Source organism: Sus scrofa, chromosome 13, assembly GCF_000003025.6.
Source record: "Sus scrofa isolate TJ Tabasco breed Duroc chromosome 13, Sscrofa11.1, whole genome shotgun sequence".
Taxonomy (NCBI): domain Eukaryota; kingdom Metazoa; phylum Chordata; class Mammalia; order Artiodactyla; family Suidae; genus Sus; species Sus scrofa.
In genome coordinates, this window is record NC_010455.5 from 146,470,262 (window position 1) to 146,758,619 (window position 288,358).

The 288,358-nt window shown below is 42.3% G+C and overlaps 3 protein-coding genes across 23 annotated transcripts in view; 1 reads left to right on the forward strand and 2 right to left on the reverse strand.

The window, feature by feature from the left end:
• CFAP44 (cilia and flagella associated protein 44) lies at positions 1,718-158,274 on the forward strand. Of its 7 annotated transcripts, none has more exons than XM_021070360.1 (35): positions 1,722-3,986; positions 10,163-10,264; positions 17,202-17,357; positions 17,859-18,018; positions 31,160-31,322; positions 36,327-36,429; positions 40,086-40,302; positions 46,270-46,384; positions 49,791-49,955; positions 52,396-52,551; positions 52,937-52,984; positions 53,549-53,648; positions 54,540-54,634; positions 57,970-58,179; positions 66,704-66,814; positions 85,599-85,760; positions 87,000-87,233; positions 96,280-96,425; positions 97,007-97,277; positions 100,050-100,105; positions 100,270-100,432; positions 103,181-103,311; positions 106,378-106,574; positions 108,997-109,171; positions 121,992-122,169; positions 125,154-125,654; positions 130,743-130,946; positions 134,149-134,344; positions 138,407-138,517; positions 141,071-141,201; positions 142,794-142,910; positions 144,218-144,419; positions 150,108-150,268; positions 151,352-151,486; positions 152,533-158,274. In XM_021070360.1, the coding sequence occupies exons 2-35, from the start codon at positions 10,168-10,170 to the stop codon at positions 152,704-152,706; spliced, it is 5,541 nt and encodes a 1,846-aa protein (XP_020926019.1). In that variant the 5' UTR covers positions 1,722-3,986; positions 10,163-10,167; the 3' UTR covers positions 152,707-158,274. The 7 variants fall into 7 exon arrangements, 5 of the variants coding, with proteins under 5 accessions (XP_020926023.1, XP_020926019.1, XP_020926020.1 ...); XM_021070361.1 differs by having other exon boundaries at positions 106,453-106,574; positions 152,533-153,099; XM_021070362.1 differs by lacking the exon at positions 85,599-85,760 and having other exon boundaries at positions 1,723-3,986; positions 152,533-153,099.
• BOC (BOC cell adhesion associated, oncogene regulated) lies at positions 154,957-232,904 on the reverse strand. Of its 15 annotated transcripts, none has more exons than XR_002337900.1 (21): positions 232,441-232,904; positions 227,788-227,865; positions 194,316-194,491; positions 193,333-193,611; positions 176,737-176,883; positions 174,291-174,434; positions 172,121-172,414; positions 171,484-171,756; positions 170,221-170,528; positions 166,291-166,450; positions 165,779-165,889; positions 165,210-165,416; positions 164,689-164,870; positions 164,127-164,232; positions 163,774-163,896; positions 161,279-161,500; positions 160,322-160,557; positions 160,061-160,140; positions 159,420-159,613; positions 157,521-158,587; positions 154,957-157,416 (listed from the first exon to the last, which is right to left on the reverse strand). XR_002337900.1 is itself a non-coding variant. In XM_021070367.1 (21 exons), the coding sequence occupies exons 4-21, from the start codon at positions 194,410-194,412 to the stop codon at positions 158,400-158,402; spliced, it is 3,354 nt and encodes a 1,117-aa protein (XP_020926026.1). In that variant the 5' UTR covers positions 194,413-194,488; positions 221,398-221,469; positions 227,788-227,865; positions 232,441-232,904; the 3' UTR covers positions 154,957-158,399. The 15 variants fall into 15 exon arrangements, 13 of the variants coding, with proteins under 13 accessions (XP_020926026.1, XP_020926033.1, XP_020926025.1 ...); XR_002337899.1 differs by having other exon boundaries at positions 166,291-166,453; XM_021070367.1 differs by adding an exon at positions 221,398-221,469 and having other exon boundaries at positions 154,957-158,587; positions 166,291-166,453; positions 194,316-194,488.
• The window catches only part of LOC106505804, a 9,676-nt gene continuing 4,444 nt past the window's right edge, over positions 283,127-288,358 (reverse strand). Inside the window, exons 3-6 of the mRNA XM_021069824.1 lie at positions 287,425-287,686; positions 287,131-287,236; positions 283,256-286,572; positions 283,127-283,196 (exon numbers count right to left, since the gene is read on the reverse strand). Coding sequence (XP_020925483.1) covers positions 283,127-283,196; positions 283,256-286,572; positions 287,131-287,236; positions 287,425-287,686 — 3,755 coding nt within the window. The remainder of the gene's footprint in view (positions 283,197-283,255; positions 286,573-287,130; positions 287,237-287,424; positions 287,687-288,358) is intronic.

The window sequence follows — 288,358 nt, forward strand, 5'->3', positions numbered from 1 at the left end:
TATAAAGACATTTATTATCCCCAAATCATAAATGAGTGCATGTTCAGTTTTAATTAACAGTAAAACTCCCCTTATCGGCTCCTTTATCAGCATTCAGAGCCAGTTGCATCCGTGTCTCTCAAAGCGTGAACCCCAGCCAGCAGCAGCAGCAGCGTCACCTGGGGTCCTTGTTAGAAATGACAGTTCTTGGGCCCTACCCTAGACCTATTGATCAGAAATTCTGGTGTCTTTTTGAAAAAACCTTTCCTGTGATTCGGTGCATGCTGAAATTTGGGAACCTTGGATCTATAGCATGGCAGATAGGTGAACTCTGTTATAATTGACTGTGATGTACTCTTATTAGTATTTACTTTTAACAGCTCAAACTCAGATTACTTGTGCTTCTTGTATTTAGACACAAGTTTTTTGATAACTTTTCCAGTATGCTCCAAAGCTGCTGATCCCTTGCTAAACTTTAGTAAACTTAGATTGATAGCTAAATTCATGTTATTCTTGCACTATATAGCAAAATCATTTGGATTAGCAGAATTTAATAGTAGTTTACGATTTGCTACGTGCCAGGCACTGTTTTAGCCACATGACTTCATAAGCTTTTTTGAGGTAAGTGCTATTATTCTTGTTTTGCAGATGAGGAAATGAGGTGCAGGGAGGTAAGTACTCTCTCAAGTCACATGACCAGAGAGTGGTGGCACTAGGATGGGAACACAAGCAGTCTTTCTCTAAAGCCTGTGCTGTGCTGTGCTCTTACAGTGTGTGTGATATGAATGCATCAGAATGCTGATGGCTGTCCTTTACTGAGCCATGCCTGTGGCAGGTACTGTGCCAAGCTGCAGTGGTCCCTTATCTCACAGTTTAAATCTCATGGTACCTATGAGTTAGACGTGTTTAAATGCCACCTAACCTCCTTTACAGATAAGGAAATTGCCCTTTGAAAGTGGATTAAGTTACTTAATGTTAGAATGCTTGTAAAATGTAAAGCCAGGACTTGAAGCTCTTTTTTAAAACAATGATTGGGCTTCCACTAACTTAAATGGCTCATATAGCATAGTGGCCAGTCACCATTATGGTAGTGTTGCTATCAGAAAGCTTGGATTCATCTCTGTTACTTGGGCTGTATCCCTTGGGCAAATTAACCTCATTTTTCCCATTTGAAAGTTAGAAATGTTTTGATCCCTGGCCTCGCTCAGTGCATTAAGGATCTGGCGTTACTGTGAGCTGTGGTGTAGGCCAGCAGCTACAGCTCTAATTCGACCCCTAGCCTGGGAACCTCCATATGCCACGGGTACGGCCCTAAAAAGGAAAAAAAAAAAAAAAAAGATATGTCAGAGATTATATATATATATATATATATATTTTTTTTTTTTTTAGGTTAGTGAAATGTTTCTACCATTGGCCAAGTCAATGATAGGCTGGCATTGTAGTTCCTATGTATGTGAAATGAGGAAATCACCAGAGCACACTTCAGTGGCATGATAGTAGGGAGTACAAAGGCAGACCTAGTTTTTTGGTTTTTTTTTTTTGTCTTTTTGCCATTTCTTGGGCCGCTCCTGTGGCATATGGGAGGTTCCCAGGCTAGGGGTCGAATTGGAGCTGTAGCCGCCAGCCTACACCGGAGCCACAGCAACTTGGGATCCGAGCCGAATCTTCGACCCATACCACAGTTCACGGCAATGCCAGATCCTCAACGCACTGAGCAAGGACAGGGATTGAACCCGCAACCTCATGGTTCCTAGTCGGATTCATTAACCACTGAGCCACGATGGGAACTCCCAGAAATAATATTTTTTATAGGGTTGTAAAGATTAATTGAGTTTAATATAAGTAAATGTGCTGAGAACAGGACCTGACTCACAAGCATTCAGTAATGATGACTGCCAATTTTTTGGTGTACAAATAAATACACTATTCCTTCTGTGTTTCCAGATTTTTTTTTTTTTTTCTCTTTTCCAGCCATATCCATGGCATATGGAAGTTCCCGAGCCAGGGGCTGAATCTGAGCTGGAGCTGTGAACTAGGCCACAGCTGCAGCAATGCTGGATCCTTAACCTGCTGCACTGGGCTAGGGCTCGAACCCGTGCTGCCACAGACATGAAACAGATCATTAACTTGGTGGGAAGTCCAAGATTTTTAAAGGCATTCTGTAGTGAATTTGTGTTTTTCTCAAATTAATAACTGGACCCAGTGCTTTAAATTTAGAGGTATTTCACCTGAAAAGATGTTTGGAGGTTGAAATAAAACATATTGAGCATATTATTTGAAAATATAACCAACATGCTGTTTAAAAATGAGTTTATCCTATGCTTTCTGACTTTTTGACATCCTGCACATAGTAACAGCAAGGATAATAGTCTTATTTTTTAATCCTGGAGAATACGTGACTAAAGAGAACATTTCAGTGTCATAAACAAATGTATGGTATAAAGTTTTGGAAAATCATTATGGAAACTAGTAGACAAAATGTAATATAGCCATTTTTTTCTTATCAACTTTATTGAGAAATAATTTATATACAGTAAACTACCTCCATTTAAAGAGAATAGTTTATTGACTTTTATATACACACAAGTATATACACACAAAAGTACCACCATCACAATTAAGTACCATTTCTTATCATCTCCAAAAGATTCCTCCTGTCTCTTTGCAGTGCATCTCTTCCTTTGCTCCAGGCCTAGGCAACCACTGATATTCTTTTGGTCATTGTAGATTTGTTTACATTTTATATTCAAGGAATCACACATACTATTGTATTTTGTTCCTGGCTTCTTTCACTCATCGTAGTTGAGATTCATCTGTGTTGTGTGTATCAGTTCACTCTTTTTTACTTCTGGGTAGTATTCCACTGTGTAGGTATTTATCCATTTATCTGTCAATGGCCATTTGGGTGGTTTCTAGTTTTCCACTATTGTGAATATGGCTGTTGTGCACAAGGCTTTGTAGGGACAAGTTTTTGATTCTCTTGGGTAAATACCTTGAATATGGAACAGCGTGGTATATGTTTAACTTATAAAGAGAATGCCAAATGTTTTTCTGAAGTGGTCATACTACTTTACATTCTCAACAGCAGTATATGTGAGTTCCAGTTGCTCCACAACCTTCTCCATTTGGTGCGGTCAGTTTTGAAAATTTTACTTGTTCCAGTGTCTGTGTAATGTGTGTTGTGGTGTGGAACTCCCTGTGGCCTAGAGTTATGCATCTTTCCAAGTGTTTATTGACTGCTCATACAGCTGATGTGATGAAGTATGCAGTCTTTTGCCATTTAGAAACTTAGGTGATTAGTTTTTGTCTTATTAAATGATGAGTCCTTCACATATTCTAGGTACAAAGTCCTTTGACATATATTGTGAGGTTGTAGCCATTTAAAAACAATGTTTTGTAACCAGTAAGGTACTTAAAAATAAGTATGATGGTGGCTGTGCCACAGAGCAATTAGAGGGCAAACTGCTAAACCTAGAAATCCGTCAAGCTAGGCCTATTATTTCGTGCACCTAGAGTCCTGAGACCAAAAATCCCATATCATAAAATATTTATTGCTAAAGACCCAAAGAGATAACAGCAACAAATAAATAAATTAAACAAAAATAGCTCCGCAACGTTTATTTGCTGATGATAGTGTGCGATCAGGGCCCCTTTGAATTGTTTTAGATTATTGGGCATATCTTTGATAGTGTTCAAGTCATTTCATTTAAAACAGCCTTACAATAATAATAACGTAGACTAGACGTAAACATTAAACTGGTATAATAAATTGGTAGAATGCTGGACTTCGTATTTGGGTTTGAACCAGGGACCAGACAGCAAGTGAGTGAAGGTCTCACTGGCACCGCTCGAGGATTCTCTGAAAGCCGCCTTTGGGCTGCGCATGCGCCTCTCGTCTGCCCGTCTCCGCCCTCTGGGAGGCGGGGTGGTGTTGCGGTGGTAACCGCAGTAAACGGAGACCTTGGGCTGATGTGACCAGGGACGCTCCGCGAAGATCAGTGCCTTCGGTAAGTTTTGACCCCAGCAGCTTGACGGTTCCCATAACCTCCCCCTCAAATCTGTTAGCGAGCCAGGGAGCAGTGAAACCCACTTGGACCTTTCTTATGCTGAACCACTGTTCTCCAGACTTTGCTGAGACATTCCTCTCCTTTCTACGGATCAGTTCCACAAACGTTTGAAGTGATAGCATTCGCAGGCATGTAGCCACACTCTGCAGTTACAAAGTGGACAAGAGTGGTTCTGCCAGCAAGGAGCTTGTAATCTGCGGGGGAGCAAGACAGCCGACAGTGGGAGTCCGAATTGGACCTGGCTGCACCAGAAGCAGGGAGTCCGTGGGGGAAGTGTCTGAGTTCTGTGCTCTGTGGTCAAGCAAGCCACACCATCCCACACTAATTGTGTGACACTAGGCAAGTTGACCTGAACTTTAGTTTCCTCATCTCTGAAAGGGAGGGTGGTGGTGCTTTCCTCAGGGGGTTCTTGTTACAATTAAATTGGGTAACGCAGGTAAAGTGCATAGCACATGCAAAACGTGACAGTCTACCTAATGAGTTGTTTAACAGAATTAGCCACAGGCTGGACCAATGAGCCTGAGTCAAATGAAAATAAATTTAAGATCGTTCTGCAAATAGACTCCCAAACCTAGCTAGCTCAGTTGTATAAACAGGACATGGTTAGGAACACACAAATAAGGTTTAGTCATTCTAGTTGGTTACGAAAGGATTATGATGAGTCAGTATATGATGAGCTTGCTGCCCCCCCCCCCCGATAATGTAATATTAGGCTGCCTTGAAGGAATACAGTGTCCCCAACAGGTAAAGTTATCGTTCATATCTTCTGGAAAGTGTCCAGATCCTTCAAAGGACGTACAACATTGGGAGAGATGTATGATGCATTGGGAATTAATTTCTTGAGCTATCCAGATGTTAAAAGGAGTTGAAGACACGTTAGTGAGGAATAATTGAAAGAACTGAGATGCTTTAGCTGGGAAAAGAGAGAATTTGGGGAGGAAAGTAAACCAGCTACAATTATTTGAATGGCTATAGTAAACAGAGAATATATCTTCCCAGAAGAATTAAGGGCTGAATAGATCCAAGCTGCAGGGAGGAAGTCTTCATTTAATATAAAATGAATTTACTAAGAACTAGAGCTGAGAACATTAACAGCTCACCCTCTTACCTGAAATGTGTACATGGAAGCTGATTAATCATCTCTTGAAGCGTTCCTTCATCTGTCCATTTGTTCAGGAATTAATACATTCATTCCTTCAGCTATTTTATGTACCAAGTACCACACACTGTTCTTTGAAAGCTTTACTGTATTAACTCTTTGAGATCTCAGAACGACCTTGTGAAGTAGGTACTGCACTTTACAGATGACAAACAGAGAGAGGTTAAACACTCAACACCTCACAACTAGTAAGAGGGAAGAGCTGGGCGTTGAGCCCAGTCAGCGTGATTCTAGTTGTTATTCTCAGCCTGACCAACATACTAGACAGCTCTTCTAGTGGTGCTGGTGCTGGGCTCCAGTTGTAGATGTGGGATTGTATGCAGGTGGGAGGTTGGACCAGATTAAACTTCTTTCAACTCTGAAGTTTCCATGATCATATTTATTGAGCCCTAAATGTATTAAAGAGAGTGAGTGTTAATTATAGTAAAAACCACCATTATTTTCCAGTATCTATGAGGAGTTTTATATAAACCCCCAGTCCTTAACTCTAGTTCCTATCCCTGGCTGCACAAAAGAATTACACAGGAAGTGAGAGCCTGAGAAAAGTAGGTTGTAAAAAGTTTTCTAAGTGATTCTAAAGTGCAGCTGGAGTTGAAAAGTGTGGATAAAAGATTTCATTTAATACTTAAAATAACTCTGCCAGACAACCTTACATCCTCATTTTACATATTAAAGGACTAGCAGGTTAAGGGATGCTAGTGGCATGGCCCTTGGCCAAGTTTACCTTTTCCCTTGGCCAAACTTGGATGTTAACCCAAGTGTCTCTGGCATCAAAACTTTACCAGCTTATAATGCAATTTCTCAGTCCTTTCATCCTAAAAAACAGAAAGAAAAAAAAAAAAAACTAAAGGAAAATAAGGTTTGGAATAAAGCAAACCTCATCCCATCTCATCTGTTATACTGCTGGTCTCCAGGAGACCAGGAGCCCTCCTACCTGACCTGTTCACCCACTTTTCGCAGGTTCTTCAGTCACCTTTTGTGACCCCCAAAGCTAAGAAAGGATCTCAGTATTTTCTGTCCCGTATCACTAGTTCAAAAGAAAATAGGGCAAATTCCTTGGGTTCTACTTCCTTGCATTCTTCCATACCGTACACAACCCAGCATTACCTGGCCTGGTGACAGTAATGTTTATTGAATAGTAGTATTAACCACTTGAGGATTTTATTGTCTATGATAGCACAGAATAAAGTGGGATGCTTTTTTGTCTTGAAAACATTTTACTTTTTGCTGTGGTTCAAATCCTTTGTTTACAGAGTGCTTCAGTTACTATAATTGTTTCTTTCCCACTTGAGGATGAATTTATGAGTAAATTTATTAGGTCTTATGGGCTCTTCATTAGAAACTATACCCTGTTAAGGTTCGGGTATAGAGTGTTAAATGTATTCAGACAAGAAATGTTTCATGAAGCTTGTATTGGTGGGAAGCAGGAAAGAAACTATGAGATTGAAATTATTGAGAGATTAAAACTGAGATTAAATTTCTGACGTACTATTGCCAGTTTTGGAAGGGGGACAGGGCATGCAGGCAGCCTCTGTAAGCTTAGAACAACTGAACTAGAGCCGGAAAGAAAGCAGGGACTTCAGACCTACAGCCACATGGACCAGAATTCTGCCAGCAACCTAAGTGAGCCTTTGGATGTGAATAGAGCTCTGCCAACACTGATTTCCACCTTGTGAGACTCCAATTAGAGAACCAGCTGAGTCACAACTGTGCCTGGGTGTTTGACCCATAGAACCGGGAGATAATGAAAGAGTATTATTTTAAGCTACTAACTTTGTATATGTCAGCAATAGGAAACTGAAACCATACCTGTTTATAGACTAAAGTGTTACTCAAACTTGCAGATTAAAAATTTTCGTTTTTAGTTCTTAATTGATTAACAATAATAAAAATAACAGTTTGGTCTTGTTGGCAAACCACTGACTGCCTTTCCTTCACCGATGTGGGGCACACATCAAGGCAACTTAGATAGTAGTTTAGTTTCCTTCCAATACCTTAAATATTGACTTTTATCAAGAAAATCTTTGAGTCTCGCTTTAATCATGACTATCAGGCCATCTAGTTCTGGTCAGCCTCACACTGATCTGAATCAGTGATTTAAAAGAGAAGTTATTCGGAGACTATATTTTAAAGAACTGAAATTACTCTTCTTAGACTGTAAACTATTTGGAATAGGGGGCTCTGTAGTGATTACCTGTGCATCTGCTGCAGTGCCAGCCTAGTACCATCTGTGTATAAAGATGCTCAATTGAAGTTCTCGTTGTGGCTCAGCACTAAGGAACTTGACTAGTATTCATGAGGATTCAGGTTCGATCCCTGGCCTTGCTCAGTGGGTTAAAGGATCTGGCATTGCTGCAAGCTGTGGTGTAGGTTGCATACACGGAAACTGTGTTGCTGTGACTGTGGTATAGGCCAACAGCTGCAGCTCTGATTTGATCCCTAGTCTGGGAACTTCCATATGCTGCAGGTGCTGCCCTAAAAAGAGAAAAGACAAAAAATAAAAAAAGATGCTTAATAGTGTTAGGAATTGAACTGATTTAAATTATGAAGAACCTTGAAAGCAATGGAGAAAATGGCCTTTAGTTATGTTTGTGGCCATCTGAACATGTTTACCCACACTATGTGATAATCTGCAACCAACCTGCAACAACTGACATTGCCATATGATGTCAATTATATTTTTAATTTAATTACTGAAATTAATTATTTTAAACTGAGTCACTTGTATGAACATAGAAAGCAAGGCGATGTATCCAAATTGGAAGGAATAGGAAATGTGCTGGATGATAGAATTTTCATTTTAAAAAACACATATGCCCACAAACCCTGGTGTATTTTTCTGCAGTCAGGTGAGAGAAAGGAAGGAAGGAGGGAGGGGGAGAGGGAGAAAAAAAGGCAGGAGAGAACAACCCAAAAATAAAAAAGAAAAGAAAAAATACCACACACACACACACACACACACACAAAACACACAAATTTTAAAAGGTAAAACATCATCTTGGTAACCCGGAAAAATGGCTCCAAAGTACTAAACATGAAATTTAATGAGTATCGTCTTGGGACATATCTTTCTTCACAATCTTTTATAGGAGAAACATTTGGTCAACGTACTGTTGTCCCCAAAATCAAGAGACAGTATCATTATGATGTTACTGAAAGAAAACGAATGGAATAAACTAATGTCCAGATGAAGGCAGGTAGTAGATGTACTGCACTCTCCTGAACTGATGATGTTTTGTGTCTCATGTCTGCTTTTGGAATCCTCCTCTTTCTTGAGAGACCAGAAAGTTGTAATAATGCATTAACTGAATTAATTCTTACAGCAGTCTTATAAGTAGTTTTTTCTTCACTTCTATTTTACAACTGAGGAATTCATGTAATGTTTAATTAGCTGCTTTTGTGGCAAAACTGGGATTCAAACCTGAATCTAACCACAGATCTGATCCAGATAGAATCATTTTTCTATTCTGCCTGCCAGCCTTGCCACAGAAGAATGTTGAGAAATGTGTGATGTTTAGTGTAAAGAAATGCAGTCTTAGAAGGAAGACATAGCTGGTGTTCTCAAAGATAAGCTGCAATGGAGAGAGAGGACAGAGAAAACCTGCTGTGTCATCCCCCTCCTTAAAATACTTCAATGGCTTTTTGTTGTTGTTGTTGTTGTTTTGCTTTTTATTTGCTCACCCATGGCATATGGAGGTTCCCAGGCTAGGGGTCGAATTGGAGCTAAAGCTGCCGGGCTACATCATAGCCACAGCAATGCCAGATCCTTAACCCACTGGGCGAGGCCAGGGATCAAACCTGCACAACCTCATGGTTCCTAGTCAGTTTGTTTCCATTGTGCCATGATGGGAACTCCTTCAATTGCCATAGGAATAAGTTCTAAACTTCTTAGCAAAGCTTGGAGACAAGTTTATGATCTGCTACCTGCCTCCTCTTCCATATCCATTTCACTCTCCTGCTCTGGCCAAGAGACTGCCTTCAGCCCTTCAAGGACACAAGCCTCTCTCTGAAGCACCTTCTGCCTAATACATTCTTTCCCATTCCATGCCTGGATAACCTTACTCATCACCTGTGTCTCCCTCTCAATCTCTCTCTCTCTTTTTTTTTTTTTTTTTTTTTTGCATTTTAGGGCCACATCTGTGACATATGGAAGTTCCCAGGCCCTTGGTCATATTGGAGCTGTGTCTGCCAACTACATCACAGCTCAGAGCAATGCTGGATCCTTAACCCACTGAGTGAGGCTAGGCATTGAACCCTCGTCCTCATGGATACTAGTTGGGTTCGTTATTGCTGAGCCACAATGGGAACTCCCTCATCTGTGTCTCAAATGCCTCTTTTTGACCCCAGACATGGTTTCATCTTCTTGCTCTATGTGCCCACAGCATCCTATTTTTTTTTTTTTGTAGCACTCATTCGATTTCAATTGCTTGTTTAATACCTATCTTTCTAAACCACCTCCACAAAGTTAGAGACCATATTGTTCTGATACTGTAATTTAGTGCCTAGCATGAGATTTGAAGTGTAGAAAGTGTCCTCAACTAATATTTAAAACTTGAAATTGATTAGTAACACCAGAGAAGTTTGATGATGGGAAGGAGGGAGAGAAGGGGATGAACCAAAGGAAGGGTGTTGGAGGGTTCATCTTCATGGTGGAACATTTAGGGAAAAAACAAGCTTAAATGGTGTTTCATGGTGGACCCCTGGAAAACCAGAGGGCACCACAATGACAAGTTTGCCTGGAGGAAGGGAATAGCTGACTGCATTTTGTCATTCTACAGAGGTCTGATGGCAGCTGTATTCTCCTGCTGGTGAAGTCCTTTTGGATACTGTGCAAACATATGATTGTCAACACACGTGGTGTTTGGTACTTATGGAAATCGTTTAGGGGGAAAGAATCTGTTAATGATGTTTATTTTACAGCTCTATCCCTTTCTCTGTCTCAATTTTGTGCTTACAGAGAAAATGAGGGAACCAGATGATCAGGATTCTGGTGGGAGGAAATCAGATAGATTGAAGGGTGATGGAAGGCAGACTCATTCCTCTCGATCTACCTCAAGAGGTAAGTAAAGATTAGAATATATACTTAAGGTATTTATTATTAAATTTAGGTAAAATAATTTTTAAAGAGTACATATCTAAGTTTATACAATAGAATGATTTACTTGTTTAATTCCCTTACTCTAAGTTAAGAGCCATCTGTGTTTTAATCATTTATCTCTAGCTCCTGGAACATAGAAGTTACCATGATCTCAATGATGATAATGACCTATCTTCACATCTGGTCTGGTTCTCCCTGCAGGGTACATAGAGTCTTCCATGGACTCTAATACAGTGCAGTGGAAAGAGAGCTGAACTTAAGTATTGAGTCCTGGGTGGTAGACCCAATACTAAGACTAAATACTAAGTGGTAACTTAGAGATGCTCGATCTTGGATAAATTATTTCACATTTCTGAGCCTCAATTTGTTTCACCCATTAAGATGATAACTGTGAGCTGCTTGAGGAACAAATTGGATAACATACGTGGAAGGATATCATAGATAGCAGATAGAAGGGAAAGTGAAGAATTTTGTAACAGGATTTTTAAGAAGGCTGGCTCTTTCTGACTGGGCACCATGGTGTTAAGTAGCTTAGTGGAATCTTGACTTTTTAGTTCTAATCCTAAATATAGTTTCAGGAATATAATTTTCACTATTTACCTAGAAGAGATCAGGTCCTGGGGAAATCACTTCATTTACAAGATCTACGTTAGAGTCTTTCAGTCTATCTGAGGCATTCCTGGTTAATCCATGTTTTCTCCATATCATATTTTATGTTAGATGTGTCTCTTATCTTGCTTGGGCTCTTTCAATGAGGACTTCTACTCAGTTCTTTGTTTTTTTTCAGGGCCGCCCCCATGGCATATGGAGGTTCCCAGGCTAGGGGTTGAATTGGAGCTGTAGCTGCTGGCCTACACTACAGCCACAGCAATGCCAGATCCAAGCTGCATATGCGACCTACACCACAGCTCAGGGACTGAACCTATATCCTTAAGGATACTAGTCAGATTTGCTTCTGCTGAGTCATGACAGCAACTCCTTTACTCACTTTTTTCTATCCACACCACTACTAGAGTTATCTTTCTAAAAAAAATATGATTATATCACTCTTCTAAAGAGCTTTAGTTTGCTTCTCTTTAGTTTTTACATTTCCACTTTTCTACTTTCTATATTTCTGACACAGGATTGTCCATTTTTAGTTTTCAGTCCTTTGCAGCATTTTCCTGGGTGTCTGGGTTTAATGACAATGATCCTTTGTCTAGCACTGCCTGAGTCTCCCTTTCTTATGTTCGACCTACTTAGGGGTAGGTCTTACCAGGTGTAGCCTGGCCCTGTGCTCAGCTCATAAATTAATTCATACGTCATGGGTTTTAGGATCCTGAATGTTAATATGAAATAGTTTGCTGGCACCCTGAAACCTTCTATCTTGGTGCTGTGAGAAGTCTTTATCCTGGTTCAGCCGTATACCTGAGGCTTCTTTTTTCCCTCCCCCTGGAGATCTTACCTTGTTCTTAGTTTTGCCAAAGTATCTGCACAACATCTTACCCTTTAGAACTTTCAAGCAGAGGGAATCTATTTCCTGTTTTCTATGGAGGTAGAGAGATTAAGGTAGACACCTCCCCATACCCAACAAGGGATTTCTGCTATAACGGAATCCTATTAGGAAACTTAGGGAGTTCCCACTGTGGTGCAATGAGATCAACAGTGTCTCTGCAGTGGCAGGGACAGTTTCGATCCCCAGCCCAGCACAGGGGGTGGTGTAGATTGCAACTCCAGCTCAGATTCAGTCCCTGGCCTGGGAACTTCCACATGCAAAGAAACTTGGGCCCATAGTTCCGGCCAAACCATCCAGCATTTCTCACAAGAGTGAAGGACTGTTAGTTACTAAGACACTGACTTCTGATTCTTATCAAAGTATTAAATTATTGCTGGCCCCATACCATAAATTGGGAAATATTTTGGTCTTGTCTATTTTCAGAAATATTTTGTGTAGAATCAGTATTATTTCTTCCCTAAATGTATGGTAGAATGCACCAGCGAAGTATCCAGGCATATAATTTCCTTAGTGGGAAAAATTTTAACTGTGAATTCAATTTCTTTAATAAATAGAGGCTGTACTGTTTCTTCCTTGGGATGTTTCATAAATTCATATCTTTCATAGAATTTGTACATTTCTTCTAAATTGTAAAGTTTGTTGGCACAATTCTGTAGGATCTATTTTCATTCTTCATATTGGAGATTTCTGTTTTTTCTCTCTTCTTTCTTGGTTGGCCTAGCTAGGGGCTTATCTGTCTTGTTGATATTTTCAAAGAATAAGATTTTGGCTTTGCTAATTTTTTCTAGTCTTTGGTGGTTTTTAATTTCATTGATTCTTTCATTTTTATTATTTATATTATTCTATTTTTATTATTTTATTAATAGTTTTAATATTTTAATATTTCTATAATTTATTGTTTTATTTGTTAGTTTTATTATTTTCCTTCTACTTACTCTGGGTTTTTTTTCTTTTCTTTTTCTAGTTTCTTGAGGTGGAACTTTATGTCATTAATTTTTTTTTTTTTTTTTTTTTTTTTTTGCTTTTTTAGGGCCATACCCATGGCATATGAAGGTTACCAGGCTAGGGGTCTAATCGGAGCTACAGCTGCCAGTCTGTGCCACAGCCACAGCAATGTGGGATCTGAGCCACGTCTGCAATCTACACCACAGCTCACGGCAACAGTGGATCCTTAACCCACTGAACAAGGACAGGGATCAAACCCGCAACCTCATGGTTCCTAGTTGGATTTGTTTTGCTGCACCACAGTGGGAACTCCTATATCATTAATTTTTAGCTTTTTTTCTTTTATGTGTGCTGAAAGCTATAAATCCCCCTCTAAGCATTTTCTTAGCTGCATTCCATAAATTTTGATATATTTTAATTATCACTTACTGTAAATGTTTTCTCATTTCCTTAATTTTAATTTAATTTTAACTTCTTGACCCATACATTATTTTTTTTTTTTTTTTGTCTTTTTAGGGCTGCACCCATGACACATGGAATTCCCCAGGCTAGGGATTGAATTGGAGCTGTAGTCATTGGCCTGCACCACAGCCACCGCAATGCCAGATCCATGTTGCGTCTGCAAACTACACCACAGCTCATGGCAAATGTCAGATCCTTAACCCACTGAGCAAGGCCAGGGATCAAACCTGCATCCTCATGGATACCAGTCAGATTCTTTTCTGCTGAGCCATGATGGGAACTCTGACCAATACATTATTTTTAAGTGTGTTTTTAATTTCCACATGTTTGTAGCTTTTCCAGATATATTACTGTAATTTATTTTTAATCTGCTTCTGTTATAATCAGAGAATATGCATACTCTGTATTATTTCAGTCTTTTAAAATCTATTATAACTTTTCTTATGTTCCAGCAAGTGATCTATCTTGGTATATACACTTGAGTGTGTATTTTATATTGGCAGCTATATTGCTTTATAAATATCAGGTTGGGATGTTTGGTAGTATTGTTTAGATGATCTATATCTTACTGAGTTTTTGACTAGGTGTCTAATAATTGATGAAAGATGTATATATATAGTATTAACCAAATAGACTGAAAAGTTAAGGATATGCATTATAATCTCTGAAGCAATTATTAAAAAAGAAAACAAAGAAAAATAGCTAAAAAGCCAATGGAAATTATAATGGAATTTTGAAGAATAACTAATCTAAAAGAATAAGGATAAACAATCTAACAGAAAATAGAAAAGGAGAAATAGAGGGGACATGGAAGAGTAGGAGGGGTTCAAACAAATAATGAAATGTTAGACAAAAATCTAACTATACAAATAATTATATTAAATGTTAATGGACTGATCATTTAGGTAAAAAGGCAGAGGTGATCAGAATGGCTAATAAAAGCAAGAACTCACTGTGATGTTTACGGGAGACACACTTTAAATATAATGGTACAAATAGATTGAAAGTAAATGAATGAAAAAAGATATGCAAACAGTAAGCATAAGAAAGTTGGAATGACTATATTAATACCAGATAAAATAGATTTCAAAAGAGTACTACCTATGGCAAAGAAGGATATTTCATAATGATAAAAGGAGCAATACATTAGGAAGACATAACTATCATAAAATATCATAAAATATTATGTGTATAAATAACATCATCAGAATGCATGAAGCAAAAATGGAATTAAAGGGAGAACTAAATAATTCCAAAATTGGGAGTTTCCCTTGTGGCTCAGCCAGTTAAGAATCTGACAAGTATCCATGAAAATGTGAGTTCAATCCCTGGCCTTGCTCAGTGGGTTAAGGATCCCACTTTGCTGCAAGTGCCATAGGTCATGGATGTGTTTGGATCCCTTGTTGCTGTGGCTATAGCTGTGGCTGTAGTGTAGGCCATCAGCTGCAACTATGATTCGACCCCTAGCTCAGAAACTTCCATATGCCACAGGTGCAGCCCTAAAAAGGGGGGAATAAAAGAAAAAAAAATTCCAAAATTGTAGTAGGAAAATAGTCGGGTACTCCATCTAGTTACTTCATCATAACCAAAATAAGAGTTCCAATGATTAAGTTTTGTGTATTGTTTTTGTAGGTACTAACCATGCATAACTCTTAAAATTTATAATAATTGTAGGTAGTTCTTATGGATGTTCTGTGTGTACAATCACACAATTTGCAGGCTTCCATATTGTGTTTCCAATCTCACAGAGAAGGTGAGGGTAAACAAGGACCAGAGAGGCAAGCTGTATTTGCAAGAGGCAGTCTGTTTCATCTGGAGAGGAGAGGTACCACAGCTTCCTACTTCCATTGGCAAGAAAGAAGAAAAAGCTGAGGAAACTCACATATAAAACCCTGGGTTGTCAAACAAAACTTTCAGCTGGCTCTTTTTGAGGTCTCCGGCTGGCATATCTCCTTGCTTGGTCACCTCCCCTTGCTTCCTCCTGCACTCATCCTTGTTCGATTTCTACTCATTTTGCCAGCCCTTCCACCAGCCAGCCCTGCCATTCATTTCTGTTTTGAGGTTTTAATGGCTTCTAACTCTACAAAAAATGGAGTTTGTAATTCTGGCTTTCATTTTCAATGTTGATTTTCAATCATTTACAGGAACAGCAAGGCAAATTCTGATCTATATGTCAAACCATAAGCCTTCCACCAGTCTATTTTTGGATTATAAAAATTACAGAAACCTTAGGTCATTGCCAAGTTGCTTAGATATGCTCCTTTGCCAGTCTTATTTAATGTGTCTACTTTCCACATAGTTTTTCTCCCCAAACTCCACTTTTTCTATCTGTGGTACAACCTTTCAACAAGGCTCAGAAAATTCATTAAAAAAATGATGTACTCTCCTTCATCTATAGTCACTTTAAGTTCCTTTATCAATGATTCCTTCATTCTAATGCTGGAAAACCTTAATTCATCTAATGGCAGCTTGAATTTTGTTCCCAGGGAGAGGCCAGCAGATAGAGTGTAAAGTTTTTAATATCCTAATTTTTGATTGTGGGGAATAATCTTTGGGGAAATAATCTTTGATTGTGACAGTTACAAGAAAGAGATAAATATCTGTTAAATAGTATTATTGGAGAGTAGTTACCCAGGGCTCGCTTTTGGGGGAATCCAAACAGTGGTGCCCATTGGTGTCCAGTATTATTTTCTTTCCATCCAAATGCATGAATCCTACAGAACCCTGTCCTGTTGGCCCACCTTTCTCATCTCATCCATATTAGTCTTGGGCTTTGTTCCTCATCTTTTAACCTTGTCTCAGATCTGCTAGGTGGTTCTACTCTGTTTCTGGCATAATTTCCCATTTCTACTTTTTTTTTTTTTTTTTTTTTTTTTTGCTATTTCTTGGGCCGCTCCCGCGGCATATGGAGGTTCCCAGGCTAGGGGTCCAATCGGAGCTGTAGCCACCGGCCTAAGCCAGAGCCACAGCAACGCGGGATCCGAGCCAAGTCTGCAACCTACACCACAGTTCACGGCAACCCCCGGATCGTCAACCCACTGAGCAAGGGCAGGGATCGAACCCGCAACCTCATGGTTCCTAGTCGGATTCGTTAACCACTGCGCCACGGCGGGAACTCCCCATTTCTACTTTTTATGCTGAAAGTTCACCCAGCCCTTTCACCTGCTGGACATGGTATATTGGAACCATATCCATGTTTGAACTTGATCTGACTGTTGGCTTATACCTAGGTCTATTCCACCCCCATTCCAATTCTTTTTCTCTTCAGCTTGTTCTGAAGCAAATAGTCTAACTCATTCCTGGGTTTATATCATCCAGGGATAAATAATTGACCCAGAGTTTACTCTTTTTTTTTTTTAATTTTTTTTTCAATTTTTTTTTCTTTTTTTGTCTTTTTGCTATTTCTTGGGCCGTTCCCACGGCATATGGAGGTTCCCAGGCTAGGGGTCTAACCTACGCCAGAGGCACAGCAACGCGGGATCCGAGCCGCGTCTGCGACCTACACCACAGCTCAGGGCAATGCTGGATCGTTAACCCACTGAGCAAGGGCAGGGACCGAACCCACAGCCTCATGGTTCCTAGTCGGATTCGTTAACCACTGCGCCACGACGGGAACTCCCAGAGTTTACTCTTGAATTTACATTATTTATACTTGACATAAAAAGTCCTTAAAATAATAAGTGTTGATCAAATAAGAAATAATATCAGTGTACTAGCCAATCTTTTTTTTTCTTTATCTTTTACTTTTCCATAGATGTGCATTGATAGGAAATAGATTGGAAATGAAATTAAAATGGAGATTAACTCACAGGAAATCTTTTAAAAATTTTTTTGTAAAGTTAAAGGAGAGACCAAATAAAATGATTTTTCTAGTGACTACCTCTTGGGTTTAAAACTCATTCAATTTAGAGCACAAATTAACTGCAAGTATTAGCTACTTTGGAAATAAGAAAATATTTAATTCAAATTTAGAAATGATTAAATTATTTTTAACAGCTGCTATGAAAGAGGATAACAAATCTGTTGAAGATACCACTGGGGGAACATTTACTGAAGGGGAAGAGCCATATTTAGATGATGATGAATCCTATGTGGAACCTTTGGAAGGAAGTTCAAGTTCATTTCAAGATGATTATGCAGAAAGTATTGGAGGTAAGTATTATTCGTTTTCTATCAGTAATTATCCCTGTTTTAAAGACAAACTGCCCAAACCAAATGGTTGTAAATCCATAAAAGAAATATTTGCAGGATATGTGGGGGTGATAAAAGAAAGCATCAACCATATTCTGAGTTTAGCAATTCTGGAGTTGTGTGTTCTCTTTCTGAGGCTCACATACTCTGGGGAGTGAATTTTCTGGGGAGCCAGATGGCCTAAGGGGTGATATATCCCAGATTAGTGAGAATAACTCTCCCTTGGAACTGACTGGGAGCTGTTCTTTGAGACAATCAGAACCATGGCCAGGGCTCAGCCCTCACACCAATGCACGCCGTCTCCTCCCATGCTCCTTAGTGGGTGGCATCCTATGTTCGGGCCAGGAGTTGTGGTTACTGCCAGACTATAATAGGCCAGGTACATTCCTCCTATCTTTGCAAAATGTGATTTTAGGATTGACTAGATACTCTTCTTAGATGAAATATTTTAACATTTTTTAGAATCTCGGTATATGGAAACTCCTGTCCCAGCAGCAGAAGAGGCAGAAGAGAAAGTTAAGAAGAAGATATCAGAGAGCTTCTTCTACGATGAGATGGAGCTTGTTTCGATGCCTTTTGTGACTCCAGATTCAAACATACCACTGGATCTTCTCACACTTGTGTATCCACTCCAGCTACATATGTATAATCTTGGAATTTTGGCTTCTTAGGCCAGGGGTTGGCGAATTACATGAATCAAATCTGGCTCCTGGCCTTTGTTCCTAAATAAAGTTTTATTGGATCACAGCCACTCTTATTGATTTACATTTTGTCTGTGGCTGCCATCACACTACAAGGGCAGGTTCAAGTTGTTATAACAGAGACCATCTGGCCCAGCAAGGCCTAAAATATTTACTACCTGGCCCTTTAACAGAAAAAGTTTGTCAACCCCTGTCTTAAGTAATCCTTAGAAGCTGGGCCCTTAGAGAAGCTGATATAGAAATGCCAGATCTTAATTGAAACTAAGCTTTTGTTTGATGCTAAATAACCACAAAGAGAAATGATGCTTTTCTGGCTGTCCTTTCAGGAGATGTGGTGTGAAGGAGACCAGCAGGCTTTTTATCCCCAATTGCCCCTTCTATCAGCCTGGCACCCCTTTTTCAATGCCTGTCAAGTTAAATCATTCTTGAAACACTGACGTGGCCATTGTCAGACATTAGTGCTTTCACATTTTTATCCGATGGGTTACAGAGAAGACAACTCTAGGAAGTAGCATACAAAATAACATGTTTTAATTGGACAAGAAGTGTCTGTGAAAAAAATGTAAAGGTGGGATGATTAACAAGGAGATTAAGGGTTTGCCATGACTTTATGATATTAGGCTTTTTTTTTTTTTTTGTGGTCTTTTCTAGGGCTGCCCGCATGGCAAATGGAGGTTCCCAGGCTAAGGGTCTAATTGACACTGTAGCCGCCGGCCTACACCAGAGCCACAGCAACGCAGGATCCGAGCCGCGTCTGCAGCCTAAACCACAGCTCACGGCAATGCCGGATCCTTAACCCACTGAGCAAGGCCAGGGATCGAACCTGAAACCTCCTGGCTCCTAGTCAGATTCGTTAACCACTGAGCTACGATGGGAACTCCTGATACTAGGTTTTTAAGGCACTCATTAGGAGACCATTTCTTTTAAGGCCCTGGGCTAGCAATTTAATTTGCCTACTTTCAGATGGGCAGTGGTTATGACTGCTCACATGGCCTAAACTCTGACTGGCCCCTTGCAAAATAGGTAAGGCAGTGTACTTCCTGACTCTGTTTTGCTTTTTATGTAAGAATAGAACATGTTTTTATTCTAGCTTCTAACTCTGTTTCCATTCCAGGTGTAACTAAAACTAGTTCACCCTGAGTCTTGTTATGCTGTTGGCCTTCTTCTAATCTATTTTTTTCAAATGAGGTGGTTTCTTAGTCACCCAGAAATGCACATGCTTTTCCTGAAATGCACATGCTCTGATAAGCTTCCCGAACCTGCTGCATTATTTCCATGTGGAGAGGGGCTTGGGCATAGTCCTCTGAAGATGCTTTGTGGCTAATTTTGATTTGGCTGCTTTCTGCTGGCCCCTGACCCTGGGCTTTTGCTGGTTCAGGATAAAGGTATCTCTATATTAGAGACTTATGCCTATTTTGTAAATAATAGAGGCAGGGGGACCTTGACTTCCGATTCAGTGCATGAATCCTTTCTACTCATGCTGGATGAGTAGCTGCATAAGCTGTAAACTTTTCTTGAACACTTTCAAAACCAGGGCAATCACAAAGTAGCTTATCCCACTTTTGAATAACTTACATTATTAGGGAGCTCATCCAAAATCTCCCTCTCTGGAATGTCCTGCATTAGAATCAGTCCTACTTTCTAGAGATGAAACAAATATAAACTCTATTTCTTTTTTTTTTTTTTTTTTTTTTTTTTTTTTTTTTTTTATTAAATTTTATTTTCCCACTGTACAGCAAGGGGGTCAGGTTATCCTTACATGTATACATTACAATTACAGTTTTTCCCCCACCATTTCTTCTGTTGCAACATGAGTATCTAGACATAGCTCTCAATGCTATTCAGCGGGATCTCCTTGTAAATCTATTCTACCTTGTGACTGATAAGCCCAAGCTCCCGATCCCTCCCACTCCCTCCCCCTCCCATCAGGCAACCACAAGTCTCTTCTCCAAGTCCATGATTGATTTTCTTTTCTGAGGAGATGTTCATTTGTGCTGGATATTAGATTCCAGTTATAAGTGATGTCATATGGTATTTGTCTTTGTCTTTCTGGCTCATTTCACTCAGTATGAGATTCTCTAGTTCCATCCATGTTGCTGCAAATGGCATGATGTCATCCTTTTTTATGGCTGAGTAGTATTCCATCGTGTATATATACCACATCTTCCGAATCCAATCCTCTGTCGATGGACATTTGGATTGTTTCCATGTCCTGGCTATTGTGAATAGTGCTGCAATGAACATGCGGGTGCATGTGTCTCTTTTAAGTAGAGCTTTGTCCGGATAGATGCCCAAGAGTGGGATTGCAGGGTCATATGGAAGTTCTATGTATAGATTTCTAAGGTATCTCCAAACTGTTCTCCATAGTGGCTGTACCAGTTTACATTCCCACCAGCAGTGCAGGAGGGTTCCCTTTTCTCCACAGCCCCTCCAGCACTTGTTATTTGTGGATTTATGAATGATGGCCATTCTGACTGGTGTGAGGTGGTATCTCATGGTAGTTTTGATTTGCATTTCTCTTATAATCAGCGATGTTGAGCATTTTTTCATGTGTTTGTTGGCCATCTGTATATCTTCCTTGGAGAAATGTCTATTCAGGTCTTTTGCCCATTTTTCCATTGATTGATTGGTTTTTTTGCTGTTGAGTTGTATAAGTTGCTTGTATATTCTAGAGATTAAGCCCTTGTCAGTTGCATCATTTGAAACTATTTTCTCCCATTCTGTAAGTTGTCTTTTTGTTTTCTTTTGGGTTTCCTTTGCTGTGCAAAAGCTTTTCAGTTTGATGAGGTCCCATGGGTTTATTTTTGCTCTAGTTTCTATTGCTTTGGGAGACTGACCTGAGAAAATATTCATGATGTTGATGTCAGAGAGTGTTTTGCCTATGTTTTCTTCTAGGAGTTTGATGGTGTCCTGTCGTATATTTAAGTCTTTCAGCCATTTGGAGTTTATTTTTGTGCATGGTGTGAGGGTGTGTTCTAGTTTCATTGCTTTGCATACAGCTGTCCAGGTTTCCCAGCAATGCTTGCTGAATAGACTTTCCTTTTCCCATTTGATGTTCTTGCCTCCCTTGTCAAAGATTAATTGACCATAGGTGTCAGGGTTAATTTCCAGATTCTCTATTCTGTTCCATTGGTCTGTCTGTCTGTTTTGATACCAGTACCACACTGTTTTGATGACTGTGGCTTTGTAGTATTTCTTGAAGTCTGGGAGAGTTATGCCTCCTGCTTGGTTTTTGTTTCTCAGGATTGCTTTGGCGATTCTGGGTCTTTTGTTGTTCCATATAAATGTTTGGATTGTTTGTTCTAGTTCTGTGAAAAATGTCATGGGTAATTTGATAGGGATGGCATTGAATCTGTAGATTGCTTTGGGTAGGATGGCCATTTTCACAATATTGATTTTTCCAATCCAGGAACATGGAATATCTTTCCATTTTTTTACATCTTCTTTGATTTCTTTGATTAAGGTTTTATAGTTCTCGGCATATAGGTCCTTTACCTCTTTGGTTAGGTGTATTCCGAGGTATTTGATTTTGTGAGGTACAATTTTAAAAGGTATCGTATTTTTGTATTCCTTTTCTAATGCTTCATTGCTGGTATACAGAAATGCAACTGACTTCTGAATGTTAATCTTATATCCTGCCACTTTGCTGAATTTATTAATCAGTTCAAGGAGTTTTGGGGTTGAGTCCTTAGGGTTTTCTAGGTATAGAATCATGTCATCTGCATACAGTGACAGTTTGATCTCTTCTCTTCCTATATGGATGCCTTTGATTTCTTTTGTTTGTCTAATTGCTGTGGCTAAGACTTCCAAAACTATGTTGAAGAGCAGTGGTGAGAGTGGGCATCCCTGTCTTGTTCCAGATTTGAGTGAGAAGGCTTTCAGTTTTTCCCCATTGAGGATTATATTTGCTGTGGGTTTATCATAAATGGCTTTGATTATATTCAGGAATGTTCCCTCTATACCCACTTTGGCGAGGGTCTTGATCATGAATGGATGTTGAACTTTGTCAAATGCTTTTTCTGCATCTATTGAGATGATCATATGATTTTTGACTTTTTTTTTTGTTAATGTGGTGTATGATGTTGATTGATTTGCGTATGTTGAACCATCCTTGTGAACCTGGGATGAACCCAACCTGGTCATGGTGTATAATTTTTTTGATATGTTGTTGGATTCGGTTGGCTAAGATTTTGTTGAGAAGTTTTGCATCTATATTCATCAATGATATTGGGCGATAGTTTTCTTTTTTGGTGGTATCTCTGCCTGGTTTTGGAATGAGGGTGATGGTGGCCTCATAGAATGTCTTTGGGAGTATTCCTTCTTCTTCAACCTTTTGAAAGAGTTTAAGGAGGATGGGCACCAATTCCTCTTTATATGTTTGATAGAATTCACCTGTGAAGCCATCTGGTCCTGGGCTTTTATTTGTAGGGAGTGATTTTATGACCTCTTCAATTTCATTTCTAGTGATTGGTCTGTTCAGTTGGTCTGTTTCTGCTTGATTCAGTTTTGGCAGGCTGTAAGATTCTAGAAAATTGTCCATTTCTTCCAGATTGTCAAACTTATTGCCATATAGTTGTTCATAGTATTCTCTTATGGTTTTTTGTATTTCTGCTGTATCCGTTGTGATTTCTCCTTTTTCATTTATAATTTTGGTGATTTGGGTTCTTTCTCTCCTCTTTTTAGTGAGTCTGGCCAGGGGTTTATCAATTTTGTTCACCTTTTCAAAGAACCAGCTCTTGGTTTTATTAATTTTCTCTATTGTTTTTTGAGTCTCTATTTTATTGATTTCTTCTTTGATCTTTACAATTTCCTTCCTTCTGCTGACTTTAGGACTTCTTTGTTCTTCTTTTTCTAATTCATTTAGGTGGAGGGTTAAGTTGTCAATTTGGGATCTTTCTTCTTTTTTGAGAAAGGCCTGGATTGCTATAAATTTCCCTCTGAGCACTGCTTTCGCAGCATCCCATAGATTTTGAGAGGTTGTGTCTTCATTATCATTTGTTTCAAGATAGTTTTTAATTTCCTTCTTGATTTCCTCATTGACCCATTGGTTTTTTAGTAGCATGTTGTTTAGTCTCCATGGAGTAGGTTTTTTCTCTTTCCTTTTCCCATGGTTGATTTCTAATTTCATGGCATTGTGGTCAGAGAAGATACTTGAGATAATTTCTATGCTCCTAAATTTATTGAGATTCGCTTTATGTCCCAATATGTGGTCGATTCTTGAGAATGTTCCATGAGCATTTGAGAAGAATGTGTATTCTGATTTTTTTGGATGTAGTGTCCTGAAGATATCAATTAAGTCTAACTTTTCTATTGTTTCCTTTAGGATCTCTGTTGCTTTATTGGTTTTCTGTCTAGAGGATCTGTCCATTGATGTGAGGGGAGTATTAAGGTCTCCTACTATGATTGTATTCTCATCAATATCTCCCTTTATGTCTGTTAATATTTGTTGTATGTATCTGGGTGCTCCTATGTTTGGGGCATATATGTTGATGATAGTAACCTCCTCTCCTTGGATGGATCCCTTAATCATTAAATAGTGTCCTTCTTTGTCTTTCTTTATGTCTTTTGTTTTAAAGTCTATTTTGTCTGATATGAGTGTTGCAACTCCTGCTTTTCTGTCATGTCTATTGGCATGAAATACTTTTCCCCAGCCTTTCACTTTCAATCTATATGTATCTTTTGTCCTAAGGTGAGTTTCTTGTAGGCAGCATATTGAAGGTTTTTGCCGTTTTATCCACTCAGCCATTCTGTGTCTTTTGATTGGGGCATTCAGTCCATTGACATTTAAGGTGATAATTGATAGATGATTATTTATTGCCATTTGATCCTCGTGTTCCAGTTGATTCTATGGTTCTCCATTCTTCTTCTTTTTTTTTTTTTTTTTTTGGTTGGATGGTCTCCTGTTATTATCTGCTTGAGTGTATTTTTTTTTTTCATTTTTTGCAAATGCAATATTTGGTTTTGGCTTGTGGTTGCCCTGTTTTTTAAGTATGCTAACCCCTTCCCATAATTGTGTGTTTTAGCCTGATGGTCCTGTAAGTTCAAACACTTCATTATTATATTAAAATTAAGAAGAGAGACATACATACAAACAAAAAGGATTATTTACCTCCTAACATCCCTTGCCCACATTTTATGGTTTTGATGACTCTTTTATTTTTTTCCTTTTAATTTTATTTTGTTTGAAGCATGTTCATGATTAAATCTGTATGCTGGCTTATTTGAGTGACTGCTCTCTGATTGTATCTTCCTCAGTCCTAGTTCTTCCTCTTCTTCTTCTTCTTCTTTTTTTTTTTTTTTTTTCTTTTCTTTTTTCTTCCCTTTCCTTCCTTTCTTTTTGGTTTAGAGAAGCCCTTTCAATATTTCCTTTAACCTGGGTTTTGTGTTGCTGTATTCTTTAAGTTTTTGTTTGTTGGGAAAAATTTTTATTTCCCCTTCTATTTTAAATGATATTCTTGCTGGATAAAGTATTCTAGGTTGCATATTTTTTCCTTTGAGCACTTTAAATATCTCTTGCCATTCCCTCCTGGCCTGTAGTGTTTCTGTAGAGAAATCAGCTGATATTCTTATGGGGGTTCCCTTGTAGGTAACATTCTGTTTTTCTCTTGCTGCCTTTAGGATCCTCTCTTTATCACTAACTTTTGCCATTTTTATTATGATGTGTCTTGGTGTGGGTCTGTTTGGGTTCAGTTTGTTTGGGGTCCTCTGTGCTTCTTGTATCTTGAATCCAGTATCCTTTAGATTTGGGAAGTTTCCAGCGATAATTTCTTCAAATATATTTTCCATTCCTTTATCTTTTTCTACTCCTTCTGGAATTCCTATTATGCGTAGATTGGCCCGTTTTATATTATCCCATAGGTCTCTTATATTGCTTTCCAGTTTTTTGATTCGGTTTTCTGTCTGTTGACCAGATTGAGTGATTTCCATTATTCTATCTTCCATATCACTGATTCGTTCTTCTGCATTATTCATTCTAGTTTTTACTGCCCCTAGTTCAGTTTGCATCTCTGCAAATGAATGTTCTAGTTTTTCTTGGCTCCTCCTTATATTTTCTAGCTCCTTTCTGAGGGTATCTGCATTGCTGTTCATATCTTCTCTTAATTCCTTCAGTATTTTCACTATTTCTCTTTTGAACTCCAGGTCTGTCAGACTGCAGAGATCAGTTTCATTGTTGACTGTTTTAGGTGAGTTCTCCTGTTGGTTTGACTGGGGGTGGTTTCTCAGCTTCTTCATCTTGCTTGTTGTCTTCTTTCTCCTGAGGGAGTTGTACTCTCCGTTATCGGGTAGTGTTTGCCTTGTCATTGCCCTGGAATATTTCCTGAGGGCTGTCGTTGTTGGTCAATCTTTTTTTGAGGCAGTGTGGCTTTTCTGGAGTGTTGATGGGACTAACAGTGTTTCTTTGAAGCAAAGGAGGACTTCCTGAGGGCAGACAGGACTGGGAGGTCCACCCCACGATGGTAGCAGATTTCACTTGGTTCTCAGCACCCCCTGGGGTCTTGGGCGGGTAGCAGGGCCCTTGGAGACTCAAGAGGTTCCTCCCCAGGGCAGCCCGACTCAGAAAGACCGTCTGAGATCTTTTCCCGATTCGGCCAGGCTTGTTGCAGCTTTTCTGGGCTGCAGGGTGTCCTGCCTGGAGCTGGCAGTCCTATGCAGCTGGTCCACTAGGTCTCAGCACCCCCTGGGGTCTTGGGCGGGTAGCAGGGCCCTTGGAGACTCAAGAGGCTCCTCCCCAGGACAGCCTGACTCAGAAAGACCGTCTGAGATCTTTTCCCAAGTCGGCCAGGCTTGTTGCAGCTTTTCTGGGCTGCAGGGGGTCCTGCCTGGAGCTGGCAGTCCTATGCAGCTGGTCCACTAGGTCTCAGCACCCCTTGGGGTCTTGGGCGGGTAGCAGGGCCCTTGGAGGCTCAAGAGGCTCCTCCCCAGGGCAGCCCGATTCAGAAAGACCGTTTGAGATCTTTTCCCGATTCGGCCAGGCTTGTTGCAGCTTTTCTGGGCTGCAGGGTGTCCTGCCTGGAGCTGGCAGTCCTATGCAGCTGGTCCACTAGGTCTCAGCACCCCCTGGGGTCTTGGGCGGGTAGCAGGGCCCTTGGAGACTCAAGAGGCTCCTCCCCAGGACAGCCCGACTCAGAAAGACCGTCTGAGATCTTTTCCCGATTCGGCCAGGCTTGTTGCAGCTTTTCTGGGCTGCAGGGGGTCCTGCCTGGAGCTGGCAGTCCTATGCAGCTGGTCCACTAGGTCTCAGCACCCCTTGGGGTCTTGGGCGGGTAGCAGGGCCCTTGGAGACTCAAGAGGCTCCTCCCCAGGACAGCCCAACTCCGAAAGACCGTCTGAGATCTTTTCCCAATTCGGCCAGGCTTGTTGCAGCTTTTCTGGGCTGCAGGGTGTCCTGCCTGGAGCTGGCAGTCCTATGCAGCTGGTCCACTAGGTCTTAGCACCCCCTGGGGTCTTGGGCGTGTAGCAAGGCCCTTGGAGACTCAAGAGGCTCCTCCCCGGGGGAGCCCGTCTCAGAAAAACCGTCGGAGAATTAGGTCGATCTATTCACGGCCTGGCTAGGCTTGTTCTAGCTTTTCTGGGCTGCAGGCCTTTTCTAGGGGGCTGGTGGTGTTTGGTGCTGCTCTGTGGAAGTGTAGCCCCTCCAAAGGGCAAGCAGGCCTGTGCAGGGAGAGCCCCTGCGGTGGTAGGCTTCAGGCAATTGTTGAGACCAGCCCTCCTGGATGGCAGGCAGCCCCAGGTTCGGCGAGAGCGTAGGGGGTGGCGGGGGTGGGGGGAGGGAATGCACTGGGAAGCACAGCTTTCTGCTAGCTAGCGGGCCTGTAAGCTTGTTGTGGCGTGGGGGGTATTCTATGGGGACCCACCCCTTCTTCTCTCCCCTCCCCAGCACGGGCGCAGACCAGGCTCTTCTCCCAGGTTCCCTCTGAGGCAGCTTTCCACTTCCCCGCCCCTAGAGTATTGCTCCCTTCCTCTGCGACAGCTTTGTTTTCTAGTCTCCCAGGCAGTCTCTGCCCCGTCAAATGGTTTAGAGACCTCCCAAGCAGTTTCCGCTCTTCCCCGCCCCCCTAGCCCGGGGACTAATCTCTGGAGCCGAGGTCTCGGTGCCCAGCCCCCCCCCCCAGGCGTCCCCCGGCCCTTTCTTGGGGACTAACCTTTGGAGGCGAGGTCTCGGTGCCCAGCCCCCACCCAGGCGTCCCCCGGCCCTTTCCCGGGGACTAACCTCTGGAGCCGAGGATTCGGTGCCCAGCCCCCACCCAGGCGTCTCAATTTTTGGTGACTGTGCCCGTAGTTCAGATGGTCCGTTGGGTTCTTGATCGTTTTTCCGTACTCCGACTTACTGCTACACTCTTCTCTGCATCTGGAGATTCCTCCGGTTCGTTTGATCTTTCCCCCGGTAGGAGACTTTCCAGGGTGCGGGATCCCTTTCTCCTCCGCAGTTCCCTTTCGGGAGCGCCCGTCCCGCTCGGATTCACCTTCTCTCACTCTCCTCTTTTCTCCCGTTCTGCCCAATAATGTCACGAATTTCTTGCCGTTATTGGAGTTTAGGTTCCTCTGCCAGCGATTGGTTGTTGTTCTGTGCGAGTCATTTCTTCTGTAGATGTGCTTTTTTTGTTGTGTTTGTGGGAGAGGGCGAGCGTGTCCCCCTACTCCTCCGCCATCTTGTCCTCTCTAAACTCTATTTCTTGTGAGAAGCTCTAAGAAGTCAGCTGTCATATACCCTCCTGTGTACACTTTTACTATTTATCTAGTTCAGTTTTAACATTTTGTGTCTTTTTGATTTGTGTCTTCTAAATCAATCGAGAAAGGTGTAATTTATAAAATATTGCCTAAACCACAGCATAAGTTATAAAAGACACTAAACAGAACTTAAGACAGTGTTTAAACAGACTTTAAAAAAAAAAAAATTTATGCCCACACTGTGGCATATGGTATTTCCCAGGCCAGAAATTGAATATGAGCCACAGCTGTGCAACCCCAGTTCCTTTAACCCCCTGTGCCGGTGGGGTGGGGTTCAAACCTGCATCTCTGCATTGACCTGAGCCACTGGAGTTGGATTCTGTGGCTCAGTGGGAACTCCTTAAACACCTTTTTGTTTTGTTTTGTTTTTTTGTGTGTTGTTTTTTAGGGCCACACTCACACTATATGGAAGTTCCCAGGCTAGGGGTCCAATAGAAGCTACAGCTGCCGGCCTACACCACAGCCACAGCAACACCAGACCTACATCTTAGCTCATGACAACACCAAATCTTTAACCCACTGAGTGAGGTTAGGAATCGAACCCACATCCTCATGGATACTAGTTGGCTTTGTTTCTGCTGAGCCACGATGAGAATTCCCTTTAAACATCATTTTTAAATGGAGTTCCTAGATGGCCATGGACAAACAGCGAAGGCCCTGGGCCTCTGATAGGAAGTTAAGCGGTCTGCCAGAAGAAAGGGTAAGATAGAAGAGAAGACGACTGAAGATATAACAGAACACATTTTATCATTTTCAGAGCTCTGCTTAGAGATTGCCTTGTCCTCTGCAGTTAAAAGGGAAAGATCAACCTCTAGTTAGGCCTTCATTCATTTATTCATTCATGCAACCTAATAGGCTCGAGACACTGTGGTCTGTATTCCAGGAAAGGGTGTGAGAAACAGTCTGCCCTCAAGCAGGCTATGAATTAGATGGAGGGTGTTTGGAAGTTCAGTCTCACCCATTCTGCATTTGAAAGGGACATTAGTCAAACTAACAGCAAGTAAGAGGGAGCTTCTCTCCAGAAATTAGAGCTGATGAGATTAGATAAACCATCACATTTCCATTCACTCCTGTCCTCCAGGTTAGTAAAGAGATAGTAGCCTATGCCTCTTCTCATAGTTAAGACATACTTCTAGTGCACTAAAGTAGTTCGCTGGTGTCTGAGAAAAGGGAAGAAAGGAGAGAAGGAAGGAGGGACAGTGAGAGCAGTCGTTGAGGAGGAGGAAAGAGGGTAGGCAAAGCTTCCTGCCCCGTACAGCCTCTGGAAAGGTAGGGGGCTATAGATTCTATTCTACTCTTTATTTGTAAAGTGGCCCCAGATATTTTCCATGAGGCCAGAAGAGCTTCATCTAGATTTTGCATCATATATTCATTTGCATTTCTATAAAGTTTCAATTTTAGGCATTTATGTCTTTAAACTTTCAAAAATTCTTTTTTTTTTTTTAGGGCCACCCTTGTGGCATATGGAAGTTTACGGGCTAGGCCATAGCCACAGCAATACCAGATCTGAGACGTGTCTGCGACCTACACTGCGTTGCTCAAGGCAATGCCAGATCCTTAACCCACTGAGTCACAACAGGAACTCCCTAAAATTCCTTTTTCTTGTACAGATTAAATGCCCTGAAATGTTCTCTTTTTTCAGTTTAACCATTAGGCAATGAAATAGGTATAGTCATTTGCAGTTAGTTATAATTTGTATATCGTTCATAATTCAAATCACATTAATTAAATTTTTCTCTTCTATTTTACAGTCTACATATCCTTCTTATTAAAAGTTCGATATGATTTCTTTCTCTGAAAATACTTACTTACAAATAAAGAAATTCTCTAAAATCAGATAAAAAGAAAAGTGCTGAAGAAATAAAGATTTCTCCAGTCATTCTTCAGTTTTTGTGTTCAGCAAGAATTCTTAATCTATTAAGATACACTGTAATATATTTCTTTGGAAAACTATGATTTTTTAAGAGATTGCTCTCGTTTAATTATTACATTTATATCTTGAGTTATATTAATTTGAAGTTGTAATAACAATGTACATTTAAAAGATGTTTTATAATTCAGTTTTTTAAACCTCTATTTTGAATTAATCCAGTTTTAGTCTATGGCATACATTCACGCACACACACAATCATCTACATAACCATACAGAGCAATGATCTCAGAAAGGAAATGTTAGCATATTTATTTTATCTACTTATATACTATATATTATATAGTCACTTTATATAATTTGTCATATGATTACATTTCAGTTATATTTATGTGAATTTATTATGGTAATCACTTTATCACTGGTACATTTGAATTTCACAAACACGTCAGGATTTTAAACATCTTGTCTTTCAGCATTAAGGAAGAGGCCTGCACCATCCTTTCACTGTGTTCAGTCAACAAACTGAACAGGCTTTGGGACAAAGCCAGACAGACTTTCTCCTACCTTATAATGTGACTTAGTTTTAGCAGAAGAGAGGAAAATGAAATTATTTAGGGGACAACTCTGTTCTCTATAGCACCCAAATTGAAAGTTTAACTTTATTTTTTATTGCAAACAAAATTAATGTGCTTTGAAGATTTTCCTAGGAAAATTAAAATATTGATCAGGGAGTTCCCCTCGTGGCTCAGGGGAAACGAATCCAACTAGGAAACTCAAGTTTGTGGGTTCGATCCCTGGCCTCGCTTAGTGGGTTAAGGCTCTGGCGTTGCCGTGAGCTGTGGTGTAGGTCGCAGTTGTGGCTCAGTCTGATGTGGCTGTGGCTGTGGCGTAGTCTGGTGGCTACAGCTCCAATTTGACCCCTAACCTGGGAACATCCATATGCTGTGCGGGTGCAGCCCTAAAAATAAATAAATTAATTAATTAATTAAAAAATATATATATGTACTAAATCAGAGTATGAGAACTTTCATCCAATTTAAGAACAAGATGGCATTAGTAAAGCATTAAAAAACTATGTTTCAGCATAAAATTCAGTCACTTTAACCCTGAATCTTTTTTTTTTATTGAAAAATTATTTATTTCACTCTACACATTAAACTAAAACAACATTGTAAGGTACCTATATTTCTAATTAATTAATTATTATTATTATTATTATTTTTATTTTATTTTCCCACTGTACAGCAAGGGGGTCAGGTTATCCTTACATGTATACATTACAATTACAGTTTTTCCCCCACCATTTCTTCTGTTGCAACATGAGTATCTAGACATAGTTCTCAATGCTATTCAGCGGGATCTCTGAGAATGTGTTTTAAAAATACATTCATTTCATTGCTTTTCCTGTCTCTAGGTTGGTTACTTTGCATCACTTCTTTTCCTTAGCAACTTTCCCTCAGACATTCCTTTGGTTATGACTGTAGAAAGCGGGCCAACCTACAACTTCTGGACAGCAATACCATGATGTACATAGCTGGGAACCAGCTGATCCTTCTGGATTTGAAAACCAAGGAACAGATGTACCTGCGAAGTAGCAGTGGCGGAGGCATTGGTGTCATTGGGGTATGCCTTTACTAACTTAGAAAAAAATTCATCTTTTTAGTACTGTTTTGTTTTTTAATTTTTTTAGTTTTATTGCACTAGCGTTGATTTATAATGTTGTGATAATTTCTGCTATACAACAAAGTAATTCAGATATACATATATGCATCCAAAGAATTCATTTTTGTGTTTGGTCTGTGGACCAGCCAGGTTGTGAGGAGCCAAAAGTACACACAGTCTTGTGGGGTCTGCTTGAGATGCACAGCACTCTTTATTCTAAGGCATTTTCAATTCAGTGGTGACAACCACTCACTGACATTATCTCCATGCAGTGTTACAATATTAATAATATTGTCATCTCATTTTGCAGACAAGGAAATTGGGACTAATAGAGGTGAGGTAATGTCTCCATAGTCATGCAGGTTTTTCACATTGAAAGTTATGTTGCTATTCTGCAAATATACCAAGATGAATAACATTAAAGAGAATTCACATAATAATTAGAGCTAAATGCCAGATAAGATGTAAGTATTGGAGTTCCCTGGTGGCTCAGCAGATTAAGGATCTGGCATTGTTACTACTATGGCGTGGGTTCTAACCCTGGCCCAGGAACTTCTGTATGCCGTGGCCAAAAAAAATACATAAATATACAAATATAGAGTTGAACATTAGGTGTTGAAGTATGGCTTGTTGGTTCAGTAGTTTCAAGCTGTCAACAAAAGGATCTGTGTGTGGTTTGGAGTCTGTCACATCCTCCCTCCTCAGGTGTCTGTCTCCATCAATCATCCTTCCTTCTTGTATCTTCAGCCTCTACTTCCTTAGGCATCCTCTGCATGAAAGCATATAAAATCAACTTGTTCTCACTTTAAAAGGCCCTCTCTAGCTACACATTCTCTTTACCCACTGACTTTTTTCTGCAACCTACACCACAACTCATGGCAATGCCGGATCTTCGACCCCTAGAGCAAGGCCAGGGATTTAGACTGCATTCTCATGGATGCTAGTCAGATTCGTTTCCACTGAGCCACAACAAGAACTCCACACCCATTGACCTTTGATCTTGCCTTTAAAGCCAAACTTCTGCTGTTTTTTTTCCCCATCATCTCATTAAGTTGACCAATGGACCACTTAGTAGCCAAGTCAGAGGAGTGCCTTTCTAAGTGGATCCTACCTTATCTGCCTAGATCAATGGTCCCATGATTGAGCTTTTCCCTTGGCTGTCTTTCTACTCTGTGCTATTTAAAATAGGCATCCCCAGATCTGCTCTCACGGTAGCAGACAGCCTGAGGGATGCCCTTTGGTGTCATTGGCCGCATGAGAGGGGCATCAGATTATGCTGTGAGAGAGAGTGAGCAAAAGAAGGAGAAATATGCAGGATTTGGGGCTCACACAAGTTGCAGTTTCATATGAGATGCTCAAGAGGGTTTCTAGGGAGATCTCAATCCAAATAGACAATTCCTGCTCTTGCCCTTCCTGCAAAGTGTGAGCAGACCAGACAGAACTTGTGCAGTGCCCACTTCCTCCCATTGCCGAGGCCAGGACTTTGGGCAGAGAGGCTGATATGGCTCCAACAGAGAGAATGGGCCAAGCTGGCAGGGAGCAGTGGGAAATGCTTTGATCAGATCAGATGGGGCCTGATAGGGCATTTAGGTTAGAAGTAGAGGGTGAGAGAGGAGGTTTTGTAGACTTGATTTGAAGAGAGAACCAGGAACTTGGCAATGGGAATGGAGAAGGTGAGGAAAATCTGAGAACCCCAAGTAGAACTTGGATTGGCTAAGGGTAGGGTGAGATGGAAGAGGGAAAGATAATCACATGTTTGTTTCTTTCTTGATCATCAATCTATAGATGGCACATGTACACAACAAAGTCTCTGTCCTCAGGGAGTTTGTTATAAAAAGAATGATTTCAGCAAGAATTTATTATATAATATTGTGTGTCTAACACTACACAGAACATGCAGGGTTTTAGATGAAGAAGGGTTCATGATCTCTATGAATTCAAAGAGTTTAAAATCCATCTAAAGAGACAAGATCCATATTAAAATCAAAATGCATATATCCACATACACAAGTATGTGCTATTTTGGCACCAGCTGTTGCAAATGTTTATGGACCCAATGTCAGGGTCATAGGCTCTGTGGAGGGAAGTTAGTCTCAGGGTCATCTCGAGGTACCTTGAGCCCTGAGGTCCACACCTCGTGCAGAGGACTGAGAAACATCTAACTCACGTATTTTTCTATCACTTCGTGGCCAACAATGGTTTTGAAATGTTTATTCTGTTTTGTGGTACAATGATTTGGTTTGAGGTCAGTAGTTAGGGATGTGAATGGTCAAGAATGCTAACCCTAAGCCTCAACCCCCCTGGACCCTGAGCACTGGTATGTCCATGGGGTTTTTCTCTGTGTGTGCTGGGGCTGCTGGTGCCCAGATAGACACAGGAGCCTTCCTCCACTGCCCATGCCACTTCATTTTTTCTGGGACAGTTATCCATTTATGAATGAGAAATTCTTTTGTTAGGCTATGAGAAACCCATGAGAAATGTGTTTGGGGGCATATAATCTATGTTCCAGAAAAGATAGTGTGAATCTCTGTGTTGAGTGTAAAGTGAATGACTGGCTAGTTCCAGTTTTTCACTAAAAATAAAGCACAACACCAAACTCAACACCACAGCCAGCTTTCTGATCTGAAAGAGGAGAAATTATTTTACTTACTATAGATAAGACCTAGATGGATAAAAGATTCACCTGTATTCCCACTCAGGTTTTCATGACCACAAATCCTACAGCATATTCCTTTGTAAATGAGGATCCAAGAAGAGTCAGTGCATTTCTCCCTATGTACTTGGGATCTACTATTTTTTAAATTAAATTTTATTTTTTTACTTTTTAAATTAAAGCATAGTTGATTTACAGTGTTGTACCAGTTTCTCCTGTATAGCAGAGTGACAGTCATATATGTATTTTCTTTCTTAAATTATCTTCCATCATGGTCTATCCCAAGAGATTGGATATAGTTCCCTGTGCTGTACAGTAGGACCTCATTGTCTACTCATTCTAAATGTAATAGTTTGCATCTACTAACCCCAAACTCCCAGTCCATCCCACTCCCTTCCCCCTTCTCCTTGGAAACCACAAGTCTGTTCTGTATGTCTGTGAGTCATTTCTGTTTAGGGGATCTACTACTTTTTAGTTCCATTTTCTTCTCGGCTCCAACACCTGACTTGAATCCTCTCTCACACTTAGCAGCTGTGTAACTTCAAGCAAGGTACTTAACCTCTCTGTGCTTCAGTTTCCTTATCAATAAGATGGGAATGAAAACGATATCCAAGATCACAAAATTGATGTGACATTAAAGAATTAATTCATATAAAACTTAGTGTCTCGTACATAGCATTCAACAAAGGCTGTCTGTATTCAGCATTATCATTATCTCCCTACATTTCCATCCTGTAATCCAAGCTTTGTTTAAAGCTAAAGTGATGGGTATTTACTTGAATGGAAGAATAAAAAAGGCAACTTGCCAGTAGAAATACAGCTTATTATGGGTCTTAGGGCCCCACGTGTTGGGAAGAAAAAGAGCTACAGCATTACCTTGGATATCAGGATTTCCAGTGTAATCTCTATCCCAGAATACTCCCTTAGGTATATAACCAGGAGATGCAAAATAGGAACTGAAAATAGAATTTTATAAAGTACAATATATGTTTTAAATAGTTTATTCTTATAACAGCCTATCATTATTTTTTTTATTATTATTATTTTTTAATGGCCACACCTGAGGCATATGGAATTCCCAGGCCAGGGATTGTATCCAAGCCACAGCTGCGGCCACACCAGCTCTTTTAACCCACAGCACTGGGCTAGGGATTGAACTTGTACCTCCAAGGTGACCCAAGCCACTGCGGTCAGATTTTTAACCCTCTGCACCACAGCGGGAACTCCAGCCTATCTTTATTTTTAGTTTTTGGCTACCTATTTACTCTTCCTGCATTTCGGGTTACCAGTGAACAAAAATACCTGGAATGAACATATGATTCCATTCAATTTATATGGCTATAATTTGAAATACTGACATAAATAGTTTATTCAGGGCATGTTTACTGTATTTTTCTCTGCATCTGTGTGTGTCTTTTACACTTCTAGTAGTTCCTATGTTTCTGGTGGGTTTGTCCAAGGTGAAATTTTAAAAATTGTGATATACAACCTGCTCTGGAAACATGATGTTTTTCTCTTCAAAAATGTAGATTGATTTAGTTTATATGCAGGGCAAACAATTCATCTTACTTAGTTGCTTTTTTTATTTTTTTTTGTCTTTTTGCTACTTCTTTGGGCCGCTCCTGCGGCATATGGAGGTTCCCAGGCTAGGGGTCGAATCGGAGCTGTAGCCACCGGCTTATGCCAGAGCCACAGCAATGCGGGATCCGAGCCGAGTCTGCAACCTACACCACAGCTCACGGCAACGCCGGATCGTTAACCCACTGAGCAAGGTCAGGGACCGAACCCGAAACCTCATGGTTCCTAGTCGGATTCGTTAACCACTGCGCCACGACGGGAACTCCCCTTAGTTGTTTTTAAAGAGTGGTCCCCAGATTCAGCAGCATCAGCATCATTTGGGAAATTGTTAGAAATGTGAAGGCAGATTCTCAGGTCCCAGCCCCAAAGCAATGAATCAGAAACTCCAGGGTTAAGGCTTGAAGTCTGTGCTTTCATAAGCCCTCCCTGTGACTCTGATGCCTGTTAAGGATTGAGAACCCCTGTTCTAGTGCTTCTGATAGCAATTGTAAAAACTGTAGAGTCAGACATGTCTCCATTAATGAAAGGAAAACTTAAATGAGTATTCTACTAATTTTCAGTTTAAATTGTATCCATTTTCAAGTATTTATCTGATGCCCAATTTTGAGTTTCCATTGGAGTGGATCCTAGTAAACAGATTATAAAGTTAACAGATGCTAAATACTGTATTAGTAGAACTATTTATGTGAAAAATCTCCCTTTTAATGCTTTAGTGAGATTTTTATCTTTTATAGGTTCACCCCTATAAAACTTACTTCACAGTAGCAGAAAAAGGAGTTTTCCCAAAGATTATCATTTATGAATATCCTTCTTTGAGGCCCTACAGAATCCTTCAAGGTGAGTCCAGTGGAATCTTTAAAATAGCCCATGTTTAAGGTCAAAACATTCTGAAGAGGATGTAACATTATTGTAGCAGTACACGATCCTCCAGAAAAACAGAACTGTGGGAGACAGAAGAGAGATTTATTTAACGGAATTGGCTTATGAAATTGTGGGGGGCTGGCAAGTCTGAAGTTTGTAGGGCAAGTTAACACGCTGGAAATTCTTGGGCGGGAATTGATTTTATGTCTTTAGGCAGAATTTCTTTTTCCTCAGGGAAACCTTTGCTCTAAGTGCTTTCAACTGATGGGATGAGGCTCACTCAGGTTATCCAGATAATCTCCTTTACTTAAAGTCCACTGATTATAGATGTTGATCACATCCACACATTACCCTTGCAGCAACATTTAGATTAGTGTTGAATCAAATAACTGGGTACTATAGCCCAACTGAATTGACACATAAAGTTACCATCACAATCATCTTACAAATCATTTTTCCATATCATTAATTTCAGTAGTCAATTTTTAAAAAAGGTTTTATTTTTCAGAGCAGTTTTAGGTTTACAATAAAATTGAGAGGAAGGTTCAGAGATCTCCCATATACTTTCTCCCCTCAGCCATGCATAGCCTCCTCATTATCAACATCACTCATCAGAATGGCACATTTTTTACTAAGGATGAGCCGTCATTAAGAGATAATAATCACTCAAAGCCCATTGTTCTCCTTAGGGATCACTTTTGGTGTTCAGTATTCATTTGGACAAGTGTATAATCACATATATCCATTATTATAATATCACTCAGAGTGTTTTCACTGTCCTAAGTATTGTTTGTGCTCTGCTGATGCATAATTGCCCCACCCCCACGGGTAACTACTGATCTTTTCATTGTCTTCATTTGCCTTTTCCAAAATGTCATGTAGTTGGAATTATACAGTATGTAGCCTTTTCAGATTGATGTCTTTCACTTAGTAATATGCATTTAAGTTTCCTCCATGTCTTTTAATGGCTTGATAACTCATTTCTTTTTAGTGCTGAATAATAAATATTCCATTGTCTAGGTTACTACATTTTATGTATTCATTCATCTATTAAGGGGCATTTTAGTTGCTGTCATTCATTTCACTTACATATAGTTGCTGTCATTAATTTCATATATATAAACATATGTATACACACACATAAGTGTACATAATTAAATACATCATTGCTTTTATTTTGAACACTCTTATCTGTTACATCAATCAAGAATAAGGAAAATAAAAATTTTAATTTTACCTTCATTTACTCTTTTGATGCTCCTCCTTTCTTTATGTAGATCCAAGTTTCTGACCTATGTTAGTTTCCTTCTCTCTAAAGAACTTCTTTTAACATTTCCTACAAGGCAAGTCTCCTGGCAACAGATTCCCTCAGTGTTCATTGGTGTGAGAAAGCCTGTACCTATCACTTTTGAAGAATAATTTTGTAAGGTGGAGAATTCTAGGTTGGTGGGTTTTTTTTTTTTTTTTTTTTCTTTCAACACTTTATTTCACTCTACACTTTGTTCTTGCATGGTGTCTGAGAAGTCAGATGTAATTCTTTGTCCTTTGATAAGGAAGATTTCCCATCCCCCGACTTTTTTTTCCCCAATATTTTCCCTTTATCTTTCATTTTCTTTAGTCTTTTTGAGCATTTATCCTGGTTTGTGGTTTCTGAGCTTGCTAAATCTGCAGTCTGGTGACTGATGTTAGTTTGGGGGAAATCTCAGTCATTATTTTAAATATTTATGTTCCTACCTCTCTTCTCTTTGCAGTATTCCCTGCACACATACATTACACCTTTTGTAGTTGTCCCACAGTCTTTGAATATTCTATTCTGTTTTTAATGTCTTTACTCTCTTGCTTTTTGGTTTTTGAAGATTCTATTGTGACTTCCTTTAGCCAAGAGATTTTTTCCTCAGCTGTGTCCAATCTACTAATAAGCCCATCAAAAATATTCATTCCTGTTACAGTGGTTTTTAGTTTTTAATCTCTAGCACTTCTTTTTGGTTCTTTCTTAGGATTTCCATCTCTCTGCTGACATTGCTCATATGTCCTTGCATCTTGTCTACTTTATCTGTTGGAGCCTTTAGTATGTTAATTATAGTCATTTTAAATTCTCAATCTGGAAATTCCAACATCTACGCCATGTCTGGTTGTGATGCATGCTTTATCTCTTCAAACAGTCTGTTTTGCTTTTTGAGATGCCTTGTAAATTTTTCTTGATAGCCAGACAGGAGTACTGGGTAAAAAGAACTGCTATAAATAAGCCTTTAGTAACCTGGTGGTGAGGTGGGGGGAATGGGCAGAAGAGGAAGCATTTTTCAGTCCTGTGATTAGGTCCCAATTTTCTAGTGAGCCTGTGCCTCTCCACTGTGAACTGCACAAATATTGCTCAGCATTTTCCTGCCCTTTAGGTGGGAGAGGATGGCTAGTGTGGGCTGGAGTTAGATGATCCTCCCCCCTCCCCCCGCCTGCCCCAGCTCGGATAACACCCCAGCTGGTCAGGCTGTGGTAAATTAGTTTCCCCTGAGGGCAGCCTTGTTAAAAAGAACCAAGTGCTCCTGGGTATTTCAAGATGGTTCCTTTTTCCCTCCCTCTACTGGAAGCCTGGGGGGATTTTTCTAGATATTTTTACTGTAGGAATCTGGCCAAGCTCCTTGTGAAGGAAAATCTCACAGTATTGTTGGGTCACTTTATGACTGGATCTCCCTGGAGTTTTTAATTCTCAGACTTGTCCACACTGAACCCCCAGCAGTTTGTCAAGAGTTCAGGTTTTACTGCCCCAGCAGTGGTTCCTTGAGCTTTAGCTGTTTCTACCTGGAAGTGTCTGCTCTGGTGAGTTGCAAATCCCTGTATTCACCCTTTGGTCTCTCTAGTCTTGGGCGGCAGCAGTTTGCCTTATATCCTCCCCTCTCTTAAAGATCCAAGAAGAACCGTTGATTTTTCAGTCTGTTCAGCTTTTTACTTATTTGAAATGGTGACTTGTAAGCTCTTCACATACGTAACTGGCAACCTGATGTTATCCATTTTTAGTTTGTGAAATTTTCAGTGGCAAATTTTCTTTTCTTTTTTTCTTTTTTGTCTTTTTATGGCCACTCCTGCAGCATATGGCAGTTCCCAGGCTAGGGGTCAAATTGGAGCTGTAGCTGCTGGCCTACACTACAGCTACTGCAATGCAGGATCTGAGCCACATCTACAACCTTCACCACAGTTCACAGCAAAGGCCGGATCCTTAACCAACTGAGCGAGGAGGCCAGAGGTCAAAACTGCATCCTGATGGATGCTAGTCAAGTTTCATGTCTGCTGAGCCACGATAGGAACTCCTCAGTGGCAAATTTTAAATTACTGATTTCTTTCTGCTCCCTAACATTTTTTATGTCCTTGCTTCCCTACTTCATGAAATGAATATGTTCTCAAAGTGTTTTTCTCATGCAAAATGTAAGATTTTTTCACCCTCTCCCCTCATATCCTAAAGCCAAGGGTGATGAATGATCTTGGAATTGTTTCTTTAGGTGATTCTTGGCATTCTTCCATCAAAGCACATCACCAAGGGTTCTCTCTCTCTCCCTCCTTTTTTTAAAAAATATACTTTTGAAAATTAAAGAAATGCTGCTCCTGTTCAATAACTCTGATTCAACCTTTCATCATTTCAGATGGGACTGAGTTGGCCTATGCTTACGTGGACTTTAACTACAATGGTACCTTGCTGGCCTCTGTTGGTAGCAGCCCTGATCACACACTGACCATCTGGAATTGGAAAGAAGAGCAGCCCCTCCTGAGGACAAAAGCTTTTTCCCAGGAAGTCTTTAAGGTTACTTTCAATCCTGAAGATGACGAGCAGCTTACTACATCAGGATCAGGCCACATCAAGTAGGTTGTGCGACTGATACAGGTACTAGTCCTTTATCCTAAGATCTTTGCTAAGAGGATCAGCCAGCTGGAGACATTTTTGTGGCTGTGGTTAACATTAGGATGATAGTTATTTATTTTTTCATTTTTTTACTTTTTCTAAATAATGATTTTTATTTTTTTCCATTATAGCTAATTTATAGTGTTCTGTCAATTTTCTACTGCACAGCAAGGTGACCCAGTCACATGTACATGTATACATTCTTTTTTCTCACATTATCATGCTCCATCACAAGTGACCAGACATAGTTCCCAGTGCTATACAGCAGGATCCCATTGCTTATCCATTCCAAAGGCAATAGTTTACATCTATTAGCCCCAAATTCCCAGTCCCTCCCATTCCCTCCCCCTCCCTCTTGGCAACCACAAGTCTGTTCTCCATGTCCATGATTTTCTTTTCTGTGTAAAGGTTCATTTGTGCCATGTATTAGATTCCAGATATAAGTGAAATCATATGGTATTTGTCTTTTTTCTTTCTGACTTCACTTAGTATGAGAGTCTCTAGTTCCATCCATGTTGCTGCAAATGGCATTATTTTTTCGTTTTTATGGCTGAGTAGTATTCCATTGTGTATATATACCACATCTTCCTAATCCAGTCGTCTGTTGATGCACATTTGGGTTGTCTCCATGTCTTGGCTATTGTGGATATAGCTGCAATGAACATGTGGGTGCATATGTCATTTTCAAGGAAAGTTTTGTCTGGACATAAGCCCAAGAGTGTGATTGCTGGGTTATATGGTAGGTCTATATATGGTTTTCTAAGGTACCTCCATACTGTTCTCCATAGTGGTTGTACCAATTTACATTCCCACCAACAGTGTAGCAAGGTTCCCTTTTCTCCACACCCCCTCCAGCATTTGTTATTTGTGGACTTAAAATGATGGCCATCCTGACTGGTGTGAAGTGGTACCTCGTAGTAGTTTTGATTATTTCTCTAATAATCAGGGATGTTGAGCATTTTTTCATGTGCCTGTTGGCCATCAGTATATCTTCTTTGGAGAACCGTCTATTCAGGTCTTTGGCCCATTTTTCCATTGGGTTGTTGGCTTTTTGGCTGTTGAGTTGTATAAGTTGTTTGTATGAGTTGTATAAGTTGTTTGTGTATTTTAGAGATTAAACCCTTGTCAGTTGCATCAGTTGAAATGATTTTCTCCCATTATGTAGGCTGACATTTTGTTTTTTATGGTTTCCTTTGCTGTGCAAAAGCTTGTCAGTTTGTTTAGGTCCCATGGGTTTATTTTTGCTTTTATTTCTGTTGCTTTGGGAGACTGACCTGAGAAAACATTTGTAAGGTTGATGTCAGAGAATGTTTTGCCTATGTTCTCTTTTAGGAGTTTGATGGTGTCTTGTCTTACGTTTAAGTCTTTAAAGCCATTTTGAGTTTATTTTTGTGCGTGGTGTGAGGCTGTGTTCCAGTTTCACTGATTTACACGTGGCTGCCCAGGTTTCCCAGCACCATTTGCTGAAAAGACTGTCTTTTTCCCATTTTATATCCTTGCCTCCTTTGTTGAAGATTAATTGACCATAGGTGTCTGGGTTTATTTCTGGGTTCTCTATTCTGTCCCATTGGTCTGTCTGTCCGTTTTGGTACGAGAATCACACTGTCTTGATGACTGTGGCTTTGTAATATTGCCTGAAGTCTGGGAGAGTTCTGCCTCCTGCTTGGTTTTTGTTCCTCAGGATTGCTTTGGCAATTCTGGGTCTTCTGTGGTTCCATATAAATGTTTGGATGGTTTGTTCTAGTTCTGTGAAAAATGTCATGGGTAATTTGATAAGGATTGCATTGAATCTGTAGATTGCTTTGGGTAGTATGGCCATTTTTGCAGTATTAATTTTTCCAACCCAGGAGCATAGAGTATCTTTCCATTTCTGTACATCTTCTTTACTTTCCTTGATTAGTGTGTTATAGTTCTGAGCATGTAAGTCTTTCACCTCCTTGGTCAGGTGTATTCCCAGGTATTTGATTTTTGGGGGTGCAATTTTAAAAGGTGTTGTGTTTTTGTATTCCTTTTCTAATATTTCACTGTTGGCATACAGGAATGCGACTCATTTCTGTGTGTTAGTCTTATATCCCGCTATTTTGCTGAATTTGTTGATCAGTCCGAGGAGTTTTTGGGTTGTGTCCTTAGGGTTTTCTGTATGTAGTATCATCTGTATGTAGTATCATGTCATCTGCATACAGTGACAATGTCACCTCTTCTCTTCCAGTTAGGATACATTGTATTTCTTTTGTTTGTCAGACTGCTGTGGCTAGGACTTCCAATACCATGTTGAATAACAGTGGTGAGAGTGGGCATCCTTGTCTTGTTCCAGATTTTAGTGGAAAGGCTTTCGGCTTTTCTCTATTGAGTATCAAAACGTTGGCTGTAGGTTTGTCATAAATGGCTTTTATTATGAAGTTATGTTCCCTCTATACCTACTTCGGTAAGAGTTTTTATCATGAATGGATGTTGGACTTCGTCAAATGCTTTTTCTGCATCTATTGAGATGATCGTGTGGTTTTTGAGTTTTCTTTTGGTAATGTGGTATATGATGTTGATTGATTTTCATATGTTGAACCATGCTTGTGAACCTGGGATGAATCCCACCTGGTTGTGGTGTATGGTCTTTTTTATATGTTGTTGGATTCAGTTGGCTAAAATTTTGTTGAAAAGTTTTGGTACCTTTGTCTGATTTTGGTATTAGGGTGATGGTGACATCATAGAATGTCTTTGGGAGTGTTCCTTCTTCAACCTTTTGGAAAAGTTTAAGGAGGATGCGTATAAGTTCCTCTTTGTATATTTGGTAGAATTCAACATGTGAAGCCATCTGGTCCTGGACTTTTGTTTGTAGGGAGTATTTTTATTATATATTCAATTTCATTTCTAGTGATTGGTCTGTTCAGTTTATCTCTTTCTTCTTGATTTCTTCTTTGGCATGCTGTAAGTGTCTAGAAAGTTGTCCATTTCTTCTAGGTTGTCAGATTTGTTGGTATACAATTGTTCATGGTATTCTCTTATGGTTTTTGGTATTTCTTCTGTATCCATTGTGGGTTCTTCTTTTTCATTTCTTATTTTGTTTATTTGGGTTTTTTCTCTCCTCTTCTTGGTGAGTCTGGCCAGAGGTTTGCCAATTTTGTTTACCTTTTCAAAGAACCAGCTCTTGGTTTTATTGCTTTTTTTTCTATTGTTTTTTGGATATCTGTTTTATTGATTTCTTCTCTCATCTTTATGATTTCCTTCCTTCTGCTGACTTTAGGTTTTGTTTTTCTAATTCATTTAGGTGGTGGGTTAATTTGTCGATTTGAGATTTTTCTTCTTCTTTGAGGAAGGCCTATATTGCTATGAATTTCTCTCTGAGCACTGCTTTTGCAGCATTCTGTAGATTTTGAGGGGTTGTGTCTTCATTATTATTTGTCTCTAGGTTTTTTTTTTAATTTCCTTCATTATTTCCTCATTGACCCATTTGTTTTTTTAGTAGCATGTTGTTTAGTCTCCATGTAGTCATTTTTTTTCTCATTTCTTTTCCTGTGGTTGATTTCCACTTTCATGTCATTGTGGTCAGAGAAGATACTTGAAATAATTTCTATAGTCTTAAATTTGTTGAGGTTAACTTTGTGCCCCAGTATGTGATTGATCCTTGAGAATGTTCCATGTGCCCTTGAGAAGAAGTATATATTGTGTATTCTGATTTTTTTTGGATGTAATGTCCTGAAAGTGTCAATTAAGTCTAATTTTTCTATTGTGTCATTTAGGATCTCTGTTTCCTTATTGATTTTCTGTGTAGAGGATCTGTCCATTGATGTGAGTGGGGTGTTAGTCTCCTACTATTATTGTATTCCCATCAATTTCTCATTAGGATGATTTTTAAATGTTTAATTTTCAAAACTAACTCTCGTGCAGCTTTTCTGATTAAATATGGGGATTTTATTACTGAAGAAAGCATAGATAAAAGCAAGGCTTATGCATTTAGTCTGCTGCCTCCTTTTAGACTTCACTTCCTAAGAGTTTGGATGTCTTACTAACACGGTGGGCTGTGTCCAAGTTCATAGTGAGCTTTCAGATCTGCTGTTAAATGTGTCATAGCAATATTGTATGATGGATGAGTCATCTCGATGTCTTTAAACTTAATTCTTCATTTGTAAAGTGAGAATTATAACAGAATCATTCCTGATGCAGAACCTGCAGTCCTAAATGGTAGCAGGGGCTACTCTTGATCCCAAGTTTTTGGGTCTTTTTCGCTGTATCCTGGTCTGTGTTCAGGAAGCAATGATCTTGTCCATTTATTTATTTATTTTTAGGGCTGTACCTGCGGCATATGGAAGTTTCCAGGCTAGGGGTCAAATTGGAGCTGTAGCTGCTGCCAACCACAGTCATAGCACTGTCAGATCTGAGCAACTTCTGCAGCCTACACCACAGCTCACAGCAATGCCAGAACCTAACCCACTGAGCAATGCCAAGGATTGAACCTGTGTCCTCATGGATACTAGTCAAATTCATTTCCACTGAGCTATGACGTGAACTCCTTGTCCTTTATTTAACAGCCTTCCAGCTCTCCTCTTGAACTGCCTATAACTTGATTCCTAGTGTCTCTTTATGAGAGAAAGACATTTTTATTTATCCTAAATTCCTTTTATACCAATTAAAACCTGGTCCTTTTGAAATATAGAATAATTGAATAGATTTTTAAATGAATCTTGGGGAAATTTTCAACTAATTCTGCTAGCTATAGTTTAAAAAAATTCTAATTCCTTATGTTTTCTCATTGTTTAGTAAAATGCCTATTTTCTATACACTATATCTTAGGGGAAAGATAGACCTTGAACAAGTTCATGTGTGATGTGCTATGAAAGAAACACAGGGGATGAAAACATATGCTCAGGGGAACCTACCATAACCTTGGAGAAGGGTGTTGGTTTTTTAGGCTCTTGGCTTCATATTATTGGTTTGTTGATACTGTTCATTATCTATTTTACATATAGTTAGTAGGCCAAATTCTTTTTCCTAGGTAGTTATCTTCATTCTGACTATTCATTTGTTTAGAGTATTAATAAGAATATATTGGTAGTTAATGTTTATTGATTGCTTTTATGTCCTAGGTGTTGTTCTAATTTTTAGCAATTTTACACATTTGGTCCTACAAATATTCTCATTCTATGCAGGGGGGAATATGATCAAGAAAATCACTCAAAGTTTCATAGCAAGTAAATTAGAACGGGGGGGAAAACTTTGATGTTCTCTAAAGTTGTACTATGCAGTAGAACCTTCTGCCAGGGTGGGAGTGTTCTGTGCTGGCCAGTCTAGTAGACACAAGTCACATGTAGCTGTTGAATACTTGACACTGGCTGGTCTGAATGAAACACTGATCTTTAAATTTTATTTTTATTAATTAAATCTAATTTAATATAAATTAAAATAGTCAAATGTGTGGCTATTGCATAGGACAACGCAACCATAAAATATAAGATCTAGGTGTTCCCTTTGTGGCTAAGAGGTAACAAACACAACTGCTATCCAGGAGAACTCAGGTTCAATCCCTGGCCTCGCTCAATAGGTTAACAATCTGGTGTTTCCATGAGCCATGGTGTAGGTTGCTGACATGGCTTCAATCCCACATTGCTGCTGTGGCATGGGCTAGCAGCTATAGCTCCAATTCGACCCCTAGCCTGGAAACTTCCATATTGCTGCAAGTTTGGTCCTAAAAAGCAAAAAATAAAAAATAAAAAAGATCTACGAAGACAGGGCATATTTTCTTTTTGGTCTGTTTTGCTCAATGCTAAATTCATATTGCCTAGAATGTTGCCTGACAGGTAGTTGATACTTAATATATATTAACTGAATGAATGAATCAAAGTAACATATGACTATGAAATATGTAAATGTTTGAGTGAAATTGAAATTAAAATAAAACTTCTTTGAGTTATATTCAGTCTGTTTTCTGTTTATAGGTTCTGGGAAATGGCTCTAACATTCACTGGTCTCAAGCTTCAAGGTTCTTTGGGTCGGTTTGGCAAAACAGCCACTACTGATATAGAAGGTTACATGGAGCTCCCAGATGGGAAGGTGAGTACAGCCACTATGCTTCAATAACGAGATTATGTTTTAAAGCGACATACATATATGAGAGCACATTATAGAGTCTAAAACGCAATTGCCAGTACTGGCAATAACAAATACAATAATTGTAAATGTAGTAAGCATTTAATTCTATCTTTCTGATTATCAATTTTAATTCTGTAAAACTGTCATAATCCACATATACATACATTTTTACTGAGTAGTGTACACACATATCAAGTAGGCAAGTATTTTCATATAATAACATAGTGGCATACTTATCACTTTTAATGATGTCATGGAATTGCATGTTTATCTTCCTCTCTTCTTTGCCATGATGTTCCAAAAGGTACTACTGGGTCAAAGGTTATGTACAGTCTTGCGGCTTTTGTTTTCGTCATATTGTTATTCAGGAAGATAGAGCCACTTTATAGTGACATCTGCAACACTGCAGTTTTATCTGTTGGTTTATTCTTTAATATTAATTTCTTCTCTTCTATATAAAATTTATAGACATATTGCCTATAGGATCAGTTCTCCATTAATATTGTATTTGGCTTCCTATTAGGAGGAGTTCCATAGTATTATTTGTGAGCATCTCAGTTGTAAGTAACTAAAGCCACCAAAAGTCCAAGTAAATGCTAGAAAATAAATATTTCTCTGAGGAACTAAATGGTCTAGTCATTGCCTAGTGGGATATTCTCAATTTGAAATCATGGTGTATGGGAGGAAATAAAAAGTCTTGGACGCTGGCTAAATTACGTATCCAGACAGAAAAGATGACCACAAATCATTCTAGCTTCAAATTTTGAATTCTTTGAGAATTAAGCCAAAATAAAGATAATTAAAAACACAGCATGAGACATATCCTTAAAATGTTAAATAGTTGAGTTTGTGGAGTTCCCATCGTGGCTCAGTGGTTAGTGAATCCAACTAGGAGCCATGAGGTTTGGGCTTTGATCCCTGGCCTTGCTCAATGGGTTAAGGATCTCGAGTTGCCGTGAGCTATGGTGTAGGTCACAGACGCGGCTCAGATCCCGCGTTGCTGTGGCTCTGGTGTAGCTGTGGCTACAGCTCTGATTAGACCCCTAGCCGGGGAACCTCCATATGCCATTTCTAGGGCGCGGCCCTAGAAATGGCAAAAAAAGACCAAAAAAAAAAAAAAAAAGTTTAGTTGAGTTTGTGTAGATGTAGGGGAGAAAGGAAGCCATTTTAAATGAGAGATCCAAAAAGCAAGTGTAAATAGCATATATTTTTAGAGAATTCATTGGAATTAAGCTTTCATGTTGGGAAAGAGTGAGAAATTAGATTGAGAAGTATGGTTGGGTCCCAGTGTAGCAGGACCTGAACAGCCAGGCGGAGCTACTAGGCATTGGAAGGGCAGAGCTGTGAGTGAAAGATGGTATAGATTAATTTAGTCATAGAATGCCAAACAAATTAGAATCAGGGAAATCTGGAGTCAAGGAAATGAACTCAGAAGGAAACTGTTGCTTTAATCTAAGGAGAAGTGATGAGGGCCTCAACTTTTCTCAGGACAAATGGAAAAGGAAAGCCAGACATGAGTGACAGAAAGGAATGCTTATAGGCTTTGGTGACTTTTGGTGGCTTTAGTTACTGGGCAGACAAAAAAAAAAAAAAAAAACAGTCTAAATAAAGAAAAGTGGTCTGAGGCTTAATAACAGGTAAAATTGGTGGAATAGATAACAATAGGTAGACTGAAGAAGCAGAAAAGATTGAGTAAGGTCATAAATTAATCTGGGTGGGAGGGAAATGGGGCTGAGAGTCCTAGAGAAGCAGGTAAAGAGTAGATCAGGAGTTCCTACTGTGGCTCAGCAGGTTAAGAACCTGACTAGTATCCAGGAGGATGCAGGTTTGATCCCTGGCCTCGAAGTTGGTTAAAGATCTGGTGTGGCCAAGAGCTGCGGCGTAGGTCGCAGATGTGGCTCAGATCCAGTGCGGCTGTGTCCATGGCGTAGGCCTGCAACTGCAGCTCCAATTCAACACTTAGCCTGGGAACTTCAATAAAGAGAAAAAAAAAAATGAATTAGATGAGAGTTCCCCAAAGGGCATTTCATGAAACATTTTTCTGCACAGAAGCTGAGAGAAAATGTCTTTCCTGGTCAGATTCCTTTGTGTCTAGGAGTTTCTCATGGTGATTCTCAGTGAACACTTCTGTATTTAATCTTCCAAGGGACTGTAGAGGGAATATATGTGTTTGACTTTGTTTATCCCAGCCTATGTCTTCTGAGGCAGTGCGAGTTGGAATGCGAGAATTGGAGCCACAATGCTTTGGTTAGAACCCTGACCCCTCTGGGTAATTTTGGGTAAGGTACTTAAGTGTTCTGTGCTTCAGTTTTTTTCTTTGTTAAGATGAGAATAATAATAGTCAAGGCTTCCATTGGCCCATATGGCTTCTTTGTGTGAATGAGAAAAACTATTTTCTTCTGGGAAAATAAAGTGCCCAACCTCACAACTGCACATAGTATCCTTGATAAATGTACCCAGTTCATATGGCTTTCAAGATTAAATAACTTTATGTAGGAAAGTGCTCAAGCAGTGCTTGGCAGGAGTCAATACTCAATTAGTATTACTAGTAATACTAGTTAAACATCTTTAAGAACTAGTGTCAGGTGGTAGTACTTTGGGAAGTGTTAGATTAAATGGATTAATGTGAGGTGATTCCAGATGATTATTCACATTTGAGGGTGGATCCTGTTCTGCTGTAATTTGCTAAGTTCAGTAATGGCCTCACAGCTTATCAAACATAACATTTGATGTTATCACTCTTAAAAAGTGGACTCTCATCTATGAAGATCTTTAAAGATGTCTTTAAAATTTGAGCCAACAATTTCACTCCTGGGTTATGTCCCTAAGGGATGTTACAAAGAAATCTCTTCCCATTATGGCTCAGTGGATTACGAACCTGACTAATATCCATGAGGATGCAGGTTTGATCCCAGGCCTTGCTCAGTGGGTTAAGGATCAGGTGTTGCCATGAGTTGTGTTGTAGATGTGGCTTGGATCTGTGGTGTAGGCCAGCAGCTGCAGCTCTGATTCGGTCCCTAACCTGGGAATTTCTATATGCTGTGAATGCAGCCCTAAAAAGAGAGAAAAAAGGGAGGTGTACAAAGAAATATAGATATAAATATATTTGAAAAATTAACCAGCAACATATGGCCTAATCACAATGATTTTAAAACTCTGCATAATATTTGGTGCAAGTACAATATGGTTAGTGGTTGTTTCTGGGATAGTAAGTGTTCATTGCTGTATTTTTCTTTTGCTGTATTTAAAATTCTTTTACTTTCATAATAAGGAAAAACTTTAATAATAATCCTCACCTGCTCTTTGAGGCATATATACACGTCCGTCTGTCTTAATGCACAGTCCTTCCTTTCTGCACACCTGCCAGGTGCTCTCAGGGTCAGAATGGGGCAACATGCTGCTTTGGGAAGGTGGCCACATCAAAGTTGAGCTGTGTCGAGCTGCAGCCAAGCCCTGTCATCAGGGTCCCATTAACCAGATCATGCTGGACGAGGGGGAAGTCATCACTGTCGGGTCAGATGGATGCGTTAGGGTAAGTTTTCTTTACACTTTAGCCCCACATCAAAACCTTGCAGATAACTCTATGGGTTTCATCAGGTTTTTACTTCTCACAAAGGTCTCTTAACAAAGGAGATCAGTGGTCATTTACTCCCAGGGTCAACTTATTTTAAATCATGCTTCTCTTGTGGTCAGTATTTAAATTCTAGTCAAAATTCATTAACAGCATCTTAGCCCTGAAATTTTCTGAGGGGACATTTTGTTATTTGGAGTCTGTGATTGAACCAGTAGTTTCAGAAAATGGATACTCATGTTAACACAATATCGACAGCAGACGCCGAAGCCCTTCCAAAATGCCTGGTATGAATGGGTCGTTTTCTAGCAACAACAATGCTAACATCTGTTAGTTATTATTGTTATTATTATTATTTTTTACTGAGTTTATCAATTAAAAATACAAAGGCGAGCAATAGGGTTTTCCTGTGGAAGCACCCTACCCATGGCTCCATATACTAGTGGACTTGCTTGTCCTCACCTGTGGACACTGTCCTGCTCATAATGTGGGCTAAGCTGGGACATGGCTCTAGCACCTCCATCCTTCTGGCTGATGTCACACCTCTTCCCCACCCACCTGTGCATATGTATGCTGCTATTGATGTCAAACCTGGAGACTTTTGCTTTGTGTTGTGGTCACCTCCATACATATTTTTACTGGGGCCTTTCATAAGGAAGTATTCCTGGAGTTCCTGTCGTGGCTCAGTGGTTAACGAATCCGACTAGGAACCATGAGGTTTTGGGTTTGATCCCTGGCCTTGTTCAGTGGGTTAAGGATCCAGTGTTGCTGTGAGTTGTGATGTAGGTCGCAGACGCAGCCTGGATCCTGAGTTGCTGTGGCTGTGGTGTAGGCCGGCGGCTACAGCTCTGATTTGACCCCTAGCCTGGGAACCTCCATATGCCATGGGAGTGGCCCAAGAAATGGCAAAAAAGACCAAAAAAAAAAAAAAAAATCCAAAAAAAAAAAAAAAGCAAGTATTCCTAAGGTAAGATTCACTAGACATTTCTTAGGAAGTAAGACTGTATTTTTCTAATAGTTTAGTTTTTTCTGACACTTACTGAGCTTACTTATGGCTCAAACAATGTATTAGAGACATGTTACCCACAGTTTTGTCCTCTTACTATTGGCTTTTTGAACCATGTTAAATTTAATTTGTTATATTTTACCCATTGCCCTGAGAATCTTTTATGTCCTTTATTATGTCATACAATGTATTCTCTACCCTTCCGAAGTATATGTCACCCCCAAATAGACCAAAATACCAAGTAGAAGAAAACCTCAAGAGATGAGAAGTTAAGAAGTTCCCATTGTGGCTCAGCAGTAACGAACCCGACTAGTATCCCTGAGGATGCAGGTTTGATCCCTGGCCCCACTCAGTGGATTGGGGATCCTAAATTTCTGTGGCTGTGGCATAGGCCAGCAGCTGCAGCCCTGATTCAGCTTCTAGCCTGGGAACTTCCATATGCCATGGGTGCGTCCCTAAAAAAAGAGAGAGAGGTAAGTTAAATACTCAAGAGGATCCCTTCATGGACGTCGCTGATTTCTCAGGGTGCTTTCCTTTTCAAAGTCCACCCTCCTTTCTTCAGCCCTTTATGTCATAAATCTCTTCCCCTTACCCTTGAGGAAAAATCTGCTCCAACTTCCAGGAGTTAGTCTGATCCTACGATCTGGGACTGTCCTCCACGAGGCTGCTCTGTGGGATGACACCAGTCTTTCCAAAGTCTGAGATGTTGAGTCCAGGAGAATGTGGCTGGGTGTGACAACAGAGCCATCAGCTGGGCTTTGGCACTTGAAGGACAGTCCTTCTGAGCCTCTCCACCACACGAAGTGAAACTGCTCCCCCTCCTCCTTCCTGAGTACCCTTCTGGTCTCCTATCCCAAGAACTGCAATCCTTATCCAAATGGTAGAGTCTAAACCCATGGTAAGGAGCAGGAACATTTTCTCATGTCCCCATGCAGACATTGTCTGATCTGTATCCGTTTTCTCTGCTTATGATGAAGATAGTGCTTAAATCATTAAGCACAAAGTTCTGTGTTCCCTTTCCAGGGGCCCACAGGTCAGGTATATACAAAATAAATGACCAAACCATTTATTCCTTCTGTACTTTCTATGCAGAAAGACCTGACAGAAACCTTGAAATAAAATTTACTTTGGGTGAATTAGAATTCTTATTCAGGGCTGTATTTTTTCATTAATCTCCATAAATACAAAGGAAACTGTAATAATTATTATCTCCATTTCAGAGCAAAATCTCAGGGGTCAGGTTTTGTCTGGTGTTTTAATTATACCTACTCATTATTAACTTTCATGACATAAGCAGAAATGACTATTGAAAAAAATTGGGACCCTTTCTGGATTAGAAAATATATATTCAGAAACTGCTGATTGATTAAAATCTTTTTCTATTAATTTTATAAGATATGGGATTTTGAGACAATAGACACTGCTGATACTGCAGAGGAGGCCGGGTTGTTAGAGATCGAGCCCATTAATGAACTTCAAGTCGACAAGAATGTCAAACTCTTCTCTATGATAAAAATGAATGAAGTTGGAGCCAACTTTTGGTTGGCTCAGGTAAGTTGCATTCTTCTCTCTTGGCTCTTTAAAGTTATCTGGACATGAAATTAAAATAGTGGTATAATTTATTGTCACCATAAGTCCACTGTACTATTAGGGCTATCATTGATGCTACAATGAAGAGTTCCTGAATTTTGATATCTAATTGACTTATATTTTATAGACAGAAAATCGATTAGCATTTTTATTATGCTAGACTGTAAGTTTTATGAGTTTGCTTTGTTATATATGGAAGTTGCTATTGTTAAATTTCAATCACGCTGTAAAATATATGTAAGCTTTTGGTGTTGTTTGTCCTTTAAGTCATAAACAGAAAATTCTTTTAATTTGATAAAAGTTCAAAATGATCAAACAAAACATTATTAGGTATTTAATTTTTTAGGATGCCAATGGAGCCATTTGGAAGCTTGACCTTAGTTTTTCAAATATTGTAAGTTTGCCTGTTTTTTGTTTCTAATTCTCATGATAAAAACCATTGTCATCCTTCTTTAAAAGATACTTTATCTTTCTCCATACTTGATCATTATTCCTATCAAAAACTTACTCACCAAAGAATTCATATTTCTCTCTTTCTCTCATTATGATTTTACATAAAAAGGATCCATCTCAATAACAAGTTACAAGAAAAGTGTCAATGACAATGCCTAACATTATACAGTTCTTTACAGTTTTCATAAACATGGCACTTTAATTTCTATTATTTTGTATAATCCTCCCAACTACTCTGTTAGGCAGACAGTTGCCATCATCTCATTTTATTGAAATGGAAACTGGCATTTGAGGTGACTTGTGCCAGATCACACAGTCATTAAGTGCAAAGCCAGTACTCTGTTTCTCCAAACTTCAGAGATATTTCTATCTTACTATGCTTTTTTCTCAATTCTATTCAGATAAAGTCACACTTATTATAGGGTTCTATTTGCATTTCTTTAAACTTGACCTTAATTCAGTGCTAACCTATCTTTAAGACCTAATAGGATCTCTTTGTTGTCAGACCCAAGATCCTGAATGCCTCTTCTCCTTCCATTCTGGAGCCATTGAAGCCTTGGCCGTCTCTCCTCTCACTTACCTCATGGCCACTACTGGCTTGGACTGTAAGTAGGAACTCACATCTGGCCTTTTGGGTCTTGTTTTCAATACATTTTTTTTCTGTGTTTGATTAAAGCATTTGATAATTTTTCCAAAAGGGAAGTCTCTGGATGCAAGTGAGGTGAGTTTTTGCAGAGGAGAAAGGGCCCAAAATAAAGCAGTCATGGTTATTGTGAGAGATGAAAATAAAGATAGATTGGTAAGATACTCATGAAAATACTGTTCATCCTTGTATTATCCACATGTGCTTTCCTTTTTCTTTCCATCTCCTTTCTTCCTTCTTGACTTATTGCAAATCTATGTGGACTGTGCAAGGTCAATCATCAGTTGTTTCTTCACTATAGTTGTCCTTGGGTATCCCTGGGGGATGGGTTCCAGCACTTCTGCTAATACCAAAATCCACAGATGCTCAAGTCCCTTACATAAAATGGCATGTATGTTTTCATGTTTATAAATGAACTGACTGAGGGTATGACTGTAAATTTTTGACTAAAGAAAGGCTGTTAGATTATCAGGTGATTGATTGGTTGATCGATTTTGCTTTTTATGGCCGCACCCATAGTGTATGGAAGTTCCCAGGCGAGGGGCCAAATCAGCCTACTGCTGGTGGGCCTACACCACAGCCACAGTAACTTGGAATCCAAGCTGCATCTGCAACCTACACCACAGCTTATGGCAACACCAGATCCCCTGCCTCAGCGAGGCCAGGGATTGAACCCGAATCTTCATGGATACTAGTCAGATTCGTTTCCATTGTGGCACAGTGGGAACTCCTTATTTAATTTTTAATGAAGTGTCTTATTACAGTACTAAAATGTAAAGTAAATCAAGGTTATTAAAGATATTGTAAATATATATATTTATAACTTGTTTCTTTTACAACTGTCTTTCTATAGGTTCTGTTAGACTTTATGATTTTGCTAGCAAAACTCCTTTGGTTCAGATGAAATTCAAACAAGGAGGTACTGCCCTTGCTTGGGTACCACGACTGGTAAGCTTGTTATTACAATGAACTTCTACTAGAATCTAGTTGTAAATATGGCATATCAATGCTATTTCTTAGAAACACCAGATATTTTCTGACTCTGGATTTTAGAGAAGAATAAAAAATTTAACTTAGTTTCTTATCATGACTTCACTATTGTGGTTTTGGTTCTGTTTTAATGAATATCTGTTATTATGCTACCTAAAGTTTAAACATAGTTCTATTTTACAAAGTAATTATCCAACAGAAATTTGTGTATTTATCCCCTATATGTCTGATTGCTATTTCATTCATTCTATATATTTCCAGCATGTCTACAATGTGCTTGGCCTTTTACTAGAATCTGGGAATATAGCAATGAACAAAAAGACAAAAATCCTTGCCCTCATGAACCTTATGCTCTAGGGGCAAAGACAGACAATAAACAAAATAAGTGAAGTATGTTGGATAATGATAAGAGCTATGGGAAAAAAATTAGAGTGGTATTATAGTTGTTTATTGCTGTGTAACAAACTATCCTAATGTAGTGGCATAAAACATCAATCATTTTGTTTTTTTTGGTTTGAGAATTTGGACATGTGACAGCAAGGGTGGATTATCTCTGCTTGACAGTTATCTAGGGCCTCAGTTGGGAAGACTTGAATGGTTGGAGCCTAGAGTCGTCTAAAGGTTTCTGGGTTGAGGGCTGGACTAAGCTGGGATGTCAAGAGGAGTGCTTACCTGAAGCCCATGCCACATAGAGTGGTCATTATCATAGCGCGGGTGGCCTCAGGGAAGTCACACACTTCATTATGGCAGCTCGGGGCTCCAAGATCTATGCTTCCAACAAATAAGGCAGAAGCTTCTGTCCTTTTGTGACAGCCTTGGAAGTCACATAATGTACCATACTTGATTGGGTGAAGCAGATACAAGCTTCACCTAGACTTAGGAGGGAGGAACTTAAACCCTGTCACTGCTGGAGAGGCATGTCAAAGAATTTGCAGCCATATTTTTAAAATATCATGGGAATATTTAGGACATATTTTTATCCTTACTGTTTTGGGTTGAAATCAAAGAAAATGTTCCAGCCTAAAGTGGTCATGAAGATGAATGGAGGAATTTCATGATGGGAGCAAGACCAGAAGGAGAACTCAGGCTGGGGGTAAAAGCAGAGCAATGATGAGGCTGGGTTAAGTAGAAACTACAGAATGTTGAGATTACCAAACGTGGATCACTCTTTATCCTAATCTATTTACACTCTTACTTGAAGTCTTTAAAATACAATCCATGTAACTTAATCATTTATTCTGATGCTCGTGCAATATCCATAGAATGTTTTCTTTTTTAGCCTCACATCCAGGTGTAGATGATATGACTGTTATGCTAGAACTGCCCCTTCTCCATACCCGCTTGCCTTTCTGGAAAACTGCACATCATTCTTTACCAATTAACTCAGGTCAAATATCATCTCCTCTGCATAGCCCTCGGGGCTCCCACCTTCCACTAGAGCTAGGTACTCCTTTCTCTATGATTTCTGTTTAAGACGGTATGTATACCTCTCCTATAGCACTTATCAGTATACTAAGATGATTTACTTTATTAATTGCCTTTCCCACCAAATTGTTCTTTATGGTGACACTGTATCTTAGTCCTCTTTGGACTTCCAGTGCCTCCCAGTTACTGGCACATTTAGACACTTAGTAAATGTTTGAATAAACAGTATTGAATTGGAATTGAATGGAATATAGTTTTGTTATTCCAAAGATTTTCATAATTGCCTACCTCACTCTGCTCTAAAGATTACCTACGGCTCTTGCCCTTCTCCTGAATGCCTCCCAAGACAGCAGATTTTTACATTCAGACATTGCTAGATTTTTATCCCCAGCCCAGGCTTCTCTAAGCTGCAGAACACATATTATCTTCATTTTGTGAGATACCCAGGGGCTTTCAAACGCCACACATCAAAGACTAAATTCATGATCTTCTGCTGACCCCCAGCCAACTGTCCCTTCAAAACAATAATAGCAACAACAAACCACACACACACCCCTGGCTTCTTCAAGTGTTTCCTATCTCAGTAAATGTCTCAGTCATCCTTGACCTCTCCCTCTGCCTCATTCCCCATATCCAGTCAATACCAAAAAAGACCATTATACCTATCTCTAAAAATGTGTCCACATCTCTCATCTCCACTACACCTCAGACCAAGTGACCACAGTCAGCCTTCAGGATTACAGCAGCCATCTCTTAAAATCTGTCTAAAGATCCCCCTGCATCCTATCGAGGCCATCTCAGGTTGATTTTCCATGCTATACCCAGGATGATTTTTCTGAAATAGCAGATCTGATTATGTCACCTCCCCAACCCACACCCCCACCTGAAAACTGTTCACCTCCTCACTGCTCTTCAGATGAAGACTATCCTTAATGTGACATGTAAGCTACTTTGTGACCTGCTGTATGCTTATGGATGCACTGTTCCCTCCCTCAGTCTTCTCTCATCAAAGTATAACTTTATCTGAGTTATGTAATTAGGTATCCTCTGCCAGAAGTGCTTCTGTACTTAGTTAATTCCTGGGCATCCCTCTAGTATCAGCCCCACCATTTCTTCCTTAAGAAAGCCCTCATTCCAAGTCAGCTTTCTTTGCTATATTCTCTCAGAGAATGTTTCTCTAATACTTAGTGCATAATTCTACCTTCCTTTGTGTGGTTGGTTAATGTATGTCCTCCCACTTGACCATGAATTCATGAAATCACAGGTCGAGACTATGCTCACACTTGTATTGCTCGTGATGGGTGCCCAGAACATGGGAGACAGTCCACCATTTGTTCAGTGACTGTTTGGATGGCCTTTGTTTACCTGTCTTGTGGTCAGCAGCGATAAGGAACTGTTCTAGAATGGATGGAGGTTACCAGAAAGTAGTACAATGAATTACTAATGGACATTTATTTTAGTTAATTATTTAGTTATCTAAATAAAATATAGAAGTTATCTAGGGGAGTTCCCATCGTGGCGCAGCGGTTAACGAATCCGACTAGGAACCATGAGGTTGCGTGTTCGATCTCTGGCCTTGCTCAGTGGGTTAAGGATCCGGCGTTGCTGTGAGCTGTGGTGTAGGTTGCAGATGCGGCTCGGATCCCGCATTGCTGTGGCTCTGGCGTAGGCCAGTGGCTACAGCTCCGATTCGACCCCTAGCCTGGGAACCTCCATATGCCGTGGGAGCAGCCCGAAGAAATAGCAAAAAGACAAAAAAAAAAAAAAGTTATCTGAAGAAAATACAGAAGTATCTGTTATGTAGTACAACTTTCTTAATCAACTAATTTCGGAAACCTTGCATTTCTTTTTTATCCAATGGGGCACAGGTGAACTTTAAGGGAGCACAATTTATCGTAGGATTCGAAGATGGCATTGTTCGAATTCTTGACCTTTTTGATCCAAAAGGGCTCACAGTTTTTGTGGGACGGAAGAGAATTTTGGATGCAGACATTCGCTTAAAACAGGTTTTCAAACCTCATACTGCTGCTGTCACTGCTTTAGCTTATGATCGTGATGGAGAAGTTCTAGCCACAGGGGTAAGTAATAGCAGATTTCTTTTGGTTTTTTATTGAACTTCTGTGGTTAACCTTGTCTTTAGTCTTTTTTTTTTTTATTTTTTATTTTCCCACTGTACAGCAAGGGGGTCAGGTTATCGTTACATGTATAGACTACAATTACAGTTTCCCCCCCCCTTTCTTCTGTTGCAACATGAGTATCTAGACATAGTTCTCAATGCTATTCAGCAGGATCTCCTTGTAAATCTATTCTAAGTTGTGTCTGATAAGCCCAAGCTCCCGATCCCTCCCACTCCCTCCCTCTCCCATCAGGCAGCCACAAGTCTCTTCTCCAAGTCCATGATTTTCTTTTCTGAGGAGATGTTCATTTGTGCTGGATATTAGATTCCCGTTATAAGTGATATCATATGGTATTTGTCTTTGTCTTTCTGGCTCATTTCACTCAGTATGAGATTCTCTAGTTCCATCCATGTTGCTGCAAATGGCATTATGTCATCCTTTTTTATGGCTGAGTAGTATTCCATTGTGTATATATACCAATCTTCTGAATCCAATCCTCTGTCGATGGACATTTGGATTGTTTCCATGTCCTGGCTATTGTGAATAGTGCTGCAATGAACATGCGGGTGCATGTGTCTCTTTTAAGTAGAGCTTTGTCCGGATAGATGCCCAAGAGTGGGACTGCAGGGTCATATGGAAGTTCTATGTATAGATTTCTAAGGTATCTCAAAACCGTTCTCCATAGTGGATGTACCAGTTTACATTCCCACCAGCAGTGCAGGAGGGTTCCCTTTTCTCCACAGCCCCTCCAGCACTTGTTATTTGTGGATTTATTAATGATGGCCATTCTGACTGGTGTGAGGTGGTATCTCATGGTAGTTTTGATTTGCATTTCTCTTATAATCAGTGATGTTGAGCATTTTTTCAAGTGTTTGTTGGCCATCTGTATATCTTCTTTGGAGAAATGTCTATTCAGGTCTTTTGCCCATTTTTCCATTGATTGATTGGTTTTTTTGCTGTTGAGTTGTATAAGTTGCTTATATATTCTAGAGATTAAGCCCTTGTCAGTTGCATCATTTGAAACTATTTTCTCCCATTCTGTAAGTTGTCTTTTTGTTTTCTTTTTGGTTTCCTTTGCTGTGCAAAAACTTTTCAGTTTGATGAGGTCCCATGGGTTTATTTTTGCTCTAATTTCTATTGCTTTGGGAGACTGACCTGAGAAAATATTCATGATGTTGATGTCAGAGAGTGTTTTGCCCATGTTCTCTTCTAGGAGTTTGATGGTGTCCTGTCTTATATTTAAGTCTTTCAGCCATTTGGAGTTTATTTTTGTGCATGGTGTGAGGGTGTGTTCTAGTTTCATTGCTTTGCATGCAGCTGTCCAGGTTTCCCAGCAATGCTTGCTGAATAGACTTTCTTTTTCCCATTTTATGTTCTTGCCTCCCTTGTCAAAGATTAATTGACCATAGGTGTCAGGGTTTATTTCCGGATTCTCTATTCTGTTCCATTGGTCTGTCTGTCTGTTTTGGTACCAGTACCACACTGTTTTGATGACTGTGGCTTTGTAGTATTTCTTGAAGTCTGGGAGAGTTATGCCTCCTGCTTGGTTTTTGTTTCTCAGGATTGCTTTGGCAATTCTGGGTCTTTTGTGGTTCCATATAAATGTTTGGATTGTTTGTTCTAGTTCTGTGAACAATGTCATGGGTAATTTGATAGGGATTGCATTGAATCTGTAGATTGCTTTGGGTAGTATGGCCATTTTCACAATATTGATTTTTCCAATCCAGGAACATGGAATATCTTTCCATTTCTTTACATCTTCTTTGATCTCTTTGATTAAGGTTTTATAGTTCTCGGCATATAGGTCCTTTACCTCTTTGGTCAGGTGTATTCCGAGGTATTTGATTTTGTGAGGTACAATTTTAAAAGGTATCGTATTTTTGTATTCCTTTTCTAATGTTTCATTGCTGGTATACAGAAATGCAACTGACTTCTGAATGTTAATCTTATATCCTGCTACTTTGCTGAATTTATTAATCAGTTCAAGGAGTTTTGGGGTTGAGTCCTTAGGGTTTTCTAGGTATAGTATCATGTCATCTGCATATAGTGACAGTTTGATCTCTTCTCTTCCTACATGGATGCCTTTTATTTCTTTTGTTTGTCTAATTGCTGTGGCTAAGACTTCCAAAACTATGTTGAAGAGCAGTGGTGAGAGTGGGCATCCCTGTCTTGTTCCAGATTTGAGTGAGAAGGCTTTCAGTTTTTCCCCATTGAGGATTATATTTGCTGTGGGTTTATCATAAATGGCTTTGATTATATTCAGGAATGTTCCCTCTATACCCACTTTGGCGAGGGTCTTGATCATGAATGGATGTTGGACTTTGTCAAATGCTTTTTCTGCGTCTATTGAGATGATCATATGATTTTTGACTTTTTTTTTGTTAATGTGGTGTATGATGCTGATTGATTTGCGTATGTTGAACCATCCTTGTGAACCTGGGATGAACCCAACCTGGTCATGGTGTATAGTTTTTTTGGTATGTTGTTGGATTCGGTTGGCTAAGATTTTGTTGAGAATTTTTGCATCTATATTCATCAATGATATTGGGCGATAGTTTTCTTTTTTGGTGGTATCTCTGTCTGGTTTTGGAATGAGGGTGATGGTGGCCTCATAGAATGTCCTTGGGAGTATTCCTTCTTCTTCAACCTTTTGAAAGAGTTTAAGGAGGATGGGTACCAATTCCTCTTTATATGTTTGATAAAATTCACCTGTGAAGCCATCTGGTCCTGGACTTTTATTTGTAGGGAGTGATTTTATGACCTCTTCAATTTCATTTCTAGTGATCGGTCTGTTCAGTTGGTCTGTTTCTGCTTGATTCAGTTTTGGCAGGCTGTAAGATTCTAGAAAATTGTCCATTTCTTCCAGATTGTCAAACTTGTTGCCATACAGTTGTTCATAGTATTCTCTTATGGTTTTTTGTATTTCTGCTGTATCCGTTGTGATTTCTCCTTTTTCATTTATAATTTTGGTTATTTGGGTTCTTTCTCTCCTCTTTTTAGTGAGTCTGGCCAGGGGTTTGTCAATTTTGTTCACCTTTTCAAAGAACCAGCTCTTGGTTTTATTAATTTTCTCTATTGTTTTTTGAGTCTCTATTTTATTGATTTCTTCTTTGATCTTTATAATTTCCTTCCTTCTTCTGACTTTAGGACTTTTTTGTTCTTCTTTTTCTAATTCGTTTAGGTGGAGGGTTAAGTTGTCAATTTGGGATCTTTCTTCTTTTTTGAGAAAGGCCTGTATTGCTATAAATTTCCCTCTGAGCACTGCTTTCACAGCATCCCATAGATTTTGAGAGGTTGTGTCTTCATTATCATTTGTTTCAAGGTAGTTTTTCATTTCCTTCTTGATTTCCTCATTGACCCATTGGTTTTTTAGTAGCATGTTGTTTAGTCTCCATGTAGTGGGTTTTTTCTCTTTGCTTTTCCCATGGTTGATTTCTAATTTCATGGCATTGTGGTCAGAGAAGATACTTGAGATAATTTCTACGCTCCTAAATTTATTGAGATTCGCTTTGTATCCCAATATGTGGTCGATTCTTGAGAATGTTCCATGAGCATTTGAGAAGAATGTGTATTCTGATTTTTTTGGATGTAGTGTCCTGAAGATATCAATGAAGTCTAACTTTTCTATTGTTTCCTTTAGGATCTCTGTTGCTTTATTGGTTTTCTGTCTAGAGGATCTGTCCATTGATGTGAGGGGGGTATTTAGGTCTCCTACTATGATTGTATTCTCATAAATATCTCCCTTTATGTCTGTTAATATTTGTTGTTTGTATCTGGGTGCTCCTATATTTGGGGCATATATGTTGACAATAGTAACATCCTCTCCTTGGATGGATCCCTTAATCATTAAATAGTGTCCTTCTTTGTCTTTCTTTATGTCTTTTGTTTTAAAGTCTATTTTGTCTGATATGAGCGTTGCGACTCCTGCTTTTCTGTCATGTCTATTGGCGTGAAATATTTTTCCCCAGCCTTTCACTTTCAATCTATATGTATCTTTTGTCCTAAGGTGAGTTTCTTGTAGGCAGCATATTTAAGGTTTTTGCCTTTTTATCCACTCAGCCACTCTGTGTCTTTTGATTGGGGCATTCAGTCCATTGACATTTAAGGTGATAATTGATAGATGATTATTTATTGCCATTTGAACCTCGTGTTCTAGTTGATTCTATGGTTCTCCATTCTTCCTTTCTTTTTTTTTTTTTTTGGTTGGCTGGTCTCCTGTTATTATCTGCTTGAGTGTATTTTTTTTTTCATTTTTTGCAAATGCAATATTTGGTTTTGGCTTGTGGTTGCCCTGTTTTTTAAGTATGCTAACCCCTTCCCATAATTGTGTGTTTTAACCTGATGGTCCTGTAAGTTCAAACACTTCATTACTATATTAAAATTAAGAAGAGAGACATATAAACAAACAAAAAGGGTTATTTACTTCCTAACATCCCTTGCCCACATTTTATGGTTTTGATGACTCTTTTTTATTTTTTTCTTTTTAATTTTATTTTGTTTGAAGCATGTTCATGATTAAATCTGTATGCCCCTTATTTGAGTGACTGCTCTCTGATTGCAGTTTCCTCAGTCCTAGTTCTTCCTCTTCTTCTTTTTTTTTTTCTTTTCTTTTTTCTTCTCTTTCCTTCCTTTCTTTTTGGTTTAGAGAAGCCCTTTCAATATTTCCTTTAACCTGGGTTTTGTGTTGCTGTATTCTTTAAGTTTTTGTTTGTTGGGAAAAATTTTTATTTCCCCTTCTATTTTAAATGATATTCTTGCTGGATAGAGTATTATAGGTTGCATATTTTTTCCTTTTAGCACTTTAAATATCTGTTGCCATTCCCTCCTGGCCTGTAGTGTTTCTGTAGAGAAATCAGCTGATATTCTTATGGGGGTTCCCTTGTAGGTAACATTCTGTTTTTCTCTTGCTGCCTTTAGGACCCTCTTTATCACTAACTTTTGCCATTTTTATTATGATGTGTCTTGGTGTGGGTCTGTTTGGGTTCAGTTTGTTTGGGACCCTCTGTGCTTCTTGTATCTTGAATCCAGTATCCTTTAGATTTGGGAAGTTTCCATCGATAATTTCTTCAAATATATTTTCCATTCCCTTATCTTTTTCTACTCCTTCTGGAATTCCTATTATGCATAGATTGGCCCACTTTATATTATCCCATAGGTCTCTTATATTGCTTTCCAGGTTTTTGATTCGGTTTTCTGTCTGTTGACTGGATTGAGTGATTTCCATTATTCTATCTTCCATATCACTGATTCGTTCTGCATTATTCACTCTGGTTTTTACTGCCCCTAGTTCAGTTTGCATCTCTGCAAATGAATGTTCTAGTTTTTCTTGGCTCCTCCTTATATTTTCTAGTTCCTTTCTGAGGGTATCTGCATTACTGTTCATATCTTCTCTTAATTCCTTCAGTATTTTCACTATTTCTCTTTTGAACTCCAGGTCTGTCTGACTGCAGAGATCTGTTTCATTGCTGACTGTTTTAGGTGAGTTCTCCTGTTGGTTTGACTGGGGGTGGTTTCTCAGCTTCTTCATCTTGCTTGTTGTTTTCTTTCTCCTGAGGGAGTTGTACTCTCCGTGATCGGGCAGTGTTTGCTTTGTCACTGCCGTGGAATATTTCCTGAGGGCTGGCATTGTTGGTCAATCTTTTTTGAGGCAGTGTGGCTTTTCTGGAGTGTTGATGGGGCTAACAGTGTTTCTTTGAAGCAAAGGAGGACTTCCTGAGGGCAGACAGGACTGGGAGGTCCACACTACGATGGTAGCAGATTTCACTCGGTCATGCAGAGCTGCTCTGGTGTTTTTAGGCTGTGGGGTTCTTGCAGGGGGTTGGTGGTGTTGGGCAGCTGCTTTTTAGGGGTGCATCACCCCCTGGGGGCTGGAGCAGCTATCTGGGGCACTGAGAACCTGAGAGGCTCTTCCCTAGGGCAGCCCAACTCAGAAGGACAGCCTGAGAATGTAGGCGGATCTTTTCACAGTCTGGCTGAGCTTGTTGCAGCTTTTCTGGGCTGCAGGGGCTCTTCCAGGGGGCTGATGGTGCTGAGCAGTTATTTCACGGGAGTGGGGCACCCTCTGGGGGCTTGGGCGGGTAGCAGGGCCATTGGAGACCCAAGAGGCTCCTCCCCAGGGCAGCCCGACTCAGAAAAACCATCTGAGATCTTTTCCCAACTCGGCCAGGCTTGTTGCAGCTTTCCTGGGCTGCAGGGGGTCCTGCCTGGAGCTGGTAGTCCTATGCAGCTGGTCCACTAGGTCTCAGCACCTCCTGGGGGCTTGGGCGGGTAGCAGGGCCGTTGGAGACCCAAGAGGCTCCTCCCCAGGGCAGCCCGACTCAGAAAAACCATCTGAGAATTATGCCGATCTATTCACAGCCTGGCTAAGCTTGTTCTAGCTTTTCTGGGCTGCAGGCCTTTTCTCGGGGGCTGGTGGTGTTTGGTGCTGCTCTGTGGAAGTGTAGCCCCTCCAAAGGGCAAGCAGGCCTGTGCAGGGACAGCCCCTGCAGTGGCAGGCTTCAGGCAATTGTTGAGGCCAGCCCTCCTGGATGGCAGGCAGCCCCAGGTCCGGTGAGAGCGTAGGGTGTGGCGGGGGTGGGGGGAGGGGATGCACTGGGAAGCACAGTTTTCAGCTAGCTAGCGGGCCTGTAAGAAGCTTGCTGTGGCGTGGGGGGTATTCTATGGAGACCCACCCCTTCTTCTCTCCCCTCCCCAGCACGGGCGCAGACCAGGCTCTTCTCCCAGGTTCCCTCTGATGTGGCTTTCCACTTCCCCGCTCCTAGAGTATTGTTCCCTTCCTCTGCGACAGCTTTGTTTTCTAGTCTCCCAGGCAGTCTCTGCCCCGTCAAATGGTTTCTAGACCTCCCAAGCAGTTTCCGCTCTGTCCCGCCCCCCCAGCCCTGGGACTAACCTCTGGAGCCGAGGTCTCCGCGCCCAGCCCCCACCCAGGCGTCGCCCAGCCCTTTCTAGGGGATTAACCTTTGGAGGCGAGGTCTCGGTGCCCAGCCCCCACTCAGGCGTCTCAATTTTTGGTGACTGTGCCTGTAGTTCAGATGGTCCGTTGGGTTCTTTATCGGCTTTTCCGTACTCCAACTTACTGCTACTCTCTTCTCTGCATCTGGAGATTCCTCCGGTTCGTTTGATCTTTCCCCTGGTAGGTGACTTTCCAGGGTGCGGGATCCCTTTCTCCTCCACAGTTCCCTTTTGGGAGCACCCGTCCCGCTCGGATTCACCTTCTCTCACTCTCCTCTTTTCTCCCGTTCTGCCCAATAATGTCACGAACTTCTTGCCGTTATTGGAGTTTAGGTTCATCTGCCAGCGATTGGTTGTTGTTCTGTGCGAGTCATTTATTCTGTAGATGTGCTTTTTTTGTTGTGTTTGTGGGAGAGGGCGAGCGTGTCCCCCTACTCCTCCACCATCTTGTCCTCTCTGCTAGTCTTCCTACTTAATTATTCCTTATTTGCTTATATATCTTTCTGAGAATATATACATAGTTTGCTTTCTTTGTATTCATGTTCTTTCAGTATAGTCTGTACATAACATTTTAAAATATTCTTAGAGTTCCCGTCGTGGTGCAGCAGAAATGAATCCAACTAAGAACCATGAGGTTGAGGTTTTGATCCCTGGTCTCGCTCAGTGGGTTAAGGATCCGGCGTTGCTGTGAGCTATGGTGTGGGTTGCAGACGCGGCTCGGATCCAGCATTGCTGTGGCTCTGGCGTAGGCTGGCACCCTTAGCTCAGATTTGACCCTTGGCCTGGGAACTCTATAGGCCACAGGTGCGGCCCCGAAAAGACAAAAAAAAAAAAAAAAGAAAGAAAAAAGAAAAAAATTCTTGGAGTTCCTGCTATGAGGCAGTGGGTTAAGAATTGGACTGCAGCTTCTTGGGTGGCTGTGGAGCTGCAGCTTCAATCCCCTGCCTGGCACATTGGATTAAAAAATCCAGCATTGCCACAGGTGCAGCATAGGTTTGGTCCCTAACCCAAGAACTTCCATATGCCACACTGTGGCCATAAAATAAAATAAAATAATATAATATAAATTTAAAAATTCTTAAAAATTGAGTTATAATGTTTATTTAAATGAATTGAAATTTTCAATTGGGAATCATGTAACATGTTATGTGTATAATCGATATTTTATAACATAGGTATGTGCTTATATAAAATTGTTATAAGTGAAGATAACCATGTAAATTCTTTATGTGTAAATAGCTGAGCATATGCATTATGGAATTTTTTGTCATTTAATCTTATATACAGGTATGGTGATCATTTTTTTCTTTAAAAAACCTGTATAAGAAAACATGTTTTGTCAAATATTCTTATGGGGAAAATGAAGCAAACATTGGAAATAGGAAGGTTCACAGAATGTTCATGAATAATCTGGGATATATGATGATTTTAAATATAAGTACACAGTGGGTGTATAGTTATTAAATGCTTCTTTGTGCTCTGTGGAATAGATTTCACAATAAAATATATTTGATGGGTATCTCTTTTTTCTTAGAGTAAAGATAAAACTGTCTTCTTCTTCGAAGTGGAAAGGGATTATAAACCAATTGGTTATATCACTACTCCTGGGCCTGTTTGCCAGTTAATGTGGTCTGGAGTCTCTCATGTAAGTAGCTGTTTGTCTTCATGCTTAAACCTCAATTACTACATAGTGAAATGAGAATAGTAGGTGAAAATGTTAGCCTCATTCCTTCATTCCTGGTCCTGCACTGAGGGGCCAGTGAGCTGTTTGGCTTGACCACTCCCCTACACCCCTCCCACTACCTCCTCTCTCATCCATAAGCTAATTAATTGCCTATATAGTACCCTCTCCCAACACTGGGTTGTATCAGACTGCTTCAGCAATGGTGTTGTTAGCCCAATACACAACATGTCAGAATGTGTTGACTTGGATCTGTCAGTGTTCTGACATGAAGTTCAGTTCACTGGCATATGCACACTTTTGTATATGGAATGGATGGTCAATGGGGACCTGTTGTATAGCACAGGGAACTCTACTCAATATTCTGTGATATCCTATATGGGAATGGATGGTGTTAAGTATAACCGAATCACTTTGCTGAACAGCAGAAATTAACAGAATATTGTACATCAACTATGATGAAAATTTTTTTAAAAGCTCAGTTCTAAGGTCTGAGTGTTCTTGTCCTCATCTTTATTCCTTTCCTTCTCTTCTGCCCCTTGTTCCACCTCCTTTTCTCATATAATTGTGCATTGCCTCTTTCCAAACAACAGTTGGTGATTCAATATTGCTTACTAATCTCATTTAATGCCTCTAATTTCCCTAATTTTGAGCATAGGATAATTCAGTCATCTGCACATTGAACACAGGATAATTCAGTCATCTGCATATTGGTTGAATGTCTACACCAGGTGCTGGAATTATTTAGATTCCAGCATAATAAACTGCTTAGAACTGCATAGAAGTACTGTCAGGATTCGAGGGGGGGGGAGGGAAACCATCTGTAATCTATTTTAAGCTCTTCTAGAAGAAAAGGCCTATAAAATATAGTGATATCTTTAAGAATGCTTTTATAATTAATCAACAAATACTCATTGTCTTCAGCTTTGCTAGGCACTGGTGATGGATTCACTAAGCAGGGCAAAACAGTATCTTCTGAGGGAGAAAAATGTACATATGTTTAAGAAGTTGTATTGTTCTGTGATGTAATCATTTTAAGGTTTCACAAGGGACTAAAATATCAGTGATATCAGTGGTATAGACAATATGAGCTATGACTATAGAGCAGGGGAATATCAAGAAAGAGAGAAGTTAACATGTTATATTACTGTACTTTGTGGAATTGGCAGGATATGAGTCAGTAGAGAGGAGGTGGGTGCAAGTGGTATAGGTAAAGGGAATGAGAGCTGCAACGGATACTCTGTGGTAAAGCATGAACGATGCATCACAACATGTAATATTATGTGCCTCCTTCAATCATTTCCTTAGATAACAAAAGTTTAAAAAACATTTTTTCAGGGTTTAGGAATAATGATGGGTGGGGAAGGGGTGGGCGTTACTATAAAGGGGAGGCTTGAGGAAGATCTTGGAGTTTGTATTTTGATTGCTATGGATGGTTACATGAGTTTACACATGTGATAAAATGACATATAACTGTACACAATTCTATGTTAATGTTGATTCCTAGTTTGATATTGTTGCAGAAGAGGTAACCAATGAAAGAAACTGGGCAAAGGGTATATGATACTTCTTTGTACTGTCTTGCAACTTCCTACGAATCAATAATTATTTCAGAATATGGAATTTAAAAAGTTAAAAGTAGGAGTTCCTGCTGTGGCTCAGCAGAAATGAACCTGACTAGTATCCATGAGAACGCAGATTTGATCTCTGGCCTTGCTCAGTGGGTTAAGAATCCGGCATTGCTGTGAGCTGTGGTGTAGGTTGCAAATGTGGCTCAGATCTGGCATGGCTGTGGCTGGGCTGGCAGCTGAAGCTCCAATTTGACCCCTAGCCTGGAAACTTCCATATTCCTGAAGTGTGGCCCTGGGAAAAAAAAAAATTAAAAGTAGGCAGAAGAGATCTAAGCTGGTGGGGGTGGGGTAGGGAAGAAGTAAATTACCATGTGTAACTAACTGATATGCTGCCTACTTTAGTTATCCAAATAGCAATAGCTGGTAGCTCCCACCAGCTCAATGGTCAGACCTTCTATCTTCTTCTTTTTTTTTTTCTATCTTCTTGAATGCATTAAGCTTCTGCTTATAATTTTGGTGTCCAATAAATGTGCATCACACACAGAACCGTTCTGCTTGCAGTGGTCACTACCATGATCACTTAGGCCATGATCACATAGGCAGCGGCATGAAGTTACAAAGGGAGCCAGATGAGAGGCAGGTAGATTTACTGGGCAGCTGCATTCCAGATCAGATGTGACCAAGGTGTGAAAGATTGTGTGGATACGTAGAAGGTATAATTAATAGACCTTGGTGATCTTTTGAATTTCTGGGGGGAATTTCGGAGTGTCTAAATGAAATTCATTAGAGTTTCTCTTAAGACATGTTTTTTCTCCTGAATTTTTTCTGGGAGCATTGTTCTCCTTGTTACCTAAACCAGAAAATCTTTAGACTCATTTCTTCCCTACTTCTAACCACCCTGGTTCACCAAGCCCCCCATTGGTTGTATATCCTAAATGTCTGTTAAATCTGTCCTTCCTCTTTGTTCCTCTCTGTTTCATGCATTAAGCTTAGTACTTGATCTCCACTGCCTGAAAACACTTCCCTCTTGTCATCTGGGCAAACATCAACTCGCTATTTTTTTTAACACACGCACAATTTGCTAACATTTTATTAAGGATTTTTGCATCTATGTTCACATCCCCCCCTTTTGTAATGTCTTTGCTAGCTTTGGAATCGAGGTGTTTCTGGCATTATTTTTAAAAACAAATATTTTGTAGTCTCTGGACCTGAGTTGTTTGTAGGAGGATTTTTAATAATGGATTGAATTTCTTCAATAAATAGAGAACTCTACACTGCTACAATAAATTGACTTCCAACCCACAATTTTATATCCAGTGGTAGTATTGCTCAAAACTGAATGTAAGTAGACAATGATGTGACCTTGGGGATGAAATTAGCAACTCTTGTTACCATGCAGCTTAGGACTGTGGAAATGTTTTAAAGGCAAAGGCCCAGTAGAATGTCAGGCTCACTTTTCTGTGTTTCCCTTTTCTCTGGTGTCATGTGCCCTCAAGTCCTAAATTTTTTTGTCACTTTGAACTTCAGCTTGTGTCTTTTCATCTCTGGGAGAGTGCCTAAAGCTCAAGAACAGTGCATTCTATTTGGCTTCTAGGTCCTGTGTAGTAAGTTGGCCAGTGCCCTTCACGGAAAGGGGTGCAGAGAATACCCAGCTTGCCTCGCCTAGCTTCCCTTCTCCTGGCATCTTGGCCCTTAGAGTTGTGGCTGTACTGGTTTGTCTGTGATGTCTTGACCTAGCTTTTTCAGCAAACTTTTCATGTATTATTGAATTTATTTTGCTAAGATTAGAATTTTCATTTATGTTTATAAATAATATCCAGCTAGTATTTTCTGTCTTCATAGTTCATCATCAGGTTGGTTAGAGTTTGTTTTTTTTTTAATTTCCTAAGAGGAATTGTAAAATATTCCTTCTTTTTTCTATCTGTTGAAGAGTTTGCATTAGAATTTTGAATGTTTGGCAGATGTAGTGGAGCCATCAGAGCACATGAGTGGTTTTTTGTTTTGTTTTGTTGTTTTTTCAGGTGATTTAAAAAATGTTGATTCAAGGTCTTTAATGATTATAGTTCTTTAAAAAATTTTAAAGTGTAATTGATATAACATGAAATTAGTTATAGATGTGCAAATATTTCTGTGCATTGCAAACTGATCAACACGGTAAGTTTGGTTTAAATATTTATCACCATACATAAGATCTTTTGAGATCTACTCCTTGAACATCCAAATATGCAATACAGCATTATTAACTGTTCATCATGCTGAAAATTACATTCCCATGACTTATTTGTAACTGGGAATTTGTACCTTTGAGCTCCTTCACTTTACCCATCCCCAACCTCTATTGCTGGCAACTACCTGTCTAATTTCTGTATCAATGTTTCTTTCCTCCCCTTCCCTTCCATTCTCTTCCCTTCCCTTCCCTTCCCTTTCCTCCTTTCTTCCTTCCTTTCAGACTCTACATATAAGTAAGATCATAAAGTATTTGTCTTTCTTTTCCTGATTTATTTCACTTGGGACAATGCCCTCAAGTTCCATCCACATTGTTGCATTGATAAGATTTCACTCTTTTTTATGGCTTAATAATATTCCATTGACACACACACACACACACACACACACACACACACACACACAATATGTATATATATATCTATATAATTTCTTTATCCAGTCATTCTTTTTTATTTTTTTATCTTTTTGCCTTTTCTAGGGCAACTCCCATGGCATATGGAGGTTCCCAGGCTAGGGGTCTAACCCACTGAGCGAGGCCAGGGATTGAACCTGCAACCTCATGGTTCCTAGTCAGATTCGTTAGCCACTGCACCATGACAGGAACTCCTATCCAGTCATTCTTAAACTTAGGTTGTTTCTATATTTTTGGGCTATTGTAAAGAATGTTGCAGTAAACATGAGGGTACATGTACCTTTTTTTTTTTTTTTGAATCTTTTTAGGGCCACACCCATGGCATATGGAGACTCCCGGACTAGGGATCAAATCTGAGCTATAGATGCTGGTCTACACCAAGGGAGCAGCAATGCCAGATCCTAGCCACATCTGTGACCTACACTACAGCTCACAGCAATGCCAGATCCTAACCCACTGAGTGAGGCCAGGGATCAAACCTGAAGCCTCATAGATGCTAGTCAGGTTCGTTTCTGCTGAGCCACAATGGGAACTCCAAGGGTGCATGTATCTTTTTGAGTTAATGTTTTCATTTTCTTCGGTAAATACCCAGCAAATGTGGAATTGCTTGATCATATGGTAGTTCTACTTTTATTTTTTGAGGAATCTCCACACTGTTTTCCATAGTGACTATACTGATCTATGTTTTCACCAGTAGTGCACAAGGGTTCCCTTTTCTCCACATCCTAGCCAACATTTCCTATCTTTTTGGTATCAGCTATTTTAATAGGTGTGAGGTGATATCATTGTGGTTTTGATTTATGATTCCCTGATGATTAGTGATATTGAACATCCTTTCATGTTCCTGTTCTCTGTCTGTATATCTTCTTTCAGAAAATGTCTGTCTATTCAGATCTTTGGCCCACTTTTTAATTAAATTATTTGTACTTTCTATTTTTTGCCATTTTAGTTGTATGAATGTGTATTTTGGATATTAATCCCTTTCAGATAGATTATTTGCAAATAAATATTTTCTGTCATTCATAAAGTTTCCTTTCATGTTGTTGATCTTCTTCACTGTGCAAATCTTTTTAGTTTGATGTAGTCTCACTTGTTCATTTTTGCTTTTGTTTCCTTTGTTTTTGTGTCAGATCCAAAAAATCATCACCAAGATCAATGCCAAGGAACTTACTGCTTATGTTTTATGCAAGAAGTTTTATGTTTTCAGGTCTTACATTCAAGTCTTTAATTCATTTTTAGTTAAATTTTGTGCATGGTGTAAGACAGTATTTCAGTTTCATCCTTTTGCTTGTGGTGGTTCAGTTTTCCCAGCACCATTTATTAAAGAGATTGTCTTGACGCCATTGCATATTCTTGGCTCCTTAGTTATAAATTACTTTATCATATATATGTGGATTTATTTTTGTATTTTCTATTCTGTTCCTATGATCTTATGTGACTGTTGTTAGGCCAATACCATATTGTTTTGATTATTATAGCTTTGCAGTATATTTTGAAATAAGTAGTATGATGCCTCTAGCTTTGTCTCTTTTGTCAAGATTTCTTTGGCTATTCACAGTCTCTTGTGGTTTGAATTAGATGTGTTCTTCATTTTTCCCCCCTTTTTATGCCCACACCTGTGCCATATGAAAATTCCTGGGCTAGGGGCACAAATCAGAGCTGCAACTGCCAGCCTTCACCATAGCCGCAGCAACACCAGATCTGAGCTGTGTCTGCAACCTACACCACAGCTTGTGGCAATGCCATATTCGTAACCTGTATTGTCATGAACACTATGTTGGGTTCTTAACCCACTGAGCCACAATGGGAACTCCCAGATGTGTTCTTCTTGATTTAATTTTGGTAAACACATTTTTTTTCCTAGGGAACTTGTTTATTTCTTTTGAATTTTGAAATGTATTGTCTGTAATTTCCATAATATTCTTTTTTTTTTTTTTAGGGCCACACTCATGGCATATGGAAGTTCCTGGACTAGGAGTTGAATCAGAGTGGCAGCTGCTGGCCTACACCACAGCCACAGCAATGCTGGATCCTTAGCCCCCTGAGTAAGGCCAGGGATCAAACCCATGTCTTTATGGATTCATTTCTGCTGAGCCACAGTGGGAACTCCATTTCATAATACTCTTAATGTCATGGGATTTGTAGTGATGTTTTCTTGTCTTTTTTTTTTCATTTTTAAAGTTTTATTGAAATATGGTTGATTTACAATGTGGTGATATAATGTAGCTTTTTTTGTGGGGGAGCCATGCCAATGGCATGTAGAGGTTCTTGGACTAGGTCTGGTCTATTCATGTTTTTGCAAATGCAAAATATATTTTTAAAGGCTGAGTAATATTCCTTTTGTATACACATACCACATCTTTATCCATTCATTTATTGATGTACACTTAGATCATTTCTATGTTTGGCTATTATAAATAATGCTGCTATGAACATTGGGGGTACATGTATCTTTTCAAATTAGTATTTTGGGTTATTTTTTAATATATATCCAGGAGTAGAATTGCTAGATCATATGGTAGTTCTAGTTTTAGTGTTTTGAGGGATCCTAATACTGTTTTCCATACTGATTTCACCAATTTACAACCCTACCAACAGTGTACCAGCATTCCCTTTTCATCGTATCCTCCTCAAAATTTGTTATTTGTGGGCTTTTGGGTTGATGGGCATTTTGGCGGTTGTGGGATGATATGTCATTGTGAGTTTTGATTTGCAATTCCCTAATGTTTAATGATATTGAGCATCTTTTTGGCCATATGTATGTCTTCATTTAAAAATGTCTGTTTAGGTTTTCTGCCCCATTTTAAAAACTGGGTTGTATTTTGCATATCAAGTTGTATTAGCTGTTTATATATTTTATTTTCTTTTTGTTATTTTTAAAATTATTTTCTTATTGCTCAATGAATTTGATTACATTTATAGTTGTACAATGATCATCACAACCCAATTTTATAGCATTTCCATCTCAAACCCCAAGCACATCCCCTACCCCTCAACCTGTCTCCTTTGGAAACCATAAGTTTTTCAAAGTCTGTGAATCAGTATCTGTTCTGCAGAGAAATTCATTGTGTCCTTTAAGATTCCACTTGTAAGTGATAGCATATGATGTTGGTATTTCACTGTCTAACTTCACTTATCATGATAATTTCTAGGTCCATCCACGTTTCTGCAAATGCCATTATTTCTTTCCTTAAATAGCTGAGTAATATTTCATTGTGTAAATGTACCACATCTTCTTTATCCACTCATCTGTCAATAGACATTTAGGTGGTTTCCATGTTTTGGCTATTGTATGGAGTGCTGCAAAGAACATTGGAGTACATGTATCTTTTTGAAACATGGTTTTCTCTGCATAGATGCCCAGGAGTGGGATTTCTGGATCAAATGGTTGAGTATATCATGCCACTCCCTTCTGGCCTGCACAGTTTCTGCTGAAAAATCTGCTGATAACCTTATTGGGGTTCTCTTGTATGTTATTTGTTTCTTTTCGCTAGCTGCTTTCAATATTTTCTCTTTGTCTTTAATTTTGGTCAGTTTGATTAATATGTGTCTCGGTGTATTCCTCCTTGGGTTTATTTTATATGGTACTCATTGTGCTTCCTGGATTTGAGTGAGTGGTTGCTTTCCCATGTTAGGGAAGGTTTCATCTATTATCTCTTCAAGTATTTTTGCTGTCCCTTTCTTTCTCTCTCCTCCTTCTGGCACCCCTATAATACAGATGTTGTTGCATTTAACGTTGTCCTAGAGTTCTCTGAGACTCTCTTCATTTCTTTTCAATATTTTTTCTTTTTTATGTTCTGCATCCATGATTTCCATTAGTCTGTCCTCCACCTTGCTTATTCATTCTTCTGCCTCCTGTATTCTGCTGTTGGTTGCTTCTAATGATTTTTTTATTTTAGTTATTGTATTTTGCATCTCTGCCTGCTGAAATCTTGTACTTCTTGTATTTCTTTCCTCAATGTTTGCTGTAAAATATCAATCTTTGCCTCCAGTTTATTTCCAATGTCTTGCATCATCTTCACTATCATCAGTGTAAGGGTTTTTTTTGGAGGTTTATAATCTCCAGATCACTTAGCTGCTTTTCTGGGGTTTTTTTTTTTTTCCTTGCTCTCTTATCTGAGGTATAGTTCTCAGCCTTTTCATTTTTATAGGTTTTTGGTGTGGTCTCCTTTTTGCAGACACTAGAGTTGTAGCCTCTCTTACTTCTGATGTCTGCCCCCCTTGTGTCTGAAGTTGGTATGGGGCTTGCTGTAGGCTTCCTAATGGGAGGGACTGGTGCCTGCTCACTGGTAGTTGGGGCTGATTCTTATCTCTCTGATGGTGGGGCTTTGTCTCTGGGTGAGATTAGAGGCAGCTGTGTGCGGGGGGGCGGGGGGGCGGGGGGGCTTTAGGCAGCCTGTTTGCTGATGGGTGGTGCTGTGATCCCACCTGGATTATTGTTTGACTTGGGGCTTCTCAGTGCTGGTGGGTGGGGCCAGATTTTCCCAAAATGGCCACCTCTAGAGGAACACACACTGGTGAATATTCCTTAGACTTTTGCCTCCAATGTCCTTCCCCCACAACAAACCACAGTTATCCCCTGTTTTCCCAGGAGAACCTCTAAGAACTGCAGTCAGGTCCGACCCAGATTCCTGTGGAACTTCTGCTTTATCCTAGGACCCAGTGCACATGAAAGCCTATGTGCACCTTTTAGGAATGTTGTCTTTTTACCCCAGTCCCATGGAGCTCTTGTGCAGAAGCCCCACTGGCCTTCAATGTCAGATGCTCTGGGGGATCTTTCTCCCAAAGCCAAATCCCCAGGCCTGGGGACCTGATATGGGTCTCAGAACTCTCACTCCTGTAAGTAAGTCTATGTGATACAGTGACTTTCCAGTCTGTGGGCTGCCCACCTGGTGGGTATGGGGTTGCTTATATCAGGTAATCACCCCTCCTACCATCTTGATCTGGACTCCTTTTCGTCTTCTGGAGTAGGATATCTTTTTGAAAGTTTCCAGTCCATTTGGTTGAAGGTTGTTCAGCATTTGGTTGTAATTTTGTTGTTTTTATGAGAGAAGCAGAACTCCAGTCCTTCTATTCCACCATGTTAATCCTATCTCCTGTTTATTTATTTTAGATGTGTGTAAGGGTACACATCAAATTCTTAGCATTCATTACATATGTTTGGGGTCAAGGAGAGAAGTATAACAGTTAACTTTAATTTCACTTGTGGCAATATTCATGTATTACTTTTATAACTTAACTCATAAAAGAAAAATGTAACCCCCTCTCTCTTTATATTGATGTTGTATTCTGACCATTTAATAAAGCCTGCCTCCTTATTAAATCTTTGAGAATATGTTTATCTTTCTCTTTATCCAAAGTATAAGCAATTATTGTGAACAATATTAACACCATGTGCCTAATTGATAGAACCGAACCACATGGGCCTCTGAGCTTCTTGTTCTCTTCATTTTACATGACTTTTGCCCTTCTTCCTACACACTTTCACAGCCACCCTCCAGGCACTATTACCACCTAACAAAATATCACAGTCCGAGTGGCTTAAATGTCAGAAATTTATTTTCTGCAGTTTTTTAGGCCAGAAGTTTAAGAGCAAGGAGCTGCAAGTTTGATTTCTCCTGAGGTATCTCTTCTTGGCTTGCAGGTACTATCTTCTCACTGTGTCTTCTCTTAGTTGTTCCTCTGTGTGCAATCTCCTCTTCTTACAAGGACACCAGTCCTATTGGATTAGGGCCCACTCTAATGACACTACTGTACCATAGTTACCTGTTTGAAGGCCCTCTTCTCCAAATAGTTACATTCTGAGATATCAGAGGTGAGGGCTTCTCTGTAGGAATTTGAGAGCTACAATTCAGACCAAAACTTTTCTCCCATTCTGTGGGTTGTCTTTTCATTTTTTTAATGGTTTCCTTTGCTGTGCAGAAGCTTTTGAGTTTAATTAGGTCTCAATAGCTTATTTTTGTCTTTATCATCTTTATTCTAGGAGGTGGGTCAAAAGAGATGTTGCTATGATTTATGTCAAAGAGCATTCTGCCTATGTTTTCCTCTAGGAGTTTTGTAGTATCTGGCCTTACATTTAGGTCTTTAATCAATTTTGAGTTTATTTTTGTGTATAGTGTTAGTCAAAGTTCTAATTTCACTCTCTTACGTGCAGTTGTTCAGTTTTCCCAGCACCATTTATTGAAGACACTATCATTCCTCCACTGTATGTTCTTGCCTCCTTTGTCATAGATTAATTGACCATAGCTGCTTGGGTTTATTTCTTCACTTTCTATCCTGTTCCATTGATCTATATTTCTGTTTTTGTGCCAGTACAATACTCTTTTGATGACTGTAGCTTTGTATTAGAGCCTGAAATCAGGGAGCCTGATTCCTCCAGTTCTGCTCTTTTCTTTTTTTTTTTTTTTTTTTTTTCAATACTGCTTTGGCTATTTGAGGTCTTTTGTGTTTCCTTACAAATTTTAAAATATTTTGTTATAATTCTGTAAGAATGTAGTTTGTAATTTGATAGGATTTCATTGAATCTGTAGATTGCCTTAGGTAGTATTGACCATATTGATTCTTCCAATCCAAGAGCATAGTATTTCTTTCCATGTGTTTGTATCTTCTTTGATTTTTTTTCATCAGCATCTTATAGTTTTCAGGGTAGAAGTGCTTTGTCTCTTTAGGTAGGTTTATTCCTGGGTATTTTACTTTATTTATTTTTTTATTTATTTAAATTTTTTAATTTTTTATTTATTTTATTTTTTATTTTATTTATTTTTTATTTACTTTTTAATTTTTTTATTTATTTTTTAATTTTCTATTTACTTTTTTATTTAATTTATTTTTATTGCTTTTTAGGGCCTCCTTGTGGCATATGGAGGTTCCTGGGCTAGGGGTTATATTTGAGCTGTAGCTGCCAGCCTACGCCACAGCCAGAGCAAGGCCAGATCTGAGTTGTGTTGGCAACCAACACCACAGCTCAGGGCAATGCTGGATCCCTGGCCCACTGAACTAGGCCAGTGATTGAACCCACATCCTCATGGATACTAGCCAGATTCACTTCCACTGAGCCATGATGGGAACTCCGGTATTTTATTCTTTTTGATGCAATTTCTCTTTCTGATCTTTCATTGTTTACAGAAATGCAATTGATTTCCATGTATTAATTTTGTATCCTGTGACTTTACCAAATTCGCTGATGAGCTCTAATAGTTTTCTGATAGTGTCTTTAGGATTTTCTAGGTATAGAATCCTGTCATCTGCAAACAGCGATAGTTTTACTTCTTTTCCAATTTGGATTTCTTTTGTTTCTTCTTCTTCTTCTATGATTGCCATGGCTAGGACTTCCAAGAGTATGTAATAACATTGGTGAAAGAGGATTTCCTTGTCTTGTCCCTGATCTTAGTGGAAATGCTTTCAGTTTTTCACCTTGAGAATGTTAGCTGTGGGTTTGTCATAAATGGATTTTATGTTGAGGTAGTTCCCCTCTATGCCTACTCTCTGGAGAGTTTTTATCAGGAGTGGGTGTTGAATTTTGCCAAAAGCTTTTTCTGCATCTATTGAGATGATCATATGGTTTTTATTTTTCAGTTTGTTGATGTGGTATATCACATTGATAGATTTGCAGATATTGAAGAATCCTTTCATCCCTGGGATAAATCCTACTTGACCACGGCATCTGATCTTTTTAATCTATATTTGTATGCAGTTTGCTACTATTTTGTTGAGGATTTTTGCATCTATGTTCATCAGTGATATTGGCCTGTAATATTCTTTTTTTGTGGTATCTTTGATTTTGGTATCAGGATAATGGTTTCATAGAATGAGCTTGACAGTGTTCCTTCCTCTGCAGCTTTCTGGAAAAGTTTCAGAAGAAGAGGTGTTAACTCTTTTCTGAATGTTTGGTAGAACTCAGCTGTGAAGCCATCAGGTCCTGGGCTTTTGCTTTTTGGCAGTTTTAAATTACATTTTCAAATTCAGCACTTGTGATTGGTCTATGCATATTTTCTGTTTCTTCCTGATTCAGTCTTTCTACATTATACTTTTGTAAGAATCTGTCCATTTCTTCTAGGTTGTACATTTTATTGGCATACAGTTTGCTCATAGCAGTTTATCATTATCCTTTGTATTTCTGCAGTGTCAGTTGTAACTTCTTTTTCATTTCTAATTTTATTGATTTGAACCCTCTCCTTTTTTTTTTCTTGATAAATCTGGCTAACAGCTTATCAATTTTGTTGCTCTTTTCAGAGAACCAACTTTTGGTTTCATTGATCTTCTCAATTGTTTTCTTTGTCTCTGCTATTAATTTCTGTATTAATCTTTATGATTGTTTTCCTTCTACTAATTTTGGTCTTTGTCAGTTCTTCCTTCTCTAGATGTTTTAAGTGTAAGTTTAGGTTGTTTGAATTTTTCATCTTTCCTGAGATGATAATGTATTGCTATAGACTTCTCTCTCAGAACTGCTTTTGCTGTATCCCATAGATTTTGTATTGTTGTATCTTCATTGTAATTTTGATTTCCTCTTTGATTTCTTCAATGATCCATTGGATATTTAGTAGCATATTGTTTAACTTCCAAGGGTTTGTGTTTTTTGCTGTTTTTTTTTTCTTGTAGTTTATTTCTAGTCTCATAGCATTGTGATCAGAGAAAATGTTTGAAGTAATTTCAATTTTTTAAATTTACCAGGGCTTGATCTGTGGCCTAAGATGTGATCTATCCTGAAGAATGTTCCATGTGCACTTGAGAAGAAAATATATTCTGCTGTGTTGGTGTGAAAAGTTCTATAGCTATCACTCAAGTCTATTTGGTCTAGTGTATCATTTAAGGCCTGTGTTTCCTTGTTGATTTTCTGTCTGGATGATTCGTCTGTTGCTGTAAGTCAGGTGTTAAAGTCCGCCATTATTATTGTGCTATTGTTAATTCCCCCTTTTATGGCTGTTAGTAATTGCCTTATATATTGTGCTGTTCCTATGTTGGGTGCATATATATTTAAAAGTGTTATCTCTTCTTCTTGTATTGATCCTGTGATCATTATGTAATGCCCTTCTTTGATTCTTGTGACCTTCTTTATTTTAAAATGTATTTTGTCTGATATGTGTATTACTACTCCTGCTTTTCTATAATTTCCTTTTGCACATAATAATTTCTTCTATCCCCTCATTTTAAGTCTGTATGTGTCCTTAGATCTGAAGCGGGTCTCCTGTAGACAGAGTATATATGGGTCTTGCTTTTGAATCCTATCAGCTCGTTTTTTTTTTTCTTTTAATTGGAGTGGTTAATCTGTTTATATTCAATGTATCATGCTTATGGATAAGTATGTGCTTATTGTCATTTACTTAAAATTTTTATTAGGGATTATTATTTTGGGATCTTCTTCTCTCCTCTTTTTATTGTCTTCTCTTGTGATTTGCTGACCATGTTTAGTGTTATGTTTGGCTCATTTTTTCTTTTTTATGGGTGTGACCATTATAGTTATTTGATTTGTGGTTCCCCTTATTTTTTGATATATTCATCTATATGTGTGTAGAATTGTTTCTGCTTGCTGGTATCTTAATTTCAAATGCATTTTCAATGTTCTGCATGTGTCCTCTCCTCTTCTCACACTTGCTAGTTTAGATATCGTATTTGTCAATGGGTGATTTCCTACTTTTAAATTATTTTTGCCTTTACCAGTGAGCTTTTTCATTTTTAATATTCTTGTTTCTAATCGTGGCTTTTCTTTTACAGAGGTTTCTATAGTAATTAATGTAGAGCTGGTTTGGAAGTGCTGAATTCTCTTAGCTTTTGCTTGTCTGTGAAGCTTTTGATCTGTCCATCAAATCTGAATGAGAGCTTTGCTGGGTAGAGTATTCTTGGTTCTAGTTTCCTCCTCTTAGCTCAAATATATTTTGCCACTCCCTCTGGCTTGTAGAGTTTCTTCTGAAAGATCAGCTGTTACCTTTGTGGGGATTACCTTACCTGTGATTTGCTGCTTCTCCCTTGTGGCTCTTAATATTTTTTCTTTGAACTTAATTTTTGTCAGTTTGATTAGTATATATATTGCTGTATTTCTTCTGGGGTTTATTTTGTATGGAATTCTCTGTGCTTCTTCCACTTGAGTGAATGTTTCCTTTCCCATATTTGGGAAATTTTTGGTTATAATCTCTTCAAATATTTTCTCTTACCCTTTTTCTCTCTCTTCCCATTCTGGAACCCCTATGATGCAAATATTGGTATATTTAATATTGTCCCAGGTGTCTCTTAGACTCTCCTCAGTTTTTTTCATTCTTTTTTCTTTATTCTTTTCTGTTGCAGTGATTTCCACCACCCTGTTTTCCACCTCACTTATTTGTTCTTCCACCTCTGTTAATCTGCTATTCGTTCCTTCTAGACTATTTTTCATTTCAGCTATTGCGCTATTCATTTTGCTCTTCAAATCCTCTAGCTCTTTGTTAAACATTTCCTTTAAGTTCTCAATCTTTGTCTCCATTCTTTTTCCAAGATCACTCTGAATTCTTTTTCAGGTAAATTTCCTATCTCATCATTTGGTAGTTTTTGTGTTTTCGTCTTGTTCCTTTGTCTGAAAGCTGCTTCTTTGTCATCTCATAGTGTCTACCTTTCTGTTTATCATCCGTTTGACAGCTGGTATGTAGATATTGATGTTGAAACAGGTGCCCAGTCCTGGAGTTCTCAGGGGTGGTAGTGGTTCATGTGTATCCAGAGCATGTGTTGGGAATAATGGTATCACACTTTTGTAGCTGACTGGCTGCTAGGGATAGGGATATGGTGTGTGAGTCAGGTGGCAGTATTTCACTGTTCACAGGATTGCTTTTGTAGCTCACTGGCATAGCAGTGTCTCTTACAGGCCCTCCTGATAGCAGGTAGATTTGAGGGCTATTTTTATGTAGCTTGCAATATCAGCAGTTTATCCTGCTAACTCTCTCTTTGCCAGGTAGGCTTAGGGGTGGCTCTCTGTAGCTATAGGAGCAGGTGCCACTGTTCTGCTGGCACTCCCCTTACTTGGCCACTCTAGGGATCTCTCTCTCTAAAGCCTCAGGGGTGGGGAGCTTTTCCCTAATTGTTACTCACAGGCTCTCTCTGTAGCTGCAGTATGTGTTTCTAGTGTTCCCTCTCCCTGCCTTGCTGCTGGTAGGAGTGCTCTCTGTAGCCCTGAAGGTCAGAATGTGGGTTAATGTGTCTCCCCTGGCTCCCTTGGTATGGAACAAGTGCCACTCACATGAGCCTTCAAAGGGCCACTGGCTGGGGCCCTGTAGCTTTTGCTTTTCTCTGGTTAGGCAGCCCACAGCTCCATCAAGGAGCGGACACCAGTGGCCCTCTGGCGGGAATGGGTACTGCCATCAGCAGCTCTTTGGGCATTGATCAAGCACAGCTGGCATGAGCCTCTGTAGATTCTCTGGGTGGAGCCAAGATGCCTGTGTTTTCCCTGATTGACAGGGAGCAGGCACCAGTGGCCCTCTTGTGGGAGTGGATGCTACCACTGGCAGCTCTTCTGGCACTACCCCATTGGTGGGAGCCTTTGCAGATTCTCTGGGTGGAGCTGAGATGCCTGTGTTTTCCCTGCTCAAGCAGGTCACTCCTTCTGCAAGGAGTGAGCGCTGCCACCAGCAACTTTTTTGGTGCTGCCCCGCTGGCCTGGCTGGAGTCCCTGCAGATTCTCTGGGTGACACTAAGGCCCTGGTGTTTTCCCTGATCTCTCAGGGGATGGGCTCCACCACTGGCAGCTCTTCTGGCACTAGTGCAGGGCTCCCACTGGCAGGAACCAGGAATGTGTGTTATTGCCCCAGGTGGTTACTCCACCTGCTCCAAGAAATCTTTTGACCTACAGATGGGGCTGCTTCCCAGCCATTACTAAGCAGTGGCTACAGCCAAGTAGTTCCCCGAGCTGAGGCAGGCAGTGTTCTGCAGCTTGAGAAAGTGGGTGTAGGCTGTAGTTGTGGATCTTGCCCCTTCCTTCCAGCACCCCCAAACAATGGCATCTAGTCTCTAAGCCTGACTGGGTTGTCTCCACTTAGATACTCTCCATTGAGTCACCCTATACGCTAGTCCCTCCAGGCTGTTTCTGCATGGCCAACCCTGGTTTTTTTCCCCATATAGCTGGCCCCAGCTTCCTCTTTGGGTCTGATCTCTAAGGCCAAAGTTCCAGTTCCCAACACCTGCTGATACCCACCTATGGTTGCCTGTTGCCCTGCAGCACTGACTCCATATTGTCTCGTTTTTAACTGCTTCACACCATTTGTCTAGAGTTCTTCCTCTGTTTGTCAGTGATCTTGTCACTGGTGAGGGGACTTCCCAGGTGCAGGAACTAGTCCTCTTCCCAGCTCCCTTCTGGGAGAGCAGGTCCCCTCTCATTTCAGTTTGCTTCTTTTTCTCTTGTTCTTTTTCTTTCTTATATCCTATCTGGTTTTATAATCTTTTCTTCTTCTATCATAATCTGGAGGTCTTTTTTCAGTTTTTCACATTTTCTGTGTGAACAGTTACACATGTAGTTGTATTTTCAGTGTATTTGTGGGAGTAGGTGAGCCTTACGTCCTGCCACTCCGCCATCTTAGACTTCCTCCTCTCACAGAAATTTAACCTCACTTCCATCAGTATTTAAATATATTCAAGTCTCTTCCACTTATAAAAAATAAATTTCTTGATTTCATGTTCTCCAGTTACTGTCCCATGTCTCTCTTCCCAGTTTTCTCAAAGGGATTGATTATTCCCATCAACTCCATTTCTTTACATTCCACCCCTTCCTTTACACACTCTTACTAGGTTCTTGTCTCATAGTTGTGCCAGATCAGCTCTTCTAAAGACACCAATGGTATTCATTTAGAATTTTTTTTTTTTCTTTTCTAGGGCTGCACCCACGGCATATGGAGCTTCCCAGGCTAGGGGTTGAATCAGAGCTGTAGCTGCTGGCCTATGCCAGAGCCACAGCAACGCCAGATCTGAGCTGTGTCTGTGACCTACACCACAGCTCATGGCAATGCCGGATCCTTAACCCAATGAGCAAGGCCAGGGATTGAACCTGCAACCTCATGGTTCCTAGTCAGATTCTTTAACCACCGCACCATGAGGGGAACTCCACATTCAGCTTTTTTAGCTCTTATCTTTCTTGCTCTCTGAGCCTCAGTTAACCTTGTTGACCTCAGCTCCTCTCTGAAATACCATCTCACTTTGACTTTGGGTACGTTTTTCTGTCATGGTTCATTTTCCTACATCTTGTCTCCCTGTGGTCTCCCTTACATAGCCATTGAGTGTTGTTTCCCCAAGGCTTTGTCCCAGTCTTTCTCTCACTATGTTCTCTAAACCTAGATGATACCACCAAGGCCACAACTTTCCTATGAGTCCAAATGTGCCACAGGATATCTGCACATGGTATTTCCTTTCCACAGCATGTTCCCTCAAGCCCTCTCCTAAGTTATTATGGAATTAGCTACTACTATCATCACCTTGAAGCTTAGGTACCACCTCAGGAAGCCTTGTACAACCTCCTTACTCTGGTGGTACCTCTGCAACACTTGTTGCAGTTATAATTTACGTCTATTTATATGATTTGTTAAGTGACAGGCTCTCCCATTGGAGGTAAGCTCCATAATGGCAGAGACTATACCTATTTTTATTCCTATAATTGTACCTCTAGCACTTTGTAAAATTCTGAGTACAAAGTAGGCACACAATAAGCATAGAATAAAATAACCGAGTGAATAAAAATTTCAATTAATGTATCTATGGAATATCAAGGTGAGGGTTTCCAACACATGGTTAAATGATTTGGGAGCTCAAGAGAGAGGTCTGGATTAGAAAGATTAATTTGGAATCTTTGTGAATGATAATGAAGACTTGGTTGGCTATAAGATTTCCCAGGGAATGTTTATGCAAAGAAGAGGGAAGAGAACAAAAATCTTGGGAACATCCACATTAAATGAACTCAGAGAAAGGATGATCCATCAAACGAAGCTGAGGCTGTATATGCCATCCATGCCATCCACACACCCGCAGATTTACCTTGGCATTCCTAATGTTAATATTCTGCCCTTGGGCTAACATATTTCACAACCACATATTTTGACATCTATAAAGGAAACAAATCTAATTTTAACATTTAGCTTATTAATTAATAATATAATTGTATTAATAATTGTGTATAGTGATTGATAAGATTGACTCTGTTCCTCACTGCAGTTATTACCGGTAAAAAAATATCTTTAAAAAATTTTTTTCTTTTGAGGGCCACACCCACAGAATATGGAAGTTCCCAGGCTGGGGGTCAAATTGGAGTTGCAGCTGCCAGCCTAAACCTCAGCCACAGCAATACCAGATCTGAGCTGCATCTGTGACCTACACCACAGCTCATGGCAACACTGGATCCTAAACCCACTAAATGAGGCCAGGGATGGAACCCACATCCTCATGGATCCTAGTTGTGTTTGATACCACTGAGCCACAGTGGGAATTCCTTAAAAAAGGTTACTATACATAGCAGCCATAGTTTCCCTGGTTTAAAATCTTTTTGAAATGCGGTTCTAAAAATGTGTCTAAATATAAATATATTTAATCTTTTTAGCCAGAAAATACTTTACTGATTATCTGCGAGAATGGCTATGTTCTTGAAGCTCCACTTCCAACTCAAAAGGAGGAAGAAGAGGATCATGATGTAGTTTCCTATGAAATCAAAGACATGTGCATAAAATGTTTCCATTTCTCAAGTGTCAAATCTAAGATTCTGGTATGGGGATATTCTTGAAGTATTTCTTCCTTCCTTTCTTTTCCTTCCTTCCATCCTTCTTGCCTTCCTCCCTTCTTTATCTCTCTTTCTTTGACCCTGCTCATGGCACGTGGAGGTTCCTGAGCCAGCTATCAAGTCCGGGCTAGGGATCAAACTTGAGCCACAGCAGCAACCCAAGCCACTGTAATAACAATGCCATATCCTTAACCAACTGCATCACAAAGAGATTCCTTTTATTCTTTCCTAGGCTATAAAATATCCTGTGTTAAGTGCTAGGGAAATACAAAGAATAAGAAGATACAGACCTTGGCTTTAAGGACCTTGTCTGGTAGGAATCAGCTAGCTATATTAGAAGGCAGTAATGAATAGGTACTAAAGTGCAGTGGAAAGAATTGTAGGGGTGTACAGAGAAAAGATTATATGATTCTGATGAAGGAGTGAGAGGAGGTCAAGAATGGCTTCATGGAGGGGTATTTAGTATTGAAAGAGGGGAAGGATTTTGAAAGGAAAAAAATGGGAGGGAAGGAAGGCAATAAACTCTGGAAGAACATCTTGAGGGAAGGCAGAGTTGCAAGAGTTTTTGGTGTTTTTAGGAAATGAAGAATGGACTGTGAAACAGAGGGATGCGATTTGTGGAGGGATGTGGCAGAAGTCTGTGATCACCTCATGGGGCTTCTTAAATACCAGCCAAGATGTTTTAATTTAATTCTTAGGCCACTGGAATCTATTGCAAGTGTTTGAGGAGAGGATCGATGTGATGAAATCATATAAATTCGGAAGTTAATTCTAAGGGGTAGAGGGAATAAAGAGGTAAAATGTGGGAAGTAGGGATGCCAGTGTTATGTGGCTTTAGCAATAGCTTGTTGATAGAGGTTGAGGGCCTAAAAATAGAAACTACTTCCTTTGTGGACCATTACAGTCCACCTAACTGATGGACTGACAGTGATTGAGAGAAATGTATTTCGCTTCTCTATTAGGGAAAAGAAAGGGCAAAATCATATCTGTAAAACTAGGATCAGTGGGGGGTAATACAGAAAGTCTTTCAAAATGATTTGAAAATTTTAGCAATAAAAATATACACTCAAATTGATTTTTTAAAATTTTCAGTGACATTATTTATTACATTAGAGCTGTGAATTTTTCTAGGACTCTTATCTTCCTTATACTTTCTTTAATAATATTGTGAATGAATGAATGAATGACAGTTGTTTTTATGTCTCAATATCTCCTTTGCAAAAGAGATTAATAGAAATTGAAAAGAGAAAGAAACGAAAGGAGTTGAAGGAGAAAGAAAAGGAAGAAAGGAGGAAGCTGGCCAAAGAGATGGGAGAAGATGGAGAAAAGGAATTCCAGAAGCAAGAAGAGGAGGAGGAAGAGGAAGAGGAACCATTACCTGAAATCTTTATTCCTTTAACACCCTGTCACATCCTCTGTGGATTTTACTCTGAGCCGGGGAAGTTCTGGGTTTCTTTGGTAAGTAATAATGTACTATATTTTATCTCAGCTATAACCCAATATAGTTATAATTTTCTACCACATTCTTACTTCCTTACTTTACAGTAAGGCTTCATTTAGTAACTGTTGTTGAAGGTGTGAATTTTGATGAGTGAATTTGAGTTAGTTTTTATATAATCTTTTTCTTGCTGTTGTTGTTTTGATTTTTTTTTTTTTTTTTTTTTTTGCTTTTTAGTTTCATGACATATGGAAGTTCCCAGGCTAGGGGTTGAATGGGAGCTGTAGCTGCCGGCCTACACCACAGCCACAGCAACTTGGGATCTGAGCTGTGTCTGTGACCTACATCACAGCTCATGGCAACACTGGATCCCCAACCCAGTGAGTGAGGCCAGGGATCAAACCTTCATCCTCATGGATACTAGTCAGATCTGCTTCTGCTGCACCACAACAGGAAATCCCAGTTTTTATATCATCTTAATATCTCTTTTATGTGTCCACTTGTTAAATCTGTTATCTGTGACAATCATATACACTTCAGGAGGTCAAAGGAGGAGAAGAATCAAAGGTAGAAGGGCAGAGGGCTAAGGGGTTTTCCAGTTGAGTCTGTTGGTTTACGATTTTGAATGTAACTGCAGCATAATGCAGTAGACTTTAGCTATGCTGTGTGGCCATATGGAAGTCTGAGAAAAGGACTGTTTTTAGATCATCACATTGCCACCTTGAACAAAATTGGCACTTGGCTAATAAGAAAGACAGAAAAATGGATCCTGGGGAGACAAGAACCTGGGACTGTTACAATAATGTGACAACTACATCCCCTAATTATGTATTTTCCACTCTTATGAAATATTTTATTGATCTATTGCAAAGCGAGACTTCCCTCATGATAAATTTGTCACAAATTTCAATTCAATTTATCAAAAAAGTAATAATTTACATAAAAGCATATATGAAAGGTAATCACTAGTTCATTGCTTGTCTCAGATATTTGGCCAAGACAGGGGACTGCCTAGCTAAGAAGTGTTGCTAGAAGGAGTGATTGAGAGTTAACTCTTCAACTTTTCTTAGAAATATATCTTTGATAAAAAAAATAATAAAAAAATATATCTTGGATTATAACTTCTAAGGAGGCAATCAGCAAGAAAGAAAGTAGCAATGGAGGCACCTCAGAATGATTTACAGTGTTCTGTCAGTTTTCTACTGTATAGCAAAGTGACCCAGTCATATATATATATATATATATATATATACACACACACACACACACACATATATATATATACATGCATATATATGTATATATTCTCTTTTTCGTATTATCCTCCATCATATTCCATCACAAGTGACTAGATATAGTTCCCTGTGCTATACAGCAGTATCTCATTGCTTATCTACTCCAAATGCAATAGTTTGCATCTATCAACCCCAAGCTCCCAGTCCATCCCACTCCCCCCGCTCCTCCTTGGCAACCACAAGTCTGTTCTCCAAGTCCATTCTTTTCTATTCTGTCGAAAGTTTCATTTGTAACGTATGTTAGATTCCACATAGAAGTGATATATGATATTTGTCTTTCTCTTTCTGACTTACTTCGCTTAGTATGAGAGTCTCTAGTTCCATCCATGTTGCTGAAAATGGCGTTGTTTTGTTCTTTTTATGGCTGAGTAGTATTCCATTGTGTATATGTACCATATCTTCTTAATCCATTCATCTGTCGATGGACATTTAGGTTGTTTCCGTGTCTTGGCTGTTGTAAGTAGTGCTGCAATGAACATGAGAGTGCATGTGTATTTTTCAAGGAAAGTTTTGTCCAGATATATGTGGGATTTCTGGGTCATACGGTAGTTTTATATTTAATTTTATATTTAATTAAAACCTCCATACTGTTCTCCATAGTGGTTGTACCAATTTACATTCCCACCAACAGTGTAGCAAGGTTCCCTTTTCTCCACACCCCCTCCAGCATTTGTTATTTGTGGTCTTGTTAATGATGACCATTCTCACAGGTATGAGGTGGCACCTCATAGTAGTTTTGGTTTGCATTTCTCTAATAATCAGGGATGTTGAGCATTTTTTCATGTGCCTGTTGGCCGTTAGTATATCTTCTTTGGAGAACCGTCTATTCAGGTCTTTGGCCCATTTTTCCATTGGGTTGTTGGCTTTTTGGCTGTTGAGCTGTATAAGTTGTTTGTATGAGTTGTATAAGTTGTTTGTATATTTTAGAGATTAAACCCCAGTCAGTTGCATCAATTGAAATGATTTTCTCCCATTATGTAGGTTGACATTTTGTTTTTTATGGTTTCCTTTGCTGTGCAAAAGCTTGTCAGTTTGTTTAGGTCCCATGGGTTTATTTTTGCTTTTATTTCTGTTGCTTTGGGAGAGTGACCTGAGAAAACATTTGTAAGGTTGATGTCAGAGAATGTTTTGCCTATGTTCTCTTTTAGGAGTTTGATGGTGTCTCGTCTTACGTTTAAGTCTTTAAAGCCATTTTGAGTTTGTTTTTGTGCGTGGTGTGAGGCTGTGTTCCAGTTTCACTGATTTACACGTGGCTGCCCAGGTTTCCCAGCACCATTTGCTGAAAAGACTGTCTTTTTCCCATTTTATATCCTTGCCTCCTTTGTTGAAGATTAATTGACCATAGGTGTCTGGGTTTATTTCTGGGTTCTCTCTTCTGTCCCATTGGTCTGTCTGTCCGTTTTGGTACAAGAATCACACTGTCTTGATGACTGTGGCTTTGTAATATTGCCTGAAGTCTGGGAGAGTTCTGCCTCCTGCTTGGTTTTTGTTCCTCAGGATTGCTTTGGCAATTCTGGGTCTTCTGTGGTTCCATATAAATGTTTGGATGGTTTGTTCTAGTTCTGTGAAAAATGTCATGGGTAATTTGATAAGGATTGCATTGAATCTGTAGATTGCTTTGGGTAGTATGGCCATTTTTGCAGTATTAATTTTCCCAACCCAGGAGCATAGAGTATCTTTCCATTTCTTTACATCTTCTTTACTTTCCTTGATTAGTGTGTTATAGTTCTGAGCATGTAAGTCTTTCACCTCCTTGGTCAGGTGTATTCCCAGGTATTTGATTTTTGGGGGTGCAGTTTTAAAAGGTGTTGTGTTTTTGTATTCCTTTTCTAATATTTCACTGTTGGCATACAGGAATGCGACTCATTTCTGAGTGTTAGTCTTATATCCTGCTATTTTGCTGAATTTGTTGATCAGTCCGAGTAGTTTTTGGGTTGTGTCCTTAGGGTTTTCTGTATGTAGTATCATCTGTATGTAGTATCATGTCATCTGCATACAGTGACAATGTCACCTCTTCTCTTCCAGTTAGGATACATTGTATTTCTTTTGTTTGTCAGACTGCTGTGGCTAGGACTTCCAATACCATGTTGAATAACAGTGGTGAGAGTGGGCATCCTTGTCTTGTTCCAGATTTTATTGGAAAGGCTTTCGGCTTTTCTCTATTGAGTATCAAAACGTTGGCTGTAGGTTTGTCATAAATGGCTTTTATTATGAAGTTATGTTCCCTCTATACCTACTTCGGTAAGAGTTTTTATCATGAATGGATGTTGGACTTCGTCAAATGCTTTTTCTGCATCTATTGAGACGATCGTGTGGTTTTTGAGTTTTCTTTTGGTAATGTGGTATATGATGTTGATTGATTTTCATATGTTGAACCATGCTTGTGAACCTGGGATGAATCCCACCTGGTTGTGGTGTATGATCTTTTTTATATGTTGTTGGATTCAGTTGGCTAAGATTTTGTTGAGAATTTTTGCGACTATATTCATCAGATATGTTGGCCTATAGTTTTCTTTTCTTTTTTGATTGTATCTTTGTCTGATTTTGGTATTAGGGTGATGGTGACATCATAGAATGTCTTTGGGAGTGTTCCTTCTTCAACCTTTTGGAAAAGTTTAAAGAGTAAGCGTATAAGTTCCTTTTTGTATATTTGGTAGAATTCAACATGTGAAGCCATCTGGTCCTGGACTTTTGTTTGTAGGGAGTATTTTTATTATGTATTCAATTTCATTTCTAGTGATTGGTCTGTTCAGTTTATCTCTTTCTTCTTGATTTCTTCTTTGGCATGCTGTAAGTGTCTAGAAAGTTGTCCATTTCTTCTAGGTTGTCAAATTTGTTGGTATACAATTGTTCATGGTATTCTCTTACGGTTTTTGGTATTTCTTCTGTATCCATTGTGGGTTCTTCTTTTTCATTTCTTATTTTGTTTATTTGGGTTTTTTCTCTCCTCTTCTTGGTGAGTCTGGCCAGAGGTTTGTCAATTTTATTTGTCTTATTAGAGAACCAGCTCTTGGTTTTATTGCTTTTTTTTCTATTGTTTTTTGAGGATTCCATTTCTTTGTGCCTTTCTGCTTTGTCTTCTTTGCTTTATGAGACAATTACTGATGGCTACTATTGTGTGTGGTTCAAGGGGTAAATGGGTAAATAACACATGTTCCTGCCCTCTGGAAGCTTCCTCATATCAAGAGGAACGGAGGAAGGAGTTCCCTGGTTGTTCAGTGGGTTAAGGAACTGGTGTTGTCGCTGTGGCAGCTCAGTTGCTGCTGTGGTGTGGTTTCAGTCCCTGGCCTGGGAACTTCCACATGCTGCAGGTGTGACAAAAAAAAAAAAAAGAAAGGAAAAAAAATGGGAGAGAGGCACAGAAACAATTGTAATGTAATAGAGTTGAAATGCATGTACAAAAATTAATTATGTAACAAACGTACTTAGTGCCTATCCTTAGGATGGCCAGATGAATATTTCATGGGATATACTTATACTTAAAACTGTATTTGTTATCTGAAATTCAAACTTAACTGTACGTCCTGCATTTAAAAACTTTTTTTAAAAAAATTGAGATATAATTCACATGCAGGAATTCCCACTGTGGGGCAGTGGAAATGAATCCAATGAGTATCCATGAGGATGTGGGTTTGATGCCTGACCTTGTTCAGTGGGTTGGGGATCCCAGCATTGGTGTGAGCTGTGATTACAGGCTGACAGCTGTAACTTCAATCTGACTCCTAGCCTGGGAAGTTCCATATGCCACTGGTGCCACTCTAATAGGCATAAAATAAAGAAATAAATAAAAATAAAATCCTAAAAAATTGACTTGCAGCTCTATATAAGTTATATAGCATAATGATTTGACTTGCCTGTATTATAATTACCATATTAAGTTTAGTTTATTCTGTACTTTTATTTGCTAAATATGGAAACCTGCTTATTCTATATGAGGCAGCATTCTAAGTGACCACCCTAAAAATAAGGCTCTTAAAATTTGCATTTTACATAAGAAGAAACCAAGATATGGAGAGGCTAATTAAGTTATCCAAGGTCACATAATTGAGAGGTGGAACAAAGACTGGGCTGGGGCAGTTTGGGTCTAGAGGCCATGTTCTTAACCATTAAATGACATCAGGTTGTGATGCTAGCCCTGCTTGACTCAACTTTTTGTGAACTCTGTGCCTGTACCCAAGAAGATGCTGTAGAAAAAACAGTCTCATTTTGAAGCCATGACTACAATTCTCAAATCAGTACTCACATGGCAGGCTGGTTCTACTGCCCAGTGTGTTCACTCTCCCACTTTCCAAATTATCACTTTAATTCTTCTCCCACGTCAATCATTTTGTACCTTCCCTCAGTTTCTAATTATAACTTAATCCCACAGTTCACTGAGAAAATAAAATCAAAACAGTCGGATGGAATTTCCTTATCTTGTCTCAGTCAGATCTAATGTCCTGTGGGAATCCATACAAGTTTGTTTGCTATTAGTACAATTGGTGAATGGGCCCCTGCAACTTTTCAAGAGAGCTGTCCTCTTAATGGCCTCTTAATCCCATCCCCTCTCACTTTCTCAAAGATTTTACATCTGAAATTAACTAGCTGGTCTCCTATACCATCAGCCTCTCTTTTTACTCAGTTCTTATCATCAGCACATACATGCTCCTAGTATTTATCAACTTAAAATTTTTTTTCTTGAACATCTCTTTCCTTCTCATTCACTGCTCCTTTACAGGAAAACTTCTTCAAAGAGTTGTCTGCAGTCATTGGCTTCATTTCTTCACTTCCTGTTTGGTCTGTAGCCCATTCCAGTTGGGTTTCTATCTCCACCACTTCACATCATCAAAGATTTCCATGCTTTTGCCAAGCTCAGTGGTTACTCCTCTGGCCATTTGATCTTTCAGAAACGTTTGATAGAGTTGACCCTCCATCCTGTTTAAAACTTTTTCTTTTCCTGGCTTCTAAGACACCACAGTCTGCTGGCCACCCTATCAGCCTCTTTTGCTGCCTTCTTAATTTGTTGAACAAACTCTGAAATGTGAAGTACTCCAGGATGTGATTTTGGGTGCCCTCTTTCTTGCTAGATAATTTCATCTAGTCACATGGCTTTAAATATCAATTATATGCCAAATCTAATTGTAAACCTCAAATTTTTATGTATGATCGTGACCTCTCCTCTCATATTCAGACTTGTATGCCCAACTTGACATCTCTACTTGGTACCTCAAAATGAACAAGTCCAAAATATAACTTTTCTTTTTCTTTCTTTCTTTTTTTTTGGGGGGGGGGTCTTTTGTCTTTATAGGGCCTCACACACAGCATATGGATGTTCCCAGGCTAGGGGTCGAATCGGAGCTGTTGCTGCCAGCCTACACCACAGCCACAGCAATGCTGGATCCTCAACCTACTGAGTGAGGTCAGGGATTGAACCTGCAACCTCATGGTTCCTAGTCGGATTCGTTTTTGCTGTGCCACGATGGGAACTCCCAAAATATAACTTTTCAACCACTCTTACCCCATGAAACCTGTTCCATCTCCATCTCAGGAAATGGAACAGCCATCCATCCAGTTACTAAGCCAAGACTTTGTAAGAGTTATTAATGATTCTTCCCTTTCCTTTACCTTTGATATTCTTATTTCAAAGTATGTCTCTTGTAAGCAGCACATGGTTAGGCTTTTTAAAACTTTTTAATCCTATAGTATAATCTTTATTTTAATAGAATTCTATGTGCATTTACATTTAATGTAATTACTAATATATTTTAGATTCACCATCTTATTATTTCTAATTATCATACCAATTCTATTTTCCCTTTTTCATCTTCTATCAGGTGATTAGGTAGATTTTCCTTCTCTGTTAGGTTATTAGTTACATTTTTTTTTTTTACACTGCCTACAGAGAAAAAAGATCATTGAGTATGTTAATGCTATATATCCTCCCCCACAGCTCATATATACAGTTTTTTTTTTTTTTTTGGACTTATAGTGCCTATTTTTCCTTTTTAAAAAATTTTATTTCTGCTATATATTTTCTTTCCAAATCTTTTTCTTTTTATCATCTTTTGTCTTCCGTTCTATCATCTACACATTTTTATTTATTTATTTATTTTTTGTAAACTGGTTCATCTTTTTTCTCTTGTTGCTTTTAATATTTTGTGTTAAAAGGTGTAATTTCTTCATATATCTTATTGTGGTTCATTGCATTTCTTGTACTTCAACACATTTATATTCAGTTTTAGAAAATCCTTCAGGAGTTATTGACCACAATATCGCTTCTGGCCCATCTTTTTAGTCTCTGCTTGTGCGATTCCAGTTTTGTGTGCAGTAATAATATCACTGTGTCCCATATAGATCTTGCACTTCTGTTTTAAAAAGTTTTACATCTTTATTTTCTCCTATCTCCTGCCTTAGTCTTTTTTTTTCTGATTCTGTTCTAGCTTTAGCTATGTCTGATTGCTTTTAAACTAATCTATTGAATTTCTAATTTCTGTCATTTTATTTCTCCTTTATTTTTCAGTTCTAGAATTTTCATTTTTTCCATTATCCCCTTTTTTATAGATCTCTTTGACTTCTAAAATTTTCTATATTCCCCTCAAAGACCTTAAAAATATTAAGCATAGTTATTTCAAGGTCCATTATGAAAACACCTCTATCACTATTTCTTGTAATTTTGTTTCTTTCATCTGTTTTTTAAATTTTAAGTCAACACTTGTTTTTATCTAGTTGTTTTTCTTTTCAATTAAATGCTAAACCTTGTCTGTGAAAAAAAAATTAGTATTAGCTTGAGTCTCTGTATATTGCTATTGTCTCCTGGAGATTTATTTTTGGTTCTGGAAAGCAGCTAGAAATCCTAGATCAGTTTTATCCAATCAGTGTTTGCGATTACCTGAAATTAGGCTTTACTTCCTATGAGGTCCAGTCTGTTTCTAGTTTACCTGTGCATGTGGGGTGTAGTGCTCCAGGGTTGCAGTGGCAGCTGTGTTTACCTTGGCTCCTTCTTGGAGCACCCTGGGAATTCTTTGCCCTTCCCAAAGCCCATGAGACCAAAGAGCGCTCTATTCAGCTTTTTAACCTCTCAGCTGCCACTTTCAGAACTGGCAGTTGTCTCAGGTAGAAAAACTATGTCCTAGAATGAAAATCAGTGTAACTATAATCTACAAAACTCTATTGTTAAATACAGCTTATGCAGAATAATAGTTTAATTCCATTTGAAATAAAATGGAATTCAGTATGTAGATAGAAGCAATTGGGGTTAATAGATGCAGACTGTTGCCTTCTTTATTGTATTTTAAGTGGTAACAAATCATTTTACGGTGTTTTATTTTTATAATTGCATAGTTGCATTTGAATGAATAATGGAGATGCTTATGAATCTGTTATCATATAAATCATATAAAATAGATATTTTAAGGTACTATTTTATGTGTTAAAATTTGAAATAATCATTGGAGTTTCCATTGTGGCTCAGTGCTAATGAACCCGACCAGTATCCATGAGGATGCATGTTAGATCCCTGGTCTCACTCAGTGGGTTAAGTATCCAGCATTGCCATGAGCTGTGGTATAGCATGCAGATGCAGCTCTGATCTGGTGTTGCTGTGACTGTGGCATAGGCTGGCAGCTTCAGCTCTGATTCAACCCCTAGCCTGGGAATTTCCATATGCCACACCTGCAGCCTTAAAAAGCAAAAATAAAATAAAATAAAATTTGAAATAATTAGAAACTCCTCACATGATCATATGTGTCCTCTATTCAAGTATTACCCTCTATGTTATTTATCTGTTTTCCAGGGTGGCTATGATTCTGGTTTTCTATATCACTGTGAGTTCCCTCCATATGACAAAAACAGTGATATCACAGAAAAGAAAGATGAGCCTTTTGATTTCCGTCTTCTGGAAGATACAGAGGATAATCCCATCACAACTATCACTTTCAGGTGACCAAAATTTCAGAATGCTTTAAAAAACAATGTCCCCAATTGTCTGCTTTTGTCCATGAATATTGTCAATTTTGAAGAGCTGTCCAAATTGGGGGAGGGGTACTCAAACAGTATTTAGTTAAATACATCATATGAATAAAGTAGAAGCCAAGCTAATCTTGAAACTGTTTCAATCCTTTCTATTAAATCTTTTGTCAGAATTTATCACACAATTGAATTGTATGGATTTTCTTTTTGTTACTTAGAGGGATGCTACTGAATGGTCAGATATCAAAGGTTTGGGATTCCAATGATTCTGGAGAAATCACAAATCGAATCATTAATCCTTTAATAATTTAGAATTAAGCATATATGAAGACCAAGTAAAATAGCTCTAAATTTCAAATCGGCTTTTTCTCCTTCTATCCTTTTGTTTGCTAGACCTACCATAATTTGTTAGTGCTTCAGCATGTGAAATTTTGTGGGGACACAATTTAGTCCATAACACCTTTGTTATTAAAAATTTAGTCATTTGTCAATTAAAGTTAAATATTTTCAGATTAATATGAGGAACAATTTACTTTCTTTTTGTTTTGTAGCATTAACAAAAATATGATGTTTTGTGGAATGCAAAATGGAGCAATTCGAGTCTATGTTCTAAATCAGAATGATCCTTCATTGGCCAGTATGGAGGACTACTGGCACTTCAACATGCATGACAATAATTATGGCTGTATTAAAGCCATCTCCACTAGCTTTGATGACCGTTTCTTGCTGTCTGCTGGAGCAGATAGTAATATCTTTGTTTTCAGCTTTTTTTCTGAATTTGAGTTAAAGAAAGACATGAAAGCCAAAGTGCCATCTCCCAGGGTATGTAACTGACAAATAACAACAACATTAATACAGTGATGTTAAAATTCTCATATTCCTTAAAAATGGAACTACTTAGACACAAATACCTTATAGTCAAATGTTCCTACCAATATTACAATTTTGCCATTCAGATACCTCTGTTATAAAATATTAAATATGTTGAACTCATCTTATTACTAAAGGTATTGAAATCCCTCAATTGAAAAGACTCATTTTTTTTTCTCAATCACTTTCTCAAAGTTTTTTGTTTTTAAATTTTCAGTTGTTTTTGCATAATATTTTTTCAGATATATAGTTTGCTTTTTATTCATCTGCTTATTAAAGAGGCATATGCAGAATATGTACCATAATTTGGTGCCTTTGAAGGGGATTGTAAAAATATTATTGTCTTTAGTATTAGAATATGAAAATGTCATCAAAGATTCAGTTAAATTATTCCATTCTTAGGCAGAATACATACTTAGCTTTGTAGTAAAGATTGAGTGTTTGTATCCCCAAATTATATCCCTTTGCCCTATGATAGGACCTGAATTTTCTATTACCAAAATGGTTCTTTTGGATAAAACCACTAATAACCATTAGAATTGCTCCCAAAGAATAAAATTATATTGGAAAGACCAAAGGTAAAAATGCTGTGAACACACTGGCTTCCTATTTAACAGGTATCCCACTTCAAAAGAACATGCAAAGAATATAGGGAAGATTTGAGCAGGTATTTTCATTTCTATAAATAGCAGCAAAATTTGGAAAATGAATTATTGTCGAAAGAAGTCCAGCTCAGAAGGAGGAATTAGAGAAGGGAAAGTGTATGAACAAGAAGAATATCTTTCTACTTAGTGCCAACTCTCTATATGGAAACCCATATCAGATAGAAAAAATCCATTCCACTCTATATGGAAACCCATATTGGATAGAAAAAATCCATTCCACATTTGTATAATGGTCTTCTTTCATTTACGACTAAAATCAGTATTTCTTAAGTCACTGAAGCAGACTCTGCTTTTTACACAAAGTCAGACAGAATTGAATAAACCAAATAAACTAAGCTCTGAATGGGTCTGAGGTTCTTACCATATTTTAGAATCACTGGGAAACCCTTAAAGCAATAAAATCAGAATCTCTGAAGCTGAGGCCTAGATACTTAAGATATAATGGGGTTGCATGTTGATAAGCCCATCATAAGTTGAAAATAATTTGAAAATGCATTTAACACACCTACCCTGCCAAACATCACAGCTGAACCTAGCCCACCTTAAATGTGCTCAGAACACTTAAAATAGCCTGAAGTTAGCAGAACCATCTACCAAAAAGCCTACTTTATGATAAAGTCTTAATTGTCTCATATAATTTGTTGGATACTAAACTGAAAGTGAAAAGCAGAATGGTTGTAAGGGTACCAGTTGTTTACCCTCGTGGTAGTGTGGCTGCCTAGGAGATGGGGCTGCAACAGCTGCCCACATCCCCAGCCAGGAAAAGGTCAACGTTCAAAACTTGAAGTATGGTTTCTCTGAAGTGCATATTGCTTTTGCACCATCATAAAGTCAAAAAGTGGTTGAGTTGGCCATCCTAAGTCAGGGACTATCTGTATTTTATAAAATCTCTCACACACACACCCCAGCCCCCCATGATTCTAGAGTATAGCCAGGATTGAGAACAATTGTGGGGTATTTTGGAACTGTCTGGAAGCATCTTTAACTCAAATTTATTATAAACATCTGAGATCAGGAGATAGCTAGCTGATATCAGTATCAAATCCTGGAAATAGCAACTGATATTAGAGAACCAAAGGGCTTAGCTCTGAGCAATAAAAGAAGTGAAATTCAGTCAAGTTCTGTCCTACATGATTAACAGTAGCTAAAATGTATTAGCCAGCACTGTCTCTTACATTGGTCATGTTTTATGACTTCACTTTATGAAAGTCATAAACCTTATCTCACATAAATATTGATTTACATCTTTATGTGAATAAAGAATAGCACTGTAATGAAACAACTTGATCAAAAGAGATTCTTTATTTCTTTACTTCATATGAACAGACCTATCTGCTATGAATAGAAAATTAGTTCAGTTTTACTTAAGAACTAGTTAGCTAGCAAACTAGGACTTTTTGTTTCATTCACTGGGCTATAATTCCTCTTCTACAATAGCCTAAGACACTTTTCAGCACAACCTCTGACTAAACAAAACGCTTTTAAGTGACTTACTTCATAATATTCCTTACTTTGATTTCCTTTCTAAAGGTTGATTTGTATTTCTGATCTCATCTTTTTAATCAAGGAAAGGGATTATACTATTCTGTGTATTTCCCACTGAATGTCTTTGATAAAGTCAAATGAAACACTTAAAATTTTAAAAATGTACATATTTAAAGTTTTTCCTAGTATACACATGAGGTATTTTGGGGGAAATCAAAGCATGTTTGAAAGGGTTGTTTTTTTTAAGTATTTTAAAATAAATGACCTAGAAGATTTTTGTGTGTATTTTTTGTTACTAACATATAGATATTAGCAATTCACATTTTGGAGGAGAATATAGTGATATTAATATTTTTCATACATGTGATTGAGCTTCAAGTCTTTTTCTACCTACCCCTTTAAGTGAAGTAGAAACAAGTAAGTTTTTTCCCTAGTTTATTTTTTGTGAAAATACCTTTTAAGCTTACAATTGCTAGAAATGAGTAGGGAAAACCCTTCAAATGACTACTTATTTGATATTTTAAGGCAAATATGCAGTTTAAAAAGGATGACTTTTTAACTCTCTTTCCCATAGTTTGGAATAGAAACGGAGCCAATTCCAGAAGATATTGAAGATCCTAAAGCTTACAGGTATGGGAAATTTTGATAAATACCCACTAAGCCTAGGCTTTTGCAAAACGGACCAACATTTTACCAAATTTGACCAAGCTAAACAAATTTCCAATTTATTGAGTACTTTCTCTTTGTTGTTTCTGTATCTTTAACCTATTATCCTTTTAAATTTCTGTTTTCAGTATTGAGAATGCCAGAAGAAAAAGAGAACATGACAAGTTAGTGAAGGAAGTGGAAGAAATCAAGGCTGGGAAGAGAGAACGAATCAAAGCTTTGAGAAATGAATTACAGAAACTATTACAGATGAATGAAGCATTACCAAAACATATGCAGTTTAAACGGACAGTAAGCCTAAAATAAATTCAATTTTAATTTTAACATATGCTATTTCTTTTTTTTTTTTTTTTTTTTTGTCTTTTTGTCTTTTAGTTGTTGTTGTTCTTGTTGTTGCTATTTCTTGGGCCGCTCCCACGGCATATGGAGGTTCCCAGGCTAGGGGTCGAATTGGAGCTGTAGCCACCGGCCTACGCCAGAGGCACAACAACGCAGGATCCGAGCCGCGTCTGCAACCTACACCACAGCTCACGGCAACGCCGGATCGTTAACCCACTGAGCAAGGGCAGGGACCGAACCCGCAACCTCTTGGTTCCTAGTCGGATTCGTTAACCACTGCGCCACGACGGGAACTCCAACATATGCTATTTCTGAATCAACACTGCTATTTTGCCAACATTTAGGAACACTTAAAATCATCTTAAGATTTCCCTTTATCTGGCCGCTCAATGTGTTGGCAGCAATTAAACTACTGTGGAACTTATCACACAACTTGATTTGAATGTAGATAAGTCTATACAAAGTTTATTTCTGGATTTAGCTACTTCCCATTTATTGGGTTAAGTTTGAATCTAGTTATCAGTCCTTATCATACCTAGCTAAGATATCTATTAGGTAGGTACATACTGTATAATTTGATTCTCTGTGGTTCCTTTTCTATAATTCATCAGCTCTATTGAAAAGATGGTACCCACTTCATCAAAGTTTCTAAAAGATGACTCAGCAGAGTTGGAGCTATGGGGCCAATCACCAAATTGTGTAAGCTAATTTTGTATTAAATTTTTTTCTTTTGTGACTTGCTGCACAGCCCCATCTACCTGCTAGTAATGATCCCCTCCCCCATTTTTAACGTTATCTTACATGGAATTACTACCAAGAACTTAATCAAATAAAAGCTCAGAATTTATTATCCTGACTATGCCCATGGTTTACCCAGTCCTATAATTCTAGAAGCACTTAGCCAATTTCATGTATATATTAACAAACTTTGGTGAGATCATAATGATTAACTCCTTATGTCAGATAAAAGTCCAACTTGTAATAGTTAAAAGATGTTTGTTATTTTACCATGAAAAGGGTTGACACTTGCAGAATATGGGAGACATAAATCAAAATAAAGAACACCTGAGGTAAGTTCTATGCCTAAGCATTTTACACATCATTACTTAAAACACCAACACATCTGGAGAGAATAATTGCTTACAATTTAATGTGAATAAAGGCACTGTTGTTTTTACAAGAGTGAAGGAAAGATATGTGAGGACCCTAAGTCTCCTCATGGGGGAAACAGCTCCTTTGGTGAAGGACATTCGGCAAGAACCTTGTTATATCATGAGGACACCAAAGACATCACTGTCTTTCCTTAGCTCGCACATGAGCTAAGTTTCCAGCTAAAACTGGCCATTGTGGGTATATTGTTTATTTAGTTGTTAATACGAATGAAATAATATATAGGACCAAATAAGAATATAAACTTTGGGGTGACCGAAATAATCAGAACAGGTGCTGATATAGAATTAGGTCTCCTCCTGTGGGGTCAAAAAAGGTTGTATTTAGGTTTTGGTCTGTTAGTAGTGTGGTAATCTTGGCTGCTAATGATAACAATAACAATAGAGCTGTCGTCAGGACAGATCAAACAAACAGTGGTGTTTGGTGTTGGGATGAAGTAGGTGGTTTTATATTAATAATTGTAATAAACTAGAATTAGGAAACACCTAGAATTGAGGGAACGCCTGCTAAATGAAAGAATGATGAGGTCAACTGAAGTTTCTGCATGAGCTCAGTTTTTAACTAAACCTGAGTATATTTCCTAATGGTCAGCTCCTTCCCTGTGCCCAGCTGGTTATGTAATAGTAGTTGCTTTGGGGTGGGGAGAGTTGCTTTTTTTTCTTTTCTTTTTAACTTTATACAATCTTCAAATATTCTGTTAGCATTCATCATTTTGTTTTTTTCCTACTGTTACTTTTCTTTCCACATTTATTAGCTGGGCTAGCTTGTAAAGAACTTTCTCTCATTAACTAAGTCTGTTAGTTTATCCTGAAACACAGTTGTTTAAATTAAGGCAGGATAAATGTGTATTTTTTTTTCTTCAATGCCAGTTTTTAGAGTAATGAGTTAGAACCTTTGATATATCCGATCTATATTTTTAAAACTTTTTTTTTTAAAGGATGGACAGCTTGTGGTTGAATTTTGAGATGACCCAGTTTGAATATTTGGCTTCTAATAGGGGTCTTGACTGATTCATAATCATCCTATGTTTGTTTCTGTATTTATGTTACATCTGTTTTTGCTGATTTCTATCTTTAGTGTTTGCCGTATATGATTCTCTTTCTAGTGATTTGAAAAGCATATTTGAAAAGCATATCTTATTTTTCTAATGATTTTTTTGGCCACGCCCAGTGGCATGCAGAAGATCACACCACAGCAGTGACCCAAGCTGCTGTAGTGACAGTTGGATTCTTAACCTGCTACACTGCAAGAGAACTAGCATTCACTGTTTTTATTGTGGGGAAAATCTTTCAATATATAACTTTAATTTCATCATTGTTAATTATTCCCTGAACTCTTCCCATATTGTGTGACAGTAAAATCAAAAGTATGTTATTTCTAGAATGATAAAGTTTATGATATTTAGGAGAGGGATGATGTGGCATGAAATTGAAGACAAATCTTAAAAATATGTATTTATGTATGAAACAGGATTAATAAAGTGTATTGATAAAAGTACTCATTTTGATGAGCAAATCTACTTATCTGCAGGATTTTGATCTAGATTCCAAAATTCGTGCTGAGATTGACAGGAAAACAGCTCATAAAATTCAACGAGTGGAAAAGGAATTAGCGTGGGAAAAAGAGAAACATCAGCTTGCTCTAATGAAGCTAAAGAATAGGTATGATCCACATTTCCTGCAAATTAAGATGCTTCAGAGCATATAATTAACATATATTTGAATAGATTATGGTGGCTTAATTGAAGTGGTCAGATAAGGAGTCTCCTGAAGTACCTACTAACTCCTAAAATCTCAAAGAATCCTCTTGACACTATTAGTATCTTCCTGAGCACACTCCTTCCTACTTTAAATTTGCAAAAATTTTTACAAATTACATCATACATATTTACTTTCTATTTTTGGTAAGTTACCTATTTTTGTATCTAACCCATGAGCATATATATATATTTTTTTAAAAAGGAGATAAAATAGAGCCAAAGGACTTGTAATGAAAGATGATAACTTCCTGTCAGATTCCTCTCATGCATCAGTGTGACTTTCCAGAGGAAACTCTGGGAAAGGCTCTTTGTTTTTGCCTTTTTGAGATATAATTTACATGTAATAAAGTGCATAAATCTTAACTGAATAGCTTGATAACTTTTTATAGATGTATAAGCACATGTATCTACTACCTAGATTAAGAACATTTATAGCACTCCAGAAAGTTCCATTGTGGCCTCCTCCCAGTAAATATTTACTTTCCAAAGATGAATGTTTATCGCTATAGATTAGTTTTGACTATGAATTTCATTTAAATGGAATGCTGCAGTGTGAACTCTTTTGTTTCTGGATTCTCAGTATCATGTGTAAGATTTTCCATGTTGATGCAGGTAGCAGTAGTTCTTCTTTTTCATTGCTTTGTAATATTCTGTGTGGTTAGACCACACTCTTATTAATCCATTTAATTGCTGATGGATATTTGAGTTGTTCCTGTTTTTTGGCTACTACAAATAATGCTGCTATGAACATTCTTGTGCATGTCTTTTGGTGGACATAAGCACTTACTTTTGTTTACTGTATAAGCAGGAGTGGGAGTTGCTAGGCCATAGGTTCTACAAATGTTTAGTTTTATTAGACACTGACAGTTTCCAAAATGGCTCAGTCAATTTATATTCTGATCACCAATGTATGAGTATTCCAACTGACCCCATTTTATTCTTTTCCTAGGGCTTTCTTAGCGAAGTACTACAGACCAGCTGGCTCATAAAAAAGACATTTATTTTTTTTATAATTCTGGAGATTGGAAGTCCAAAATCAGTGTTGGCTAAATTAATTTCTACTGAAAGCTGGGAAGAAGAATCTGTTCCATACCTTTCTCTGAGTTTCTGGTGGTTTTGCCGGCAATCTTTGGTGTTTTTTAGCTCCTAAAGGCATCACTCTTAAGTCTTCTATCTTCACATGGTGTTCTCTCTGTGTCTTTTCATATAAGATTCCCTCTGAGCTTGTACAAATTCCCTCTTTTTTATCAGGACTCCAGTCATGTTGGATTAGGATGTAACCTAAGGATCTCATTTTAACTTGACTACCTCTGTCAAGATCTTATTTCCAGATAAGGTCATATTCTAAGGTACCGAGGGGTTAGGACTTCAATATATCCTTTTGGGGGGACATAATTCAACCTATAAAACTCATACTTGCCATCATTGGCATTGTCAGATCTTTAAAATTCATCTATTCTGACTCAGTGTGATGTAAATGGATATTTCCCTGATAGGTGATGATTTTTGGTACCCTTTTCTATACTTATTGGTTATTTGTATATTCTCTGTTGTTAGGTGGTTGGTCCAAGTATGTTGTTCATTTTAAAAATTGGCTTGTGGGAGTTATATATTCTGGATGAGTCTTCTGTTATATACATGTATATATGACCTAGCTAGTGTGTGCATGTATATAAAGTATCTTTTCTCTACTCTGGCTTGTTGTTTTATTCTCACAGTGTCTTTTTGAGCCGGAGTTTTTAATTTTAATAAAGTTCAACTTATCAACATTTTCTTTTCCATTTATCAGTATTTTCACTAACTTTTATGGTTAATGATTTTATGTTGCGGTTAAGAAATCTTTGCCTATTCACAATTCATGAAATTATTCTATTTTTTTTTTCCTAGAAGCTCTAATTTTTTGGCATTTTCTATTTTGGATAATTTTTTTCTAATTTTTTTGGCATTTTCTATTTTCTATTTTGGATAATTTTTGTGTATAGTTGTAAGATAGAGATCAAGTATCTATTTTTTCTGTATGGATATCCAATTGACCTGCTGTCATTTGCTGAAAAGACCATCCTTTCTTCACTAGATTGCAGTGATGTTTTTGTAAAAAATCAGGCAACCATATATATGTGGGTCTGTTTCTGAACTCTCCATTCTATTCCATTGGCCATCTATTTTTGCACTGGTGTTACACTATCTTAATTATTCTTGACATCTGATACTGTAAATCCTCTGGCTTTGTTCTTCATCTTCAATATTGCTTATGTCCTCTGCACAGAATCAGTTTGTCAGTTTTCACAACAAAACCTGCTAAGAGTTTGATTAGAATTACATTGAAGCTATAAATTAATTTAGATATAACAGACATTTTAAAAGAATAATTGTTATATACATAAATTAAATTCTAAAGTTATAAGATGAAATAATAAAAGATGGGGAAATAACCAGTGCCCAAAATAGTAATTTAATTGATGAAAAACTTTTTAAAAGATAAATCTTTGTGGGTTATAAGAGAAAGGTGAACTGGAGAGTAGTGTGGATTCCTGAGCTTAATGTTTTTTATAGAGGCAAACAGCATAATATGAAATATATCTCAATCCCTTATTATCTATCCTATATATAATATATGTAATATATATTATATATAACATATAGGAAGATGAATTACATTTCCCCAGAGTTTAATATGATCTATTTACCATTAAACTGCAGTCTGCCTGAAGAAAATTTGACGCTTCTATGTATAGGCAAAACAATGATATTATTCTGTTGTTAATGAGATGTTTTGTATTTTCATCAGAAAGAAAATTCTCCTTGCTCTTAACCAAGTCCTATTCAACTTCTACTACATCCTTGTTGGTATATGCATGGCTAAATTTTGCACAATATAATGATATTATTTATCAGCATAGTACATTGTCTTACTAATAATCATGCAGAATGATTAAAATGTAACTATTGCAAGTGCTTTTTTTTTCAGATTTCGTGATTCATTGGAAAATGATACTATTGTAGTTCATGCCATACAAAGTGATCACAAGATATCCTCCTACAGGCTTGTGAAGCCTTCTAAATACTCCAAATCCAAACGCCCAAGTCAATCAGAAAGAAGACCAAGCAAACTCGAGAGGTTTGAAAAAGATGGAACCGGAAAAAAGCATAGCCAGAGAGATACAGGTAAACCTAAATGACAAGGAGGCTTTTAAGATTTCAAAACTGAATTATCTTTTTTGTGAGCAGAACTTTTGGATCCTGGTTATATGACTGAGCATGGATGAGAACCCTTGCTGGGTTGCTGGTTTCTTACTTCCCACATCCAACTCTTCTTAAATCTAGGATTTCCCCAGATGCCAGTTTTCTTAGGCAGTGTTTGTCTCCAGATTCCTGGACCTCACCCCACAGTGTAGGGCTAGAATGCAACATTTCACACTCTTTTCCAAGAGCTTATGCTTTAAACAGACTGATGAGCTGAGAATACAGATGTGAAAATAGTACCTTTGATCCCTGCGCCCTGCCTCTTGTGACTGCCCGCAGTGTGACTGCAGATGAATAGGGAAGACAGGAATTTTGGGAATGGTTTGGAGAGCCCCATCAAGGATAAAGGGCACTGCAGCCTGGTCAGACCTGGGCTAGTGCCATACAGTGCTGACACTAATACTGGTTCACTCTCTTCATTGAGAAACCGTTAATGACTGCTTTCTGCACCTAGGATCAATTCGAGATAATGGTTTTATCCTCATATTTAATCCTTCCACAATATATCCCTATTCTGTTTCCAATAGTGCACTCTCAAACTACTTGACTTGCTTAAGCTTATTATCCTGCTTGCCGCTTCCTAATTATGTCCGAAACTTCTACATCCAGGTTCCTGATGGAGTGACCAATTCACTCTTCTCCTCTCTCAATTCTGCCATTCTTGAAGATCCGGATGGAATTACCCTTTTTTTAAATTGAAGTGTAGTTTATTTACAATATTGCATTTGTTTCATGTATACATCACTGTGATTCAGTTATGCATATATACATCACAATATGTACATATATACATATATCAATATATATGTATACTTTTCAGATTCTTTTATAGATTATTAAAAACTGTTGAGTATAGTTCCTTGTATAGGAGGTCCTTGTTCATTAGCTATTTTATATATATGAATTATGCTTTTATTATAAAGATTTTCTGTGGCCACCAGGCCACATTAAACTCTTTTTTTCCCCCCATGGTACCATATATTTGAAATAGGAAATGAAATGGTGGCTTATAACTATATGATCACCCATATTTTTTCATGTAAACCTAAAGTATATCTCTATGGGAGTTCCTGCTGTGGCACAGTGGGTGAAGAATCCAACTGCCACAGCTCAGGTCGCTGCAGAGGTACTGGGCGTGTGTGTGTGTGTGTGTGTGTGTGTGTGTGAGACAAATGGCAAGATTTCATTCTTTTTATGGCTGAGTAGTATTCTATTGTCTGTATGTGCATATACACACGTGCATATATATATAGGAGTACATATATCTTTTTCAATTACTGGGTTTTTTTCCCTTTGGAAAAATATCCAAAAGTGGAATTCCTGAATCATATGGTAGTTCTATTTTTACTTGTTGAGGAATCTCCATACTGTTTTCTGTAATGACTGCACCAATTTATACTCCTACCAATAGTACACAAAGCTTTCTTTTTCTCCATATCCTCACCAACACTTGTTATTTGTAATCTTTTTAAATAACAGCCCCATTTTGAGGGGTGTGATGTGATACCTTATTGTGGTTTTGATTTGCATTTCCCTGATGACTAGTGTTGTTGAACATCATTTCATGTGTCTTGATCAAGTCAATAATTTCTAAATTCTAGATTTGCATGTTTCTGACCAGTTTTTTAATTGGCCATAGACCACCGTAGCTTGTATAGTGACCTCAAATTACACATGTCAAATAAGACTCACTTGCTTTTCCCTTTCCCCACCATCATGTTACACTCTTTCCCAGCTTCCCAATATCTGTCAGTGGTCTGTTATTTATTATCTTTTTCTCTAATTGTTTAATATATGTCTTATCTCACCAACCTTTTTTTTTTTTTTTTTTTTTTTTTTTTTTTTTTTTTTTTTTTTTTTGTCTTTTTGCTATTTCTTGGGCCGCTCCTGCGGCATATGGAGGTTCCCAGGCTAGGGGTCGAATCGGAGCCGTGGCCACCGGCCTACACCAGAGCCACAGCAACGCAGGATCCGAGCCGCGTCTGCAACCTACACCACAGCTCACGGCAACGCCGGATCGTTAACCCACTGAGCAAGGGCAGGGACCGAACCCGCAACCTCATGGTTCCTAGTCGGATTCGTTAACCACTGCGCCACGACGGGAACTCCTCACCAACCTTTTAATATGGTTCTGAGGAGCAAAAATTGTGATTCAGATCTCTTAATTTTGATATTCTAAAATACTTATTATGGCATTTAATTCATGCTAGTTGCTTAATACATACTGTGATTTACAGATTAATTACATTCTTGGATTTTTAAAACTAGCAGGTTAAAAACAATACTTGGGAGTTTTATTTTGATGTTTCAAAAAGATTTTTAAAAATGTTGACTCTTTGTACAGGTGGGAGTATTAGTGTGCCAGAAGAATCAATTATAGAAAAAGGGAAGAAATTTCGGCCTAAAACCCTAAGTGAAATTATGGTGGAAAATCAAATTGAGAAAACAAGGAAACTTATATTAAAAGCTGAAAGGGCCCAATTTAAGATTCAGCAGCGAAAAAAGGAATGGGAGGAACTGTAAGTTTTTTTTATATATACCTAAAGTCTTTTGTTTTAATCTCTCAGAATCTTTTAAAATCTTTATATTTATTGACATTGTTATTTACATAAAGTACTAAAGGAAATAGATAGAGATATTAAAGATAGGTTAGTTTGATCTTTCAAGGTGGTGATTCTATGGTGGACCATTAATGACCTTTTGAGTTTCAGGTCTAGGAATTTCATTTTACTAACATACCCAGTGATTTTTAAGGATTAAGAAATTATTTTCTGGAGTTCCCGTCGTGGCGCAGTGGTTAACGAGTCTGACTAGGAACCATGAGGTTGCGGGTTCGATTCCTAGCCTCACTCAGTGGGTTAAGGATCTGGTGTTGCCGTGAGCTGTGGTGTAGGTTGCAGACTCGGCTTGGATCCCACGTTGCTGTGCCTGTGGTGTAGTCTGGTGGCTACAGCTCCAATTAGACCCGTAGCCTGGGAACCTCCATATGCTGCCGGAAGTGGCCCTAGAAAAGGCAAAAAAAAAAAAAGACAAAAAAAAATTATTTTCTATGCCAGCATTAAGTAGGTATTTTTCCTGTATGTCCTTCTAGCGTCTTATTGCTTTGGGCCTTTAGGTCTCTAAATGTACTTTCATTTAGCAAGCACGTCTTTTCAATTATTTATGTTTCAACTTTATATCTTTGGTTAAATATCTCTTCATGTCTTTTGCCCATGTTCAAATAACATTTTTGACTTTTGTACTGTTGACCTTTGAGAGTCCTTTTTTTTTTTTTTTTTTTTTTTTTTTTATCTTTTTAGGGCTGCACGCACAGCATACGGAGTTTCCCAAGCTCGGGGTTGAATTGGAGCTGTAGCCAGTGGCCTACACCACAGCCACAGCAATGAGGGATCCAAACCTCATCTTAAATCTACACCACAGTTCATGGCAATGCCAGATCCTTAACCCACTGAGCAAGGCCAGAGATTGAACCTGAGTCCTCATGGACGCTATTCAGATTCATTTCTGCTGAGCCACAATGGGAACTCCTGAGAGTTCTTTATATATTTTAGATATCAGTATTGTGTTGGATATGTTGTTGGCAGATATTTTCTCCCAGTCTATATAGATTGTATCTTTATTTCCTTAACAGGATATTTTTCAGAATAGCAGTTTTTAATTATGTTGAAGCCAATTTATTTTATTTTATTTTATTTTTTTTTGCTTTCTGTGAATCTTGTTTTTTGATGTTGTCTAAGAACTCTGACTAACGCTAGGTCCTATTTTTCTTCTAAAGGTGTTATAGTTTTACAGTTTACATTGAAGCCTGTGATCTATTTTATAGTTCATTTTTGTATAAGGTGTGGGATTTATATTTAGGTTTTTGTTTGTTTTTTGCCTATGGATATCTAATTGCTCTAGTACTATTTGTTGAAACGACTCTTTCCTCTCTTGAATTTTTTTGCACCTTTGTCAAAACTTACTTAGGCATATTCATGTGGGTTCACTTTCTGGGTTCACTTTCTGTTCCATTAATCTATGTGTCTCCTCCTTTGCCAGTTTCATACTGTCTTGATTATTATAGCTATGTAATAGGTGTTGAAATTGGGTAAATTGATTCCTCTAATTTTATTCTTTTTCAAAATTGTTTTAGCCATTCTAGTTACTTTGCCTTTCCATATAAATTGTATATTTACCAAAAAAAAAAAAAAATCTTGCTGAAATTCCGATAGGAGTTATGTTCAACCTGTGTATCAGTTTGGGGAGAATTGGCATATTTTTTGTCTTCTGGTCCATGGGTCTGGTATGATTCTACATTTATTTAGATCTCCTCTTATTTCTTTTATCAGTGTTTTGTTGTTTTCAATGTAAAAGTCCTGTACACATTTTGTTAGATTTATACACTAGTATTTCACTTTGGGGAGCAATTATAAATGGTACTATTTTAAATTTTTTTATATGTTTGTGATCATTGAAGGTATAGAAATAAAATTGCATTTTCTATGTTTACCTGGTATTCTATGACCTTGCTAAACTGTTGCGTTCGTTCTGAGAGTATTTGGTAGGTTCCTTGGGATTTTTTTGTATAGACAGTCATGTAATCTGAAAATAAACATAGTTTTATTTCTTCTTATCAAAACCATTTTCCTCTTATTTCCTTTTCTTTTTGTATTGCACGGGCTAGGATTTCCAGTACTATGTTGAAATAGAATAGGGAGAGCTGGCATCCACAACTTGTTTCTTGATCTTAAAGAGAAATCATTCAATATTGATGGTGTAAAATTTCATTCTTTTATTTCAGTCTACTTATATCACTACATTTGAAGTTAGTGTCTTTTTGACATATAGTTGGATTATGTTTTTTAACCCACTCTGTCAATCTCAGTTCTTCAAATGGGTATATTTAACCATTTACACTTAATGTAATGATTGTTGTTTAGAGTTTATATCTGCTATTTTATATTTTGTTTTCTGTTCTCTGTTTTTCATTTTTCTGTTTTCCCCTTGCTTTCCTGTGGATACTTGAATATATTGGAATTCCAATATGATTATAACTTTTTTTTTTTCTTTAATGGCCACACCTGAGGTATATGAAAGTTCCTCAGTTGGGGTCAGATCAGAGCTACAGCTGCAGGCCTACACCACAGCCATGACAACAGTGGATCTAAGACAAATCTGTGACCTACACCATAGCTTGCAGCAATGCCAGATCCTTAACCTACTGAGTGAAGCCAAGGATCATACCTGCATCCTCATAGACACTCTCTTGGGTTCTTAGCCCACTGAGCCACAACAGGAGCTCCATCTATAATGTTTTTGAGTGTATCACTTTGTATAGCTTTTTGGTGTTTAGGTATTATATAATGTATACAGTCTACTGGTGTTGACATTTTATCAGCTCAAATGAATAAGAAACCTTACCTACCTCTGTGTCCCTTTACCCACCCTCCTCATTTCCCCTGTCTAATTGTATAAATATTTCTTCTACAGACATTTTAGAACCATATCATATCAGACAGTGTTACAAGTTTTTGTGTGTGTATGTGTGTGTGTGTGTCTTTTTTGTCTTTTTTGCCATTTCTAGGGCTGCTCCTGCGGCATATGGAGGTTCCCAGGCTAGGGGTCGAATTGGAGCTGTAGCTGCTGGCCTACACCAGAGCCACAGCAATGCAGGATCTGAGCCACATCTGCAACCTACACCACAGCTCACAGCAATGCCAGATCCTTAACCCACTGAACAAGGCCAGGGATCAAACCTGAGTCCTCACAGAGACAATACTGGGTCCTTAACTTGTTGAGCCACAATGGGAACTCCACACTATTTCTTATAGCTATTTTGAAGTCCTATCCTTTTTATCCTCTTCTTCTGGGACTCTATTGATGCAAATTTTAGATCCTCGAGGCTCTGGTTTTTGTTGTTTGTTTGTTTGTTTGTAGTGTCTTTTATTTCTGTTGTTTAGATTTAGTAATTTCTGTTGTTTTATTTTTGAGTTGATTGCTTGCTTTGTCTCTTCCATTCTGATTTTGAGCCCATCCATTGGGTTTTATTTTGGTTATTATATATTTCAGTTCTAAAATTTCCATTTGGTTCTAATTTTCCATTTATTTCTGAGACTTCTTATTTTTTAATTTGTTTCAAACATCTTTCTAATGATGTGCTGAAGAACCTTATGACAGTTGCTTTAAATCCTCGTTAGATTATCCAAATATCTCTCTCTTATCTTGGATTTGGTATCTGGTAGTTGTCTTTTCTTGTTCAAATTGATGTCATCCTGATTTCTGGTATGTCAAATTATTTTTATTGAAACCTGGACATTTTAGGTATTATGTTATGAGACAGTGAATGTTATTTATACACTCTGTTTTAGCTGTCTTTAATTTCAGCAGGATAAGGAGAATGTCATCTTATTATGAGTGTAGAAGTCCAGGTTACTCATTCTTCTCCAGTTGACACCTGAGCAAGGAAGGGGTTACTTTCACTAGCATCCCATTAATTTCCTTTTATACTTTGTTGAAAGGATTTTCTAAGTTTATTTTTTATCAGAGATGAGTGTTGAATTTTATCAAATGATTTTATATGTATATTGAGAAGCTTTTTAAAAATTCTTTAATATTGTGGGTCAGTGATTGATTTCAAATATTAAATCATTATTCCTAGGATAAACTTCACTCAATCATGGTGTATTATCCTTTTAAAATATTGTTAAAATTTTCTTTTATCTGTAGTATCCTTGTCTGGTTTTGGTATCAGGATAATGCTGATGAATTTGGAAGTATTTCCTCTTTTTTTGGAAGAGTTTGAGCAGGATTGGTATTAATTATTTTTAAAAATTTTATAAGGAGTTCCTGTCATGGCACAGCAGAAACGAGTATGACTAGGAACCATGAGGTTGCAGGTTTGATCCCTGGCCTTGCTCAGTGGGTTAAGGATTGGGTGATGCTATGAGCTCTGGTGTGGTCACAGATGTGGCTTAGATCTGTCATTGCTGTGGCTCTGGAGTAGGCTGTCAGCTATAGCTCCAATTAGACTCCTAGCCTGGGAACCTCCATATGCTGCAGGTGTGGCCCTAAAAAGACAAAAGACAAAAAAAAAAAAATGATAAAAATTTATCAGTGAAACTGTCTGGTCCTATAATTTTTTGTTGTTGTTGTTGGGAGGTTTTTGAGTACTGATTCAGTGTCCTTACTGGTAATTTGTCTGTTCAGATTTTCTGTGTTTTCATGATTCAGTCTTGGTAATGGTGTGTTTCTAGGAACTTATCCATTCCTTCAAGGTTGTCTACTTTGTTGGTGTACAATTGTTCATAGTACTCTCTTAATGATCCTTTATAGTTCTGCTGATTTTATTTGAGTCTTCTCTTTTTGGTGAGTCTAAAGGTTTGCCAATTTTGTTTATCTTAAAAAAAGAAAAAAACCAGCTCTTACTTTTATCCTTTCTATTATCTTTTTAGTCTCTATTTCATATAGTTCTGATCCGGTCTTTGCTATTTCCTTCCTTTCACTAACTTTGGGCTTTGTTCTTTTTATGGTTCTTTGAAGATGTGAAATTAGTTTATTTGAGAATTTTCCTGATTTTTGATATAGGCATTTATTGCTGTGAACTTATCTCTTAGAACGGCTTTTGTTGTATCCCATAAGTTTTGTGGAATATTACATTTCTATTTTCATTTGTCTCAAGATATTTTTAAATTTCTCTTGATTTCTTCTTTGGTTAGTTGTTCAGTAACATGTTATTTAATCTCCGTATATTGATGCATTTTCCAGTCTTCTTCTTGTAATTGATTTCAAATATCATACTGTTGTGACTGGGAGGATGCTTAATAGGATTTCAGTGTTCTTAAGTTTATTTACTTGTTTTGTGGCCTATCCTGGAGAATATTCCATATGCATCAGAGAAGAATGTGTATTCTGCTGCTATTGAATAGAATGTCTATAAATATCTGTTAAGCCCATCTGGTCTAATATGCCATTTAAGTCCAGTGTTTTCTTACTGATTTTTCTGATGCTCTCTCCATTGTTGGCAGTGGAATATTGAAGTTCTGTACAATTATTGTATTGCTGCCTATTTCTTCCTTTAGGTCTGTTAATTTTATTTTATATTTAAGTTTTTCCACATTGGGTGCATAAATATTTACAAATATTAATATTTATATTCTTGTTAGCTTGACCCCTTTGTCATTATATCATGATTTTTTTGTCTTTCATTACAATGTTTTGCTTAAGGTCTATTTTGTCTAATGTAGGTATAGCTACCCTGTATACTTCAGTTTCTACGTGCATGGAATATCTTTTTCCATCCCTTTATTTTCAGTATGTATGTGTCCTTATAGTTGAAGTGAATCTCTCGTAGGCAGCATACAAGTGGATCTTTCTTCCTTTCTTTTCATTCATGGATCATTTATACATTCATTTTTTATTTATTGTTACTCTGTATCTTTCAATTGAATAATTTAGTCCATTTACATTTAAAGTAGTTAGTGATCAGTATGGACTTACTATTGCATTTTGTTGATTGTTTTCTGGTGGTAATTCCTATTTTTCTTTTTTTGTTCTTTTTTATTTTTAAACAGTTCTCCCTTCCTTCCTTCCTTCCTTCCTTCCTTCCTTCCTTCCTTTCTTTCTTTCCTTCTTTCTTTCTTTCCCTTTTCTAGGGCCGCTCCCGAAGAATATGGAGGTTCCCAGACTACGCCACACAGCCACAGCAACGGAGAATCTGAGCCATGTCTGCAACCTACATCACAGGTCACAGCAACACCAAATCCTTAACCCACTGAGCAAGGCCAGGGATCAAACCTGCAACCTCATGGTTCCTAGTCAGATTCGTTAAGCACTGTGCCACGATGGGAACTCCCATGTTCTCTTATTTTCTGATTTGATGATTTTCTATAGCAGTGTCCTTGGATTCCTTCTCTTTATGTATTTTGTATTTATTATAGATTCTTGTATAATAGACTATACAGTCTATTTTGAGCTGATAACAACTTAACCTTGAACACACCATAAATCTCAACATTTTTAATCCTCCCCACTTTATTTTTAATGTCACAATTTACACCTTTTTACATTGTGTATCCTTTAACAAATCATTGTGTTTGTAGTTATTTTTAAATACATTTGTCTTCTAAGCTTCATGCTAGATGTGTAAGTGATTTACAACATTAGGATATTCTGAATTTGCCTATATATTTGCCCTGAAACCATAGAACTCCAGAAGAAAATATAGGTTGTAAGCTCCTCATTAACATCAGTCTTGGCAATGATTTTTTTTTTTTTTGGATTTGAAATCAAAAGCAAAGGCAGTAAAAACAAATAAATGTATTACATCAAACTAAAAAGCTTCTGTACAGCAAAGGAAACCATAAAAAAATGAAAAGGTAAGTTATGGAATCAAAGAAAATATTTGAAATCATGTATCTGATAAAGGGTTAATATCCAAAATTTATAACTAACTCATACAACTCAATAGCAAAAAATATATATAAATTAAAATTAAAAATGAGCAGAAAAACTGAATAGATATTTTTTCCAAAGATGGCATACAGATGCCCAACTGGTATATGAGTGTTCAACATCATCACTCAACAAGGACATGCAAATCAAATCCACAACAAGATATTGCCTCACCCCGTTAGACTATCTATCATCAAAAGGACAAGAGGTAACAAGTATTGGTGAGGATGTGGCGAAAAGGGAACCTTTGTGCCCTGTTGGTGGGAACATAAATTTGTGCAGGCACTGTGGAAAACACTGGAGAATTTCCTAAAAAAATTGAAAATGTAACTACCATATGACCCAGGAATTTCACTCCTGGTTATATATACAAGGGAAATAAAATTATTATATCAAAGAGATATCTGTACCTCCATGTTCATTGTAGTATTATTTATAATAACCAAAGACATGAAAACAACCTAAGTCTCCATTTATGGATGAATGGATAAAAAAAGCTGTGGCACATATATACAACAGATTATTAGCCATTAAAAAAGAAATCCTGCTGTTTATGATAACATGGATAGAACTTAAGGACATTATACTAAGTGAAATAAGTCTGACAGAGAAAGACAAATACTATATGATTTCACTTAAATGTGGAATCTAAAAAGTATGAACTCACTGAAACAGATTAGTAGTAGTTAGAGGCAGGGGGTGTGGAGTGAAAGGATAGGAGAAAATGGTAAATGTGATCGAAAAAACAAACTTCCAGTTATAAGATAAATAAGTTCTAGAAATGTAATATACAGCATGGTGACATTAACAGTATTCTCTTGTTTTTTGAAAGTTGCTAAGAGAGTAAATGTTAAAAGTTCTCATCATAAGGGAAAAAAAATTGTAACTGTGGTGATGGATGTTAACTAAATGTATTATAAACATTTGGCAATATATATGCATTAAATCATTATATTGTATACCTTAAACTAATACAATGTTGTGCGTCAATTATCTTTTTTTTTTTTTTTTTTTTTTGTCTTTTTGCCATTGCTTGGGCCACTCCCACGGCATATGGAGGTTCCCAGGCTAGGGGTTGAATTGGAGCTGTAACCACTGGCCTACGCCAGAGCCACAGCAACATGGGATCTGAGCCGTGTCTGCCACCTACACCACAGCTCACGGCAATGCTGGATCCTTAACCCACTGAGCAAGGCCAGGGATCGAACCCACAATCTCATGGTTCCTAGTCAGATTCATTAACCCATGAGCCACGACAGGAACTCCATCAATTATATATTAATAAGACAAAAATAAATGGGCCTTTGATATTTTCAAAAAACATATTGCTGAATTTGCTAGTATTTATTTTTTTTTTTTTAGAGATTTTTGCGTCTTATTAATGAAGTGAAGAATATTGGTCTTTAGTTTTACTTTTATGTCATGTTTTTTCTAGGTTGTTATCAGGATAATACTCATCTCAAAAAGAGTTGAAGTTTTTCTTCTTCTATTTTCTGGATGATTTGGAATTGGCTTGGTATTATTTCTTCCGTATATGTTTGATAGAATTGATCAGTAAAGCCATCTGGACTTGAGTATTTTTTGAAGGAAGGTTATAAATTACAAAGTCAATTTTTTGGGGTCTTTCTGTCTCTTTAGGGCCATACCTGTAGCACATGGAGGTTCCCAGGCTAGGGATTGAATTGAAGCTGTAGCCACTGGTCTATGCCAGAGCCACAGCAATGCATCATCCAAGCCGTGTCTGCCACCTACACCACAGCTCATGGCAATGCCAGATTCTTAACCCACAGATCGAGGCCAGGGGTTGAAGCTGCATCCTCATGGATGCTAGTTGGGTTCATTAACTGCTGAGTCATGACAGGAACTCATACAAACTCTTTAATTATTATAGTGCTCTTCAGATTTTCTATTATCTATTTCTTCTTGGGTTAGTTTTGGTAGCTTGTGTCTTTCAAGGAATTTGTGCATTTCATCAAGGTTATTACATTTATTGGCATAACACAGTTCATACTATTCCCTAATGTATTATTTTAATTTCTGTGGTATCTGTTGTGCTGTCCTCTCTCTCTGTTTTGGCTACACCCATGGCACTTGGAAGTTCCTAGGCCAGGGAATGAACCTGTGCCATCAGTGACAATGCTAGATTCTTAACCCGCTGAGCCATGAAGGATAGACAGCCAATAACTCTCTTATTTTTGGTATTGTTCATGTGTATCTTCTCTATTTATTGATCATTCCAATAAGAGCTTTATCAGTTTTATTAATTTTTTGAAGAAACTAGCTTTTGGTTATATGTTTTAGAAAAAGTATTGTCTGAGTTCTGTGTAATTAATTTCTGTTGTATATTATTTCCATCATTTTAGTTTTTGGGGTTTTAACTCTTTTATTTCATCTTAAAGTTTATGTTTAAGGTATAAACTTTGATTTTCCACTTTTATTCTTTTCTAATATACTACTTAAAGTATAAGTTTCCCTTTAAGCACTCAATGCATTCCATTAGTTTTGATGTATTTGCATTATTACTCAGTCCAAAATATTTTCCAATATCTCTGATTTCTTCCTTGACTTGTGGTTTATTTTAAAGTGTGCTGTCTGTTTTCCAAATATTTTGAGGTTTTAAAAATATCTTTGTTTGATTTCTAATTTAGCTATTTTGTGGTGATGGAATAGTCTGTGATTTAAATTCTGAATTTATTGGAAATTGCATAGGCCTGCATATAGTCTTAAAGTTCAATGCATGCTTGAAAAAGAGTGTATGTTCTTACATTCTTGAGTATAGTGTTTTACACATGCCAGTGAGGACACGGTTATTGATAGTATTGTCTAAGTTGTCTGTTTCTCCTACTTTGAAGGAATGACTCTTTTGGGGTCTCTACTGAATGTCTTCTGCATCTAATACAGTCTCTCTAGCTGGTGGGATTATGAATGAGTCCCAGCCATGTGTAAACTATGAGAATTATTTGTCTTAACAGCTTCCCAGGATTTGACTTTCCCCAGATGTTATTCTCTGTCCAGCTTCATGGTGTTTCACATTACAAGTGTACAGATTAATAATCAGCTAAAAACTCAAGAGAGCCCTATGTAGATTTCTTGGTATAGTCCTGGGTATTCCTCTCCACAAAATTCTGAACATGTTGGCCTCTCTGAGCTCTGATTTCTGTCTCTTCAAGTAGTGAGATCACTTAGCATTTGGGATTCCAGCCCGGCTCCATAGTCTGGTAATTTCCTCCATGCAGAAAGCAGGGGATAGTAAGGACCACTTTTTTGGGGCAGGAGGGTAGATTTCCACAGCGTATGAAAGTTCCCAGGCAAGGGATCGAACTGGCACCACAGCAGTGACCCAAGGCAGGAGGGTAGATTTCCACAGCGTATGAAAGTTCCCAGGCAAGGGATCGAACTGGCACCACAGCAGTGACAATGCCAGAACCTTAATCCACTGTGCCGCAAGAGAATTCCAAGGAAAACTTATTTTGTTTCACAAGTCCCATACTGCTTATCATTCAATGTCTGAACATGGTTGTTTCATTTATTGTTATTCAGTTCTAGTTATTTATAGCATAAGGATAATCATGGGCTTTTTTTCTCTCACATGGCCAAAGCAGAAGTATTTTCTATCTTATTTTTCTTTCTTTCCACTTAAACACTGATCGTTCCTTTCAGTTCTGTTATACACAAATGAACAATTGTCTGTTACTACATGCAATGGCATGTGTTTCCTCTGTTATATATATATATGTTCGTTTTCTTCTAAAGGACTGACTGAAGCTATGTGCTCATATTGACTGACGGACTTCACTTTAAAGAACTTGATCCGTGCACTGAAGTGCCAACCCATATCCTAGATACATTAGTATTTTCCAAGCAGAGAGATCAGTTTCTGTAGAAATTTATTTTTCAGTTTTAGTTTAGATATAAGGTTGCTACAACCTTGTATGTGTGGAAATGGAAAAGTTGATAGGGCTCAAATGGTTCAGCATTCCTTTTCTATTTAAAAAATTTATTTATTTATTTATTTGTCTTTTTAGGGCCGTACCCATGGCATATGGAGGTTCCCAGGTCTAATCAGAGCTGTAGCTGCTAGCCTATGCCAGAGCCACAGCAATGCCAGATCCAAGTCATGTCTGTGACCTACACCACAGCTCATGGCAAGGCTGGATCCTTAACCCACTGAACGAGGCCAGGGATCAAACCTGTAACCTCATGGTTCCTAGTCGGATTCATTTCCACTATGCCACAACAGGAATTCCTCAGCATTCCTTTCCAATCCTCTAATGAATTTTGCCAAATAATGTGTAGCATTCAGTTCTCTTCTCCATACCTGCTCACTCTTTGCTTGGAGCCTCCTAGGATCTCTACCAAGAAGACTATATCCAATTCTTTTTATAACCTTCTCCATGGGGGTATTCTGGACTAGAGTTTTCATTTGTCTGGTTTATTCATTAATATGATTTCACCCGCTTTCTGTCTTCTAGAACTATATCATCAGTTTGCTTATGGCTTTCTATCTCATTCTCAGCTTTCCTAATGATTTACTCCCTTTAATATCTCCAAAATTCCATTCCATGGAATTTGGGGGGAGAAGGGAAGGCAAATGTGTTTGTGCTCGTGCTGTCATTTTGAACTGTATGCCCTTTTTGAAAATGTTATGACAGATTTTATGACAGTCAACTTAAATGTTTAAAAAAAGGTTCAATTAACTTTTAAGGATTTTAAAAAACATATCCAACCAACTATAATGGAAAAAAATAAAAATCATTGAAAAAAATTTTTAAAAATTAAAAAAAATAAAAAATCATATACAAGACTTAATTTCTATTGAAGGAATAAATAATGATGTTGATCTAAATTACTTAGAAGTTAACAGTCTAAGAATGATTCGGATTATTTCAACACCACCTAGTGATTGGTTTTTATTTATTTAATTACTTAGTATTTTGCTTGAGTTGATTTAAAAATAGTTGTTCATATAATATAACACTTATATGCATAATCTAAAATCTGATACAGGAGTTCCTGTTGTGATTCAGTGAGTTAAGAATTCAACATAGGCTCCATGAGGGTGTGGGTTCGATTCCTGGCATCACTCAGTGGGTTAATAAAAAAAAGAAAAAAGATAAAAAGAATAAAATCTGATACAAACAAATTTATTTACAAAATAGAAACAGATTCACAGACTTAGAAAAAAAAATTATGGCTACCAAAGGGGAAAAGGGGGAAAGAGGGATTAATCAGGAGACTGAGATTAGCAGATACAAACTTCTATATATAAATAGATAAACAACAGTGTCCTGCTGTATAGCACAGAGAACTATATTCAATATCTTATAATAACCTATAATGGAAAGAATATGAAAAATATATATATCATATATATGTATAATTGAATCACTTTTCTATACACCAGAAACCAGCACAACATTGTAAATCAACTAAAATTAAAAAAATAAAGAGTACAAATAGTCAATAATAATAAAAATAGTCAATTAAAAATAACAAAAATAAAAATCAAAATTCTTAGATCCTACAGACAAAAGCAGAGACTCAGACTCAGAATTATGCTATGTTGTTTTTTTTTTTTCAATTGCCACAACTGAGGCATATGGCAGTTTAAGGTGTAGGGGTCAAATCAGAGCTACAGCTGCAAGTCTGCCCCACAGCCATGGCAGCACCTGATCCAAGCCACATCTGTGATCTATGCTGCAGCTTGTGGCAATGCTGGATCCTTAACACACTGAGCAAGACCGGGGATTAAAGTTGCATCTTCACAGAGACAACACCAGGTCCTTAACTCATGGAGCCACAGTGGGAACTCCTACGCTTTTGCTTCATGATTGAATTGGATTACATACCTGTAGTAGACAAATTAGTTTATTGTTCTATTTATGGCTGGGCTTTCTGCTTTTCTGATAGGTACAAGAGTAAACCTGGTGATGACTATGAAGATCCCAAAGATGTTCAAGCCATCAAAGAGGCCCAGTTGTATATGGGAGACTTTAATTTGAAGACAGCCCCAGACTATAAGATACCTGAACACATGAGAATAAATGCTGCCAAGAAGGAAGAGGAACTAGGACACTTAGACTCCATGGTACTTACCCAGAGCTTTCATGGTGATGGGAGACAACCTGGGCTTTTTTTTTTTTTTTTAATTGAATTCTGCTAAAACAACCCATTTTGCTATCTGGCCCTTAAGGATATATAGTCATAGAAATTTAGAATTGGAAAAGGCCTTCATGATTATCTAGAATACCGCCCCCTTTTACAAATGAGGAAACTGAGTCCCAAGGATAAGAGATTTATCTATGATTATTTATTTAATATGACAGAAATAGCCCTCATATTAATTACTTGGTTTGATAGCAGTTTCATGGGTGAAGGCATTATGTTTTACAGACTTTGAACCTCTGAAATTCAAACACATCCTTGTTGGATATTGTCTTTGGCTGCTTTGGACCACCAAAAACTAAGGAAAAGAGGCCACTGTATTTAGCCTTTGTTTGAAGGACTTTCAAACTTTTGTAGGTGACTCACTACTAAACAATTAATATATTCCTTTTTGGATATATTAATTCTCTCTGCATTCTTCCAAACTGCTTCCAAGCATCCTGATTTCTCACACTTGCTTTCTTACTATAGTTTTCTCTCCCTGTCATAGTAATTCCTTACTTCGAATTGATAAGTGACTTTTCACACTTTGGCGATCAGAAGAAGGCATCTGAGCTACCATATGGAGGAGAAACTTTTATGTGGCCACCTTGCATGGCTGTACAGTTTCCACAATTCAAAGCCTCACATTGGACAGAGGGTCAGTCATACCACAGAGGCGGTATGCTTGAACATTTTATAATTTTCTGGCAAATGGAAGTTAAGTGTCTTGAGCAAGGACTGTCTTTTTCTATTATCAAAGAAGCTGTCCATGCCAACACTACGAAGATTCTGGTATGGCAATTCATAGCCATAAGTAAATTCCCATAGCTCATAACTATACCTTTCTGATCAAATGGCTATTTTGACAATTTACTAGTCACCATCTGGATTGTTTTTCTAGCTGTTTGTCTCAGGCAATTCTTGATTCGTCTGTCATGTTCCATCCATTGTCATAGAGATATGTTCTTTTGACCATAATTTGCCAGTCGTCCAACCTGAAATTTCACAGTCCAGCTAGAGATGATGATGGCCAGGTGTGATGTCTTGAACTGAATTGCATTACACTTAAATCTGTTTTATTAAAATACCTGCATTGGAGTCCCCGCTGTGGTGTAATAGGTTAAAATTCAACTGTGGTGTCACCAGTCACTGTGGAGGCATGGGTTCAATCCTAGGCCCAATATAGTGGGTTTGATCTATGGCCCAGAATGCCACAGCTGCAGCTTGGGTTTGATCTGTGGCCCAGAATGCCACAGATGTGGCCATTAAAACAAACAAACAAACAAAAACTTTGGAGTTCCCACTGTGGCTCAGTGGGTTAAGAACCCAACTATTATCTGTGAGGACGTGGGTTCAAGACCTGGCCTTGCTCAGTGGGTTAAGGATCCAGTGTTGCCGTGAGCTGCGATGTAGGTCTCAGATGTGGCTCAGATTTGGTGTTGCTCTGGCTGTGGTATGGGAGCTGTAGCTCCAATTTGACCTCTAGCCTGAGAACTTCCATGTGCCACTGGTGCAGCCCCTTAAAAAAAAACTGCATCAAATAATTTAGAACACACTATTCTACAAGTCAGAAGGTCAGAGTTCCATTCCAATCTCTACCACTTAATATGTGAACTTTACTAGTCATACAAATCTCCCTAAGCCTCAGTTATATAGTCTGTTAAAAAAAAAAAGTATTAATACCAATGAACAACAATAAGACATGTCTAGGTTACTACTTATGGTTAAGGTAATGGCCAGAGTCAATAAAGAGTCATTCTTATCATGGTTAAATTCAAAATTATTGAAGAGTATCAAGCATTTTAGAAATAGTATATTATATATCTGCCCTGCCTGTGGCCAGTGTTAATGTGTGTGGTATTTGGAAAATGAGAAGAAGAGGCTTGGTGTATAAATAGCGCTTCTCAAAGAGGCAGGTCTTAACAGCCATCAAGTTGGTTTCCATTTGTTCTTCTCAGCTTAATTCTCAACCTTCTAGGTACTTCAGAAGTGGTCCTGGATTCACCTAAGTACTTACTGAATTTTGGGTTTAAACCTTAATGCTTTAGTCTTCTTCTGAAGCACCTAAAACAGCTCTATTTTGTTGTAGTAGATAGTATACAGTAAGTTTTGTAAGACTACTTGAAGATGTGCTCTTTAATATTTTACTTTTCTTAACCTGCATGTGTATGCAAAGTTACTCTTAATAGCCTTTGGGCTAATTGTCTAACTGCACAGAGGAGCAGGGTTACATGCGACTACAGGCTCTGCTAAGGGCAACTGGGAAACAGAGACTGTGAAAAGAGCTGGCAGTGAGGGAGCAGGGAGCTTGTATGATACCTGTGGCTGGAGGCCAGGGCCTAGCTTGGCTTAGATAAGTGGATAAGAAAACAAGGAAGAGTGCAGGAATCTCTTGGAATGACATGACACAGAAATTCTGGATCATGACCCTGTCTGGCCAAGAAGGAATGGGAATAATGCGGCCAAAATAATGCGGATGAAAACAGGCTACACTGTAGTTTGGCCCTAGCTGGGCAACCCTAGGTTTCTAATCCAATGGGATCTGAATCTCCGTCAGAGAAGGATAGCTATTTGTGTGTTCCTGACCAAAGAATGACCTTCCCCTCCCTAGAGCAGGGCTGAGTACAAGGCTCAGGAGGGACTTCCATTAAGAGGTAGGAGGAGAACAGGGGAACTCAGCCCGAACAAGCCAGCTGAGGGACTTCAGAGGTCACATCCAGATTCTCTCCCCACTTGTGGAGAGGCTAAATGGAGAAAAGCCTAAAAGCCAGAGAATATAACTTAGTAGTGAACAAAAATGACCAGATACATTTTTATCTTGAATTTTTGCTAGACCAACCAGTCAGGGGACAGAAGCAAATCCTATTTCCAGCTACTCTTTGTGAGTGGGTTGTCATTTTGCTTCCTTGCTATTCTTTTTATCAGGTTCATTCCAAGAAAATGCACATGAACAAGTGCATCATCTCTCTTCGAGACCTTAAAGTGGCAGTCGTCGAGGAAATACAGTGCCTAGTGCAAGAGCTGAAGAACATCCAGTCAGCTCTGCATGAATCCAAGCACATCCCCATTCCCCAAATCCCTCACATACGCCCGGAAGAAGTTCCAGAAAAGAGATTTCAGTACGATGAAGAAACTCTCCTAGCTTTTAAACAACAGCAGATGAAAAAGCTGTCTGATCACATCCCCCAGGTGGAACAAGCAGCATCTGGGGGCTCAGCTGGAAGATTTCTCAAGCTCTCTTCTGGAAAGGACAGGGATTTGACGACGCGTGATTCATTGTCTAGATCTTCAAGAGCTTCAGCATTCAATTTTGATGTTCCAAAGTTCATGGAATTTGCAAAAGCAGATCCAACTGAAGTGGAGCTAGAGATTATGAAGCGGGATGAGATTAAACACTTGTACATGCAACAGTATTTGATCAACAGGGTAAGAGATGAGACTGTTTATTTAAAGCTGAAAGAGAGGAGAGCAAGGAAGAACCAGATCTAGTTGTTCATTTATTTTTAATTTCTCTACATTAACCTTCTCCCCAAACTCTAACCAGCCCACAGCTCACTGATGGCTTCCTCCCCATCCCTGGTCTTCTGAAAATCCTTGTTCCTGCCCAAAACTTTGGAACTTTAAAATTTTTTCTCTCTGGAAACTAAGAATGAAGGGCAAATCCATGTTAATTGGTATCTAACTGAAGTCATGGCTAAAGGGGAAGTGTTGGAGCAGCTTTCAGATGATAGAGCATAACTAAAGGACCTCTGGTGAAAATGGCGCATCCTCTGCTTTTTACTCCCTGCTCTTCTTTCTCTACGGTGTGATTTGCTCAACTAGTGCAAATGTTCATGGTAATGACTGGCTTCAGAATTGTCCCTGGAGCTGGTTTGGCAAAATTTTTATTAGTAATAAATCAGGACCAGGCTGGGACCAGTTGTATGCAGGAAGTCCTCTGAATGTGTAAGGAAAGGACCTTTCCTGAATGGAAAGCTCCCTCCTGCCAGCCCTACAGAGTCCCCTTCCTCAGTGTCTTTCCAGCCCCACTCTGAAGGCAGCCCGTATGCTTCCCAACATCATTCTTCACCCATTATCTCTGCTTTATCTAGCCCTGTTCTCTCACTCTCCCTCGTTCTCCCCACTCACCACCCTCCTTCTGAGTTTTCTGTCTGTGGTTTTTCCTTTGCTATTTCCTTCTACCTGCAGTGACTTCCTTCCCAAGTTGTTATCATTCAGGACTCATCTCACTTCCAAATCCTCTCCAGAATCTTCTGCCCAAATTACATACTCTTTGTTTTTTCTAAACTCCATCTGCATTTATAATCCATGCCTTATGTTTTGCACTTATTTTTCTTTTTGTATGTGAGTTTTGTGTTACAAATTATACAAATTTTAAATTTAAGTGTAGTGGATGTACAATATAAGGTATAGGTATACATTAAAGTGATTCACATTTTTCAAGGTTATACTCCATTTGTAGTTATTATAAAATATGGGCTCTATTCCTGTGTTGTACAGTATATCCTTACAGCTTATTTTATACTTAATAGTTTTTAATCTCTTAATCTCCTCCCCCATATTGTCCCTCCCCACTTCCTTCTCCCTACTAGTAACCACTAGTTTGTTCTCTATATCTGCGAGTCTATTTTTTGTCATATTCCCCAGCTTGTTTTATTTTTTAGATTCCCTGTATTAGTGCTAACAAATAGTATTTGTCTTTCTTTGGCTGACTTATTTCACAAACCACAATATCCCCCAGGTCCATTTGTGTTGTTGCAAATGGCAAAATTTCATTCCTTTTTATAGCTGAGTAGTATTCCATTGTATATATGTACCACATCTTCTTTATCCATTCATCTGTTGATGGACACTTAGGTTGTTTCCATGTCTTGGTAATTGTAAATACTGCTACAATGAACATGGGGGTACATGTATCTTTTGAAATTAGAATTTTTATTTTTTATTTTTTTGAGGAGTGGAATTGCTGGATCATATGGTAGTTTTATTTATTTATTTATTTATTTATTTATTTATTTATTTATTTTGAGAAATCTCTGTACTGTTTTCCACAGTGGCTACACCAACTTAAATACCCACCAACAGTGTATGAGGGTTCCCTTTTCTCCACATCTTCACCAACATTTGTTATTTGTGTTCTTTTTGTTCATAGCCATTCTGCCAGGTGTGAGGTAATACCTTGAGGTTTTGATTTGTATTTCCCTGATGATTAGCAATGTTGAACATCTTTTCATGTTCCTGTTGGCCATTGGCATTTCCTCTTTAGAAAAATGCCTATTCATCAAGTCATTTGTTTTTTGATGTTGAGTCGTGTGAGCTGTTTAATGTATTTGGATATTAACTCCTTATGGATCATATCACTTGCAAATTTTTCTCTCATTCAATAGATTGTCTTTTCATTTTGTTGATGGTTTCCTTTGACATGCAGAAGCGTTTAAATTTAGTTTCTATTTTTTTATTTTTGCTTTTGTTTCCTTTGCTCTAGGAAACAGATTTTAAAAATATTGCTTTAATTTATGTCAAAGAGAGCTCTGCTTATGTTTTCCTCTAGGAGTTTTATGGTTTTCAGTCTTACATTTAATTTTTAATCCATTTTGAATTTATTTTTATATATGGTGCTAGAGAATGGTCTAATTTCATTCTTGTACATATAGCTGTCCAATTTTCCCAGTATCACTTATTGAAGTGGCTGTCTTTTCTCTATTGTATATTCTTGCTTTCTTTGTTGTAGATTAATAGATCATAAATGTGCGGGTTTATTTCTGGTCTCTAATTCTGTTCCACACCATCTATGTGTCTGTTTTTGTGTCAGTACCATACTGATTACTGTAGCTTTGTAGAATAGTCTAAAGTCAGAGATCTTGATTCCTCCAGCTCTGTTCTTTTTCAAGATTGTTTTGGTATTCAGGGTCTTTTTTGTTTCCATACAAATTTTAAAAAATTGTTTTAGTTTTGTGAAAAATGCTATTGGTATTTTGATAGTGATTGCATTGAATCTATAGATTACCTTGGGTAGTATGGTCACTATAATAACATTGATTCTTCCAGTGCAAGAACATGGTATGTCTTTCCATCTGTTGGTGTCATCTTCAATTTCTTTCATCAATTTCTTATAGTTTTCTGAGTACAGGTCTTTTACCTCCTTAAGTAGGTTTATTTCTAGGTATTTTATTCTTTTTGATACAGTGGTCAATGAAGTTGTTTCCTTAATATCTCTTTCTGATAGTTTGCTGTTAGTATATAGAAATATAGCAGATTTCTGAATATTAATTTTAAATCCTGCAACTTTTCCAAATTCATTTCTGAACTCCAGTAGTTTTCTGGTGGTGTCTTTAGGATTTTCTATGTATGGTAATTGTCATGTAATCTGCAAACAGTGACAGTTTTACTTCTTTCTTTTCAATTTGGATTCCTTTTATTTCTTTTTCTTGTTCGATCTCTGTGATTAGGACTTCCAGTACTATCTTGAACAAAAGTGGCAAGAGTGGTATCTTTGTCATTTCTAAGAATTTGTCCATTTATTACTAGGCTGTCCATTTTGTTGGTATATAGTTGTTAGTAGTAGTCTCCTATATCTTTTGTATTTCTTTGGTGTCAGTTGTAACTTCTTTTTCATTCCTGATTTTATTTGATTTGAGCACTCTCCCTTTTTTCCTTGATGAGTCTGGCTAAAGGTTTATCAGTTTTGTTTAACTTTACAAAGAACCAGCTTTTAGTTTCATTGATCTTTTCTTCTCCTCCTCCTCCTTCTCCATCTTCATCTTCTTCAGTCTCTATTTCATTAGATTATATTGTTCTTTGTGGCATTCCCCTGAAGTGTCTAGGACAATGTCAGCCATAGAGTAGATATTCAGTTAAAATTTTTTTTTCTTAAAATATAGTTGATTTACAATGTTACGCCAATTTTTACTATAAAATTTTGATTGAATTTTTACTATTTTATAAATTTAAGAAATGTTCATTGGACATGCTATGCCTAAGGACAGGGCTTATTAGGTAATAGGAATGCAATAATGCTCAAGTCAGACATGTTCTCTATCCTTATAAAATTTATAGGCTATGAGGGGTGGTGAGAATAAAATGAGTGTAACCCTTACAAACTTGGACATCTCTGTGGTACAGCTTCAGAATGGTGTTGCACTGAAAAAAAACATAGTCCTGCCTCCAAAGAAATTTAAAAATAATTCCGATTTGTTGAAATAAGCATTGAAGGGGAGCCCACTTAGTCTCTAGTCATACATAGTTAAAAGTTTAGGAGTTCCCATCGTGGCGCAGTGGTTAACGAATCCGACTAGGAACCATGAGGTTGCGGGTTCGGTCCTTGCCCTTGCTCAGTGGGTTGATGATCCAGCATTGCCACGAGCTGTGGTGTAGGTTGCAGATGTGCTCGGATCCCACGTTGCTGTGGCTCTGGCTTAGGCCGGCGGCTATAGCTCTGATTGGACCCCTAGCCTGGGAACCTCATATGCCGCGGGAGCGGCCCAAGAAACAGCAAAAAGACAAAAACAAAACAAAAGTTTAGTTTTTTCTTCTTGGTTTGTTAGTTTTTTTGTCAGTTTTGGGGTTTTTTTTTTTTTAGCTCTCTGAAATTCTCCAGCAGTTTCCTGCCCCAAACCCACAGATATCTTCCTCTTTCTCAGCCCCACGCTGAGCCCTCACTCATGACAGGCACTTGATATTGAGGTTCCCCCTCATATACAGCCTAATGAAAAGTATGGAAGAGTTTGTGTTCCTGTTGTACTCATTTCCTTGGGATAATCCACCTTTGGGCGCTTTAGCTTGATCTCTTCATCCCCTTTGGGATGGGGTGAGGGAGAAGTTGTATCAAAATCAAAGCAAAACAGAATTTAAAGTCATTTGGAATGACAGTAGAATAAAGTCTAGACCAAGACTTGAGATATTTAGGTTCTTATCCTAGCTCTGAAACAAATTAGTTTTGATCTCAGTAATCACTTTTAGGCTCAGTTTCTTCATCTGTAAACAAACTAAGAAGATTGAACAAGTTTCTTGTAATTCCATGATTATACTGATCTATTTAAAAATACTTACTGTTCTGTTTAAAAGATTTAAAATTTTTCCAAATAAGAAGGTGAGGAAAAAATTTCTTTTTAGTGCTTACTGCATGAAGGACAATGGAGAGATACTGTGGGGATAGAGTGGAGACAGATATAAATACTACCCACAAAGAGCTGATAGTTTCTGATTTAAACCAGCAAGAAGAACATTCTTGATCAATGATTTAATAATTACTGGTAAAGAAATAGCTGGAAGAAATGCAGTTACAGAATTCCTACCACTTAAATTTATATATATTTAGTACCACTGATGAACTGATTTATGTGACTTCATATATGCAGATGTACCCACCCACCCTTATAATTCTCCATCCATAATCAGGGCATAATAGCATAATAAAATGTTTGACCCAGTGAAATTAGTATTTTTGGATAGTTTTTAAAATGCATGTACCTGTTTTTAACTTCTAACATGTCTTCAAATCTTTTTCCACCTCAGATCAAAGAACTGATTGTCACTTTTGATGCAGAACTCCGTCTCCTGAGACATCAGAAACTGAAACTAGATACTCAGATGAAGTTATCCGACCTGCACCATGTCACATTATTTCAAGAAATGCTTCTCCTGAAGAATTTTGAAAAACAAGAGAACATACTTCAAGAACGTGTTAATTCATTAGACAAAGAGGAACAGGACATGCAGGTATGAGTGGGAAGGGGAATGCTAGCTGGCTACAGTCTTAGTTATGGAGGGAACTTGATCCTTCTTTTTTTCTTCTCAACTTCATTTACCCCCTCATTCTAGTCCACATCTCCTTCTTGTCTTCTCTTCCTCCTCCTTTTCCCAGTTATTCCTGCTTGTTCTCTGTTTTTGGGATCCTTGGCCAGGGGGAAGTGAATCACATTTTTTAGTGAATTTGTTCTGATATTTTGTAACAAGGAGGATAAATTTTTCAAAATTGACCCTTAGGTTTAGTTTACCTATAGATTTCAAAATTAAAAGACTATATTTTTGTTAGCAACCATTGTGTGAAGTTGAATTTTATTATATATAATCCTTATGAATAAACATACTTGGAAAAGAAGTTGGTGAATTTCTTAAGTATCATATCTAGTTTCAGAGTAATAAATAATTGAGTAGCACAGGAAATTAAGCTTCTTTATTTGTTATATATATGTGTGTGTATATATGTGTGTGTATATATATGTGTGCATATATATTTAATATATATTAAATTTAATATGCATATATTTAATATATTAATGTATACATTAATACATTAAATTTAATGTATATTAAATTTAATGTATATGTTTAATATATTAAATTTAATGTGTATATTAAATTTAATGTGCATATATTAATCTATATATTAAATTTAGAGACTATCTTTTTGTCTTAAGGGAAGAGGATTCTATTAAATAGATAATACATACTCATTAGTGACATTAGTTTTTAGGTACGTCAGCTCCACTAAGAGCTAACGTGCCTTTTTGGTTTAGTTATATTAATATTAAAAAAATCTTTTTTGAGACTACACATGGGAAAATATTAGCTGATCTCCACATATCAGAAAAAAATTTAATTTAGTTTCTTGAGGAAGTTAAACATAAAAAAATCAAACTTATCTGATTCTGAACTTAATTGATTTTTACAAAAGAATTATAAAATTTTAACCAAATACATGGCTTTACAAACATCAGAAATGTAAACTTCTATTAAGAAGCTTGTAAAAAATGTTTGTAGACTGTAACCTTACATTGTAATGTACGTTGTTCTCTGAACCTAGTTTATCAGAAAAATTTTTTGTATTTTTTCAAATTACAGTTGATTTGCAATGTTGTACCAATTTCTTCTGTACAGCAAAGTGACCCAAGCATACATATATATGCATTCTTTTTCTCATACTATCTTCCATCATGTTCTTTTTTTTTTCATTTTTTTTATTACTCAAATGAATTTATCACATCTGTAGTTGTATAATGATCATAACAATCTGATTTCACAGGATTTCCATCCCACAGCCCAAGCACATCCCCCCACCCCCCAAACTGTCTCCTCCGGAGACCATAAGTTTTTCAATGTCTGTGAGTCAGCATCTGTTCTGCAAAGAAGTTCAGTCTGTCCTTTTTTCAGATTCCACATGTCAGTGAAAGCATTTGATGTTGGTGTCTCATTGTATGACTGACTTCACTTAGCATGATAGTTTCTAGGTCCATCCATGTTGCTAAAAATGCTGGTATTTCGTTCTTTTTGATGGCTGAGTAATATTCCACTGTGTATTTGTACCACATCTTCTGGATCCACTCATCTGTCAATGGACATTTAGGTTGTTTCCATGTCTTGGCTATTGTAAATAGTGCTGCAATGAATATTGGAATACATGTGTCTTTGCGAGTCATGGTTTTCTCTGGATAGATGCCCAAGAGTGGGATTGCTGGATCAAATGGTAGTTCTATGTTTAGTTTTCTGAGGAATCTCCATACTGTTTTCCACAGTGGTTGCACCAATTTACAATCCCACCAACAGTGTAATAGGGTATCTTTTTCTCCACACCCTCTCCAGCCCTTATTGTTTGTAGACTTTTGGATGATGGCCATTCTGGCTTGTGTAAGGTGGTACCTCAGAGTGGTTTTGATTTGCATTTCTCTAATAAGAGTGATGCTGAACATCTTTTCATGTGTTTCTCGGCCATCTGTATGTCTTTTTTGGAGAACTGTCTGTTTAGATCTTCCACCCATTTTTTGGTGGGATTGTTTGTTTTTTTGGTATGGAGCTGCAGAAGTTGTTTATAAATTTTGGAGATGAATCCCTTGTCAGTTGATTCATTTGCAAAGATTTTCTCCCATTCTGTGGGTTGTCTTTTTGTGTTGTTTAGGGTTTTCTTTTCTGTGCAGAAACTTTGAAGTTTGATTAGGTCCCATTTGTTTATTTTTCTTTTTATTGTCAATACACTGATAGGTGGATCTGAGAAGATGTTGCTGTTGTTTATGTGAGAGAGTAGGAGTAAACCAACCTAAAGAAACAAAAGACCTGTACTCTGAAAACTACAAGCCACTGATGAAAGAAATCAAAGATGACACAAATAGATGGAAAGATATACCATGCTCATAGATTGGAAGAGTTAATATTATCAAAATGACTATACTACCCAAGGCAATCTACAGATTCAATGCAATCCCTATCAAATTACCAAGGACATTTTTCACAGAACTTGAACAAAATATTTTAAAGTTTGTTTGGAAGTACAAAAGACCCAGAATAGCCAAAGACATCCTGAAAAAGAAAAATGGAGCTGGAGGAATCAGGCTCCCGGACTTCAGACTATACTACAAAGCAACAGTCATCAAAACTGCATGGTACTGGCACAAAGACAGACATATAGATCAGTGGAACAGGATAGAAAGCCCAGAATTAAACCCATGCACTTACAGCCAACTAATCTATGACAAAGGAAGCAAGACTATACAATGGAGAAAGGACAGCTTGTTCAATAAGTGGTGCTGGGAAAACTGGACAGCCACATGGAAAAGAATGAAATTAGAACACTCCCTAACACCATACACAAAAATAAACTCCAAATGGATTAAAGACCTAGATATAAGACCAGACACTATCAAACTCCTAGAGGAAAACATAGGCCAAACACTCTCTCACATAAACATCTTCCATCATGTTCTATCCCAGAAGACTGGATATAGGTCCCCATGCTAAAGAGTAGGAACTCATTGCTTATCCATTCTAAATGTAATAGTTTAGAACTCCCCATCCCCCCCAAACTCCCCATCCATCCCACTCCCTCTCCTCTCCCCCTTGGCAACCAAAAGTCTCTTCTCTATTGCTGTGAGTCTGTTTCTGTTAGTAATATTTTATTTATTATTTGTTATTATTGTTGTTCATTTAGTGGAAAATAAATGAAACACTTAAAGAGATGGAAGAGAAGAAGAATGAAGTCGCCAAACTCCAGGACCAAGAAAAAGCACTCTATGCTGGTTTCCAAGCAGCTCTTGGAGAAAACAACAAATTTGCTAACTTCCTCATGAAGGTACTAAAGAAGAGGATTAAGAGGGTGAAGAAAAAGGAGGTTGAAGGAAATGCTGGTTTGTATTTCTTTCTTATATATGATCCTGTTTTCTCTCATTAGCATAAAGTAGAGAAGTAACCAAGGGACATATTACATACCTGTTTTTCACTCCATCGTAAACAATGTAGAGGCACTCTGGAGTTAAAGAGGAGAGGATATAACCTTTAGGTCTCTGGAGAGAGAGAGAGGGCAAGAAAGAAAGTCTGGTAGGAGATAGCATAGGGTAGTTTCATTTAACAAGCATATCTTTTCATCTGTTTATTTGCCACTTGTATATCTTTGGTAAATTGTCTTCTCAAGTTTTTTTGCCCACATTTCAATAGGATTGTTTACTTCTGTACTATTGAGTTTTGAGAGTTCTTTACATGTTATACATACTAGTCCTTTGTCTGGTATGTGATTGGCAGATATTTTCTCCTGGTTCTGCAGCTTGTTCTTTCATTTCCTTAACAGAATCACTTTCAGAGCAATAGTTTTGAATTTTGTCAATGTCCAAATTGTCAGTTTTTCCTTTTTTTGGATCTTGTTTTCTTGTCAAGTCTAAGAATTCTTTGCCTAGCCCTAGGTCCCAAAGATTTTCTCCTTTTTTTTTTTTTTCTAAAAGTTTTATAGTTTTACATTTTACGTTTAAGTCCATGATCCATTTGGAGTTAAATTTTGTATAAGGTGTGGGACTTAAGTCAAAAAATTTTTTTTTCTCCTGGAAATGTTAAGTGAGTATGAAAACTGTGTTCATTCTTTGTAACCATGTCTCCTGTATTGCTGTTTTTCTCCATACTTATGTAGAAAAGAAATTCCCAGTAGATGCATAAATCATATGCATCCTTAGAAATGTACATATAATGCTTAAAAATAAAATCATTCTAAATTTAAAAAAAAAAAATTGTCATAGCACCATTTGTTGAAAAGACTATCTTTCTTCTATTGAATTGCTTTTGATCTTTGTCAAAAATCACTTGGGCCTATCTGTATGGATCTATTTCTGGGTTTTCTCCTCTTGTATTTATCTTCGTGCCTATCTCTCCACCAATACTACTGTCTCGATGATAGGAGCTATTGAGTTCTGAAATTGGGAAGACTCATTCCTCCCACTTTATTCTTTTTTTTAAAATTCTTCTATCTATTCTAGTTCCTTTATATCTCCATATTTTAGAATTTTTTCTATCTCCAAATGATCTTTTTGGAATTTTGGTAGCAGTGTGTTTAAGCCTCTTTATCAATCTGGGGAGAATTAGCATCTTTAATATGCTAAGTCTTCCAAGCATAAACCCAGTATGTATTTATTTAAAGCTTTGATTTGTCAACAGCATTGTGTAGTTTTCAATATACATGTCATGTTCATGTTTTGTTAGATTTACACCAAGTATTTTTTTTTTTGTGAGTGCTTCTAAAAGGTATTTTATTTTTAATTCTGGTGTCCGCATATTCATACTAGTTCTATAGAGAAGATACAATTTGCTTTTTAGATGTTTATCTTATATTTTATAACCTCACTTATTAGTTCTAGGAATCTTTGATAGATTCTTTGGGAATTTCTATCTGTAAAAAGTGGTGTTCTAGCTCCCCACAGAGTTTCTACTGACAATTGGGAAAGGCCTAGGCCCCTCTGGGCAACAGTTAAATTTCTGACTGTCCACCAGTGATCTTCTGACACCAGGTCTGCAGCAAGGAGGAAGAGAGCCTTGTTACTGCCATCCGAGAGTGGAAGGCCAGGATACCTGTGTGCTCTCCACAGACATCTTGGTGGAGAGCACACAGGACTGGTTCACGATCAACAGGAGTAAATGTCCTGGTTCCTTACTTGGCCTTTTCTGACACCATCCTAGTGGGAACATGGGTGCCTCACTGCAGTGAGGCCAGGGTGGATGTCTAGTCTCCCACTTGGCCTTTGCTGATGTGGGTGTGAATGGGACCAGAGGTTTTTTTCCTGTTCTTCCCCCCCCCCCAAAGTGTTCTGCCTTGCTAGGCTGCCTCTTTTCTGATTTTTTGGTGAGAGAGCGCAGGTTCTAGCCGGCCCTTTCTCTGTCTGCACCTGCTGGTGTTTCAGGTTGCTGACATAGTCTGCTCCCCCTCTGAGAGAGACGGCACAAAAAGAAGCCCCAAGAAACCTACCACAGTTTTGTTTCTCAGGGTCTCAGGTGCACAGAGGGTCTGTTTCTTCTTTCCACTTCTCAGTCTTCTTGTGTTTGCTTTACATATGATGACCAGGGGTGTTCAGTGGGAGGGATAGGAAAAAGCAGATCTACTACATCTTCCTGAAGGCAGAAGTCTATGTAAGAACTTTAAGGCTTAATTTTTAACTTTGATGATTTATTTCCTAAGGTGGTACAGATCACTTCATTTTGAGACACATCTTAAATTTAAGAAATCTTCTAGAGAGTATGAGGTCCACTTCTTATCTCTAATTTGACAGTCCATAATAGAAATTTGCAGTTGGTAATCTAGTTCCTAGATTGGATTAAGGTGTTGTAATAGAAAATGTACAGAGTTGAGTAGGGGAGATCTACAATTCCTTACCCAAACTCTTGGGAGAAAACATATTTTAATATTCAAAAATGTTTAGGAGTTCTCTGGCTCAGTGGGGATCCAGCATTGTTACTGCAGCGGCTTGGGTTGCTGCTGTGGTATGCTTTTGATCCCTGGCCTCAGAACCTCTGCATGCCATGGGTGTAGCCAAAAAAAATTTTTTTTAATTTACGTTTTATAAAAGATAACATATGTGTCATTGTTTTGTTTTGGGTTTTTTTTTGTTTGTTTGTTTTTTCTGCTCCACAAGCATGTGGAAGTTCCCAGGCCAGGGATGAAATCTGCACCATAACAGCGACCCAGCTGCAGCAGTGACAATATTGGATCCTTAACCCACTGTGCCACAGAACGCCTGTGTGTCATTGTTAAAGAGAAAAATTATTCATGACCCTTGTTAAAAAATGATAAAGCAGACTTTATTCTGGGGAGCAATAAAATGGGGTTTTGTGGTAGGGGAGAGAAATCAGTTTAACTCTGACTACAACATGACAAGTGGAGATTTATAGCCAAGGAACAAAATGGGAGTTAGTTGATAGAAAATTACTAAGCAGTAGGGTAATTCTTTGCTAAACTGACCTAAAAAGATTTTTGCTGACAGCAGGCCAGAGGGATAAGCTATTGAGGGTGGGGAATAAGGAATTTGATCAGGTATCTAGGGTGGGGAATTTTACTAAACTGGCTCAGCAGGATTCTTCCTAAAACTGGACTAAATGGGCCCTGGACAGAGCTCAAGGTCAAGGACTAGTCAGAGGAGTGAGAAGACTCAAGTTTGGTCAAAGGAGAGTCTTTGTCAACTAACATCCCATCAGGATTAATCAAACAAATGAAACATCTTAAATAGTTCCACAGCAAGATATGAATATTCACACTAGGTAAAATAAATATGATAAATAGCATTATTTCAGTTCAGAGACGTTATGCAAATCTTCTCGGTTTTCAGAGCACTGTGATTTAGGAATTGTGGACTACATAACCAAATGTGTGGCAGGTGGGTCGCAACATAAGCAGCCTGACGGCTTAGTCTCAACCTTCTCTGACTCAATGAATTATTAATTGCACAACCTTCTGCAGGCATTTGAGATATGGTCTCTGCGTCCTTGACCATTTTATTTTTTTTTTTAATTTTTTTTTTTTTTTTTGTCTTTTTGCTATTTCTTGGGCTGCTCCCGCAGCATATGGAGGTTCCCAGGCTAGGGGTTGAATCGGAGCTGTAGCCACCAGCCTACGCCAGAGCCACAGCAACGCAGGATCCGAGCCGAGTCTGCAACCTACACCACAGCTCACGGCAACGCCGGATCGTTAACCCACTGAGCAAGGCCAGGGACCGAACCCGCAACCTCATGGTTCCTAGTTGGATTCGTTAACCACTGCGCCACGACGGGAACTCCACGTCCTTGACCATTTTAAGTCCTTCTCAAAGTATTGAGTAATTTCCTGCTTTATTGTTTCCCTCATGATTAACTCATTGAAACATGATTTACTTTTCAAATCTCGGATTTAGCTTAACATAGGACCTTCTCTGCTTATTAAAAATGTTTCCCTCTCTCCTTAGAAGAAGATGAGGAAAGTGACGAATCAAGTGAAGAGGAATCCAGCTTGGAGAGTGATGAGGAGGAGTCTGGATCTGAAGATGATGTTTTTGATGATTCCATCTGCCCCACAAGTAAGTTGGATAAAACCATGTTCCCTGGAAAGTGAGAATATGGATTGATGAGACCAAAAAGGCCATTTTTGTTTTCTCAATGGTCTTGTAATAAAAGTTAGGGGAAGGATGGTTTGATATGTATGAAGTATAGTCTAATGAATACTTTTTGGGGCTATCTGGATGATTTATTTTCTGTTTGAGGCAGTTATTCCTGAGTAACAGATTAAATAATCAGCAGGCAATCTGTAGTTTATTCAGAGTTATAAATTATGCAGCAAATTTTTTAGAGAAATATAAGATTTATATATATATGCATATGTGTGTATGTATACATGTATATATGTATATGTGGTGTATGTGTATTATATATATTTTTTTAATAAAATTGTCTTTTCGCCAAACCATTTGGTTTTCATATTTCAAGCTTATTTTGTAGGGCATTTTTTTACCACTTTCCTGGAGATGCTTGGCAATTTCTAGTCACTGTTTTACTGATGAAACCAGTCTGGAATATTCTGACAGTCCAGACCAATATTCTTACTGTCTCCATTGATGAGTGATTTAGTAGGAAAAATTCTTTTTGATCCGAAATTTTTTCCCTAGATATGTCATACAAATTATGAATCAAATTTTAATGTTTCATTTCAAATAAAGTTTAAATCTTGATTTTGAAAACAAGAGTCTCTTTAAAATCATGTTTATGAGCTAGAAGAGAGATTAAAAAAAAATCTCATAATGCAACTTGTTATTTTTATCGCAGGGTTACATGGTTTGAACAAAGGATCACAGCTAGTTTAGTGGTAGAACCAGGCTGGAACTAAGGTTCCTAAATTCCATTGTAATCTGCTGTTCTATTTTCACATTCTTTTATCAGTTATTCAGTGGATAAATGCAGCTGTTAGTGTGACATAGTGGAAATTAACATAGAGATACTGTACTTGAGTCCCATTCTGACACGAATCAGTTGCACTTAGATTTGTCACCTGTAAAATGGAAACAATGGTCTCTACCTCACAAGAGCTGTGAGCCTCGAAGGAGATAATGTACATAATGGGCCTAACACCACGCCCTGCTCAGAGTACTGCTCGGAACATCAATACTGGTGTCCTAACTACTATCGTGATTATGAATACCATTAGGAATTCCTACCTGGAATAATTTCTACCTGGGCCCTAATAAGTGTAGTGAAACCTTGCTAGGGTAGATCCACAAATGGGCATTAATAATTCCAAAGTCCCAAAGTCCACACTTACTATATTACTACATTCCTAACAAACAGGGCTGCTTTTTTTTTATCATACACACACACACACACACACACACACACACATATATATCTACTGTACAGCATGGTGACCCAGTTACACTTACATGTATACATTCTTTTTTCTCACATTACATGTTCCATCATAAATGACTAGACAGAGTTCCCAGTGCTACACAGCAGGATTCCATTGCTAATCCATCCCGAAGGCAACATTCTGCATCTATTTATCCCAAGCCCCCAGTCCCTCCCTCTCCCTCCCCTTCCCCCTTGGCAACCACAAGTCTATTCTCCAAGTCCGTGATTTTCTTTTGTGTGGAAAGTCCTTTGTGCTGTATATTATATTCCAGATACAAGTGATACCATATGGTATTTGTCTTTCTCTTTCTGACTTAACTTCACTCAGTATGAGAGTCTCTAGTTCCATCCATGTTGCTGCAAATGGCATTATTTTATTCTTTGTTATGGCTGAGTAGTATTCCATTGTGTATATATACCACATCTTCCTAATCCAATCATCTATCACTGGACATTTGGGTTGATTCCATGTCTTGGCTATTGTGAATAGTGCTGCAATGAACATGCAGGTGCATGTGTCTTTTTTAAGGAAAGTTTTGTCTGGATATATGCCTAAGAGTGGGATTGCTGGGTCATATGGTAGATCTATGCATAGTTTTCTAAGATACCTCCATACTATTCTCCATAGTGGTTGTACCAATTTACATTCCCACCAACAGTGCAGGAGGGTTCCCTTTTCTCCACACCCCCTCCAGCATTTGTTATTTGTGGACTTATTAATGATGGCCATTCTGACAGCCATTCTGACTGGTATGAGGTGGTATCTCATGGTAGTTTTTTGTTTGTTTGTTTGTTTGTTTTTTGTCTTTTTTTGCTATTTCTTGGGCCACTCCCGAGGTTCCCAGGCTAGGGGTCTAATCAGAGCTGTAGCCACCAGCCTACGCCAGAGCCACAGCAATGCGGGATCCGAGCCACCTCTGCAACCTACACCACAGCTCATGGCAACTTGGGATCGTTAACCCACTGAGCAAGGGCAGGGATCGAACCTGCAACCTCATGGTTCCTAGTTGGATTCGTTAACCACTACGCCACGACGGGAACTCCACTCATGGTAGTTTTGATTTGCATTTCTCTAACAATCAGTTATGTTGAGCATTGTTTCAAATGTTTGTTGGCCATCTGTATATCTTCCTTGGAGAAATGTCTATTCAGGTCCTTTGCCCATTTTTCAATTGGGTTGTTGGCTAAGACTGCTTTTTTAATTTAATTTTTTATTTCTATCTTTTCAGATTGTGATATTGGTCTCTTTGAATTGGCCCTTCAACTCCGGGAGAAAAGGCTGGACATTGAAGAGGCCTTAGTTGAAGAAAAGAAAGTTATTGATAACCTCAAAAAGGAATATGATGCATTGTCCAAAAAAGTATGTTGATCTACCTTTTTCAGATCTGTTTATTCTCTCCACACATGTACACCTCTTCCCAGCTGTAATATTCCTATTTCATAGCAACAGCATGAGTTAGGATTTATCCTAAGAAAAGGAACACTTCAAATATTACATCCAGCTTTTTTTTTTCCTTAAAGCACAGTCTTGGTGGGGGTGCAGTTGCGCTTTTGATGATTGAAACATTCTTTATCTAAATCACTGCCCCCAAACGTTTTTGATTACATACGTCCATAAGTAAAACAAAATTGTGGTGCACATATTTCCACAATAAATGTATATTTATTTATGTTATACTCATGAACTACTCTACTAATATATTTTGAATATTATGAAACATTTGCAAAAACAGAAACTAAAAATAAAAGTAAACAGAGATAGAAACTCTATTTTCATTTACTTATTTATTTATCATCTTTTTTTTAGGGCTGCACCCACGGCATATGGAGGTTCCCAAGCTAGGGGTCCAACTGGAGCTGTAGCCTCTGGCCTACACCACAGCCACAGCAATGTGGGATCTGAGTTGCGGCTGCATCTTCGAACTATACCACAGATCACAGCAATGCCGGATCCTTAATACCAGGGATTGAACCTACATCCTCATGGATGCTAGTTAGGTTGGTTAACCACCGAGCCACGACGGGAACTCCTAAACTCCATTTTCTTTCCATACCCCAGTAGATCACTTTGAAACTCTGGGAAGTGTGCACCTTATGTGGGAGAACGATAAGCTAACTTCTGGTACAATTGTATTGATTGATTGATTTTCAGTCTTATCTGCTCATTTCCCTCTTCGGTACTCTTTCCCTGAGCAACATGACTTGACTTGACTTTTCTTATATTCAGGAATATTTTTGATAGATTGCTTCTCCTCTTGAGAAAAGGGAATGAACTGGGTAACTTTCAACTTTTTTAGGAGATGAAGCGTGTACTTTAGAAATATTTCAGTTAGGGGTATCCATCGTGGCTCAGCAGTTTTAGTAACAAACCCCTGACTAGTATCCATGAGGATGCAAGTTTAGTCCCTGGCCCCATTCTGTGGGTTAAGCATCCTGTGTTGCTGTGGCTGTGGCATAGGCTGACAGCTGCAGCTCTGATTTGACCCCTAGTCTGGAAACTTCCATGTGCTGTGAGTGTGGCCTTAAAAAAAAAAAAAAGACAAAAAAAGAGATACTTCAGTTAGTACTTTCATCACTTTAAAGGGCTTTCTTTTCTAATTTATTGAGATCATTATGACCAAATGAGATTTGAACCATCCTGACAAAGATGTTACAGGCTGAGAGATGCAGAAACTTAAAGGGAGAGGGGGATGTGTCTTCTGAGCTCTCATTCACAAAACCTCTACAACTCTAGGGTCACAGGAACAACTGAAAAAGTAGTGTAGATTGTGACTTAGAAGGAAGAGAATTATATATGTTCCTGGGCTGCAGACTGGGGTCATCCATTGAATCACACCCCAACAAAGCAGATCCTGTTCATGCATTAGCTTCCTCCCAAAGTGGTGTCATTTACTACCATGGGTACATATTCATTGAATTGTGTCAACATCTCACATACGGGGCTTTCCACAGGTAAAAATTGTGGCAACTAATCTGAACGCAGCAGAGGAGGCCCTGGAGGCTTATCAACGGGAGAAACAGCAGCAGCTGAATGAACTGCTGGTTGTGATTCCACTCAAGCTCCACCAGGTGAGAAGTGGCCCACCTTGTCTGAGCCGAAGAGCCACCACACCCAGGCTCTTCCAGAGAAAGATCCCTGGGCCACTAGTTGGGGGGAAAGTGCAGTCCTTGGCTGAGAAATCTGCCTGTAGAATGACACCCCAACCTTTCTTACCCCGGGGCTGAGATTGTTATAAATGGGTAATATTGGAGTTTCCTGGTGGCCTAGTGGGTAAGGATCCAGCATTGTCACTGCAGTGGCCCTGGTCACTCCTGTGATGTGGATTTGATCCCTGGCCTGGGAATTCCCACATGCCACAGGTGTGGTCAAAGAAAAGGCAGGGGCTGTGGGGGAGGTTAACATCAAAACATTTCCCCATGGCCCATTATCACTGTGAAAGTTGACTCATTTCAAATTTAAAGAAATGAGGTGGCTATAACTTAAAGAAATGGCTCCGAGGTTGAAACCTTGGCCCTTGGACACATGTCACTTTTCACACCTTTTTTTTTTTTTTTTTTTTTTGGTCATTTTGTCTTTTTAGGACTACACCAGCGACATATGGAGGTTCCCAGGCCTAGGCCTAGGGATGTAATTGGAGCTGTAGCCGAGGGCCTGCACCACAGCCACAGCATTGTGGGATCCAAGCCATGTCTGCAACCTACACCACAGCTCATGGCAATGCTGGATCCTTAACCCACTAAGCAAGGCCAGGGATCGAACCCATGTCCTCATGGATGCTAGTCAGGTTTGCTAACAGGGAACGTCTTATACCATCTTTAAATAATGAACTAATGACGTAAAAATGATCTTCACTTAATATATGAAGGGAGATTAAGATAAAAGGAAAATACTCTTTCTCCTTTTTCCCTTCTCTTTATTCATTTCTATGTCCCACTTGCAACTTATATTAAAATGCAGGACACAAATCAGGGAAGGCCCATCATACTGTAGTTTGTCAGGTAAAGAGAGAAAGCTATATTTTCAAAGAAAATCCTAGGCTCAGCCTTACATATATTTCATATAACCTGACTCAAACTGGATTAGCTATCTTTAGCAATTTGCCTAATATGCCATTGCTGAAATGCCCATTGCCTCCTTATGCAGTAGATATCAGGCGTGGTCAAGGTGGGAAGATCTGCTGTCCCCAGAGGGACATAACATGGCTTCTCTTTGAAAACAGCTTCCTCCTTTTGCCTGGCTCAGTGGTGGGAGTTAGAAGCCCAAAGGCCGAGACCTAAACAAGGGATGAAAAAAGAAGGGCTTCTCTTCTGCTTTCTGTGACCTTGCATTTAGTTTGCTCTGTCTATTTTGATTTTGATTTGGTTTTCTCTTGTAGATAGAGCATGTGGTATATGGAGAAATACCCAGTGATCTTTCTGGAACTTTGGTGTTTTCTAACCACTCCTTGGGGCGACTGCAAGAACGGATCATACAGCTGCAGGAGGAAAATTCCAAGCAGCAGAAACTTAACAAAGAATACCGGGAGAGGCGTAAACAGCTCATCCGAGAAAAGAGAGAGATGGCAAAGACTATACAGAGTGAGTAACTAAGCCTGTGGATTATCTGGTAATATGTACTGATTAGTGAGGTAACTGCCATGTGCCCATCTCCAACTCTGAAAACAGTAAGACATCACAGACTCAGAACTACTGAGAGGAAAGAATACCTTCTTATCTTCTTATTTGCTATCTCTCCTGATTCTATCAAAAGGTTACCCTCCTATTATTTAGTTAGTTACTTAGTTTTTAGGGCTGCGCCTACTGCATATGTAAATTCCCAGGCCAGCAGTCGAATCGAAGCTGCAGCTGCTGGTCTACAGCACAGCCACAGCCATACCGGAATCCAAGCTGTGTCTGACTGTGACCTACACTGCAGCTTGGGGAAATGCCGGATCCTTAATCCACTGAGTGAGGTCAGGGATTGAATTTTTATCCTCATGGATACTAGTCTGGTTTGTAACCTGCTGAACCACAAGGGGAATTCCCATTTTCCTATTTCAAAAGGATAAATCTTTTGTCATAGAAACAACTTAGAATTTTTAAAAGGTTTTATGTGTAACAAAATAAAGAATAAGATAGCAATAACCCATGTATCCACTACCAAGCTTAAGAAATAAAGCATTGACGATGCTATTGAAACCCCCTCTCTTTCTATTACTATTCTGTCATCTCCTTCCCCAGGGTCAACCACCAGGTACGTACATGTATATGGAAGCATCCATACATGGTATATGGAATGCCTTTGCATGTTTTTAACTGTAGTATAATATCATTCATAATTTTTGCAGTTTACTTTATTAAACCTGTTTTTGAGAGTAATCCAAATTGCTACAGATAATCATTTTAACTGCTACTACAGTATTCCATTGTCAGTCTCCTGTTGATGGACCTTTAGGATGTTTCTACTTTTTCTTGATTATGTTACAATGGACCTTCTTGTGCACTGTGTGGGAAGAGGTGGGTCCCCAGGACTGGGGGCTCTGGGTGAGAGGGGCATGTGCATTTTCCCCTCTCCTGGGTATTGTCAAGGAGAGGTTGTACTGTTTTATTTCCCCCAGCAGTGTGTGAAAATTGCCCAGGACCCATAGTGTCATCAACTCTTGTTTTTTGTTTTTGTTGTTTTTTTGCTTTGTAGGGCCACACCTGTGGCATGTGGAGGTTCCCAGACTAAGGGTCAAATCAGAGCTATGGCTGCTGGCCTATGTTACAGCCACAGCAATGCAACGTGGGATCCAAGCTGCATCTGTGACCTACACCACAGCTCAAGGCAATGCCAGATCCTCAACTCACTGAGTGAGGCCAGGGATCGAACCCACGTCCCCATGGATCTTAGTTGGGTTCGTTAACCACTGAGACATGAAGGGAACTCCCTCATCAGCTCTTAAGACTCTTAGACTTGCATATTTCTGCCAACCTGGTGGATGTTAAAATTGAATTTCACTGTGGTTTTTGTGTTTTCCTGACTCCTTGAGGTTGAACATTCATTTGTTTGCCATTTTTTTTGTTTCCTTTTGTGAAACTTGCCTGTCATACACTTTGTCCATTTTTTTAAACTTCTGTTTATTTTGATTATTCAGTGTAAAGGGTTCTTTCCTATATTGTCTTTGTCCATTAAATGCATTCCACAGCTTTTCTAGTATGTATCTTCCCTTTTTACTTTGTTTAGTGTGTGTTTGTGGGATAGAGGCATTTTAAATATTAATGTAGTTGATTTTATTAATCTATTTATAGTTTGTGCATTGTGTATGTGTGTGTCTTAAGAAATCCTTTCCTCTGGTTAAGTCATAAAGTTATTTTTCTAATGTTTCCTCTATTAATGTTCCTCGCATTTACTTTCTTAATTCACTGGAATTGAGGTATATAGTATAAGATGTATGGTGTAAAGACAAATTTTTTTGAGTATTTGAAATATGAGACATGTGTAAATGATGAAGTCCTTTAATATTTATTTATTTATTTTTTAGGGCTGCAGGTGCAGCATATGGAAATTCCCAGGCTAGAAGTCAAATCAGAGCTACAGCTGCTGGTCTACACCAAGCTCGCGGCAATGCCAGATCCTCAACCCACTGAGTGAGGCCAGGGATCAAACCCACGTCCTCATGGATTGTAATTGGGTTCATTTCTGCTGAGCCACAGTGGGGATGCCTGAGGTGTTCTGACTTTAATAACAATGATATTACCAATGCTGTAGCATCTACAATACCACAGAAGTGTACACTTTAAAACGATTGAAGAGTTCCTGTTGTGGCACAGTGGAAATGAATCTGACTAGTATTCATGGGGTGGGTTCGATCCTTGGTTTCACTCAGTGGGTTGGGGATCCAGCATTGCCATCAGCTGTGGTGTAGGTGACATATGAGTAGGATCCTATGTTGCTGTGGCTGTGCTGTAGGCTGGCAGCTGTAGCTCTGATTCGGCCCCTAGCCTGAGAACTTCCATATGCTGTATGTGTACCCCTAAAAAAAAGGAAAAAAAAAAGTTGAAATACTTCATCACTTACACATGTCTCATATTTCAAATATTCAGAAAGTATTCATCTTTATACCATACATCTTATACTATATACCTCAGTTCCAAAGAATTTTCCCTAAAAAGCAAATAAATAAAGATTAAAATGATGTATTTTATTATGTGTATTTTACCACAATTTAAAAAGAATTTTCTTGGGGGTGCCACACCCACAGCTCACGGAAGGTCTGAGGTCAGGGATCGAATCCAAGCTGTAGCTGTGACTTATGCCACAGCTGTGGCAATGCCAGATTCTTAACTCATTGTGCCACAGCAGAAACTCCAAAAAAGAATATTTTTAAAAAGAAAGCTTGAAAAAAAAAATGGGAAAAGATAATGGTTGGTCTAAGATGTGTGGATTTGTAGAGTCCAGTTTCTAATGAATGCTGATGATTCTGCCTCAGGGGTAGCTGGATTATAAAGTTAAAAAATACATGTTAGAGACAAAAAAAAAAAACCCTCTTTATGCCGCTGGTGTAGCCCTAAAAGGACAAAAGACCAAAAAAAAAAAAAAAAAAAATACATGTTAGGACTCTCTTTGAATAGCACTTATTTGAAACACAGACTTTTCTCAGGTATAAGCCCTGAGGCTCCAGTGTTTCTCACGTACTTTACATTCCTTTGGCTTCCGTAGCCTGTGAACATTGTTTATATTTGGAAATATTATTCTTCAAACCAAGGAACACACTAGTAAGAAAATGAGGAAAGAAACTTGTTTTCATTTGAGTAAACTCTCTGGGGAAATGTGTGAAGGAGTTGAAATGAAGTATTCACACTTTTGGAATGTTAGTTGAAATTAAAAAAAAATAGTTCCATGTGGTGCAAGTTTTATTCAGTGACTTTCAGTCCTTTTCCCACCTCTAATTTGTTTTCTGAAAGCAAGTTGTGAGTCTGGTTAAAGACTGATCTCCTAATTCTGAAGGTACAACTAGGAGTGGGTTCCCTTCCAGTAACTCGGAGAACAAAGACTCACCAGTGATGAGAAACAGCAGAGTCACTCACTGTTGCCTTCCTCCATCCCTAGACCCAATGGGGAAGAAGAGGGGAGTCTAGAACCTGGGAGTGGGCAAGGAGGGCACACCTTATAGCCACGGGGACAGAGGATGAGGAATGTTCCAGAAGCTTCATGTCCCCAGCGAACACTAGCTGGCCTAATGGAGTCAGGAGGAGAGTATTAGAGGGAAGGGCAGGGAGCAGAGCACCTGTCCTAGTACATGAGATGCCACCGGAGAGGGCACCCACTTATGTGGGGCTGGCTGGCGGAAGTCAAGATTCTTTTTGTTTGTTTGTTTTTTAGGGAATGTTAGCATATCTGTAGCATATGGAGGTTCCCAGGCTAGGGGGTTAAATCAGCGCTGTAGCTGCCAGCATACACCACAGCCACAGAAATGCGGGATCCAAGCTGAGCCATGTCTGTGACCTACACCACAGCACACGGCACCACCAGATCCTTAATCCACGGAGCGAAGCCAGGGATCAAACCCTCATCTTCATGGATACTAGTCAGTTTCGTTACTGCTGAGCCAAGATGGGAACTCCGGGAAGTCAAGTTTCTTACTGAGGGAGGCTAAGCAGGCAGCTGTAGGCTGGCCATACATGTGCACATAATCCAGTCGTCATTTCATTTGCCTCACTGATTATCATGGCCACCGCATTACACATATCCATGAGGGTACCACCCACATAGAATAGAAATGAATAGCCCTCCCTAGATTGTGCAAGACGACAGCCATGCCAGTTATACCATTATCATTCAGCCGTAACCGTTATACCTGAATACAAAGTTCTGCACTGTTACAGAATTGCATCATCTTGTTATACCTGAGGGCCTTCAGACTTCACTAAGGGGGCTCTGGGGACAGAGAAAATCTTGTTACAAGATGACATGTTCTTGGAGAGCTCAGACTTCACAAATGGAAATTAATCCAAAAGGTCCAGTGTTCACCAGTAAAATATATCTCATGTTAAATGGAGATAACTGTTAAGAATTAAAAATTAAAAAGGGACTGGGAAAGAGTGGTGCAGTCTGCAAGGGGCCTGGGAAGAACTCCCTAGAAACGTGAGGAACCTGCTGAGACGTGGTTCTCCCTGGTTAGAGGACGAGGACCTTGGTTACACCTTCAGAAATGAATGTTTTGCAAATGGGTTTTTCACCAGGCTCACAACTCATTTTCAGAAAACAGGCTGTGTGGAGAGAGCCAAGTGGCTATTTGGGGAAGAGAATGCCAGACGGTGGAATTCCAGAAAATTCCAGACCAGAGTGCTGGAGTGAGCCTGGAATGTTTGAGAAGAAAAAGGTGTCTGGAGTAAATGAGGAGAGATAATTGGGGCAGGCAGGGAGGGCCAGGTAGGACCTTGTGAACCCCTGCAAGGATTTTAATATTTTTACTTGGAATAAGATGGAAACTTCTGTCACGTGCTTATTCTATTCCTAACACTTGATGTCATAAAGATCAATAATAAAGTTAAAAAAAAACACCCCGAAGAGTTCATAATCCAGTTGGGGTAATGAATAGTCTGAGGAGGAGGAGATCAGAGTGTGTGAGCCATTTGGGAAATATGAATCCGTTTTACGCAGGATTTTGAGGTAGATGAAAAGAATTCAGCAGTGTGCGCTCTAAGAGAGGCAAGTAGTAGGCGAGAGGTCACAGAGGAAAACTCAGCTGGTAACAGAAAATCTTTCACCATCTTTTTGCAAAAGCTATTCTTTTATGTTCCTCTGTGGCATATGGAAGGTCCCAGGCTAGGCGTCAAACTGGAGCTGGAGCTGCAGCTGCAAGTGTGTACCACAGCAACACCAGATCCTAACCCACTGAGTGAGGCCAGGGATCAAACCCTCATCTTCACAATGGGAACTCCTGGTATTGGTATTCTTTTTTTTTTTTTTTTTTTTTTTTTTTTTGGCTTTTGTCTTTTAAGGGCCACACCCATGGCATAGGGAGGTTCCTAGGCTAGGGGTCCAATCAGAGCCTAAACCACCAGCCTACCCCACAGCCACAGCAAGACGGGATCTGAGCTGTGTCTGTGACCTACCCCATAGCTCAAAGTAATGCTGGATCCCCAACCCACTGAGCAAGGCCAGGGATCAAACCCACATCCTCATGGATGCTAGTCAGGTTCACTAACTGTTGAGCCACAACGGGAACTCCGACATTGGTGCTTTTCATTTAACCACAGTGGGAGCTGTTGTCCAACCTAACAGTGACTGTCTTCTTTCAGAAATGGAAGAAACAGTCAGTCAACTCATGATCAGCAAGTTTGGCCGTGTGATAAACCTGGAAGCCCTTCAGACACTTTCTGTGAATACAACACTTGAAGAACTGAAGATCAGAAAACTGCGAAAGGAGCTGTCGAACGCCAAGGAAATGAAGATGTGGGAGGTAAGGATGAAAGGGAAGGTGACCTACTTTGCTTCTGTCTGGGTGGAGGCAAGAACGCCTGGTGAGCTATAGGCAGCTCCTTAGAAGCATCTGTATAGCTGGAGATGCATCCATGAGCCTCCTTTGTTCCCTCATGAGTGTAAGCCTGTCTCAGCTTCCTTACTGTTTGCTTAGTAGGAGGGACTGGTCTGTCTTGGGATGAAAGCACTGGCAGAGGGGTCTGGGACCCAGGATTCATGTAAATATGATGGCAAAATAGCATGAAGCGTGACAGAGGGATTTCCACATTAATGTATGAACACTCCCAAGGTGTTAGAAATGAACCACTATACTGTGAGGATCCCAGAGTATAGCTCTGTATTATTCCATATAGCTTTTGCATGCTGTTTCCACCACAAATTAGAAAACATCTCTAAGTAATAAAGTTTCTAACAGGTTATATACTCTTTAGCTAGTAGGATCTTAGACTGTTAAACGGCCCCAAATCATTATGGCTACTTCAGTTTTCTGTCTTAGCAGTAGATAGGGAAGAAGAAGTTCCTAGTGCTAAATCGTCTCAAGATCTTTTCCAAGATTTGCCACTTTACTGTAAAGGAACAAATTACTTCAGTGTTCATATCAGTGGGCCTGGTCCCTGTCTGGGGAGTGCTGGAGATAATTCATCGGAGCAATAAGAAAACAAAGGAAAGCCACTGGCAGATGTGTGGCCATTCAGGCTGGTCATGTAGAGGGTCCTGGGCCAAGACTGGGGAAAGAGTCATATAGGACAGTGTCCTGCTTTAGGATGATGCTCCCTTATAGGTAATGAATAACAGCACTCAGTTTGCACACTAATTTCCTTCCTCCACAATGGAGGGATATCTATGTCTATCTTATTTTTACCTACTGTCATCCTACTTACATTCTTCTTCTCCCTAATCGAACCAGACCCAATGCAGTTGCTTCTGATTTTATTATTGGCTTATTATGTTTTCCTATGTGCCTGTCACTCCATTTGCCTGATGGTTTTGATCAAATCTGGACATTCATTTTTATTTCCTCTCTCATTCACTTAACCTGTTTTGCATCTTCCTGCTCTGGTAGGAAAAAATTGCTCAAGTGCGATGGGAATTGATGATGAAGACCAAAGAACACACCAAAAAGCTTCATCAGATGAATGATTTATGTATGGAAAAGAAGCAACTCGACTCCCAGTTGAATATGCTACAGAACCAGCAGGTACGCGTTCCTTTTCTTCAGACCCTTCGTCAGAACCAGGACATTCTATAAAGGTAGTCTTTCACGACAATATCAAACAAACCTTGATCTTGGTCTATTTCTAGCCCACCTGGGTCTCCAAGGACACTGAGTTGATACTGGCTACATTACAGTGAGCCTGGAGGACTAGCTTTACTATATGTTTCTTGGGCACTATGAGCAGTTCATTAATCTCTGTTTCCATATCTTAAAATTGGAATAACCATACCTTGCTCTGAGTTGTGAGGGTTACGTGAGGTCACATATGTAAAGCACCTGGCACAGCACAGACACTAGGTGTCCTGTCCCTTCCTTTAATGTGCATTCATATTTATTGAGCATCTACTCATGTAAAAAGCTCTAGGGCAGGTGCTGGGTCAAGTGGTGAGACCCAGGCATACTGGCCTCTGTCTCTAAAGCACAGGATCTGGCAAGAAGGACATATCAAACAAGCATTTAAGATGAACCACAGGAGATGGCTACTTTTTAGGTTAAAAAAAAAATGGTCAAATATCCCTAATTTCAAATGGTTCAGTCTAAGAACTGCAATGATGTGTGATGTATGATTTGATAGAACATAGAGCAGGGATCCTAACCCAATCCGTGTGGTGCAGGAGGCCTCCCTAAAAGGAACATCCGAAGTGTGGCAGGAATCGGCTGGGCAGGGAAAGAAATCAGATGAGGAAATAAGGATGCCTTTTTTAGAAAACAAGATATGGGCTGTTTAGGTAAAGGAGGTATCTTGCCTTTGGTAATTCCAGTGAATTTTAGCCCTGCAGCTGCTGAATGACTGAGGGCTAGCTTAATGAGTTTCCTCTAAAGGGAATTGGCATTTTAAGGGCTATTGGCTCACAGTGACACATTTCCAATGGTAGGATTTTAGTGGAGAAACTGAAGGCTTCTGAAGATAAGGAGAAAGGACTGTTTAAATTGACTGCAAGGCAGGCGCACCTAGCAGACAAATGAAGACAGGGAAGTTCCCATCTTCCAAATGATGCTTAAAGCAGGGAGGTGTTTTCTTTCAACAGGGCAATGCCTTCCAGGGCCCTCGGAAAGCAGATACTGTGGCAAGAGAGAAGGTCACTGAATTGATCCAAGTCCAGGCCCAAAGGATTTTGGCCTTAAAGGAAGAGATTGCTCTTTTGCGTAAGAAAGGTGGCCTTATTCTCCCACCCATCCATCCTCCACAAGAGAATGAATGAAGTCCATGGGTCTTTAAATTTACTTTTTTCTTCTCAAATCCATCCAAGATTTCTGACAACACAATTCAACAGAAGTTCTGTTTCCTTATTGCCTACAACAATCCTACTCTTTTAAAGGGAACTTATCTAAAAGTCTAAAAGCAGATCCAGTTCATGTAGTTTTAATAATTCCCCCCCCCCAACTGGTTATCTTAGAACTGACTTCACCAACCAGCATCTACTTATTGTTGAATTGAACCCTTTTAGATGTGTTTGGAACCAAATGGATTGAGTATGAGGTCTTGGGAGGCTGTATCTCAAATCACCAGGAAGCATCTGTAATATATCCTGTTTAGGAAATGTGGTTTTTGGTCATTTGAATTTTTAGCCTGGCAATGTCAGGTCCCTCTGCATTATGTCTCTTGATTCTTGCCCACATGCAACAAAGATTTGGAGGTGCAGGCAGTCTGTTCCCAGGATCTGGCTGACGGTTGTCCCAGCTAGGAAGTACAGCTGCAGTGCCCAGACGGAGCCGGTGATCTTGCAGTGCAAGGACGGAGGCAGGTGGTCTCTTTGGGCAGGATTGTTCCATTCAGGATGGGAGCTGCTCTGGGTCAAAGGGAATTTCTTTTGTCAGCAACAGCACCTTAGTTTGAAAGTTACAGCATGATAGGGCACTCTAATGGGCCGTTCCCTGTCTGTCTCCCTGAGTGAAACACTCCCACTGGTTGCCTCAGAGCTAGCAGTCTTGATTGCAATCAAGACTCAAGTTCATAGCAATGTACAGTAAATTTTATTCACACCCTCAGAGAGAGCCGGCCGTTCTGGGGTAGGGGACTGGGTCTGGCTGCAGCTGGGTCCTTCCTTATATACCCATACAGCAGACATGTTTGAGGACTCCAATTCTCCCTCCCCAGGCCCACTAATTTTTCTTGCCCAGCCCCCCTGCACCGTGTGTAAGGGCTGAGTGTTGTTTGATCTCTGTATGGGGGCACGTTTTGATCCTCCAGTTGGTTTCAGGCAGGATGCCTTATCTGCCTGGGGAATAGGCTATAGGGAGGTGCTCCAATGAGCAATGCCTCTGGTATCTGCACGTGTCCTCATTATTTGATCACCGGCCTCCTGTTTTCGGTAACGAGAAATGGCCTGTTTTGAATTACCTGGGTCCAAGTCCCTATCCTATCCTACCTAAAAGCAGGAAAATCTATCATTCAGCAAACCATGAGGAAACTTCCTTTTCTTGATCATTGGATCCTTGGAAAATGAGCTTTGAGATAGTCAGGGATTCTCTGAAAAAATGCAAGAGAAAAAAAATTACCAACCCAAATCTGAGAAAAAGAAATGTAATTTAGAATTTTAACATTAACTTCACAAAGCAGTTATTTGAGGGCTCAGGATTCAGGGACAGGTAGACAGAGCAGAGCAGTTTTGCTTTAGATTAGCAGGAAGCCAAAAAAGAATCAGCTTCCTGGATCACCTCTGGGTGAAGCAGAGAAGTGAGTCTGCGAAATGATTAAGAAGGAGGCTTTTCTCTGTAGATGTTTGCAACACTACCTGCATTCTAAGTATTTCCTATGGTTTCTCATGTCCTGTGCCATTTTCTCTCAGGTTCTACTTGAGTCACTTGCTGGTCTTGATATGAATCAGGGAGTCATGAAATAGATTCCATCCCTCTGGGAGATCATCTCTAACAATCATTTTTGATTGGACAGAACATTTTGAACTAATTTGAGAGTGTCCTTTCAGGTTTGGGGTAAGTGGTCACTGGGATTCATTAAGTGGTCACAGGCAATGCGACTCCTAACCTGGGAAACTTCCATATGCCAAGGGTGAGGCCCTAAAATCCACTGCAAGTTGGATTCCTTTTAGTAATAGAACATAGCATTAAATTCCATGCTCTGTGGGTCCATTTTAAGGAGCTACTTACTCCCTTGAGGCTGTCCCAGAAAATGAGTTGGTTACTGAAAGAGAAAGAAGGCAGTGTCACACCAGTGTGGAAAGTGCCTCAGCAAAGTCAAGTCTTCTCAGCCTGCTCATCTGCCCCCCAGATTATAGGCAGGACTTGGATTCTTTGTATGTTGGGATGTATGTTAGGGTGGCCGCTTGGTCTATTGTGTTTCTAAGGTCCTTTCCTACTCCTCTTTAAGAGCTTCTAGTAGCTTCTCACTGGAGATCTCTGATGTAGCAACCTCTCTACTGGAAAGCACTCATCTTCTCTGCCCTAGGCCCCAACCTATGTGTACTCTTCAAGAATTTTTTTTTTTTTAAACATGCAAGTCATATCTCTGTTTTACTTATTTATTCCTGCATAAAAAATTACCTCCAAACATAGCTTAAAACGAGAAGTACTAAATATCCCGTTTTCTGAAGGTCAGATCAGAAACTGTGGGCTGGGGCTGCGGCCATCTGAAGCTCGGTTGGGGCTGGAGGGGCTACTTCCAGACTCACTTGACTGACTGGCAACCGTCTAGATAGAGCAGGGCCTCAAGGAGACACTATTCTCTTGGTTTTGGTGAGACCTAGGGGAATTTATGTTATTTTCCTGGGCCTCATGTTGTTATCAGATAAATGAGGGATTTGGATAAGCTCTGAGGCCTCTACCCATTCTGAAGTCCTGTGATTCTCATTGCAGCAAGAATGAACTTAGAATCTATGGAAGAGCTAGGTCTTCCATAGATTCGGTGTGTGTATCAACTTAACCGTAAAAGCAGTCAGGAGTGGGGTTCCTGTTGTGGCTCAGTGGAAACGAATCTGACTAGCATCCATGAGGATGCAGGTTCAATCCCTGGCCTTGGTCAGTGGGTTAAGGATCCTGGCCTCACTGTGGCTGTGGTGTAGGTTGATGGCTACAGTTCTGATTAGACCCAGAGCCTGTGAACCTCCATATGCAGAGGGTGTGGCCCTAGAAGGACAACAACAACAAACCAATCAGAAGTATTGCTTTTTTCCCAAATTGAACTAGATGAAACCACTCAAGTTTACAATATTAAGATCTTTATGCAGCATGTTTGGGATCTGACAATATAGTTCATTTTTATTTTGTATTAGACAAGATATATAGACAGCTTTAGTTTCATTTCTACTTGATTCCAGCCTTAGTCTTGAACCTACAATTAAATATAGCATCTGCATCTTTGGGAGGTTTAGCTTCAAACAGGAGGAGTACCAGGGGGTGCAGCCTCAGCTGAGGGTAGGTAGAAAGTCCTGGTCTCCAATCAAGCTGTTCTCTGCCTCCTGCTGTGCCCTTAAAAAGGCAGCGTCACCTATGAGAAAGCCCCAGAGCAGTCTAAATTGAGTTCCTTGTGGATTAGGTGTTAATCTCCCTTGGCTATTTTGAACCCACATCCATACTGCCATCAAATCTCAACACTGAAAGAAAAACTGTCGAGTCCAAAGCCTCCGTCAGAATGTCAAAGGAAAAGGAGTTACTCAGTTCTGCTGAGTCGGCTTTACTCTTCCTTCTGATTAATTTATACAGCTGTTGCTGACGGAGTCAGGCTTTTGAAGGGCATTATAATAATTAACCTGAGTCTAAAGAATACAAAATGCTGTTTCATTTTCTAGGCTAAAATTTAAAGGCCTGATGCCCTAAGCTGTTCCCCGTTTCCTGCAATTGGCTAAGGTAAATATGCACAAGTGTCTCACTTAACATGCCTTAGACGTGCTGTGTCTTTCCCAGAACTTTTTTTGAGCACTAAAAGCATTCAGTGTTGTTATGTAAAACCGATTTCTGCACAGCACTGGAACCATTATCACTCCCATAAAGTTCACCAAAGTTTTCTGAACCACTGGGATCATCAAGGATCAAAAAAGCAGGACATTTTTAAAAAGTCATGGGCTAGAAGTTGTGTTACATTCCAGATCTGAGAGTCCTGTTCCCCTCCTGGAAGTGACCTTTAGGCCCTCGATGCTGGATTGTGTCTGAAGTCGCAATCTCTTATTCTTCTCTTCCCTGCTCTACTTCTCTTTTCCTATCATTTCCATATTCCTTACAACCCTTCATTTCATTTCTTAAAATATTTTTAAAATACTGCTTTTCTGAAAACCATGTTCCAATTTAGCTGTTGGATGGGAAAAGGACGCAGGAATGTCTTCTGACCAGCAGAGGGTGTACTTGTCCTTGGCCATCAGAGTCACTCTAGGTGCTTTCCTAGGACTTGGTTTATCAAATTCATGAGTGGAGTGTAAATCTAGTAAGTAGCTAGCTAGGGTCAGTCTGCCCTTGATGACTCTTAAGTCCCTCAAGTGGTATTTCATCTGCAACTCAACTTTACCAAAATCTAGAAAATACATTTCCCTACTGAAAACAGTTAAAAGTGTGTTAGGGGCATTCCTGTAGTGGCTCAGAAGTTAACAAACCTGACTGGTATCCATGAGGAAGCAGGTTCAACCCCAGGCCTCGATCAGTGGGTTAAGGATCCAGCGTTGCTGTGAGCTGTGGTGTAGGTCGCAGACACAGCTTGGATCCTGTGTTGCTGTGGCTCTGGCATAGGCTGGTGGCTACAGCTCTGATTCGATCCCTGGGAGCCACCATATGCCACAGGTGTGGCCCTAAAAAGACCAAAAAAAAAAAAAAAAAAAAAAAAAGTGTGTTAGGAGTTTCAGTGCAAGCTTCAGCCTCCTTCTAGTTCCACGTTCAAGTGCAATGCTTGATCCTGTGGGTGGATGGCAGTGAGTCAACGTTGATTTTATCCAACCAGTGAGTCAACTCCTCTGGCCATGTTGGTGTGTCTTTGGAAAGAAGGGAAGTGAATTTTATCAGGCACCATATGTTCATGTGTAATATGGCACTTAAACTAGTATTTTAGAGAAAATATTTAGTCTTCAACACATACCTGTATAGAAAAGGTACGTTTCATTCCCTGGGTCTGAACAAAGCGTGACCTCAAGTCCAGTTAGAGAATGGTGAGGTACTTCTCGCCTGCTGTACACTGACTCCCTCTTGGACTAAACAGCCATCAACACATCTGCCTTAATAAAAACACAACTGACATTCAATATTTAAAAGACAAAAATTAGAAACATCTGCTACCTTTTTCCAGCTCTCCCCTCCAGGGCTCTGCAAACGTCCCACAGAGCCCAAGTGGGTGTTTCTTCAAATACTCAGACTGAACCCTAACGTGGAAGGAGAATGCTGACTCATACATGACTAAGCTGAAGGTTACAGGGAAGACTAAACATTTATTTAGACGTTACAGTGTTTATTTTTACAGAGATATGTTGCCACAGATTATTGATTCTGGAAGCTTTGTTAATGCTTATGGTCCTATACACATCTTAGTCTATTCTCATGGGCATCTTCTGAAAACGTTTCCTGTAGCACCAGATCCAGCCACTGTCACACGGGCATCTCCAATCTCTGAGTCCGTGGCCCTGGCTTTTCCCCTTAGGGTCCCTCTGGACAGCGTGCCTAGGAGCCTTCCTTCCTTCTGCAGCCTCCCAGGCAGGGGCAGGCGTTCTCAGGGAAGGGCTGCCTCCTCAGTCCTGTTGCTCGGTCCTGGTTGATTCCTGTTATGTCGCGGCTTCTTTGTTTCCCCTCTCAGACCCTTGGTGGGTAGGCTTCCCTATGTCTCTTCGGCATTATAAAAACACACATATACATTTATTTACAAGTGCATAAATATATAAATATGGCTATTATAGAAAAATAAATACCAATTTCCATTTTTTTTTTAAACAACAATATATAGTCTTTCTGGGATATCAGCTTCTGCCTAAATTGTAGGAGGTGGTGTTTCAAAAGACACGTGCACTGGTGGGCTGGGGCAGAGCTGTGTCCCTAGTTCCTGGCCTCTGTAGGCCCCCGGGGGGTGCTGGGGACACCAGGCTCCTCTACCCGCTTGGCAGGAGTCAGGACTGTCCACCTCTTCGACCGGTGCAAGGCCCAGGCAGCACGGGGGCCCTGGGGGGAGAGCAGAGTGGGCAACGTCAGAATCCAGACTGATTGGGAACCAGCACTCCCTAGTGCTGGGTCAGTCTCTACCCAGGACCAGAGCCAGTTATCCTGGAAGGAGGGACAGAGACCTACAACCACATCAAGGATGATGATGCTCCCTCCAAGATCTCGCACAGACATGGCATGGCCCTGGCTCTAGAAGGTGCTTGTCCTAGAATTTCATCATCCAGAGACAGCTAGGATTGGCATGGGACCTGGCCTCCATACTATGGAGGCAAAGAAACCTCAGCTAATTCTCTGAACCAGTCTGTGCCCAACCAGATATCCAACGACTTCTAGGAGCTTGGCACAAAGACAGAGAGTGGGCTGGGAGCACCATGCATTGAGTGCCCTGCACAGAGTTCTGATGATGTGAGAACCTGGCTTCATGATGGAGGCAACCTCATTCCTTAATTAAGAGACAAGATCCAACAAAGCAGGCTGTTTTCAAATGATTAGAGAACGCCTCTTAGTGTGATGAGAGGCAGCAGGAATTCATGAAAGACCTTGAAATGCCGAGACCAAAAGGGCTTCTTTCTCTGAAATGAAGACGTGCCCTTTCTGCCTTTGAGGACACAGTTTGCCATGCTGGAGTGGGGCCCACCTGACAGCGCCTCCCCCCCCCGGCCCCAGATTTGCTGGGCTTTCAGCAGGGAAGGAGGCAGCCCCATCTCAGATATATAAGCTGTGGATGGCTCCTTACCACCAGGCCTGGCCTCCATGTCCCTCCTGGGTCTCAGATGCCTCCCTCACATCACCCCAGCCTGTAATGTTTCCCCGTCGTGCCCTTGGCACTGACCTGGGTGGAACAGAGGGTCCCACACGGCTTCCAGCCCAGGACTCCGAGGTCCATTATTCATGCCCCGCTGGCCTGTGGCTGCAGACTGCTCCTGGAGGTGGTGGCAGTCCTGTGAGGGCTGGGGCAGCTGGTGGGTCGAGTCGTCAGGCAGTGTGTATAAGAAAGAGCCTTCCTCCGGGTTAGACTTGGGAGCCCTGCATGCACAAGACCGGGTGGAGGGGTGAGGTGGAGCAGAGGAGGTCTGTATCCCCGCTGCCCTGGCTGCTTCCCTATCTGGGAGAGGCAGAGCTGGGCAGAGCTCAGACAGGGCAGCAACTGCCCCCCTTTGCACATCAAGAGGTGCCACAGCATCACTTCCACAGGTAACTCTAATCTGTCTTCATGTGATTCTGGAGATGTCCAGTGGGCAAAGCCAGCCCTGTGTGCGCTGCTCTGGCCTGACCAGCAAGGGAAAAACAGGCATTGGACTTGCAAACACAACAACTCCGCCTCAGGCTGAGAGTCCAGTGGGGCAGGCTGTCCGCTGAGGGGAGCCCTGCAGGAAGCAGTGACTGCCACTGGGTGTGAGGAGCTGGTGAGAGAGTGAGCCCCGGGGGCTCAGGAGTGCAAGGCAGGGGTGAGGTGGGGTGGGGCCTGGGTACCTGGGAATCTGGTGACGGTGGGGGTCATATCCACTGCCAAGGACGGTCTGCCTCAGCACGTTGCTGGTGTCATCCTGCTGCTTGAGAGAGTAATGAGAAGGTCACGTCAGAGAGACCAAGTAACTTTCCCATTCATTGTTCCCCAGGCCGGGCAGCCCAGGATTAGAGGCTGGGAGGGAGGGAGCCCCAGGAAGCAGCCAAACCGTAACCCCTGCCACGGTGGCCTGTACCCACGTGCCCACACCCTCAGAATTCCCTTACCTGCTGGAGCTCCCCTGGGCAGTGCTGCTGAGGCTTCATGCCGGGGTAGCCCACGGTGGCTGCAGGGCAGGCCCTGTTCACGTGTAGCCCATTGGCACAAGCCCGTCCACTGGTGCCACTGAGGTAGGGGTGCCCACTGGCTCGGTGGCCTGGGAGCCCTCCCAGTGGGACCATAGTATACTGGCAGGAGGGGGACAGAAGGGCACTTCGAGGAAAACCCAGGTCTGTTGTATGTTCTGGAAGGACAGAAGGACAGAGGTATGCTTAGGCCAAGGAGGGCTGAAGCAGCTTGAAAAAGTCCCATGTGAATTTCAGAAAACTCCTGAAGACTTAAGGTCAAGTGAGGTAAGCAGGGAGTTGACACTGCCCCAGAGGTGAGAATATTCTCTCTCAGAAAATTCTTCCTAACATCTAGCTGTTTTTTTTGTTTTTTTTTTTTTTTTTTTTGCTGTGGGGAGCAGGGTTAGGAGATAATACAGGGCCAGGGTTTGGAGAAGGAAGTGGTAAGTGAACAGAAGGATCAATATTTAAATGAGGCAAGTTAACCAGATGTGTTGACATCTGAAACAGAAATTAGTGAATAAATTCTATTAACCCGGAATAAGGGAAAGCTCAAGGCAGCCACAGACCTGAAGAGATGGGAAGAGGCAGGGTCAACTGAAAGTATGAAGCATGAGCCTGTGGTCAGAGCAGGAGCTTCACACAGACAGAAGTTGGAGCCAGGTGAGTACTGAGCTCCAGGGATGCAGAAAGGACAGACCACCTCCATCCTCTGCACCTGCCAAGGTCTGTGAGCTGAAGGAAGGCCCCATCCGAGAGTGTTGTCTGACCCTCCCCAAGCGCCCCCGGGTGGGGGCCGCTGGGAACGTGAGCTCCCGTGACTGTGCGCCCTGCGCCGGGCGGAGGCCCCTCCCCCCCTTCCCTCCCTCGTGGTGCTGAGGAGGGTCACTCACTCACTTTGCTTAGACCAGGCCCTCCACAAGCAGAAGGGGATGAAGGCAACGATGATGAGGACGATGGAGCCCAGGACAACACCAACGATCAGGTAGGGCAGATCACTGGAGCGAGCCACGATGGCTCCCGGGCCCACTGGCCGCTCTATGGTTTCGGGGGGTGGTGGCTGAGGCGGGGCCAGAGTTGGGGGTGGGAGTCGACCAGGCTGACCGGAAGACTTCCGAGCTGTAATTGAGACAAAACTCACTTCAGCATCAATTTCTTTGTCATTTCTTGCCCCCCAAAATAGGGAAACAATACCCTGGGGTTCCATGGGTGTGAGTAATGGGGTCCAACTTACAAGACAGGGACTTTATTAGATGAATGTGATATCCAAGCTCAGCATGAAATGGACATTTAATGTGAAACTGAGTACTGCTGAAGAGACTTGAATTTTACATTGCAAAATGCAGCCTAAGATACTTATGGGCCAAGGGTTAGGGTCAGATTGGGCCTTTGGGGGCAGAAGTGGTGTAGGGGTTTTCCAAAGGAATAGCCAGTGAGCTTTTGGAAGAAAATTATTACAAAATGCTTGAAGCCAGAGTTCCCATTGTGGTGTAGCGGAAACGATGCCAACTACTATCCATGAGAATGTGGGTTTGATCCCTGGCCTCAATCAATGGGTTAAGGATCTGGTGTTGCCGTGAGCTGTGGTGTTGGTGGAAGATGTGGCTCAGATCCTGCACTGCTATGGCTGTAGGGTAGGCCCGCAGCTGTAGCTCGGATTCGACCCCTGGCCTGGGAACTTCCACATGCCTCAGGTGTGGCCCTAAGAAAAAAAAAAAAGAAAAAAAGGAAAAAAAAAGCATGAAACCAGAAAAACACAGAAATGGAAGAACTTCCCTGTGAATTTGCTATTCCTGGGCACATCGAGGGGTGTGAGGAGCTTGGGGGGCAGAGCTGGGAGGTGGTGTTGGGTCTCGCTGGTACCGACAGTGCTCAGGAAACCCAATCCTTAGGTTTACTAGATGGCAAACTCATCCGGCGTTTGCCATCATCAGCAAGTATCCAACAGCAACTCCTTTTCACAGCTGCCTCCCCCTTGACTTTCGGCCTTCTGGGTTTCCCACACCCTCTTAGACTGCTGTTCCCTACTTTTTTCTTGCCCTTTTTTTCTGTCCTCACCTCAGACTCTGGGACGTCCTCCTGGTCCATCTCGGTTTACGTGCTCTCTATTCTGTCCCTGTGAGTTCAGCCTACATCCCAATGACCACCAAATACCCACTCTCCAGGCAGGACACCTGCTTCCCTGGGGGGACATCTGCATTTCAATGTCTCAGAAGAACGAGATCCAGTTCCTCTCTTGTAGAAGCTGCTTCTCTTCGGGCCTTCCCTCTTTCCACAAAGGCAAAACCACCTCAAGGTTTACTCTGAACTCCTTTCACTCTCTCCCCAGCTCAGTGCACTGTCGGTCCTCCCTTTGCTTACTCAGAAAGGAGACTCCAACCCACCCCTTCTCCTTATATTTACTTCAGGGCCCTGTCCTCTCCCCTCGGCTTATTCCTGTGCAGTCACCACTGACCCTTCCTGATAAACCTGGCAATGGCCTTTTTCCACCTCACACCCAAGGTCCTAATGGCCCCCAGCCCCTCCCTCTCCTCCTCACAGCGCCACACCCTCCAACCCTGCGGAGCTGCTTGCAGGCTTGTCCTGTCCCTGCTCCCACCCAAGCCACTCCCTCCATCCACAGCTGAAGGTTCAGTCCCTCCAGAAGACCTGTGTGAGTCTCTGTTCCTTGCCCCGGGCACTCTGTGTGTCACCTGATACAGGACTCCTGACTGTGTGCACATCTGACCCTGACCTCACTGGGCATGACAGAAGTGCACACAGCAGGGGCAGCGTGGCCAGTGATAGGAAAAGGGGTTGTCTGCATCCTGTTCCTTTGGGATCTTCTCCTGATTATGTTCTTTGCAATACACCCTTCAAAATGGAAATGATATCTATCCACTTGACCAGTGTGCTAATACTAACTAACAAGTTGTTATATGAATATGTTTGTGTTTGGGGGCAGGGAAAGAGCCTGGGCTTGTAGTTAGATGAACCTGGCCCAAAGCGTGCTCTGTCACTAACTGGCTGGGGGACGCTGGTCAAGGTGTTTCATTTCCCATTGCTCTCAGTTTCTTCCTTTCTCATGGGGTAACCAATGCAAGTACCAAATGTTATCACAGGAGTAAAGTCTTCATAGAAAGCTCCTGGCTTAACAAGGGGGTCTAGTCCATGAGTTCATATGTGAGTTAATTCCCAAGTTCCTAGAAGCTGTTATGATGGCAACCCATTTGAACTTGATATATGAGGCCCAGGCCAAGGAACAGAAGGGTTAAAAATCACAAGGTTTGAGGATCCTTGGAAAATAAGGAGTCATCCTGAGGAAGAGACACCCAGCACAGCACATGGAGCAGCCACTCTGCCCTGGTCTGCTGGGACTAGCAGGAGGACAGCAGCGAACCCAAGAGAATCACCTTTGGTTTCACAGATCATCACATTGCTGAACTCGCTCTCCCCTCCTTCGTTGAAGCACTGCATCTTGATGTCGTAGGAGGTCTCTGGCTGCAAGTGGCTGATGGAGTGCCAGTACCTATCCCCTGGGAAGGAGAGCAAGAGAGTCATATGAGGTGATCATGCATGCGGTTTGCTTGGCCCCTGGCTGCAGTCACACTCAGGCAGCACTGGAAGCAATGTTCTAGGTGCCCATCCAGTTCCGGTTGTCCCATCACCATGAACTTGACACTCCCAAGTATGTCATGAAAGAGACAATGACGTGAGGCACACCTGGACAACAGAGGAAACCATCACACACACACGTGTTTCTCACCTTCCACCATATCCTTCTTGTAGTCACTGTCATTGTCACTGTCTGTGGGCCGGTAATAGATATAAAAGCCATGGATTGGGGTGTTGTTGTTACTTGCTGGGATATACTATAGGGAATAAAAGAAGAAACAAGTTGACAACAGAGCAGAGAAGTCCTCATGGGAGCAGAACCACTTGGTGGAGGGAAATTTTATCCCAGCCTAGAGTTAAAAATTCACTGGGGACCCTGACAGACATTTCTGATGATCTCCCCGAGGATCTCTGGACAATGCTCTAGAGATCACTCGTTATTTTATTTAGCCTAGGAGTTCCTGACTTTTTAAGACAAGAAACAAATGGCTATTTCTTCAAAGACTTAAGTCCCCTCCTGGGAATCGTGAGGGTGGGTATGTATCTCTGGCTCGACTCTCAGGTACACAGGTGGATGAACACTTAAGGGGACGGAGCTCAGGATGAGGCAGGGGAGAAAGGTGATTCCTTCCTGCCAGAGCTGCGGTGGCCAGCTCCCGCCCAAGGCGGCGTTCAGCCCGTCTTCCCACTGCGGTCTGTGCCAGGCCACTCACCATCCACTTGAGCATGATGGTGGTCTCATTGACAGCATCGGTGAAGGTGATGTAAGGGCCGGCCACGGGCCTCTCGTACACGCGGCCGCTGTAGCCTGACACCACGTATGGCCGGGAGGGGGCGCTGGGCTCACTTTCCCCCAGCATGTTCAGAGCCCGGACTCGGAACTTGTAGGAGGTGCCTGGGGAGAGATACTCACTGAACTGGGGCCGGGAGACACCATCGGCCTCTCCATAGGTCTGTGCAGGTTCAGGATGTGGAGAGCTCTTCTGGGCGGCCCTTCCCCACCAGCATGCCCCAAAGGACTCCAGAACTCCCTCTCATCAGAAGGGAGCCACATGGGAGGAGCATGGGGAGTGGGGGGGTTGTGGGACTGAGGTAACATGACCAAGAGGGTCCATAGGAGCCTGGTGGCGGGTAGAGGATGAGCAGAGAGAGGAACCCCCCCAAAGCCCCCTTTCTCCTCCAGGTGGGCAGGGGGCAGCCGGAGGACTAGGGAGGACAGTGACCAGGGCCCTACCTTTCTCCAGGCCTGTGATCTCCACTGAGAGCCGGGAGGGAGGGATGGAGCTGGTGGCCAGGATCCAGTCCCCCACTTTCTTTAGCTTCTTATACTCCACACGGAAGGACTGGATTGGGAAGCCACCATTCCCCCGGGGAATCCAGGTCACGTACACCGAAGTCTCAGAGGCCATGGAGATAGTGGGCCTGTCTGGAGCTTCTGGGGCTGCAGGAGAGGGCACACGGGGGAGGAAGGAAGCAGGGGGAAGGGGGTGTGATGAGAAGATGGTTGTAACCAGACTAGACAAGGCCTGTCCAGATGGGGGCCAGCTCCACCCCGCAGCCCTCCACCTGCTGGGGCTGTGTCAGATTTTCCCAGGGGCCCCTGGGTCACTCTGTCCTGGAAAGAGCCCCTGCAAAGCTTCAATCAATATCTTTTCATTGTGATTAACTGGGGAGAGGCCAGGAAAATGTCACAAGGATTCCTGGACCCCATTCACCCTGCAGTGGTAAGCTTTCTGAGGCTGCAGGGCCGGGTCCAGTTCTGACTGCACGTCACCCCTCCCCATGGGGCTGCTGAGGGCTTACGGGACAGGCGGCCATGGTCGGGCTGGCTGCTGCTCTGGGGGCTGGCTCCAGGGTCATCCCTCTGGATCTGCTGCTCCTTGCTGGCTATGATTTCAGGTTTGGGCCGCCGTCCTGGGTAGAAATAGTTGAGATCAGCATGGGGAGTGTGCATTAGGTCTCTTTTCCACAGAGTCCTTTCTGCCTGAAGCTCTGCCAGGGACTCGAGAAGGCGATGCAAATAATCTAGGACATTGGAAGTGTGTCTGATTTTCAGCTCTGCCTGGTGGTCATGGCATTGCACCCGGGCTGAGTGTGAAAGGCACAAAGAGATGCCAGAGGGGCCACCTGGTGACTCTGCTAATGGGAGGTGGGACCTCAGCCTAGGCACGCAGACCACAGGGAGGCAGGAACTGAAAGGAAGATAAAGTCCATGGTGAAGAGCTGGGGCAAGGTGAGTAGGGCTTTGCATCTGGCCTGGTAGGACAGCTCAGGTCCACGGAAACCCCAAGCTGGGGGCAACGCTGGGCACTCACCAGTTCGGAAGGTGACCATGGCTGTCTGGCCTTCGCCTGCACAGTTGTAAGCTGCCATCTCCACTTCGTACAAGCTCCCAGGATCGAGTCTGGTGAGAGTCAGGTGGTGCTGGCCGGCCGGAATGCCAGAGATTGTCCACTCGTCAGAGGAGTTTGTGACCTGCTGGAGAAAGTGGCTGGTATGAGGCACCCTGGCCTGGAGCTATAGGGGGCTGTGCTATGCAAGGAAAGCAGAACTGAGTCCAAGGGGGCAGGAGAAAAGGAGGGAGACTGGCCAGGTTGGGAGAGGGGTGGCCCTAGAGCCCGAAAACTGGTCCTGCTGGCTCGGGGACACCCATCCTCACAGGGACAATAAAGCCAGGTTCCCTAATCCCTCATCTAATGATCTCATCAAAGAAAACTCAGTGGGGAGGGTCAGATGGCCCAACTGATACTGGCGAGAGAGTTTCTCCAAAGACTCTGTCTTTCTGAAAAACTCTCTATTTAACTCTGTTTCTCCTTGACCTATTTAACCAAACACAGTATCTTCAGTTTATAATGAGATGATGATGAGAATGATAAAGGCAGCAGTACCAGTAGAAATGGCCACATTTGCTGAGTGCTTACTATGTGCTAGGCATGCCGCGAAGTACTTGCCAGCTCCATAAAGCCCTTCCAGGACAACAGCCCAAGAGATGGCTGTTAATACTGTTTCCACCTCACAAATGGGGAGACTAAGGCTTAGAGAGATGGGTGATTTGTCTAAAACCACCTCGCCAGTGAGTGCAAAAACCCTGACTTGACTCCGGAGAGCAAACTCATAGTCATAACCTACCGTAGAAAGCAAGCCCGGGAGCCAGAAAACGCCAGGCTCAAATCTGGGTTGTGTCTCTTACCACACACACAGGTTGCCAGCTGTGTAACCCTGCGCAAATTCCCAAATCTTTCTGATCCCTAAAGTTTTCATTTCTAAAATGAAGCCAAGAAAACCTCTCAGGTTATTCTGAAGATTAAATTGCTGATTTACGCAACGGCTCAAGCACTGAAGCTGGCACACAGTAGGCTCCCAACAAGTGCCTGTCCCTCCCCCTGCCCCACACCCTCCATCCTCTGCTCAGTGAGGATTTCAATCTTCCTTTTTCTGCTCTTGCCCTTAGGCCTTGCTTAGAACTTAAAAACTGTGGATGAACTGTAACTGCTACAGATTAATCCTTAATGGCTTCAAATTCCTCGCTCTTTAAAGAAAAAAGATAAGGAGGCTCCAGGCTCCTGGACAGGGCATGCTGAGAGGCTGCTTCACCTCCCCCACGTATCCCCACCCCTCAATCCCCCTACCCCCCAACTCCACTCAGGACACAGACTTAACTGCCAGCTGTGCACATCTCAGAGAGCCTGAGGTTGTGGTTTGCTGAAGGAATTAAACAGCTGGCAGGAAAAGCTTTTATCCCCCAGCAGAATATTCCAAAGTAGAACAAAACCTACTATTCAAGGGACAGGAATGGTCTGGGCTCATTCATGTCAGGCTTCCAGGATTTGTTCCAAGGGGAGACGTTTTTACAAACTGAGACTCCCCAGTGGTGCTGGAAACCCAAACACAGTAGCTCAGGGTCTGCAGATGCACCAGGAAATGAAAACTGGCTTCACGTATGTGAAAAAGTGAAAATGAATGATTCCCAGTCTCCAGTGAGAGAGGGGAGCAGAAAAAATGCAACACAAATGCTGATTTTTGCTTACAAAATCCTTTCTTGTGGGATGATCTTTTAAGACACGTCAGTTCCTTAAGAAAGGAACTGCTTTCAGGACATAATCTGCACCTTGGCCAGGTCCACCTAACAGCTCCACCGCCCCACAGGCCAGAGCCTAACAGAAGCCAGGCCCAGTGGGGGCACTGGCCCCTCACTTTTCCCTGTGCCCTTTCTCCCTTGGCCTCCCTGCACTGGCCTCTCTTCCACTGGGCTTAGAAATGAAAATAAGAAATGGAATGGTAATTAGTCACTGTCACACACACGGAGCTGGGGAAGGCGGCCTCAACCTGGCGTTTCTGGATCACCTCATGTGGCCTTTGCCAGCCTGCCTCCTGAGGAGATGGTTTCATGGCCACCTATTGGCCCGAAAAATATTATTCTTGCTCTCATGCTGGTTCTTGTCTCCCGGGGTCCATGAGCATTTGGCCTGCTCTGATCTCTGTCTACAACTCTGCAATGGAAGTGTCCAGTTACACGGGGAAATGAGGATGAGGGGGCAGCCCTGCCCCATAACCTGGGCTGAACAATGCTGCCTTTTGTTAAAACCTCATCATCCCCCCTCTTTGCCGGCTGCCTAGGAAGAGGCCAGCAGACTGAGGGTTAATGAGAAACTGCCCCCTCTCGACCCCCACCTAGGAGGCAGCTTTGCCACAGGGCCTCTGTGGGCTTGTCCTGACCAGAGATGCTCTAGGAGAGCACGGAAAGGGGAGAACAGCGGGGTCCAGAGCAGGGGCACAGCTTCAACACAGCCAGCACTTTCCACTGGACAGGGCTGGTTTTATTTGTTTTTGGAGGTGGGAAGAAACTTGATAAATACTTTTAGTTCCACATTCTTATATTACCAAGTGCACAGAGCACCTTTACAAGCAACAAATAAATGCATAATAAAGTCTAGCATTTATGATACATTATTACTTATGAAATAAGATTTTTTTTAAATCCATTTAAGAACAGTAATTTTTGGGAGTTCCCATTGTGGCACAGTGGAAATGAACCCAACTAGTCTCCATGAGGATGCAGGTTTGATCCCTGGCCTCTCTCAGTGAGTTGGAGATCCGGCATTGCCATGAGCTGTGGTGTAGGTTGCAGAAGCGGCTTGGATCTGGCGTTGCTGTGGCTGTGGCATAGGCTGGCAGCTGTAACTCCAATTCGACCCCTAGCTGGGAATTTCCATATGCTGCTAGTGTGGCCCCAAAAGCAAAAAAAGCAAAGAAAAAAAAATTTTCTCCTATCTAATGGCTTCAGGAAGAAAACAGCATGCTCCTGAAACAGACATGTTTTCCAGAATATTTTCTTTTTTTCAGCTGCATCCATGGCATGCAGAAGTTCCAGAGCCAGGGATCGAACCCATACCACAGCAGCAAACCCAGCCACAGCAGTGACAGTGCTTGATCCTTAACCCACTGAGCCACCAGGGAACTCCCAGGATATTTTCTTAAAGGGAATTTCGTGTTCTTCCCTCCTGAGGAGTAACAGCAGTGACAGCATAGCCTTAAATGAGGGTGGCAGCCTGAGGGCCCCATCCTGCCTTTGAGGGCACAGTATCCAAGAGGATGGGCTGGCCCAGCTCTGTCCCTGGATCCCCTCAGAGCCAGATTCCCTCCTGGACAGCTCCCAAAACATCCACCTGGACAGACTTCCTTCTGTCAAGAAGAAATAGCTGAGGTCTAAACAACATGATGTGCTTTGAGCTCAAATGCCTGCTTGGCAGACCTGAGCCATGAGGAATCCTGAGAACTAACTGAAGGGATATTTTGTAGCCCTCAGAGAAAACACTTGTCCACAAATATTGGTTTTTCTGGCTTTGGAGCTAGCCTGCCATGCCAGAGTTCCTGCAGGTATGTACCCAGCAAGCTTACTCAGGTTAAAAAAAAAAAGAAAACAACAACAACAAATGGCAAAGGGAAAGGGGAGGATGGGCAATGGTTAACAGGGAGCCTATGACATCTCCTGGGGGCCAGAATCTGGTACACGAGGCTCAGACATGTAGGCACACCCAGAGCTTTTTCCTGGGCCTCCTGGGATCCCAAATGCCCAACTCACAACCAGCTAGCTGGGAGGTAGTGGGAAAGTACGCCGGAGGGAAAAGGTCATGTCGGCAGTAGGGATTACTCTTCCAGGCTTCAGGAGCTCAAGGGGAGATGGCCAGCAGGCAGAGACCCCTGCCCAGCCTCACCAAGAGGTGGCGCAGGGCCAGGTACCATACCTTGCGGTGTTTCACCACATAGTAGAGGATCGGGGCCCGGCTGCCACCCTCATGCCGAGGCCGCCACACCAGCTCATAGGAATCAGTCTTGGAGGTGCGGGGCGAGCTGAGGATGACAGGCGCCTCGGCAGGAGTCCCCTGCCCCTGCTCTCCAGGACACTGTGGAGAAGCTGGCTGCACAGATGCTGGCGGCCTCAGGAGTCCTGGGTGGCCCTTCAGCATCTGCTCAGGGGTTCTGGCTCTGGAGGGTGGCGTGGGAGGTGTGGCAGTGTCCGGCCTGGCATCCGGCCATGGCTGCAGGGTGGTGCCTGGAGGACCAAGCAGGAACGAGAAGGTAAGGAAGAGCAGTTAGTCTTTTGGCATCTGCCATGCTGTTCCGTCCGAGGAGAAAACAGAGAAGTCAGAGGGAAGGGCTGTTGGGGCAGGAAGAGCCCTCAGCTCATCACCTGAGGTGACCATAGGCCCTCTTGAAATATAACCAGGCTCCATGGGAAGAGAGAGGGCTGTACCCCAGCCTGGGCAGGAGGGAAAGGCAGCCTGATGCCCCCTGCCCGGGCTTCATGCTGCCTGCTAGTTTTCCGGCATCCGACCAGGTGTGTCTTTTTTTTTCTTTTTTTCTTTTTTTTTGGTCTTATTTGGGGTCACATCTGTGGCATATGGAGATTCCCAGGCTAGGGGTCAAATCAGAGCTGTAGCCGCCAGCCTATGCCACACCCACAGCCACGCCAGATCCAAGCCGCATCTGCGATCTACACCACAACTCACAGCAATGCTGGATCCTGAACCCAAAGAACGAGGCCAGGGATGGAACCCGCATCCTCATGGATACTAGTCAGATTCATTACTGCTGAGCCACAGTGGAACTCCCACAAACCAGGTGTGTCTTGAGTGAATTATCTCAATTTGCTCCTTAGGTGCCGGAACCTGGGCCTTCTTTCTCATGTCTATGCAGAGTGGAGACGTGCCCCCTTCACTTGGGATCCAACCCTGGCACAATGTGGGCTTCTTCCTGCTCCCCGAGGCACAAATTAAAACTAATTTGAAAGGGGTTTTGTTTGTTTTCTTTTTTTAAATATAACAGTTAAATGAGTCATTTTCACTGCTGAAAATTTGCATTTCTGACTTCATAAATTCATGTAAATTGTAACTGACAACTAAAAGCCACTTTATTTCATACACTGGGGTTTTAAGTTGGATTTCATTTGGAAAAAAAAGGTTCTGCAAATATTTTGCTGGAACTTCAGCCCTGTGGGCTGCACTCACCGGGCCGGGCAGTCCTCAGCTGGACCACGGCGTGGGCACTCCCAACTTCATTCTCGGCCATGCACTGGTAGACGCCTTCATCCTCGGGCCCCACGCTGACCACCCGCAGGGCCCGACGGGACAGCCGGAGGCGCTGGCTGGAGGTCAGGGGCACGGCATTCCTCAGCCACAGCACCGAGGGTGGGGGGTTCCCGCGCACCTCACAGGTCAGCTTGGCGCTCTGGCCCCATGGGATGACCAGCTGGGACAGCTCCATGGTGACCTCGGGGGGTTCTGCCAGGAAACCAGAACGGGGGTATGAAAGGTTGAGTCCTTCCGTCCAGGTCCCGACAGGCTGCGCAGGGGACCACGGTCAGGAAGGCTCCTTCCTGCCCTGTGGCTGCTGGGAGAGGAGAGGAAAGGTCCCACGTCACCTCCATCAGAGTCACGACAGGTAAGGGCATAAAGGGGGGTGCCAGGTCCTACACCCCAGGTCCCTGGGCTCCAAGGCCGCCCGCCCTCTCAGTTCTTCTCCATCACTCAGGGCACGTGATCTCTCACAAGGCACTCGACCCTGTCTGGGCCTCGGCTTATGAGCTTCTAGAAAGGCCTGCAGATGAGAAGGCCGAGGAGAAGAAGGTTTGCAGGAGACACTCACCAAACACCTGGACATTGTAAAGGATGACCGCAGCCCCAGGCTCCCCGACCCCGTTGTCAGCCATGCAGCGGTAGGTCCCCGAGTCTTCCTCACTGGTGGTGTCGATGAGGAGGTTGCTTAGCAGGAAGCGCGTCTTGTTGTAGCTGGCGACGCTGGACCCATCCTTGGCCCAGGTGACCCTCGGGGGTGGGATCCCACTGGCCACACACTCCAGAATGAGACTCTGGCCTTTGGTGACAACGATGGTCTGGGCCTCTGGGGGGTAGATGATGCGGGCAGCCTCGGCAGTGGAGCCTGGAGGGACAGTGAGCGGTAGGATGGCATGTGGGATCAGGACTGGGTGCAGAGGACCCCTCCGCCCTGCTTCTGATGGCCTAGCCCCAGGCGGCAGCCAGGAGAATGGAGGTTTGAATCTAACAGCCCTTCAGGGGCTTAGACCTATGTGAAATGGGACAAATTACCAGTTCCCTTGGGCCTTGACTTCCTTATTGGAAACAAAGTCCTTCTGCAGAGAGCTGTCTGGAGACAGCAGTGAAGCAGCATCAACATGACATATACAAGGTTAACTGAGTGTTTTGACAAAGAGAGAAAGATAAGGGGTAGACAGAGACTTCAAATGGTGCAGGTGGCTTTTCTCACTGCACTCAGTAAGCGCACTCTGAGACCAAGGAAGAGAGGGGAGACAGGATCCGTCGTGTCCTGCGAGCCCCACCCACGGGTCTCAGTTCCTGAGGATCTCCCAGGGAGACACTGTGTTCAGCAGGCAATGCGTGTCCTGCTGAGCTGAACCGGATGTATTGTTTAAAGATGAGCATTTCTCATGTCCAAAAGCGAATCAAACATTTCATCAGGTGCTCAGCTGAAGAAGCAGAGAGCTTTTTTCAAAGCTGGGGGAGAAACTGCATAAGCTGACGGAAAGGCATGCCATTCTCCCTACATGGGGCCTCCCTCAGGAACCCAAGGAGCATGTGTGATTTTGCCTTATGTGCCAACCAGGGGCCTATCCAGTGTTTAGAAGACTGAAGTTTACACAGCCTGGGAGGCTTTCTTGAAGAAAAAGAATACAAAATTACAGATACAAAGTCAGAAGGAGAAAGACAAATACCATACACTATCACTTATTTGTGGAATCTAAAAGATGGCACAAATGAACCTACTTACAGAACAGAAACAGATTCATAAACATAGAGAACAGACTTGTGGTTGCCAAGGGGGTGGGGGAGGAAGTGGGGTGGATGGGAAGTTTGGGGTTAATAGATGCAAACTATTACAATTAGAATGGATAAGCAATGAGATTTTACTGTACAGCCCAGGGAACTATAACCAGTCTCTTGGGATAGACCTTGATGGAAGATAATGTGCAAAAAAAAATGTATATGTATGACTGGGTCACTTTGCTGTACAGCAGAAATTGACACAACATTGTAAACTATAATAAAAAAATGTTAAAAAAAATTACAGATACAAAATTAGCTGAAGGCCCACTTAAGTTCTGTTTCATTAGCTTCAGGGTAGGTCAGCCTCTGCTGCCAACTCTAAGAACTGGTTCCACTAAGATGTCACTCCACTAAGCATGCAGGAGCCTAGAAAAGTGCCTGATACATAGGAGGTGCTCCCCCAAGGTAACTGTGGTTTTCACATAAATGGGGGGCCTCTGGGGACTTTCTCCAGAGGGAGGTGCTGGGCACCTCTGCAGTGTATAGACAGCACAGGCACAGCCTGGCCTTGTGCAAGGCAGGCCTAGTGACCTCATACAGGCACAAAGGCCTGGTCATCTTTTCTATCTGTACACTATGGCCAGCCTGTCCCACTACCTCCCTCTCGCCCCAACCCCCGCTCATGTATACATGTATCCCAACCTGCCCTGTAACTGAAAGGAACACGGGGCAGGAAAGCTTTCAACGGGCAGGAGTTAGGGCTGAGATGTGCCTAGCAGGCTCACCCATCCCTGAGCCAAGCCCAGGGCCATGTGCAGTGACAGGCTGGCATTTGAGATGGCCAGTGGGGAGAGGACCCCCACCCTGGCTGAGTCCTGTATATTTCACCGGCCCCCGCCTCCACCCCCTACCCCCACTTTGGAGAACACAGAGCAGAAGCATGGACAGCAGCAACCCCAGGTCCCCCATCGGCCAGACCCTGGCCCCTCCATCAGCCAGATCCAGGCCCTTACGGCGCACGCGCAGTCTGTCACTGGAGCCGGAGGTTTTCACTTCCTGCGTCACTGGGTTGTAGGCGGCGCACTTGTACATCCCCTCGTCCTCCTGGCTGGCGTTCACAATCTGGAGGTTCCCCGACGGCATGATCAGGTAATTGTCTGAGGACAAGGGGAACATGGGATGAGTCTGGGCCCAGAGCACTGCACTCACCAGCTCCCAAAAAGGCTGGGGTGGGGGGGGGGAGGGTTAGGGCAGGAATCAGGAGGTGTGCACCAGAGTCCTAACGGCCCACACTGAAAATACTATTCTCCCCATAAAAACTTGCATCAAGTGCAATGGAAGTGCCAGGAATGAAACTAACCAACCAGCCAACAAACGGGTTGGCTGACACCCCACCACCGCCCAAAGTTCGTACATAGGCCTGTGGAAGAGCATTTTATACTTTTAAGGGAGCTTGGGTAGCATGGAAAGGAAGCAGGATTGGGGGTCTACCAGACCTGGACTCAGGCTCTGGATCTGCTGTATACTGTGTGATTTGGGCAAGTTAATTAGCCTCTCAGATCCTGTTTCCTCACTTGTGAAATGGTATGATGTGTGCTGTCTCAGAGCCATTTATAGGGACTGAGGAGCCCATACTGCCTACTGGGAGATGAGATGACCATTCCTGCAAGCTACCAGGAAGGAGGGAACTGACTCTCCCATCCGTCTCTGTCATGGTTGCAGCTCCGAGCCACCTCACTATTGAGCCAGGGAGGACTATTCTATCCTCATCCCCTACCCTTCCATGAATACCACTGAAGCCCTTCTCTTAAGCAACACTGGCCCATGAGGCTCTGTCTGCTTCTGGGCCAGGGATGCCATGGAGGTGGGAGTCCCAGAGCTAAGTTCAGCTTCTTTCCACAGAGGATTCACAGCTTCTGGACACCCTAGCCCCTAGGATGGTGTTCAGCTTGCTGGACAATGGACAGGCTGTCCACTCTAAGCCTTCTGGTGGCCTGCCCTTGGCAGTCTGGATGTTCCCGCAATCTGGACTCACAGAGCCTGGCGCCTGCCTACCTGTCCCTGGGCCATCCCAGGCATGAGCTATTTAGGCAAATGCCAGATGGAACAGCAAACGCCCTTGACTCTTGTGGGATAGGCAGGCCAGCTTGAGGGGCTACCACCAGGCTTCTGCTAGGGACAGGAGACATTCATACTCCTCTCAGTCTCCAGTTATTTCTCAGTGGCAGGATTAGGCTTTTTACCCTTTTTAAAAAATAACTTTTTTGGGAGTTCCCATTGTGGTGCAGCAGAAACAAATCCAACTAGAATCCATGAGGATGTGGGTTCAATCCCTGGCCTCACTCAGTGGGTCGGGGATCCCACATTGCCATGAGGTGTGGTGTAGGTCTCAGATGCAGCTCAGATCCTGAGTTGCTGTGGCTGTGGCGTAGGTCAGCAGCTGTTCCCCTAGCCTGAGAACTTCCATATGGTGCAGGTACAGACATAAAAAGCAAAATTCTATGGTAGACATATACTCCTTTCATAAACAAAAAGTCAACAAAAATATTTAAAAATCTCTAGGGCATTTTAAAAGGTAGACAGTTTGAGGAGTTCCCGTCGTGGCTCCGCAGAAATGAATCTGACTAGCATCCATGAGGACACAGGTTCAATCCCTGACCTCACTCAGTGGGTTAAGGATCCGTGAGCTGTGGTCTATGTCTCAGATGCCGCTTGGATCCCACGTTGCTGTTGCTGTGGTGCTGTGGCCAGCAGCTACAGCTCCGATTCAACCCCTAGCCTGGGAACCTCCATGTGCCTTGGGTGCGGCCCTAAAAAGACAAAAATAAATAAATAAATGGCAGACAGTTTGAGATGTGGCATCTGGCCACAGGGTCTACTTGGCCTTGAGTTCAGGTCAATTGTGGGAAGAAGCTGATCTGGTCTTGAGCCATAGCTTCCCTCCCCACTGGCACTGTGTGGACCAAAGTTGGTCTCCCTGGACCAGCTGTCATGTCCACTGTGATGGCTGAGATGGGCGCATTGGCAGGAAGACAGGGAGCGGGAGAATCTCAAGTGCCACCATATAGACTGCTCTGCTGTGTGGGGAAGAGCCCCACCTCCCACGGGAACCACACGGCTCCAGGAATCTCTGGTTCATCAGGCAGCCTTCCTGCATGTGCCTGGTGGCAGGGAGCTTGCACAGGGAAAATTTAGAATCCTGTGCTGAGAGCTCGGATCAAATGGCAGCAGCTCAGCAACATCTGCCAAGGCAGGAAGAGAGCCCTCGTGACAGGGCAGGGGACCTCCACAACAGAGGTTGTGGCCAAGCCCTTTAGGATCCTGCAGAGCTAAAGTAGAAGGCAGCTGACAAGCATGTGGAGAGGGCTGTTGGCGTGTTGACGGGAATCTGGGAGGCACTGCAGAGGTGGCCAGCTTCCCTTCCAGCCTGGGCCTCTGGGATCCTGCTTGTTCACTTACCTCTGGAGGCCTCCAGCCACTCCTGTTTGACACTGTATCGGACCTGGGCCTTTGGGTGGCTCTCAGGAAGGTGGCAGGCAATGACTGCAGTGTTCCCTTCATCGACTTCGATCACGTGCTGCACGTCTAACTTGAAGTCCTGGAGATCTGTGGAGAGAAGAGGCCGGTTGGGCCTTGACGAAGGAGAGAGGCAGACAGTGCAGCATTTCAGGGTGGGCTTCAGTCTCTGCCTTTGGTCACAAGCAACAGCTGTAAGAATCTCACACACTGGGGACCCCCTGGGGGGTGCTCCGAGTCTTTCCTCCAATCTTCTGTCATCTAGAGGAGATTACAGGAAGTAATGTGCGGTCTGCATCGCCCCACGTATAACTGGGTGTATATACAATTGGGTGTAAATAAGCTGAGGGTGGGGGTGTAGCGAATTCCATCAAGTGATGCCTGTGACACCCACCCGCCTCTTTTGTTACATTGACAGGGATGGGGGCAGGTTGGCTAGGCCCACTGGCCCCACTGAACCTAGCTGGAAATGGGTCATAGTCAAGGCACAAATGTCCTGGCACAGATCAGCTCATGGAGATTGAAAGGAACAAGGAAAGAATACCTATGTGTTTTCTCCAGTTCAATCAAGAATAGCCTGCCCCAGTTCTTCTCAGACATCCGCTGAAAACTGACAGACCCAAATCTGTTCAATTGCCAACCATGATTCCAACCAGAAGGCTGATTCCTGCTACCCAGGAGCATGTAGTCCTCCCCATGTCCTTTGGGATTGGTTCCAGGTGCTCCAGTGGATACCAAAAATCCGCAGATGCTCAAGTCCCTTATATACATACAATCGTGCTGTGCTGTTACAGTCGGCCCTCCGTATCCATAGGCACATCAGCATATACGGAGAACCGACTATACTCTATGTCACATCATGGCTAATTCTTTCTCAGGGCTGGGGGTGGGGATTTGTGGATGCCCAAAGGGGTTTCTAAGGCAAGTTCCCACTGTGGCTTAATGGCAGTGGAATTCAGGGGAGCTTAGGGTCCAGACACCAGGCTGCAGTCTCTCCTAACTTGGCTCCGTGGCAGGAAGACTGGGATTTAAACTGGAGAGGATGGAGATCCATCTGGAACAAAAGCTGGATGTTTCCCAAACAACCCAACAGTCCGAACAACAAAACTCTCTTTGTTTGAGTCAAATCACTGATGTTGCTGAACAAAATGGGCCATTTGTGTAACAAAACCACATTCCAAATTTGGTTTTCAGGATCGTAGCTGAATTTAATTTCAGAGAGGAAATATAACTAATAGAGAATAAGATAAGAGAGATGAAAATATTTACTCAAGACACTCTCTCCATGAAGGTACTTAGAAAGCCCTGGAGGCACCCTCTCTGAATGCTGACCACACCACATTCTGCTCAGCTCTGGAGAACTGATACCATCACGGTGTGACTGTGATTCACAATTCACAGCAAGACTCCACCTGCCTGCGTGGTTGGTTCCCAGACAAGGCAGCAGGAGTAGAGGGATCAGTTTTCTCACAGAAGACATGAGGTAATTACCAAAAACAAACTACTGTCACCATAGAGCCCTGTCCTGAAGGCGCTCAGGGAGGGCAGGAGGTTTCCCATTGAATGGAACTTTCCAGAAGTTCTCATCCAAGCCAGGGCAGGGAAGCCCTTTTGTTTCTAAAAGGATTGTTGCCCCTCTGTGTTCATCTGTGTATCATCTGAACCCCACCTGGGGCCTGGTCCAAGCAGATGCTCAGTGAATACTGAATGACCAAATAGATGGTGATCTTGGAGCTGCGACTCTCAAGTCAGGTACAAGATGCCCATTTATATAGTTTGTGAACCCAAATTTCATAGTTGAGGTGGGCAACATTATAAGCACCAAGGCCTAGCACAACAAAATTTCTATGGCCCTTTTATCCAAGTGTGGCCAAACTTTAAGTGTGGCTATTTTGAAAGTAGACTGTATCTTGAGAGGTTACTTCTGCAGTCACAGGACAGAGGTAAAATAGGTCTAATACATGTGGAATAAGAAGTACATGGTAATTAAACTATTATATACAGAATGGATGAACATCAAGGTCCTACTTCTAGCACAAGGAATTATATTCAATATCCTGTGATAAACCATAGTGGAAGAGAATATGAAAAAGAATATGTATAAAAATAACTGAATCACAGTGCTATACAGTAGAAATTAACACAGCATTTAAATCAACAACACTTCAATAAAGTAAATTTAAAAAAAATACATGCTGTTCTTGGAGTAGTGTGGCAAAAACGATGATAAAATGCCTGATTTCTATGGCACCATTTCACTTTCTACGCTGAACGCGTAATTCCTGTGGGTCAAGGTGAGATCTCTCATATATTCCTTCCTTTGCGGGGGTGAGGGGGGGTGGGGGAGTTGGTAGGGCCTTCTGGGCTTTTAAAGAATTATTTCATCATGGAGTTCCCGTCATGGCACAGCAGAAACGAATCCCACTAGGAACCATGAGCTTGCTGGTTCGATTGCTGGCCTCATTTAGTGGGTTAAGGATCTGGCGTTGCCATGAGCTGTGGTGTAGGTCGCAGACACGGCTTGGATCCTGTGTTGCTGTGGCTCTGGTGTACGCCATCAGCAACAGCTCCAACTGGACCCCTAACCTGGGAACTTCCATAGGCCGCGGGTGCCGCCCTAAAAAGCAAAAAAAAAAAAAGAGAATTATTTCATCATTATTTCATTCTTTAATTTTGTGTTTGTGATATCTGACCCTAACTACATTGCAAATTCCTAGTGGGCAAACTATTAATTTTGTACTCCACCAAGCCCCACTGCACAGTATTTGGGATACACCAAATGCTCATGAAGTCCTTGCTGAATGAATAGTTTGGAAGACTGTGTCCAAGACCAGGCTCATGGGTGTGCAACTTGTGCAGCTGCACCAGACCTCGTGCCTAAAAGAGGCCAACCCTTGGCTTAATGCTCTGCTGTCACCCACATGAAATTCTGAATAACGTTGGATCAAGGGACCTCACATTTTCATTTTGTATTGGGCCCTACAAAATATGTAGCCCAGTCCTGGCTGAACCTCTCAGCCAAGAAAGTGTGTATGCACTTTCTCTCTGGGAGAAAGAAGATATGGACTCTGGGAAACGGCGGACTGCCTGTGCTCAGAGTGTTCTAGCTGAATATTTCTGTTTTTCAAAAGCAAGGCGCTTCAACACCGCAAAGGCCTTAATCCTCCTCAGCACAGTGTATGCTATACCTGCCAAGTCAAGAGACTTCCTGTAAGGCAAGCTGTGAGCAACCGTGAGCTCAGGGGCATCTGGAAAATTCCTCAGTCACTGAGAGGTGCTCTCTTGCATGGTCTAATAAATCTAAAATTACTCCACCAAGAGTTTTTGTTTCATCCTCCTCCTTTTCTTTACCTCGTTCCAAGAAAATCTGCCTCAAGCAAGAACATACTTAAATCTAACAGATCATTTTGCAGGAAAGATGTGAGCAGCTGAAAGGAGTCTGGCATCAGAATGCCATCTCCATCTTCAGAGCCCCCAGGCTCCTGCCCCATTGTAACTGAGGGCTTATCCGTGCATGGGGTATGCTCCATGGACCCACCTCACTGACCCAATACTGGAAAACTCTATGCACCCCTTGGGCCCCTCTTGGCTCCTTCTGCATGCTCTGACAATGAACTGCCGCTTGGAGACAGCAGGCTGTGCAGTGGGGGAGGCATAAAGCTGGGTGCCGGTCAGCCATGTGGCCAGACAGCCCCTCTGTTCTGATGCCAACATGTGCACAACAGCCCTTGCACGCAGGACCCAGGACACCCCAGCTGGGCTTCTAGCTCCCCACAAGGGCAGACTGGCAGGCGAGCCTCCAGGCTTCAAAACAAATAAGCAGCAATTTGGTCCTTGGCCCTGTCCCCCCTAAGCTTAAGCTTTAGCTGTTGCTTCAGCAAACACTCCCAATTTGGCTGCTGGAGCCAAAGTTGAGTTTCACTAGGGGATCAAAGGCAAGTAATGAAGTGATGAACGATCTGAAAATCAGAGCGCCCCTTTTCTAGTATTTTGGGGCAGGAAGGAGGCCAAGGAAGGGTAGAGACTTCATGATCAATAACAGCCTAATCAAGCCACCAGATGAGGGGCAGATGCAGAGAGATCTAGTTGGCTGCATATGAAGGAAACCAGCCTGTTCCCAGGCCCCTTTGTCTGCAAAGCCTGTTTCCTGGCAAGTCCCTGGGCTGCTCAGAGTGCCTTCCTGGGAAAATAAGGGGAGGCCCGTCAGTTACAAATGAGGTTAGCAGGCCTGGCTTCAGAATGATGGATTGAGTTTCACGGGGGAAATGGTTTGACAGGACACCTGCCCTTGCCTGTTGGCTGGTGTGTCTGAGAAATCCATTAGACGAATGTTTTTGCAGCTTTAATCCTCTTACCTTCCCTCAGACTCCTCTTTTGCATCCTCTCTTTGTCTCTTCTTCCAGCTATTTTATTAACTTGTTTGCACGAATCAAATGCCAAGAGGCCCACTCTTGTTTCTCTGCTCTCAACAGGTTAGAAGCCCCGGTCTTTGGGGCTATCTCTGAGTTGATGGACCTTCCTTATTAGTCACAGGACTCTGTTCTTTCTGAGAAAGCTCATAACACCTGAGACTCTGTACAGAACAGTTCCTTGCCTTCTAATCCCGGGCTATGGGTCGAACTGGAGCTGTAGCCTCTGGCCTACACCACAGCCATGGCAATGTAGGATCTGAGCAGCATCTGCGACCTACACCACAACTCATGGCAATGCTTAACCCACTGAGCAAGGCCAGGGATCGAACCCAAATCCTTATGGATGCTAGTTGGGTTCATTAACTGCTGAGCCATGATGGGAACTCCTAATCATTCAAACTCTTAATGGAACGTGTATCTTCTGATGTATCATTTTTGTCGGAGCCTTGGACACACAGATTACAAGAATTTCTTCAGACACAAACCATATAATGTGCTCTGAGTTTCCTCTTCACATCTATGGGGGTACATCAGGCTCCTACCTTCTTGGCCTCCGGGAAAAAAGAAGGAATGTGGGCACGTGGGTGTGGCTGCCACCACCAGGGTCACATGTAAAATGACAAGTCGACAAGTTTTATCTTGAGCCCCTCTGAATTTCTCACCACCTTCTAACCTTGATCCTTCCTTGACAAATAAAAGGCTCAGTAGTACCGTGAATTCATTTGTAATATTTAGTGTATGCATGTGTATGGTCATAACACAAAATTGTCCAATCTTAATTGTTGGCTCATTCTCCAATTTTTATAGACTTCACGTGTCCCGTTACAGGGGGCACTGTGCCTCAGCAAAGCACCCCCAGTGTAATCAATAAACCTAATATTGACTTTTTTTTTTTTTTTTTTTTTTTTTGTCTTTTTGCCTTTTCTAGGGCCGCTTCTGTGGCATATGGAGATTCCCAGGCTAGGGGTCTAATCGGAGCCGTAGCCACCAGCCTACGCCAGAGCCACAGCAATGCGGAATCCGAGCCGCGTCTGCAACCTACACCATAGCTCACAGCAACGCCGGATCCTTAACCCACTGAGCAACAAGGCCAGGGATTGAACCCGCAACCTCATGGTTCCTAGTCGGATTCGTTAACCACTGCGCCACGATGGGAATTCCATCAAACCTAACATTGACTTTTAAAGTGTTTCCTCATGTGAGCCTCTTCTCCCCTGTCCTCCCCTAGGCAAATTAATGTTCCAATCTGTTTAAGAAAGAATTCAGTTAAGATGGGGCCTTCAGATGGAGGTGGTATGGAGTTACCAAAATCCCTATCTCCAAGAGTGCAGCTGAATGGTTAAAAAACATTTTGGCTTTTAGGAGTTCCCATGTGGCTCAGCAGGAATGAATCTGACTAGTATCCACAAGGATGAGGGTTCGATCCCTGGCCTCGCTCAGTGGGTTAAGGATCTGGCATTGCTGTGAGTTGTGGTGTAGGCTGCAGACATGGCTCAGATCCTGTGCTCCTGTGGCAGTGGTGTAGGCAGGCTGCTGCAGCTCCAATTCGACCCCTAGTCTGGGAGCTTCCACATACCGCAGTTGCAGCCCTAAAAACAAACAAACAAAAAACCCCAAAACAAAACCATTTTGGCTTTCACTCTATTTGGGCATTTCTCATGTCTAGCCAGCCCTGTCTCACCGTCCTGCCTATTCTCAGGGATCACAGGACAAGCCTGCACCCATGTGCCCAGATTGTAGGGGCACCACATTGGGCTCACTTGGCAAAGCTGTCAGCCGGCTCAGTAGCACCATGGCCTTGGGCAAGTTTCTGGGCTGACTGATAACTCTACTCCCTAATACTCCTGGCCGCCAGGCCTCAACTTGTCCCTGTGCTGGCCTGCTGTGTCTTCAGCCAACATTATAAGACAGAGAAAGATTCTGCCCTAATGGAGTACTCCTCAGTGACGTGCCGACCCTGTGGCCCTTTCCTGCACCTTTTGAAAGATGGCTAAGGTGCAAGGGAAGATAAATGAAGAGCCCATGGCTCTCTGTTCTACAGATGGACTTGGAGTTGGCGTCTGTACAGGCGAAGGGTCCTGGGCATTGCCTCCCTGTGTGGCTTCTGGCAATCCAGGGGCTCCTGTGCCCTGAACTGCTTTGCTGATGGGCAAAGAATCACATCACGACTCTTGATCTCCAAGTCACCTGAGGAGCCATGGCTTGGCACGACTCCAGGATCAGCCTTCGGAAATAAAGGGCTCTATCAACGGAAAACCATGATCGACTACAGAGGCAGAATGGAGGCTGGAGCCTGATGGTGCTTCTGGTAGAGGTGGGAATGCCTGGCTCCTGATGGTGGAAGGAGTTTACTGCAAGATGGGCAGTTCCTCTCAGAAGCCACACATCCTGGGTAGTGACTAAGCCTCTTACTGGTCCATAGCCCTGGCACACAAACCACTGAAGGCAAACCCAACTGGAAGCCCACAAGGCTGGGCAGAATCAGCATATTCTGGAGTCAGCACCTGGCACAGCACCATCCCTCCAGGTGTCATTGATGCATTCACTCAGCCAGCCAGAAGTTGCAGAAGATACCAAGAAGACAAAGACAGAGTTCCTAACCACAGGGAGCTTTACTCTAACAGAAAAGACAGTTAAAAACAGCACACAAGGCTGAGTACAACAATTTGCAAACTGGTGTCCCCACGCGCGGTCCTCGCTGCCCTCACCAGTATTCCAGCCTAGTTAGGTTACCTCCATCTCTAGAGCAACTTCGAAAGGGGGTTGGTGGCATGAGTACTCTTCCTCCCTCTGCAGGCAGGAAGAGTGGGTTAAATAGATTTGCTCTCTGTAGGATTTTTTTCTGCCCGTTCGATTGCACAAATAATTTTGGCTCTAAAGCTTGCTCCTGACAGCCATGGAAACATGACATGAAATTTCTCAAACACACTTTCTGATGAGAGCAAGGCATGCTCTATTTAAATAAAAAGTTTCTAGGGGGGAAAAAAAAAAAAAAACCTTTGCAGATGCCAAACACATTAGTTGTTAAATCTTGTGTTTCTTTCTTTTCCTTTGAGTTAAGGTGGGGTGTGCACCCAGCTTTGAGCAGTGGGAGAAAGCAGAGGATGAGGAAGAGATGAAAGAGCCCAGGGGCAGGGTGCAGGGGGGGAGAAGGGCAGAAGATCAAAGTCAAGACTGGAGGTGGGCAGGAGAGGGCATAAAAGGAGTGAGAGGAAGAAGGAGGGAAATAAAAAGAACGTAGTTTGCAGTGTCATTAAATGATTTGCAATAAACTGGCCTAATGCTTCAGGAATTTCTTGGCTTGAACCAATTAAAAATAATTAAAAAAAAAAGACATACAAGAACGAGGAATGTTATTAATCCTTAAAGACAAGTCAAGGATGGGAACCATTTCTTCACTGAGTCTGGCAGCCAGATGAACAGAGAAGATGGCTGAGACCATCCCCTTTATCTGACTTCAGTGCTGCTCTGAGGTAGGGCTGGCTAGCAAAACTGGGGCGTTTCTTTTTGGACTAGATGAAGGACTAAAATGGTTTGAAAAATTACACCGAGGAAGGAGAGAGGGGAAGGAAAAAAAGATTTACTTGCCAGCAACCCACATCACACATATTTCTCTGATCAACCAAATATAAACTAGAAACTCAGCAATGGGAAAATTAATGTGAGTCCTGGTGGTCTGGACTCATCAGAGCCAGAGCTGGATCCTGGCACAGTCTTTGGCAGGCTGGCGGCCTGTACAGGAAGGGAGAGAGATGGAGGCCAAGGCATTCAGAGGAACAATGGAAGTGGGCCCTCCAGCATGGCCCTTTAAAAAAAAGATTCTAGGTGGGAGAGGCAGGGGCGCTGTCTTAAGGCCAGTGGGGCCCACTGTGGTTATGATTTTTCCACCCACACACCTGGGAACTCCCTACGCCGGCCACCACTGTCCCCCCAGTGTCCCGTGGGGTGCCTGGTAGGACGAGGAGCCTCATGCACTGGCACCATTTCCCTTCAAGGGTTCCAGAATCTCCTCTAAATAAACATATTTTTAATAGCCCTTACGCTCTGACACCCATCAATTTTTCTTAACCCTCGCTAAATCTATTTGTTATCTTCAACCTGTTTGTATCCCGAGTTGTTGCTTCATCCTTTTTTTTTTAATTTTTATTATTTTATTTTTTATTTTTGACTTTTTTGTCCTTTTAGGGCCACACCTACGGCATTTGGAGGTTCCCAGGCTAGGGGTCTAACAGCAGCTGCTGGCCTACACCACAATCACAACAAAGCTGGATCTGAGCCATGTCTGCAACCTACACCACAGCTCATGGCAACTCTGGATCCTTAACCCACTGAGCAAGGCCAAGGATTGAACCCGAGCCCTCATGGATGCTAGACAGGTTGTTAACCACTGAGCCACGACAGGAATTCCGCTTAATCCTTTCTTACTCACTTCCTTAAAACTTTTAATATAATGGAATTTGGTAAAGAAATCTTTGTTCACCTTCTGCACACCCTTTTTGATCTTGTAGACTTCAAACATATCTTATGCGGCTCAGTAAGCCATTCTCTGAAGGCTGAGTGCCAGGCCCTGTGTGCAGCAGTGTGGCAGACACAGAGGTGAAGGGCAAAAAGATGGTGGCAGGAGAGGGCTAGAGGAGTAAACATGGGGTGGAGAGGAAGCTGGGAAGAGGGGACCCCACACTCCAGAACTGAGGAATGGAGGGGGTCAAGAAAAGATTCCTAGAGAAGAAACTCGAATCTTGAAAAGTGAGAAGGAATTCATTAATCCAAGGGAGGTGGGAACTTCCTGGGGAAGGGAACGGAAAGGAAGTTGTTCCAGGAAGATGGGGCACCAGTCCCAAAATGACAGCGCAAGACGAACTGAGGAAATGGCAGAGTTTGCTGGGGCCAGAGTGGGAGGCAGAGCTAAGAGGTGGGTTTACGTGTCACGCTGCAGCCCGAGTCTTACTCTGTGATTCCTGAAGTCTTCAGATATTTTTACGTAGAAAAGGAACAGAGTCATTTAAAATTAAGCGCAATTTTTTCTACCCCCCAAAATGCTGTTTTGTCTCCACAAGTTTTTTTTGTTTTTTGTTTTTTTTTTCCTTTTGCTTACCTTTTTTTTTCTCATTATTAAGTGATAGTCCTTTATTTAGGTTTGAACACTTTGTCCCATTTGCAGGACAGACTCATTCTTTCATAGTTTCTGGGGCTATTACTAGATTCCAAAAATGGTTGAAAGTCTAAAAACAAGATCAGAGTAGAACTCCCTAAACTTTTCTACACACAACAAAAAAGGGAGCCAAGGAACTCATTTGCTCTTTTGATCCTTTCTTATTTTAAAGGAACCATCTAGAGCCATGTTCCTTAAAGGGTTCCAATAATTTCAAGCAAGCTAATCAATCCTTCCTCTCAGCTTCCTGTGCAAAAGGCTTATCCAGATCTGTTCTGGCTCATTGAATCTAGAGTTGAACCTGCTTTACACTCTGTGTGCTCCTTCTCTTCTCTCTTAGCTTATGATATGGACCTCGGGCTCTATTTAAGCATGTAGCTGTGTGTGCAAAGAACAGACTGAGGAGAGGGGTGGGGTAGCTGAAGGGGTCTAAGCATGTCCTCGGTAGAAGATGGCACCATGAACTTGCATCTTCTTTTGGTAATTACTGACTCTGGCTAAATAGAGAATTGGAACCTTGGCTCTTTGGGGCAGACATTTGCTGCTGTGATGCCCTGAGTTACACCACACATTTATCTGAGCACTTGTGCCAGGCCTAATGGGATTAGTATTGCCAATGCCAGTTGAAAATTTCACCGGGAACTTCTTGTGAAATTCTTGTGGGGGAAATTCTTGTGAAGTATGAATTTCTGCCTGGATCCAGTAGAAAGCAGAAGGGGTTAATATGACTTTGGCCTAAAGCTATAAGGTATTCCTTAGTCATTTCCTATTTAGATATTCAAGTTGCTTAGTATCCTTTGGGATTAGGCTGTCTTTCAGTAATTTTCTTGTCCAACTGGCCAAGTAAAACACATAAAACTTATGGCATAGAGTGGCTATAATTCAAGTTCAAGCTAGTCCTCCTTTTCTAACTCTACACTGCCATGTGGAGCTGCCTCTCTGTCTCCTAGGAAAGGCAGACTCATACCCATCCTGGCAGGTGCCTTTGGTCCCAGCTTTCAGCCATGGGGTCCTTTCCCCTCCCAGGGGAATACAACCACTATGTGACCGTCTCTCCTGCTACCCCATCCTAATTCAGGGTTTGATTAATTCACCATGGGAGTATCTGCACCATCCCAGAAACCACACTGGGCTTAGGTCCATGTACACCAATGTAAAGAGCTGAACTTAGCGGTTGAAGGTCTGAGAAAGGTATGTGGGGACTCAAAAATTTAAAGACTGTCTCACACACATTCCTCAAGGCTCAACCCCGAGTCTTCCTCAATCCCCTGAAATCAAAATGAATCACTGTCCCCTGAGCTCCCATTAAAATCTGTTTACATCTCTATTAGGCAACTCATGGGTTGGATGACTGGCTTTATGGCCAACATGTAATTGCTGTCTGTCTTCTCCATCAGACTGAGATCCTCAACAGCAGGGAGCAGGCCTTCCTGTGCTGCTGGTGGAAATTCTAAACACTCCCAATTCTCAGGACACAAATCTCCAAAACATCCCGATATTGAACTCAGGGCTGGAGAATGGCTGGCTTGCTGGTTCCCCAGTGGAACTCGTGAATCTCTAGCCTGCTGCCTGGCCCTATGGATCATGGACTTACCAGCCTCCACAATCATGAGCCAATTCTTTAAATCTTTCTCTCCTCCCTTTTTTTTTCCCTTTCTCTACTCCTCTATTTCTCTCTCTCCCCATGTGTGTGTATATTTGTACATGCAATTTTATATATGTTTGTGTATACTCCATAAGATTATATATGTGTGTATATACAATTGTATATGTGTGTGTGTATACGTACATATGTATCTGTGTGTGTATATGCATATAATGATGAGTTCTACTTCTCTGGAGAACTCTTGACTAAAACAGGGACCAAGGGAGCTAGAAATATTTTAAGAAAATGTGAGCAGCTGTTCTTAATGGCCTGTTCTAATTTGGGGTCATAGCACAGAAGAGCTTAAAGAAGTGTCTGATGGGAGTTAGAATTGGGGAGCTGAGTGAGAGAGAGACAGCTGAGTAAGAAGATGTCTTCTGTTTGTGGAACCCACCACGTCAAGGACCAGGATCCGGCCAGCCTGCCAGCACAAACCAACACTGTCCAGTTGGAAGAAAAAGCAGCAGTGACCCAAAGCATAAATAGGCAGCTGTGTGGACTATGGTGACAACACACAGTGTAGTGACACGACGGGCTCCCCTGAAAGGCAGCTCGGAGGTGGAAATCTGGGTGGAAGAATACGTGGACAGAGGGAGCTGAGAAATTCACAGGAAATGGGTTCATTCTCTCTTCCCGAGAAGCCAGTCCTCTCTCTTGGCTCTGGCTGTGACTGGAAGCTTTGCCTCCCCTGGACTCTGTCTTCCTAAGGGCTGCTCCCACAACAGTATTGGGTAGCACAGGGCCGGGCGCAGGGCCCCAAGTCTCCCGTGAGAGGGCACTCCACAGATGTGTGTTGACCAAAGGGGTGAATGAATATAGCCTGAAATTTATAAAACACTTCAAAATATTACTATCATATATTCTACCATTTGATTCTCAAGAAAACCCAAAACAGCCCCTCCCCCCAATAAAACTGAGGATGTGATCATACTGTGCTCATTTCACAGCTGTGACAACCTGAGATATTAACTGACTTGCCCAATGTCACATTAACGCTTAAGTGGCAGAGTTAAAACGAAAAAAAGATCCTGGGTTTAAGTTTCTTGTTTTTTCCATTATACCAGTTTGGCTCTTCATTTCACTCATGGGTTAAATTATGCTAACAAAGGGCCCCTGTCACCTCTGACCTTTCCTCAAAGTCACAGAGTCATGGAGACAGCTGCCTAAGGGAACTCTTTCCTTTCCTGTCAGCTGCCTTGCCTCTGATCTTGGATGCCAGAGAGAGGATAATTCAGGAGTACGTGACTGGTCCCAGCGCTTAAAGACCTTACAGAAGGGTTACAGATTCGCTCTCAATTAAACCAGCACTTGCTTAAGGCTTCACAGCAGCTGGAAGACAAAAATTCCCAGATATAGTATCACTACGCAGTTACTGCCTACTTTATTTCCGGCTAAGACTAGAACCTAGAGATCATAGGACAACTGAGAAAATTAATTTAAAAAACAGAAAAAAGTGAAGATGAAGAATTATTTGGACTATATCTGAATGGTAGATGACCAGCAGTAAGTAAAGAAAGAAAGGAGCTTTCACGCTGCCTGAAATCTCTGTTGGATAGGCTGTGACTACTTGCTGCACTGTGTGGAGAACAATTCTAAGCATTGACTCAGGGTCTAAGAATGAGGAATGCTTCTGGGGCTCCAGGTGCACAGAGGGGGAACCTTTGAGCCATGTACAGTGGCTGGCTTCTGGGTGTGAAGCTTGTGAAAAGAGAGGTAATCGGAAGAAAGATCAAAGTCAAAGCCTTTCACAAAGCAAGACATAGACAAGATGATCTAAAGGGAGGCATTAGCAGCAAGAGAGACTCACCCCAAAGAAAGCTTAAGTAAAACAGGGAAAAATAAAAACTTCTTTTTGGAGGAGAGTGGGAAGGGCACCTCCACCCAGAGTGAAGGGAGCCATTCTCCACATGGCCAGAACTGCCTGGAGGAGAGGGGTGCAGGGCCTAGAGGGGACATCATGCAGTTCCATTTCACCTGAAGACCAGAAGCTGTCACCAGGCAGAGGTAAGCTCAAGTGCACCCCCATGCCCAGCGTCAGCATAAAAGCGGTCTGGACCAGGAAAGTTCCGCTAGAGGCCTCCACACCTTTGAATCCTTAGGCCAGGTCCTGGCACCCATCATTGAAAGCCCCCAGTGATCTCTAGGGGGTTCACTTATGTGCAGGAGGCAGCGTTTTGCCAGGGACCCACAGCAAATGCTTTGTCTGAGGATGAACATCTGAATGCATGTGGGAGAGGCTGGAGAAAGAAGCCTGAAATGGTGAGGGTGCATGTGTGCGTGCATGTGTGTGTGTGCATGTGTGCGTGCTGCACACCGCTGCCCAGCCTCGCCTCCGAATGCAGACCATGCCTTCGGTAATCCCTTCTACTGCTCAGCCTCCCTCGCACATCAGCCAAGCAGCAAAACACAGCCCCCATTCTGCTCAGGAATGCGCTTTCGGAAACTTAATCTAGCTGCTGAGTCTGGGCCAAATCCCCCATGGCATTAACCCAAAGACAGCACCCGTTTCTCCCGCCCCTTGCGCCTTCCCGCCACCCCGGCACGGCCTCCTCCAAGTCTGGGGGGCTGTAGTTCCACTCCACCGACTCCCTCTTCTTCAGCCCCCTCCGAGCCCGCTCTCTCCATTTCCAGCACTTCTCCATCCTTTTTCTGGTCAGGCCCAAACATTTCCCTTCTGATTCATGTCTAAATGACACGCCAATAGTTCTTGGCTTTCAAACAAGACTCGCCTCTGCTTCTGCACAAGCCCCTCTTCTCTCACTCTGGCTTCTTGGGTTGCAACCAAACCCTTGCCTTTGTCCTCAGTGCCAACTGCAGATCCCTTCAAGCACCAGAGGAAGAAGTGGCCAGGAATTTTTTTAAAAATAAAGGCTATAAATTGCCTCTCCTCACACAGATACACCTTGAAATAGAAGCAGGGTTGCAAAGTAAATCTCCTCTCCAGCTCTCCCTTCCTCCAAACAATGAAAGTTTCAGCCTGGCTCCTGATCAGGCCAAGTTATGGAGTTTCCCTGAGTCTTCACAGATGAGGGCTGATCGTTTGCAGGTGAGCAAGCGTCCTAAAGGAGCAGCGTCACCCTTTAAAGGCACGACAGTTGCTAAAGGCACCTCTTCTTTGTAATAATGAACTAGCAAGGACCTGATTGCCCAGCACTAGGAGAAGGGTCCACTCAGGGATGCTCCAGGGCCATGAGTAATTGTGCTCCTGCCCTGGTTGGGGCTATGGGACAGATTAACGAGGAGCCTGCTGGAGTGGGGGTTGCACATTTAGTACATGTAAAAAAATGCATCAGGTTATCCACTTAAGATTAGTGCACTTTACTGGATGCAGTTTATACTCAATAAAAAAGAAAAACTAACTATGGTCATATGGCCAGTGGAAAATGCTTGTCATACACTGTCAAAGGGAAGAGAATAAGGATGGAAACTATGTTCAGTAGTGTAAAAATAATGGGTATGGATGAAGACCAGAAGGGTATACTCCAAAATGATAATGGTGGTTGTCCAAGGATGGTGGGAAGATGTTATTTTCTATATATTCTGAACTTTCTACTGTGTAATTTTAATTTAAAAATATACAAGGGAGTAAGGAGTGTAGCTCTGACCTCAGCCCTTCTTGTTATGATAAGGTGACCCCTCCCCATCCTCATCTCCAGGTACCCTCCCCCAGCTCCTAGCACAGCTGGAGGGGAGGGCCCAGCTGGGGGTCTAGGCTGCCTCCCTCACTGGGCACTCACAGGCTGCTCCCCAGAAGCCTGGCTCTCAGATTCAGTGAGTGCTCCTTGCAGACACAAAGGAAAAGTGGTTCCTACTATATGTGTGTGCGGGGGGGTTGGGAGTGGGGGAGCAGTGGCAAGATGCAGCCCAGGCTCACCTCATTCCCTGCAGAGGTAGCTGGGGACCCACCCTGCCTTCCTCCCTCCTCTGAGAAGAGGGCAGGGCAGCTTGACTGTTTCCCAAGAAAAAGGAATATGGTGGCAGCCTCGGTTCTATTCTCTATTCCTCCATGGAGTGAAGTCTTTCTAGGGATCTGGAAACCAGAGGGTGAGGGGGTCTCTTCTCCCCTGCTTTTATACTTCCCCATCTCTCACCACTTGCCTTCCAGGACTCATGTCTCATACTCCAGGGATCCCAGCTGACTTTTAAGGAACATTTTAGAAGTTGGCTGCCTTAGGTATGACATATAACATAAAGAACCACATCATCCAGGAGGGTGATGATGACAGTGACGGATGATGACATGGAAGGAGGGCTGTTCACGAGGAGGGGCCCTGCTAGATCATGAAGGAACAAGCTCTGGAGACTTTCTCAAAGGTTAAATCCAAATACCACTAAACTCTCAACAAGCTCCCCTGTTTCCTATGCTTCAGCCATCAGGAAAGGGGAGGTGATTCTTAATACTGTTGACCTTTGAACAATATGGATTTGACCTGCACGGGTCCACCTGGGGACACATTTTTTTCCACTGTAAATACTATAGTACTACAGGACCCACAGTTGGTTGGACCCACGGATGCAAAAAAATCCCTTATGAGTTATATGAGGATCTTTAACCAACCAGAGGGCCTGAGACTATAACCCTGTGTTGTTCAAGGGTCAACCGAATTTCCTGGCTAAAGACTCAGCCTATTAGAACAGGTGCTGGGGCTGCTATGTAGCCTTCGGAAGTTGAATCAATCCAGTCGCGTCTCCCATATGTACCATAGAGAGAAAATCAGGTAATGCCTGTACTGATTTTGGGCACAACCCATGTGATAATTATACATAGAGTAGTATGAGGTCTTCTCCTGGCATCCTCTTTGGACCAAACTGTCACCTCATCTCTTCCTCTTTACCCCTTTGTCTTTACCCCTTTTTACTGTATTCTGCTGTCTATATTCCAGGCACTGGGAATACACCTGCCCCTCAGAAGGGCAGGAGGCCAAGGAGGTATGGGCAGGCTCCGTTCCGACCACACATATCCCTGTACATGCTCTGACTGCACCTGCTGTGAGGATGGAGTTGGGGGGTGGGAATGCAGTGAAGAATTGACACAACCACATCTAAGACCATAGGGTGATCAAGCAGAAAGGCCTGGCATGGCCCAGCTCTGGGGCCTGCAGGATCAGTTCGGCCATGGCAAGGTCCCTTCTTCCTAGACCCTCACTCCAGATATTTCTCCTACTCAGAGAGCACAAAGGCCTCCAGCCTTTGGAAATTACTGGGCACCCACTGCTCTCCGATTGGAAATGTCAGCTTGTAAAGCCCCCTTTATGGTAAGATAATGACAGGGGGGTTGAACAGTGGGGGATGGAGAGAGAATGGGAGAGGGGCAGAGGAGCAGCACTCACTGGCTAGGGTCACGGTGGCTGGCACACTGGCCACGGCCCCCGCAGGCATCCGGGCCACACATTGGTACCGTCCCACGGTGTGGTTGTTGAGGGCGGTGATGACGAGGGTCCCTCGGGTGATGAGGATGCCTGGGGCGTCATCTGAGCCATTCAGCTCCCTCCCGTTGAGCCGCCAGGTGGTATTCATCCAGGGCGGCTCCACCACGCAGCCCAGGATCACGGTTCCTCCGAGCTTCTGGACTGTGGAAGAAGGCTGGACGGTGACCTGAGGGACCTGGTCTGGAGAAAGAACAGGGATGCGGCAATGAATGACACCCCTAGGAAACCTATAACATGACCTTTCCAGAAGCATGACACCCAGGCAGCCTTTCAGAGCTGGACCACTCAGAGGAGTTGCTCTTCCTCTGAAGAACTCTGCTGTCCTTGGGTCCATTCCCTACCCTGGCCTTGTCCCCAGGAAGCCAGATTGGAGTGGCAGCATGGCGTGAGGGTAAGAGCTCAGGCTATGGACTTGGACAGACCTGGGCCTGAATCCCAGGGGACTTTAACCATTTTGAGTCTCAGTTTCTTGTCTGTAAAATGGGGCTCATAACATTTGTCTCACAGAGCTGTTGAGGAGCTTACAAACAACACATGTAGACCGGCTGCGGGAACGCCAATATAGTAAGTGCTCAATAAAAGGCAGTTAGAAAACTGACAGAACACTGTAAACCAGCCATAATGGAAAAAAATAAAAATCATTATCAAATTTTAAAAAAAGGCAGTTCAGTTATTAACATTACTCCTCCTCTAGTGTATGTTTGAAATGATTAAAATACCAAACACCACCAATATGCTGTTATGGAGACCATTTCTCATCTTGTATCTTGAGCGTGTCCCTGAAGGCCAGTGGGGAAGAAATGCTCTTTGGAACCCCAAAAAGGACGCCTTTTCAGAGGGTCCTTGCAGAATGCTTGTTGCCGAGAAAGGAGCAAAACACTCACCCAGGTCTGCGAAGCAGCCCACCGTGGCCAAGAGGAGGCAAGCCAGTGTGGCCTTGGGCCGCTTTCCTCTCTGTGTCACCATCATCCCTTGTGGCATGGTGTGTCACAAAAGGTCCAATGTCCCATAAGCCACCAGAGTCTCTCAAAAAGGTACCGCAATCCCCTGCCACACGCTGCTGTGAGGAAGAGAGAGAAACGGCCATGGTGAGAATGCCTGGGATGCGCCTGTGGTGGCCACAGGGCCGGACTGTTTCTGTTCCCCCTGCTTCCATCACATAGGTGGTGACATTCAAAGTAATGACCTGGCCATGCTGCTCTCGTGCCATTTCTTATCTAAAATAAGTGGCTGCAGGAGTTTTCTGGGGGCACAGCAGGTTAAAGATCTAGCATTGTCACTGCAGTGGCTTGGGTTGCTGCTGTGGTGCAGGTTCGATCCCTGAGGCCTGGGAACTTCCACATGCTGCAGATGTGGGCAGTAAAACAAAATAAAGTGAAACAAGTTGCTTATAAGTTGTCCCTTGAGTGAGAAGGTGATGTTATGGTAAGAATGCCAGAGCCTTGCCCAGTGCATCCATAGCAACAAGGACAGAAGAGCCCCGGACATTGGGAGGCTGAGACTTGTGGCCATGTCCCAAGCTCAGGGCACTGCATATCTAGCACAGATGCTGCAAAGGATGCAGTTATCTTTACCATTTGCTTGCAGGAGGTCAGGTGTCCAGGGCTGGTGGCCTGTGGCTAGGATAGACTACTGCACACTGTGCTGTCACATGGATGCTGACGGCATGCTAATCCCTCATTTAGGGAATGGTACCCATTAATGATCCTAAAGTCTTGGGAGCTCATGAAAGATCTCCTGCTGTGACTCACCCCCACTCTTCACCTACATTCCTGTCAACATTCTTTGATTCCTGGAGCCAGGCAACCTCCGTCAGCTGCTCTGTAACCTCCATTCCCCAAACACAAATGAAGGTCACACTTCAGCCAAGAACCCTCTTCTCTCTGCCCTGGTGCTGAAATTCTGGTGTTTTCCATCTCTACAAAATCTATACTCTTCTTTTTGTTCTTTTTATAGACATACCTGTGGAATATGGACATTCCTGGGCTAGGGGTTGAGTCCGAGCTGCAGCTGCTGGCCTACACCACAGTCACAGCAACAACAGATCCGAGCTGCATCTGCGACCTATGCCACAACTTGCAGCAACATTGGACACTTAACCCACTGAGCCAGGCCAGGGATTGAACCTGCATCCTCAAGGAGACAATATCAGAGGCTTAACATGCTGAGCCACACGGGAACTCCTAGACTCCTGATGATGGCCCACAGTGCATCTCCACCCAGAGCGTTTCCTAGAGGCTGCACCTCCAGCCGCACTGCACCTCCAGCTGATGGCTGACGTATCGCAGCTATCAGCCACCCTCTTACTGCCTGCCTAGAACTAGAATTCGTCCCCTTCCACGGTATTAATTCTTTATGCCTTGTTTAAGTTATGGTGTTTAAAAGATTCATCAAAGTCCCATAGAGGCAAAGTACACACACTGGTCATGGCCCGAACCAAGATCTGGCTTCTGTGCTTTTCACTGCTGTACTTATAGGACATTAGACCAGTGAGGAAGGTGTGTCAACATCCTTACTAGGCAGGAGACATTAGACTGAATTTCAGATAACTGAAGCCAACACGACAACAATGTAGACGGTGATGCATGTTCCGGAATCATGCACATGTGGCAACATGAAAGGAAATTTCTGGGGGGTGATATATATTCAAATTTTTTTTTGTTTGTTTTGCTTTTGAGGGCTGCACCCATAGCATATGTAAGTTCCCAGACTAGGGGTCAAATCAGAGCCACAGCCACAGCAACTCACGATCGGAGCCGAGACTGTGACCTACACCACAGGTCATGGCAACACTGGATCCTTAGCCCACTGAGCGAGGCCAGGGATCAAACTTCCGTCCTTATGGATACTAGTTGGGTTCATCACCACTGAGCCACAACAGGAGTTCCAAAATGTTCATTCTTTTGGACCAGTTTATCTAACCAATGGCTCTTGCAAGCACAGTCACCACTGGAAAATCAGAGGAGGTGGTTTAAGCTGCCTAACCGAGAGATGTGCTTGCCCAACAGTCTCTGGAGTTGTGGCTTCCCTCGAAGTCTGTTGTAAGAGCCCTCTTCAGCCTCTCGACATCCATCGATCATTATACAGGAGACTGGAGGCTGGGTTTTGAGGCTTTGTTCTTTGCTAGGAAACACCTGAGACCCGCCTAGACCTTTCCCTTTTCTAAGCTCCTGTGGCCCTTTGGCATTTCCCATGGCTGCTGCGTTGGGAAGGCCATGCTGCTTTCTGCCCAACAAGCGCCCTCCCAACCAGGCCTGAGACCCAGCCCCACTCTGATGTTCGGAATGTCTTCCAGGAAAGAGTTTCTTTCCCCTTGATTTTTAATCCTTCCCTTTGCCTCCTGTATTTGACATCAGACAACCTCCAAGACTCCTCCACTGTCCTGGGAGAGAACAAGGGGACATTTTCTAAAAGAGAGTCGAAAGAAAACTTTTAAGCTTTTCCCGTTAAGTTAAAATAATTTCCTCTCGGTGAAGAGAGCTTTTGCTCTTTTTCAGATAATCCAGTAAATCAAAGGGTTATGTTATTAGCAAAGGGGAATTAATGAAAACTCTGAAGGATGCGAGTCTGGCTGGGAAGGGCTCACCCCCGCCCATCACCACTATGAGCACCTCACTAAGCTCTTAGCCAGAGGTATTCTTTTAACCTTTAGAAAGACTCTGCAAAATGGGGACTATTATCCTCATTTTACAGGTGAGGAAATTGAGTTCCAGAGGGTAAGTAAGTAGCCCAGGGTCATATAACTGTAGGCCTGGAATGAAACCCAGGTTGGGCTCACTCCAAAGCTCTGTGCTTTTAACCACAACAGTAGCCTTTTCACATATTTATTTTTTTTCTTTCTTTCTTTCCCCATCAGCCCTCAGCACCCAGTGGGTGCTTAACTGGGTGAAGCAGAGTTGGAACTGGGTGAAGCAGAACAATGAGGGATTTTAACAGTGATTTCTGAATCACTGTTCATCAAGGAAAAGTTCATTAACATATTCACAAGCCAGTACCAAAAAGCAAGCTTTCGTATCCTCTCAGTCATCATTCTCTACTTTTCTCCAATGAAATAACCCATTTATCTAGAGCACTGCGTGAATGACCAGTTCTAGTCAGGGCACTGGCTTGCTCCTGGCTTGCTCCAGTTTCCCCAGCTCCTTAAGGAGGCTGCCAACACCTGTCCCTTCGCTGCCCCAAGAAAGGGCAGGGGAAGGAGGCATCAGGGAGACAGAGACTGAATGCAAAGTAATAAAAGGCAGAAAGAAAACAAACAGACAAAGAGGGACAAGGAGGCCTGTTTCTTATCCCAGCACATGGTGGCTATGGAGGTGTTTGGGTTGTAAAGGCCACAAAGGTTTTACTGAGGAAATTCAGCCCAGACCCCCTCCTGCTTAACGAGGACCAGCCCAACAATTCCTGTTACTTCTGCACCCTGGGTGATTTATAAGGTTCAAAATGGAAACAGACCCCGCGACTGCTGCCAGCCACCACCCTGCTTTTAAGAGCAACAAGGAGAAAAGGATGTAGCCAAGGAGGGAGAGGGAGTGAGAGGAAGCAGGTGTCCAGAGGGAGAAAGGAGTTAACTCATTGAGCCCCATGACGGAGTTGTAGGCAGGTACCACTCAAACCCAAAGCAGAACCCGGGGTGGGTGGGGGATCTTTTTGGAATAAAAGCAGAACTGAAAAAAGATGCAGAGGTGGGGGGAATCACTGTAGCTATGATGCATCTTAGCAGTTGGGGAAACTGAGTCACTTCTTGGACCAAGTTATCTAGTGATCTTGGACTAGAAAGATAGTTCCAGAAATACAGGTTTTTGAGAACTTTTTATAATGAGTTAAAAAAAAAAAAGGCAAGTAAGGCTTAATTGGAGTATCTAATTGCAGTGTAACTTTGTCCCACTGTAAAGGAACAAGGTACAATTTCAAAGTTGGGTGAAGGCAACAATAAAGCTTGTTATTTCTCTTGGCAATTTTGTCTAGATCATTCTTATTTTCTCTGCATTTTCTCAGAAAAAGGGATCAAGGAAAAAAGAATCAAAAGCAGAGAGAAGGGAAAATGACTTCTTGACATGAATTCCTCACTGGGGCCCAGGTACTTGCTATTTTTAAGGGTTACTTGGACACGTAAAATAAAAGAAAATGCGTCTGAGAAGTTTAACTGCTGACATACGTGTTCCCACTGAAATAATCTCCAAGCAGACATTTTTGAAACTTTCCAAAAACAACAACAGCAGAATATATGTCTAAGGTTGAGACCAAGCACGAGAAATTACAGCCTTGGAGTATTTATTTTGCGAGAAAATTACAAACAACGGAGAGTCGATCAGTAGCAAGAGGAAGCCAGCTCCACCTTCTCCCAAGAGGGCTGGCGGGCTGGCAGGAGCACAAGCGAGGCAAGGGCACTCAAGGTCACCTCTCATCCCCAATCGCCCAGGCCACCGCAGCTCTCTCTGAAAGACAAGCCTCCATGGTCTAAAATGCAAAACACGCCCTGTGGACGGCCCACAACCAATAACCAAGATGAGCTACGCCAGGAGAATATGTGATGTAGCAGATAGCACAGGGTCTTCAAAACATTCTCTTCGTCGAAACAATGAGACCTGACAAAGTTCTTGCTCCTTTGGTTGAGGGGGTCTAGCTTGCTCCATTGGTTGAGCGAGTGAAAGAAGAAATATTTCTGACCCCGAGCTACAGTTGTTTTGCATGCTCTCAATTCTGTGCAGTCAGATTTGTTTTTCCAACTGCCTTTGAAGGCAGAAAGAGGGTCTGCCTCCTCAGGAGGTGATGCCAAGTGGCCAGGGGTTGGGTGCTGGCAGCCCTCTGGCCTCAAAAGAGGATGTTATTCCTGCTCAGAAGAGTGACTCTGGGGGAAATCTTGGGCAAATAAATTTAATTCTCAGACAGCTGAATATGTGAATTTAGACAGACCAAGAAGAAAGATTTCAGAAGTGGCGTTTTTTTATTTAAAAAAATTTTCCCACAGACCTAATTAAAGGGGAACATTTTAAATTAGGAGGGAACTCAGAAAAAAATAACAGCTTAGAATAACACCTAACAGGTGTCCAGTGGTACAAATGAGGAAGGCAAGGTGTGGAGAGGCTAAGTGATGTGCAGAGGTCCCCTAGTTAAGAAGAAAGACCCTGGGCTCCAAGTCTGATCTCCTGATTCCTAGTCCAGCGCTCTTGCCACTCCCCTGACGCTGCCTCCCAGGAAACTGTTTCCGGGTCATATTAACCAACTGCTTAAAACTGCTTTTAGAAGTAAATTTAGAAGGTTTTGAACTTACTTCCCTGTGCATAAAAACGGTATCTGGATCATTACGTATAACAGCAACTTTCTGTGGGGTCATTTTCATTCTTTAAACATTTAAGATCTACCCTAGAACAACCTCTTACTGTGCTTCCTACAAACCCTTTCAAGAATTTTCTGCAGTGATGGAAATGTTCTCTATTTGCACTGTCCAAAATGCTAGGAAGCCACTAGGCACTGGTGACAATCAAATACCTGAAGTGTGGCTAAGATGACCAAGGAATTTTTAATTTTAAGTTAGCCATGAGGGCTGGTGGTTACATTAGGCAAAACAGTTCAAGACTAATGCCAGATATCATACAGGGGAGAATAACAATGGTTTGATGGTCTTATGTATCAACCCTGCTCTAGCCAACCTCTAAACATATTTCTAGCTTATTACTTATCCAAAGGTTGTGTATGTGTTTTCTATTAGAAAACTAGGTGCACTGTGATTTTATTATTATTACTATTGGGAAGAAAAAAATATCACTGATCTACCTCACAGAAGACACCTTATACTGTAAGATGGATTCTGTCCTGAGAAGCTTAAAACAAAGCTTGGAACCTAAGTCAGCCAGTGCTTGGCAAATATCCATAGACGCCTCGTTTCCCAGTCTCCTCTGCAGTTGGCCTAGGATCACATGACAAGCGTCAGCCAATGACATACAAGTGAACACGTTCTGTGTCACTTCCCAGCCTAGGCAGTTGAGAGCTGGAGAATGAGGGGGTTACTTCTCCCTCCTCCCAGGGTGGTGGGCAACAGCACACATTTCAGAAGGCATAGCTACAAGATGCAAGAAGACAGCCCAGCCTAAAGCAGGAGAAGAAATAAATCTTTGTTACATAAAACCACCAAAGTCTGGGGGTTACTCTTGTGCAACAACAACTTTAGCACTCTTGACTCTAAAACCTTAACGGATCACCAGTCACCAAGGGGAAGTGGCAAACAAGAGCAGAGGGAGGAGAGCATTTTCAATGTCAGGGCTTTAGGAAAGGCTTTCTGGATTCATGGCTTTGAAACTGGGCCTTTTGGAATAGGAGTACATAGTGAGAGGGAGGGCACTGTAGGAAGGTGACACTGACCTGGTGGGAAAGGTCTGTTTGGAGGGTGGTACATCAAGCAGTTTGTCTCTCACAGGGCAGTGATCTTGAATAGCGATCTCCTAACCTTACTGATTTTGCTCTATGAGAAAAACATTCTGGACAAATATTCTTAACACATGAATATTTTATTTATAAAGTAAATGCATACATTGCCAAACTCAAATTTAAGACTAGGTAAAAATGAAACCGTATTTTAATGACTTGTTAATCATGATTGTTTTATAATATCATTAAGTTAATACCTTAAGGCAGAAAGCCTATTTAGCATTAGATTCATCGCTAATGATATGCATATAATCTCTTTCAAATACACTGTTTGAATGTTAATGATTTTGTTGACTTCTCATCAGATGTGACTCCATTATTACTGTTTTTACTTCCTAATGTGACTGGAAAAGGATCAACGCTGCTGTTTTCATGCTGTTTTCACCCTGTTTGCGTGTGCTTAGATTATCAACACACTCTTCAACCCAGTTTCTTTGCAGCAATCTCTTTAAGCCACTTGTCCTTTTGTGAGAGTTAATTTAGTTAAAACGAAATAATATAATCTGTAAATCCACTTAACAGAGAACAGGAAAACTGCACAGTGAATGAACAAGCAAGTACGGTCCCCCCGTCAATCCTCCGAGTGACACACATCTCTCAGTGCTGCTGTGACACGTCACTGCCCAACATACAGGCTGAAGGGATGACTGCCAACCCCGATATTAGATATTAGGAAAGCTGAATTTCTTTCCTGTTCCTCCTATAGATAGAAATAAACCTTAAGAAAATCTCTAATATTTTCTTCCAGGGCCCCAATGAAATTGCTTATATTTCCCCTTCCGGAGTTCGCATCCCACTTTGGAGACCATTCTAGAAGAACGAAGAGAGGCAAGGGAGGAAATTGAGGTTGGGTCATGCTGTGGAAGACTAGGAAAAAGAGTTTGAAGTTAACACTATACAAAGACTGATGGTTTTGAGGAGGGGATATATCATCAAAGTGGCACTTGGGGGAAAATTAGTACAACCCAGGCACCTGATGCACACTGAACCCAAAACATACAACAAGCTGCTAACCAGCATGGACTGAGCTTACTTCTTCTCAGGCAGGTGGACCCCTTTACCATCCAGCCAAGGGGAAAGGAAGAGTCTGGACACAGCATCTTAGCTCTGGGACACCTGGGAAGGGGGGCGGGGAGCTACCTCTGCCTTCCCAGTAAGAAAGAAGGTCTGGTCTCTTAATCTGCCCCCTGGACAAACCTAATTCCTCTCCCACTTCACCACTTGAGGAAAAATTACTGGCAAGTCTCATTTCTTGGTCACACATACCTCTTCCTGAAAATGGCCTCATTTCTTTAGAGTCTTAGGAAAAAAATCTACTCTTAGAAAGATGGGGGGGGGGATCTTATTGCTAAACTGGAAAAAGAGAGAGAGAAAACGAAAACCACTTCCTTTCTTCTACACTCGCTTCTCAATTCCCCCACCCCAATTCCATATAAATTCAATTTGACAACCCTGCTAATTGGATAAACGAAGCTCCTACACTCCTAGAAGGCCATTCCCTTTTCTTTTTTTTGTTTCTGGAGGGCTCAAAACAGGGTGATTGTGCTGTTCTTTAACACGAATTCCATCTGCTTTATTTCTCTCTCTCCATTCACCGCTCCTCTTGAATATTTATGAGGCCTCCCCTCTCCCTACCCCCTTCCCCCCACCTCTACCTCCCCCTCCCTACCCGCCTCCCGCCTCCTCCCCCCTCTCTCAGAGCAGGACAAAACCCTTCCAAATGGCCCCCCCTCCTTGCTTTAGATAAACACAGGCAGTGTCAAGTGTGAGGAGAAGGGGGAGGTGGGGAGGGGGTTCAACTGCCAGTCAAGCCCCCGGGCCTTCAATGAGGTCCAGGGGCCTCCCCTAATCTGCTGCATGCTTGCCATATGGGGGCTGTGTTGCCCGGGGAGACACTAACAGGCAGAACGGAGCTTAATAGAGTCCATATTCATTGTAATGCAGTGAGATAGCTCGAGGCACCACTGCCCCTTCGGTCCAGTTTCATTCTTCTGTTTCCTCCTTTCTTTCTGTTTTTCCTCCCTTTCTCTTGCTTTCTTCTTTTTAAAAGGACTGGGCCCCCAGAGAGCTCTAATCTGGAGAGGTCTGGGTTGCCAGAAAGGCAGGACAGTGGGGTTAGGAGTGAGGGAGGTGAGGTGATGCTGAGGTGGGGGTTGGAGTTGGAGGGAGAGGTGAGGGGGTGGGAGCTCAGAGCAGCGTGGTGCCTGAGCATGTGGTATAGCCTGCGTGCAGGTGTGCGCAGGCTCAGGGCTGTGCACACGTGGTGAGACTGCGTGGTGGGCATGGGCGGGTATGGTCCTTCACAGCCTGGGGGCACATAAGTCTGCATATTTACTCAGCTTTCTCTGCCCGGGCATTCTCCACCCCCACCCCCCGCGCGCCTCCACACCCCTGTCAATCTGTATGGCATTAAAACTAGAACACCTACCTCCCCAAGATGTCAGAGCTGTGGCCAATTCCCAGCCCTCCACAGCCTCCTTGAAAAAAAATCACAGGTTTTGCCATGGGATGAAACTGCTTTAGAAATAAGTCCCTGTAGGACTGTAGGGGCAAAGGACCCATCAGCCTGCTGAACTGGGGCCCACTTTCTCCTCTGGCTAGTCTGGCACTAAGACAGAGGTGACAGCTGTGGTCTGCCACTGCCAAACTCAGGGCATAAGGGGCCTCTCTGCTCCATGGAGCAGGTTGACCAGCAGATGAAGCCTTGTCATAAGTGTACCTGCAGGAAGTGAGCCTTGGGGCTCCCTGAGGTCAGAGATGATCTTTCCCCAGGGGAATGAGGGCAGAGAATGTGGCGGCTGGGGTTGGGGGGTGGGGGGACAGAGTACATTTCTCCCAATTTCTCAGGAAAAATAAAATTGGTCACAGAGCTATGATAGAATTCCCTCAAAGATGGAGTTCCCATTGTGGCTCAGCGGAAATGAACCTGACTAGTATCCACGAAGACAAAGGTTCAGTCCCTGGCCTTGCTCAGTGGGTTAAGGCTCTGGTGCTGCTGTGAGCTGTAGTGTAGGTCACAGACCTGGCTTGGATCCTGTGTTGCTGTGGTGTAGGCCAGCAGTTGTAGCTCCGATTGGACCTCTTGTCTGGGAATCTCCATATGCTGCATGTGATGCCCTTAAAAAAAAAAAAAAAAAAAAATCCTCAAAGAGGAATTGGTTTTGTAAGTTATGAAGTTATTTGCTCTGTGACCAAGAATCACAAATTTAAAATCAAGATAGAAATGACAGCAAAAAACACAATACAAACTTTAACATATTCTCCTACAACTGAAACTTTAATCCCAAGTCTGGCACACAGGAAGAGCTCACTACATGGTTGCTGAAGAAATGAACTGTGTCCAAGCTCCTACAGTTGCATTATTGCTAAGAATTTGAAAGTCTTTACCCAACTACAGCTACAATCAGGGTTCAGGTAGGTGACAGATACGTTAGCAGAAGCAAAATGCTGCTGTACCTTTGCTAGGAAGGCTCCTGTCATGGTGATATTGTCTGTTACAGAGGCCTTGTGTTACTTGCTTTGCCCAATGCTAAAGGCAGACAGGTCAGGTCAGATAAAACTGCTCAAACTAAGGGAGAGTCCAGTGCCTTGTTGTGGTTTGTTATTTTGTCCTTCAAGCTTGCCCTAATCTATTTCCCTTGCTCTTATGCTACTGCAATGCACAGTGAATCTGTGGTTTCCTAAACCAAACCCCGGGGTGCGGGTGGAGGGCAGGGGAAGAGAGGAGGAGGGAAGATTGTACGAGGGTTTATAAAAGTTCCTACAAGTTTTCTCTTGATTTTAAGGTCCTATGTCCCAACAACCCTGCAGGAAATTGTATAGTGGATATTTTGAGAGCCAGGTGCAATTTCAATTTCTAGTCCTAAAACCTAAATAGCACTTGTTTTCTGAAATGCTACCCAGAAACCAATCTCAGCATCATATGTAATTACTCCTATTAGGGACCCATAAAGGCAATGATACCCTTTCCCTGAAGACCCCAAACGATAGTAAGTGAAGACAAAGGACTGACCAGGGCCTTATAGGGCTCAGCACTTAACACCCCCGCCTCCCCACACACAAGCAGCCTTGCCCTCCAACTTCTGTTTTTGTATGGGGTCCTCTTCCCAGTTGTTCTGATCCCACATACTGCATGTGTTACAGAGGACTACCCGGGGACTCCTGGGCGACACCACAAAGGAGCAAGTGAGGATACCTGGGGCTCCACTGCAGGCCAGTCCTGAGGCCTCTGGGAGCTCAGCAGAGCAGCCAAGCTCTCCCCAGCCCTCCCTGCAGTGAGCACTTTGGTCAGTAATCTCACCGCGGATGTGTGTGATGTGGTGAGCGCCAGGATGGCCAGCTCTTAAGGAAAGCCGGGACAGCTTCTCCGGCCCAGACCAAATACCTGCTTTTCGTTTCACTGCTCAGAAGACACCCACTAATGACCTGCTGCTGCAGTCTCAAACCCAAGGACTCTTCCACTGTCTTCCCTAAAACTATGTAAAGGTTCACCATCCACTCAGCTGCCCAACCTGGCACTCACCCCTGTCTTTTGACTCCCTCCCCTTTCTCCACCTCAGCATCTGATGGATGGATCCATCGTGTGGCTTCTAACTCTGGCAAGAGCCACTGAAGACACAGTGCAAGCCACATAGGGCATTTCAAATTTTCTAGTAGCCACACTGAAATATCAAGTGAAAATAATTTTAATGATATCTTTCATAACACATTATGTCCAAAATACTATCATTTCAACATATAATATAAAAATGATTAATGAAGCAGTTTATATTTTGTGTTATATTACGTCTCCTAAATCTCATATGCATTTTCTATTTGCTACACATCCCCAGGGCAGACTAGCCACAATTCTGGTGCTCAGTCGCCTCATGTGTTAGTGGCTACTGCATGAAAGAGTGCACACTGAGGGCCCTCAAATTGGCTCCAATTCTCCTCTCCCCACCTGATAAGCTTCCACAGTGTCATTTACCTTCTATCTAGAATTTCAAGCTCAACCAAACAATAAAGATGATAAATGAGCACCCACCCTTCACCAAGCAATGCCTCCTAAGGGCCATAATCCATAATTTGCCTGATTTGATATAATTCTCACAATGGCTGTAAGATAGGTGTTTGATCAACCTGTCTTATAAGTGAGAAAATTAAAGCTCAGAGTGACTAAATACTCTGTCCAAGATCACACAGACGGTAGGTACATCACAGAGTGAGGATTTGAACCAGGTCTGACCGACTCTGAAACCCTTGGTTCTTTTCCCTCTGCCGTAGTACTTTAGGTAAGCTGGGGCACAATAGTTGGTGGACCATTATGCGGCCATTAAAAGGGATAATTAGGGAGATCCAGGAGCAACACGACAAATGTTTAAAAGATAATAAGGGAAAAACCAGATCTCATTTTGGAAAAAGCATGAGTAATTGGGTGAGGCCAGAAAGGGAATATGAAACAAATAAAAGCAGCCGATTTGAACCATGAAGGAATTATGAGTGATTTTTCTCCTCCCTTTTGATGTTAACAACAGACAAATGAACTAACAGATTCAGCTTTGAGAGCTCCCCAAATGAAGATGATTAAATAAAGTTCAAACTCCTTCACGCAACCTTCCAGGCTCTTTATAACTGGGGTGCTGTCCACCTCCCCCTTGTCTTACCTCCCACAAGCCCTAAAATCTGGGCAAGCTGCTTTTTCACCCTTTCCTTCTACCAGAGCCATCTCCTCCTCTTCCCTTCATTATCCTTCAAAACTTAGTGCAGAGTCACTGTATGACAAGTGACTACTCCTCCTGCCAGCTTCCACAGTGCTTTGCACCCCTGCTGTGACGTTTCCATGATGATTTATGGATTTGCCTGTCTATAATGTGCCTCTTTCCCCAGACTCTACACTTTCTAAAGGCAAGGACATGTCCAATTCATCTCAGTAGCTCTAGCACCTAGAAAAGCCTCGGCGCATCACAGGGGCTCAGGCAATGTTTGCTGCACTGGAGGGCTTATTCAGATTAGCTCTTTGGGATTGAGAAGGAGTGTTAATCTGACTCGCGGACTCATAGAAGGAATACATAGAGATGTACTTGTCAGTGGCGGAACCAAGGAGTGTGTCTAGGGGGGGATTGAACTCTAACTGTGGCCTTAATTTTCAAAGCCAAATGGCCCTCAGATGAGTATGCAGCCCTGGGGGAGGGCCACGTTGCCTGACAGAGGCAGTGCCCCTGCAGATGCTCCTAAGGCTTGAGGTTTCATTCAAAAGCCTTCTTTGTCTTCCTTCTTATCTCTTCTCCCAAAACAAACACCCAACTAAGCTTGAGACAGACTTCCTGTAGCCACTGAACTGCAAGGAACCTCATCTGGGAGGATGCGACTGGGTACCACCCAGCCAGTGTCAACACGGTCCTATGCTTGCGGCCAGGGTGGAAGCGGGCAGGGTGGGAGAAGGAGAAAGAAGAGAGCTGCTGAGTGAGAATGAGAAAGAGGACAAGTTCAGGCCTGAAGAGAGAGCATGAAGAAGGAGAAAGCATGAAAGCAGAGATGTGGGCAAGGCCACTAAACGCCTATTATGTGCCACGCCCAGTGCTGGGGGCACACATACATGATCACTTTTCTTCTTCACGGCCCGGGGAGTGTCAGTGTCCCCTTTGCAGATGGGGAGAGGGGTTATTAAAACCATTCTGAATGCTTTACCACATAAGGATTTTAGGGTTCATTTCGAATGCGTATTTATAGGCACAGCTTCTCTACTAAGTGACAACATTAAAACTCTGCAGGATCAGGTTCTGAAAACCCTGGGTTCAGATAGGAGTTCTCCCTCTTCCACCTCCTTGACAGAAGGTGACTTTGGGTAAATTACTCAGTCTCCAACCCTCAGTTTGCTCTCTGTGAAAATGAGAATGATACCCCCCCACCCCCTTGGCTGAGCTGCCAATAAGAGTTAATGTGATTATGTGGGAAAGCAGCCTGGCACACAGCAACCTGGCGTGGGGGTGGGGAGACAGGTGTCATGGAACCCCTGCTGAAAGCCATTCATTGGAGGCTGATTTCATACAGTGGCATTGCCACCTGGTGGGCTCTGAGATGAACGTCCTTTAAGACTTAAAGGCACATTGGCCTTTCAACAACCCCAGACCCTTGCGTGGTCTTCTCTTTGCTCACTGTTCCTTACAAGCTGTACAAAATTAAGCACTGGCCTGATTCTGCTGCGCTACAAAGCCTGCATCAGAAGTTCAAGAAATACTCTTTGTTGAAAAAAGTCCTAACACCTACATTCGACAGTGTTTTTACAGAATCTTGCGATAGCCCTGTGGGACAGGAGATCCTGGGACACTGCTATGGTGTGTCCAAGTTTGCGGCAAGACAACCTTGCCTCTCAGTCTCCAATGGACAGGAGTCAACATTTATATCAGTCATGCTAATAACCTCTCCCGCCATCCCCCCTCCCCTCCCAGTTTATGCCCTCTCTCTGCACCCTCCTGATGATGATAATGATGATAATGATCATAATTTCTCTGCAGTGTCTGTACTTGTTTGGAAAGAAAGGGGAAAGATCCCTGTCAGACAGTAGGTCATTTGGGAAAAGAAGTTACAGAGAAGTGTTCATAGAAAGGAAAACGTAGCCCCAACCCCTCTCTGACCCTCCACTCCCTGCCCTAGAGTGGAGCCCATCTCCGACCTCATCAGTGGATGCACTGAGCCATAGCAAACCACCTGTTTTTTGTGCACCTACCTGTTTTTAATAACAGCCCATGGCCAGGGCCCCAGCCACACAAGTAAACATAAAGTAAAATGCTAACAGAGTGACCGGAGAGGAATCAGGATCGTCCACTTCCAAGGCTTCTGGTGCTCACAGTTGACAAGAGATCCAGGGTAAAAGGAATTAATTAGAGCTGGGGCAGACGGCCCACACATAGTATATAAACAAACCAGTCCCAGGATCTGAACAGCACTTACGGCAGATCCTATCTTAAGAGAGAACCTTTAAGTCCTATCTCTTAGGACAAAGGATTGTTGACAAGCCAGCCGTGTATGAACACAAACCTGGCTGTATCATAAGCAGGCTCAGGGAACACTGATTCCCTCTGAAGCTGCCCTCTGGGAGCAATGCAGCCCTGAGAACAGGATGTATTAACGTAGGAGATACACCAGGGAGCCAGCCACATTTACAGAACTGCAGAAAAGGCATTTTCCCCAAACCATCCAGAAAAATAACAGGATTCGGCTCAGAGTAGAGTAGGGCAAACCAGGGTGTTCTGCTTTGGTCATGGTGAGCAGAGTAGATAAAACAGCTGGTGACCCCAAAGTCACTCCTGATGAGAGGTACAAGTCCCTGGGGCGGGTTCAGGGTAGAATTCAGGTCAGCTCAACAAAACCACGCCGAGCATCCACTAGGTGCCACATGTTGCAAGGAGGGCGGAGGGGATGTAAAGAAAACCAGGCAGTTTCCCATCCTTAAAGAACCTGGAACCTGGTCAACGTTCACTTTGACAACATCTTTCTGTTACACCCAAATGAAAAAGCAACATGGCCTCAAGGAAAGATCAGCGTCAAAGATAGTCTGGATTTTTACAAAGCACAGGCGAAGAGGCAAAACCACTAGCAAAGGCATCAGAGGCATGACAAAAGAAACATGGCACACATAAGCACGCACATGCACACACTCACACGGGCACTCTTGGGCCCAGCTCAGCACAGAAGGTCAATCCTCCAACACAGTCCTTTTCACAGTCCTAAAAGAATTCCCCTTTCCATCATTCACATTCATCCCTGATACAGTCCTGACAGATTCGTCAAAGCACCACTTATGGTAGGAAAAAGCCTAGACCTAATGGAAGCCTGTAAGGACCACTGAAGCCTTAATTTTGTCACTGTCACTTCTTACACTATGTTGTACCTGATCTGTATAAAGCTCTCTCTCTTAGGTACATAATAGATATTCCATAAATGTTTGCTAAGCTGTAAAGACCCACCTCCAAGGTCTCTTCCAGTCCTGACTCTGTTTGGTCCTTGGAGTTGGGATCTGTGACCTGCCCCCGCCGCAACCCCCACTCAGGGCTGCTTCTGCTGCAAAGCAGAGCTTGAGCTGGGGAAGAGGGTGCCTGGGTGTCTGAGATTGCCATTCCTATCTTCCTCCCTCTGGGAGCCCACTGGGGTCATACTCAAGGGGAGAAGGCAGGCAAGAAGCAGGTGTCCTAGGAAATATGCATGCCTTCATTAGCACCCACTCTGTGTCAGGCAGCTACTGGGCCACCAGCTCTTGTCCCCAAGAGTCCTGCACTCCTCCTGCGGAAGCACCTGACTGCCTGACTGCTGGACCGAAAGCTTTAGGAATGGAAGTGATCTTATTCACAGGGGCATTGTCCATGTCTAACAGGGGTCTAGGCATTCAGCAAACACTATTTGTGAACCAATAACAACCTGAGACACAAAGGTGAAAGGTCATGGCAGAGAGGAGAGAGAACTGTAGTCATAGACAAGAGGGGGCATTTTCTTAGGAGGGGAAGCTGGGCATTTAGGAAGTTTGGGGGGAGGGTTGAAAAGACTGTTTTACTGTTTGGCAACATAATTACCATCCATTTCAATTAAGGTGTCCCCTGCAGTCCCATTTTCTATACCCCTTCCTCACAATGATTAACCAACCAACAGCACCACATGAATCAAAACCTGTCTCTGATGCTGCAAACCAGCATGAATGAGGATCAGGCTGCACCTTCTTGACATGCCCACCTCTGAGGCTGATTCAAGCAAATGCTGGGCAAACCCAGCCCCAACTCCAACACATCAACACACACACACCAACACACACACACACACACACCCAGCCCTTAAGAGGCTTGTGCTTGTTGGCAGGAAATCCAAAGCATTCAAATGAAAAGCTAAGCCATGGGGTAAAATGACTCAACTGCTGGAAGTCAGGGCCAAGACGGGATCAGAAGCTGCCTCTCTTCAGCTGGCATCTGACCTGACTGCACTGTGACACAGGGACAATGTCTCTCCCAGACTTTGGTGCAGGCAAGAAACCCTTACCCTGATGTTTTGGAGAAGCCTCTTTGGAGCAGGACAACAAAATCCCTCACACAGGTGTGTTGAAGGAAAAAACAGATCACATTAGCAAGTTATGTAGAATAATGACTGGCACGAAGTAATTGCTCAATAAAGGGCAGTAACTTAATTTCAATAACTTCCTTTAGAGTTGCTAGTGGGAGTATTTTCATTAGTCTGATCCTTGCTGCAGATTTATCCCTAGTATTTTAACACAAGAGGTTTAGGGATAGGTAAATATCTCAGGGGCCAAGCATCTGCACCCAGGCTTTCCAGGCCATCAAGCTCTGAGCATGCATACTCACTACCTCTAAGACAGAGACACACACACTCACAAGCTGGCGTGCACGTGCACGTGGGTGCATACGCACTCACACAGTAAACAACTCCAGCCCCAGCTGGTAAGTATGCTTTAGAATCATGACAGTTTACTTTCTTTCCCATCTGACCTCATACAAACCCACTTTCTTCACCTCTCTGACCCCCAAATATACACAGTTCCCCATCCACTCCCAATCATCCTCAATTAGAAATCCCTTTTAAACCACCTAAAACTTAAAATAAATAGCAATTTGGAAACCTGAAGCATGCTCCAGTCCGTCCGTCCATCCTGCCTTCTGCTGGAGTCTCCCGACCCCAACTCCTGTCAGCTCCCCGTAACTTGTGAAGCCCAGTGGCCTCGGTGCAGGGCTGGCACCCACAGAGAAAACAAACACATGGAATCCTGCCAGCTGGGTCAGGCAGCACTATTTATAGCAGAGCAAAGTGTGGGGAATTGAAGCCGTGGTGAAGGGTTGGGAGCAGAGGGGGTGGGGATAACTCGGGCTACTCCCAGGCTCCACAGCTGCAGAGAGGATCCCTGCGGACCGTCTGCCTCCCAGGTGCAACCCATCCTGTGTGACTAAAACCATCACTGTGCTGGAGGGAGCAAGCAGTCTTCTGGTCTCTGAGGGTGTAGAGACTGCTATCCTGCTCACTACTACAGCCCCAGCATCTATCATGGTGTTTGGCATATAGTAGGAGCACAATAAGTATTTGTTGATAAAATGAGCAGATGAACTTTCCTCCTCCTGCCTACCCCACAAGGTTGCAGATGGAGGAGAGGTAGGAAGTGGAGGGGAGGTTAGGGAGGAATGTCTAATATAGCGCTTGCTCCTAAAAATTATCGGTTGTTAAAATGTGCTAGCAAAAGAATTTAGGGCTATGCTCTGTTAAGAAAAGCTAATTAGGAGTTCCCTGGTAGCCTAGTGGGTTAAGGACCTGATGTCACTGCTGTGGTGCAGGTTTGATCCCTGGCCAGGAAATTCCACATGCAGCAGGGGTTGCAAACAAACAAACAAACAAAAAACATAAAATAAATGCAGCTGGTTCAAATTGAGATGTGCTATAAATTCAACCTGCACTCTGGATTTTAAATAGTATCAAAAAACTTATTAAAAAAAAACAGAAAAGAAAGAAAAGCTAATTAGATTTCTTTACTGCAGGCGTTCTCAGAGCCTCTCATGTGCTATTACACATTGTGAATCACCAAGAGGGAGAGAGAATATGCACTGAAGGCTGAACTCACTTAACCACAGGCCTGGGCTGACTTGACCGCACTACCCTTTTGGTTTTTTTTTTTTTCTCAGAGTACCATTAGTGAGGAGAATTTCATCAAATACGCTTTGGGGAATGTATGAGAGGTTAAGCCTAAGAGATTCCTGGAGAATATCCCCCAAACAACTTGTAAAACAGCATCCTATGTTTGTAATTTTTAAAAACTACATGTGAATATGTGGTGTACAGTTATTTGGGTTATCATGGGATAAGGTCAAGAGACATTTAATGTTAATGTCAGTTATCTCTGAAGAGTAGGAGATTTGCATTTTATATTAAACACTTAAAAAATATTCAAAGTAGGTTATGTAGTTACCACTTTAGTAATTAAAAAGGTACACTTGAAAAAAAAAAACAACTATCCTTATGTATTATCATGTCTTCACTGAAATTTTATCTTCCCACAAGCCCAGAGGCCTTATTTCCTAACAGCTCCTGGGCTATAAAATGCTGTTCTTTGCTCCATTATCACATCTAAAGAATTTCCTATGTCCACCTCCAACAGTGACTCCTTTGGCTCCTAAAGAACTCCTCCCCTAATTTCAGGATTCTGGTGCTTCCACACAATGTGGACAAGTGTTTGGGGAAAAATGAGAACACATTTAACATCCTTTTAACAACCTTTACACATCTGAAATTACTTTGCTTAGTAAGTTGTACAAAATACTCATCAAGTACTTAGTTTGCTGAAATGATGATGTTGGGCATATTAACATTCCAAGATTGCCCTTTTCCCCCTGCTAAATTACTAATTTCCTCATCTAACTGATTTGCAAAATGTAACTAAAAGTCATTTGGATTTAGTAAGTGTTAACACACCAGATTTTGCCACACTAAGAGATTAAGGCAAATATTTAGAATTGGAAGAAATAATCTATCGTCACATAAGAGAGTATTTGACCATGTGATGAGTTACCATGCATGGGATGATGTATAAGTATTATCCTGTCTCTTCTCTAAAACAACTCTGTGAAGGAGATGAATTGTCATCCCATTTTACAGATGCAGCAATTGAGGTTCAGAGAGGGTAAGCATCTGGCTCAAGTAGAGCAGTGAAAGCCAAGGCTATCTGCTTTCCCTTCCTGTGGGTTTTGGTGCCCTTGACAGATTCAAGCAGACACACCAAAAAAGGATAAAGGTTGAAAAAAACCAAAATCGGTCTAGGTTGGAGTCATGCACTAGCCATCCAGCATGTTTCTGGAGGGATTGGTCCTGCAGGTCCCACAGAGCACTGCATTCAACTCCTAAAGATGCCTTGTCCCAACTTCCCCCAACCCTCACCCCATGGGGAGTGAGGCCTGAGGGCTGAGCACCTCAATCCTGTCCAAAAGTTGGCAGCAGCCCTCTGAGTCTGGATCCAAGTAATATGCACCAGCATGTCGTGAGAGACAATAAAATTCTTCCGTTTCTTAATCTGGCCTCTCTCATCTTCCTCTGTTCTTACATAAGCCTAAGATCAGAGGTTCCCAATGCTGGCTGCGGAGAAGAATAATCCTTGGACACTAAAACACATCACTGCCTGGGCCACACCTCAGGCAAATTCGGTTAGAGCCTGTGGAGGTGGGGCCCAGGCACCAGCATTTCCAAAACTCTTTCCTGGAAACTGTAAGGTGCAGCCAGGCTTGGGAACCACTGGGAGTCTCTGCCAGGGATTTGCGGGTCATTTTGACAAAGAAGGTCTACACTGGATGCCATGATTGGAATTGCAAGTTCTGCATAAAGATGTTCCCTACTATGTTATTTTTAGAGAAATTCTTGTCATTTTTAAAATTAAAAATTTTTGTTCCACAAATTGAATATCTGGAATACATTTTAATGAATAAAATATTTTCTCAAAAGTTTCTCTCAGATTTCCCCAAATATTTCCCGGACTTTGATTCAATTTGCTCCTCTTCACACAAAAATCAAAAACAGAGGCCACCACTGCAAAGAACACCTCCCTTGGGAGCCAAGTCAGTTTCCATAGCAGCAAAGGAGATCCTGGCACAGGTCCCTGGACCACAGTCACCCTGGCTGGGGCCATGACCACTTACTTCTAGGGGGCAGGGAGGTTGGGGGTGTTTTTCAAGCATATGCACATTTTAGCCTTTGCACATCAAAACCTGAAAATGCCATCAGTGATTCCCTTAACAAATTCAGAACAGTCTCTAGGGGCTCACAGACAACCAGGAAGTAGAACAACTATTGGCCATCCAGGGGTCCCCACAACTACTTAACAGGGATCCTGCCGGTGGGCTTTGGTTCCCCTTGAAGTGGCTTTTTGACATCCCAAAGGGTTAAGGGCTCAGTCTCCAGCTTCTGGCCTCCCCTTCTCCAGGAGTGGATGTTCAGTTTGGTCCTTGCAGGGGACAAGACCACTCCCCACCCCCACCTTAGAGACTTGGGTCCCACCCAGCCCCTCCCCATCCTCAGCCCTCCCACTCCAGGAATGAAGCTGCCGCTGCCCAGCATATACCCAGACTGGTTTCATCTCCTTCCAAATCCATTTTGCGTCTCAACTTCTGCCAAGAATAAAAATTAAAACACTCACACACACATCATGCGTGTATGGGAGGGGAGGACAGGGCTGGAAGTTTAAACTGAAAAAGACCAGGCAGGGAGGGGGAGGGGCAGGTCGCTGATGAAAGTCAGGGCTTGGAGACTCCTCAGGGGACTGTGAGGGCACTGGCACACTCTGCCTGAGGCCCCTGTTGGCTACACTCAGGGTCAGGCCTGAGGGGAAGTGTTTGCAGCAGCCCCCCATCTGTTCCTCCAAAGCCGGCACCCACTTCATACCAACCCACCCCTGCCCAGGGGGGCCCAGGGCTGCTGAGCTACTCAGCGCTCCATGGGCTGGAAGCGGACTCTATTCCCCGAACTTGGAGGAGACCATTCCTTGCAGATCATGCATTGCGAACTCCAAAATGAAGAAACAGTGCTTGGAATGACACTCAGGCCCTTGTGGTGCAGGCGGCTTTCAGGCTGCTTGTGGCCACCCAGAAAATCGAGTCTGGAGCTGGAGCTACCTTTCTTAGACTCCAGTTCCCACCATACCTGGGCCTGCAGACACCAGAATCTGGGGGCCAGGCACAGAGAAGCTCTGATTCAGCTCTCTCCTGCCACCTCTTGCTGCTGGCTTTATCGTTCTTGGTAAAACCTGGAGTCCCCTGCACTGCAGAATGATCATGCCTAACCCTTCACCCACTCAGGATACCCCAGGATCCAGATAATGTCCCCTTACTCAACTCTAAACCCCATCAGCTGCCTCTTTTCTTCCCCAAGTAGTGAACTAAATATTCACATCACTTACACCTGTCCAGATGGAACCCATCCTGACTCATACAACCCCGTGCCTTGCAAATTGGTAAACACTTACTGAATTCAATATTAGGCTCTGTGGATCCACAGATAAAGTTCAAGCTTTCTTTAAGTGCTCAGCATCTAGAAAGGAGACCCACAGAAAGCTCTCAGGGCCCCTTTAGAGCAACTGAGAATCAAACCCGAGTGTCCTGGGCTGTCCTTTCCTTTCCACACCCCTGGTTAGGAGTGGGCAGGGAGACTGGATATGGCACACCTCTTTTGGAAAGGGCAACTTTGGGGCATCCATCCTTGTCCCATCTGGCCACAAAAGCATAGTAATGAGAACAATGCAGTATTTTTAAAAAAACACTCTTTCTTTTGTCTTGATAATTGCAGAATCTGGGAGAAGGGTTCACAGGGTTCCTGATACTCTTCTTTCTGCTTTGGGGCATTTGAACTTTTAAATAAATGAGTAATAATGAAACCTGCTTTTTTAATAAAATGACTACAACAAGATCCTCTCAGACCTTCTCAATCCTGCACCAACTTCCACAACATTCCCCCCCACCCCCCATATCATCTCTCACATAAGCCAAATAGCACTATTAGGCAGGTTTCCATGAGGGTCCAGGTTCTAGAAATAGAGGGGCAGTATATCCCTTCTTTAACTTTCAAAAGGCCCCAGTGCTGGGCCAAAGAGGCGGCCCCACCTCTGAAAGGGTCCTGCTGGCTCTCTGGCTCAGGAACCCAGAGGTAGCTGGCTGGCTCTTATGCCCTCTGCTTCCTTTCTGGATCTGCCCTGTCCAGGATGGGCCTTTCCCACAACCCTGAGCATATCTCAGCAATGACAGCTGCCTAACTTCGGCTGGCTCTTCCCTGATGGCAGAATCAACCAAGTGCACATACCTCAAGACCATCACTTTTCTCTGGACCTCCATTCCCCCACCTATAAAATTCTCAAACACATCATAATTGACAAAACTCTGTCAACAGCCAAATTCTCTGGGAACATGGGCTCTTAGGAAAGAATTATAAATCTGCAGCTTATCTCATCGAAAGCCAAAGTAATAATAATCACGATGATAACAGTGGTGGCATCTAGCACTCCCTCGGAGCCAAGAGCTCTTCCAATGAGAGAAGGCAGATAACACAGTTTAATGTGAAATGATCTCTTGCTTAGATTTGGGAAACACTCAGAAACTATGCTATGAACATGTTAAGGGCAGCAGACACAGTGATCGATAATCTGTTGAAGGCTGATCAACGGAAAGGTCCCTCTTTAATGGTTATGAACATGTATTTGGCCATCTCAAAAATGTCTAAAGAGGCAGGAACAGCACTGCTTTCAGCAAGGTTTATTGCTGGGTGTTGGGATAACCAGAAACAGCTCAGTGTGAAACCTCAAGTGACTAAAGAGAAGTAGGATGCAGTGGGCATCATGAGTTTCAGAGGGTGGGATACAGGTCAGAAGCCCCTTGCCTGGGAAGGGCACCTCGTCGTGGCTGAGATTTAAAGAAACCAGGTCGCTGCCTTTCCCCCATCTAGACCACCGGCGTTAGCACTGGTGTTTTGGTTAGTCTCCTTGCGTGGGGAAAATTAGTTTTGCCTGCCCAACATTCCATCACAATGGGCCAGGCTGGTTCTCCTTACTCCCTGACTTGGAAAGCTGGAGAACTTAGTTGTTAAGGAGCCTCTCTGTTCCATGGGAAGCTGGCTTTTTCTAGACAGGAGAGTAGGATGGTAGTGGGTAAAATTGGGTCCCTGTCATGATTTCTACTGAAGGCTCCTGAAAGAAAGTACTAGAGAAGACCCAGATGGCACTGGAGACTTCCTTCTACCAACACTCGCTGGAGCTTTGCACTGGGGAGGCCCACACTGTGCCTCCCTGCACAACTTGCTCGAATGGGCATCCACACCATGGGGAGGTGCTGGCACGGCCCTGCTGTACAGAATGCCATTTCTTACACTAAAGGGTTTGAAACAAAATATATGACAAGATATTTATAAACTCAGTGTTTCTGAAATTCCCCCTCATCCAGACCAGGAAAACCCCAAATGCTCTGTCAGATCACATATTTATCTTTTGGTTGAGCAAACATGGCCCCTGATCTGAGATGCACTCTGCCTGGCCGCACCTACAGAAGCGGGTCTGGTATTCTCCCTTAGGACTCTCACTCCACCTCCTGGGGGAACAGCACGTGAGGAGGGTTGAGTCTGGAGAGAAGGCTGGATTGGGCAAGGAACACAGACCCACCCTCACACCGTCAGCGCCCCCAGGCTGACTGAAGTGACAGCTAACACTTCCAGTGTGCGGTTGGTCAGTGATCAGTCAGAGCCTTCCTGTCCCTGGAGCTACACCCAGGAAGATGGTGGGGGGAACTCCACTCTGATTCCATAATTAACAATAGCAAGGACCACCTGTCTGTACAGAGTACTTGTCTAAAGACTAAACACTCCACTGTGTTAGTGCTCACAGCCTTGGGGACAACTCTGGGACAAGTATTATTGGTCTCCACACACACAGGGTACAATAGGAAGAACCACGGAATGGTAGCCTGGAACTCTCGAGTCCCTGGTCAGGCTGCAGAGGGGAGGGTGGATTGGGCAAAGTGCAAACCACAGGGGGAGGTGGTAAGGGTTTGGACTGGCAGCATGGAATTTCTACAGTCTGAAGGCTGACCAAGGAGACTGAGCCTTCTTCCTCCTTCCTACTGAACTCCAAGGCATCTGCTGGGTGTCCTTCAGAGTGAAAAGGTACCAGCAGGTTTATTCCAAATAGGAAGCAATGGAAGCTGGAATCTACTTTTTTTTTTTTTTTTTTGCTTTTAGGGCTGTACCCTTGGCATATGGAGGTTCCCAGGCTAGGGGTCCAATCAGAGCTATAGCCACCCGCCTACACCACAGCCACAGCCACTTGCGATCTGAGCCATGTCTGTGACCTACACCATACCTCATGGCAATGCCAGATCCTTAACTCACTGAGTGAGGCCAGGGATCAAAGCCACAACCTCATGGTTCCTAGTTGGATTTGTTTCTGCTGTGCCACAACAGGAACTCTAGAAGCTGGAATCTAAATCTCATTCCCCTGCTCCTCGGAGTTGGGGCTCCAGGCACCCAGTCCACCCCCTTTCCTCTCAGCCCTGGACCTTTTCAGCCTGGTTCAACCAAATGACCTGCAAGACCCCCATTCACAGGCACTTTCCTTTCCCCAGCTGTGGTCCAAGGTTGGAGGAGCTCCTCCTTCAAAATCCATCATCCTTCCCTTCCCCCTGAGAGCCTCACTGTTTAGCGACTGGTGAGGCCACTGAATACTGGGGTTCCTGCCATCACAGTCCAAGGAAGCCTCATTTCCAAGAATGGCTGGAGAAAGAAGCACCTTTTGGCAGGGAAAAGAGCACTTTCTCTGCACCTGATCAATTTTCCTCCTTTGTGAGCACAAAACAAGCCCCGATGCTTAGTTACTCCAAGAGTTTGGCACAGACCCGACTGGAACCCGGGTGGGGCTGAGATAGCAACTTCAGAGGCTGTCCTCAGTGGCAGATGTGGTGTGAAGGAGTGCTCCCTGCCCGGGAGGCTCGATTCCCCACCTCGGGTCCCCAGCTCTGGAGCAAGTAAAACAAACTACGGAGGAGGAAGACAAACAGCACGCTGCTCCTCCTGTCTCTCTACTTAGGAACGGGACCGGAAGGTCTGCACAGCTGATACTTCCAGATGTGGAACCAAAACACAGGCAGCAACTGACAGTTTACCAGCCTGGGCTCAACTCCAGTAGCACCAGAGCCAGGCGTGTTCAGTGGACGACAACAGAGGAGCAGCACAGCAGACTCCTGGGCTCTGGGCAGGTGGGTCTCAGCACTAGCTGTGGGCTCCTCCTTTGCCAGTGCCTTGCACCCCAGCTGGGTGTTTGCATGTTGGGGGGGGCGGGGGCGGCGGAGGCCAAGTTTAAAACTGGAGGAGACTGCTATGTGAAAGAAGCCAATGTGGAAAGACTACATACAGTGGGATTCCAACTATACGACATTCTGGAAAAGACAAAGCTACAAAAGCCATAAAAAGACCAGTGGTTGCCAGGGATTAGAGGAAGGAAAGAAGGACGGCCAAATAGGTAGCGCACAGGGGATTTTTAAGTAGTGAAACTACTATTGTGACACTGTAATAATGGTGGATGTGTCATTACGCTTTTGTCAAAACTGCCTAATGCAAAAAAAAGTGAGTCTTAATGTAAACTATGGACTTTAATTAACATTGTGTCAACATTGACTCATCAATTGTAACAAATGTCCTGCAACAGCCTAAGATGTTCCTAATAGGGGAAATGGGTGGGGGTTGAGAGGCATGGGACAACTCCCTGTAATTTTCATTTAATTTTTTTCTGTAAACCTAAAATTGCTTTTTGAAAGAAGTCTATTAATTTTTTTAAGCTTAAAAAAAATAAAAGTAAAAATAACAAAACCCTGGATGAGGAGGCTTGGGCCATTCCCCAGCTCCCTGAGATGCTGCCGAGGTTGGGTCTAGGGACGTGGCAATGTCATTTCTCAGGCACGATTTTTGTCAGCACAAGATCTCTTGGGACATTTGTCTCTATTATTACTCTTTCTTACCTTTTCAATCTAGACCCAAGTCAGAAATGACTGAGATGCAAATTTCAAGTCAGATTACCCAGCTGGGCAGACATCCAAATCTGCTATTCCTTGTACTTCCAGGCTGTCAGCTCTTCTAGAGCAGAGGCTTTTCTAGCTCTGTCTAGTTTGTCTGGCACGAGGCTCACCCACTAGGTGCCCGTGCATATGGGGAACTGAACTCTTCTCAAGTTTGCCCTGTGTTTCTCATGCTCCATATTCAACAGAACTCTACTTCAACTGCGTAAACTGAAGGGAGCAGGACAGTGGACGGTCCAGCCACACTCAGAAAATTCCAGATGAACAACTAGACTATCAACCCCTGATGGGGGAGGAAGCACTGGGCTTCTCTGCAGCTCCCAGCCAGGCACAGTCCAGGCATAATGTCCATGTTCAGTGACTTCTTCCTGATCGATACAGAAAGGCCAGAGGGGTGGCCATTCTCACCCTTCCCTCACAAATGGAACGAGGGGCACATTCCCAGGCAATCCTGACATCCGTCACCCTGAGGAAGACAGAGGCACTGGGCTCCTTCTGCTGAGGCCTACCACACTGCTTCCCAGCTTTTCTGAAACAGACACCCTAATAGAATTCTCGGCTCCTCTCCGCCTCATTCCCCTGTAGTCAAATGCAGTTTTCTTATATAAATTTGGAGGTAATTCTTTCATTTTCCTTGAATCACCCCATTTGAGATTCAGGAGAGGTCTGAAGACTCGTAAAAAAGAAACAAAAAAACAAAACTGAGCATCGGCGTTCCATCATGGCTCAGTGGTAATGAGCCTGACTAGTATCCATGAGGACACGGGTTCCATCCCTGCTCTTACTCAGTGGGTTGAGGATCCAGAGTTGTCGTGAACTGTGGTGTAGGTCACAGAGGTGGCTCAGATCCTGTGTTGCTGTGGCTGTGGCATAGGCCGGCCGCTGTAGCTCTGATGAAACTCCTAGCCTGGGAACTTCCATATGCCGTGGGTATGGCCCTAAAAAGCAAACAAACAAACAAACAAAAAAAACCGGAGCACCAATTACATACCTGGTTCTACTCCAGGCACTGGGAAGGCAGCGAGGTGCAGCATGAAATCCCTGATCTTGTGACTCTTTCCTTCTGGAGGGAAAGCAGGCAATAAGCAGATGAACAAGCAGAGATACGTCAGGAGGTCACAATGTTGGGGAAAAATAGATTATGTTGAAGGGACAGAGAATGATGGTGGGAGTGATTTAATAAAGGGTTAGGGTGGCTGTGAAGCAGACACCTAAATGAAGTGAGGGAGGGGCTGTGCAGCTATCAGGGAAAAGCCTTCTAGATAGAGGGCAAAGCCCCTGAGAGAGCTTGTTCTGGTAGGTGGAGTGGCAGCAAGGAGACCACTGTGGCTGTGGGAGTGAGCAGGGGGAGGTGAGTGCAAAGGGAGGTAAGGGTAGGGGAGGTGAGGGCAGGGGAAGGTAAAGACAGGGGAGGTGAGGGCACGGGAGATGAGGGCAGAGCTGTGAGGATGGGGCGAGGGTACAGATGTTGTGTGGCATTTCCTCTGCATGAAATGGGTGCCATGGAGAGTTTTGAGCAGAGACATGACCTCGCCTGACTTCTCTATGAAAAAGAGGCTCTGGGAAGCAAGGTCAGGGATGGGTAGAGGCAGGGAGAACACTTAGGAAGCTATTGCAACAGACCAGGTAAGAAATACTGATGGAAGATGGGGAATTCTGCATACATCTCAAAAGTAAAGCCAATATCATTTGCCAACTTTAAGTGGAGAATGAGAGAAAAAGCAGAGCCAAAGGTGACTCCTATGTTTGGGGCCTAATGGCAGAATCAGGGAAGAAGCAGAGGAGAAGGCTTGGGTGGAGTTGTCTTCCCAGTGACCAGGCCTGAGGGCTGGTACCTAAGGTGCCCTGTGGGTAGAGCCTTCCCCATTGGGGGCTCCTCACTCCCCATGCCCTCTCACTGCCTCCTCTCTAGAGAGCCTTGAGCCAGTGGGATTTCCATCAACACAGCCTTCCATCTGCCTATCTTCCCAGCTGCTCAATCCATTGCTAACTCTCCTTTCAGTCTGTTCTTTCCTTTCCTACTAACAGCTACCTTCTACTAATGTTCACAATGCATTTTGTGCACTTTATATGCCACATTTTGCTTCCTTTTCCCAACAACTTCAAGAAACTAGGTCTTGGAGTTTAGATGACTACCCCAGGGTCATACGCCTAGCAACTGGCAAAGCCACCTTCAAACCCAGGTTTCCTGGTTCCAAAGCCCACCCTTTACCAGGATGCCACACAACCTCCAACCTGGGGGTGGCCCCAGCAACACCACTCCCCCCCTGCAACAACCGCCTTTCCCTAGCACTTCACCCATTTTCTAATTAGAGTCACTCTAAACTTCTGTTCTCTCAGATAGGGTCCCCACCACACTCCTTAGGTTCCTCTCCTCCTTCCTCTCTTGGGAAGAGCGTTAACCAGGATTCTCTTGTCATGAAATCTTCTCCTCTCTCAACTCCTGCCAGACCCCGAGAACTTCCCTGTTTTTTCCCACAAGAGAGGGAAAAGCAGCTTGCCTGGAGAGGTCCAGAAGACTTTCTGGAATAGGACCTACCTGCCCTTAGTTCAGGCCCCTGCTCCTAGAAAACAAACACAACCACAGAAACAGATGCAACCTGTGTGCCCGGACTCTGACCTCTGGTCAGTTCCCTTCAATGTCTTAGCTCCTAACACATCCTGGAGGAACACAAACACCAGAGTCTGCTGAGCAGGAATGCTCTGAATCAAAAGTCTTCCATTGTGCCATTCTTCGGCATCCTCATTGTGCCCTGAGAGGGCAGCTTGCAAGGATGGGGAGATAAGGGCTCAGAGAGTGTTCATGATTTCCCCTTGGTTACCCAACTAGGTGGTCACATAATGGCACCTTTTTTCTTTTTGCTTTTTTAGGGCTGCATCCTCAGCACATGGAAGTTCCCAGGCTAAGGGTCGAATTGGAGCTACAGCTGCCAGCCTACACCACAGCCACGGCAATGAGGGATCCTAGCCGTGTCTGTGACCTACACCACAGCTCACGGCAACACCAGATCCCTGATCCACTGAGGAGACTAGGGATCAAACCTTTGTCCTCATGGATACTAGTTGGGTTCGTTACCGCTGAGCCACAACGGGAACTCCTCATAATGACAACTTAAACCCAGGTGTCCTGTGCACGCCCCACCCCTTCTGAAGCCAGAACATCCTGGCTTGGGCTTTCCACGTTTGTTAAAGAAACACAAGGAATTGAGGGCAACCGCACGCTCATCGCAGCCAAATCTCTCCCCTCTCTGAAGCCAGCAGGGAGAGGTCGGTTTTGCTGTGCAGGTGACGGCCTGCAGAATTCTTTCTGCTGGCTGCTCTCTGAGTATTTGCCTGGAAGGTACCATCTCCTGTCAGTTACCTGTCTGTCAAAGCTGCTATTTTTCTGCACAAGCTGCCACTTCTCCTGACCAGGAAAATATCTGCTGGGCAAAACGCCTTCTCCTCCTCACCTCACCAAGGGCCCAGAGGACCTGCTTGATCAGACTTGCAGTGGCCTGAGGAGCAAATGGATTGAGCTGGCATTGAGGTGGGAAGCAAAGATTCAGACAGCCAATTCACATGATGTCCTAGGGGAGAAAAGGCCAGGGCACACATTCCAGGGGGAGACCCAATTAGCTGTGCCTTAGAAGCCGCTTCCCTCATGCTGCTGCTGTGCAGCCCGTCAAAACCTTCCAGTTGTGGCCCCAGTTTTCCATTCTCTTAAGGCAGGTCTCATAAAAGCTTCCACCTGTCCCTTCCACTTTGTTAGCTGCAAAAGAAACAGTTCTCTCAAGCTAAGGGGGCACTGCTTTGGGGGAGGGGGGAGATTGTCTGGATACCTTTTTTTTTTTTCTCTCAAAGCCTGACTTTTGGAGTCAGCAGCCCTACCATGAAATCTTGGCTCTGCCACTTATCAGCTGGAATGAGTCCCTATAATTATTTCGGCTTCAACTCTCTCATCTGCAGAGTAGGATCAGAGTAGGATCAAGCTGCCCATCTTCACAGGCCTTCTAGGGTGGGGAGGAGAGGGGCATTTGCAGGGACAGTGCTCATAGTGCTTAGCACAGGGCCTAGCACACAGTAGGTCTCACAAAATGGCAACTCTCACTTTCCATGTCACCGGAAGGATGGTGGAGGCAGGAGGGACTGCCTCTTGGGGACTAGGATTTGCCAGTCTCTCCCTGCCCTCCGTGTCCATGGCTGATTCCAGGAGTGGGGACAGCAACTCTCCCCTTCCGTGGTGAAGGGCCCCTGCTGCTCGTGTGTGCTCACCCTCTTTGGCGGGACTTGCCACATATGTGCAAGGCTTCATTTGTAAAATCAGGGAAACAAAAATGAACTCCATCACAATACTGCCTTCAGCAACCTGTTCTGTTCTTTTCACCCACACTCGGAACCTTTGTGGTGTTTCAGTGACAGGGGATTGGTTGCCAACCTTCTGGTCCCCCTTTGGGCAGGAGAGCTGAGCTCCCCACCCCTCCTCTCTCCCATTGTCCAAGACCACCCAGTGAAACTTGCTGGCAAGCTGCCACCGTCCAGGCAGGCGAAAGCCGGGCCTGACTCTCCATCCCTGCAACAGAAGGCTATAGAACGAGAGGCACCTGACTGTGGCACTTTCACCTGGAGCTGACTTGGCCTTCACCATGGCAAGACCACCAACGCTGTCCAGGGAGGGTTACAGGTGATTGCTCGGAAGGCCCATACATTGGAAGGGCCATTATACTCTAACTCTTGGCTCGAACACAGCAGATTTTTATGTAACTTGTTCACTACAAAACATCCATTCATAATGACAGAAGTAAACAGCTATGAATTTCCATCACTTTATGTGGTCTCACTTGCAAGAGTGGGCACTGTGCTGACTGACTGCTTTATGAAATCCCCCTCACGTGGGCACAGGTACATCAAAGAGGGCGAGCTACCCATAACACCTCCGTGGGATGACAGTCATTTGACAGAAAAGCAGAGAGAGAGCCAAGTGGAGGAGACGATTTGTGAAATAATTAAGAGCAGCCTCTGCTTTCACAGAAAAGTAATAAACCCAGAACCTCCCAATTTTCCTCTCCAATTAACTGTGACCCATACCTAATAAACCTGCTGGGATTGTAATGTTAGGTAAGTTCAGACTAGTAAAGGCACTTGGCTGGGATGACTCTGGAAAAACTTTGTCAGGGCCAGGATTTAGCGGGGTGGGTCTGCAGGAGTCTAATTCCAGCCCCGCGCTGGTTCCACACACCCTCTTCCTCCTACCTGCAGCTCCCACCTTGTGTGATAGCTACCTCGAGGAAGCCAAGGAGGTTCCTGGGCAACTGGAGAGCCCAGTAACTTTTATTTGTCCCCAAAATAAATGTCTCCTCTCTTGCTACTCTTAGAATGATTTTGGAGCCTAGCAAACCTGCTCCAGAGAGCAGAACAAAGGGCAAATGGAACTAACAAGTAAAAAGCTGAATTCAGGTGTGTTTCTAGCCTTCCTGGCTAAAATCTGGATGACAAAGAAAAGATTACACATTTCTTCTTTTTCCCTAGAAAGCTACTCAGTAACTGCTTTTAACTGTGGTCCAAGACTCACAGTTCCAAGACTCTGAACTCAATGCAGAGATTCCAGTTTTTATTTTTATAACATTAAAAAAAAAATTGGCCACCCCACGGCATTTGGAGTCCCTGGCCAGGGATCAGATCTGAGCCACAGTTGGGACCTATGCTGCAGCTGCAGCAATGCCAGGGATGGAATGCTGCAGAGGTACCACCCACCCTGTTGCATCACAGTGGGAACTCCAAGAATCCAGTTTTTAACTTTAATACAATTTTTAAAACATACTCTGAACTTGGGAGTTCCCACTGTGGCTCTGGTAATGAATCCAACTAGTATCCATAAGAACACAGGTTCGATCCTTGGACTCACTCAGTGGGCTAAGGATCTCGTGTTGCCATGAGCTATGGTGTAGGCAGCAGATGCAGCTTGGATCCCACGTTGCTATGGTTGTGGTGTAGGTTGGTGGCTGCAGCTCTGATTAAACCCCTAGCCTGGGGACCTCCATATGCCGTGGGTACAGCCCTAAACAAACAAACAAACAAACAAACAAACAAATACTCTGAACTTGAAATCTCCTGTCTTAAGAGAGATTTAGAAGAAACTCAGAAGTTTCCCGATGACTCAGTGGGTTAAGGATCTGGCATTGTCACTGCTGTGGCTGTTACTGCTATGGAACTGGTTCGATCCCTGGCCTGGAGGAACTTCTGCATGCCACAGGTGGTGATTAAAAAACAAAAGAAAGAAAATGCTTCAGCCTATTATCATCTGAGGAAAAGCAAGTTTTCAGCCAGAAAATGAACAACACCTGTGGGCAGAGGTAATCGAACCTTGGTCCTGCCAGCCCCACTTCTGACTCTAGGACTTAGCCTGAGATACTGGGCCCTGCCCTCTAGGAGCCCTTCTTCAAGACCCAGTTCAAGCACTTTACACAGGAGTTTGCATTGCTGGGCCCTATATGTCCCCTCGCTCAGTCATGGAATTCTAGAAGGCAGGCATGGGCTCTGGTATTGACCCCAAGCACACAGTAAGCTTTCAATAAAAGCTTGTTGAAAGGATGAAGGCTTCAATCTACACACACATCATCACCCTCGTCTTGTGCAGTGCTGTCAAAACTCACTTTGGAGATGAATAAATATTTCTTTGCCATATTTTCTGCTGCTCAGCTCCTTTTGGATGATTTTTTTATTCAACCCATATTATGGACTTTCCTGTTAATAAGCGGTAGAACTACTTGAGTCTTTCCTCAACGTTTTCTCTGGCAACCAAGTTACGTTGACTGTGTGTCATTGGCTCTGATCTTTCTCCTCTGATTTCCTCTTACCGCCCAACAATCCTGTCCCAAACATCAGAGGCCTTCTTTGAAGATAAGGCCAAATTCACCATTAGGAAAAGAGAATTATTTCTTAACTTTATTTCAAAAGATGGAATGATGTAGAATCCCTCTGGGTTTTGTGAGATAAACACTGCCCGGTACATCAGTTCAGAAGGCATTTGCTCTAATACCGTTGATAGACACATAAACACAGGACGTTTCTCACCCAAAGCTAAGCAGGACTTTTCCACAGCAGTCTCAGACTCCAAATCCATAGGAAATGGCCTGTATCCAACATGTCAAATGGAATTTGCCTCAGGGAATGGGGAGGGTTCATGAGGCCACCCCAGGGGAAAGAGGCTACCATGAGTTCTGACTAAAAGAGCATCTGAGCTAAACTAAAACCAACCTGCTTAGCCAAGGTTTCACTCAAAGCTGGACCCTTCCAATATTGAAAGAAGAGAAGTACTTTACCTTCAAGGGGCAACACAAAACATGAAAACATGACTGACCCAATAGGCCAGAGATATTACACTGTAGGCAGAAAGCCTCACCTGCTTCTTCTAGTTCATTGCTGATAGCCTTCGATGGTGTGAATGTTGACAAGACTTCATGGGTCATGGGTTCTGGGCCTAAGGAAAAAGAAAGTGTCTCAAACAAAATAAACACTTCTAGAGTATTTGCTTTTTATAAGGTACACTGCTATAAACCATAGTAATTCCTTATTAATCCATTTTATAAATAAGAAAAGAGAGAAAAAGCAGTTTTTCCAAATCATAGGCCTCCTTAAATCTCCAGTTACCTGGCTCCTTGCTAGAAATGAAATGAACAATGGATTAAGGACAATGATTACACTGAAAACAGCCTGTTGATCTTACAAAACCACTACCTTTGCAGCCAGCAGTCCATTTTCATCAGTATTCACCAAATACCTTTTAAGAACACATGATAGGCAGGCCTCATACAAAATAAGGTGGGCAAACTGGGAAGGAGTTGGGGATGGTAAGGCAGCAAGCAAGAAATGAGCCGCCCCCGCCACCCATCAAGGGTCAGCAAATAGATGGGTACTCTGGAGCAGAAAGCTTCTTTCAAGGTAATACCATGATAAGGTGAGCCAGAGCCACGTGAGAGGCCTAGGGCTCTTAGACTGTAAACTTAGACTGGGTGATGGCTTGTTTATGGGACTGATGGAGGATGGGTGGGTGAGATGGCAATAGGTGGACAGTGGGGAGTCCAGCCATGTCAGCACAACTGTCCAGGGCATGAAGAAGCATGGTGGGAGCCCCGAATGGAAAAGGCGGTGGGATGGTGGCCTAACAAAAGGAAAGGCGGGAAAGACTGGGTGGGCTTGAGGAAGGAGCTAATTCAGTGGAGATGCAGGAATCGATTAGTTCTGTGGATTGAGTCAGTGTGAATGGAGTCCACAGGAAGAGCCAGGGCTCCAACCCAAGTTTCCTAACCCTCAGGGCAGTTCCACTTGAGATGGATCCTTTAAGCCCTATTTCCTGATTCCACCTCCCCTTCCCACCCAGTTCCCACCCTGAGGGTTCCAAGGAGGCAACAGTCCTATTTAGGAAGGCTTTTTGTAAACATGGACTTCTAGATTAAAAACAGACACCCTCGGAGTTCCCGTCATGGAGCAGTGGTTAACAAATTCGACTAGGAACCATGAGGTTGAGGGTTCGATCCCTTCCCTTGCTCAGTGGGTTAACGATCCGGCATTGCCGTGAGCTGTGGTGTAGCTCGCAGACGCAACTCGGATCCCTTGTTGCTGTGGCTCTGGTGTAGGCCGGTGGCTACAGCTCCAATTAAACCCCTAGCCTGGGAACCTCCATATGCCGCGGGAGTGGCCCAAGAAATGGCAAAAAGACAAAAAATAAATAAATAAATAAATAAAAATAAAAAATCAAAACAGACACCCTCTTCTATCCCACCCCCAGCACCAAATATTTGATTTGGCCTCATGAATGATGAAAATACTACATGAGGAGTCTCCATATGGGTGCACTCTCAGGAATAAGGTTGTTCCCAACAAAAGCAAAGTTGCTGGACATACCTGTTCTCTGAGTCTTTGATCAAGAGTGTAGAGATGCTTCTGAGCTGTTTGACTACAAGAGTCTATACTTTTATCACAACTATGTGAAAAGCATGTGGATGAACAAAACAAGTTGTGCCATGGTATGGGAATGTGCAAAATTTTATAACACATTTTCTTTATTATTAATAGATGCTTGTACAATAAAAATTGGGAGGGAAGTAGATTGGAGAACTACCCTTTGATTAAGAAACTTAGTCTTGGGATAAAAAAAGCTCCTAGTATGGGATCTGATGTACTAAAAATGCTTGCTGAATTGAAGTATGGAGATGACAAGAAGTTTCATATGTTAAACTGATTTTTTTTTAAATGTTAACAAATCACTTTCTTTCCTCTCCGTTGCCAATTTCCATTCCCGCCTTCCTCACTTTCCCAGATAGCAAGGAGGCTTGGAGTTTGGAGGAAAGAACGCAAACTGCCAATGCATATCTTCTGATGCCAGATTAATACTTTCTTGAATATTCAGAGGCCAGAAAGTACTGGAAGCAATTATTTGGGGCACTTGGGTCTTCTTCAACTTCTTTTCACTTGTGTAAAAGAGAGAGAGAGAGAGAGAGAGAAGTTCCTGTTGTGGCTCAGCAGTAAGGAAACTGACTAGTATCCATGAGGATGTGGACACGAGTTCAATCCCTGGCCCCGCTCAGTAGGTTAAGGATCCAGCATTGCTGTGGCTGTGGTGTAAGCTAGCAGCTGCAGTTCTGATTCAGCCCCTAGCCTGGAACTCTGATGTCATGGGTGTGGCTCTAAAAAGGAAAAAAAAAAAAAAAAAAAGATACAGAGAGCAAAACCCTTATTCATTACCCACAGTGACTTTGTCGAAATCTGAACCTGGACCACTAGGAATATTGTGACCATCGGATTCACTTCTCACCATCCTTGTTTATAGCCTGGGCATCCCTGGGGAAGTTAACTGAATTATTTCATGAGTAAAATCCCCCACTCCTTCTCAGGGTATGGAAACCATAGATAAGTTGCTGAAGAGAGCTAGGAGCCCAAACATTTCAAAGAGGATTTCAAAGAAAGGAAAGTCACTGGACCCTTTTGGAGGATAGAAAAGAACATAAACCACCCTTTTATCACAAGGTAGCCAAACATTCAATGCAAAGCAGGGTTCTCTCGCTGCCGCCCCTCCCCCACTCCCTCCCCATACCCAGTTGTGGTCAAGGAACCAACCATCCTGACCTCTATCAACCTCCTCTCCCCAGTAAAGTCAAAGCTGTGGCTTGGGTAATTTCTCCTGAGAAAATGTCTCTTGCACTGTTACTCTTGTGAGATCTCTTGACAGAGGATGAAAAGGAGCATGTCAGACATCTCAGTCCTCAGATTTCATAGGTGTAGACAGCCTCTGGCCTCCTGAAGGGCCACACTCGGAACAATAATCAGCAGAGGCAGGCAATGTCAGCAAAGCAATAACTCTTTATTCTTTCATTTTTTATACACTTGCTTCAAAAACTCATCCTGCAGGAAAAATCATAACTCCACTGCTGTTTCCACCCTGCCTCTGTCCCACTGACCCCAAGGTGCTTCAAGATTACCACGGGAAACCTCTGGGTTTCAATTATGAAACCATTAAAAAGTACCAATTATAAGACCTCAGAAACCTTCCTGGGAAACCTGTTACACACTTCAAAATGGCCAAACTCTTGCCTCAGATTCACTGTAAACTGAAAACAGGTCCCTCAGCCCCCACCTCAGTTTGAAGAGACTGTTTTCATACTGTCATGCTGCCCTTGAGAAAATGGAGACTGAGTTACTGGCTGTAACCAAAGGGATAAAAAATCAGCACAGGGCTGGGCTGGCTGCTTAGGGCCCAATTGTGGAATAAGTTTGAAATGTTTGTGTTCAAGAATTTTGAAAATTTCATTCATTCAATGGCCAAAGTTTGCAAAGTTCTAGGTAACAAAGGTCTAGGTGGCAAATGTGAGCTGGGTACAGGGCACTTGAGGGTGGCACAAGGACCTGAAACCCAAATACACTTTTCACTCAGTCTACTCAAAGAGGTAACTCTGGGTCAGAAACTTATTCGAACCCACTTGAATTTGCTGAGAAGGGATGGGGGAGTGGCAGAACACCCCACCACACCCAGAAAGTGCCTGTTTAGGATCCCTGGTGTGCGGTTTGGGTATTCTTAGCTTTCCTGCCACATCTCTGGAAACACACAATGACCTTTCAAGTAATCCTGCCACTGCAACCCCATCCCCAAAACAAAACTAAGCAAACAGACCCCCAGGGCTCCTTAAACTCCTCCAGGTCAGCCTGCTCCCCTACTCCTCAAAATTTTCTTATCATCTGCAAGAGCAGACTAACAAGAGGCAACCTGAAAGTTAAGCAGGATCTTCAAAAATCCAGCAGAAAATTCTTCCTGGGTTCCTTGCTCTCCCCCCCCCCCCCGCACTTGTTCCAAATGATCATTCCCACTTCACAGTTACAAACAACACCCCCCCTCCAAAGCACAACAAAAGCAAGACGTTGGCACGCGAAGGCGAACACACACACTCTTCCTCTCACAGCTGCCCCAAACCCACAGACACCTCTGGACATCACCACTTCAGCCTAGCCTCTTCCACCCCTGGGGCGGAGGGTTGATCTGGTGTAGTTTCACTTCCAGCCCGTTAAGTCCCTCATATTAGTCTGTGTTTGTTTTTAACGCCAAGACGATAAACCCTCACATCTTTGGAAGCCAAATGGGGGTGCGGTGGTTCTGTGTATTTGCCCATGTGGGCTTCTCCCCACCGCCCTGCGCTCAGAGCCGGAGACCAGTGTCAACCTTTAGGGACGTTTGGGAGGCTGTCCCGGCCCTTCTTCCACCCAGGAAGCTTCCGGGAAAGACCGGCCGGACCGCACCCGCAGGGAAAGGGATGCGGCGCCCCCGCGCCGGGTGGCGGTAGCCCGGCATCTCACCGCCCGCCTGGCGCAGGGTCCCCCACGGAGCCTGCGGGCCGAGCGCTCGGACCCGCTCCCGCAACCGGCGCTCGGACCCGCTTCAGCCACTCTTCAGCACTTCCTCGGCATCGCCCGGCCTGCGGCAGCCTCCCGCCCCCTCTCCTCCCCAAACCAACAAATAAACACAACTTTTTATGAAAAGAAAACAAACTTCAGCGACGTGACTCACCTCTGGTGCAGCCGGCTCCTGGGAAGGACGAGCCAGGCCCCGGGGCTAGCGGGGTGGGCGCAGAAGAGCGCCACTGAGCCCCGCGCCCACGGACACACAACCCGCACAGTGACACCCAGGGACACACAAAACGGGAGTGGCCGCAGCGGGAACAACAAAGGAGCCCCAGAACCAGAAGTTGCCGGCCGGGAGGGCGGACGCTTGCGGGCGCGTGTAGCTGCGGCGGGAGTGTGTGTGTATGTAAGTGTGTGTGTGCGTGTGCGTGTGTGGGTGTGCGCGCGCGGCAGCTGACACCGGCCGGCCAGGGCTCAGGGTCCCCGCGGCAGGAAGCGGGGGCCGCAGAGGCGGCAGCAGGAGGACAAGGCAGGGGACGCAGCGCCCTGCGCACCCGGTCCCTCCATATGGAAGAAGCTTTTTTGGATGACTGAACTCGCAAACAATTCCTTCTTTTGCTTCTCCTGCCTAGGAGCCTCCCATTACCGCGCGCCCGGGGGGGGGGGGGGCGCAGAGGAGGCGGGGAGGAGGGGGAGGAGCAAAGTGCAGCAAAGAAAAAGTCTTGGAAAGGAAGCTGGAAAAAAAAAGTCCCCCCAAACTCAGTTTTTCCCCTAACACTCATTTTCTTTCTGTTGCGCCTTAGTACCACGGTGTCCCCCCACTTCGCTTTCTTTCCCATTCCAAAAGCAAAGTCTTCTGCCTTTCTCTCACACCCAGGAGCTCCCCCAAACCCCCATTTTCTCTTTAGCTTCACCTCGGACCCTTATTCTCCTACAGTAGCCTTCCCTCCTCTCGTTCAGTCTATTTCTCCAAGTATTTTCCTGACATCCCCTCTTCTTGTCTCCATTCTGCAAACAAACTAAATCATTAAAAGTAAACTTACTAAACGCGCCCCTACCACTACTCCCGCCCCGCAATGGGGCAGCGGCTGTCGAGAAAATTACTACGAAGCTGGTCTAGGGGAAGCCCCATCGCCACCTCCCGCGACCCACCAAGCGGGCTAAAGAGGGAGGGTTTGCCGCGTTCTCGGTTGACAGCGGCCTGCCCTGACCTCCATTCATCATCCCCGGATGGAAGAGTGAGGGAAAGGATGAGAGGGGGGAGGGCGAAGGAGGGGTATCGGCCACAGAGAAAAGTTAGTTTCCTCCCTTTAGTGTGGGGCAGAGAACATTCAGAGCGGTGGTTCTCAAACTTGGGCTGCATCCGAACCCCCTGGTTCGGCAGGGTCTGGGGTAGGCCCGAGAACTTGCATTTATAGAAAGTTCCCAGGTGATGCGGATGCTGTGGGTCCAGGGCCACATTTTAAAAAGCATTTTTCCAGGGTATTGACAAGTCAAACATGTGCTGAGTTGGTGGCAAGTTGGGTCCCACTCTTAATCTGTAGGGATGAAACAGACTGTGAAAGGTCATTCAGTCCATAGCTTTATATTGCAGCTGAAAAAACCCAGACCCAGAAGGGTTAAGGCAGGTATTTGTTCAAGTGAACCTTGAGTATGTGCCAAAGCGGGAAGGAAGCTGCTCTGAAAGTTGGTTGGGCAGGCCAGGAGGAGTGGGACGAAGGTGCTGCCTTCTCTGTGGCAGGAGAGCTGTGGAAGCCACTGTGTGACTGTGAGAAAGTCATCTGACCTTACTGGGCCTCAATTTTGTTTTTAGTTTCTCATTATTAAAAATTCATATTTTAACACTGAGTAATTATAATTGAACCTGAATCAAAAGATGTTTAAAAGGGCAACATAAACTTCTTTTAATCAATACATTGTACCTTTTTTCCCCATGCATTTGGACACTTAGGCATGAGTCAAGTTTCTTTTTTTTTTTACTCTTTTTAAGGCCCCCATTCGTGGCATATGGAGGTTCGCAGGCTAGGGGTCCAATCGTCCAATTGGAGCTGTAGCTGCCAGCCTACACCACGGCCACAGCCACGCAGGATCTGAGCCTTTCATTAACCACTGAGCCACGATAGTAGGAACTCTGGAGTCAAGTTTCTTTATTGAGTTATCTGGTACTTTCAGCACCACTTGCCTGGATTCTTGGGTCTGTCCCCGGGAAAAAATGGATAAAGGGGACGATCTATTTTCAACAAGGTAAAAAAGAGTATGAACTCCCTCTTTGAACTATGCACCTGTATTCTTTCCTCTCCTTTATTCTCCAGTTCCCTCCCTACTTATCTTCGCTTAATTTCCAACATTCTCCCCCATCATTCTCCAAGACCTATTTATTTCTCCACTTAATGATCCTGTTAGCTTCCACCTCTTATTGTTCTCCTCTAAGGCATAACTCAGGACTAAAAGACCTTGGGTCCACTGTGCATACAGAAATCTTAATTCACCAAGGGAATGGGCCAGCCAGCCTTCCACTGCAGTGAAAACATTCCTTCTCCCCAGAGCCCCAAGCAGAGCTGTCTAAATGCCACTCCCGCTGGCAATGTGGGTTTCCAATGAGGACATGGTACATGAAATTCTCATATTGATTCTTCCATATTCTTTCATATGCTATTCACTGATCAACATCTCAAGATGTCTCTTACCCCTTCCCTTTGTCTTCCTACAAGAACTTTCTCCTAGGACTCTTAATTCTCTCCATTATGGTCTTTGGGTGTCCCCTGAACTCTGGTGAGTCAGAGCACAAGAGAAAACAAAGAAGCTTGACGTCCTTACCAACATTATTTAGCCAAGAGAAAGACTCATGGCCTTGTACTTCCCTCCATTCCAGGCTGTTCATGTGGCTGCTCATCTTTCCCATGAAGTTCAGACAGAATGCAGATCACAGCTGAGAGGGCTTAATTCTGCAGCAGCACCAAGCATATGTTGGCACCTCACATGTGTTTGTTGTTTTTATGGCTCTTTGTATTAACATAATTGTGTTTATTATTATTACTCCTGTAAGAACACTGCATCTCTGAACTCTCCCCCTTTGCCTGGAGCAAGTTCCTTGACTAATTCTCCCCTCCTCTCTCTTTCAGTTTCCCTATACCTACCCTCCCTACTCCACTCTTCCCCCAGCCCCCATCTCAAAACAGAGTCTGGGCTTTCAAAAAGGGCTTTCTGCTGCTCTCCACTCTGTTCATGGTGACTTCCCTCTGGCAGCTTGCTTTCTTGTGGGCTATCTGGGCTGCTGTCAAGAAGGAAGCATTTAGTATGGAAGTGATCCTCACATTTATTATGTGGGGGGTGGGCCGGGGGGACTGTAGTTCTACATAAGTCACCCCATCACTAAGACTGTGCAGAGTGAATTGGAAGGAATCCCAGTGAGTGACGGGAAGAAAGGATGCTCCCCTCTCAGCGTGCTGTAGGTACTCCAGCTGTACCCCATGCACAGGGCAGCTCCTTGGTGGTGAAGGATATCTGGAAAGGATCATGCTGAGAAAATTACTAAGATGCAAAGAGAAATAGGATATGATAATTCTCCCTCTCTTTTACTATAAAACTGTTTTCCTGATTATAAAATATGCTCATTGAAGAAAATTTAGAAAATAGAGAAAAGCACAAAGAAGGGGAAAATTACCCCGGGGTGTGTGTGTGTGTGTGTGTGTGTGTGTCACTGTTAACAGAGTTAAGTATTTTTTCTAGTCATTCTTTTTTTATTTTTCTTCCTCATTAATTTAAATAAATATTCTGTCTTCAGTGCGTATATGAGTCTAACCAAACAGAAATGGAAGATGTTTAAAAGGGCAGCATAAATCAATACCTTAATTCAATATTTTATTCTTTTTTTCCCTTATGCATTTGGCAACATAGGAGTCAGTTTCTTCAGTGATTCATCTGGTACTTTCATATTTTGCAAACACTGTATTCATTGTATACATAAGTTGTGATCCTACTTTTTAAATATAACATTCGAATGTGATTATTTTCCCCATGTCATTAAATCTTCTCCAAAGTTCAATTTAGACAGCTGTGTACTATTCAGAGTGAGGCTGTTATTTATTCAACCATTCTCCTATTGTCATATATTTAGATTAGTTCTATTTTTATTATGATCATGCATCACAGTTGACTAAACATCTTGTCATAAATCTTTATTTATAATTCTGATTATTTCCTAAAGGTGAATTTGTATGAGTAGAAGGTTTGGAACAACAGAACATTTCAAAGACTTTTGGCTGGTATTGCAAAATTGTCTTCTCATGGCTCAATATATATTTTCATCTCTCAAATCTCTACAACAATGAGATCATCAAACACAAGGCTGACTTGATTGAATTATCCATTTTGGATGACTGCACAGACCAGATAAAGAAAACAACTGCCAAACATTCACTATAGTGGAGACAACGCACAAGAGGGAAGAGTGGAACAATAATTGCTTACTATGTGAGCTCAATTATATTTACAATCTTACTTAACCTTCCCAACAATCCTCTGAGAAATAAGCTAATGTTTATTGGGTACCTCCCTCTCACAGCCTCTGTGCTAGATTCTGTGTGTACATTTGATCTTGAATTCCTATGGCAACCCTTTCCTGTAGGTTTGATTATCTCCATTTTGCAGATACAGAAAATTAAGTAACTTGCTAAGATACCTAACAATGAAGTGGTGGTACTAATTCCAAAACCCAGGGTTTTTCAAGTGCAACATATTGTTTCTCTGAAACCATTTCATGAGTTACAGGCTACTTCGTGGAGTAAGAAAGGCATATTTAGAAGACGCTTGAATTTTGTCAAGTCATTAAGGAAACTTTGTTATGCTTCCAAATGACTTTTCTTTCCTTTTTTTTTTTAAGAACATCCAAGTGCATTCAAAGAGCTAAGGTGACTTACTAATTTTAATTAATGAAAGAGTCCAAGGATTGTATGCCTTAAGAGGATGCAGTTCTAATGTCTGAGTTAAGATATCTAAATTAAAGCTTAGATATTAACATCCACAGCACTAACAGCAATTAGTAGATTGACTATTGTATACATTCCTATTTCCGGAGCTAATGTTTGGATAAAGACTTTTTATCTTGATTAAAGGTGATAGAAATAAAATATTTGTGCATCCAACTTCCTAGTTTCAAATTCCAGCTGCTGAATGTTTGAAGTTTTTATTTACTAAAAAACATTTTCAAAATAAAGACAAAACTTAATTCATTAATTTATTATTAGGAAAATTAGCCCTCATTTGTTCTTTAGTGGGCCATTAACTAGTCATCTGAGTTGGCCTACTTCTCCATGCTGGGTATCGCAAGAGCTGCCAGAGAAGGAATGTGCTGTGTTGCTCTAAAATATTTGATGAGTGAATGAAGAATGATGAATGAAAGTATAAGATTGGCTCTGCAACAATTAGTAAACAATGCAAGACAGTGTATAATTAAACCCTAAATTGCACGGTTGAGGCAGAAATACAGGTGAGCCTGGTACAACGCCATCTACTTCCATTCAAGTTTGAGCGGGCTGGGTCTGACTTGTCTCAGCCAGCGTTGCCAAATCAGATGTTCCTACTGGCCATGTGTACTTTGACTTAAGGGATTGTCTCCAGATCCCCTTGAGGCTGCCTACAGACAAGGGTACCCCAGGGTGAGGATGACGTAAAAAAGGGAGATTGCGGGATCGAGACAAATCTGGGTTTGGATCCAGTCTTATGCTGTATAAGCTTGGATACTCTGAATTCCACTCTCTTCATTTGTGAAAATTTGAAATAATATATATGAAGTATCTCTTTCAGTATATGACTCTTACTCATCCGGTACAACTGTATCAGTTGTTTATGGCCAGCACTTATAAACTGATTGGTCCATTCCAATGCCTTGACCATTACTTCATATATATTTAATATAACCCTTGGTGGGCACTCCATAAGTGGTAGTTGTTTGAGTCAGAGGTGAAGCTAGAGAAATGGAAAACAGGGTACTCCAAGGCCATTTGTGTGACCCATGCAGCATGCTGGATTTTGCACACACATTAAGTCTCAGACAAGTGGAATCTGGCCTAAGAGACAAGGTCTAAGAGACTCCATTTTCCCAAGATATAAGATTCTCTGAAGCAGGCACAGGCCTCATTTAGTCCCACATGAAACCCCTACCTTCATCAGCTCCCTCTGGCCTCTCTCCCCTCTCGCCCCCCCATCCCTCTCACGTGTTAAGCTGAGAAATTTGGATCCTAGAGCTGCCCAGACTCCAGCTGTTTGATATTGTGTGGCTGATGGCAGAGGAGGGCAGGGGGCTTGAGACTCCAGATGAAAGCAAAAGCTCAAAGAGAACCAGACCTCAGAGCTTTGATACCAAACTCAGTGGGTAACTGCCTCCGTTAAATTTGTTCAGTCAGCCATTTAAGAGGGAAGGAGTTTCTCACATATCCTGTAAGGGTATTTAGCCATGAGATGCTTCCACGGAGGGAAATCAATGTTCCGGGGACTGAGCAGGGCAGAATCAAATGCCAAAGCTGCCACTGGCGAGCTCAGAGACAGGTAATGTGCTCGCTTTTCTTCCCAACATGTTATTTTCTTTCTCCTTTGTGAGTTATCAGGGATTTAATAGGATTTTTTGGTCACAGCAAAAGGAAATAAGCTGTGCCCCACGGTAACTCAGCCCCACCCCACTTTTGGGTTCTGGTGAAGAGTCCTCAGGGCGGGAGCCATGAGGAATAAAGGGGAGGTGAGAGGAAGGCAGAGATGTCAGGCTAGTAGTAGTACTGTAGGAACCTCCCCACTACGCTACTTCTCCAACTCTGACTCAGTTTCATCTTTTTTTTGCCTTCTATTGGTTGGAAATGGAAATGGGATCATCTGAGGCTTGGTGGGCCCAATTTGAGAAGCACTTTACCTATGAACCTCTGCCTGGGATAAGGAAGGACTAAGAAAATGACTCACACAACCCACTGATTCCCTCATTCAAAAAAAAAAAAAAATCCATAAACACACCCAGGGGTTGGCTACCTTATTTGCAGATTTTAATGCAAAATAAAAATGCAGAGTCCCAGTCAGGAGTCAGGGAGTCAACCTCTCTTTTTCACACCCACATTAGAACACTGACCCCCAAGGGCTTGTAACTTCCACACCAAGACACACTAGGGAGTAGGCTAGAGGCCCATGTCCAGTTGTCTGCTGAAAGCACTGTGAACCTACCAGCCTAGGGTGGGGACAGCCACTGCCTTGCCCTTCTCTGAGATGTAGTGCTATACCCCAACCCTCTCCACACTTATGTGCAGGTCCTCACCAGGAACAGAGGGCCACAAAGGAGCAGGCATGGGATGGGGAAGGCTGGGGAGGCTAGGATACCAGGGTTCAAAGGGCTAGGCAGTTAAGAACTTATTCCAGGAAAACACTTGGAAGGCAGGACCACATGTGAGCTGAGTCTCCAAGCCTCCAGGGTATGCTTCACTGACCAGTTGAACTTCATTTAAAAGACACAAATTCAAAGACAGAATTCCAAGATGGTGGCCACAGAGATTAAAATCGAGCAAAAGGCCTGAGTACAAGGCTCTGTGCAACTGCACTGGCCATGTGGCCGTGCAGATGCCTGAACACACCAAACTCAAACCCACCTGACACTGTTAACTTTCTACTCTCTCATGGGACTGGAATCCTCTCCTTTCTTCTACAGGGGGTCTAGGAATAATAGCATGGAGCAGTGCAAAAAGAAAAAAAAAATATATATATATGTATATATATATATATATTTTTTTTTTTGTCTTTTTTGCCATTTCTTGGGCCGCTCCCGCGGCATATGGGAGGTTCCCAGGCTAGGGGTCTAATCGGAGCCGTAGCCGCCAGCCTACGCCAGAGCCACAGCAACAAGGGATCCGAGCCACGTCTGCAACCTACACCAAAGCTCACGGCAACGTCGGATCATTAACCCACTGAGCAAGGCCAGGGATCGAGCCCGCAACCTCATGGTTCCTAGTCGGATTCGTTAACCACTGCGCCACGATGGGAACTCCCAACTCTGTCATATTTGATCCCTCCTCGAGGAATATGAGTAATATTAGCAAAGCCCTTCTTATTTAGCAGGAAAAAATCTGCTTCTCCCTTTTTTTTGGCCATGCCCATGGCATGTGGAAGTTTCTGGGCCAGGGATCCAACCTGTGCCAGAGCAGTAACCAGAGCCACAGCAGTGACAATGCCAGATCCTTAACCCGCCAATCCATGAGGGAACCCTTTCTCTCTCTTTTTTAAACAAACAAAAAAAATAGTCTTAAACTGCCTCATAACACCGTGATCTGTCTGACTGTCTGAAAAACTTGGGAATCATCTTTGATGCTTTTTTCCTCACTCTTTTCATTCAACAGTCTCCTACAGGCCATACTTAAAGTCTCCCCAAAATTCATTACCTGCATTCAGTCCTCTCTGCAACTGTCAATCCAGACCATCATCACTTCTCATGGAGAATAATGCAGAAGCCTTTTGATTAATTTCCCTATTTCCCATCTGCCTCCATCACTGGTCCATTTTCCACATGCCTGATGGAGACATCTTTAGAAATGGCCAATTTGATCATGCCATATCCCTCCCTCTTCTAGGAAATTGTTCAATGATTTCCTCACTTTTAGGATGAAGTCAAACTGCTAAGTGCACAAAATCTTTCACACAGTCCCTAGTAATTGTCTCCTCCATACGATCTGACTATTCCCCACTCCTGACCCTATTCCCTCCCTCACCACAGAGAACTTCCTTAGAACAATTGCTTTGGGTCTTTGTGCATGTGCTGCCTTTGCTTGGAGTACCCTTACTGACTTCTGCATGAAACTCTTGCTTGTCCTGCAAAACTTAGCTAAATTGTTACCTCCTCTGGCCCTCCTTGCCCACCTCAGCTTCCCAGCCTGTGAGAGGTGCCTGTAAACCAAGGACCCGTGTCTTTTGATGTTTACCTTTATCACAGCACTTATTGGACTGTTTTAATAATTATTTCAGGCTGTCATATTTCTCAGCCACAAGGGATGCCACTTACACTGTGGTGTATTTTCAATTTTCCTCACCTGATATGAAACTTTTAACGCCAGGTCCTGGGCCTTAATCACCATTATACAACTTCTGGAGTACAGCAGGTAGTGAGTAGCTCTTAGCTGAAGAAATGAAGGAAAATAAAAAAGGAGAGAGGAAGAGTTGCAGCTGCCAGTATGTAATATTGCTTTTTCTCTCAACCCTGATTCTATACACTCTCCCCTCATCAGCTGTTTGATGTCTTAATATGGATTGACAGCACAGCCAATCTGACTGTGCAGACCTGGGTTGCTTAGGTGATGGAAAATAATGACTTGACCAAATTTGAAACAGTGGGTGCATACAGATCCAGCTTGGCTTCTCAGCTTGAGGCCTTCGGATGTGAAACAGATGCTGATGCTTATCTCCCTCAGGAACGACCAATTCATAGTTATAAAACATTTTAGAAAATAAATGTAAATGCCAGAAAGAACATAACTTAAATTTTATTAAAACTTAAACATTTTAATGAACATAACTTAAAAATGAATAACATTGGAGTTACCGTTGTGGTTCAGCAGTAACGAACCTGACTAGTATCCATGAGGATGTGGGTTCGATCCCTGGCCTTGCTCAGTGGATTAAGGATCCAGTATTGCCGTGAGCTGTGGTGTAGCTCACAGAGGTGGTTTGGATCCTTTGTTGCTGTGGCTATGGTGTAGACTCTGATTTGACATCTAGCCTGGGACCTTCCATATGCTGCAGGTGCAGCCCTAAAAAGGCAAAAAAAAAAAAAAAGCACAAAGTGCAGCTGTCAAAACTCAGGGAACTATACTTCATAAAGAAAATTTTACAATATATACATTTTTACAAACTGAATCAGAATGAGGGAGGAACCCAAAATGGAATACAAACTGTGACAACTGAACCCTAACCATATTACAAGTGAATAATAGAATCGTAAAGTAGGAGGTGGGAAGAAAAGAATTAAATTACTTTGGAAATAGATATTTTGAGTGGATGCTATAAAGCTAATGTTAAATAGAACTATACACAAATATTGTATTCTTGTTAGTAAATTTATTTCTCATGGGGATATGGATGAGTGATTCTGGAACTACTCTGTGTATACACTAGGGTTGATCAAATACCTAAATACACTGTATATGAAAGTCAGGCATTTCACTGTCAAATAAATAAGTTACAAATAAGGAAAGAGGGAAGGCTAGAATGAAATCTATGGTTTTGGATGAGAGTCAGAGTTACCAGTATAAACTCATGGTTTATATCTATGTCTATGTCTCTATCTAGAGAGATACAGAAATAAACATAGATGTGTATACTGTATATGTATCTAGTATGCTACTAGTATTCATCCATAGATTTCCTAGCTCTATCTGCTAAGAGGGCCAGAAGCAGTGACATCCAGTAGCAGTCAGCACACTCACCACCTAAGTCTTGGTTTTTACATCCCATTCTCCAAACTAAGGAATTGGGATTCTTAGAAGAGTGTTTAATTCCAGGGCTGTGGTGGGAAAAGTACAAGTTGAGCTGGGAGCATCTCCTGCTGCTAGAGAAGCAAGGAAGTGCCTGAAAAAGGATGAGCAGTGTTGAAAGGGCAAACCAGCCAACCTGCAGGCAAAGCTGGGACAATTTCAATAACAAAACAAACAGCCATTGCATTGGATTGTAACTCACAGGACAAAATAAATGTCCATGAATCTACACTGATATAAATAAATAATTGAATGAATGGATGAATATGGTAGAAGGGGAAGCTCTTCCTTACAGAAGAATTCCAAATAATGTAAAAACAAGGAAATAGATAATCTTTATTAGAACATCACAGCAATAGTTTCATTCTCACAGGCAATCTTTTTTCCAATGTAGCTGACCATCAACTCAGACGTATTTTCCATGACCTCTCCCATCTCTCCCTGTCAAAGATATTTGACATGGGGAGTTCCCTTCGTGGCTCAGTGGTACTGAATCTGACTAGCATCCATGAGGATGCAGGTTCAATCCCTGGCCTTGCTCAGTGGGTTAAGGATCTGGCATTGCCATGAGCTACAATGTAGGTTGCAGACATGGCTTGGATCTGGCATTGCTGTGGCTGTGGTGTAGACCAGCAGCTGTAACTCTGATTCGACGCCTAGCCTGGGAACTTCTATATATTGTGGGTGTGGCCCTAAAAAGACCAAAAAAAAAAAAAAAAGATATTTGACATGAACAAAATGTTAGGCAACTAGGTGTGAAGCCAAGCTACAGCACAGAGTGGAGGTATGATGGGGAGAACAGACAAGGCTGCATTCCCACTGACTATCAAGGTTCCTGCAGCCACTGTGAAACCCTGGATCTTGCGATCAGAAGACCTGAGACAGGTTTCTGGTGCCACAATTTCCAGCTGTATGGATTTAAACAAATCACTAAGCCCTACAGTTTGTTTTCTCATCTCTAAATGGGAATAATGACACTACCTATCTCGTACGATTATTTTAAGACTCAATAGATATTATATATAAAAATGTTTTCCAAAGGGTAGAACACTTTGCAAATGTTAATTTTAATTTCACTGTCCCCACACAATGAAATATATGGCATTTTTAAATGCTAAAAAAAAAAATAGGTACAATTTTTAAGAAACAAATAATTTCAGTGGAGCAATCACTTTTGTTTTTAGACCTAAAACATGATTTTCTGCACTCAGCTATGTAGTCAGATGTGAGAGACAGGATTCTTTTCTATGGCATCTTTAGCAGTGTGAGCGCAGTGTGGTTGCCAGGACCATAAAAACAGAAAGCTGTTGATCATTAGTCTGTGTAAAACACAGCACTTGGGCATCTCACTTGGAACTCGCTTTTTAACTTGTTTCAAGAGGTGGCGCTTAGAACTGAAAAGAGTATTGTATGCCTGAATGAGTGCACCAAAACACCAGGCCAGACTGGGGTGTGGGCACCCACTTATGTGTGCAACTGCCTTTTTACCTAATTAATCCTCTCCTTGCAAGCCTGAACGCAGCCTGTGAACTTCACATTCCACTGGTAACTGGAACCCTGGGTCCTACAAAACCTGGAGGCTTTAATGGAACGTTATTTGTTCAGGGCCCTTGAAGCAATGATATCTAATGGAGCAGAAGCAAAGAGAAAATGCCCCGAGCTTCAGTAAGAACAGTTGATTTCCATCACAGATCTGGCCCTGTCACTCCTCTGCTTAGAAACCCCGGAGGGCTCCCCTCCTGGACAGGGTCCAAGCACTTCTCAACCAACTCGGGTCTCATCTTTCGACACACTCAAGCCACGCCCATTGCCCCCACCTCCCCAATCCCCCAGCCTGTGCTTCTCAAAGTGTGGTTTGCAGACTACCTGTAAGACAATAAACTGGCAGTGTTTGTTTAAAATGCAGATATTGTCGCCGGCCCTCAGGGCTACTGAATCAGAATTTTGGAGAGACCTCAGGATTCTGCAGGTCAAAATTAGCTCCCCTATTATATTAAATGTAATGATTAAAATATATTTTAATGAGCAAATAAAAAAAGAAAAAACCTAGCTCCTCTAGCAATTCTTATAAACACAAAAGGCTGGGAGACACTGATCTGGCCACTCTGGGTGAACTCTGTCCCTTTACCTTGCTCTTCATCTCCACAAACTTACTAAGGCAAGCTTCCTTTATTGAGCACTTTCTGTATGCCAAGTGCAGCCTGTACATTAAGGCTTCAAGGTCCAGCTCATATGTACGGATTCTCTGATGCCTTTCCTGACCCCTCTCAAACAATGAACAAAAACTAACTGAGGACTTACTAAGTGTCTGGTTCCAAGTGCTGAGAGGGAATAGAAATGATTTAGGTTTAGTCTCTGTCCTCAAGATACTCACTCAGAGTGAGAGACCTCATATGTCTGTGCTTCTAGTTTCTCAGTTGAGACTAGACTCTCCTGGACAGCACTGGAAGAGCTAGACATGCCAAGTAGTCTGGATGGGGAGGCTCTCTGTGGCTGTAAGACACACAGGCACCATCATACTTGGAACTCATCATATGCTAAACCCAGCAGTCCTTATCTTTCGAAAACACCTTTCACTAAGGGACTGAATGCCAAAGTGATTTTCTTTGTCTTTTTTTTTTTTTTTTTTTTTTTTTTGCTTTTTATTTTTTAGGGCCGCACCTGAGGCATATGGAGGTTCCCAGGCTAGGGGCTGATTTGGAGCTGCAGCTTCTGGCCTACGCTACAGCCACAGCAACGTGGGATCTGAGCTGCGTCTGTGACCTACATCACAGCTCACAGCAATGCTGGATCCTTAACCCACTGAGCGAGGCCAGGGATCAAACCAGTGTCCTCATGGATACTAGCTGGGTTCGTTAACCACTGAGCAATGACAGGAACTCCTTGCCTGTTTTTTTGTTGTTTTGTTTGTTTGTTTTGGTCCTTTGCTCTCTTTTTAGATTTTTAGCTATTATTTGTCCAAACTGTATTTTCCCCTTAATTTTGCAAATTAATTTTTTTTTCCTTCCTAAGTTTTTCACTTGGTACTTCCACAGTTTCTTTTTCTTCTCTCACCTTATTTCCCTCTTCTCCCCACCCCCTCCTTCTTCCCCCTCCCTCCCCTCAGTCTCCTCCCTCCCTGTGGCCCACATCCTGAGTCTGAATGCAGGCAGGATTAATCCAGCAGGGAACACGATGTCTGAGAGCCATGACAGATGCACTAAAGCGTGCAGTGGTGATAAAAGGCAGCTCTGATGGGCTCTGTCAGGAATCCCTCAGAAACACTGAGGGGGAACATTTGCTAACCCTTTTCCTGGCTCCAGGCCCCCAGGCCCCACAACAGGATCATACCTAGAAAAGCCAAGAGAGAAAAGCAGAGAAACTAGAAAGGCTCCATCTCCTCCTGACACCCTATACAAGAGAATTTCCCCAGAGCCCTGATTCTCTGGGTTTTTTTTTTTTTACCTGAAAAGCCACCCTGGGTTAAAACCGTGAGTGGCCACAAACTTTGATTTAAGCCCTGGGTTGCTGAAGGAATGCTGCAAGCCATCTTAGGAGAGAAGTCTGGGTAACCCGCTTCTGGGTCACAAAAAAAAAAGATGAGTGATAGGAAAAAAGACCCGTTTAAAACATACCTAATCCAATGTCCAGGGTATGTGTGTGTGTATGTCCACACACATGCTCATGAACACAGACACACTAGTGTGTTCTGCTTCTATTTCCCTCCAAATACATCCAATTAAAAAGGACTAGCTCAGCTCAGAGACTTCGTGGGTAGGCAGGACAAGAAATAGTACTTGATTTATTACCTAGTGAATTTGGTCTATTAAACAGCACAAACTTTTACCCAGATTGACCTAATTAACCAAACGGATAATGACTGATACACTCTGTGTAGAGGAAATATAAAGATCAAAACAATTTTCAGTATTGATTCATGTTTCCATTTTTGTTTCGTCCCCTTGGACTTAGTCTATTCCTTAGACTCACTGCCGTCCTAAATGCCTCACATTAGTCACTACTATCCTGTCTAGACAGTGACCACCTTCCTTGTTTCCTAGGGCTGCAGCATAGTAATTTAAACATTGTCCCACATGCTGTCTGGCTTTCCCTCTCTCCCCTCTAATTTTGGTCTCTTCAGCTCCAAGATCCAGGTAGGCAGGGGCCCCAGGCAGGCTAATGGTTGATGGCTGATGTCTTTTGAGATCATAAAGGCTGGGTTTCTAAACAACCTCAGTTCAAATGCCCACCACTTCTTGAGAACCCGAATTTTAGCCCTTTTCTATTAGCACTTTAGCATGAATTAGATTTACCTAAGGTGATAAGTAGCAGGGTTTTAAAGTTTCCCTAGGGAAAAAACAAGGTAGTAATAATATCTAATCATTCACCAAATAATATTTGAATGCTATCATGTTCCAAGCTCTAAATGCAGTGAGTGGGCGGAGGGCTGCATGGCAATGCCAAAGAGGGGGGGGGGGGGCAATGTCTTAAGAGAGAAAAGCAAATTCAGTTATTTTGTTTGAACAAATAATCCCTGAATTCTTATTATGTGCTAGCCATTCTGCTTGGTCGTAGAGACATGCAGTGAATAAAGCAGGTCTCTGCCCTCAGAAACTCATACAGACCTTTGGTGACAGATGCTCTGAGAGGCTCAGGAAGGGGTATGAGAGACACCAGAGTTGGAGGGCAGGGTAGAGAGGCATGGGGAGGGAGTCAGCAAATCAATGAAGTTTTCCAGAAGGAGATAGCTGTGGTGTGAACAAAGGAAAAAAACAGAATAAGGTTTGGAGCTGTAGAGATGGCAAAGGGGGACATTCTAGAAGGAAGAAGCAATCTGATAAAATTGTTCAGAGAACAGATTATTGAGAACTTTAGATCCTAGGCAAAGTTAGGTTTTCTTTTACAGTTAATAGGGAGCATTAAGGTTTTTGAGCAGGTAATTGATGCAATCTGAATTACAGTTTATGAAAGAAGGTAGAGATTTGAAATAAAGGACTAATCAGTTAACTGTAATAACCTAGGTGAGATGTAGTGAGAGTCAGAACTGGATAGTGGGAGTGGGAATTGAAAGAATAGGTGAGATGGCCAACAGGCACATGAAAAGATGCTCAACAAAGCTAATTGTTAGAAAAATGCAGATCAAAACTACAAAGAGATATCATCTCGTACCAGTCAGAATGGCCATCGTCAAAAAGTCTACAAATAAGGAATGGTGGAGAGGGTGTGGAGAAAAGGGAACCCTGACACTGTTGGTAGGAATGTAAATTGGCACAGCCACTATGGAGAATAGTATGGAGGTGCCTCAAAAAACTAAATACAGAGCTGCCATATGATCCTGTAATCCCACTTCTGGGCATATATCCAGAGATAAATCTAATTTGGAAAGATACATGCACCTCAATGTACACTGCAGCACTATTTACAATAGCCAAGACCTGGAAGCAACCAAAGCGTCCATTGATAGAAGAATGGATAAGAAGATGTGGTATATTTACACAATGGAATATTACTCAGCCATTAAAAGGAAATAATGGTATTTGCAGCAACATGGATGGACCCAGAAATTACCATGCTAAGTGAAGTCAGTCAGACAGTGAGACTCCAACATCAAATGCTATCACTTCTAAAAAAGTACACAATGAACTTCTTTGCAGAACAGATACTGACTCACAGACTTTGAAAAACTTATGGTTTCCAAATGAGACAGGTTGGGGGGTGGGGGGATGCACTGAGGATTTGGGATGGAAATGCTATAAAATTGGGTTGCGATGATTGTTGTACACCTATATATGTAATACAAGTCATTGAGCAATAAAAAAATAAAGAAGAATATTCACCAATTAAAAAGAATGAAATAATGCCACTTGCAGTAACATAGATGGACCCAGCGATTACCATACTTAATGAAGGAACCCGGAGAAAGACAAATATCATGATATCACTTATACGTGGAATCAAAAAACAGGTAACAAATGAACTTATTTGCAAAACAGAAATAGACTCACATAGTAAACAAACTTATGGTTACAAAGGATATATGGGGGGGTGAAAGAGAAATTAGTAGGAGTTTGGGATTAACATATACACATTACTTTATATAAAATAGATAATAAAGACTAATGTTATAGGAAAGGAACCATATCCAATATCTTGTAATAACCTACAAAGGAAAAGAATGAAAAAGAGAAGAATCACCTTGCTATTCACCTGAAACTAACACAACACTGTAAATTAACTTTACCTCAAAAGCAGTGGTTTAAAAAAGAATGGGTAAACATGAGAAATATTAATTTCTAATTGATGTGTGTTGTAGGTATTAGTAAGATCATAACTGAGGCTTCAGAGAGTAATAATAAGATGGAAACCTCTGGTTCAAGGTAGTTGATTGAGCACACACATTTATTGCTTCCCTCCCCAAAACATATTAAACAATACCAAGGGAATAATAAAAAAGTTATCAATCTTCTTTAATCAAAATGGGAAAGGGCACAAGAAGCTGCAACATATTTACTAAAGACTAAAAGTAGATGAAAATGTAGTGACTGATGGAGCAGTACAGAGGAGAGAGCTGAGAATGTACACACAGAGATGGCTGTAGCCAAGAAGCAAGTGGTCTGTGCCCTGGAGAAGCTCGAGACCTCAAAAGAGAGGTCAGGTCCTAAATACAGGGAGACAAGGCAAGACTCTATAGATGAAACGGTCAATTTTCAACACACATTTCCCCCCCCCGCCCCCCACCCTGCTGCAGCAGCTGCAAGCAAAAGTACCAGGTCCTTAGGTATGTACCTACAAATGGGAAAAAGGAGGGGGTCTACTCTACAAAAAAGAACAAACCATTTGGGGAAAGCTAAGGGAAATATTGCGGAGCCTGACACCTATGGTCTACAAGAATCTCAAAGCGAAAGGACTGTCTAGTGTCCCCTCACCCCTGGAGTAAATATTCCCTTTTGATGGGTCTCACTTGTATACACAAAGCTTAAACTCTGCCTGTTACTTTATATTTGAATATGAATGAGAAACCAAAGACTTTATAGCATGAAGGAGAAACATGAAGATAAACTAATACGAAAATACTAGAAGTAGGAGAAAATTCATAGAATCAAAACAGGACTGTAAAGAGAACTATAAAAAGTCTTGTTTTAGGAATGATTTCTCACATCCCCCTGATAATACTTTGTAATAGCTTAAGCAAAACGCAAACAAGATGCTATTTAAAAACACTTAAAACTGCAGCAGCTCAGGTCGCTCTAGAGTCGTGGGTTTCTTACCTGGCCTGGTACAGTGGGTTAAATGACCCAGGATTGCTGCAGCTACAGCACAGATTGCAGCTGTTGATCCGATTTGATCCCTAGTCCAGGAACTTGCATGTGCCACGAATGTAGCCATTAAAAAACAAAACAAAACACTTAAAACTATGGCTGCCTGAAAAATAAAACAAGAGTAAATGTCTCTTCTGAGTTGGAAAATAAAATATAAAGACAATTTCTCAGAAAGTAAAATTTAAAAGACAAAAATATATAAAGAGGCAGAAAAAACATCACCTCAATTGTTCATATATCTGATTGATAAAAATATCAAGATAAGAAACAGAGGAAATAAAGGAAAGAAAATTACCACAGAAATAGAAGAGCATTTCACAGAACTGAAGGCATGAGTCCTCATATTTAAAGATCCCTCTGAGTACTAAGCATGGACGAAAAAAAGGTGCTCATCTGACACCTCGTTGTGGCATTTTAAAATATCAAGGTGAAACAAATGATCCAAATGCCAAGAAACAAAAACTGAGCACTTACAAAAACTTAGAACCAGACTACAATCAGCATTGATCTCTCAACGGAAATAACTGAATATAAATAACAGGAGTTCCCACAGTGGTGCAGTGGAAACGAATCTGACTAGGAACCATGAGGTTGTGGGTTCGATCCCTGGCCTTGCTCAGTGGGTTAAGGATCTGGCGTTCCATAAGTGGTGGTGTAGGTCGCAAAAGCGGCTCAGATCTGGTGTTGCTGTGGCTCTGTCGTAGGCCAGCAGCTACGGCTCCAATTAGACCCCTAGCCTGGGAACCTCCATGTGCCATGGGTGCGGCCCTAAGAAGACCAAAAAAAAAAAAAAGTATATAAATATCTTCAGATTATGAGAAAATTTATTTTCAACTTATTCTATACCCTGATAAACCATCTTACTTGAGAATACACAAAGAGAGAGAGAGAGAAAGAAGTGAGAGAGAAGGCAGCAAGAAAAAGGAGGGTGGGAGGAAGGGAGAGAAAGAAATAAATGGATTTAAACTAGATCAGCACAGTCCCAGTAAAACAGCTGTGCAGCAGGTTAAAAAGCAGAGAATGGTTTAACCACTCTGGAGAATGGTATAGATGTTCCTCAATAAAATAAAAGTAGAACTACTACATGATTCAGCAATCCCACTCCTGGGCATATATCCAGAGAAAACCATAATTTGAAAAGGAACATGCACCCCAATGATCACTGCAGCACACCAAGGTGTCAGATGAGCATCTTTTTGTTCTCCATGCTCGGTACTCAGAGGGACTTTTAAATATGAGGACTCATGTCTTCAGTTCTATGAAATGCTCTTCTGTTTTAACCAATGATCACTGCAGCACTATTTACAATAGCCAAGACCTGGAAGCATCCAATGATATAAGGATGGATAAGGAAGATGTGGTACATATGTACAAAAGAATATTACTCAGCCATAAAAAGAACAAAATAATGCCATTTACAGCCACATGGATGGACTTTATACTATGTAAGTATAGTATACTGGACTTATACTATGTAAGCCACAGAATGACAAATATCATTTATCACTTATACGTGGAATCTAATTTTTAAAATGATACAAACGAACTTATTTATAAAACAGAAAAGAACTCGGATTTTGAAAACAAACTTACGGTTACCAAAGGGGAAAGGTGGGGGCAGGGAGGGATAAATTAGGAGTTTGGGATTAACATATACACATTACTATATATAAAATAGATAACCAACAAGGACCTAGTGTATAGCACAGGGAACTCTACTCAATATTCTGTAATAACCTATATGGGAAAAGAATCTGAAAAAGAATGAACTCAATCACTTTGCTGTATACCTGAAACTAACACAAGACTGTAAAGCAATTATACTCCAATAAAAAAGGAAAAAAGCAGAGCAGATGGGCAGAAGGATCTAGAAGAAATATCTTCCAAAAAACAAATGTGTGGTGTCAAAAGGAGTTTTCCTCCTACAGCGCTGGTGGGAATGTAGGTTGGTGCAACCATTGTGGAGATCGGTATGGAGGTTCCTTAACAAATTAAAAATAGAACTACCATATGATCTAGTAATCCCACTCTTGGGCATATATCTAGAGAAAAACATAATTGGAAAGGTTACATGCACCCTACTGCATTATTTACAATAGCTAAGACACTGAAGCAACCTAAATGTCCATCAGCAGAAGATTGGATAAAGAAAATGTGGTATATATACACAATAGAATATTACTCGGCCATAAAAAAGAACAAAATAGTTCCATTTGCAGCAACATGCCTGGACCTAAAGATTATCATACTAAGTGAAGAAAGTCAGAGAAAGACATATATAGGATCTAATAAAACTAATACAAAAGAACTTATTCACAAAACAGAAACAAAATCAAAGATTTCAAAACCAAACCTGTGGTTACTAAAGGGGAAATGTTGAGGGGAGGGATGGATTGGAAGGTTGGGATTGCCATATACACACTACCTTATACAAAATTGATTAGTAGCAGTGACCTACTACATAGCCTGGGGAAACCTATTCAATACTCTGTGGTAGCCTATATGGGGAAAGAATCTGAAAAAGAATGGATACATATGTATATGTATGGCTGATTCACTCTGCTGTAACTTGAAGCATTGTAAGTCATCTATACTCCAATAAAATTTGCTTTTAAAAAAAGAAGGGGGAGTTCCCCGTTGCGGCACAGTGGAAGCAAATCCGACTAGGAACCATGAGGTTGCAGGTTTGATCCCTGGCCTCACTCAGTGGGTTAAGGATCCGGCGTTGCCATGAACTACGGTATAGATCGCAGACTCAGCTCGGATCCCGCGCTGCTGTGGCTCTGGCGTGGGCCAGCGGCTGTAGCTCTGATTCAACCCTTAGCCTGGGAACCTCCTTCCGCCGAGGGTGTGGGCCTAAAAAGACAAAAGACAAAAAAATAAAAAAATTTAAAAAAAGTTTTTTAAATTAAAAAAAGGAGGGTTTTTTTGATAAATGCAGCCCTAACAAAGGCAAATAAAAAAGAGGGGGAAAATATCTCACAAAGGCAATTAGAAACTCCAGGAAGAATCAAACACTAAAAAGTAAGGAAATATAATCACTGGTGAGCCACTTGGTATTGTAATGAGTAATTATTACATAGCCATAATAATGTTAACAAAGTTTATTGATTTTTGAAATTTTAGGGTCAATCTACAGATGAAAAATGGAAGACTTAATTACAGATGAAGAACAGATTATAAATATTACCAACTTTGACAATGTAAAAGTACAGAGGACACAAGATGGGAGATGAAAATGTGGAAAAAGCTAAGAGTGCTCACATTCTTATATTTATTTATTTATTTATTTTGTCTTATTTTTTTTTAAGCTATTTCTTGGGCTGTTCCCGCGGCACATGGAGGTTCCCAGGCTAGGGGTCGAATCGGAGCTGTAGCCCCCGGCCTACGCCAGAGCCACAGCAACCCGGGATCCGAGCCGTGTCTGCAACCTACACTACAGCTCACGGCAACACCGGATCGTTACCCCACTGAGCAAGGGCAGGGACCAAACCCGCAACCTCATGGTTCCTAGTCGGATTCGTTAACCACTGCGCCACAACAGGAACTCCACATTCTTATATTTAAAGTGGGGAGTCAAGAAATGCAGTTCTGCAGGTGACAGAACTATGCAAAGCATAATTAAAATTTATAATGGAAATAAACAGAAGGAGTGAACATAGAAGAAGTGGCGGTTCCAAAGAGGCCTAATTACTCATCTCCTATGTTAGCAAGGATTCCCACCAACAACACTATAGAGTCTCTGGATCATGTGGTACAAGAGGCAGGGCTGCTTACACTGCAGCTTGAATCTGCTGCAGATCCCTTTTCTGCTCTGTCTCACTCAGAGCAGGCTGCCTTTCTGTGTCCCTCAGTATACAGACTGAAACAGTGGACTGTGTTGCCTCTAGAGCCCAGAGAGGCCTATCAGGCCTTCCTCCTTTGTGCTAGGTGCTGCTTAGTTAAAAAAAATTCTTTTACTTTGGAAAGGTTATCCTGGCACATCCCTGATCAGGGGATCCCTAAAACTTCCCAGAAGTGGTAGGTCCTTGAATCTTCAAGGGTTTTTCTTCCATCTTCTGGAGCACAGACTTCCAGTGAATTAACAGTCTGTCGTTCTTCCTGCCTAATCAGTGTGATCATCCACAGAAGATGTGATATCCTTCAGGTGACCTGGTCGTCTAGATCTCTTTGGGTTATATTATGACATAGACAGTAGAGTTAACACAGCTCTAAGATAAAATGTAAGTAAATATTGCTGTTCATTTCACATGAATGCAGATTGTTTCTAATTTTCTTTTCTCAGTGGAATTGAAAAGAGTGCATTCACCAGATTAACGGCCATATGCCACATATGTGAATCTGTTCTAAGAAAGACATCAAGTCAGTCACAGCAATTGCAGTTGCTATGACCTGTTTATCCTTGCAGTTACCTATAGTAATTTTCCAGGATCCATCTAGTTTCTTTAGGGGTCAGACTGTGCATTAAATGGAGATATGAGAGGGGCTACCATGTCTGAGCCTTTTGGTCTTTAAAGTTGGCAATAATCTCTGCCACACTCCCTCCCCAGGATATGATATGGGTTTTGATATTCTATCTTGGCCCAGCATTGGAGGTAGCTCTGGGAAGTTTAAGATGTCTCCATTTGGCTTTTCTCCACTGTAGCAACTCCACTCAGCAGGATAAGGAACCATGAGGGGGTTACTACAATTGTAAGCATCTAATTTCCAATTATACTCTTAGTGCATCCACAGACTCAATAGGTCCGCCATGAGTCAGACTTTAGTCGGCACTCCATTACTACTTGGTTCCCATAGTCTCCTACTTTAAGGGGTGCAAGGCATGATGATGCTTTTGGTCTCTAGGCATCAATGTGTTCAATAGTTCTTAAAATATCTGATTATCCCCCCTTTTACAATGTACAGTCACTGGAGCAAATAGGTCCCTTTGGGGAAGGATGAAGGGAATGAATGCAGTATATCCTTGCTTTGATGTCACATCTCATGGCTCAGTGGGTTCTAGATTTGCAAATAGGCTCAGGTGTAGGAACTGAGCAAGAGATCATGACTTTTTATTAGGGTGACTGCCCTCAGTCTCCTGCTTCTACATTCTTTACTTTTTTTTTTTTTGGTAGATATTAAGTAGCATCCTTGTTAGCTACCCACCTACTTTGTCCTGTTCACTCTTTACTGACCCCAGCACCTCCTGAGCCCACTTATGCCAGAATTTAACACTAGTTATTAGCCTATCATCTGGGAGAGGAGTTGAGGGCAGCTCTTAAGGGGGTGTGACCTCTGGGGGAGGACCCCTACAGTGTCTTCTGGCGCAGGGATAAATGTTACCTCTGACAACAAGGGGTGGAGGGCAAACTCTGACAGTTTAAGGAAGTGGTGCTGATTGGCATCAAAATCTTCATGGGCATCTGTCCTATTGATCCCATACTGATTCAGGGTCCTAGTATTTTCCAACAAAGTCCCTGTTTTTGCACAGCAGACCTGCCTTGCTGCATATTCAAATATGACTGGAGCTCTGCAACTTTAATGATAAGGTTTGTTTTTTGCTCATTACACTCTTAGCTGCATCTTTGTAAGCTACCAAAGTAGGCTTTTGGCTCTCACATTTAGTCCTTAGCTGCTTACTAATGGCCTTATTTCTCATTAGCCCTCTGCAGGGAGTCAATACATCTCAGCAGTAACCAGAGACTCTCTCTTTGTAGATACTGTTTCTCCCATGTCTTTTCAAATTCTTGACTCATTGCACCTGCCGTGGTACCTCCCTCCATGGAGACATTTTCACCTCCTATGAAATCTTCAGGGGTAGGATCACTACCGTGTCACCATCTGTGCCACACATGTCATTTATGATGGTGTTCTGGCCCACTGGTGACTGAGGAAGTGAGCCTTGGAACTCTATTTACCACCTCTATCCTCAGACCAACCCTGGCACCACTGTGTTAGTTTACATCCTCCTTTTATAGATAGTGACATTGAAACTTGGGATTAAGTCTTAGGTTAAGGATTTTGCTAAAGACCACACAGAACAGGAGTTGAACCCAGGTCTAAGTCTGTGCTCTTTCCATAAGCAAATGGGGAAGAGGTGACTGACAGATGAAGGCCACGTGGGGGTGAGCCATCCCCTGATCCTTGGCCTGTAAGCCAGCCTAAACAATGCCTTGGCCCAAAAGAGTTCCCAAGGAGCTGAGGGGGCCAGTGTTAGTCATTGTTTAACTATATCATACATATTCAGCCTTATAAATCTTTTCTGGGAAATCGTTTCTTTCTACTCCCTTAAATATCCTTGAATATCTTCTAATAAAAATACATGAAGGAAGATGCCTGTGGTTGAGAGGAGAGGCCTGTCTGAGACAGGACTGGAAGCTGGATAAAGTCAGCAGCCTGTTTTCTGCAGAGGTGGAAAGAGCATGCACTACCAGCCCTGTGCAGACATGCTCGCTGCCCAGGGACCAGCCCAGAGGGCAGCCAGCGACTCCCTCTGTTTATTCTTACAGCCTGAAAAAGACTCTTTGCCGACAAGTGTAATCTTTCTTCATAAACATATTAATTTTCTGTCTCAGCTCAGTGGAGACGATCCCTGGATCTGTGATACGAGCTCTAATAATATTTTCTTTTTCTATGGTGACTTCTTCTGAGTTGGCTTAGACAGGAGAAACTCAGAGGCGACCAGTGTCCAGAAAACTGCAGTCTTTGGCCTCAAAATGAATGAGATCACAATGTGCTATTCTGCTGCCACTGATGGGCAGGTGACAACCAAGCAGGCTAGACTAATGCTTGAAGAAGCTATACAAAAGGAGAGTTGAGGAGTGGAGGAGCAGAGTCTCAGGGCTAGGAAGTGTCCTGGACAAGGTGACGGGTGCTTGCTCCAGACCATCCATTCAGCTCAGCTTACTACTGACTGCTGGTGACTCTGGCACCCCTGAGTCAGGGGGTTGATATAGTACATAAGCGTATCCACCTCGTAGGGAATAAGTAATAAAAAGCAGGATAAATACTTAACAAGAGCCTGGGAAGCACTCACTGCATATTAGCTAGTACTACTAAGAAACCCTCTGGTGTACCTATTTTATTCTGAGGATGAACTTACATTGATAGGCGTGCGTGTGTGTGTGTGTGTGTGTGTGTTGGGCTGCACCTGTGGCATATGGAGGTTCCCAGGCTAGGGGTCAAATTAGACTGTAGCTGCCAGCCTACACCACAGCAATGTGGGATCCAAGCCAAGTCTGTCACCTAAACCACAGCTGACAGCAATGTGAGATCCTTAACCCACTGAGGGAGGCCAGGGATCGAACCTGCATCCTCATGGTTCCTAGTCGGATTCATTACCCCTGAGTTACGATGGGGACCCCTGGATAGGACTTTTGAAATGGAGGAGTTTGAATCCATGTGCAGTTAGATCCATCAATCTTTCCCTTTCTTTTTTGTTTCTCCTCCTCTATGATAAATATACATCTATATTTTCTTAGAGTCCTTTTATGGTTTACCCTTTTTAAATGTCTACCACTTTAATCCATCAGGAATATATGTGATATGAGGTTAGGAGATAATTTAAATGTTTTCCAAATAAACAATTTTCCAAAAGCCATGTACTGATTTAATACTTCCTTCTTATATTGACTCTTCCATGTATTTGGATTTATATATTATGAAGCAACTTGTGTACCAACATTTCTCAATAATTTAAAGTTAATTCTTTCCCATTTTAAGGATTTCTATTTAATGGTTTACATTTTAAATTCTGCTGAAATTATTACTGCCTCTAGAATGTATACCATACACTGCTGGTGAAGAATAATATAGACTAGCATTCTGGAGAGCAACTGGTTTGAAAATGTTTATTCACCAAAGTTTTTTCACTCCTGGCAATTTTTCCTAACGAAAAGGAAATTCAGACAAATATTTGTGCGTATATGCATATGTACATATTTATGTATAAAGCCGTGCTCCCATTATTTGTAAAAGCAAAAAGTTGGAAACAGCATTTTTTCTTCTGTACCCACAGCATACAAAAACTGCACCACAGCTGTAACCAGAGCCACAGCAGTGACAACACCAAATCCTTAACCAGCTGAGCCACAAGAAAATTCTAGAAACAGTATTTTTTGAAAGGTATAGTTATGCAAATTATATTACATTTATAGAACAGCATATTATGTCATTAAAACCATATTTTTGAAAAAAGTAATAATGTAGGAAATGCATTTTTTATATTAGATGAAAATAAAGTACACAAAATTTCATATGTAATATTATTTCATTATGTTTTTTAAAAATTAGTTTTAGTCACAGTGGTCTCCTTTCATTTCCCTGAACAAACTCTTTACAGCCTCAAGGATTTTGCATATTCTGGTTCCTCTCCCTGGAAAAAAATTCCACCTGTTCTTTATAAGCCTGACTCTTTTTCATTCTTTAGGTCTTTATTTAAATGTATCATTTCAGAGAAGCTTTCCCTAACTTTTCCTGCACAATTAAAAGGAGATCCAGCTCCCCTTCCCCATTATTGTCCATGTTTAAGAATCTAATTATCCTTTCCACATGGGTGAAATCTGCCTACCCATTTGGAAGGGTTGCTCCTATACATCTAAGACCATATGTTTTCTATTTGATTTCCAAAGCACTTATTCCTAAGGTCTGAATGCATTGACTCTGCACTGAATATTGCTCAATCCACTTTTCCATTTCCTAAAAATTTTATCTATCTATTTATTTGGCTGTGCCTGCAGCATAAGGAAATTCCCAAGCCAGAGACTGAAACTATGCCATAGCAGTGACCCGAGCCACAGCAGTAACAATGTCAGATCCTTAACCCATTGTGCCACCACATCTCCTAAAAATTTTAAATCACCTAATACATCCTTTGATGCAAAAGCATCAAACTGGACCCTTATTTTATACCACTCACAAAAATTACCTAGAAATGGATTTAAAGGCTTAAATGTAAGACCTGAAACCATAAAATTCCTAGAAGAAAACATAGGGAAAACCTCCTTGACATCAGTCTTGGTGATGGTTTTTTGGATACAACACCCAAAACACAAGCAACAAAAAACAAGTGAGACTACACCAAAATAAAACACTTCTGCACAGGAAAGAAAACCATCAACAAAATAAAAAGGCAAGCTTAAAGAATGGGAGAAAATGTTTGCAAGTTATATGTCTGATGAGGGGCTAATATCTAAAATATATAAGGAATTCATACAACACAATAACAAAAATTAAATAAATAATCTGATTTTAAGATGGGCAAAAGACCTGAACAGACATTTTCCCAAGAAAGATACACAAATGGCCAATGAGGTCATTGCTAATTATCAGAAAAACGCAAATCAAAACCACAACAAGCTATCACCTCACATGTTAGAACAGCCATTATAAAAAAGACAAGAGTTACTTAACAAATGCTGTGGGCGACATGGAGAAAAGGGAATACTAGAGCAATGTAGATGGGGATGTAAACTGGTTGAACCACTACGGAAAGTAGTTTTGAAGTTCCTCAAAAGATTAAAAATAGGACTACTATATGATGCAGGGATTCCAATTCTGGGTATACAACCCAAGGAAATGAAATTATCTCAAAGACATATCTGCACACACACACCCCCACCATGTTCATAGCAGCATTGTTTACAATAACAAGACATGGAAATAACACGTGTTCATTGATAGAAGAATGAATAAAAAATGTGATTGATATATATATATATACAAAACAGAATATTATTCAGCCATAAAAAAAGGAAATTCTGCCGCTTGAAACAACATGGATGAACCTTAAGGCATTATACTAAAATGAAATAATTCAGAGAAAGACAAATACTGTAAAATCTTACTTACATACATAATCAAAAAAATTAAAGTCATAGAAACAGCAGTTTGGTGGTTGCTGGGGTGAGGGGAATAGTGTGAAGATGGTCAAAGGGTATAAACACGCAGTTATAAAGTGAATACGTTTTGGGGATCCAATGCATATAGCAGAGTTGATTATAGTTAACAACACTGCTGAAAGCTGCCAAGAAAATAGACCTTAGAAGTTCTTGCCACACACAAAAAGGGTAACTATGTGAGTTGATGAATATTAACTAACCTTACTGTGGTAATCATTTCACAATATATATGAATATCAAACCATCACACTGTACACCTTAAACGTACACATTGTTACATGCCAATTGCATTTCAATAAAGCTAGGGGAAAAAAAAAAAAAGCGTCTTAGTGAGCAGACACTCTTACCAGGACGACTTGTGCAGAGAATTAAGTTGCTGATGGATGATCAAAATCAAGGCAGTTGTAAAACATGAAACACTGATGTAGTTCTGGAGGCTGTATGTCAATGGCCACGGTCCCTTCTACCACATGTATTCCTTTAAATTCACATCAGAAAGAGGATGAGAGTTTGGAGAGAGTGCAGTCAGGCTGGGAATCAGAGTCAGATGCAGTTTCTCTTCTAGGTAGATGGGGCCCTGGATAATTGGACCCAGGTGCCTGGCTAAGAGGCCACAAAGCTTTCAAGGTGTAATCAAGCCTACTTAAGATTATAAACAGCATGTGTCCTTTGCTTGTCAGAGCTCTCTGGGCCTCAAATCTAACAGGAATCTCCAGTTCCTCTCTTCAAACTAAATTCCTCACCTCCTCTGCTGTTTCCCACAAGCCAATTCCCATGGCTTTTGTTCTTTGCACTGCTGAAGGGGTCCTGCTTCAACCCCTTTTCCCAAACCAGAATCAATCAGAAGTATCTCTAGCCTGAAACCCAGTACCAAGGATTCCTGGGTGGAGCTCCAAATGGGTAAAGAGATGGAGTCTGGGCCCTCTGCACAGATGGAGTTGGCCCATGGCAGTCCTGTGCAACACAAGATCACAGTGATCACCAACTTGGCAAATTACGCAGTGACAGCCAAGCTCCTAGCACAATGCCTGGCCTCTCAGAGTTAAAAAAAAAAAAAAAAAAAAAAAAACCCACACCAAGAACTCATTGCAGCCAACACCTGACATTTGTAAGACCTTGCAGTTTTGACAATTCTGTCTAAACTTAAGGACCCATGAAATGCCCATCTTTCATTTTCTTAAGGCTCAAATTTGATTTTTCTCTTTGTGAGGCTAATCTGTGGGGACTAGTAATTGAAGAGTCGACTGCTCGGCATCCATGTTTCAAAGAAACTTGGTATATCTTCTTTTATCACATGGGCAGGGATATAAACTCTCCTTAGGGGACAGAAGGGAGCCCTGACATTTTCACTTACACCCTACTGTCATCTTTGGGGGAAATTAAGTGCTATAGAGGTATGTACAAAAGTGGAGACCCCTGAGGAGAACCTCTTGATTTTCATGGGTCTGTTACGGTCTTTATTTTCTAACCCTTCCTCTGGGTTCTAAAACAGAGCAAGATAAACTTCATGTCTTTTCTCAGATAAGATTCATTTAGTGTTTTTGGGCTGTAAGAAGATCAGTAAAGAGCTTAGAAGAGTGTCCCCTTTATAGACCTCAACCACAGAGGTGGGCAAACCATGCCCCCATACTGCGTCCACAGGGTCACTCTCCCTCCCCCAAAGGGAAGAAAGCTCCCGTTGCAGGCTGCTCAGGGGTCAGCTGTCAGCAGTTCAGAGCAGGCCTCCAGGGACCCTGCCCCTGCCACGCCCACGTGGGGGTGGTTAATGCAGGGCCTCCTCTCCTGTGAAGAATTAATTGGAAATGTTACACTTCAAGAGGAAAAACAAGAGTAATGGAAAAGGCATCTGTGTGTGACCAAAGCCTTAACTGAAAACAGGCTTTCTCCTCTCCCTGTCTGGGAAATCAGGGAAGAGAAGCAGCCAGAGAGCGCAAGCGCAGTGTCCACCTGAGGATGGAGTGCATTGTCTGTGTGTGTAGAGGGAAGGCATTCGACCGGGTTGGGAGGTGGGAGGTTCAGGGGAGATGAGGGGAGAGAAAGAAGGTTGGTGTGAAGAATGATGCATGAAGCCCAGCTGTGGTGGGTGGTTTCTACTTTCTCTTGGGGTTGGGGTAGGGTGAGGAGGGGTGTGATAGAAGTAGGATAAACTAAGGTTTTATCTGGTGGCCTCTCAAGAAACTGGGGCTTTAGATTAATGACCGAAGTAATTCGACAGATACATACTCCGTATTGCTTTAGTTGTTTCTCCTACTCTCTTCTGAACTCATTCCTATCCAGATAAGCCCATCCCTTCCAAGGCCCCCTCCCCAGCTTCTCTTGGCTGCCCTTCTACGAGCCCCTGTTACACTGATCTTATTTTTATAGAGAACCGTTTTTTTTTCTCAAACCAAACTTATGTGAAATATAACTCCAAATATTGGAAACAGAGACTCGGTTTGGTATGTCTTGAGACCATCTATTGTTTTCAAATACATTAACCCCATAAACTTTTTTTTTTTTTTTTGTGTGTGTGTCTTTTTAGGGCCGTGCCTGCGACATATGGAGATTCCCAGGCTAGGGGTCTAATCAGAGCTGTAGCTGCCAGCCTATGCCACAGCCACACCAATGCCAGATCCGAGCCACATCTGGGATCTACGCCACAGCTGATGGCAATGCTGGATCCTTAACCCACTGAGTGAGGCCAGGGATTGAATCCGCAACCTCAGGGTTCCTAGTCGAATTCATTTCCACTGCACCATGACAGGAACTCCAACCCCATAAACTCTTACTGAGCCCCTTCTGGGCCAGAAATGATGCTAGGCCCTGGAAATAAAGACTAGTCACTTTCCTCTAGACCAGTAGGAATCAAATAAATGAACAATTGGGATAAACGGTGATAGAGTCATGAAATCCCAGAACGAGGTACCTGACTCAGTCTTAAGAGAGATGAAAACTTTCATGGAGATGACATTTGAACTTACCCTTGAATGGCGAGTGGAGTTGCAGGCACCCAAGATGAAGTGGGGAACCTGAAGAAGACGATTCACATCCCAGCACTTCTTCTTCCACATCGGGAAGCCCAAGTTTGGTCATCTATGTATCTCTAGTAACACCTACCCCGCTGGGAGGTTATGAAAATTATAGAATGACATAAACCACAAAGTGCTCCTTACAGCCTAGACTTCTGGTTTCTCACCCCCAGGGACCTTCACCTCTATCTTCTTTTCTTCAGCATCCTCCAGGGTGAACACACTGCAAACCTCTCAGCACTCAGCTGCTCAACCTCTAAGATCTCAAGCCAGGAAAGTCCTTGAGCCTCAAGCTCTAGCCCTCGCACCTCTCTCCCACCCATGCCAGTGCTGGACAGCCTCTGTATCTCCTCCATGAACTTTAAACTCTGGATATTCCCCACCTCAGGTCACCTGCCCCATGATCTAATTTGTCTTCTTATCCACGTGAGAGGCCATGATCAGTCAGTAAGGGGCTTCTCTGGCTCATCCATGCTCTTGCCTCCTGGCTTCCACTGTGTGTGTCCTCAATCCTTGCTCAACTGCACTGTCTTCTTCAGATTCCTGCTCCTGCCATTGGTGCAACTTGCAGAAAGCCCAGACTGCTTAATTCCTTTACACTGGATGCTTTCTGGTCGCCACAGAACCCTTGCTGCTTGTTCCCTTTTTAACTTGCTCCTATTGAAACAAGTCAATGGATGCAAAGGAACTAGCACTTGGCCTGAAACACAGCAAAAGTCCAACATGTTAACTTCCCTCTCCTCTTCCCCTGAGTCCTTATCACATTACTAAGGGCCCCTAATTCAAATCTTTTCCAAACCTCTCACATTTCTGATTTCTTTAGGCCTAAGATTTTGCCATCTTGCATAATATTGTTCAACTTCCCAATTCTTAGCTTACATGTAATGATTAAGAGAATGTGGCCCTGGGTACATGGCTCAACGGTAATGAACCATGAGGACATGGGTTTGATCCCTGGCCTCACTCAGTGGGTTAAAGGATCCAGCGTTGCTGTGAGTGTGGTGTAGGTTGCAGATGCAGCTTGGATCTGGCATCACTGTGGCTGTGGTGTAGGCCAGCAGCTACAGCTCTGATTTGATCCTTAGCCTGGGAACTTCCATATGCCCAGGGTATGGCCCTAAAAAAAAAGAGGAACATGGCCTCAATCAACTGGCCAGGTCTAATCATGCCTCTAAGCCTCAGTTTCCTCTTCTGTAAAATGGAAATTATAATAGATATTATAAAAAGCACTCATGCCACAGGGCTGTTCAGAGGATTAAATGAGAGAGTATATGTTAAGTGCTTAGTACAGGATCTTTTACACAGTGTACTCTATAAATGCTAGTTGCTATGATGGCAATGATGATTTTTAAAGCTTTTAAAAATTTAAAAATCTTTTAAAGCTTTTTTTATCTTCACTGTTTCAGAGAAATAGAGTTGCCAAGAACAGACTTGTGCTTTAGATTCTATCCTCTACCAATTCTTTGAAGACCTTTCTCTACAATGAACCTCTCTTCTACAAACTCTTCCTTTCCACTGGCTTCTACTTCTGACCTTACAAGCATGTCAAGTTGTACCCATCCTTAAAAAAATTAAAAACAACACCTCAGCTGGGCTATATCCTCCAACTTTCTATATCAATTCCTCAGCTCCCTGTCGAATTATCCAAATGGTATTTATAATTAAACAATCTTTCTCTCTAGCCCCTTCCCTCCAACGCTCACCCATAAGTCCCTTGAAATATGGCTTCTACCCCTAGCAGTCAACAAAGCTCAAAATGGATTTGTTAAAGATCACCTAGCTTTGCTCAGTCTTCCTCCTTCTCAAATCATCTCTGCAGCATCCTCTGATGTTGGTCTGCCCCATCTAGAAGAAGCTCTCTTCTTTTGGCATGCCTGACTCTAGCTCTTCTGGTTGTACTCCCTCCCCTATGACTGCCTGTTTGTTTCCTTTTCTGGCTCTTCTTCCTCTGTACATACTTGAACATACATGTTTCTAGGAATCAGACCTCAACCCTCCATTTTTTTTGTTTTTGTTCGGGCTTTATATGATCTCCTACGATCAACTCATCTGCTTCTGTGACTTTAATAGTCACCTCCCTGGTGATATCTCTCAAACCTTTGTCTCATTGACACAACTACTTTGAAAACCACTTTGGTGTTCTCTTGAAGAGCTGAAAATTTGTATGTTGCATAACCCAGCAATTCCAATTGCCCAAGAGTAACCCCTATACATATGTTCCAAGAGACATGTGAAAAATTATTCATAGCTCACTGTTCAGAATGGCAAATAAACTGCAAACAACTCAAATGCTTAATGACAACAGATAAGTGGTATATTTCACCCAGTGGAATATTAGTCATTAGTGAAAATTAATGATATTCATTGTCACATAACATGTATGAATCTCAGAGTTCCTGTCATGTCTCAGCCATTAAGGAACTCGACTAATGCCCATGGGGGCATGGGTTCTATCCTTGGCCTTGCTCAGTGGGTCAGGGATCCGGCGTTGCCATGAGCTGCAGTGTGGGTCAAGGATGAGGCTCGGATCTCATGTGGCCGTGGCTGTGGTGTGGGCTGGCATCCATAGCTCTGATTCCTATCCTAGGAACTTCCACATGCTGCGAATGTGGCCTTAAAAAGACAAAAGACAACATGTATGACTCTCAATGACATGATGTTGAGTGACAAAAGTTCCAACAGATGTTATAGTATAACCTGATTATAAAGTTCAAAAACAAGCAAAATAAGTCAATTCACTTTTTAGACAAGAATATATAAATGTAATAAAACAGAAAAAGCAAAGGGGTTATAGACAGAGAAATCAGGATCAGGGTTTCCTCTGAGGGTGCGGGACGGGCTGTGGATGAACACTTGGGTAGGCATGGGTATTGGTAATGGTTGGTTCTTGTTGGGCTATAGGTTCATAGTGTTCATCATATTATTAAAGGTTAAATACAATAAGATAGGGTCATGCATAGATCAGTGATGAAGAAAATCTAGTTCTAACCTCTCTCCTAAACTCCATTCCTGTTTTTCTATCTGATTAGTAGTATCTTTGATTATTTCATTAGCTCTTGAAACTCGAAATGTGGAAAACGGACTTTATATTCATCTTCAAATTTGCTTACCCTCCTTAATTCCAAATTTTTATAAATAAACTTCATCTCTTCTAAGGCAGTCTGGCCTATACCTAGACTTTTATTTTTATTATTTTTATTTTTTTTTTGTCTTTTTTTTTTGCCTTTTCTAGGGCTGCTCCCACGGCACATGGAGGTTCCAAGGCTAGGGGTCTAATCGGAGCTGTAGCTGCCTGCCTATGCCAGAAGACTCCTTGTTTCCCTTTAATTCAGCTATTGATTAAGTCTTACTTTCATCTCCAGAAAAATGCATCTAGAAAGAGGCAGAGTCAGAATTCTGACCTGTACTGTTCGTTGCCACAGCCTACATTTTTAATCACCTCTGTGATGCCCGGGCTCAGAGTGACCCTCTAGGCAATGACCTCTGGCACTGAGGCTTGAGGATGCATCTGCCCATCCCAGCAGGAAAGTGGGGCACCAATCTGCTCTTCTCACAGCCTCTACCTTCTGTTGAGTGCTTGTCTCTCCAAATCCAGGCTGTTGAGCACCCAGACCCACCCCCTGAGGTCCTGCCCAGTGTCTGGCTTTGACAAAATTTGCCAGGTCTGTTGGACAGCTCTTAAGGCCACCCGGTAGGGAGGAGGGCTACACTGGGCTCAGTGTTGGTGGGAATAAACAGCTCTTGTGAGCAGCTGGGATCAAGGTGGACTCCGCCAGATGGAATCCCTGGCTTTTTCTTTCCTTGGGCCCTGCTGAGCGGCAATCTCCAAGAGCAACTGCAGAGGACAGCCTTGGTGGGTTCCTAAAGCAGCAATGGGGAGGTCGGCTGGGGGCAGGAGGTTGCAAGCACAGCTTCAACAGCCGCTTCTCTGCCCGGAGAAGTGATTATTCCTAAAAAGGACATGGCGGTTCCTGTTTACAGTTGTTCCAAACATCCCTCACACCACAACCCATTGCGAAATAGATGCCAGGGCCCAGCGACCTTTTCTGTTTAAAGACTCCTCTGACTTTTCAGCTGGTTAGGTCTGCAACCTTGCTGGATTCTGGCCTCTGCTCCCTTATAGAAGTGGCACTTTCTCTCTATGTCTCAGGTCAAATTCTCTGCCCTCTTTTCCTTCTTTGGTGTCGATCTGCATGGCTCCCCTTGTGAGTTTATGTGAACAGTGTCTGGTCTTCAGATGTCTGGTCACCAAACACGGGACTTTTTCAAAATACAAAGTAGACAATTTCTAAGAGATGGCCTGTAAAGGGAATTTATGTAATTCAAATCTTAGGCTTCCTGCTCTGTGAAAGGAGATGTCTCCTGCCTACTCTGCCTTGGATTAGGGTGTGGAGTCGGCAGAGGGGAGGAAGGGGCTCAGGATAGAGAAGGAAGAAACTTTCCATAATAAAGTTTTCTTTCTTTAGGCAGTTTGGGGATATGCTGTTTTTCTCTGAAACACTCCACAAACACGTATTAATGATCTACAGGATAAAGTTGTGCCATTCCTGGACTGCTGTCTTCTCAAGATTTGGAAAGAACTGGACTCTTGACTACTAATTTCTTTTTCTCCTTTCCTCCTCTTCTCACCCCCTCTTTACTTTCTTCATCAAAGGGACCTCGATCCCATTCTAAGAACTGGGGCCATTTAAAAGGATTTTGCAGTGAAGGAAGAGGAGGCTGTTACACTGTCTTCTGGGATGGGAGCTGGATTCTGGTGTAGCTGGCTCTTGTGATGTCAGCTCTGCAGAGAATTAGTTCTGGGACCTTGGGCAAAGGATGAAATTCCTAATCTACAGAGTAGAGATTAAAATAGAAGCTCACAGAGTGGTGATGAGCACTAAATGAGATAATGTATATTTTAATGACCAATAAATGATGCCTATTGTTATTTTTATTAATGTCATTGTCTCATCTAACTGGAACTCACTGAAGAACTCCATCCATCTGGAACTCAACCGAAAAATAGAAAATGAGTCCAAAAACAAAAGTCTCTGAGCAACTAAAATTAGTATCTGTGGGCTGAAACACAAGTATTTTATTTGCAGATGACATTCTTATTTTGAGCCTATTTAATATTGCATGTGGAATTCTATCAAGCTCACAGCAGACAAGGAACAGCAAATTAAACAGGGGAGCAGGTGGAGAGCATTAAAGTGTGAGAGCTGAATCCTGATGACTGGAAACTAAAAGTACAGCATTAAGATATAAGAATTAGAATGATACACTACGCAGGGGCATTTAGAATAGGGCAACTGATTGAATACCCAATGGGTGATGGATGCTGTATTGGATATATCCAGCACAGTGTTCGATTTAATCCTCAGGGCAGTCCTCTGTTTTGTCTATTTTTATCCCTGATATTACAAAGGTAAACACGGAGGTCCACAGAGTTTAAGACATCTGTCGCAGAGCTAGGAAGGGGTATATTCTCAGAGCCTGCCTCCATTTAAAGCCCCACATTTCTGATACTCCACATTCTCTCCCAGTTTTTCAGATCTCTAAAGGTCCTGAGTCTGTCTGCTCTCCCTCCCTGTTTTCTTTCCTTCCTTTCTTCCTTCTATTCATCCACTTGGTGACTGAAACAGAGTCCCTGATCTCAGGGTACATAAGAAAAACTTATTTGAATGATTTTAGACTCATGAGAAGTTGCAAAAATTGTTCCAACGTGCCCTTCTCCCAGCTCCCTGTAATGATATCATCTTACATAAGTACAGTCCATGATCGAAGGGAAGAAACTAATACCAGTACAGTGCCATTAAATGGACTATAGACCTTATCTGGATTTCACTAGTTTTTGTAGCATTCATTTCTCAATGAACTTCTTGTCTACTATTTTAGCAGAGTTTGTAACTGGCATTCCTCAAGTGAAATTAAGTTCATAGTTAAGAAGTTAAGGAAAGGTATATCCCTTTGGAAAAGATTTCTTTTAAAATCAGTGAAGGTCTTGGTACTTAAAGAAGTGAACCCATGCTCTCTGGAACATGTAGCTCTTTAAAACAAGAAATGCTCTTCAAAAAGCATTCTAGATAGCCAGAGGTGATAGCCCATGATTTCTCTTCATAGGATAAAAATGGCCAAGTCTTTAGTAATATAGAAATTTCGTAAAAAATTTAGTCCATGTTCAAGGTGTCCGTATTTGACTGTGCAGAGGTTTTCCCACCATGGTGCTTTGCTCTTCAGTTTCCAAAATGCATCAGGATGCCACATTACGCTGTGTAGGCGGAATATTTGTAAGTTTGGCTATCTTCTCAATTCCTTCCATGTGTGCCATGGAATTTAAGTGCTGGAGTCAGGCATTTCTGAATACAATTTTCCGTATGTAGTTACACCACTATCCATGGAAACACTCACATCTGATCTAATTTATGGGGGCATGAGATTACCCTTTCACTTTAAGAACACCTAGAGTGATCAAAAGTGAGACAGAGTGGTGTGCTAGTTCTGATCTAGGCATGCTCAGGCCAAGACAGCCCACTGTTTCTGCTGATCCCATATCAAGAGAGGAAGGAATGGAGCCCCTTCAACAAGGGCTTTCATGCTCTCTTGCCTCATTCTTCTCTCCTTTTTGCTGTGTGTATGAACTTTCTAGACAGCCATTTCTTCCTCCCCAAATGAAGAAAGGCCTCCCTCAGTGCCATTTTATGGAGACCTCCCTCCAGATTTTAGCAGGTAGGTTCCAAACTGACCCTGGGATCTTCCTGCTCAACTGCTTTTCTCCAGTGTAATCTCTGTTTTTGCTAATATCATCACTATCTTCTGAGATGCTGAGACCAGAAACCTCAATAGTGTCTTTAATGCCACCTTGTCCTTTGCCCCTCACATCTGCTCAGGGCTGGCACTGTTGATTCCATTTCTGGCTCATCTCTCCTTCTGTCCTGTCATTTCCATTCACACTCCCTTGAATCTTGGGTGGGCAGGAAGGAAGCTGGCTGCTCGCCTTTGCCAGACTGAACGCTGAGGGTGGGGACTGCATCTTAGCTGCCATTGTGACTCTGAGACATCTGTGCCATGCTTGACAGATGGCAGGCCCTGAGTGCTATGGGCCGAGTGGTTAACTCAGAAGCTGAACGTCATTTCTGGAGGACTCATTCCCCAGGCACAGCTCTGCTCATTTAAGGCTGGGCTCCAAAGTCACAGAAGAGAGATGGGAGGCAAGGCCAGGGGGCCTGGGGAGCATGGGCCTCCCTATGCCTCTGCTTCTCACCACTGCTACCTGTCCAATGGCCATCTTCCATTTTCCTGTTATCCCAAAGTTCCATGTCCCTGCATTGAAATAGGTGAGGCTATTATCTGAGAGTGGATGGCTGTGGATCCAGATTTCCTATTACCTCAGCAATGTGCAGTCACTCCTTAACAATTATTCATTGGGTTTCTTCTTTATAGTAGGTACACGGCAACTTTTCTTCCACTAGAATCTCTTACATTCTCTATTGCTCACTCATAGGGTTTATGTGGGAGATTTACATGTAAACATTGTGTGTGTGTGTGTGTGTGTGTGTGTATCAGCATTGCTTTGAAACTCAGCCACCCCAATCAGTTCACTGTTTCACCTGTGAAACAGGTGCCCTGAGATCAATCAGATCATTGAAAATCCATCCTATACTACATTACCTTTGAGCTGCATTCTGGTGGATTTTCTTTGCCAGGTACTTTCAAACTTCAAAAGTTGTCTCTAACCCCTTAGGATTTATGTCTTATCTGCTTAAGAAGATAATCAGGCCACAGCCAGGCATCTTGCAGGATTACACATTGAACATGCATCTGGGGTACTGGTTGTAAAACAAGCTTGGGAGTCTCCAGACAGATTAAGCTTTGTCCCTGTTCGGTACTGAAGGGTCACAGATTCCAATCAAGTGTGGCAGCCTGGGACTTTCGGCTACGCCCTGATTCACTGAAGAGACAGGGACGTGGGCCTGAACTGTGCTTGGTTCTGAAACCCTTGAGCCCTGTGAAATTAGGATTCTGGAAAGGCCCTCAAATCTTTTTGTGTTAAAGGCAATGCGTTTTTAGAAAAACACAACTTCCTGCTTTTTATCCTGAAAGCAAGGTTTTTAAACTTCCAAATAATGCTTATAAAGTTTCTCAGACATCAAACAGACCTTGCATAAAAATATTTTGATGATTTAAGAGTAACTAAATCGAAAGCATATGCACAAAATGTCCCTTAAAATACACACGTGTTTTAAGATTATGGGGGGAAAGTGCTTGACAAAAGGCACACTGGGTTTCACGAAGCCCTGAATGTTTGAAAAATAGGACATTTGATGAATGCCAAACAAAACCAGGTTCTCCTATCTATGGGAGAACACAATTGGCCAGTTTTCTGTATTTCCAAGATAAATGGTTTGCCTGATCCCGAAAAAGAACAGCAGCCCTCACCCCTGTTAAGTATGCCCTACAAATGTGAGCCATCGTTTTCCGCGGAGAAACCGGAGTGAGGTAATGGCCACAGCCGTCCAAGTTTAACCCTCCAGAGTGGCCTGATTTATAACTGCTTGGGGAGCCTCACAATATTACATCTCTTGATTGTGTATACATAATAATGTCTCAGCCTTCCCACCCACAAATGTGTTAGGCAGTATTAAAGATTTTTTTCCACCGGGGCATGTGAAATCCTGGTTTTGGTCCAAGTGCAAATTCAGCCATCCCCTGGGCATTATAATAACTGAGGTCTAAATAGAACTTGGCATCATCTTGGGGTCTCTCAATCAATTGACTAACATTAAGTGCCTACTAGAGCAAGGCAGTACCCAGCACTAAGATGAAGGCGGTGGGGGGGTGGAGGAAGAATGGCAGAAAAAAATTTCAGAAACTCAGAAGCCAAAGTCCCAGTTTCAAGTAGTTAACGACCTAAGGGGCTAAAACACATAAGCAATCTTGCAAAGTCACCAGGCAGGTAGAGATAAGGAATGGTGGCCTAGGAAGGCTCTCTGTAAGAGGAAAGCCTTGTGATGGGCCTTGAGGATTGGGCCCTGGCTCATTCACTTGTGAGAAATCACTTGTGAAATGCCTACCACCTACCATATGCAACACACTGGGTTAGTAGTGGGGATACAGACGTGAACAAGACAGGCCTAGTCCTTGCCCTTGGGTGGCGTGCACTGATGTTGGGAAGATAGGCATCAAACTGCTAATTACATCACTTATCCCTAATTGTGACTGTGAGTGCTAAAAAGGACAGAGTACTGGGCAAAGACTCTAGCAGGGGGATTTGACCAACCTTACACAAGCTGAATTGTCCCTGACCTTTGAAGAGTGCTCTAACCACCAGCCTTTTATAAATGCAGCATCTCAGGCCCCTCCCCAGTCCCAGTGAATCAGCATCTGCATTTTTAACTCAATGCCAGGTGATTCATAATGTGCATTAGATTTCTAGAAGCAGTACTAAGATGACAATATGCAGCAAGAGAGCAGAGGACTCCTGGATCACACGAGTGTTCAAATATCTGGATTAAATGGAACAGACACCCCCCTTTCCTGGATGATAGTTATACACCTGAATCAAGTGAGGAGGTGTCTACAGATCTTGCAGAGATGTTGAAGGAATACCTGAGGGCAGTTAACAGGCCATTCATTTTTACATCTCATGGGGGGCTCTCTGTCTACACGTTTCTTATTTTTGGTTATATGTCTATTGGGTCAGGATTCTTTCATATTCCAAAAGAGGAGATCTGTTCTGTTTGGCATCAATATTTCTCTCCTGTTTCCCTCCCTCCACCCTCAGTGCTGGCTAATGCTTTCCAGATGAGGTGCGAGCAGCTGCTAATTGTACCCGGATCAGTCTTGATTTGTGTTTCAGTCAGCAAGGCACCTCACTAATGGGTCTGAAACTTGGCAGCAGGCCTGGGACCAGTGTCAAAGGAAACAGATCCAAAAGGCACACCGAGAAAGGCAAGGAGACAGGGAGTGGATAGAAGAGGTTTGGAGGATGAAAGCAGGGGGAAGGAATCAGAGGGCCAGGAGAGAACTAGAGAACTTTTGGGGGGAAAATCAGCAGAGAAATGACTGGGAAAGCAGGGACTATGGAGGAGGGGGAAGGCAGCGAACCCAGGCAAAAGGTTGGGGAGGAGGCAAAGGGGAAAGGAGCAAGGTGTGTGTATTTCTGAGAGGAGGTAAGATAATCGAATGTACTTTGTGATGTGATCCTGAACGCTGACAGTGCCTGGGGTTGCTCAGCCACCCCGCTGGACATGTACCGGGGACACAGTATATGGGGAGTGTCAGATAGGGTGGCCCCCCCTCCTTTTTGCAGGCAGTAATCTGACGCCTCTCTGTTCTCTCCGACCCCCAGCTTTCCAAGGGCTTGGCAGGGAGCACTGAACTCTGACAGCAGCCAGTAAGGGCTCAAGTTCCAAGCCTGACAGAGTCAGGGGCCCAGACACACCTTGGCTTTATGAGCTGAGGCCCAAAGAAGGGCCTCTCCTGGCTTGAGCTCCTGGAGCCTGATTTCCTGGAATCGAGTTGGAAAGGGGCCTTGTTAGGGGAAGCTAAGAACTGAGGCCTAAGGCCTTTCTGAATTGTACACATTCATTGTACTTATTAAAAAAAAAAAAAAAAAAAAGCCACCTGGGTAAGAGGAGGAAATCCACTTGCCAATATGAATTCCAAATTGCTTGAGTTGGGGAGAATCCACATATACATGCAAATTTGTGCAGGGAAGAGAAAGTAAGGGAAATAGATCATCAAGAGGCACAAGAACAGGGACCAGATGGAGATCAACAGTAGACAAGCTGAACCTTGCTTAGGGCTGCAGCAAAGCACTGCCAAACCCACCCCTGCCCCCAGCAAGAAACAAATAAACAAGCCTGTTTTGGAGAAAAAAAAGATAATACTTCAAAAAGAGCATTTGTGTTCAAACAAAAAACTGTAGTACGAAAAGGTTCATAGCAGCATAATTCATTATCTCTGAAAGAGAGAATCACCTATATATGCATCAACTGATGGATAAATGGATAAATAAAAATGTGGTATATTCATAAGTTGAATATTATCCAGCCATAAAAAGAAATGAAGTATGGATGCATGCTGCAACAGTGATGAACTTTGAAAACATTATTCAAAGTTAAAGAAGCCAAACACAAAAGACAACAGATTGTATGATTTCATTCACAGGAAATATCTAGAAATGGCAAATCCATGGTGACAGAACACAGCTGAGTGGCTGCTAAAGGCTAGGGGGAGGGGAGGATGGGGAATGACTGCTCAATAGGCACAGAATTTCCATTTGCAGTGATGCAAAAGTTCTGGAACTAGACAATAGTGATGGTTGTACAACATCATGAATGTACTTGTAACACCAAACTGCACACTTTAAAATGGCAAATTTTGTGTTGTTTGCATTGTGCAATTAAAAAATGTAAAAAAAAAGGCAACGAAATGATCATCGCTGTGAAAATATGACAAAAAAAAATCAATTTGTTCTTCCATAAACTTGTTTTATAGTTAGGTGCTGCTTTTATTTTGATTCATGTTTGGAGGGGTGGTATTATAATGTCTCTGTCTGTTGTAACTTGACCCTGAAAGGCAGAGAGAATAAGAAGTTCTGATGAAGAAAGGGAAAGAGTGATGGGAAATGGGGGGGGGGGAAATCAAAGAAAGTCAATTATCTATAAGGTAGGAAATAAAAGAGTAGCCCAAAGAAAGGTGGCCAGGATGAAGTGGGAAGAAATAACTTTATGGTGTTTCACATGGGAGAGAAAGAAAAGTCATACATAAAAAAGAGAAATGGAGAATAAGGCAAATCTTGTGAGTGATGCCAGACAGCACGGAAAAGAATTTCAGATGAAATAAAACAGATTCTTAAGTCAAAACCAAACCAAAACAACAGAAAACATCAATTCTTCACCTCACGCCCATGTCCCATGGGGTGAGCTCTTAGAGCTATGCAGTGCCACAGACGTCGGGGCTGGGACCTGTGGGTGTGAGTGAAGTGGGGACAGATCTCTTCCCTCTATAAGATGGACCTTCTTTTTTTTTTTTTTTTTTTTTTTTTTTTGGTCTTTTTGCCTTTTCTAGGGCCGCTTTCCGAGGCATATGGAGGTTACCAGGCTAGGGGTCTAATTAGAGCTGTAGACGCCAGCCTACACCAGAGCCACAGCAACACAGGATCCGAGCTGCATCTGTGACCTACACCACAGCTCACAGCAATGCCAGATCCTTAACCCACTGAACAAGGCCAGGGATCGAACCCGAAACCTCATGGTTCCTAGTCGGATTCGTTAACCACTGTGCCACGACTCAAACTCCAAGATGGGCCTTCTTAATGCAGGTCATTATCCAACAATGGCCGTCTCCCTTCCCTGTGGTCCCCATCCTGGGACATGACTGAGCAAAAACTGGACCAGCCCCAGTCAGGCACGCAGAAGGGAGAGCTGTGCACGGAGCAGACCGTCAGGCAAGAAGGTTTCCAAAATCTCTCCCAATTCTGTGATCTTTCGTGTGGATGGTTCTAACCTGCGTGCAGGCCCCTAACAAAAAGAGCTTGGTTAGTGGGTCAGGGGATCAGCCTGTGAATGTTTACCACCCACAACTGCTCTATTTAAAAGAGGATTTGCTGGAAGGACTTACAAGGCCCTGCCACATAGACAGCTGTTAAATGGAAGTGCTGAGGTTGAGACACTAAATTTCTGACACATTATATCCAGGTAGATGGGATGTAAGGAATTTTTAAAATATATTTTAAAATTGAAAATACACACAAAAAAGATGAAAGTAAAAATCACCCATGATGACACCACTTGTGGTGGCTACAGCTATGCATAATTACCTATACTTAGACACAGGATTATACTGAACATACTGTTTCATGTGAAGATCTTTCTAGATCATTAAACAGTCTTCAACAACAAAATGACGTGTGTGTGTGTGTGTGTGTGTGTATGAGAGAGAGGGAGAGAAAATGTTCAAAAATTCTATGATAACGGATACAAACTATTGCTCTTGGAATGGATTTACAATGAGATCCTGCTGTGTAGCACTGAGAACTATGTCTAGATACTTACTTTGCAGTATGACAATGGGAGAAAAAATTATGTATACATGTATGTGTAACTGGGTCCCTATGCTGTACAGTGGGAAAAAAAATTAAAAAAATTTATGATAAAAACAAAACATAGAAGAGTTCCCATCCTGGCTCAGCAGAAACAAATCTGACTAGCATCCATAAGGACGCAAGTTCAATCCCTGGCCTTGCTCAGTGGGTTAAGGATCCTGTGTTGCTGTGAGCTGCTGTGTAGGTGCAGACTCGGCTCTGATCCCGCATTGCTGTGACTGTGATGTAGACCAGCAGCTACAGCTCAGATTCGATGCCTAGCCTGGGAACCTCCATATGCTGTGGGTGTGGCCCTAAAAAGACAAAAAAAAAAAAAAAAAGATACAGGAGCAAGATGGTGATTCTGGGCACACGGTATGGGTTTGTTTTGCAGAAAGCACAGAAATTGCACCCTGTTTTGCAAAAACCACCAGTATTTGGGGCTGATCCTGATGGTGAGGATGAGTAAGTCACAGTAGGGACTATACCTTCAGTCTTGATCCTGGAATGAAGACAGTATGGATCTACAACCATGCATGGTGGATGTGCAGCACGAGCAAGAAAAAAACCTTTGTGTTTTAAGCTCCCCCCCACCACACACACACAACCCTCAAAATGCACAAATGACAAGACCACCTGCATTTTCTAAGACTTCAAGGAAGTCTATGAAAGAAATCAGCTTCTGGAATCTGGGTTCCTTCCTTGTGCATATCTGCTAGTGCAACCAAACCTAAGGAGTGTGGAGTTTTCCAGACTGAGTCTATAAACTCTGGACAAGGCCCATTCTTTAAATGTATGGGAACTTAGGGGGATGTCTCACTTCCTATGCAAGGAAGAAGCCTGTAAAGGCCTATCAGTTCTTTGTCCTATCAGGTGGAAGAAGATGGACTGGGCAGGTGTCCTCCTGGGCTCTGTTAGAGAGAGAGGCCTAGACTATGGGGAGGTTAGAAGGAAGAATTCAGGGAGCAGGAAGCAGGAACTTTTTCTGAACAGGGGGGTGACAGCCACTTATTAGCGCAAGATGCAGCTCAAGCAGGAGGCCAAGGCAACCCCGACCTGCAAGGCTGCATCTGCCATCATCCAGATGAGGAAGGCTTTGCTCAAGTGGCCTGAGATTTGCAGGCTTTAAGTCTTTCTCCCCACCTCAGGCCCCTCTGCAGCCCAGAACAACACAATCGGCTGTTGCAGGACACAACTATTTTCCCTGTATTGGTGGTTTGGGGGGCACAACCTTTCGCAGGCTAGGAGGTAAGTACAGCACTGGAGAATCACACATTAGCACAGTGTCTTCCAAGCCACCCAGCAGCCTGATGAGTTATGTGATCTGCCAATGACCTCTCACTGCACTCAGAACAGATTCCTAAATCCTAGTGGTGGTCTTCGAGGCCCCACGTGGCTTGAACCTTGACATTCCTTCCAACCTCTGTGATCTTATCCCTGATGATACCACACTCACTCTCTTGTTTCCAGCCCTAGGGGCTTCCTTGTGGCACCATCATGCTCCTGCCTGATTTCCAGACTTACTATACCCTTTGCCTTGGATGCTCTTCCCTCTGTGTTTGCATGGCTCTGCCTCTCACTTCATTCCAACTCTGCTCAAGTGTCTCATCATCACCACCAAAGTATTTCGTGTCCACGCTATCTAGAACAGCATCCTCCCTCCATCACTTATCTATCTATTAGCAGTAAAGCTAAGTGCTAACATAGCCAGGGAAGGGACAGATAGATAAGTGAAGGGGGGAGGGTATATATAAATACCTAAGTATAGAAATATATTGAAATACATGTATAGATAGATATCTTATCATCTGTCACCACCACTAGAATATAGGTACCATGAGAGCAGGGACTTGTTTTGTTCACTGCTATATCCTTGGCACCTTAAACAGTATTGAACCCACAAAGTTTGGTGAACAGTGGTGGAATGAATAAATGGCCTCTCTATTTTTCCTGCTGGCTGATTACCTTTCAGTCCATAATGTAGAGCCATTTCTCTCATGTCCCTTGATTTCTTCTTCTTATACTTAAGTCTTAAGTCACTGCCATCGTTATAGACAGAAAATGACCTCAAACCACCTGAATCCCAACTCAGGGGACAACAGAGAGACCTGCCTGAAGAACTTCCTTGGATATAGCTGCCTTTCCAACCTCCTCCTCCTCAAGCCTTATTCCAATGGTTCAGATGAATTCCCTCTTCTTTCTACCCCATGGGGCTCTCTTAAAACCAGTGGAACTATAGCCATGTCTCACACATGTGGTAACTAATGCTCCAAATGTTAAGTAACCGTATCAGATATATCCAGCTGCTGACTCTGCAGGGCCATAGAAGAGTATCTCCAAGCTTCTGCCATCTTGGCTCTCACACAGAGCTATTAGCATGACTATACTAAACTTCCTCCCTTCTCCCTTTTCTTCTTTTTTATGGCCGCACCTACAGCATATGGAAGTTCTGAGGCTAGAGGTCTAATGGAGCCGCAGCTGCCTGCCTACACCACAACTGCTTGTGGCAATGCTGGATACTTAACCCACTGAGTGAGGCCAGGGATCAAACCCACATCCTCATGGATACTAGTTGGATTCTTAACCTGCTGAGTCACAAAGGGAACTCCAAACCTCCTTCATTCTTTAGCCCCAAGTTTTAACCCTACTCCAAGATTCTACGCTCAGACGTGCAGTACCACTATGATATGCAGAGGTGAAGAAATTTAAACGTTTATGCACATGTCATCAAAGCACTTTAGAGCCCTCCTTTCACTTCTACACACACCTAGCCTGTGGTGCTTTGGGCATGTTCTTTTACCTACAGCAGACAAATGGACAGACTGGATGTCAGAATAATTCAAAAGCCCTCTTACCTAGCAACAAAACCAGGAGTGGAGGGGATTTGAACCCAGATTCTCACCACGTGCACCCCACCACAAACACACATCTGCTCTGATTCCTCATCATTCTCTAACTTGCACCAGTCACAGAAGAAACTTATTTTGTTTTCTTTTTCTTTCTTTTTTATTAGTTATAAGAAATTTACTGATGTTCAACATAATATATGATCAAGAAGGTAATTTAAAAACCCCTTTTCCATCAAAGGCCTTTCTAAGCATGAAACAGACCCTAGAAATCAGGAGTGAAAAGATTAACCAATTTGACTACATGTAAACTAAACATTTCTGCAGGATAAAAGTCCTTGATATAATAATGCCATTTGCAGCAACATGGATGGAACTAGAGACTCGCATACTAAGTGAAGTAAGTCAGAAAAGACAAATACCATATGATTTCACTTATATCTGGAATCCGATATATGGCACAAATAAACCTTTCCACAGAAAAGAAAATCATGGACATGGAGAACAGACTTGTGGTTGCCAAGAGGGAGGGGGAAGGACGGGGAGGGACTGGGAGCTTGGGGTTAATAGATGCAAACTATTGCTTTTGGAATGGATAAGCAATGGGATCCTGCTGCATAGCACTGGGAACTATGTCTGGTCACTTATGATGGAGCATGATAATGTGAGAAAAAAGAATGTGTACATGTATGTGTGACTGGGTCACCTTGCTGTGCAGTAAAAAGTTGGGAGAACACTATAAATCAGCTATAATGGAAAAAATAAAAATCACTATTAAAAAAATACAAGTCCTTGATAAACAAAAGCAAAAGACACATACCATACTGAGGGAAAATATGCATCTTATATCACAGACAAATGGTTAATTTCCCTCATGAATAAACAACTTTGAAAGAATCAATTAAAAAACTTACCAACACAATAGAAGAAACGTTAAAGGATATTAATAGGTATTTAACAGAAAAGAATATACAAATAGCTCTGAAATGTGTGAAAGATGAACAATCTCATTCATAATGAGAAAGCACTTAAAAATACACTGACAAACCGCTTTTCATTTATCAAATTGACAAAGTCCAAAAAGTTTGATAAACTGAGTTGGTGAGGGTTTAGGGAAATAGGCACCTCCAAAACACCACAAATAAAATAATACCTTTTTTTTTTTTTGTCTTTTTAGGGCCGAACCTGTGGCACATGGAGGTTCCCAGGCTAGGGGTCTAATTGGAGCTGTATCCGCCAGCCCACGCCACAGCCACAGCAATGCCAGATCGCTGCATCTGCGATCTACGCCACAGCTCAGGGCAATGCCGGATCCTTAACCCACTGAGCAAGGCCAGGGATCAAACCCTCAAACTCATGATTCCTAGTCGGAATCATTTCTGCTGCATCATGACGGGAACTGAAAGGCCAGTAAATGTACAATCCCCCTCGTCCGGGCTCGGAAGAGGCGACACCCCAAATCACTCACGAGAAGCGGTCTTGATGCAAACAGCAAGAGGATTTTTATTCCAAGCGCGCTGGGGCTCACAGTCATACACCACGCAGGGGTAGAGGACTGCGGCCCCGAGTGCGGAATCGGGACAGCTTTTATGGGGTTTACAACAAAGTCTGTGCGTCACAAACCAATCATTTTAAAATATTGAGATCCGTGGACCAATCAATTTAAAATAGCGAAAGCCCGCGCTCCGTGGACCAATCAATTTAAAATAGCGAAAGCCCGCGCTCCGTGGACCAATCAATTTAAAATAGCGAAAGCCCGCGCTCCGTGGACCAATCAATTTAAAATAGCGAAAGCCCGCGCTCCGTGGACCAATCAATTTAAAATAGCGAAAGCCCGCGCTCCGTGGACCAATCAATTTAAAATAGCGAAAGCCCGCGCTCCGTGGACCAATCAATTTAAAATAGCTCCGGAGGTCCGCATCTGCGTAGGCTTCTGGGCAGAGATTTAAGATAGGTCACTAGGGCTTTCTATGTGTAATCAATTCTTCTATGGTGCTAGTCAGTTTTACAGAATCCAGATAAGCAATTAGTCAACTCATTCCCTGTTATCTTACTTAGGCCAGGATAGCAGGCCCTAGAACAATAGGAAGTGTGACCTTCTACCTATTTACTGGCAGCGAGCAGGGTCTGGAATTCTGGGGCATTTAGAGCTTTTTATTAACTTCCTGGGTTCTGGGAGGGTTAGGTTGCATTTTCATCCTTTCATTCCCCACTTCTTCTCTGGTTAATAGTTCTAATCTTAGAACTGGGAAGGCTAGAGGTCAATTTCTCCTTGGCTCAGAAGGCCTTGGTACTGTTGCCTAAGTACCATGATCTGGACTGCACTCACTCGTTCTCTAACAAAGGCAACAAACCTATTAATTAAGCAAGGCCCAATTGTAAGTAACAGGAGCAGGACTACTAGGGGTCCCGTCAGAGCAGAAAGCAGGGTGGTCATCCAAGGAGACCTGTTGAGCCATCCTTCAAACCACCCCTGGTCAGCCTCTCTTTCCCTTCGACGCCTCTCTAACCTTTCTCTAAGCTTGCTCATGGAGTCTCTGATGGCTCCTGAGTGATCTACATAGAAGCAACATTCTTCTTTTAAGGCTACACATAACCCACCTTCTTTTAGAAATAACAGATCTAACCCTCTTCTGTTCTGTAGAACCACTTCAGATAAGGAGGTTAGGGATTCCTCTAGGTTACTGACAGATTTTTCTAGGGCTTGGAGATCTTCCGTTACAATTCGATGTAGGTCACTAAGTCCTTTCTCCAGCTGTTGTGGTCCTGTGATTAGGGCAGCCGTTCCTGTTTCCACGCCTGCAGCCACTCCCAATCCGAGCATTACAGCTAGTGTCAGGGATATGGGTTCTCTTTTTGGCCGATTATATCTATAGTCATATTCATCAAGGACTGCTTTTTCGGGATAGTAGTACACCCGGGGGACAATTTGGACCATAACACAAAAGTCTTTAGTTTGGTTGAAAACCAGGGTGGAAACACAAGGGGTTAATCCAGTATTACATGCCCACCACCTGTCATAACCAGGTACCAGGTACTGACTCTCAGAGGTTCGATTAAAGGCTTCAGTGTGGTTACAAAGGTGTTGGTGGGATGGGGGAACCCTCCCTATGCAGGTGCCTTTTCCAGAAACCTCAGTAAGGGTAAGCTTATTTTGGGATCCCCATGTACATTGGTCTCTATGTTCCTTTGTCACATTGAATTTCCCTCCTCTAGCCATTCCCTCATAGTAAGGTGGGCCCAAAGCTAAGCAAAGCCAACAAGAAGAGGTAGCCTCTGGAGTCGTGGAGTTAAGAGCTTGAAAAGCTCCCTGGATGAGGCTAAAAAGTTTCGCCCCTGTTTTAATAGTGAAGTTAGGCTCAGGGGGGACTAATCCAGAGGTTGTATTGTAAACAGAGGGGTTAGGAGATGGCCTCTGTTCTTGGATTGGAGGTCCTTGTTCAGCCAAACCCTTATTTGGTCCTATAGCAACCGGAGGTTCCATCTGAGTTTCTATTCTGAGGCGAATAGTCAGAACAGATCCTTTCCTTCTCCCAGTGCCTCCATAGTACATTATTCCCCAAGACATACCATTTACCCACTTTTGAATATTTTCTTGTTTTCCTTTTTCAGTAAAACTTATTTTTAAGTAATCTAGATCTAACGAATTACAGCTTATTTGCTTATTTCGTACATCTTTTTGTACCCGCTGTTGCCAATCTTTCCATCTCCCATGGCCATAATTAAATTGATTATAACTGGTAGGACTGTTAACAAAAGAGTAACTTACTCTGTCTTGCTGAGAGACTGGCCATTTCCAATTCCCATCATTAGAAGTTACGCAGCTCCCTTGCTTGCAAAAGAAATCCTGAGGATTTCCACAATATTCTTCATTATTTGGGGGTCCTGGGCAAACATTAAACCCGTAAGCACGGAGTACATCAGGGGGTGTGGCCTGGTCGTTGAGACCAGGGATTACCGATCGAAGGCAGACATATAACTCAGGCCACCAGGTCCCTAAGGGAGCCTCCCCTTGAGTGCTGTTAATAGTAATACCTGTACTGGAGTCAGTAAGTAACCAGGTGAGAGATAAGGGTTTATGGAAGTTCGGGCTGTCCGCAAGGCGTTTACCATTAACTTGAGGAGTTATTGACAGAGTAAGGAACCAAGCGATGGAGGCGAAGCTTAAGGGGATTTTCAGTTTTTTCGGCTCTCCACCCCGAATCGGGAGGTGGCGCCGGCTTAACGTGGGATGCATGGATCCAGGTGGAGATTCCTTCAACTTTTACAGCTGTTGGTGTGGTCAAAAGTACGAGATAAGGGCCCTTCCACCGAGTCTCGAGGTTTCCTGCACAGTGGCGTCTAACATAGACTGAATCTCCAACTTGGAAGCGATGTGGAACTTGCAAGTCTCCTCCTGAGTAGGCCTCCCGGAGCTGCTTCCACGCTCGCTGCCTCACCCACTCGAGCGCCTTGAGCCTAGAGAACAAAGGCTGGGAAAGCAGCACATCAGCACTATGTACAGAGGCAATTTCTGCCAACGGGGGGGGGGGGGGGGGTCCCCCATAGAGCAATTCATAGGGAGTCAGCCCAAACTGTCCAGGGGTGTTCCTAACCCTAAAAAGCACAAAGGGCAGGAGAGCTATCCAATCATTAATGCCAGTCTCTGTGGTCAATTTGGTGAGGGTCTCTTTAATGGTTCTATTCATCCTCTCTACCTGTCCTGAGCTTCGGGGTCTGTATGCACAATGTAATTTCCAATCAATCCCCAATGTCTTGGCCAGTCCCTGACTTACCTGGGCAACAAAAGCTGGACCATTGTCTGACCCTATTACCTTAGGTATTCCAAATCTTGGAAAAATTTCCTCCAATATTTTCTTAGCCACCACGGTTGAAGTCTCTTTCTTAGTAGGATAAGCCTCTACCCATCCTGAAAAGGTGTCCACAAAAACCAATAGATATTTGTTTCCGTATTTAGCTGGCTTTACCTCAGTGAAGTCCACTTCCCAGTGAGCGCCTGGGTGGCTTCCCCTTAGTCTCTTTCCTGGAGGTATTCTGGAAGGATTAGCATTAACCAGCTGGCAGGGCACACAATGTTTGACCACCGAGTCAGCCACTCCTGGTAGCCTCAGAACATGATAAGGGGATGTTCTGACCAACTGCTGCAGGTGTTTAGTTCCTAGGTGGGTTAGACGATGTATCTGTTGGACATATTCTAACCCTTCTTTGTGGGGCAGGATTTCCTTCCCATCCGAGGTATAGCAGGTCCCTTCCGGAGTCTCAGAGAACTGGTCTATCTTTTTTATCTCTTGCCAGTCTTCTAGGGTGTACTGTCGTCTGGGTTCTGGGGCTTTGGGCGTTTCTATTATAGGCAGAAGGTTAACACCCTGGGCTGCCTGCTTGGCAACCCGGTCAGCCATCTGGTTCCCTCTGGATATGAGATCTTTAGCTTTCTGATGTCCAGGACAGTGTATAATAGCTAGCCTTTTAGGCAAATGTAAGGCTTCTAATAGGCTTAGAATTTCCTCTTTGTTCTTTATTTCCCTCCCTGCTGAGGTAAGCAACCCCCTTTGCTTATAGATGGCCCCGTGTACGTGTGCAGTCGCAAAGGCATACCTGCTGTCCGTAGAAATGTTTATGGATTTCCCTTCGGCCAGCCGCAAAGCTTGCGTGAGGGCCATGAGCTCAGCCTTTTGCGCTGAAGTCCCTTCCGGCAGGCTGCTGGCCCAGATCGTGCGGGTTCCGTCCACCACTGCCGCCCCAGCCATCCTCTTACCTTCCACTACATAGCTGCTCCCATCAGTGAACCAGGTCAGCACTTCTCCAGTCAGCGGTATGTCTATAAGGTCCTTGCGGACCCCAGTCTCCTCGATCAACAGTTGATGGCAATCATGAGTCACTGGTTCATCAGTCTCTTCAGGCAGAAGAGTGGCAGGGTTGAGAGCGGCTGGTGGAGCAAACATGATCCTCTCTGTGAGAAGCAGGCTTTGATAGTGGGTCATGCGAGCATTGGTCATCCATCGGTCTGGGGGCTGCCGGACGATGTTTTCCAACGCATGGGGGGCTATTATAGTTATATTCTGTCCCAAAGTCAATTTGTCAGCGTCCTTGACCAGTATGGCCACAGCTGCGATAGCCTTCAGGCATACGGGCCAACCACTGGCTATAGGATCGAGCTTCTTTGACAGGTAGGCAACAGGTCTTCTCCATGGTCCTAGGGTTTGGGTTAAAACTCCCCGGGCTACTCCCTTACGCTCATCCACATAAAGGGTAAAAGGTTTAGTTACATCAGGGAGGGCCAGAGCAGGTGCGCTCAGCAGGGCCTTTTTGATAGCATCAAATGCCTTCTGGTGCTCAGGAGCCCAGGAGAATTCCCCTTTTTCTTTGGTTAGCGGGTAGAGTGGGGCTGCTAAGGTCGCAAACCCCGGGATCCACAGTCTGCAAAATCCGGCTGTCCCCAAAAACTCTCTCACTTGTTTGGCTGTGGTTGGGGCCGGTATCTGGACTACAGTTTTCTTCCGTGCCTCCGTCAGCCATCGCTGCCCATCCCGCAAACTGTACCCCAAGTATGTTACCTCTCTCCTGCAAATCTGGGCCTTCTTAGCGGAGGCTCTGTAGCCTAGGTCAGACAATTCCAGCAGTAGTGCCTTCGTACCTTCTAAGCAGTCCTGTTTGGTGGCTCCCGCCAGAAGCAGGTCATCCACGTACTGGAGGAGGGTCACCTGAGGGTGCTGGATCCTGAAGTTGGCCAGGTCTCTGTGTAGGGCTTCATCAAAGATGGTCGGGGAGTTCTTGAACCCTTGGGGCAGTCGGGTCCAGGTGAGCTGCCCAGTTCTTCCCGTACCTGGATCTCTCCATTCGAAGGCAAAAAGTGGTTGGCTAGTGGGGTGTAATCTCAGGCAGAAGAAGGCATCTTTTAAGTCCAATACTGTGTACCAGTTCCGTTCAGGCGGGAGGGCGCTCAAGAGGTTATAAGGGTTCGGGACCGTTGGGTGTATGTCCTGCACCCTTTTATTGACCTCTCTCAAGTCCTGTACTGGTCGATAATCATTGGTCCCAGGCTTCCTAACCGGTAGCAGGGGAGTATTCCAAGGGGATTGGACAGGAACTAGGATGCCCTGTTGGATTAATCTTTGAACATGCGGCCAAATTCCTTCTCGAGCCTCTCTACTCAAGGGGTACTGTCTGACTGATACTGGTGTAGCACTGGCCTTCAGCTGAATAACCTGTGGGGGAACTTGCTTTGCCAAACCCATCCCTGCGGTTTCTGCCCAGGCTTGGGGAAACTGCTCCAACCAGGACTGTATATCTTGATCAGGCTTTACTTGGGGAGAATATAGTCTATATTCATCATCTAATTGGAGGGTCAACACAGTGATGGGTTTGTTATTCGCAGACACTTCTGGTCTTCCTTGTTCAAAAGAAATTTGAGCTCCCATCTTGGTCAGTAAGTCCCTACCTAGAAGGGGTACTGGGCACTCAGGGATGACCAGAAATGAGTGGGTTACCCGTCCCACTCCCATGTCAACGGTTCTTCGGGTAGTCCATGGATACTGCCGTTGCCCTGTGGCACCCATCACCCAGGATTTTTTTTCTTTTAGTTTTCCTAATGGTTGTAGCAGCACTGAATGCTCTGCTCCAGTATCAACCAGGAACTCAACTGGTTGCCCCTCCACCTTTAAAGTTACCCTGGGCTCGGGGAGGGGGTCCGAACCCCGTCTCCCCTAATCTTTATCTTCTTCCAGAGCTAGGACCTTCGGTCCTTTGTTTCCCTTCTTGGGGCAGTTCCTTGCCCAGTGTCCTTTTTCTTTACAATACGCACACTGGTCCTTGTCGAGTGGGGTCCTATTGCCCAGGTTCCCTGACTGTCTAGGGCCTGACCTAATTTTCCTAAAATCTCTCTCTCTCTCCCTGCTGCTCTTCCCTTCAACCACTGCGGCCAAGATCTTAGTCAAATTCTTCTCTTGCCGTCTATCACGTCTTTCCTCCCTTTCTTCTCTCTCCTTTTCTTTCCTCTGTTCCTTCTCCTCTTCTGTCTCACTTCTGTAATACACCTTCTCTGCTTCTTTCACTAGATCACGTAACTCAGCCTCCTGTAACCCTTCCAGTCTCTGAAGTTTCTTTCTGATATCCAGAGCCGACTGCCCTATGAAGGCCAGGGCCACTGAGGCTTTCTGGGCCTCCGAGGTAGGATCAAAAGGGGTGTACCGCCTGAAGGCTTCCATGAGCCTCTCAAGAAATACCGAGGGAGGTTCGTTCGGTCCCTGCATCATTTCTCTTACCTTAGCCAAATTAGTGGGCCGTCTTGAGGCGCCTCGGAGACCCGCCACCAGAGCCTGGCGATAGATTTTCAAGCTCTCCCTACCTTCGGCCGTGTTGTAGTCCCAACTGGGGCGAGTCAAGGGAAATCCCATGTCAATCTCATTTTGCAACTGCGTGGGTCGCCCGTCGGCCCCAGGAACATTTTTTCTAGCCTCTAACAGAATTCTCTCTCGCTCCTCAGTTGTGAAGAGTGTCTGCAGCAGCTGTTGACAATCATCCCAAGTAGGCTGGTGAGAGAACATAAGGGACTCCACCAACCCCGTGAGGCGTTGGGGATCCTCCGAGAAAGGGGGATGGTTAGTTTTCCAATTATAGAGATCTGCAGAAGAAAAGGGCCAATACTGGAGGGGCTGCAATTGGCCTCCGGCATGGGAGGGCCATAGGTGCGCAGCGGTAATGTCGCGATCTCGTCTGTCCGCTCCGGGGTGGCGCCCCTCCGGCTTCGAGTCCCGGCAGCAGGTCCCTCCGCCACCGGAGCTCCAGTAGGGGCAGAGGGTCCCCTCGCAGCACCCTGTGCTGGATAAGGGGGTGGGGGAACAGGTTGGGGTTCCGGCCAAGTCGGCGGCTCCTCGATCTCAGGGTAGATACGAGGAGAGGGTTCGACTTTTTTGGCCGAGTGCTTGTTTTTCTCTCCAAGAGCCAGGATTCGGGGACCTGGCTTTCTTGGTTTATTTAGCCATGGTTAAACCTATGGCGGAGGATCTTCTGTCAAATTTTGCCACGTAAGGATATAGGGCTCCTGATCAGGATGAGAGCCGGGTCCAGTCTGAAAAATAATTGTTTTAACAGCCAGAATAATTTCAGAATTAAAGGTCCCCTCTGATGGCCATCCAACATCGAATGTTGGCCATTCAGAGGCACAGAAAGTCTGCCAAGGTCCCTTCTTAACCTGAACTGACAAATTATGAGCCCTGGATTTAACTTCAGTCCAATGGTCGAGAGTCAAACTAAGGGGGGTCGTCACCGTCTGTCCCATATTAAAACTGTAGACAAGGACGCACAAGACAAAGACACACGAAACAGAAACCAACAGATCCAGACACACGCGACCCGTCCGCGTCTTCCACAAGCAGGCAAAAGAGTCGGACGGCCGCGGAGGGGGAAAGCTTTCACTTCAACAACAGAACTCGGTCCTCTGACCGACAGTAGGAGACCACCAGGCGTCCCTGGCTCTCCCCACCTCCCGGG

Coding starts and splice junctions, on each gene's coding strand:
- CFAP44 (XM_021070360.1), top strand. CDS start 10,168: ATGAGGGAACCAGATGATCAGGATTCTGGTGGGAGGAAATCAGATAGA. Junction 40,303..46,269: donor TCAGGATCAGGCCACATCAA/GTAGGTTGTGCG, acceptor TTCTGTTTATAG/GTTCTGGGAAATGGCTCTAA. Junction 106,575..108,996: donor GCATAGCCAGAGAGATACAG/GTAAACCTAAAT, acceptor CTCTTTGTACAG/GTGGGAGTATTAGTGTGCCA.
- BOC (XM_021070368.1), bottom strand. CDS start 194,412: ATGCCACAAGGGATGATGGTGACACAGAGAGGAAAGCGGCCCAAGGCC. Junction 165,417..165,778: donor CGACCATGGCCGCCTGTCCC/GTAAGCCCTCAG, acceptor CCTCTCCTGCAG/CCCCAGAAGCTCCAGACAGG. Junction 158,588..159,419: donor GGACCCTCTGTTCCACCCAG/GTCAGTGCCAAG, acceptor CTCTCCCCCCAG/GGCCCCCGTGCTGCCTGGGC.